General features: G+C 34.6%; 19 protein-coding genes, 1 long non-coding RNA gene and 3 pseudogenes across 42 annotated transcripts in view; 16 read left to right on the top strand and 7 right to left on the bottom strand.

The window, feature by feature from the left end:
• The window catches only part of LOC126697341 (ethylene-responsive transcription factor RAP2-7-like), a 4,139-nt gene extending 2,400 nt beyond the window's left edge, over nt 1-1,739 (top strand). The window contains exons 7-9 of the mRNA XM_050394303.1: nt 73-176; nt 500-616; nt 1,321-1,739. Of these exons, the coding sequence (XP_050250260.1) occupies nt 73-176; nt 500-616; nt 1,321-1,593 (494 nt within the window). The 3' untranslated portion in view covers nt 1,594-1,739. The remainder of the gene's footprint in view (nt 1-72; nt 177-499; nt 617-1,320) is intronic.
• Nucleotides 1,740-10,177: 8,438 nt separating this feature from the next.
• Nucleotides 10,178-16,060, top strand: LOC126697340 (nuclear transport factor 2-like). 6 transcript variants are annotated; one of them, XR_007646186.1, is made up of 4 exons: nt 10,178-10,518; nt 14,050-14,171; nt 14,263-14,328; nt 14,993-16,060. XR_007646186.1 is itself a non-coding variant. In XM_050394302.1 (4 exons), exons 1-4 carry the CDS (start codon nt 12,757-12,759, stop codon nt 15,086-15,088), a joined length of 276 nt encoding a protein of 91 aa, XP_050250259.1. In that variant the 5' UTR covers nt 12,224-12,756; the 3' UTR covers nt 15,089-16,060. The 6 variants fall into 6 exon arrangements, 3 of the variants coding, with proteins under 3 accessions (XP_050250259.1, XP_050250258.1, XP_050250257.1); XR_007646187.1 differs by lacking the exon at nt 10,178-10,518 and adding an exon at nt 12,220-12,820 and having other exon boundaries at nt 14,116-14,171; XM_050394302.1 differs by lacking the exon at nt 10,178-10,518 and adding an exon at nt 12,224-12,820 and having other exon boundaries at nt 14,116-14,171; nt 14,269-14,328.
• A 2,452-nt stretch (nt 16,061-18,512) lies between these two features.
• Nucleotides 18,513-19,073, top strand: LOC126696551 (uncharacterized). Its single transcript, XM_050393270.1, has one exon. It carries the CDS (start codon nt 18,513-18,515, stop codon nt 19,071-19,073), a length of 561 nt encoding a protein of 186 aa, XP_050249227.1.
• A 9,381-nt stretch (nt 19,074-28,454) lies between these two features.
• On the top strand, nt 28,455-33,308 carry LOC126697339 (protein RETARDED ROOT GROWTH-LIKE-like). Its single transcript, XM_050394299.1, has 7 exons — nt 28,455-28,945; nt 29,303-29,411; nt 29,549-29,708; nt 31,312-31,460; nt 31,586-31,737; nt 32,692-32,806; nt 32,907-33,308. The coding sequence occupies exons 1-7, from the start codon at nt 28,551-28,553 to the stop codon at nt 33,042-33,044; spliced, it is 1,218 nt and encodes a 405-aa protein (XP_050250256.1). The 5' UTR covers nt 28,455-28,550; the 3' UTR covers nt 33,045-33,308.
• A 5,564-nt stretch (nt 33,309-38,872) lies between these two features.
• LOC126697338 (protein NRT1/ PTR FAMILY 2.7-like) lies at nt 38,873-43,765 on the top strand. Of its 2 annotated transcripts, XM_050394298.1 has the most exons (5): nt 38,907-39,025; nt 39,125-39,154; nt 39,252-39,342; nt 41,341-41,879; nt 42,810-43,765. In XM_050394298.1, the coding sequence occupies exons 4-5, from the start codon at nt 41,344-41,346 to the stop codon at nt 43,645-43,647; spliced, it is 1,374 nt and encodes a 457-aa protein (XP_050250255.1). In that variant the 5' UTR covers nt 38,907-39,025; nt 39,125-39,154; nt 39,252-39,342; nt 41,341-41,343; the 3' UTR covers nt 43,648-43,765. The 2 variants fall into 2 exon arrangements, with proteins under 2 accessions (XP_050250254.1, XP_050250255.1); XM_050394297.1 differs by having other exon boundaries at nt 38,873-39,025; nt 39,125-39,342.
• Nucleotides 43,766-48,588: 4,823 nt separating this feature from the next.
• LOC126697333 (protein NRT1/ PTR FAMILY 2.7-like) lies at nt 48,589-52,971 on the top strand (annotated as a pseudogene).
• Nucleotides 52,972-65,785: 12,814 nt separating this feature from the next.
• Nucleotides 65,786-68,167, bottom strand: LOC126696550 (uncharacterized; annotated as a pseudogene).
• Nucleotides 68,168-76,352: 8,185 nt separating this feature from the next.
• On the top strand, nt 76,353-81,709 carry LOC126697336 (protein NRT1/ PTR FAMILY 2.7-like; annotated as a pseudogene).
• Nucleotides 81,710-87,443: 5,734 nt separating this feature from the next.
• On the top strand, nt 87,444-92,158 carry LOC126697337 (protein NRT1/ PTR FAMILY 2.7-like). Its single transcript, XM_050394296.1, has 4 exons — nt 87,444-87,563; nt 87,648-87,865; nt 89,855-90,396; nt 91,210-92,158. The coding sequence occupies exons 1-4, from the start codon at nt 87,446-87,448 to the stop codon at nt 92,045-92,047; spliced, it is 1,716 nt and encodes a 571-aa protein (XP_050250253.1). The 5' UTR covers nt 87,444-87,445; the 3' UTR covers nt 92,048-92,158.
• An 11,091-nt stretch (nt 92,159-103,249) lies between these two features.
• On the top strand, nt 103,250-108,352 carry LOC126697335 (protein NRT1/ PTR FAMILY 2.7-like). The gene is made up of 4 exons (XM_050394295.1): nt 103,250-103,432; nt 103,520-103,737; nt 105,382-105,920; nt 107,443-108,352. Exons 1-4 carry the CDS (start codon nt 103,303-103,305, stop codon nt 108,278-108,280), a joined length of 1,725 nt encoding a protein of 574 aa, XP_050250252.1. The 5' UTR covers nt 103,250-103,302; the 3' UTR covers nt 108,281-108,352.
• A 4,416-nt stretch (nt 108,353-112,768) lies between these two features.
• LOC126696548 (uncharacterized) lies at nt 112,769-113,350 on the bottom strand. Its single transcript, XM_050393267.1, has one exon. It carries the CDS (start codon nt 113,348-113,350, stop codon nt 112,838-112,840), a length of 513 nt encoding a protein of 170 aa, XP_050249224.1. The 3' UTR covers nt 112,769-112,837.
• A 2,360-nt stretch (nt 113,351-115,710) lies between these two features.
• On the bottom strand, nt 115,711-117,156 carry LOC126696547 (uncharacterized). The gene is made up of 2 exons (XM_050393266.1): nt 116,285-117,156; nt 115,711-115,963 (listed from the first exon to the last, which is right to left on the bottom strand). Exons 1-2 carry the CDS (start codon nt 117,154-117,156, stop codon nt 115,711-115,713), a joined length of 1,125 nt encoding a protein of 374 aa, XP_050249223.1.
• Nucleotides 117,157-119,675: 2,519 nt separating this feature from the next.
• Nucleotides 119,676-129,302, bottom strand: LOC126697331 (FAD synthetase 2, chloroplastic-like). The gene is made up of 5 exons (XM_050394294.1): nt 129,090-129,302; nt 128,431-128,483; nt 128,182-128,317; nt 120,374-120,549; nt 119,676-120,268 (listed from the first exon to the last, which is right to left on the bottom strand). Exons 1-5 carry the CDS (start codon nt 129,233-129,235, stop codon nt 119,757-119,759), a joined length of 1,023 nt encoding a protein of 340 aa, XP_050250251.1. The 5' UTR covers nt 129,236-129,302; the 3' UTR covers nt 119,676-119,756.
• A 79-nt stretch (nt 129,303-129,381) lies between these two features.
• Nucleotides 129,382-219,294, top strand: LOC126697329 (uncharacterized). Of its 16 annotated transcripts, none has more exons than XM_050394292.1 (8): nt 129,382-129,543; nt 129,633-130,110; nt 130,185-130,302; nt 131,277-131,407; nt 131,938-132,023; nt 146,476-146,585; nt 146,679-146,711; nt 218,965-219,294. In XM_050394292.1, exons 1-8 carry the CDS (start codon nt 129,450-129,452, stop codon nt 219,019-219,021), a joined length of 1,107 nt encoding a protein of 368 aa, XP_050250249.1. In that variant the 5' UTR covers nt 129,382-129,449; the 3' UTR covers nt 219,022-219,294. The 16 variants fall into 16 exon arrangements, with proteins under 16 accessions (XP_050250249.1, XP_050250240.1, XP_050250248.1 ...); XM_050394283.1 differs by having other exon boundaries at nt 146,676-146,711; XM_050394291.1 differs by lacking the exon at nt 218,965-219,294 and adding an exon at nt 146,932-147,402 and having other exon boundaries at nt 129,384-129,543.
• On the bottom strand, nt 138,486-140,078 carry LOC126697332 (uncharacterized). The gene is made up of 2 exons (XR_007646184.1): nt 139,848-140,078; nt 138,486-138,935 (listed from the first exon to the last, which is right to left on the bottom strand). It is a non-coding gene; the product is annotated as an uncharacterized LOC126697332 (long non-coding RNA).
• LOC126694004 (SNF1-related protein kinase regulatory subunit beta-1-like) lies at nt 156,756-157,070 on the bottom strand. Its single transcript, XM_050390034.1, has 2 exons — nt 156,958-157,070; nt 156,756-156,849 (listed from the first exon to the last, which is right to left on the bottom strand). Exons 1-2 carry the CDS (start codon nt 157,068-157,070, stop codon nt 156,756-156,758), a joined length of 207 nt encoding a protein of 68 aa, XP_050245991.1.
• LOC126697328 (cysteine-rich receptor-like protein kinase 44) lies at nt 168,156-181,735 on the top strand. Its single transcript, XM_050394276.1, has 7 exons — nt 168,156-168,939; nt 179,535-179,663; nt 180,112-180,239; nt 180,363-180,573; nt 180,708-180,945; nt 181,121-181,271; nt 181,421-181,735. The coding sequence occupies exons 1-7, from the start codon at nt 168,156-168,158 to the stop codon at nt 181,733-181,735; spliced, it is 1,956 nt and encodes a 651-aa protein (XP_050250233.1).
• A 2,142-nt stretch (nt 219,295-221,436) lies between the features above and the next one.
• Nucleotides 221,437-230,030, top strand: LOC126697327 (nuclear transcription factor Y subunit B-1). Its single transcript, XM_050394275.1, has 8 exons — nt 221,437-221,639; nt 221,819-222,083; nt 222,212-222,341; nt 222,619-222,624; nt 222,746-222,829; nt 222,963-223,001; nt 228,610-228,683; nt 229,687-230,030. Exons 2-7 carry the CDS (start codon nt 221,860-221,862, stop codon nt 228,628-228,630), a joined length of 504 nt encoding a protein of 167 aa, XP_050250232.1. The 5' UTR covers nt 221,437-221,639; nt 221,819-221,859; the 3' UTR covers nt 228,631-228,683; nt 229,687-230,030.
• Nucleotides 230,031-253,416: 23,386 nt separating this feature from the next.
• LOC126697326 (probable RNA-binding protein ARP1) lies at nt 253,417-256,877 on the top strand. Of its 2 annotated transcripts, none has more exons than XM_050394273.1 (6): nt 253,417-253,972; nt 254,093-254,261; nt 254,803-254,935; nt 255,162-255,204; nt 255,421-255,652; nt 256,519-256,877. In XM_050394273.1, exons 1-6 carry the CDS (start codon nt 253,787-253,789, stop codon nt 256,557-256,559), a joined length of 804 nt encoding a protein of 267 aa, XP_050250230.1. In that variant the 5' UTR covers nt 253,417-253,786; the 3' UTR covers nt 256,560-256,877. The 2 variants fall into 2 exon arrangements, with proteins under 2 accessions (XP_050250230.1, XP_050250231.1); XM_050394274.1 differs by having other exon boundaries at nt 256,499-256,877.
• A 6,584-nt stretch (nt 256,878-263,461) lies between these two features.
• LOC126697325 (uncharacterized) lies at nt 263,462-269,912 on the top strand. The gene is made up of 3 exons (XM_050394272.1): nt 263,462-263,627; nt 263,835-268,711; nt 269,573-269,912. The coding sequence occupies exon 2, from the start codon at nt 263,846-263,848 to the stop codon at nt 268,700-268,702; it is 4,857 nt and encodes a 1,618-aa protein (XP_050250229.1). The 5' UTR covers nt 263,462-263,627; nt 263,835-263,845; the 3' UTR covers nt 268,703-268,711; nt 269,573-269,912.
• A 3,362-nt stretch (nt 269,913-273,274) lies between these two features.
• On the top strand, nt 273,275-273,795 carry LOC126697324 (uncharacterized). Its single transcript, XM_050394271.1, has 2 exons — nt 273,275-273,410; nt 273,528-273,795. Exons 1-2 carry the CDS (start codon nt 273,302-273,304, stop codon nt 273,734-273,736), a joined length of 318 nt encoding a protein of 105 aa, XP_050250228.1. The 5' UTR covers nt 273,275-273,301; the 3' UTR covers nt 273,737-273,795.
• A 22-nt stretch (nt 273,796-273,817) lies between these two features.
• LOC126696546 (uncharacterized) lies at nt 273,818-277,003 on the top strand. The gene is made up of 6 exons (XM_050393265.1): nt 273,818-274,103; nt 274,544-274,578; nt 274,659-274,751; nt 275,005-275,179; nt 275,273-275,829; nt 275,952-277,003. The coding sequence occupies exons 1-6, from the start codon at nt 273,818-273,820 to the stop codon at nt 276,630-276,632; spliced, it is 1,827 nt and encodes a 608-aa protein (XP_050249222.1). The 3' UTR covers nt 276,633-277,003.
• Nucleotides 277,004-277,916: 913 nt separating this feature from the next.
• On the bottom strand, nt 277,917-278,528 carry LOC126697323 (uncharacterized). The gene is made up of 2 exons (XM_050394270.1): nt 278,303-278,528; nt 277,917-278,194 (listed from the first exon to the last, which is right to left on the bottom strand). Exons 1-2 carry the CDS (start codon nt 278,373-278,375, stop codon nt 278,073-278,075), a joined length of 195 nt encoding a protein of 64 aa, XP_050250227.1. The 5' UTR covers nt 278,376-278,528; the 3' UTR covers nt 277,917-278,072.
• Between the last annotated feature and the right edge of the window lie 9,830 nt (nt 278,529-288,358).

The raw sequence follows: 288,358 nt of genomic DNA, 5'->3' as shown, positions 1-288,358 counted from the left end.
TGCATTTACAAGTAAAAAACAAGTTCTCTGCTAATAAATATGTTGAATGAATTTCTGTTTCTATGAGTTCAGGAAATGGCCACAATCTTGATCTAAGCCTTGGGATATCTAATGGTTCAAAGGGCAAGGACAATGTGGGGGATTGTCTTTCTTGTTGCAATAGAGAGAGATTAATGGTAGCCCTTCAGTCTTTTACAATGCTTACACTTTTTTTTTCCGTGTAACTTAGGTATAGTTTCGTAGGTATTTATACCTTAGTTTTTCCAATTAAATTTAATCACGTGATTGCTTTCATCAATATCCCACTTGATTGAGTTAAATTATTCTTGGAAAGGATAATACTTATTTTGCTGCATTAATCAATACAACCATATAATTGAATTAAATTGGAAGACCTATGATACAAAATCTTAGGAACCACACCTAAGTTTTACCCTCATATAAATGCATGTGGATTCTTATCATATTGCCATTAATAATTGATGCCCCACTTTTACAGGTTGATAACTCTGCTTCTGCACCACTGGGTGGCCAACCCGTTCATAGTCTGACAATGGCATCAAAGCACCTTCCCATATGGTCTGGCATATGTCCTGGTTACTTACAAAGTTATGAGGTAATTATCTTTCTTTCATTTAAAATTTGATTTGTTACACTGGTTAATTTACACTACCTCTACCCAGTGGAAGTTTAGAAAATATTAGTGTAAGCACCACTGATCCCTGTAACAACAAGCATTGTCAATGCTTTCTTCGCTATTTTGTGCTTCATTGAATGTCAATGTACGGAGTATGATCTACAGTGACTATTTCTTGACTCATAATTGGCCCAGTTTAAAGTGATGAAGGCCATGTTGTGATCTGCTTGGTTGGTAGTTAATCACGGGATTAGCCCTCAAATTTCCCAAAAAAAAAAAATCTTCCACAATTCTTGGGTTGTAGCAGAAATATCAACCAGGGTTGAGAAAGATCAACACGATACATGTAGTTCTTTGTTGATTAAGAAGAACTAATAATGTGATTTATATTTTCACTTTTCATGCTCTCTACATTTTCCTTCCACAAGCTAATTATAATTCAGATAGTTTGATACTTTGCTTTGATACAATTCTAAGTATCAAACTTCAATTAATATTACGGTCTAGCACAAGAAGTAAGCCATTTCCTAAGTAGAAAAGGTCTAAATGACCTTATTTTAGGACACCATTTTCCATGTTCTTTTAACACTCTTTCCTATGGTTATTAAGGTGTCATTCATGTTGTTGACATGCCTCGCATTTCAGGTTTAAATAGCAAAACTTAATTAATCTTTTATTTGCAGGGAATGGCCACAGAGAAGACAGTCGAAGCTGTTTCTTCGCAACAATTATCCAGCTGGGGATGGCAAATACAAGGCAATGGCATTGTTGCCCCGGTGCCTTTATTCTCTATTGCAGCATCATCAGGATTCTCCTCTTCTACGACTACTGCTCCATCAGCTACCTTCCCATCTAACCCCCAGAACAATTGCGTCCAGAATCCCTTGCTTCCTTTACCCACCACATCCACATCAAATACCAACATTTCTAACTACTTCACTTATAGGAGGAGCTGAAACCAAGATGTAATCACTTGTCTTTATGCCTTTAGAAGGTTAGGTAAGCAAGACAAATTAGCCAATTATAGTAGTCTGTACTATGTACAGGTGTGTATCTTTATAATATAAAGCATATATTGCCTGTCGTAAAAGGCTTTTTTCAAGTTATCCTTTATCATGGCCAGCCTTGAGTTTGTGATAAAAATGATTTAAGTTTCAGAAAATAATGGCCTGCATTTAGTTGGCTAATAATGTATGGATGGAGCACAAAGTTATGAGTGCTCTTGCCTATTACCTTCAATAAATGTGGCATTATATAGATAAACAGTCACCACCATTTGAGTAGCGCTGTGTAATATCACCACCATTTGAGTAGGCTAATTAGAGTTTGGAGCTCCGAACTTATTAGCAGCCTAGAAATGTGTCCCCCCAAAAAAGTTATAAATATCATTAGCCTGGTCCAACCCGGTGGCTAAAACTTACATTTCAAGCTTTCTTGTCACTCGGGTGGGTCCACTTCAACCTATCCAAGTTGCAAACTTGCAAGCATACAAAAAGGATAATACTAAAATAAGGTTCAGTCACTATTTTCGACCCAAAGGAGGCCCTGATTCCTTCGAAAAGTTCAGTCACAGCTTGGGTCAACTTCAACCCACCCAAGTTGCAAGATACTTATCAGCAGCTCTTTTTGGCTAGTTCTTTACAAACAAGTACAGTGACACAAGATTTTTTCTTTTTACAAATATTAATGTATCATGTTGTGATTGATTTATAATAATAAAGATGTCAACAATTCAGTGGTGTGCTAATGTGTTAAGGATATAATAACTTCCCACCTTAACAAATTGTGAAAAAAGAAAAAGAAAAAAAAGTCCTTAGCATTGCTTAGTTCTTGAGACTTCCTAGTACTAAAATTTTCAATGTAGGCATTTTGAATTGAAAGTGACTTGGACTGTTCTACTGGTCAGTTCTATCTATCCAAGGTTAATATGGTTTGTCTTTATTCCCTTTGTTTTGTGACCGCATAAAGTGTTGCTGAGAATTGAGTGGCAATGATCTCCAGGGAGACCTGAACCATAAGTTCTTTGTGAGGGCTTGCCAAGGACTAGTTATAGTAACAGCATATATATATAAACGCATAAAAAGTGCCCTACTTTTTTTTTTTCAATTAACTCCTTCAGAACAGTTCCTCTTTGTTGCTGGTGGAGCTGCCATGGTGGTTCAGGCCAGGGCTGAAACCATAAATGTTATGATTCAATTTCAAACTCAACTGCTTCAGTGGTTATAGCACCCAAAACTAGAATGACCTATGGGCTGGAAAATAGTAATAGGACATGCAAATCCTAAGCAGATTAAAATTAAATTATTTTTTTTTGCCAATAAAATTAAATTTGCTCCATAATTTGTTCTACATTCAATGGATGAATGATTGTTTAGTTGTATACATTGAAGGAGATGTAACTTGTTGCATTGATAATGAGACTATCATGCAACGATTTCAAAATATGAAAACTCGTAGAAGACAATTGTAAACTTTATATATTTGCGTATTTTTTTTTATTTTTTATTTTTTTATATTGTTGTTGTTGTCAATATATGAATTTCTCTTTTTATTAGATGGTATAATTTACGCTTTTTAAGGAACACCCTAAAAAAAAATTCCTGAAGCCGCCACTGGTTAGGCAGACCCAATCTTCATCCTGGAGAGTGACACCAAATTAGCCAGCAAATCAATCCCATGATGGACGTAAATTAAAGTGATTGATTGTGAATTGCAAGCACATTCTAAGTCATATATAAACATTCTGTCTGCTACATTCTTTGCTAGTGAAAACATGATATCAAAATGAGTAACATCATGGAGTTGGTTTTGGCCTAGCTGGATCAACCATATTGCAAGCACATCTATTTTAATTATTTTTCTTACACTTTTTGCAAACACTGAAAAATGATATGAGCAAGCTCTTTATTCATAGTATTCTCAACAAAAAAAAAAAAAAAAGTTCTTTATTGGTAGGGTATACCCGAGAGTTTTTTTATGGACACTGGATTTGGGAGCAAAGAAATCGCATACAGTTGGGCTAGAACTGGAAATGGGCTGAGCCTAGCTGGGAATTGGGATACGCTTAAGCCAGTGAACAACATGGGAAAGTAGTAATACAGCCCAAGTCAAGCCCCGTTTGGATTCAGGTTGAAATGTTTCAGTTTTGAATCAAAATAAACTCTCTCTCTCTCTCTCTTTACGAGATAAAATTTCTATTCTAACTTAATCTAAGTGTATATGTGTGTGAAGCTCTCTCCTAGAGATTTGAATTCCAGCCCTTACCCTCCAAACCCTACAAGTTTTATATTTGTGGAGTGATCGCTGTACCAAAAGTGCGCGGTGGTATAAACCCAATTTTTGTAAATGGGTTTTACATTTTCAAGTCCATTTGGGAGATGGAAATGAATGTGTATTGGAAATTTGGAATGGGTTGATTTGGTTTATTTATTTATTTATTTTATTTGAAAGTTTAATAGATGGGAATTAAGAGGGAATGTTGATTTTTATCTTGTACAAATTTTGACGAGACTTGAACCCCGCTCTTGCCTCTTACACTCTACAAACACTTATATTTGTAGAGTGACTATCATACCAAGGTTGAATGGTAGTAGATGAAATTAGCTTTTAGCGTGTTTTGTCTAGCTTAATCTAGTCAAATAATTAGAATTTATTATCTCTCCATATATATATATACACAATTATTGTGATCTCAATTCTCAATTAAGTATGCATTTGGCATTGGCTTAAAAAGCCATTTTTTTTTTACTATTTAGCTTATTTTTGCTTCTATTCACGAGTTTTATTACATTTTTTGGTATTATTAGGGGTGTCAATTCGGGTTAGCGTGTCGGGTTCGTGTCGTGTCGAGATAGGGGTATTAGACTAAATGGCTCAACCCTAACCCGACCCATTTAATAATCGTGTCAGGATTCTTCAACCCTAACCCAACCTGTTAATAAAGCGGGTTGACCTGACCCAACCCATTTAACACGTTTAATAAACGAATCGTGTTGGGTTGACACGAATGTAACACAACCCATTTCAACCTGCATAATATTGAATATAACATCCATCTATAAATTATTATTTTTTACATCCCAAAAACCAGTGCATACACTTTATGTCTTCGACCCACATTCAAAATAATATAGTTCAATAAAAATATAACATTCATCTAGAAATGAGTTCTTTAGACTCCAAATGAAGTGCAACACTTCAACCCAAATTCAAAATAACATAGTTCAACAAAAATATAATATCCTTAGAACTCGCCAAATGCTAAGTATCAATATTGAAAGAATTTAAGCAAATAGTAGACTAATTCTGGCTATGACCACGATTATTATCCATAGATTCTTTGTTAATGTCCAAGTTCATAACATCTTCCATAAGCTCATCCAATTTCATTTGTACAAGTTCTATGCCAAAAAAAAAAAAAGTATTAGTAGTTACAAAATATGATCATGCCTCAACAGTTTGACAAGAACTAAATAATAATAATGTAAAAGTAATAATAACTAATGAAACAAATAAGATTACCTTTCTCATTTGTAATTACTTACTTTTCTTTTTAAATTTAAAATATATGTTGGATATAAAAGGTATTTGAAAAATCTAAAATAAAATAATTATTTATTTGTTATACGAGTTAAACGGGTTGTGTTAAGTGGGTCATTTTGGGTTTGACACAAATAAATTGGCGTGTCAAACGTGTCTATTGCGGGTTACGCGGGTTGACCCGCTTATGACACGTTTCTTATCGTGTCGCTTTCGGGTCGACCCGTTTATGACCCAAACCCATTAAGGCCTAACCCTAACCCGAAAAAAACCGTGTTGGGTTCGTGTCGTGTTCGCGGGTTGGGTCGAACATTGACACCCCTAGGTATTATTTATGAGTCTCACTATACCATTTTAGCTACTTTTTAACTTTATCTATAGTATTTCCAGCAAAAAAAAAATTAGTTTCAACTAAAATAATCTGTTCTTAAAAATATACAAAAGATTTTGAAAACAAAACTTGCTCATTTGAAGGCATGAAGATGAAAACCACAAAACCCCTAAAAAAATCTTGCTAAAAAAAAACCTAGTTGATAAACACTACAAGGCTTGTCCAACAAAACCGAAGATCCGAACCACCCGTAGGCCTGACCAGACTACTTGGCGGTCGATGGCGGGTCGAGTGGGGGGGTCTTGCCTTTCAAAACCCGATCTGACTGTGATATATAACTCAGATTCCTCACCCAAACCTTAGTTTCTCCGTTCTCTCAGTCTCTAGATCTCTCTCACTCTATCGGTTTCTCAACAGCCGATTTGCGATTCTCTAGTTCAAAATCTTTAAATCTTCGATTCTCCACCATCACCGATCTGCAGGTCTCCTCCATCGCCCCATCGCCAATCCGCAAATATATCTCCTGGGTTTGATTTTCAGTCATTTTCTCTCTTTGTTTCTTCATTTTAGTCTCTTGCAAGTTTATATTTGCTATCATCTCTCTCTATTTCTGTTTGTGTTCTTTGGATTTATGTGCTACTGGTGTTTGGGTTTGTAGATCTGTTCGTGTTCTTTCAGATTTGTGAAATTTGAACCAAGTTGGGTCTTTGATCTTTGTCTTTCGGTTGAAGTCGGATCTGACCACTGTTCACCTGAGCTCGATCCGACTCAACCTGTGGATTTTCACGGCTGGTGGCGGGTTTGCTATCTTGCAACCCAACAAGATCGGGTCGGTTTCGGATTAACCCCAAATGCGACCCATAGACACCCAATGACAAATATTCTAGTAAGTCTCTTAAAAGAGAAATGATATGTCCACAACATTTTTACAACAAATTCTAAGTGGCTAGTTGTTACTAGCAGGGCTAGCCTAAGCATTTCGGAGGCCTAAGGCAAAATCTTCAAATGAGGCCTTTATGTTATCACTTAAATAATATTTAACTAGCATTTTATATAATAATTTTTTTAAAATCTATTCTTTTTATTTTTTAATATGATTTTTTTTTTAGAAAATGCTAAAATTATAACAAATTTTAGTACAAACTGGTGTTGTAATGAATGTGATCAATGACATAAGACTTACAAAAATACTAGAAATATTATAAAATTTACAACATAAAAATTACAAAGATATATCACCAATTACAAATATTCATTCAAAAATGAATTTAATAATTTATTGAAATCTACCTATCATATTTATTGCCACATTAAATTATAAAAGTTATAGAGACCACCACGCACCCTAGGTGCAGTAATATTTAAGTCTCTACAAGAGAGTTTCGCACAAGTTACACGTCTATTTGTAAGACCTATTTATTTAAATTTGTCTTATCTCTATCTCTAGCATTACTTAATTCTTTGAGCTTTCTTAATAGTGGAAAAAGATGTAAACTAAAATGTTTTAATATCTCCCAAAATATTTATATATAAAAAATAAAAAATTTTCCCCAAAATTTGGGGCCTTCTCTAGTAAAGGGCCCCTACGCAATGACCTAATTAGCCTAAGCCTAGGGTCGGCCCTAATTACTGGTTGTTATTGTTGGGGCAAAAAGGTAATCTTAGTGTTAGTTTCAAATTTGAACCAATAACAACTAACCACTTGTGATTTGTTATAAAAATATTGTGTACGTAACATCTCTCCTTCCAAAAACCTCCAACAAGTAAAGAAAAAACACAGACACAAAATGCAGCGTACCATAGACGCAGAGCTAAGAGCCGTGTGTCTCTTCCCTTCTCTCTTCTCATCTTCCTCACAATCACAACCTCTTCACTTCTCACTTCTCACTCAAACCCATCCGTACATTCCTCACCACTACCCCAAAACCACACCACACTCTCTGCTTAGCCACCAAAACCCTAACCCTCCACACCATTTTCACCACCACCACCACCGCCATGACTCAATATTTAGCCTTGCAAGTCTGACAGTGGTATGATGCGTTTCGTCGTTCTCTCCTACGGGTTCATTGGACTGTTTGTGCTCTGAGGTTGGCGAGGGCAACGGCGATAATGACAACCTTGACAAAGACAAACCTTGTATTCCTGTTCGGGCTTCTTCTCTACTAGGTTTGCACTTTGACCTATTTTTAGGAACATATTTGAAAGTGTTCAATTTTGTACATAAAATGAAACCATCGACTATGTTATAAATAGGCTGCGATTTTTTTTTTTAAATTTAAATGGTTCAATTTACAAAACTTTTATAAAAAAAAATTGAGTGATTTCCAAAATTGGCATAATTGACAAGTTTACAAATGAAATTGAACTCTTACACATAGTTCAAGAACCAAAATATTTAATTGAGTCTTTTTTTCTATGAAGCACGGGTGCATTTTTCGGATTCGGGTGCGGGTGTGGGACTCGCCAATTTTTGAAAAAGTAGGGTGCGGGTGTGGGTGCGGCAGGGTGCGGTGATTTAAAAATTATTAAAAATATTTATATTTATATTTTCTATATATTTTTACTATTAAAATATTCTTAAAAAACACATTACTATGGCCTTGATTCACAAATCAAAGAAAGAAGAAGACAAAACAAAACACAAAACAAAAAAGAAAACACAAAAGAAGTAACAAATATTCATAATAAAATTGAGGAAGGGCAGAGTTAGGATATTTGGGCCTCATTCAAAACCGATTTCAGATGTACTGGCATGATTCAAGGCCAATTTCGGCCTGTTTTGGCTGTTTCGGTTGCTGGCTGATACGACCTGATTTGACCGATATGGCCTGATGTGGCACTAATGCGCGGGCAACCACGTCGGACTCCAGTGCGGCACCCTCCCAACCGCGCCAGTGCTTTAGAACTTTTTTTTTGGTTTAATGGAAGGAGCAGTGCCTAAACCATAGGAAGTGGAAAACAAAGAATGCTTGCATAATTGTAGTTTACTTATCTTTATATGAATTTTCTGGTTAATTCATTTGTTTATTTATTTTTTGGTATAGTGTGGACTTGAGAAGCTTAGCAGAACATCTCGTATGATTAATTATGTTGTTCTTAAGTTTGTAAATTGTAAAAAAATTGAAGGTTTTTATTTTTTTTTTTCTTCGAAAAGCTAAAAAATTGAAACTTGGACATAGAAACTACTAAACCTGTATTAAAAAAATGAATGCAGGAATAAATAAGATGCATTGTGGCATAGCATTTGAAAATACATGACTAATTAGTTGATACAACCACAACAACTAAGTTTGAAACTAGAAGGGGCAAAACCAGATCAACAACAACATTTACTTTCTCAAGTCACATGAACTAATCCTCATTCCCTCTCACCGCATTCATTGGCTGAAACAATACTCTGATCATCGCATTGTAATGTCCTCATACTTTTCGAACCCCAAACAGAACCCAAAACACCATATCTTTCTCTTTTTCATAGCACCACACCAAACACCAGACCCACCACCGCACACCCACCAAAACCCATAACCCACACCAGACCCACCACCATTAGAGACTGCCCCATAACCCACACCACAAATTAAACCCAAAACCCACAACCCAACAACAACGCATACCACAAAACCCAAAACCTAGCAACATCCTACAACTTACATGACTTACAGCCCACATCCGCCTTAACCATCTTACCCACGCCACCGCAACCACCTAACCCCCGCCTTAAAAACTCATGCATTTTGTTTGGTTTTAATTCTGAGAGAGAAGGAAGAAAGAGAAAGAGGCTAGACAGGTCCAAAGGAGAGAGTGAGTGAGTGAAAGAATGGATGAGAGAAACAGGGTAAATTTTCCATATAATCCTCCATTGTGAGATTAAAATGTAAAAAATTGAAGGGTTTTTTTTTTTTTTTTTTTTTTTGAAAAGCTAAAAAATTATAACTTGAACATAGAAAATACTAAACTTGTAATCTTAACATTATAATAATAATAAATCACATTTCCATGTGAATGAACTCATGATTCCAATCCTGTTTAATTAAAACCAAACCCTGAAAAAAAAAAAATCCATAAACACTATTACCGCTCCATTCAAATGAACTATCATTCAAACAACAAATGTTAAAAGAAACAAAAAGAACAAGATAAAGCTTAAAGAAGCTGTAGAGCCCACCGCCATCTTCATTTCCCTTTCACTTTCACCCACCTCAAAAAAAAAAAAAAAAAAAAACAAAAACAAAAACAAAAACAAAAAAAATTAGAAAGAAAAAGAAAGATTTAAAAAAAAGCTAGAGGATTATTACCTCAATCGACCAATTGGATGTCATTTTCGTTTGCCATTATGACAATTCTTTCATGCTTGTTTGCATCTGCGATCACTTTCTTCCACTCCATCCGTATTGTTCACGTAGAAGGATAACAACCCTAAGCTCCATCCTGGAAGACACTGTCACTATCCTCCTATTCATAAAGAATCGAGAAATCATGTTGAATTTGCTTCTTGTGATGCTGATAACTGTAGGCCGTAGAGGACCATTAACATTAAAATTGAGTGCACTCTCCAATCGAGCTTGGATTTTCACAGTGACCTTCAAGTTCTTGATGTAGTTCCATTTGTCAAAATTCCTGTGTCTCACTTCTTTCTTCTTTTCTCTCTGTCTTGTGAGAAAGAAGAAGAAAGAAGCAAGGGAGATGAATTCTGACGGAAGGAATTGCATCAAGAACTTGAAGGCCATTGTGAAAATCCAAGCTCGATTGGAGAGTGTAAACAATGTTAATGATCCTTTACGGCCTATAGTCATCAGCACCACAAGAAGCAAATTCAATAGGATTTTTCGATTCTTTATGGATAGGAGGAAAGTGACGGTTTCTTCCAGGATGGAGCTTAGGGCTGTCATCCTTCTACGTGAACAGTATGGGTGGGGTGGAAGAGTGAAAATTATAGTAGAGGCAAACAAGCATGAAAGAATTGTCACAATGACAAACGAAAATGGCATCCAGTTGGTCGATTGAGGTAATAATCCTCTAGCTTTTTTTGGAATTTTTGTTTGTTTGTTTTTTTTTTCTTTTCTTTAAATTCTTTCTAATATACATATATTTGAGGTGTGACAGTGGGCTCTGCAACTTTTTTAAGCCTTATCTTGTTGTTTTTGTTTCTTTAAACATTTGTTGAATGATGGTTCATTTGTTTTAGTGAATGGATAGGTAATAGGGTTTGTGGGTATTTGTGTTTGGTTGTTGTTGTTGTTGTTTTTTTTTTTCTTTACAAATAAAAAAATTACATGTGTTTAAATTAAATTGCCATCCTATTTGAGCCTTTCCTTGTGCTTCAGAGCACATAGAGAGGTTTAAATATAAGAGTTAACAAGGGATAATATCATGTTTTTTATAGACCGGTATATCTTGAAACTAGAGACTACAAAAATAATCTCTCAAATTCATCATACTTCCATCTTTGTGGAGACATTATTAGTTCAAGTAGGTTGTGCTCTTATTCAATGAAAACATCAGTCAAAAGTCATATTTTCCGCCTCATGTCTAATGGAGTCAAAGAGTGTTGTAGACGAATAATGCTCCCCACAGCTGGGGAAAATCATGACAACAAGTTTCCCAACATTTTCTGGCCTCTTTACCACCTTTATTGCAGCAGCTACTACAACACCAGATGAAATGCCCACCAGCAAACCTTACTTCAGGGCAAGCAGCTAAGCAGTTTCAATAGCTTCCTCACTAGATATTTGAATTTGTACAATGTTAAATCCCGTCTTAACTCATAACATATATAAGAAACCAAAAGAAAAACAAGGTGCTCCGTTTGTTTCGATGTAAAATATTTTCAGCCAACCAAATCAACCTAAGTAAATTTTTGTAAAATATTTTAAATTTTGGTAAAACATTTTACATTTGCTCACTCCCTCACACCCTAATACTTATCACTCCTCTTTTCACTCCCACCCATAGTCACTTTACGCTCAAACTCTCCCAAATCAAATTTCTCTCCAAAAAAACCCAGCCACCTCCAGTCCCCTCTCCCATCAATCCCTAGCTCCAAGGTTTGAGGCACCACCGTCAGCTCCAGCTTCCGCTGGTGCCGCCCATCACCGATGAAACCCAGGTAGTTTTCTGTGTTTTTAGATTAGATTTTTCCTTTTCTTTTCGTTTTTCTTCATCTTTAACCTCTGGTTTTTCTTAGGTTCGATTTCTACTCCTTGCTGGAAAAACTCCTCAAAGTTTTAGGTTTTATTTTTGATGAATCATAATTTTTACACATATTTGATTTCTTATCATTTTTCATATGGGTTTTTCAGTGTTGATTTAGGGTCCGTTTGGATACTGCTTATTTTACTGAAAATTGAAAACATTGTAGCAAAATAATTTTTAAATATGTGAATAGAGCCATGGGACTCATTTTTAATGAAAGTTTTGTTGAAAAAAAAGGTTTGTGGGTCCCGTGAACAGTGCACAGGACCCACTGAAAAGTTATGAAGCACAGGTGCGTTTCCGGATTCGAGTGCGAGTGTGGGACTTGGTAATTTTTGAAGTAGGGTGTGGGTGCGGCAATTAAAAAATTATTTTATTTATATTTTCTATATATTTTTACTATTAAAATATTCTTAAAAATTACTATGGCCTGTTAGTAGTATTTTTACTATTAAAATATTTTTACTATGGCATGTTAAAAGCAAAATGTATAGCCAAAGCCCGTGAACAATCAACAAAGCCAACCTGTTAGAAGTAAATTATCTCAACAGTACTCTCTCAACACAGTCACACTTTGTTGTTTCCCTTTGCCTTCACATTATTTTGATTTTTACAGAGTCTGACAGCGGCAATGCTTCATTTTCAACCATTTCAACTTTTCTTCATCTCCTTCTCACTTATCTTCACCTTAGTAATTTCTTCTTCTTATTCACAAGCAAACAATGTGCAAGCGCTTTTATCTTTTATTCACAACCAAATGATTTCGGCCTTTTTCGGCTGTTTCGGTCAGTTTCGATTGTTGGTAGATATAATCCGATATGGCCAAAACAACCTGATTTTGGTCGAATCAGCGTGAAACGAAGTCGAGCTGGCACGAATCGGAGCCAAGTCGGCTAAAAAAAAAAAAAAAAAAAAACTCAAATGCGGCACCGACGCGCGGGCAGCGGTGTCGGTGGCCGCACCTCGTGACAAGCTGCATCGGACTCCGGTGCGGCACCCTTTCAACCGCATCGGTGCTTCCTAGCTGAAAAGCACTGAAACACATTTCTCAATGAAAAAAAAAAGTGTGAAACGCCAAATGCCAAAACACAGGAATATAAACGCTATCCAAACAGGTATTTAGATGTGTGAGATATATTTATTTTTTTGATGATTTTGACATTGGTTGTTTGATATGAGTTAGGGTTTATGATTTTCAGATCTGGGTTTTTTTTGGAGGGTTTTATTTATGTGTGGCATTATGATATTTTTATGATGAAATTATTGTATACTAGTTTATGATTGGTACATGAGTTCAATCAAAATTAGGTAGTTCTTTTGGATTTAAGAAGTTGAGTTATACATAAGAAGTTGCCCCAAAATATCTGAATAGAGAAAAGCTTGCTGTGCCACATATTATTTGACAAACTTGGCCACTGTCCACCATTAAGAAGTCCCTTATAGTAGGTCCCCTTGCTTTTTATTTTTTTATTTAATAAATAAATGAAATTAAGTACCCCATGCTATTTTCTGCACTGGGTAGCTGCTGGATTTCTGCACTGGATAGCTGCTGCTTGCAACGTGTGGGCTACTGTTTTCTTATTCTGCACTAATTTCACGCTCGGCATTGGGTTTAGTTGGCTGCACTGGTTTTAGTTTTGTTGTAGTTTAGCTCTAGCTGCATGTACTGTTTTGGTTTCCCTTGACTAACCCCAGGGTCTATACTTCTTTGTATACAAACTATATCAATAATATATCTATCTTTACCTCAGAAAAAGTCCCCCATGCTATTTAGATTAGTATGTCAACTTCACTATTTTGAATGTTGAAGGCTTTGAAAAAGGCATGCTTGATGAAGCTTTTGATAATTTGGTTAATGATGAAAAGGCAGTAAGGGCCTTTATGGCTAAAAATGACAGGATGAGAAAGCTTTGGTTGGAGAAATTTTTCAAAAAAAACCTTCTAACTTGAAGTTGCTGGATACGTTGTGTGAAACATGTTAGTGGTACCATGGTATTCTTTAGGTTATTAATAATTATGGAACAATTCCATATTTTGGAAGGTTATGTGTTAATGTTATCTATATTGTCATAGTCTTTGGGTTTTGTTATTGTAAGTGTGCTTATGGATGGTTATGCAACACTGATTGACATGTTTTGGATTTATTATGGAATAATGTCATATTTTGGATTCATTAGTATTATGATAATGTTATATTTTGTCTAGAAATATTTTGCAGGTGTTTATTTCTTCTTGTGATCTTATTTATTGATACCTGGAATGGTGTTCAATTTGAGATGTTATACAAACTTCCCTTTCCTTACCAAGCTTGTTTCTTCTAATATCTATGATTGTATATGTCCAGCTAAGACTTATGCCATATTTGTACCAAATCTGCTTATGAATGCAATTGTTGAACAACTTGAAGCAGTTTTCAACAATTTTGGGCCTATTAAGCATAATGGTATTCAAGTTAGAAGTAGCAAGGTATGTTTCATATTTAACTTGGTTAACTCCATTTAGATTTCTTATTTATAATGATGTTCACATGTTTTTTATTTTGCTATCTTCTATCCAGCAATAGGGAACATGTTTTGGTTTTGTGGAATTTGAATCTGCCAGTTCGATGCGAAGTGCTATTAAGGTATTGACTTCTCTGTTTTATATTCTTCGCCACGTAATTTGTTGTTATCTTGTATATTGGGAATTAACCTTTTAATCGACAATAACTTACCTGTCTAAACTACCATTGTACAGTCTAAGCTTCATTCTCATGTTTTTCACCAAGCAAGGACACATAAAACTTCATCCTCTGTTTTCTGTATGGCTGTCATGATTAACTTTTCGTACTTTGTGGATATGTGAGGTATGCATGTTAACTTAGGGTCCATTTGGATACAGCTGAAAACTGAAAAACACTGTAGCAAAGTAATTTTTAAATGTGTGAATAGTATCGTGGGACCCATTTTTAATGAAAAAGTTGCTGAAAAGTGAGGTTTGTGGGTCCCGCGATTGAAAAGTTTTTGAAAAAGTTACTGTGTGTGCACTGTTCACACCCCAAAGTCAACAATCACGGTTTGAAAAAAAAAAAAATTTGAAAACGCAGACGTGAACGTTGGGAAGGCAAAATGCGCTTCCCAAACGCACACTTAATATTGTGAAGTAACTTATATGTTTTTTTCCTCATGGATTTGGTTATTTTATGTGATGAGAGTCTGGAGTCTTTGAGTGCCTGTTGGATGGGCCATGGCTACCTTTGTCCTTTCTTTTTCATATGGTTGGAATTGATGGTCTGGTGTTTCTTGCAGTTAACAATGACAGAGGGAGGTTTTCAGGACATGCTGGTTATCGAAATGAAAACTTTAGGGGCCGTGGAAACTTCAGTGGTGGAAATTTTAGCATAGGTGGGAGAAATGACTTTGATAGGCTATTTGATTTCTTAAATCGAACTCGTGGTAATGCTAGACGAAATGAAGAAACTGGCCATAGGGTCTACAAAAATGGAGGAGGAAAAGCCACACGCCAAGCCAGTCAAGGCAGCATGAGCTAGGTTGTGACTGCTCCTTTTGCTCCAGTTTTGTTGATAATTGTACTTTTGTCTTTTGATTAAATAGGAAGTTTAGTGGGGATTTTTGGGAATTAGCATAGTAAGGAGGTTGTATATAGTAAGTTAACTAACGTTTCAAATGATTAAGGAAAATAACATCTCGAGTTTTAGAAACTCGAGACCTATTTAAAAATCGACTATTAGAAACTCGCTTTACCACTGCTGTGCAATTGCTGAGTCGGACTAAAATTCCACATAGATCTCGAGTCTTAAAGACTTGATTTCTACAAAATAAAAATCGAGTCTTAAAGACTCGATTTTCTAGTGCAAAAACGTTTTAATACTAATAGATATCGAGTATTGGAAACTCGATATTTAAGTAAAATTTGCATAGAACTCGAGTCTTATAGAGTCGAGTTCTGTTGGGAAAAATTTTATAAACTTACACGCATTAGTCTACAAAATTCACAGATAATTATCAGCCCTTACTCTTACCCATAACACTCAGCCTCACTAACTCACTGCCTCACTCACCCATAACTCTCACACCACATTGCCTCTCACTTTCACTCACCACATTGCCTCTCTCACTGCTCCTCCCTCTCAACAAATTCATATTTGAGTTAAGGGTTTTTTGATTTGATTGTCATTATAGTTGGGTATTATTTGTTGTTGGGTGTGGGTTAAAGAGTTTGACTCTTTATTTTGTAGATAGTTAACATAACTTAGTTAAGATACTGATATTGTGAATTATAGAACTTTGTTTTGTTACTGTTAATTTTTTGAGTATTTATTTGCATGGTTTTTGTTATCATTATTTTATTCATCATTTCTAGACTCTTATTTTTATCATGATTTTACAAGTTTTTTGATTTTATTCATCATTGTTTTGGGTACGAAATGGGTAGTGAATGAATTGTAATGAATGGGTATGTAATCATGCCCTTTGAATGGGTATGTAATGAAATGAGTGACTTACTCCATTTGAATGAATTGTAATGAAATGGGTATGTAATTCATGCCCTTTGAATGTGTAATGAATGGGGTTTTTTTGTATTGGGTATGAAATGGGTATGTAAATGTTATGGGTATGTAATTAGATAAATTGCTGTATACTTTTACAAGGATTTTGGTTTTTTTTTTTTTTATTATTATTTTTTTTTGTATTGGGTATGAAATACCGTCTTAGCATGATGGAAAAATGATTTGGGTATGAAATGTGTAATGAATGTGTAATGAAATTCATACCCTTTGAATGAATTGAAAGTTGTACTTTGTGTAGTTTGACTAGATAAAATGTTTTTTAACTAACATAGTAACTTGACTCTAATAGGTTCACAATGCCTGAAATTGATCTAATCCTATACCACGATGGTCCGCTTAAGAATACCAATGCGAACAAGGGATTGCCATTTAAAGGGCCGGGTATAAAGACCTATTATACCCAAATTGATCGTAGGTTGAAGACCCTTGATGAATTGAAGATGATAGTTATGGAAGAATTGTGTGCGAATCCTGCTGTATGCAACATACAAATTACTTATCGTATGCCACATGAAGTCCTTATGCATTAGATTAATTACAAGTATATGGCGATAGAAACAGACAAATATGTAAAGATCATGTTTGATAAGTTGGAGAGAATACCTGTAGTAAATGGTATTGAGTTGTACATATAGTTGGAGCCGTGTGCAGAAATTGGTATCGAGGAAATCCCACAAACAACCACAAGGTTACAGGTTATAGTTCTGGATACTCAATATGAGTATTCTACACATGTAGAGGATGGTGATGTTCATGTCGAGGATGACGATGACAACTAAGTTGATGAGACTACTGCCATTAATGGTGAAGATTTTGTCGATAGAGATGAGTATGAAGAGAGGATTAAACAAGGGGACTTTGGGGACTTTGAGAGAGACATTGATGACGATGTGATATTGTACAATAGTGAACTTGATGCAGACAATGTTATTAGTGTCCAAAACATTACGGACATAATCCTTGCCTACACATCTCCTGCCTTGTCATTTTCTGCAAATACTTGGGAAAAAATGGTTGATCCTTCACATATTGAGATACCATTTGTGCCTACTTGGAGAGAGGGGATGAATTTGTGCAAAGGGTTGACTTTTGCCAATAAAATGGAGGTGAAACATGTATTAACAATTTGTGCCCTCAAGGAAAACAAACATTTTATGATCAATAGGTCGACGAAGACAAAACTTTGTGCGAAATGCGTGGATGAGAGGTGCAAGTGGTATGTCTGCGCAGTCATAAAGCTCAATCTCCACGGACTATGGATGGTCACTGTGTATGTGGGTCCTCACACGTGTATACCGATTGGGGTGCGAAATGATGGTAGAATGATGAATTGTAATTTTATTGCATCAGAAATCCTTAAGAAGAAATGTGAGGATCACACTACCCCAATTAAGCATCTCAGATCTATGATAGAATTGAAATATGAGGGTCATAAGCCTTTTTACTACAAGGTATGGGATGCGAAACAAAAGGCGATTGGGAAGATGTTTAGGAATTGGGAAGAGTCTTACCAAAGGTTGCAAAAGTTGCTAATGGCATATATTGATCAAGATTCGACTACCCTAGTGTTTTATCGTACCACACCTACCGGTAAAGATGACATCATATTTTTGCATTATGTGTTTTGGTCTTTCGGTCCATGCATTGATGGATTCAAATATTGCAAACCGGTTATCAGTATTGATGGGACCCATCTGTGTGGTAAATATCAGGGAAAGTTGTTGGTCGCAATGGCAACCAACGCTAACAACAAGATATTCTCTCTTGCCTTTGCTGCTGTGGATTGTGAGTTAGGGTCTAATTAGAGGTGGTTTTTACAATGCCTCAGAGATACGATTGGCCATGTGATACTTGACAAAGGCATTTGCATAATTTTTGACTGACATCTCGGTATCAAAAATGCCATTGCAAATTGGCCTAGAGGGGATGATGGAAGAACACGGGTATTTCATAGATATTTCCTTCGACATGTTACTAGTAACTTCAACATACATTTTCAGAACTCGACTCTAAAGTTAGCGGTGTTGAAAGCGGGATATGCCACTCAGGTAGTTAAATTTGATACCATAATGGAGTCCATTAAGTATGTGGAAATTGAAGCCATTAGGAATAAGAAGAAGGTGACGGGAAAGGATGGGAAGGAAAAGAATCAAGATTATCTTCCATACACATACCTAATGAGCGAGTTTGTGGATAAGTGGACCTAGTTACATGACGGAGGGAGACATTTTGGGGCAATGACAATCAATATATCAGAGTGCTTCAATGGTGTACTGAAAGGTGCACGGGACCTTCCTATTGCAGTAATGGTTGAATTCACTTGGTCCAAACTTGTTGAATATTTCCACAACCGGCACAAAGAAATTACTAATGAGTTGTTGGAGGGTAAGAAATGGAGTACATATGCCTTCTCCATGTGGGACGGAAATAGGCGTAAATCTGAGAAACACTATCTCAAGGCATTTAGCAATCAAGATATGATATATCAGGTAGTTACTTCACTCAACACGTGTAGCACAGAAGGGGGAAACCACAATTATGAAGTTCGGTTATGGGAAAGAACATGCAGTTGTGGAAAATGGCAAAACACGTGTTCACATGCAATTAGAGTATGTGATGCGGTAAATATTGATTTGACCACATATATTCACCCATGTTATAGTTTGGACAATGCCCTTAACACTTACTCACATGCATTTGTGGTTCCTAAGTCACAGTCATTGTGGAGGGATCCCACGGGGCCAAAGTGGTTGCATACAGGAAACATTTCCAACAGCGCTAAATGGCTTTCAATCTGAAACGGAGAAAGAACCAGTACAATCAGATTTGAGACATTTATGTATCAGTTATAGAATGGATAATATAGTACTTATTAATCTACTGAAATACTCAACTAAGAACTAAAAGTTTTATTAGAATACTATATGTAGCAGAATAACATTTTTAATTGGATGTCAGTCAGATCAAACCAGATTTGTTGAAAAAATAAATCAATTGGTTCTACGTTCGTACATGTACTGAAGAAAAAACAAATCAGGCAATAAAAACTAATTAGAACACATTACCATTATATGTAATTTAGCGTTGTTGCGGTCGACATACTTTCAAGTGATCGGATGGTACCAGCGATAATAGGCATGATTGTGGGGCATCTCACCAATTTGAGGAGGTGCATGGTAAAGTCATTGTTATCTCATATCCCATGTAAGGATATACGGTCCATGCTCCTCCCTCCAATATTTTCCCACCTTCCCATGCAAGTCTATTCTATGCAGTCTATCATCGTACACAACATGGTCGGGCTGCTTTTGCACCAACCCAAATTGTCAAAGGACACAGTTTGGGTGGTGTGTCTCTACTATGCAAAAACACACAAGTGGCACCCTTGCCGTCCACGTATCCTTCCCTACAACGCAGAAGGCAGGAAGGCGGCCTAAGTCTGCCTCATATGGCTGCCATATAATCTACAATAGAAACAAAAAAAAATTATCATAACATCTTAAAATGTGAAACAAGGGAGAATATATAGATAAAGGGAAAAACAAAAATTAAAACAGAAGATATGTTAAAGCAATGATTTTAACATATTCTTAAGGAAAATTATACATATAGATCCAATCTTTAGGCAAGAAAAAAACAAAGAAATGAAACATCAGTGAAGTCAATTAAATAAATATGATGAAACAAAGAATAACAATCTTTATTCAACATAACCAAACATAATTTTTGTATATTATTACTTGGCCCGGCTTCATTCTAACAAATTGCTCACGATAGTGGATCAACGCCATGTCGGATGGCCTATTCTTCAGGCTTGGCACCTGCACCCACCTATAGTTACGAGTGAATAACATAATTATACATAATACCACTTAGTTACTAAGAAGAGTACATTGCATAACACACTGAATATCATGAAAATACTTACTTAAATGCAAGTGGAGCTTTTGGCCATGGGCCATAATTACATTCAGGTGGGGGCTCTATCCTCGGGCACAAGAATGGCAACCTCGCCCATGCCAAATGCCCCACCAATCTGCGATGCCTCTTTATGGCTTACCTCACACAACTCTCTGTACAACCATACCAGGTAACCACTACCCCAACTATGTTGTGGCAGATCACGAAGGTTCCGTAGGAACTCCAAGAACATCAGATGCACCCTATCTCCCGGCTTGTCCATGAAAATCTTATCCCCTAGTAGCACTAAAATATAGCACCGGGCATACTGATGTATCTGAATCTTCGTTGCATCATGAGGCAGTGGCTTTGCAATGCGCTCAACAAGGCAGTTGATGAAAAGTCTTTGCCCCACCAAAGTTTTGTTGTCATTCGTCGGAACTCCAAAACCAAGCAACTCCATGCACAGTTGCCTCCAATCCCTATCCTCCACAACAGTCGGCCCAACCAAGACCTCATCGTCTATAGGAAGTCCCAAAATGACCTCCACATCTTCTAGGGTGATCAACATCTCACCATGTGGAAGATGGAATGTATGAGTCTCCGGTCGCCATCGCTTAATTAGGGCTGATATTAGGCAATGATCTATCTCTTTGGAAAAGGCCCTAAACAATCCTTCTAGCCCCACTAACTTGATAATGTCAATCACCCGATTATTTTGCATCATTATGTTTGCCATCTCTTTAGAGCGACCACGGCACGTAAATGGGCCTGGGTCCTGCAAAATCGATAAAAAATATAAGGGTTGTTAGAATTAGATATACAACTTTGAAAGAACTTGCTAAAAGTCAAAGACAACGTAAAAATTAAAGCGGTTGTGAGAACTAGATGTTTCACCTCGCCATTCCAAATGTCCTCTGATCGATGATTTGGTTGTTGCGTTAACAATGAAGGGTTTTCTGGACCAGGGCGCATGATCTCTAGCTCCTCATCGATTCAAGGCTCCATACTGCAAATAGTGCTACTGTGAGATCATACATAGTGGCAAACATACATTATTTGGTGTGAGAGTCATCACAAATCAAGCATTACCACAACACACAATGATTTCAAATGAAGAAATAAAAAATAGTTCATTGCATAAAAGATTTGAAATATTACAGCTGAACCCACCTTTGATGCTCTAAATGAAATGATTTGATATTTGCATAAAAATTAAGAAATGTCTCTTCAAAGTATAAAATGTAGTATTATAAAAAAACATGTGACATCAATGGCAAGAAGAGGAACTACAAATATGTAGAGATTTATGATTTTTATTTTGGATAAATGGGGATGTGCTTTTAAAAAAATAGATAAAATCAATCTATAAGTTAAAGAAAACCAAAACAGGAAGAACAGATTATTATTTTCTCAAAATATTTTTATAAATAAACATAAATATACATGTTTGTTTAGCTAGAACTTATAAGCTTAACTTGTAACTTTTAGTTTTTATGTATAATTTTTTAGAACTAAAAATTACAAAAGCCCTATTAATGACACACTGCAATATATTCAGGCATATCTTTGAGGATTTCTATCATTCAACTAAGCATAAATCTATAATTTTTCCATGATAAAATGTTAAATATCTAACAATAACCCAAATTACAGTTGACCACATTCTTATATGCAAAGTGATCAAACCAAATAATCCAAAATCACAAAAAAAAAAAAAAAAAAAAAAAAAAAAAAAGCTAAGCCAAATAGATGTGTCAGTTGAAAGTCAATTGAGTGTAATTAGCGATCAAAATGTTTGAAAATCCAAGTTGCAGCTTTTAATTTGTTAAATGTTATACATTTTCTTAGCAATAAAAATAATAAAGGGTATGAATTCAAATGTTCTTTTCACTCATTTTACCAGCCACCGTTATTTAGCTTTTGGTGGAATTGTTTTAACTGGAAGGTCAGCAAACACTACAAGTGATCACCCTGATACACAAAGATTACATCCAATTGTGGGGGTCAATATCAGGTGCAAAGTGATGGGGGCTTCCTTAAGAAACTTAGTGGAACTAAACTTCAATGAAGCAGAGAAAAACCATGTGTGGCAGCAGTTTTATGGAAAGACAGGAGGACTAAGCAACCAGCACAAGAATCTTAGGCTGCATATATTTTCTTCTTAGCAAGATCTCAAGCTTTTCAATGATATATCTCTTGCCTAAGAAGGAATTGCAAAAGATTGATTGGGCCTCAGCCAGTGCAAATTGCAAGCATTATATCATTAGGAGAATGAAGACTGATGATCATGTAAAGGTCAAGGGTGACAACTGCAGTCAGCAAAAAAAAAAAAAAAAAAAAAGGAGCACCTAACAACATATCTTCATAGACCAAGAAGTACAATACTTTCAAATCAAGCAAATCCCAAAGAGTTAAACAGAATCTTCCATGTGAGATAGTAAGAACAAATCTATATGCTAAAGCTGAGTACAAAATAAGGAAAACCCATGAAAGTAATGTCACCTTGAACCCAAGGAATTGTTGCAAACAACTTCAACTGTAAAAAAAATCACAACAAAATAAGGTATCAAAACTCAAAAGCCTCAATTTTTTTTTAAAATTATTTTTGTAATTATAACCCAAGAACAAAAATAAGAGCACAAACAAAAGCACAAATTTCTCTAATTTTGAGCCCAAAGAAGAAGTTTGCATCATTTCTACACAAACTATAAGTAAAGACATATTACACTGCTCCAAAGAGTTCTGCAACATTTGCAACCACTCCATAACAAAGATTTTACTAACATAAATTCCAGCAAGTAAACACATATCGAGCATTATTACCCAGAAAGCAACAAAAAAGAGAGACAAAAACAGAACATGCCAGCAACCCAAATCATATAACAAGTAACAAAACAAATCCATCTAACTTAAATCTTACACTAACAAGAAAAACTAAAGCACTAACAAGGGAAGTTATCAAAAACAAACACTTGGGCTAAACCCAAATGGAATAATTATTTAAAAAGCTCAAATTTTTATAAGAAAAATATACCTTTAAACTTGAAAAAATCTGAACTTCCGTTGGTAGGGACAAAAGGGGTTTTCAAGGTATGGGTGAGGGGATTGTTTGAAGCCGATTGTGAGGTAAGAGGAGAGCGTTTAAGGGTGAGGGTGATTTTTGTTGCACGCCGAGGGGTTGAGGATGAATGATTTGGGTGTTTGAGTGAGAGTGTTTGAGAGATTGAGAGAGAGTGTTTGAGTGGGGCGTTTGAAAGTGTTAGATTGTATATTGTGCAGATTTCGAGTCTTACAAACTTGATTTCTACATGGCTAAATTTGCTCCACGTGGAAGATTTGTCCACGTAAGGGTATCACAAAAACATTGAAATCGAGCTTTAGAAGCTCGAGTTCTAATCTAATCTCGAGTTTTAAAAACTCGAGATGTTAGTTTCAAAAATTCTTGTTTAACCTAACAACTAACGAAAATGTTAGATATTTAATGCTAAATGAAAAAAAAAAAAAAATCGAAGTTTAGTCAAAATCGGCATTCTAGGGTCCCCCCCCCCCCCCCTTTTCTGGCTCAAGAGTTTTTAATTTTTTGGTAGTTTTATTTTTTATTTTAGTTTCTCAGTTAAATTGGAAAATTTGTAACTACATTATTTTTGGAATAACTTTTTTGAAATGTTAATTAGTGATATACTTAATATAATTGTGTGCTTGTCTCCTTGTTTTGATCAATTGCTTGTTGCACAAAATTATGTGCACTAGCTAATTACACACTCTCTACACAGCTTTCTATAACAAAAGAAGTTTACAAGATGACTTACAAGCTTCAGCTAAAGCTTAAAGAAGTTTCCGTTTGGCAAAAATTATTTTTGTCAACTTATTTTACTATTCAGCCTATTTTTGTTACTATTCATGGGTCTTACTGTACTTTATGGTACTATTTATAGGTTTTACTATACTATTTCAATTAATTTTTATCTTTATCTACAATACTTTCATCAAAAAGTTTTCAGTTTCAGTAAAATAAACGGATTTCAAATAGACCCTAAGCAGATTATCTTTATCTACAATTTTTTATAGTATCCCTGAAACGTTTGCCTGTCTCTATGTATTTTTGGTAGGTAATAAAAAAATGTTTTAAATTTTTACTAGTTTGTTTGTTTAGTTGTTTGTTTGTTTGTTTTTGTTTTTGTTTTTATTATTATTATTATTTTTTTTAAAATTGTGCCAAATATCGGAAAATATTTTACACAACATTTTCATGTACATTGCTAAACATTGTAAAATGAAAATATTTTTCTGCAAATATTTTACATGTAAAATATTTTAGTTTTGCAAATATTTTACATCAAAACAAATGGAGCAAAGGATTTCTTCTATACACTTTGTTCCGATAACTCTAACTAAATTAAATCCCTTCGACAATTTACAAGGTGAACGGGGTCTTTGATGTTGTCATGCTCCCCACCAGAGACGTAGCTAGCTTTGGACTAGGGGGGGGGGGGGGCAATGGCCCCCCTAATTTAAAAAAAAAAATATTATTATATATATGTATGTGTACTAATTTTGGCAATTTTGTTCTATAAAATTATATTTTTTTCCCCTTAAACAATATCATTGATTATTTTAAGAGTAATGTTATACTCACAAACATTTTTACAACATTTTTACAAATTGTTTTGGTAGCAAATTCTTATTGGTTCGCATATGGACCCACCACTCTTACTAGTAACCACTTATTTCATCAATAATTTATAAAAAAATTTTGTAGCGCCAGTATTTTCCTCATTTTAGTGACTATAAAAAAATGTATAGATCTAAAATCTAAAACAAAATATACAAGCCCAAAAAAAATAGCTCAACCACAAAAATTATCAATAGTAAAACTTAAAAAAAAAATTAAGCTCAATTAACCAATTTTATTTAAAATAAATAACCTTGTCATTTAAAAAATATAAACAAAAATAATTTTGTTCTTACCAACACCAAAAAAAAAAATTCTTAGCAACTAAGTAGTAGTAGAGTTAAAGGTTGAAATTGCTACACATAGTCAATAGTAAAGTCGCTCCCCTTAACTCAAAGCTCTGGCTCCGTCCTTATCCCTGTCTCCCACAACCACATTTGGTGTCACCATAAAATGTGTTGGATTAATTAGGATATTTCCTAATCATTTATTTATATAATTTTATCGAAATTAAACTACTGTTAAGACTTCTCAAAATCGGATATATGGTCCAAATTGATCTAGTAAATGTCAATGGAGTATTCCACATATACCCACATAATGCATAATACTTATTTATACAATCCAAATCTATATGAAATGGAACATTACAGTTGGTGTAAGAATAATCGGAAAATATTAATATGTTACTAATTTAATTTATTCCTTATTAAATTATGACTCTCCATTAATTACTTGTTAAAAGGAGGAGCCATACCTTTATGAAGCTTAAATATAATGACTTATTATAATACGATTGTATATAAGAAACTCTAAAAACGTTCTTTTTGTTATGTAACATTTTCCTTTTTTCTTAGGAGATTTGATAAAGTCGCAAACGAAGCCTTAGATTGGTTAGGACTTAGTGTGCGTTTGGATATCGCTTATTTTGCTGAAAACTGAAAACTTATGACTGAAAATATTGTAGCAAAATATTTTTTATTGCTCAAATTTACTGTTCACCCGCAATTTGCACTTGGCTGATCCATGAACAGTGCCATGGACCGGCCCAAAAACGCAACTTACTCTAAACATAAACGCAAAAAGCCTTACCCAAACGGAGCTTTAGGAGATTTATCAACTTCAATTCTCTCTCTCTCACTCCATGGCACATAGTTTCTGAAAAAAATAGTAACTTACTTTATATATCAAGAAGATACAAGAGCTTTTTGAAGCTGAATTTGATGTCACTGAACATTATGGTTGCCACTTGGCTCTACTATAGGATGAAAGAATTTCTTAGATGGTGTTCAATGTATTTAGATTATATCATTCTTCTTCTCCTTAAAAAAAAAAAAAAAAAAAAAAAATCAACCTAATTTGTTGCCACTGATCAGTTTTATTTTGTACTATACCTATATTATCGTTTTTATTATTGAGTTAATAGGCAATCACATTTAGTTGGATTCAATACTACATTGTTTCAGTAAATAATTAAAATTTATCTCTCCATAATTCATATATATACACAATTATACATATATTATTGTTATGTTCGTTTCAGCAAATAATTAAAATTTATCTCTCCATAATTCATATATATACACAATTATATATATTATTGTTATGTTCGTTGAGCCATATTAAGGTATTATTTCGGTCAATATTAAAATTTTATTTGATAATAAAATTTAAATAATCTATTTAATAATTAATGGCAAATATTTAAAAATTTTAGGATGCAATTAGATTTTAAGGCGCGTTTAGTTCGCCATGATTTTATATTACAGCGTAATATTACATTTTTGTACCTAATATATATATATATATGTATCATGTTATTGTAATTTTATATTAATATAATTTTAATACAATAATACAACATTACTTTAGGAAAGTGGTGAGATTAAGTTGATGTGATATATTTTGTAATTTTAGACTATGGTAATATTAAAAAAAAAAAAAAAAACTCTAAAGTTATGATTTACAACTATATTTTATGTTGGCTTTATTCCATGACAAAAAGTATTGTAATTGCATTAATTTGTTCATTGTATTTTGTAAGATTTTATTATATTAATGAGTTTAGTATTAAGTTAGTGAAGAATCGAGTATGAAATGAAGATCTGTGTAGTTTTGCGATTAGCTTGCAAGAAGTTCGTTAGAAGGGTTTCCACGAAAAGGGCAAGCGAGAAGCACATGCTGGAAGCTGAAGAGTCAAGTGCCAGGTTGCATTTTGTGAGTGCTTCGCAAGATAGGCCATCTCGTGAGGTACTCGCGAAACATTATGTCTGGAGGATTTTAAGTGTGACTTTCTTACCCTTCACCCATACTATATATACCCTCATTACCCACGAAGGTAAAAGAGGCCAATATTCAGAGAAAAAAAACCCTAGATAGGTTTTCTACAGCACAACACACCCACTTTTTAAAGAGAGAGCTACTCATCCCTAGTGAGAAATTATTGTAACATTTTCTCATTCCCTCTCCCATAGTTATACCTTGAAAGAAGATTTGTACTCAAATACAACATATAGCTTTTCAGAGTGTAGAGAGTATTTTGGAGCTTGGGAAGTGTTGAGGATTTGCAAAAAGAAGCCAGTGAGGCTTGTTAGATGCAATCAGGATCTGGAAAGTTAGAGAAGACATGACTTCGAGAAGTCCGTTGGTAGTAGGAGTTTAGAGGTCTCAAGTACATAAGGTAGACTAGGCTTGGAGGGTCTTTTGTTATTCGAGTACTCCAACTTTATTCTCTAGTGGATCGATTTCGATTTGGAGGGTCGTAAAGAGATTTTTCGCCGAGTTCTTCGGTTTTCCTATAACACGTCTCGGTGTTATATTGTGTTTGCATCTCTCTTCCTAACTCTTTAAGCTTTCATTTTATTGTTGATGATGGATGAATATGGCTCAGGGTAATGTTATCGGTTTATTGCGCTTATTTACTCTTGTTTCGCACTTTGTTTAAGTTAGAGTAAAAGCAATTTAACCGTAATTTTTAATTGGGAGTTTGAACAAGCTCTTGGGTTTTACTACAAATCCGGGCTTTCATAAACCAAAAATCTTAATGTCATATCATCATAATATATATCACATTAAGAGCATATCACAACGAATCAAATGCCCCTTATACTCTGTTTGTTTCGGTGATAATGTTTTCTAGAAAATGAGTCATTTTTCAACAAATATTTTCTATTAAACAATATCATTTTTCTTTGTTTGGTAGCAACCTTAAATGAGCTGAAAAACAATCTCCAAACTTCCCTTATTTAGCTTGCTGTGAGATAGAGTTGTTTTCCAAAAAAATTTAATGGAAAACAATCTTTAAAAATAAGTTATACTTTTTTTGTTGACCAAAGATAGTTTTCCATTAGCTCATTTTTTTTTTTTTTTTATGCAACCAAATATTGAAAAACTCGAAAAATTATTTTTACACAAGGTTTTCCATCCAAACGAATGGAGCATTAGAGTGTTTTGTCTAATCAAATAATTAGAATTTATTATCTTCCCATATATAATTACCCATAGTTATTATACACCATTATTATGATCTCAATTAAGACACAAGATTTTGAGACAAAACCTGCCCCATTTGAAGGCAAAAAGTCGAAGACCACAAAACCCCTAAAAAAAATATCTGGGTACAAAAAACAAACCAGTTGATAAACCCTGACAAATATACTCTTCAAAAACCCCAACAATCAAAGAAAAAACACACAAAAAAATGTGGCGCACCATTGACGCACAGCTAAGAGCCGCGCGTCTCTTCCCTTCTCTCTTCTCATCTTCTTCACAATCACAACCTCTTCACTTCTCACTCAAACCCATCTGTACATTCCTCACCACTAACCCAAAACCTCACCACACTCTCTGCTTAGTCCCCAAAACCCTAAACCTCCGCACCATTTTCGCCACCGCCACCACCGCCACCGACTCGATTTCTTGCCTTGCAAGTCTGACTGTGGTACGGTGCGTTTCGTCGTTCTCTCCTGCGGGTTCATTGGACTGGAACGAGCCCGTTTCGTGCTCCGAGGTCGGCGAGGGCAACGGCGACGATGACAACCTTGACGAAGACAACAAACCTTGTATTCCTGTTCGCGCTTATTTCTTCTCTACTAGGTTTGCATTTTGAACTATTTTTAGGAACGTTTCTGAAAGTGTTCAATTCCGTACGTGAAATGAAACCATTGATTGTGTTATAATTAGGCTGTGATTTTTTAAAAAATGGTTCAATTTACATGTTGAAACTTAAAAAAAATTGAGTGATTTCCGAAATTGGCAAAGTTGATAAGTTTACTAATGAAATTAAACACTTGCACATAGTTCAAGAACCAAAATATTTAATTGGGTCTCTTTTTTTTAGCAGTGCCTAAAACATAGGAAGTGGAAAACAAAGAATGCTTGCATAATTGTAGTTTTACTTATCTTTATCTGAATTTTCTGGTTAATTCATTTGTTTATTTATTTTTGGTATAGTGTGGACTTGAGAAGCTTAGTGGAACAGAATAGGCAAAATTTTATCCCACCAACGTCTCGTATGACTAATTATGTTGTTCTTAAGTTTGGCAATCTTTCTGAGATCAATGTAAGTTCTTTTTAATTTTCTATTGATTTTTTGTGCCGTTAATGTGTTCATGTTTTGCATCTTAACCATATATATAGCATTTGCTTGTGTAATGCAATTAACTTGACTGTATTGCTGAGGAGGGTTCTCTACTTCAGGGTTTGGGTGCGTCCTTAAGCGGAAGTAACTGCTGTTACATGGTAGTTTTTCAGTATGGCTCCATCGTCTTGTTTAATGTCCGTGAACACGAGGTTGATGGGTATCTGAAAATTGTACAAAAACATGCTTCAGGATTACTACCTGAAATGAGAAAGGATGGTAAGATCTTATATCCAGAATATCTTCAATTGAATATAAAGGTTTTTGGATTGGTAGCCTTACCCTCCACCCCTTTTTAGGGGGAAGAAGGTGTCATTTGAGCTAAAATGTATTGGTTCTTTAATTGAATATGAATTTATTGGGTTATCTTTTGTAAATATGTTTGAATCATTACAAGGAAACCTTTGTGAGGAATTTCCTGCATTGTAGTTAGCTTTTCATTGTCAAGCCAGAATGCAAAGAAGTATTAATGATCAAAAATCTAAAACTTCTGACTTTTAGTGTCCTCCCGCCTTGCAAACTTCTAGCATTTACCCTTCTTTGTTTCAAAAACTTATCTTTGTATTTGTTTCTATTAAGTTTTGGCAAAATTTGCACTTATAGTTTTCCTGGAAAATCCATTCTGGACATAACCAAGGTTTTGTTAGAAGCGAGAAATGAATGAAGGATAGGACGCAAATGGGCCTTCCCAAGATTTTGAGTGGCTGATTAGCGTGCGCGTGTACACACACACACATATTGGAACCTAAAAAGGTTTTTGTTAATGACACATTTACGTAGTTGTGTTGTTATTCTTTTTTTAGGGGGGGGGGGGGGGGGCAATCTGTTACGCTTCTGTCATACTCCTCATTTATAAGTTAATGATCTCCCTACTTATTCCCAAATAAAAAAAAAGAGTCAACGATATCCCTTTGAAATAGCATGATTATTATCAGGGAGTTTAGATAATAGATAACTTTTTTCTTTGGTCGATTTCTATCATATGCTTGTATCAGGACTGACATATAGATAACCTTACTCAGTAGAAACAATTAAGCGATGGCCCTGCTGGAAAAGTTCTTGTTTTTATTTTTATTTTTATAAGTAATAGTGCTTATTGAAAATAAAAAGAAGAGTAAATGAACCCAAGTACACAGACAGTGTACCATGGATACATAAAAAATTCAATCAAAATGACATAGATCTAGAAATTCATTTAAAGAAGACAACAAATGGCCACCTAAGGCAGCCAGCCAATCAAACATGGTATGAAGAAGATGCATTTTTATTGCCACAGACAAACGCTTAGCCCCATCAAAATTACAATGGTTCCTCTCCCTCCAAATAGTCTGCATCACACTATGAGGCATGGCTCCTCATACTTAAAACCTAAAACTTCGACAAAAGCACCCCTTCCAGCATTCCAACAACTCCACCACCCTCCTTGGCAAGACCTATTGCACTCCAAAAGGACAGAATACCAGGTCCTGATGGGCAACTTCACTTATCTTTAAGTTTAATTTAAAGCTTAGAAAGTCATTTCATTTATTTTTTCAGGTAGCTTTGTTGATATTTATGGTTTGAGAATTATCCTCTTAAATCTTCTCCTGTCGTTACCAACTTTCTTTGCTTGAGCGTTGTTATATTCTTTGCCTCTAATGAATAAGAAATGCTGAAGATCTTATATGTTTGGATTCTTTTTTAATTACAAAGTTGCATACACATCCTGTGGGTCCTTGCCCTCCATATGTTCTTGGGAGAGGAGGAAGTGCCAATTGAGCTAGAGCCCATTGACATATTTGGAGTTTATAATATCTGAATCTGAATTTTTTCAATACTCCAGAGTATGAGGTGAGGGAGAAGGCATCATTGAACACGTGGATGCAAGGTGGATTAGATTACATTATGTTGCAGTACCTGAGTACTGATGGGATCCGTACTATTGGTAGTGTTCTTGGCCAAAGTATTGCTCTTGATTACTATGTGCGCCAGGTATGTTCCATGACAATGCAGTTATATATTAAAAATAAAAATAAATAAATAAAGACTTCCATGACAATGTAGAAGTTTTTATGTTGTGAAGGTAAGCGTGTTCATAACTCTTTTTCTTCTCATAGGTTGATGGAATGGTTGCAGAATTTACTGATATAAATCGTGAGATGGAAACAACTGGAAAGTTCAAAATGAAGAGGAAAAAACTTTTTCAGTTAGTGGGAAAGGCAAATTCTAATCTTGCTGATGTGATTCTTAAGCTTGGGCTTTTTGAGAGGTAATAGTGTTAAGTTTAAGGGCTTGCATTAAACGAATTGTTTATGATGGTTCACCAGCCTATATAAGATGACTTTCTCAATGCTTTTCCCCAAAAAGAAAATGGGAATTAAAGCTTCAAGAACCGTCTTTACAGTATTCTCATGAAACTGGGAGCCCTGTATGAGTAACAAGAAAAAAGTTAATGAAATTGAAGATTAACCTCTGTTTGCTAGTTCTTTCTGTTTGCTTGTAGCAGGAGAGCATTAATCCCAGTGGTAGTGTTAGGTTTTGTTAGAGTTTCTTTACTTGTTGTGCTTTTGTTATTTTCTAATAGAAATTTTTTTGTGGGATCATTCTTGTTTTCTTCCCCTTCCATCTAGTGTATTACCTAGTTTATTGTCTTCATTTTCAAGGTTGGGAAACATGTTTTATCCTAAATGCATCTGTAGTATACCCAATTTGACAAAACTGTATCCACATTAGTATTGATTATTTTAGTCTTCTCCAATTTATTTATTTATTTAATTTTTTCTATATTTCTTATTCAATTAAATTTTAATTTAAAATATTTAATGCATTTCCATAATTTTCTTTTACCAATTGTTTCACTGCTCTGACTATTGAGCTGTAAAGCAATTTTAATTACTATTTTGATCTTTACCCTGGATTTGGTAGCACTTGGCTTAATTGAACAGCATGAGGATGATGATAATTTTAAGTATTCAGTTCAGTTTCTTTGATAATGATCCGTCTCAACTTTCTGACCATACTTAGAGCAGAGCACTCACACCAGTGTTTGCAAAAGGGTACAATTTACACAATCAGCTGTAATTGTGTAAAATAGAAAATTGCTACAGTAACCATGTAAATATACACAGTTACTATCTTGTATTCTTCCATCTCATTTAAGATTTATATTTTGTTTGCTATGCATGCTTGGTTTTACTCAAGCAAACTTTACTGATTTTTACAGATCGGACATTGCCTGGAAGGATGCAAAATATGCTCAAATATGGGAATATCTTAGAGATGAATTTGAATTGACTCAGAGATTCGCTAGTCTTGATTTCAAGTTGAAGTTTGTGGAGGTGAAATTTCTCTTTTCTGAACTTATCGTATATCATCTGAATGAATTTAATGTTTCAATTGATGTGCATGCTGTGGTGACATCTTGTTTTCTCTTTACAGCACAATATCCGCTTTCTTCAGGAAATTCTTCAGAATAGGAAATCAGATTTTCTGGAGTGGCTCATTATTGCACTGATAGGTGCTGAAATACTTTTATCAGTTTATGACATTGTCCACAGGTCAGCACTTAATCTTTAGGTCTAATTTCTGTTGGAGCCTGGCAACAATCACCAAATGTTACTTCAAAAATTTGACACAAAAACAAGAGTGAAATATTCGGTGAAATTTTTTCGGTGGGTGTAGTTAAACGTTCCATTTCCGTTGATGCACAAAGCCAGACCTAATGCATTGTTCGGTTCATTGTTACTTTGCAATGCATCATACTATTTACTAGTCCATTTTGTAATTTGTATATAAATATTTGAACCGTATTGATAATTATAATACTATTCTTCTGAATCATATGTATGTAGTGTTACTGTTAATCATGATTTGGAAGAATTATTACCTCATAATCTAGTTTTATACACAAATTCTAATCTTTCCTGCACAATGTCTCCATTTTAAACTCTGCATGTACTTTCTATGGGGATTGCAAAGCATAAAATATTTAACAAGAAACTTAAACACATAACAAATAAGGTACAGAACTAAAAGAGAAGCAATTGGTGATTGTGGAACCTGGTTCTAAAAAAAGAAGGTATTAATGTGTAGTAGTGTAAAGTTTATTTATTTTGTTGGGGTTTTGCTATGAGCGTAGTGAAAGATTTAGCCAAAATTTTATCGAGAGGTAGATAATTATAGGGGACTTGTGCACTTAAATAAATGCAACTGTGTTAAGGGCATTTATGGCATTTAATTAGCTGAAGGTCACGTGCAGAGCACGTGATTGTTATATTTAACAAACAATGAGTGCTATTTGTAATGTTACAATTAGGGTGGTAATGGTAAGTTTTTATAATTCAGAATGTGTAGTGCAAGTATTCCACAATTTAGAGTATACTTCTTTCTAGTCATCAAAAAAGAAAAGAAAAAAAAAAAGAGTATACTTCTGCAATTAACTAAAAAGAGAAAAAAAAAAAAAAAAAAAAAAAAGACAGCGTGTTATGCCTTCGATCACCAAATTCCACGTGTAACGTTCTACACTAAGGGTACGTTTGGTACACTGAATGAGGATTACGATAGGAATTGTAATCTTTATTACTAGAAATAAAATATATTGTAATGTAATAACTAAACTTATTCATTAGTTTGGTTGTGAGTTATAACATTAGAATGAAACTTAACATTTATTTTAGGAAATTCCTTACTCATACAATTATATCTCCTTAAAAATTGTTATTTTTAAATTTAAGAGAGATATGTGTTATTTTTTATGATTTTTTATTTTTATAATTGTTTTGAAATTATAACCCTTACTAAGGAATAACTAATACAATATTTTAAAAATAAATAGTTATTCTTCATTTTGAAGAATAGCTATTCATAAGGAATGATTATTTCTTATAATAAAAACATAACCAAACTAAAGAATAACTAAACCATAGGAATGATTATTACATTACATCGCCTATTACAGTCTACCAAACATGCCCTAACTTTTATTTTGTGTTTTGTGCTTTGGATGAGTTTTTTTTTTCATTAACTTATTTTGTTTATTTTGTGAATTATGTAAAAAATAAAATTGTATTTTTAAAAGAATTGATGTTTTGAAAAACTATCCAATGATGAAAATAGAATCATCTAATGGAATGAGACTATGGTTTTGAAACTTGGACCATTCATTAAACCATAAAAGGGAGAGATTTAAGGTTTTTGAGGTCAAACCAAGGTTGAATAGAGTTAAATCGTGATGATGTCATAATTAATTTAATAATTAATAAAAATAAAGGTATTAAATTCATAAATATTAATAAAATTGACTAAAATATTTTTAAAAACTGAAACAAACTTTAAAATAAATTTTATTATTTATTCTTATTATACCTAAATTATATAAATTAATGAATTAACTATAATGTTTTTACAAAAAATCCAAATAAGAGGATAGATGATGAGATTTATTATTAAAAAAAAAAAGAGAGACTAAAGTAAAAAACTCAAATAGACTTTTATTAAAAAAACCAGAAGGTTCCTTTTCAAATTTAAATTCACTCATCCATTCTGACTCCACCCACGTGATTTTTGCTTTATCTAGATTCTATACCGAATGCTTTTATTACTTTTACTTTGTGAAGCTTTATTTTCTTCTTACACGGTTATCCAGCATTAGCCTTCTAGTTCAGTACTCCTACAGTCCTCCCCTCTTCTTCCTCCTCATGAGTCACGTCTGCGACTGCGCTCATCTAATTTTTTTTTAATCTCATCATGCCATCAATCGGTGCTCCTTAAATTTCTTGCTTCATCTTTGGATCTTCTTCATCAGTTTCTCTCTTTCTTTTTATTTTTATTTTTTTCACTTCAAATCCAAGCCAGAATTTCAAATCGGAAAATCAAATTTCACCGACGTCTTACTGTTGGAGCGGCTTACGGTTTGAACGGTTTTTCAGGTCAGACCTCGGTTCAAGTGGTTCTCTCATATTTTCTATATAGCCGGTTTTCATGTATAAAAAACCGTTTTAATGAACGGTTCACGGATAATCCGATTAGACCGTACAGTCTAGTCTGGGTTTAAAAACCATGAATGGAACCCAGCACTTTTCAACCATATTTAGAGCGTGTTTGGCAACCGATTATAAGATAGCTCTTTGCTTAAATTATCTATTGTTTTAGGTCTTATACTACTTTTTGTCTCAATTCGATTTTAAATAATCTAACTCTTAGATTGTTATAAATAAATTAATTTTTAACTTTTTTGTCTTGTATTATGAAAATAAATTCTCGAAAATAAGCAATTATCAACTTTTCTTTTTCTCACATTAAATACTCAAAAATCAAAATGGGACCTCTACAAAAACTACCTAATATATATTCCAGTACTGTCACCTTCAAATCCAAAGGAACATTGAATAGTATTTTTTTATGCCCATTGCATAATTGATGACTTAAGAATGATGCATGTGTGACAAAAACAGAAAAATCACCGGGGAAAGAGCACTCTATTTTTTGCTAAAAAAATAAGAGATGGAGTGCGTTTTCCGGTGACCATCTTTTTTGGTTTTTATTTTTTAATTCGATAGAATTTCAACTTATGTTATTTGCTCTATTTGCTCTAGTATAATTTTTCCTTATAATCAAACTAAACGCCAATTGGTTTTTGGCTTAAGTTGGATTCAAACTCTAAATATTTTATTTAATGACAATAGACTTTCTCAGTTATGTCATTTGGAAATTATATTTCCTCGCTCATTTACTTATACATTTTTTATCTAATCCATTCATCATTTATAATCCTTGTACAAACACACTCAAATCTACACCTAATTTCAGAACATGTTTGCATGTTATTTTGTGATTGAATTACATCACTCATATTAAAACTGTGAAATAATTTTATTGTATTTGACAAAATAAATGGTAACTTTGTATAGAAGGTATATGAGTGCAGTATAAGTAATGTGTTGTACAAATATATGTGCAATACAAGAAATCGAGCCCTAAAGCCCATTGGATTAATATACATTCATAACTTAGAAATTGGACCATCATGAACAGTTCTCTCCAAATGACGAGAATGAAAAAAAAAAAAAATCAAAAACTCTATTCAATCCAAATAGCAACACTGATTATAAGCGTAGTGTTAGTTACAACTAACCAAACTGAATTAAATATATACTCAATATCTACTCGACACGTGTTTTAGCTGTAACGACTTCATTCTTGATTTTACAACTAATCAAAACTGAATTAAATATCTACTCGACACGTGTCTTTGATATTTTTTTTTGGAAGCCTGTGTCTTTGATATTTATAACAAACTTAACGCATTGGTTAATGAAACGACTTCATTCTGCCGATATTAGTGTCTTTCAATAATGATACGGACGGTGACACCATTATTAGGAAAATGGTATAAACTCGACCTATTTTACAAAATATTTTATAAACTATTGCGCTGAATATTGTAAATGATTATTAATATGTAAAAATGTAATGTCAATAGTGAGCCTAGATAAAACAAGTAAAATTTTACTATATTAACAATTTGTAAAAATATTGTAAAATAGTTTTTGGCTGTAGTATTATTCTTATTTTAAACTTGATTGTTGGGTACAATTTCTCATGTTTGGGTTTGGTTAGTGTCTTTCAATACATATTGGCAAAGTCGACTTGATGCATTTGAAGGCCTGAGGCGAAAATTGATTATCTTATTTTAGATGCAAAATTTATACTAATTAATATGAACTAGGTATAATTTTTTTTTTTTTTTTTTTTTTATAGAAATGTTATAGATAGAAAAAGTTTGACAAAATTTTTCATACTTCTTGTAGCAGATTGATAGTGGTAAGTAAAAAAGCTGTGTTAGTGGTAGACTTAGATGAGAACTAGTAAAAGTTTGCAAATTCAACTCTTATTATTATTCTTTTTTTTTTAGAAGTGTAACATTCACAATATTTTTTACAACAAATCCTATGTTTTAAGTTGCTTTTTGTTTTCTGTTTGAAAATATCACTATAATTATTTTTTTTTGTCATCAATAACAACCTACTACTTAACTTTAGTTGTAAAAGTGTTGTGAAAAATATTATGGACGTTGCATTTTTTTTTTCTCTCTTTTATTTGGTAAAAAAAATTATTTTATTTATTGATTATAAATAACCTTATTGGTTAAAATTTAAGAGCATTTTTTTTACTTGGGGCCTTAGGCAACGGCATTTTTTGCTTTAACATTCAGCCGACACTGCATATTGGTTAGACATTAATGATACGAACAACGACACGATTTTTAGGAAAATGGTATAAACCCAAGTTATTTTACAAAATATTTTATAAATTGATGTGCTGAATATTGTAAATGATTATTAATATGTAAAAATGTGATGTCAATAGTGAGCCTAGATAAAATAAGTAAAATTTTGCTATATTAACAATTTGTAAAAATATTGTAAAATAGTTTTTGACTGTAGCATTATTCCCATTTTAAACTTGATTGTTGGGTACAGTCTCTCGAGTTTGGGTTTGGCTTACTTCTAGTACTTTTTTAATTGGAGGTCTTCTTTTGTTTTAAATACACCATAGCAAGTGGTGGTGAGTTTTAATCTCCGCATTTTATTTAGTTGGTGGGTGATGTGATAATTTCTCATTAAAATAAAAGGAGATTCTAGTTAAAAAAGTACTAGAGTTAAGCCAAACTCCTCGTGTTTTGCCTTCTTCCTTTGGTGTTATGCACCACTGCAGTATCACTACTCCGGTGAAAAGTGAAATTATTGTAAGTTGACACTTAAATATGTGAAATTGGATACATTCTTAGATTATTTATACTTTTATTGCCTTTTATTTGAGCAATAATATTTGTATAGAAAAAAAATTTATAATATTTCTCATAATAGTTAAGTTAGTAAGTTTTTACTGGTTCTTATTTGAATCTACTATTAACATCACATTTTTACTTACTACTAATAATTTGTCACATTAGTTAAGTGTGAATTTTTGTTTTGTTTTTGGTGTTAGTAGACGTTCTCGTTTTATTAATATTGAATGAACGTGTGCAGCTAAGAAATTATTAAGTCTATTGGAAAAATTGTTGAAGTGGTCCTCTTAGAACCACGTCACGGTGTAAATGTGTGCATTAGCTTAAAAATAAAACATAAAAATCATCGGATGATATCACATTTGTATAGGTAGCGTCGACCTATTGGAGATAACGGAGAAAGACCACACAACAGTCCTAAAACTAATAATTTCTTCTCGGGAGAATAGCTGTATGTGATTGTGACGTGTGCTAGTTGGGGGGGGTGTTTTGATTGAAGTGATTGCCATAAATGTATGGGCCCCAACTATAAGAATCTCTATTCGGTATTCGTAAACGTAATAGTCAATGTGTGTGTGACACAGAGACAAGACCTTATATAATGCAGACACCGACGAAGTCTTCTGCACAATATCTTTAGCTCAAATATAGTTTAGAGAGAAAGAAAGAATGGAATCACTACACTTTGAAGAAGGTGCACAACAACAAGAAGCATCTAATAATAATGACTCCAAGAGAGGAGGCTGGGTTACTTTCCCCTTCATTATAGGTCTCTCTCTTTCTCTCTTTTACTATACTGGTTTGTGCTCTAATTTAAACTCAAAATTTTTAAGTTGGTCTAATATATGGATTTGTCTTAATTGAGCAGGAAGTCATATGAGTCTTACTCTTGTAGCTGGTGGGTGGGCATCGAACTTGTTAGTGTATCTAATAACAGAGTATAACATTAAAAGCATAGCAGCTACAAAAATACTCAACGTTGCCTTTGGTTGCAGCTTTCTCTTTCCTATTGCTGCTGCCATCATCTCCGACTCTTTCTCTGGCTCTTTCCCTGTCGTTTCCATCTTCGCCTTTGTTTCCTTGCTGGTAACTAGTGTCTCTTTTAAAAAAAAGAATTACTAAGTACTCAATTTACTAAGTTAGTCAAAGGGTATAAATTTGGGGGAATAGTTATTAGAATCTCGCTAACGGGGGCTTGGCTCAGCTGGGTATGATTCGTTCGCTCTGTCTAACACGCTTAGGTTCAATTCCCGCTACCAGCAGGAGTCCGTTGGTGGGCATCACATCCCTAAGCGTGTGTGCTCTGCCCGGGGGTTTAATATAACCATAAACACCCCCATTTTTTTTTCTCAAAAAAAAAAAAAGTTATTAGAATCTCATTTCATCACCTTGTGTGTGTATTTTTTAAAAGAGTTGGTACTAAGTTCTCCACTTACTAAGATAAGAGTAATGCTAGAAATGCAAACATTTTTATAAAATAAATTTACAAATTGTTGATCTAGTGAGTGATTATTGGTAAAAAAAAAAAAAAAAAGATGTTAAGGTGGACCTAGATGAGAACCAATATATAAGAAACTGGTCATAATAACAGTTTGTAAAAATATTATAAAATAGTTTATAATTATAGCATTACTTCTAAGTTAATGCACTTTATTTGTGATGGTAAATGTATTTATAAATCTGTTTGACAAGTATATATATACTTGGTATTATCTATTACTATCACATGACGTGAGATTGATGAGTTCACACCAAATACCCATTTTTTCTTGGAACCAAAAAAAAAAAAAAAAAAAAAAATCAAAGCACTTTGCACTTTTTTTAAAGAAAATTAATCTCATTTGAAAGTGCAATTTCTCTTTATTTCATTTGAAATAGAAAAGAGGAAACAGATAAAATTATTACTTATATGGATATACACACACAAAGATTTTTTTTGTTCCCATCATTTTATTAAGCTGAAGTCATACTTTCAATTACTTTCTCAATTGATATGAAATTGTTTACTATTTCTACCAATTTTATTTTTGGTCTTCCACCATAGATACACGTTAGTTTCAAGTTAATCCAAGCAATTAATAAATTCTTGACATGACTTAATATCATAAAATTGTTGTACTAAATATAAAATTTTCAAATGAAATTATGGAAATGGTTGCCCTCAATGTAGCTATGCGCTTTTCAGTATTACAACTTTTAAACTAAGTTTGTCATAACAAACACATCATATTCAAATATAACAAAAGTTGGGTCTTAGATATTATGGTTAAGCCTAATGTCTATTATGTGACTGCCATTTTATTAAATCTTAAAATTTAAAAATTTTCAATTCCATAGACATTTTAAGGCATTTCTAATTGCATCCTCAATGAACTACTATTAACTAAAAGTAATAAAAATTCAAATAAGTTAGGATTAAAATATATTAAAAAAAGCTTCCATGTGAAATTATAAAAACTCTAGCATACTAAATAGGAATTGTAAATTATATAATAATGGTTTATTTAATAATTACTATTTTTTTTTCTACAAGTTATTTACTTATGGTCACAAAAAATATCCATAATAAATTCCATATTTCAAAGGAGTTTATTTATGTTCTTTTTTAACTTATTTTATAATCGATTATAATCTATAGTTTTTGATTAAATTTGGAATTATATAATTTGCATACATCATGTGAGACACTGAGATGTAACTTAAAATGATTATTATTCTTTTATTTTTAAAATCTATTTTATTATTTAAATTGTATTATATTTTTAAAATATTTTTTTTAGTTTACAAATGATTCTTGATTAATCCATGAAATGCATGGACATTTATATACCTTTTGATTTTTAGACGCCCAATTAGAGTAATAGACTATAGCTTTAGTCATAATTTGACAGATTTGTGAATGATATCAAGAGCAATATTCACCGATTTTTTTTTCAATTTTGTGTAATCTAAAATATAATTTAGAATATTTTCTTAAATAATTTTATATTGATCAACAAAATGGAATGCCACAAACTGTCTATTTTAGATGAAATTAATCTCTCTTTTTCTTTTTTTCATTCTATTTCATTCTTGAGAATTCAGGGTATGATCATGTTCACCCTCACGGCTGTAATACATTCCTTGAGGCCACCTCAATGTGTAATTGGCTCATACCCATGTGAAACCCCATCAAATTTTCAATATGCAGTCATCTACATGACCTTATTGCTGGCTTCACTAGGAGTTGGAGGCACACGCTTCACAATTGCAACTATGGGAGCTGAACAATTTGACAAGGCCAATGATCAAGGAATTTTCTTTAATTGGTATTATTTAACCTTGTACATTGCTAATGCAATTAGCTTCAGTGCCATTGTTTATATCCAAGACAATGTGAGTTGGGGGTTAGGATTTGGAATATGTGCCATTGCAAATGTCATTGGCTTAGCCGTATTTATAATGGGAAAGAAATTTTATTGCCAAGTTAAGTCAAAAGGAAGCCCTTTCACAAGCATAGCCCGTGTCATGGTTGCAGCTATTCGGAAAAGGAATATACTGAGATCTTTTGGAAGCCATAACTATTATTTTGGAACCACCGAGGCGTTAAAAATGGAAGATGATGCATCAATGAAAAGTTTAAGGTATGAATCACTTTAACTATATGTCTGTTTTGGAAATTATCTCAGCTATATATCACCATTTTGTATTTTAATTGATATTATAACGGTGAAAAAAGAGAGAAAAACTAAAGAAAAATTTGTTATGCATAATAGATCAATATACTTATCTATTAAATATTCAATTACTTGATTAAGTAGAATAACTCAAATATAAAAAATGACACCATCTCTAACGTCATATGCCTTTGATTACGTACCTATAACCTTTTAAGGGCGGTAATGCTTGACATTAATAATGATCACCACATAAACACAACACAATTATTTGTTGGTTGGTGTTTAATGTAAATAAGTTCATGTTAAAAAGGTTGATCATTTTGACATGAGTAATAATATATTGGGTCAGTTTTGTGTTGATATAGGGCTCAAAAAAAAAAAAGTTTTGTGTTAATACAAATTGAAATGACTTGTTTCTCAAAAAAATAAAATAAGATAAAATGAAATGACTTGATTTATTATTTGTGTTAATACAAATTGACTTAATTATTTTAAACACAAACCTATTTAACCAATATAATAAACGTTTTTCCCCCTATATAAATTAGACTTCAAATATATAATTAAATTAGTTTTATGATTATATAGGTAATTCCTTCAATGAATCCGTAACACTTTTACCCAAAACAATGAATAAAACCTTTCATTTCATTTTAATTTTTTTAGATTGTGTCGGTCCAAATTTTGTTCCCACCATATCATGGTTGGGTCTACCCAATAGTTCTTGCTTCCCAAGTTATTTATACTGATGTGGAGTGTTTTAGTTTTCCTTGTTTGACTATATTTTAAGAGAACAATCATGAATTATGCCATATATAAGTTGAAATTTTATTATATTTATCAAAATAAAAAGATTATTGTTTGTGAAACTAAAATGTCACCACTTCCATACAGGTTCTTGAATCGTGCAGCTTTGATAACTGAAGATGACAAACAATTAGATGGCTATTACGCAAGATCATGGAGATTGTGTACCATGGAAGAAGTGGAAGCCCTCAAAACCCTGATAAAACTTATCCCATTATGGTCTACTGGCATTTTTTTAAGTATTTCAATAGGTGTTTCTAGTAGCCTCATAACCCTCCAAGCCTTAACCCTGAATCGACACATTGGGCCACATTTCAAATTCCCAGCTGGGTCATTCCTACTCTTCAACTTTTTAGCTACAGCAATCTCAATCTTCATTGTTGATCGTTTCTTCACTCCCATGTGGCGAAATCTAACCCATCGACCTTTGACACCAATCCAACGAATTGGAATTGGACATGTAATCAATATCCTTAGTTTGGTGGGATATGCCTTAATTGAAATTCGAAGACTCCATGTGGTTCGAACTCACAGCCACGCTAACCAACCTAGTTTGGTTGTGCCCATGTCGGCATTTTGGCTTGTGGTGCCACTAGCCATTGTGGGTATTGGAGAGGGGTTTCATTTACCAGGATCAGTTGCATTATATTATCAAGAATTTCCAATATCACTAAAAAGTATGTCCACTGCTATGATCTCATTATTACTCGCAATTGGGTTTTTTCTAAGCTCAGCTATAATTGATTTGGTAAAGCGAACCACTATATGGTTGCCTGATGATATTAATGTTGGAAGAGTGGACAAAGTGTATTGGATGTTGACAGTGATAGGAGTGGTGAATTTTGGCTACTATATAATTTGTGCCAAGTTGTTCAAATACCAAAATATTGAGGAACATGATGGAGATTCAAGGTCTGCTCTCTAAAATTGGGAAGATAAATTGAGTGTTTTTATAAGTTGGTTTACTTACTCTATGTGTGAAGGAAGGAAATTTGTGCCATTTTAGAGTTTAATAAATAGTTGTTTGAGATGAAGTTGGTTTACTTGTCCTATGTGTAAAGTAAGTTGGTTTACTTATTCTACGTGTCTAGACCCTTTTTGTGACGAAGTTAAATAATACCTTAAGAGCATTGGTAAAGGCCATTAATTTTTTTTTTTTTTTTAATTTAATTGTTACAACAAGTGAGGGAGGAGGGGGAGGTTTGATTCTCTTTATAAAAGAAACCAAACAAACGCCCCTAAGTTCCAAGACCATCTACACTTTGTAAAAACATTTTACACACCTATTGTTTGCATACCCTAAATGAGATATGTATAAACAAATTCCTATACATGACTAGGCTATATCCTCTATGTGTTTTGTGGGTGAGTGATACATGGTCCAAGGGCCTTAGGCTTCACTACGAGAGACCTTGACATTGAAGAATAATCCGATTATGAGAATGGTATAAATACCTACCTCACCATCCTTATGCAACTAAGAACTAAAAGACTCATTTGAAAAATCCTTTATCGCTTCCAATTTACTATGTTAAGATTTGGAGTGATCATCACCATCCTTCTATGATTATTATTTTTTATCATTAGGCCAAAATATCACAAGTTCGTACTCTGTGTGTACAGGAACCTGAGGTACTAGAGAACTTCTGCTAAGAACTTCCAATCTTGAACCTCAATACTAAATTACCCTTGTTCAACTTTCCAACACCTACAAGTTCGATCACCAAATTCCGCAAGCCATATTCTACACCAGCATGATATCTAGTTGTTGAGGTATTTGAAGTACTCAAAATGGAACCTCCACTGTAGCTCCTAACAAAGAAATTTATCATGCCCAGAAACAGAACTTGTCACTCTACAATAAGACATTAAAATAAATCTCACAAATATTAAAGTGGTGAAATCGGAACATAAAGTAATAAATAATAGTAGTAGGCCACAAAACTAATTATATTCATTATGTGTAACATTATGTACATCTGGGTTCATCCAGCCATGATAATTAGTGTGGCCTTATGACATATAGGAAACTCTATAATTTGATATTGGTAGAAGAGGTCAACAATGTGAGAAAATTAGAGAAAATTATAAATTTATAACATATCTTATGTTTACTCTTGTCTCGGCTATGATATAAGGGATGTTATTATTCAGTTCTTAATTATTGTCCTTAATTTTCTCTTTCCTTTTTTGAAGTCACACATAATTAAATACTTATATAGACGTATCTGATAAGAATATATATTAGATACGTCGACCAACCACCTAAAAGATACATATGATCTATGGCACCGAAACAATGATAACATTTGCCTTTAAAGTTTTAACATTCAAAACATAATTCTCCAATTTTGGTCCCTCTTATTCTTCATGTGACTTTTTTTAAAATGAGAATGTCCAGAAGCACGATAGAATTTCATAATATTTTCATGACACTCTTATTTTTAGTTGTGGTGGATTTGAATGTAATATCTTCTATTTTATTTTAACTTATGGTGAATTAATACTTAAGCTTGTTATGAAAATGTTATGGATTTTTTTTATTTTTTTATTTTTTTTATTTGTGTGAATTAAGAAATTTATTTACTTTAAGCTGAGAAACAAAAAGAGGAAAAATAAAGTAAGAAGAAAATTAGATAACAACATAAGCGTAGGTAAATGATAATATTAGGATTAAATTCCAAGTCTTCCCCATCGACATCATGACTATTAACTATTGAAGGGTAATAATGACTGGAGTTAATAGTTCAAGTGCCATTCCTTCTCCCCTAATGATAGGATGAAAAATAAGGTCGTGGGTCTAGTGCATTGGTAACTTACCCTTAATAATAAAAGAAAATAAATTCAAAGATCTCCAATCACCAATTTCTTTTTAGGAAAGAAAAAATGGTTAAATGCAGTAAATTACCTTAAACTATGGGATACTTGTACTTTATAACCTATGGAATCACCATCCCAATTGTAGCAAATTTCACCTCATAATATCACTGATTGTTAAAATTTAAGATCACGTGCAAATCACTTGACCAATATATATATATATATATATATTTTTTTTTACAGTTTGCCATGCAGCTAGTTAATGTACTAAATTTTTGTGGTCATATGACTTGCATGCGATCATTAATTTTAATGGTCAATTAGGTTATAGGGTATAATTTGTAAAGTTATTTGATACAATTAAGATGATAATTGAAGTTTTCATATAGTTTACTGTGCAAAGTGAAAATACTCACCCAATTATCCCCGAAAGAAGCGTCCCATATCATGGTTAGGGCTAGGTATACCCACCCAACCCAATAGTTTCTTGCTTGCCATCGTTATCTACACCTTTGGAGTTTTTTAGTACTAAAGTGTCATTATTCCACTATTAGAGCAACGGTATTAGTGGTTGTAAAAGTTTGTAAAATACAAAAAATGCTTAATTTTACACATTTTAACCAAAAAAACACCCACATCAGTGCTTGTAAAAGTGTGCAAATATACAAAACTGCTACAGTAACCGTGTATATATGCACGATTACTGTAGCTTTGCAAATCATTATTTTTTTATATTCTCTCTCACATAGTCAGACTCTATCCCTTCTTCTTCTCTCTTCTTTTTCTTTTTCATCTCACACGCTCTCTTCATTTGCACAGCCGATCAACCATTTGCCCACCACCACTCAACCGATGCAACCCACCACCACTCAACAAACGCAACCCACCACCACCATTTTACAACACATAAAAATCCAATCACAAATTCAATAGAAAATCCAAGCCAAAATCAACAAAAATCAAACCAAAAATCAATAGAAATCAAACCTAAAATCAACCCCAACATATCAAATGGAAAACCCAAACCCACCCGAAGCCCTCTCTGAACTCACCCTCACCGAAGCCCTCTCCAAACCCAAGCCACTCGTCGCTTGCCACTGCCACCTCTATGGTGGTTTCACTTCTTCTATTTTTTCTTTGTTTGATCAATGGGCTTTGGGATTTTGATTTGGATTGCCTGTTAAGATTTGATGTTGCTCGCATATGCTTGGGATTTTGCTTGATTTCATATGTAGCGTATTGTGATTTTGCTTTTGATGTTAAGAACAATGTGTTTTGGGATTTTGCTTGATTTTGGGTAGCATTGGGTCTGTGAAAGAGAGGGGTATTGAGTGAGGAAATAATAAAAAATGTAAAAGAATAAATATTTTATTGAATAAATGTGTAGAATAGATAAACTAATGTGAGTATTTTGTAAAAATTGGTGTGTAAAATAGAAAAAGTAATTTTTTTTTGCAAAATAGACAAAAATTTTGCATTGATTGATGCGGTTGCTCTTATATGTGAAACTAAAGTGTCATCATTTTCATGTAGATTCTTGAACCACGCAACACTAATTACTAAAGGTGACCAACAACTAGAGGACTCTTACGCAAAATCATGGAGGCTTTGTACTATGGAAGGAGTGGAAGCCCTCAAAACTCTACTCGGAATTATCCCATTATGACTAGCATTTTTTTAAGTGCCATAATAGGTACTTTTTAGCTGCAGCCATCTCAACATTCATCATTGACCATTCCTTCTTTTCCACGTAGAGGAATCTAATTGGCGAACTTTGTCACCCTTTCAACGTATTGGAATTGGACATATAGTCAATGTCCTTGACTTGGTGGGGTCTGCCCAAATTGAAATTCGAAGGCTCAATATGGTTCGAGCCCATAACCTCACTGGTCAAGTTAGCTTGGTTGTGCCCATGTCAACCCTATGGCTTGTGGTACGTACCACTAGCAATTGTGGGGATTGGGAAGGGATTCCATTTTTCAAGATCAGATGCATTGTATTATCAAGAATTTTTACTGTACGTCACTAAGAAATACTTCCACTGCTATGGCATTTTATTACTTGCAACAGGGTCATACTCAACCCAGACAACTTTGGATTTGATAGATCGAATAGTACTGGATGGTTGACGGATGGGAGACTGGATAATGTGTATTTGATGTTGGTAGTGAAAGGAGTGGTGAATTTTGGCTACTATTTTTAATTTGTGCCAAATTGTTTTAAGTCCCAAAATAATGAAAAACATTACGGGACTTCGGGGCTAACTCCCTAAAATCAGGAGGGTTGAGACTGTTTTTTTTTTTTAAATAAAAAAAAATTATAATTTGATTTAATCTATGTGTGAGATCAGAAAAATTGCGCCACTTGAAGTTTAATAAGCAAGTTTTTCTTTTTTTAAAATTATTTTAAATTTGATAATGCAGGTGGTTACAAATTGAAGGGTATTCTTGAAGCAACCACCCTGAAGTTGGGGTTTACTTGATTAACTTTAGGATCGATTGAAGTTGTGCGATTTTGAAGTTATCTTCTTTAATTAATTTCTTCTTTTAAAGTCAAATTTTCTTCTTCTTTTTCTGTTTTCGATTTTATTTAAGTTGGGTTTTTCTTGATTAACTTTAGGATGGAACCTCCACTTTTGCTCCTTAAAAAAAGATCATTTAATTTTATGACTTAAAATAATGCATGTTTGAAGATGAAGCATATATAGTATATTCAAGCACACTCTCTTTTCTCTTGTAATCCATTCACCTTTTATTTTCCCAGGAAAAAAAAAAAAATTGTCGAGTGGGTAATAGTAGTAACAATAACGAATTTATAAATATGGAAAATCATGGCTTTTTACGATTGTATATAAGAATTAAGAACTTTTCTACATTTTTTATATTATTCACATTTCAGTCGTGTCTAAATTTTATATACATTATACGGACCCTTTCTTCCTAGTGTCAATTTTTTATCGTTTTTCTCTCATTACCAAATAAAATCGGTACGATCTTTAATAGTGCATATATGAGAGAGAGAGAGAGAGAGAGAGAGAGAGATCTTTAATAGTGCATATATGAGAGAGAGAGAGAGAGAGAGGCTTCCTATATAATAGAGGTGTTTGATATAGGATATATCTGCTTAGCTCAAATATAGTTCAGAGAGAAAGAAAGAAAGAGAGAGAAAGAATGGAAGGCAAAGAATCAAAACAGTTTGAAGGGAGGCTTTCTGCCTTGACTACACCAAATGAAGAAGGTGGACAAGCATCTAAGGAGTCCAAACGAGGAGGGTGGATTGCCTTTCCCTTTATCATAGGTCACTATCTCTTTCTTTCTCTCTTTGTGCTACAATATAAACTCCATTTTTAAGTTGGTCTAAATTAAATGGCACTATATATATATATATATATATAATATGCACTGTTTTTTTTTTCAAGCAGGAACTCTGATGGGTCTTTCCCTAGTAGCTGGTGGGTGGGCATCGAATTTGATAGTATATCTAATAACAAAGTACAATGTGAAAAGCATAGCAGCTACGAAAATAAATAACATTGTTCTCGGTTGCTTCTCTCTCTTTCCTGTTGCCGGTGCCATCATTGCCGACTCTTTCTTAGGCTCCTTCCCTGTCGTTCTCATCTTCTCCTTTGTTTCCTTACTGGTAATTATTTACTGGTTTTTAAGCTAATCAATAAAAGCATTTGTTAATGGTGCTCTTTATTTGATTGATGATGCAAAAACCTAATTTTTTTTTTTTTTTTTTTTTTTTTTTTTTTTGGGTTAAGACAAAAACCTAATATGATGGTGGTGGTAAGTAATACTTTATCTTCATTATATAATTTTTTAATATCACTCATGGGTATTAGCTCCAACGTCACATCCTAGTAATTAATTATTTTTTATAAGAAAAAATAAATTAAGATAAAATTCTTTGATTCAATGTCTTTGTGTGTATTAATTTACAGTAAGTTTATAACAAGTTTAGGATTTTTTAGCGAGTGACCTTTATTTTATTGATAATGCAAAAACCCAATATGATGGAGTTCTCTTCATTACATAAATTTTTAATGTCACTCATGAGTTTTAGCTCCAACGTCACATCCTCGTAATTATTTTTTATAAGAAAATTTAAATAAAGGTTAAAATCATGGATTTGTAAGTCTGTGTCTATTAATTTACAATAAATTTATAATAAGTTAAGAGTCTTATTAATGAGTGTCTTTACGACATTTGTTAATGGATCATTTTAAGAAAGTTTTAAGTTTGCAAATAATTTTTTAATTCTTCCAAGTATCATATCATCATTCTGATAATATATACATATTTTTGGATTGGTAGATACCTGGTCTATTTTTTATTTTTTATAATGTGATGTATTTGTGAATAATATCATACACAACATAAGGTGAGATATTCAATTACGTAATCAAAAATAATTTAAAATATATTTTATATAAATAAATTTATATATGTATATTCCTTAACAAAACGGAATGTCACTAATTTCTTTGAGAATACAGGGTATGATCATGTTCACCCTAACTGCTACAATACATTCCTTGAGACCAGCCCAATGTGTAATAGGCTCATATACGTGTGAAACCCCATCAAATCTTCAACATGCAGTCCTCTATATGACCCTAGGGTTGGCTTCACTAGGACTTGGAGGCACACGCTTCACAATTGCAACTATGGGAGCCGAACAATTTGACAAGCCCAATGATCAAGGAATTTTCTTCAACTGGTATTTTTTCACCTTGTACGTAGCAAATGCAATCAGCTAGACACAGAAGCGCTTCTGTGTCATTGTTTATATCCAAGACAATGTGGGTTGGGGATTGGGGTTTGGAATATGTGCCATTGCCAATGCCATCGCAGTAGTCCTATTTGTATTAGGAAAGCGATTCTATCGCCAAGTTAAACCAAAAGGAAGCCCTTTCACAAGCATAGCTCGTGTCATAGTTGCGGCAATTCGGAAAAGGAAATTATTGGGAACTTCTGGAAACCAAGATTATTATTTGGAAACCACTGGCGTGTTAAAAATGGAAGCTGGTGCATCAACTAAAAACTTCAGGTATGAGTCACTTTAACTCTCTCTCTCTCTCTCTCTATATGTTTTTGGTGGTTATTGTTTTAGATTTTTGCTTTTTATTTATATTATAATTAATCAATGTAGCCAACATTATAATATAGGAAATTCTCATAATTAAATTTAGGAATTGAGATGAATATAATTTATCTTAATGCCCAATTTCATCAATAAAAAAAAAAGTATATATATATCTCTTAATGCCATGAAGACTCAAGTGGTGACCTTTGAAAAAAAAGATATAGTACATGGTAGGACACACAAGTCACTAATTATTTCTTTGGTGGTTTTTTTTTGGGGGGGGGGGGGGGTGGTTGGGGTGCAAATTAGGATTATTAATGTTTGATAAAAAATAAAGACTTGAGACATTTAGGATTTTTTTTTTTTTAGAGAGTTTTTAATCTATAATGTTTGCTCTTGAATATAGTTTTTTATCATCAAACTAAGACATTAATCAATTTTTGGTGTAGGCGGTGATTGAACCCCAGATCTTTTATACAACCATCTAACTATTGAATTATAAATAATAATAAAATCCTAGCAAATTTTATTACTTAAACCTCACGTTTTCCACTTTACAAATGAGCCAAAGAAACCAAGCAAAACTCCACCCTCACTCAGTTCTACTAGGTGGAACCTAAACAAAACACATAAACCCCAACATCATGATTTCTAAATTCTAGAGAGAATCACGGCAGCCAATGAAAGAGAGAAACTTAGCAGCCAAAGTGAGAGAAAAACACAATAAAGGGGGAACACAACATTGATCTTAACACCGAGAGGCTGGTCTGTGTTGCGGTGGTTGCTACGGCAACAAGGAAGGAATCGAATGGCGTTGGTAGTGCAAGTCACAGTAGCGGTAGCAAGTAGAGGATCGATTGGTGTTGGTGATGCTACAGCAACATTAATTCTCACACACTATAATTAAATGGGATTTGCTTTTATCTTGAGCATAAAATTATAGGGCTTTTTTTTAATTTATATTTTTTTTTGAAGGACTTTCTCTAAGTAAAGTAAAGAATATGGATTAGATAAATAATAATATTAGGAATTAAAATAAAAGATTGTCCCAATAAACATAATTAAAATAAAAGATTGTCCCAATAAACATACTTACCATTAAAGGGAGAGGATTCAAATTCTCACTTTAAATGATCAAGGTTCTTCAACTTTAAATGTTTAACTTCAAATCTTCAACCACTAATTTATTTTTCCCAGAAAAAAAGTCATATCATGATTGGGTCTACCTTGACTATTATTTATGAAACTAAGTATCACCATTTTCGTGCAGATTCTTGAATTGTGCAGCACTAATAACTGAAAGTGACAAACAAATCGATGGTTCTTATGCAAGATCATGGAAATTATGTACCATGGAAGAAGTTGAAGCCCTCAAAACCATAATCAGAATTATCCCAATATGGTCTACAGGCATTTTCATAAGTCTCTCGGTAGGTATTTTAAATAGCCTCACAATCCTCCAAGTACTAACCATGAATCGACATCTTGGGCCTCATTTCGAAATCCCAGCTGGGTCATTCACACTCTTCAACTTAATAGCTACGATTGTTGCAATCTTCTTCATTGATCGTTTATTGATTCCCACTTGGAGGAAAATAACCTGTCAAACATTGACACCACTCCAGCGTATTGGAATTGGCCATATAATCAATATCCTTGCTTTGATAGCATCAGCCCTAATTGAAATTCGACGACTCCACGTGGTCAGAACCCATAGCCTTATGGGCCAACCCAACTTGGTTCTACCCATATCAGCCCTATGGCTTGTTGTACCACTAACCATTATAGGCATCGGTGAGGGTTTCATTGTCCCAAGTACGATTGCATTGTACTATCAAGAATTTCCACAGTCACTAAAAAGTACGTCCACAGCTATGGTCTCGTTATTACTTGCAATTGGGTTATTTCTAAGCCCGGCAATTATGGATTTGATAGATCAAATCACGGGATGGTTGCCAGATAATATTAACGCTGGAAGATTGGATAATGTGTATTGGATTTTAACAGTGATGGGAGTGCTGAATTTTGGCTACTATCTAATTTGTGCCAAGTTGTTTAAGTATCAAAATGTTGAGGAACATGATGGGCCTTCAGTTCTGGCTCTCTAGAATCTGGAAGATTGAGACTGTTTTTAAAAGTTGCTTTAATCTAGGTGTGACTTTGGAGTTTAATAAATAGTTGTATTTATGCATTTGGTAATGTAGGTGTTTACAATTTGCAGGGTTTTCTTTAGCAACCACGCTGAGGTTGGGGGGTTTTTTCTCTTCTTTTATGTATGGAATCTGGAAAGTGGAAACATTAAGATAGTAGAATAAAATTATCGGTATTCTTTGGATGTTAACCTTTAGCTCTTAAAAGTTCAAATATATATCCAATGAGTTAAAAATAAATCGATTTACACTTAAACAAACAGCAATAAAGATTCGAGCCTTTTCCTGAAAGGACTTTCTCAACTTCCTTTGTATGTGACTTTCCTGTGGACTGCTAAATTGAAAAATATTGTTCGATCATTCTGGATACTTACGTCAGTTGCAAAGTATGGTTTCGTTTTGACCTTGTATGAAATCATAAAAAATATTTGGTAACCTCTTATAATTAAGCTAGTATTTTGTGAACCAAAATCCGCAAAGCACACTACGGGCAAAGTGCAACTGGAAAGCTTAAAAGAGAGCCAGCACAAGAATAGAACCTCTTTTTTTTTTTTTTTTTTTTTTTTTTCTTTTTTATTTTATTTATTTATTTTTTTTAAGGTAAGGTTGGGAACAATAAATTTACAATAGATCATTCTATATGGCAATAACACCACCAAATAAAATTAATAAAAAAAAAAATTCTCGTCAATTTTTTTTAACAATATCAAGTTAATACAATTTTATTTGTAAATTTTATAAACTGATATGTCAACTTAAAAAAGAAAAAGAAAAAGAAATGTATTTTTCATGTTGTTGATGTGATACTAATATATAATAATATATAAGTAGTATAAATAAGACTACAAGCCTATAAGGTATGTGTCCCATTCTTTAAGAAGGAAAGAGAACTCTCTCACCTAGCGTTCCACCTCACCAAAATTGCATTTATGATTTGTAAATTAATCGTCAAGGGTTAATGGGTAAATTTATTTATATCTATTTATTAATTATCTATACTATAGTTAGTGTAGTAATTATATATTGTATATAAAAGAAATGTAAATGGTTTTTTTTTTTTTTTATAAAATTCATATGAGAAAAAATTTATTTGAAACAGTTATTATCAAAAATAAAAATTGATTTGGAATATGGTATTCTTTCTCATGCTTAATTGCTTTAAGAACAATAGAAGTAAAAATTATCAAAATTAAGGTAAAAACTAATTTAATAACACATCTGATTAAAATTATTTGAAATAAATAAATATTTGTAAATTTATTAAAGTAATGTGGTCATATTTGTAATATTAATCTTAACATGAATGAATATTTGTGAATTCACCAATTTCAATAGAGATTGGCATCCAAATACCATTTAGTTCTTTTCTATCCCATTAAGTACTTTTTCGTCAATATTAAATATTCTATATTTCTTTTTAAGAATCCAATTTTTGGATCAGTTTCTTCTTCTCTAAGATTTTATATGTAATCAAACGATATGAAAACATCACATAATGCCAAAAATTTATTCTTGCTCAAGAAGTCATCATTATAACTCTAGGATTTTTGAGAAGCACGCTGAGTGCCTGAGGCCTTAGAGAGTTTTTTTTTTGGTTAAACAAACCTAGCTAGTACGTACTTTTCTGTTCAAGAGAAATCCAAACAAATTAAATCAATTAATCTTTGAAAGCAATAATATTAAGTACTATTTTTTTTACCAAACGGTTCATTTGACAACATAACGTTAAACTCTTAAAAGTCACAAGTTCCTAACGGACAGTATCATATGCGTGAAAAATGAAATCAATGAATTATTACTTGCAATAAAGCCTGATGGCAGATACCTGTGTTCATTTAGGGCTTAAAGGGCCCCTTTGCAGAAATGTTTCTTTTTTATAGACGTATTCTAGCCTAATTTTAATTGGGTCCAAAATAAAATTAAATTTGGTTTCCTTTCTTCAAAATCTTGGCCCTCTTTCATATATTAGGCCAAATATTACCACAAATTAAATAAATACAAAAATCTTATCACAAACATCCCCTAAAATTTGGGAATGTTTGGATCTTACACCTTGACATTTCAGAATTTAAATTTTACTCCTTAAAGTTTAAGAGTGTAGATTTTACTTCCTGTATCCTCAAACTTTAGAAGGTAAAATTTAAATTTTAAAATTTCAAGATATAAAATCAAAATACCTCCAAACTTTAAGAGTGTTTTTTATTCATTGTGTTTTTGTTATTTTCTAATAGAAATTTTATTGTGGGATCATTCTTGTTTTCTTCCCCTTCCATATAGTGTATTACCTAGTTTCTTGTCTTCTTTTTCAAGGTTGGGAAACATGTTTTATCCCAAATGCATCTGTAGTATACACAATTTGACAAAACTGTATCCATGTTAGTAATGGTTATAACCATTATAGTAAAATAAATTGTAGAAGACTAATATAATTATATTAGTCTTCTACAATTTATTTTACTATTTTCTTATTCAATTAAATTTTAATTTAAAAATTTTAATGCATTTCCACAATTTTCTTTTACCGATTGCTTCACCGCTCTGTATTGAGCTGGAAAGCAATTTTAATTATTATTTGATCTTTATTCTGGATGTTGGTAGCACTTGGCTTAATTGAACAATCACTACAAAAAAATCGTCCTGTCCCAGCGTTTCTTTCCCAGCGTTTTTACAAACCGCCGTAATAGATAAGTCTGTACCAGCGCTTTTTGAAAAAGCTGGTATAGGAAATCCTATTACGGCGGCTCAAAACCAGCGCTTTATAAAGCGCTGCAATAGGAGGCCTATAGCGGCATTTTTCAAAAACGCTGTTATAGGAAGCCCAAAAACGCTGGGATAAGGTTATTGATTTCCCTTAGGGGGAAAGACCTATCCCAGCGCTTTTAAAAGCGCTGGAATAAGGTCACCTTATTCCAGCGCTTTTAAAAGCGCTGGGATAGGTCTTTCCCCATAAGGGAATGAGGGACCTGTTCCTGCGCTTTTGAAAGCGCTGGGATAGGTGGACCCTATTCCAGCGCTTTCAAAAGCGCTGGGACAAGTCCCTACGTTCCCTTATGGAGAAAGACCTATCCCAGCGCTTCTAAAAGCGCTGGAATAAGGTCGACCCTATTCCAGCGCTTCAAAAAGCGCTGGTATAGGTTTTTCTCCATAAGGGAATGAAGGACCCTATTCCAACGCTTTCAAAAGCGCTGGGACAAGTCCCTACGTTCCCTTATGGAGAAAGACCTATCCCAGCGCTTTTTGAAGCGCTGGAATAGGGTGGACCTTATTCCAGCGCTTTTAAAAGCGCTGGGATAGGTCTTTCTCCATAAGGGAACGTAGGGACTTGTCCCAGCGCTTTTGAAAGCGTTGGAATAGGGTCCACCTATCCCAGCGCTTTCAAAAGCGCAGGGACAAGTCCCTCATTCCCTTATGGGGAAAGACCTATCCCAGCGCTTTTAAAAGCGCTGGAATAAGGTCACCTTATTCCAGTGCTTTTAAAAGCGCTGGGACAGGTCCTTCCATTCCCTTATGAAGAGAGGCCTATCCCAGCGCTTTTGGAAGCGCTGGAATAGGTCAACCTATTCCAGCGCTTCAAAAAGCGCTGGGATAGGTCTTTCTCCCTAAAGGAATGGAAGGACCTGTCTCAGCGCTTTCAAAAGCGCTGGAATAGGTCACCTATAGGTTTTTTTTTTTTTTCTTTTTTAACACAAGATAGAATTTCTACTATAGCCTAATTTAAGTGTATATGCGTATGAAATTTCCTCCTAGAGACTTGAACCCCGACACTTGCCCCTCACATCCCACAAACACTTATACTTGTGGAGGGATTTGTTAATTATCAAATGACCAATACTCTCCTAAACCTAAAAAAAGACCAAAGTACCCCCCAAAACATTGAAAAAGAGCAAAAACACCCCGATACCTAGAAAAAGAATAATATACCCCCGAAACCTAATAAATGACTAAAATAACCCCAAAACATCAAAAATGACCTAAGCACCCCCTAAGGCATTGAAAATGACTAGAGTACCCCTTGTGTCTAAAACTAGCCAAAATACCCTCGATTACTTAAATAAGAACAAAATACCCCTATAAGTCAAATAAATGACCAAAATGCCCCTAGAAAGACAAAAAATGTCCAAAACAAACCTGACACCCAGAAAAGGATTTATACACCCCCAAAACATAAAAAATGACCGAAATATCCCCAAAACATTGAAATGAATCCTAAAAACTAGAAAATGACAAAAGCACCCCCCATGCATATAAAAGGTGGAAAACCCCTTGATTATTTGAATAATACTAGGGGTGGCAAAATCAACCCAAATCCATTTGCCCACCCAAACCCGCCTACTTAAATGAGACTCAAACCCACTCAATTATTAATTGGGTGAAATGAGTATTAACCCAATTAAACCCAATTAATATTAATGTTTATTGCGTTTTAAATGGGTACCTAATTATGATCGAAGTATCATTTCTACAAATCAACTAACTTTAAAATACCCCAAAACCACTAAAATGAGCAAAATACCCCTTAAACATAAAAAATGACCAAGATACCTTAAAAAAAAAAAACAAAATAACCCCGAAACCCAAAAAATTACCAAAATACCTCCAAAACCTAAAAATAAAATACCCTCGAAACATAAAAAAAATGACTAAAATACTCCCTGAAACCAAAAAAATGAACAAAATACTTCCAAAACCCAAAAAATGACCAAAATACCCCCAAAGTCCAAAAAATGACCAAAATATCCCTAAAGTCCAAAAAATGACCAAAATACCCTCAAAACCTAAAAATTACCAAAATACCCCCAAAACCTAAAAAATGATCGAAATACCCCTGAAGTCCATAAAATGACCAAAATACCCTTGGTCGTTTTTTGGGTTTCGGGGATATTTTGGTCATTTTTAGGTTTTAGGGGTATTTTTGTCATTTTGTAGGTTTCATGATTATTTTGGTAATTTTTTGGTTTCAGGGGTATTTTAGTCATTTTAAAGGTTTTAAGGGTATTTTTGGTTTTTGGCGGCTATTTTGGTCATTTTAAGGTTTTGGGGGGTATTTTTGTCAAATTTTGGTTTTTGGGAGGTATTTTGGTCTTTTTTTTGGGTTTTGGGGATATTTTGGTCATTTTTTGATTTTGGGGATATTTTGGTAATTGTTTTTGGTTTTTGGGGTAGTTTGGTCATTTCGTAGGTTTCATGGTTATATTTTAATATTGTTGGTCCTCGAGTCACATCTTACAAATTTTTTTTAGCTATCACATTATATTTTAGTAATTTTTAGTGAGGAATTATATTTTATTAATTTGAAGTATTAAATTAAAATATATTAAATTAGTTTGAATTATTAAATTCAATTTTGTTAAATTGAATTATTAAAAAATATTTTTATTGATTAATATAATTTATTTTATTAAAAAATATTTTTATTAATTAATATAATTTTTATTAATCAAGAAAATGCTAATGGAAAGACCTATCCCAGCGCTTTTAAAAGCGCTGGGATAGGCCTCTCTCCATAAGGGAATGGAGAGACCTGTCCCAGCGCTTTTGAAAGCGCTGGAATAGGTGGACCTTATTCCAGCGCTTCAAAAGGCGTTGGGATAGGCCTCTCTCCATGAGGGAATGGAGGGACCTGTCCCAGCGCTTTTCGAAGCGCTGGAATAGGTGGACCTTATTCCAGCGCTTTCAAAAGCGCCGGGATAGGATCACTTATTCCTTTATGGGGATAGACCTGTCCCAGCGCTTTCGAAAGCGCTGGAATAGGGTCCACCTATTCCAGCGCTTCCAAAAGTGCTGGGATAGGTCTCCAAAAACGCTGGAATAGGTTTTGTGTATTTTTTTGTGTAACTATTGGTTGATTGTGTGGGTTTTGATTTTGGTTGAAGTTTGGTTTGGGTTATGTGTATATTTTTGTGTAACTATTGGTTGATTGTGTGGGTTTCAGTTTTGGATTTGGTTTTGATTAAAGTTTACCCAAAGCAAGGTAAGTCTCTCTAGCTCTCATTTCTATTTTGTAGCAATATTTGTATATATATTTGATGTTAAATTTCTGGTTTTTTAGTAATTAGAAAACTTTTTCAAATGTTAGTGAGATTCTAAAACTATCAATTGGCTGTATATATTTCCTTATTAAACGATTCATTGTTAAATGTTTTTAAATCATTAATAGGAATTGATATTTGTATTGATTATATATTGCCAAGATTAACAAATCTTACTAACTTTACTAGGCCATTTCTTGTTGATTTGATTAGTCAAAGCACATTTTTAAATCGTTAATATGGGAATTGATATTTGTATTGATTATATATTACCAAGATCAACAATCATATTAATGTTACCGGACTATTTACTATTGATTTCATTAATCAAAGCAATAAAAAGAGTGGGGACGGCTTGCAAAACTTTCTTATTTCCTAAATATATAGTTAGATAGCTGAGTTAGTTGTATCTAGGGAGTGGGAATTGCTTGCAAATCTTTTTGGTCTGTTACACGGAGGCAAGACTTTTGAGCAATAATTTCGTCAAAATTGATATATTTTAAAATCTTAAAATTTAAGTAACTAGAACTTTGGACACAAGATTTAGCAAGGGTGTACATAGAATTATTAACTAGAGCTTTCTTCTTCTCTCTTGCATCCTAGCTCCTGCTCCCTTTTTTATCTTCATAGAATTATTACACTTCCAATGGAATTTTTCTTAAAACTGCAAAAGAATGGGTATAAGTTATGGTGCAACAAACCTTCTGGTGCTTGCTTTTAAATTTCTTGGGAATGAAAATTGAATTGTCTTTTTGGGTTTGACTATAATCATATGTTTGGCTTAGCTATAGATGCTTGTCACTTAAGGCTATTAGCTTGATGCTTAAGAAGAGCTTGACAATCTTATTAAGTGAGAAGGAATTTTGATTTTTAATAGAAATGGAATCAATTTGACCAACTTCGATCTCCATTCTGCTCTCACAAAGGTATACCCTTTTTCCTTTTCTACTTTTTTTTTTAAAAATTTTATTTGGAAACTATGTTCGAAATGTTATATTTTCACCATATGCAAATCAAATTGTAACCATGTAATTTTTTTTATTTTGAGTTTACGATTCTAATAAAGCCATTTAAAGGCATTTGTATTTTTTTTTCCTAATAATGAATTTGGGTTAGTATTTAGTGAGAAGTTAAACCTTAAGTGTGTAAAATTTAGTTGTATTTGATTTTTTAACAATGCAGAGAAAATGTGAGTTACTTTGAATTTTACAGTAGTGAATTTGGGATATTTATAGGTATTGGAACAAGTGGGGTTTGAGGTAATTGATGGTGGAGAATGGAAGTTCTGGAAGTATGTGGAGGAAGCTGAGTTTGGACTAGGGTTGCCGGTTCATACTATTTTCATTATGGGAAAACTGTTGGTAGGGGATCGAAATTTACTAGGTTTGTGTGTATATATATATGCTTTATTAATTTTTTTTTAATTATCATATACAAGTTTAATTTTTTTTTTTTTTTTTGCAATGCTAAATATGAGGGATGTCTTCATTGGGTCTTACATTAAACACATTTGAGAAACAAACTATTTTTTTTTTTAGTGCTTGCTTTAAGAGCTTGTCTATTCATGCAGCGGTCTTTGACACTTTTACACCTTGATTTAATTGTGAGAATTTCTTAATCACATGAAAAATTTCTAAGTGATGTCCACTTTAGTTATGCCTACAAATTTTGTTTCTTTACCTCTATAGTTTTACTTGTGTTTAGGATCAACAAAGTAGGGAGCTTTCTCAATGTCATGTATCTAAGCTAGCCAAGAAACTGAGGGTGAAGGTATGAGTGATGAGTTGGTACTTTTCACCCTTATTTATGATATTACTAAGTTCATTTGTATTATTGCTATTGTTGTATTTCTTTTGCAAGTTTAGTGTGAAGTTTTTTTTAACCCTTAACTACAATCTTGTTTTAGTCATTTAATTTTACCAATTATTTAGTTTTTATTTGTTGATTGTTTTTCAGGAAGAAGAGGTAAAATTGAAGCCTGTTATTGCATTCGATTGTGGTATGGTCTTCTTATAAGAGTTCTTTCAATGATTTTTAGTTACATCTTGATGTAATTGAGATGTGAAAAGGCTAATGCATTCAATACTAATAACTTAACGGTTTTCTGATTTTGGTCCTTTCATTTCATGGCCTAAAATGTGGCCGTTTCTTTTATTAGTAGATTTTTAGGTTATGGGTCAAATGTCCTTGTCTCACCATCCTTATTGAGTATCTAGACTTGGCTACGTTATATATATATATATATATATATATATATTCCCCCCCCCCCCTCTTTTTTGCCAACATGGTACTTTGCAGGGCATTTCTGTCAAACTGAAGGCTTTCATTCATCTATGTCAATTCATGTCTGGTTTCTTAGCCAACCATTTCGTCTGAAGTGGACCCAACTCATTGAATTTTATTTTTTGAGTGCTTAATGTAGCATTGACCAAGTATACTAGTACTAAAAATATAGCTAACATTTGCAAATAGCTAGTTCCAAATAACAATCTAAATTGACCTGAATGACAATAATGTATAAATACTATTATTTAATATGTAACATGCCTTTGCAATTTGACAATTAAATAATTTCTACCATTTTTATTCCTTTTGAATTGATGAGTGAGTTTTGCTCTTGACTTCTTGCAATCTTTTTTTTTTTTTTAATTTTTTTTTATACTAAAAATACTTGCATAGTGTAAGAGAGTGCAAGATTTTAGATACATCATCTATCAATATATATCCCAAGAGAGAAAGAGAGAGAGAGCTACAACTACAACTAGAACTACAAGTCTGTTATGGCACGTCTAATTTATCAATATTTCAAACATGAATCAAGCAAGTGCCTTTAACAATGCTTCTATGCATTAATCTTTCCACTCAATTTAGTTGATAATTTTATTTTACTTTGTCATTGTATTTTTTATTAAAATAAAAAACAACTCAATTCTGACTGTTGGATTTGTTAAATTGCTAGATTAAACATTTGGTGGCTACTGCAATATCTTTAGCATCCCCTGTGGAGCAAAGCAAGGTAGCAACTAGTAAGTTAACCTCTCATTCTCTGACTACGTATGATTAAATTATTAAATAGCTCATGTTTACTGTGGAACAAATGCAAACTAGCAAAATATTGGAGCTTATCTTCTGGTTTGTATATCTTTGTACACCTCTCCCTATTTTAGTTTATAGTTTGTTCTCTCAATGTACTTAGTTTAGTAGTTTCTTCTCTTTTTACATGATTTTGGACGTGAAGTCACCTAATTTACGTCTTTTAAGTGATCTTAGTAGTCTATAATTTAGACTTAGATTTTGTAAGATTAGCAGCTCATTGTAAGTTTGAGTTCCTCTTTTTGGGAGCAAACCAATGAATTGCTCAAGGGAGAGTAAAATCTACTTCAAAATACCCTATTAGTATATAATTATATGTCAAATTTTTTGTTGTAGTGAGTTGTTGATTTGGAGCAAGTGGGTGGCTTGCACGGTGATATAAGGTGGTTTACTTTTCATTATTGGGAGTGTTGATTGTCTTGTGAATATTGTGATATTATTGTTCAACTATGTGTGAATTTATTTTATCTCCTCTTAGTAAATTCAAATATTCTACCGTGGTAGGTTGTTGATTTGGAGCAAGCGGGTTGTTTGCACGAAGATATAAGATAGTGTATTTTATTTTGGGAGTGTTGATTGTGTTGTTCATATTGTGCTATAATTATTGATAATGAACTTAGTCATTCTTGCTAGAATTTCCTTAATAATTCTACCTTTTATGTGATCATCTAAGTTTACTTTTTATCTATTGCTACTTGAGTAATACTCATGCATTGGTGTGTTCAGTGATTAGCCCTAGGCAGACCAAGTATGGATCTAACTTGACTTAGACTTATATTTTTTAGTTTCGTGAACACTAGGTTCCTAGGTGATTGGAGTGGTCTAGCATCTTAAAACTTTTTCAACATAAGCTATGGAGTCAAATTCAAGGCATTCTTGATTATTACCCATGATTAAGTTCAGATTTTTCATCATCGATAAGTATATGTATGGCTCCTTTGGAAGAATGGGCATGGCAATTTATGGTACAAGGACAATTACTTAATGCCCTTGATGAGAGATTGAGGGCTAGAGGTGGGTTTGATGGGGGGAAGATTGAGTTGGATGAGTTAGAAAGTGAGGACATGGATATATATTTGCTCCAAAAAATGAAATCCAAGGATATGTGGTCTGAGTTTGAACAAAATTATGGCTCTTCATTATAGCCAACATTTGAAGATATTCTTGATTATTACCCATGATTAAGTTCAGATTTTTCAACATTTGAAGATTTTTCATCATTAATAAGTATTGTATTTGCTATTGTAAATAATTATAAGTAGATATATTTAATTTGTTGGTTTAATGTGGTATTGTATTTGCTATTGGAAAATATGAATTATGATTCATTACAGGTGTTATAAAATAAGTATTGAAAAATATGTATTTTAGGTACATTACAGGTGCTAAATTTTTTTTTTTTTAAAAAGGACCTATACCAGCGCTTTTGAAAGTGCTGGCATAGGTCCTTTTAAATTATACTGATTCATAACCTATACCAGCGCTTTTGTGAGCGCTGGAATAGGTATAGTCTATGCCAGCGCTTTCAAAAGCGCTGGTATAGACCTTTTAAATCATATTGATTTAAGACCTATACCAGCGCTTTTGAAAGCGCTGGCATAGGTAGTACCTATTCCAGCGCTTTCAAAAGCGCTGGTATAGGTCTTGAATCAATATGATTTAAAAGGCCTATACCAGCGCTTCAAAAGCGCTGGTATAGGGCATATGCCTTTCCCAGTGCTTTTGAAAAGCGCCGGGACAGGTCCGCCGACCCTATACCCACATTCACTGCGCGGCGGTTTGAAGCGCTGGGAAAAAAACCGCCGGGATAGGAATTTTGACCCTATCCCAGCGCTTTCTGGGGCTATCCCAGCGGTTTTGAAAACGCTGGGATAGCCCTGTTTTTTTGTAGTGGATCACCATCCTCATGCAACTAAGAACTAAAATACTCATTTGAAAAATCCTTTATCGCTTCCAATTTATTATGTTAAGTTTTGGAGTAATCATCACCAACCTTCTATGATTATTATTTTTTATCATTAGGCCAAAACATCACAAGTTCGTGCTCTGTGTGTACAGGAACCTGAGGTACCAGAGAACTTCTGCTAAGAACTTCCAATCTCGAACCTCAATACTGAATTACCCTTGTTCAACTTTCCAACACCTACAAGTTCGATCACCAAATTCCGCAAGCCATATTCTACACCAGCATCGATCTAGTTGTTGAAGTATTTGAAGTACTCAAAATGGAACCTCCACTGTAGCTCCTAACAAAGAAATTTATCATGCCCAGAAACAGAACTTGTCACTCTACAATAAGACATTAAAATAAATCTCACAAATATTAAAGTGGTGAAATCGGAACATAAAGTAATAAATAATTGTAGTACGCCCCAAAACTAATTATATTCATAATGTGTAACATTATGTACATCTGGGTCCATCCAGCCATGATAATTAGTGTGGCCTTATGACATATAGGAAACTCTATAATTTGATTTTGGTAGAAGGGGTCAACAATGTGAGAAAATTAGAGAAAATTATAAATTTATAACATATCTTATGTTCACTCTTGTCACGGCTATGATATAAGGGATGTTATTATTCAGGTCTTAATTGTTGTCCTTTTCTCTTTCCTCTTCTGAAGTCACACATAATTAAATACTTATATAGTATAAATATTAGATACGTATCTGATAAAAATATATATTAGACACGTCGACCAACCACCCGAAAGATACATATGGGCTATGGCACTGAGACAATGATAACATTTGCCTTTAAAGTTTTAACATTCAAAACATAAATCTCCAATTTCGGTCCATCTTATTCTTCATGTGACTTTTTTTTAAATGACAACGTCCAGAAGCACGATTGAATTTTATAATATTTTCATAACACTCTTATTTTTAGTTGTGACGGATTTGAATGTAATATCTTTTATTTTATTTTAACTTATAGTGAATTAATATTAAGCTTGTTGTGAAAATGTTATGAATTTTTTTTTTTTTTTTTTGATTTGTGTGAATTAAGAAAATTATTTACTTTAAGTTGAGAAACAAAACGAGGAAAAATAATGTAAGAAGAAAATTAAATAACAACATAAGAGTAGGAAAATGATAATATTAGGATTAAATTCCAAGTCTTCCCCATCGACATCATGACTATTAACTATTGAAGGGTAATAGTTGTAGTTAATAGTTCAAGTGCCATTCCTTCTCCCCTAATGATAGGATGAAAAATAAGGTCGTGGGTCTAGTGCATTGGTAACTTACCCATAATAATAAAAGAAAATAAATTCAAAGATCTCCAATCACCAATTTCTTTTTAGAAAAGAAAAAAGAAAAAAGAAAACAGAGTTGAATATAAATGCAGTAAATTACCTTAAACTATGGGATACTTGTACTTTATAACCTATGGAATCACCACCCCAATTTTGCAAATTTCACCTCATAATATCATTGATTGTTAAAATTTATGATCACATGCAAATCACTTGACCAAAAAAAAAAAATTCAGTTTGCAATGCAGCTAGTTAATGTACTAAATTTTTGTGGTCATATGACTTGCACTCGATCATTAATTTTGGTGGTCAATTAGGTTATAGGGTATAATTTGTAAAATTATTTGATACAATTAAGATGATAATTGTAAGTTTTCATATAGTTTACCATACAAAGTGAAAATACTCCCAAAGTTTTTAAGGTGGATTTCTACAATTATCCCCAGAAGAAGTGTCCCATGTCATGGTTAGGGCTAGGTATACCCAGCCAACCCAATCAAGGGCGACTCTAGGATTTTTGTCCAGGGGGGGTCAATAAGAAACATAAATTATATAAAATCTAAAACAAAAGAGACTTGAATATATCAATATCACACAAAAAAAAAAAAAAAACATGAAATTCTATAATTGTCTTCTACGAGGTTTCATATTTTGAAACCGTTGCATGATAGATTTATTATCAATCCTACAAGCTATATCTTTTTCAATGTATACAGCCAAACAATCATTCAACCACTGATCCCCCATTCGATTGTGCAATTCATTCTTGATATATTTCATTGCTGAAAAATTTCTTTCCACTATTGCAATCGCAACAGGAAGGGTCAAAACTAACTTCACAAACAAATATACCAATGGATATATAACATCCTTATTTGTCTCCACCATCTTTCTAGCAAGGTCCCCAATTCCTTTAAGCTCTAAAAACTCATCATTGGAGCGCATATCAACAATGTAAGTCTGAAGTTGATTATCAAGTGCCAATACATCTGTCTCAGAAAAATCAGATGGATAAAACTTTGCAAGACGGGTCAATTTTTGTATATCAAAAGCCAAAAACGAATCACTTGGATTCAAGCAAGCCATACAAAGTAGCAACTCAGTAGTCACCTCTGAAAAATGATTATTAAGCAATTGAAGTTGCAGATCTATGACTTCAAAGAATAGATCAACACGATAGTGATGTAAATTTATAATTTGTGGGGCGTTGCATCGTGGCCTCACACCAACTACAAATATTTTTTCCATGTTCAAGATAGGAATATCATGCTTGCTACAAAATGTGCATACTTTAGTTAATAGAGCTTCCCATTCATCATCTCTCATCATCTGCAATTGTTGCTTAGACACTCTGACAAGTGTCATAGCATTTACAATATCTTGATTTTTCTTTTGCAATGCTATTGACAACTCATTTGTGATCCCCAAAATATTTTTCATCAAGTGTAAGGCAAAGGAAAATTCAAAAGATAGAATTAACCTTAAAATAGATCGAGCTTCAACTCTTTGCTTAGAAAGTAGGCTATCCTTTTCAATCATCTCAAGCACATCAACTGTGGAAGAGAACATCAAAATCAAGTTGAGGATTGTCCTATAATGTGATCCCCAACGTGTATCACCAGCACGTTTAAGACTTGTCTCTTGGTTCAAACCTTACCCACTTTCAAGTTCACCTAAGTTTAATGCTTTTGTGATTTTGGCAAGTTGTGCATTTCGTAAAAACTCTCGTCTTTTACAAGAAGCTCCAACAATAGTGACTATTTTACTAACCAAGCTAAAAAATTCAGCAATATCAGTATGTTTGTTAGCAACAGCTACAAGAGTCAACTGAAGTTGATGAGCAAAGCAATGGACATAAAATGCTAATTTATTCTCTTTCAGAATTAAAGTTTTAAGACCATTGAATTCACCTTGCATGTTACTGGCCCCATCATAACCTTGCCCACGTAGTCTTGACAAACTCAATGCATATTTATTGAATAAAAATTCAATTGCAGCTTTTAGAGACAAAGCGGAGGTATCTGCTACATGTACAATACCAAGAAATCACTCTGTAACAATTCCCTTTTTGTCCACATAACGCAAAACAACAGCCATTTGTTCTTTTATTGAGATATCACGGGACTCATCAACTAAAATTGAAAAGAACCCACTGCCAAGATCTTCAATGATGGCATCAGTAGTTTTATATGCAACTGCATTCACAATGTCTTTTTGAATATCAGGATGGGTTAGCTTGCTGTTTTTTGGAGTTTTCTGCAACACTTCATTAATAACATCATTATGATCTGCCAAAAATTGTAGAAGCTCAAGGAAATTTCCTTTATCACTTCAATCATCAGATTCATCATGACCACGAAATGCTAACCCCCGATGTAAAAGGAATCTTATGCAATCAACTACTGCATTTAATTGAGTCCAATATTCAATTTTATCTTGATTTGACTGCTTAACAAAAACACTTTGAATGTGTTGATTTTGCTTCATTAGATTTTCACCATTCTTAAGAGCTTGGTTATGTGCACTATTAACACCTCCAACATGTAGGTCTAGCTTTTCTTTCTTATTCCAACTATTGAATCCCTTTGTCACAAAACTGTTACCTCCAGATTGCATACCAACATCTTGTCTAAATAGGTAACAATATAAACAATATGCAGCATCCTTTTCAATACTATATTCCAACCAACTTTCATACTCTTTAAACCATTTAGGATTAAATCGACGCGTAAGTCCACCAATTTTTGTTTGAGGAAAATCATGTCCATGTGGTTGACATGGTTTTTTTTGTAAATAATATCTTCTAATTTCATCTCGATCATTAGGATGATAAAATGAAATCTTTTTTCGTAGCCCAGGGTCTGAAGGAAGATTGTTCACATCAACACGACCATGCTTAGAAGATAAATCTTGTGTAGAAGATGAATCTTGAGTAAGATCTGCATCTTGAGTAGAAGATGAATCTTGCGGCCTACGGGATTTCCTTATTACGAATTTATCCATAGTACTAGCAAAAGAACAAAAAATAAACTATAAGTTCATTTGACATATTTTTTTCTAATACAATAAATATATTAATTATTGTTGTTAAGTGATTTTTTTACAATTCTTTAATTTATAAGTTTACAATTTTTTAAATATTTTATATTTTTATTGTCTTTAATGTTAATGTATTGACCAAGTCACATAGCCAACAACCACTCACAAATCCCAAGTCACATTCAACAAAATTAAAAAAACTATTCACAAGTCTCAAACTAGTCAAATAGTCAAAGTAAATTAGTCATTACTCAACTTTACTTTATAGCAACTCTGCAACACCCAACAGTAAAGAAGCTTCAAGTACTCAACAACAATAAACTAATAAAAGTAATAATTATATGTGTCTATAACCCATTAACCCCCACAGCCCCACACACAGACACGGTCTGACTTTACTTTAGAGACTTAAAACTCAAGTTGAGTTCAACAACAAATATTAGAAGTTCAACACCATAACTCCGACTCAACAAAAAAAATCAAAACATACATACGGACTCACATAGATTAAGTGAAATAGCATATCAAAACAATAAACACACACTCACAATGAAAGAAAGAGAGAAAGAGAGCTGAAAAATCAAATCAAGGGGCGGCAGAAGGCAAACCAAGCGGCAGTGGCGGCGGCAGATTAGGGATAGTTAGGGCCTCAAGCAGCGGCAGATTTTGTGTGTGTGAAGCAGAGGCAGCCTTTTTCCCTTGGGTTTGGAGAGTGAAGAAGAATAATGAGAGATTTTGGAGGTTAGGCAGCAAAAAATTCTTAGGTTTTATCTGACCCTTTTTTTTTATGATTTCTCAAATTTTGATTTATGGGCTTTTAATTTCTGAGATTCAACTTATTTTTTTTCCGGAGTTTAAGTTGGGCTTTAAAAAATAAAGGGGTCAAGTTCTGAGGTTCATGATGAGGGGGTGTAAAAGTGTGCACATATACAAAATTGCTTAAGTAACCGTGCATATATGCACGATTATTGTAGTTTTGCAAATCATTATTTTATTATATTCTCTCTCACATAGTCAGACTCTATCCCTTCTTCTTCTCTCTTCTTTTTCTTCTTCATCTCACACACTCTCTTTTCATCTGCACAGTCGATCAACCATCTAGCCACCACCACTCAACCAACACAACCCACCACCACCATTTTACAACACATAAAAATCCAATCACAAATTCAATAGAAAATCAAAGCCAAAATCAACAAAAATCAAACAAAAAATCAATAGAAATCAAACCTAAAATCAACCCCAACATATCAAACGGAAAACCCAAACCCACCCGAAGCCCTCTTTGATCTCACCCTCACCGAAGCGGCCTCTCCAAACCCAAGCCGAAGCCCTCTCCTATCTCACCCTTGCCAAATCCCTCTCCAAACCCAGGCCACTCGTCACTTGCCACTGCCACCTTTGTGGTGGTTTCACTTCTTCTATTTTTTCTTTGTTTGATCAATGGGTTTTGAGATTTTTATTTGGCTTGCCTGTTAAGATTTGATGTTGCTTGCATATGCTTGGGATTTTGCTTGATTTCATATGTAGCGTTTTGGGATTTTGCTTTTGATGTTAAGATCAATGGGTTTTGGGATTTTTCTTGATTTTGGGTAGCTTACGTTGGGTCTGTGAAAGGGAGAGGGGTAGTGAGTGAGGAAATAATAAAAAATGTAAAAAAAACGAATATTTTATTAAATAAATATGTAGAATAGATAAACTGATGTGAGTATTTTGTAAAAATTGGTGTGTAAAATAGAAAAAGTAGATTTTTTTGGGGCAAAATAGGCAGGAATTTTACATTGACTGATGCAGTTGCTCTTATATGTGAAACTAAAGTGTCATCATTTTCATGTAGATTCTTGAATCACACAACACTAATTACTGAAGGTGGCTAACAACTAGCGAACTCTTGCGTAAAATCATGGAGGCTTTGTACTAAGGAAGAAGTGGAAGCCCTCAAAACTCTACTCGGAATTATCCCATTATGATCTACTGGCATTTTTTTAAGTGCCATAATAGGAACTTTTTAGCTGCAGCCATCTCAACATTCATCATTGACCATTCCTTCTTTTCCACGTAGAGGAATCTAATTGTCGAACTTTGGTACCCTTTCAACATATTGGAATTGGACATATAATCAATGTCCTTGACTTGGTGAGGTCTGCCCTTGTTGGGTTTTTGTGGAGCCTAGTTGTGTTTGATCTAGTTAACGACCCAACCCGAATAATGTTGCGTGGTTTTTAATGAGAGATTTTCTGAGGCTTAGTCCATAGAGTAGAGGCTTGGGCTAACAGGCCTAAGCCGTAGCGTTCATGGACAAGCCTCCTGGGAGTTCAGGGGCAATGCCCCTAGGAAATTTTTTTAGCCCGCTTTGTAGCCCATTGTGCGCAAGATGTAGAAAACGCAATTTTGGTGATTAGGGTTTGTTGTTATAGTTTTTGAGAGAGAAAAAAAACTGTACGACCACACTTTGTATTTTTCCCTGATAATAGTGAAATCCTTGCAACTCTATGAACGTAGGCAAATTGCTGAACCACGTAAATATTGTTTTGTGTGTGTGATTGTTTTTTTTTTTACTTGTGTTTTCTCTAATTTTTTTTCTCACTGTTTGGGAATTTCGTGTTCATTCCCTACAGCCCTAATTGAAATTCGAAGGCTCGATATGGTTCGAGCCCATAACCTCACTGGTCAAGTTAGCTTGGTTGTGCCCATGTCAACCCTATGGCTTGTGGTACCGCTAGCAATTGTGGGGATTGGGAAGGAATTCCATTTTTCAAGATCAGATGCATTGTATTATCAAGAATTTTTACTGTCACTAAGAAATACTTCCACTGCTATGGCATTTTATTACTTGCAACAGGGTCATACTCAACCCAGACAACTATGGATATGATAGATCGAATAGTACTGGATGGTTGACGGATAATATTAATGATGGGAGACTGGATAATGTGTATTTGATGTTGGTAGTGAAAGGAGTGGTGAATTTTGGCTACTATTTTTAATTTGTGCCAAATTGTTTTAAGTACCAAAATAATGAAAAACATTACGGGACTTCGGGGCTAGCTCCCTAAAATCAGGAAGGTTGAGACTGTTTTTTTTTTTTTTTTTGATAATGCAGGGGGTTACAAATTGAAGGGTATTCTTGAAGCAACCACCCTGAAGTTGGAGTTTACTTGATTAATTTTAGTATTGAAGTTGTGCGATTTTGAAGTTATCTTCTTTAATTAATTTCTTCTTTTAAAGTCAAATTTTCTTCTTATTTTTCTGTTTTCGATTTTATTTAATTTTAAGTTGGGTTTTTCTTGATTAACTTTAGGATTGAAGTTGTGTGATTTTTTGTACTAAATAAGACATTTTTTTACTATGTGACGGTGCCTAGCTACTTTCCTTTAAGCAAAACCAAACAGATCAATGTTTATGTTTAAAAGAATTAGAATTAAGTACTTACCTTTACCAAATAATATCTTTGACATTAACACAATGTCAAATAAATTGATTTGAAAGAAATAAAATTAAGTACTTCTCTTTACCAAATGATATCTTTGACATTAACATAATGTCAAATTCTCCCATCAAAAAAAAAAAAAAAAAAAAAAACATAATGTCAAATTCTAAAGTCAAAAGTGAAAAGATCCTAGCCATGGCCATTTATGTTGAGTCGGTGACACACATTTGAACCCCAAGCCCAGAGAGAGAGAGAGAGAGGTCCAAGTGTCGCAGAAAAAGATAATGGTGAAGGGCTATGAATCTGATCACCAATTTACACAACCGACATTCTGCACCAGCCAGCCTTTCATTGTTAAACGCTATGATTATGCCTTAAAATGGAACCCCCACTTTTGCTCCTTAAAAAAAGAACATTTAATTTTATGACTTAAAATAATGCATGTTTGAAGATGAAGCATATATAGTATATTCAAGCACACTCTCTTTTCTCCTGTAATCCATTCATTTTTTATTTTCCCAGGAAAAAAAAAGGTTGAGTGGGTACTAGTAAATGTAGGGGCACGATTCGAAGTCCGGGTCCAACAATTATATGGTTCCAGCCCAAGGAGCCCCGAATAATGAATTTGTAGAGAGTCGGTTACTAGAACTGGGTTTTGGTGTGTGAATGACGACCATCAAGGTATTTCCCATGGGCCAATTTTAACAGAGAGAATTAATCCTCGGATGAATCCTCGGAGCTTTTCTTGGTGCTTCCGGTGTGTTTGGGGATCCCCCTCCTTTTTTTCTCTTTACTCCCTTTTTATAGTCGTTTTCTCCTTCTGACTGGGGTCCCCAGGGTAGGTACTTGTCCCATTCGTCTCTACCTCCAGTTGTTGAGAGTGGTTGTAAGGACAGATAATTACGGATGTGTCAGGCACAAGGCACTGAATACAATAAAGGCTGCCTTCCTCTGTACGCTTTCGTTCTATCTGTCGTCTCTCTCCACTTTCGTACTTTCCCTGCCTTGTGGAATGGTCTAGAGTTACGCCATTGATGATCCGTTACCTCTTTTACCCTCGGCTATATCCATCCGAGGAGGATTTTCCATAGCCGAGGAGGGGTTTTCCCATGGACTGGGCCCCTGCCCCAGTATAGATTTTCAAACGGGCCTATTAGTCTTTTCCCCCCACAATAGCCCCTCAAAATCCTGCTGTTCGGCTCCTCGGACGGACAGGAGGGTTTTGGTGACATCAAGCCTTTGTCACGGTTCCCCAAGCATTGCTTTCCATTAATGCCAGAGTCTCTTCATTTGCTCGAGGCCCGTTCTTGGCTATGGGATATTCTTTTAATCTATCTCAGCTACATCTCTATCGTTTCGACACACGAGGCGCGCTTTAATTGGGGTTCTTTCACGAGGTGACATAAATCCAACGGTTGAAGGCTATCTTGGAATTCGAATTGATTACCTCCAGATTCATCCTCTATATAAGACACGCAGTGAGAGATAGTCCCTCCTTATTTGCAGAGTCCTGAATTTTCAGATTTCTATCTCTCCAAGAGTTCCTAAAGTCCCTACTACGAGAGTGACTGAGATTTTGGGAGCGAAATAATCATAGTTGGGATGAGGGTTAAGGCAAAAAATTTCCTTTAGAGGCCTTGGGTATCTCCAAGACTCAGAATGGCCCGGTTAGGACAAGGGAGACCAAGGCTCAAGTCCTTCCTTCTTCTCGATAGGGCAAGGAAGGAACCTCTTTTTCCTTTAGCCAAAATCCAAAGCAGGTGGATGTTACATCAGATTTTTGGTGCGACAGCACTGAGATTTCCCATCGCTGGTACCATCTGCTCCCGCTCGATTAATGCTAATATGATTCTTGCTCGATTGCTGCCAGAGCTGGTACGGGGATTTGGCATTCCCGCTTCTTCCCCTCTTCCGTCACTGGTGCCACCAGGGTGCCTCTGCTTCTTCTTCTCTTCCATCACTGGCGCCACCCAGACTTGCCTAGTCGTCGTTAGAGTAGAATTGAAGGGTCTATCGTCCCCGTGTATTTTTTATGTTATAATTTTTATTTTCAGTTAGCTTATGATTTCAAGCTCGTCTTAGCCCCTTTATGTATATTGTACCATCTCTTTATCTAATAAAAGATGATTTTATCACCTTTTAAGTATCCTTTCTCTTTTGCGATGATTATCGTGTGAATGGATGTACTGGTGTTTTTCTTTTGAACTGTATTTAGAACCAATGACCTCGTCAGTAGAGTTATTTATCGAAATCTACGAGCACAACAGTGCTGATATTAAATAACTTAACCATACAGGACTAGCTGGGATAACAACCGCACGCTCCGTATTGCAAACAAAGTAACCGCCTAAGGATGTGCAATCTAAAATTAACCGTCCGAAGGGATCGCCGGGCATTAGGTCCCTTTCCCTAATTTTCGATGAAATTCGTAGCTTTAACTCGTTTTAGGTATATGATCCGAGGACCATGCAATACCCTGGCTCCGTCTAGTACTTAGGCTTTGCATTCAATGGGCCTAGTTTCCCCATAGGCTTGAGTTCGAAGACCATGCAAGGCCTTGGTTCTGTCTAGCACTTAGCCTTTGTGTTCAATGTGCCTAGTTTCCCCATAAGCTTGAGTCCGAGGACCATGCAAAGCCTTGGTTCTGTCTAGCACTTAGCCTTTGTGTTCAATGTGCCTAGTTTCCCCATAGGCTTGAGGCCGAGGACCATGCAAGACCTTGGTTCTGTTTAGCACTTAGGCTTTGTGTTCAATGTGCTTAGTTTTCCCATAGGCTTAAGTTCGAGGACCATGCAAGGCCTTGGTTCTGTCTAGTACTTAGCCTTTATGTTCAATGTGCCTAGTTTCCCCATAGGCTTGAGTCCGAGGACCATGCAAGACCTTGGTTCTCTCTAGCACTTAGCCTTTGGGTTCAATGTGCCTAATTTCCCCATAGGCTTGAGGCCAAGGACCATGCAAGGCCTTGGTTCTGTCTAGCACTTAGCCTTTGTGTTCAATGTGCCTAGTTTCCCCATAGGCTTGAGTCCGAGGACCATGCAAGGCCTTAATTCTGTCTAACACTTAGCCTTTGTGTTCAATGTGCCTAGTTTCCCCATAAGCTTGAGTCCAAGAACCATGCAAGGCCTTGATTCTGTCTAGCACTTAGGCTTTGCATTCAATGTGCCTAGTTTCCCCATAGGCTTGAGTCCGAGGACCATGCAAGGTCTTGGTTCTGTCTAGCACTTAGCCTTTATGTTCAATGTGCCTAGTTTCCCTATAGGCTTGAGTCCGAGGACCATTCAAGGACTTGGTTCTGTCTATCACTTAGCCTTTGGGTTCAATGTGCCTAGTTTCCCCATAGGCTTGAGTCCGAGGACCATGCAAGGCCTTGGTTCTGTCTAGCATTTAGGCTTTGTGTTCAATGTGCCTAGTTTCCCCATAGGCTTAAGTCCGAGGACCATGCAAGGCCTTGGTTCTGTCTAGCACTTAGCCTTTGGGTTCAATGTGCCTAGTTTCCCTATAGGCTTGAGTCCGAGGACCATCCAAGGCCTTGGTTCTATCTAGCACTTAGGCTTTGTGTTTAATGTGCCTAGTTTCCCCATAGGCTTGAGTCTGAGAACCATGCAAGGCCTTGGTTCTGTCTGGCACTTAGGCTTAGGCTATTAACTTCTCTCTCCGTGGGGGATTCAACGAACTGGACTACTAAGCCCGTGAGAGTTAGCCCCTTGTCAGGTGCCCGGGGCAAATGTCTGACGTTAGAAGCCCTTAGGACCACGTTTCACTTAACAACCCTTCCCGTGTAATCAACGCTTCGAAGTATGGGCCTGAGTGGAGGCTGAGTGACGACAACGACGATGTGTTTTAGGAGACAAGGGAGGGGCTTTCATGTAGCTTGTACCACCGCCACAACGGTCTTTCTGATGGACTCCTAATGGCAGGAGCTCGACCCTGCCATGATTGGTTGTTGCATTTGCTAACGCTCCAGCTCTTCCCACAGACGGCGCCAATTGTAGGGGCACGATTCGAAGTCCGAGTCCAACAATTATGTGGTTCCGGTCCAAGGAGCGAATTCGAGGAGCTTTTCCTGGTGCTTTCGGTGTATTTGGGGATCCCCCTCCTTTGTTTCTCTTTACTCCCCTTTTATAGTCGTTTTCTCCTTCTGACTGGGGTCCCCAGGGTAGGTACTTGTCCCATCCATCCCTACCTCCAGTTGCTGAGAGTGGTTGTAAGGACAGAGAAGTATGGCTGTATCAGGCACAAGGCACTGAATACAATAAAGGCTGCCTTCCTTTGTACGCTTTTGTTCTATCTGTCGTCTCTCTCCACTTTCGTACTTTCCCTGCCCTGTGGAACGGTCTAGAGTTTCGCCATTGATGATCCATTACCTCTTTTACCCTCGGCTATATCCATCTGAGGAGGATTTTCCATAACGAGGAGGGGTTTTCCCATGAACTGGGCCGCTGGCCTAGTATAGATATTCAAACGGGCCTATTAGTCTTTTCCCCCCACAGTAACAATGATCAATTTATTAAGATGGAAAATCATGGCTTTTTACGATTGTATATAAGAATTAAGAACTTTTCTACAATTCTTATATTATTCGCATTTCTGTCGTGTCTAAATTTTGTATACATTATATGGACCCTTCCTTCCTAGTGACAATTTTTTATCGTTTTTCTTTCATTACCAAATAAAACATGTCCGATCTTTAATAGTGCATATATGAGAGAGAGAGAGAGAGAGAGAGAGAGAGAGAGAGAGAGAGAAAGAGAGAGAGAAGCTTCCTATATAATAGAGGTGTTTGATATAGGATATATCTGCCTAGCTCAAATATAGTTCAGAGGGAAAGAAAGAAAGAAAGAGAAAGAATGGAAGGCAAAGAATCAAAACAGTTTGAAGGGAGGCTTTCTGCCTTGACTACACCAAATGAAGAAGGTGGGCAAGCATCTAAGGAGTCCAAACGAGGAGGGTGGATTACCTTTCCCTTTATCATAGGTCACTATCTCTTTCTTTCTCTATTTGTGCTATAATATAAACTCCATTTTTAAGTTGGTCTAAATTAAATGGCACTATATATATATATATATATATATATATAATCTGCACTGTTTTTTTTTTTCAAGCAGGAACTCTGATGGGTCTTTCCCTAGTAGCTGGTGGGTGGGCATCGAATTTGATAGTATATCTAATAACAAAGTACAATGTGAAAAGCATAGCAGCTACAAAAATAAATAACATTGTTCTCGGTTGCTTCTCTCTCTTCATGTTGCCGGTGCCATCATTGCCGACTCTTTCTTAGGCTCCTTCCCTGTCGTTCTCATCTTCTCCTTTGTTTCCTTACTGGTAATTATTTACTGTTTTTTAAGCTAATCATAAAAACATTTGTTAATGGTGCTTTTATTTGATTGATGATGCAAAAACCTAACATAATGGTGGTGGTAAGTAATACTTTATCTTCATTATATAATTTTTTAATATCACTCATGGGTATTAGCTCCAACGTCACATCCTAGTAATTATTTTTTATAGGAAAAAATAAATTAAGATAAAAATCTTTGATTCAATGTCTTTGTGTGTATTAATTTACAGTAAGTTTATAACAAGTTAAGGATTTTTTAGCGAGTGACCTTTATTTTATTGATAATGCAAAAACCCAATATGACGGATCGAGGTAAGTAATACGTTATCTTCATTACATAAATTTTTAATGTCACTCGTGAGTTTTAGCTCCAACGTCACGTTCTCGTAATTATTTTTTATATGAAAACTTAAATAAAGGTAAAATCATGGATTTGTAAGTCTTTGTGTCTATTAATTTACAATAAGTTAAAAGTCTTATTAATGAATGCCGTTATGACAGTAATTTGTTAATGGACCATTTTTAAAAAGTTTTAAGTTTGCATATAATATTTTATTTCTTCCAAGTATCATATCGTAATATATACATATTTTTGGATTGATAGATACCTGGTCTATTTATTTTTATACAAGTTAGAATTTCTACTCTAACTTAATCTAAGTGTATATGTGTGTGAAGCTCCCTCCGGGAGACTTGAACACCGACCCTTGCCCCCCCCACACCTCACAAGCATTTATACTTGTGGAGTGACCACTACACCAATGGTGCACAGTAGTAAATACCTAATCTATTAAAGTAACATATTGTAGCTTTGGTGATAATTACTCATAATGTGATGTATTTGTGAATAATATCATAGACAACATTAGGTGAGAAATATTCAATTATGTAATAAAAAAATAATTTAAAATATATTTTATATAAATAAATTTATATATGTGTATTCCTTAACAAAACAGAATGTCACTAATTTCTTTGAGAATACAGGGTATGATCATGTTCACCCTAACTGCTACAATGCATTCCTTGAGACCAGCCCAATGTGTAATTGGCTCATATACGTGTGAAACCCCATCAAATCTTCAACATGTAGTCCTCTATATGACCTTAGGATTGGCTTCACTAGGACTTGGAGGCACACGCTTCACAATTGCAACTATGGGAGCCGAACAATTTGACAAGCCCAATGATCAAGGAATTTTCTTCAACTGGTATTTTTTCACCTTGTACGTAGCAAATGCAATCAGCTTCTGTGTCATTGTTTATATCCAAGACAATGTGGGTTGGGGATTGGGGTTTGGAATATGTGCCATTGCCAATGCCATTGCAGTAGTCCTATTTGTGTTAGGAAAGCGATTCTATCGCCAAGTTAAACCAAAAGGAAGCCCTTTCACAAGCATAGCTCATGTCATAGTTGCGACAATTCGGAAAAGGAAATTATTGGGAACTTCTGGAAACCAAGATTGTTATTTGGAAACCACTGGCGTGTTAAAAATGGAAGCTGGTGCATCAACTAAAAACTTTAGGTATGAGTCACTGGAACTCTCTCTCTCTCTCTCTCTCTCTCTCTCTGTTTTTGGTGGTTATTGTTTTAGATTTTTGCTTTTTATTTATATTATAATTAATCAATGTAGCCAACATTATAATATAGGAAATTATCATAATTGAATTTAGGAATTGAGATGAATATAATATATCTTAATGCCCAATTTCATCAATAAAAAAAAAAAGTATATATATATATATATATATCTTAATGCCATGAAAACTCAAGTGGTGACCTTTGAAAAAAAGATATAGTATGTGGTAGGACACACAAGTCACTAATTATTTCTTTGGTGGTTTTTTTGTTTTGGGGGGGGGGGGGGGGGTGTTGGGGTGCGGATTTTTTTTTTGAGAGAGAGTGTTTAACCTATAATGTATGCTCTTGAATATAATTTTTTATCATCAAACTAAAACATTAATCAATTTTTGGTGTAGGTAGTGATTGAACCTTAGATCTTTTATACAACCATCTAACTATTAAATTATAAATAATAAAATAAAATCCTAACAAATTTTATTACTTAAACCTCACGTTTTCCACTTCACAAATGTGCCAAAGAAACCAAGCAAAACTCCACCCTCACTCAGTTCTACTTAGGTGGAACCTAAACAAAACACATAAACCCCAACATCATGATTTCTAAATTCTAGAGAGAATCACGGCAGCCAATGAAAGAGAGAAACTTAGCAGCCAAAGTGAGAGAAAAACACAATAAAGGGGGAACACAACGTTGATCTTAACACCGAGAGGCTGGTCTGTGTTGCGGTGGTTGCTACGGCAACAAGGAAGGGATCGAATGGCGTTGGTAGTGCAAGTCACGGTAGCGGTAGCAAGTAGAGGATCGATTGGTGTTGGTGATGCTACAGCAACATTAATTCTCACACACTATAATTAAATGGGATTTGCTTTTATCACGAGCATAAAATTATACTGTATTTTTTTTTTTAATTTATATTTTTTTTTTGGATGGACTTTCTCTAAAAAAAGTATGAAGTAAATTAAAGAACATGGTGTAAGCGACTAAATTTCTAGTTTGAAATAAATCAAACAAGTAAAATAGTTTCACAAATGCGAATTTGTATTGATGATTGTGTGGTACAATTCTCTGAAATTACAAAAGAGTGATCCTCTGATTCGATCTCCTTGCAAAACTTATTGATTAGATTTATGGTAATGTGGATTTGACTTGAACACAAAATATCCTTCAATTTGGTTGAGGGATGGATCGAAGATTACTGAAACGGAATTACAATGAATCTCTGGCTATGAGCTTGTTTAGAAATCCTTTGTTCTTCGCGTTCTTCGTGTTCTTTGTGCGTTCTTCGTCTTCGAAGGTTTGTGGAGGAAGTTCTTCGGAGCTTTAGAGGCTTGAATCCGTTGAGCTTCACTGATTTGTGATTTGTTGATGTTTTCGGACACTTTTGGCTTGATTCCCGCGAACTTTAGGATCTAGGCAGATGATCTGGATGATTCTGCTTCGAATGTTCTTCGATTTTGGGGTTGAAGTTCTTGAAGTTCTTGAAGGCTTTGAGGCTTGATCTTCGCAGAGCTTCTTCACTTCTGAATTCTGGTCCTCCTAAATGTCTCAGGAAGGCTTCTATTTATAGGAGTTTTGGGATGGGTGAGCGACACGTGGCGGAGCTTGATTGGTGACACATGTCACAGCTTGATTGGTCCGCTTAAGTCATCGCTTACACGTGCGAGGTTGCTTGAGTCATTGCTTGAGTCATTGCTTACACGTGCGAGGCTGCTTGAGTCATCGCTTACACGTGCGAGGCTGCTTGAGTCATCGCTTACATGTGCGCTGATGCGTGATTGGCTCTTGCATGACACTTGGCAAATTTCTGTTGGCTTCTGAATAGTGATAGCAAAACCTAGCAGCAATACATGGTGTTCTGTAATTGGCTGTATTTTGTGGACTTGGTAATGTGATGTGTCAGCTTGTGATAGGTCGGGAATTTTCCCTCTCTACACATAGTTTAGAATCATTAGATAAATAATAATATTAGGAATTAAAATAAAAGATTTTCCCTATTAACACCCTAACCATTAAAGGGCGAGGATTCAAATTCTCACTTTAAATGATCAAGGTTCTTCAACTTTAAATGTTTTACTTCAAATCTTCAATCACTAATTTATTTTTCGAAGAAAAAAAAAATGTCCTATCATGATCGGGTCTACCCGGACTATTATTTATGAAACTAAAGTATCACCATTTTCATGCAGGTTCTTGAATTGTGCAGCAGTAATAACTGAAAGTGACAAACAAATGGATGGCTTTTATGCAAGATCATGGAAATTATGTACCGTAGAAGAAGTTGAAGCCCTCAAAACCATTATCAGAATTATCCCAATATGGTCTACAGGCATTTTTATAAGTCTCTCGGTAGGTATTTTAAATAGTCTCACAATCCTCCAAGTCCTAACCATGAATCGACACCTTGGGCCTCATTTCGAAATCCCAGCTGGGTCATTTACACTCTTCAACTTAATAGCTACAACTGTCGCAATCTTCTTCATTGATCGTTTATTGATTCCCATTTGGAGGAAAATAACCTGTCAAACATTGACACCACTCCAGCGTATTGGAATTGGCCATATAATCAATATCCTTAGTTTGATAGCATCAGCCCTAACTGAAATTCGACGACTCCACGTGGTCAGAACCCATAGCCTTATTGGCCAACCCAACTTGGTTCTGCCCATCTCAGCCCTATGGCTTGCTGCACCACTAACCATTATATATAGGCATCGGTGAGGGTTTCATTGTCCCAAGTACGATTGCATTGTACTATCAAGAATTTCCAAAGTCACTAAAAAGTACGTCCACAGCTATGGTCTCGTTATTACTTGCAATTGGGTTATTTCTAAGCCCGGCAATTATGGATTTGATAGACCAAATCACGGGATGGTTGCCGGATAATATTAACGCTGGAAGATTGGATAATGTGTACTGGATATTAACAGTGATAGGAGTGCTGAATTTTGGCTACTATCTAATTTGTGCCAAGTTGTTTAAGTATCAAAATGTTGAAGAACATGATGGGCCTTCAGTGCTGGCTCTCTAGAATCTGGAAGATTGAGACTGTTTTTAGAAGTTGCTTTAATCTAGGTGTGACTTTGGAGTTTAATAAATAGTTGTATTTATGCATTTGGTAATATAGGTGTTTATAATTTGAAGGGTTTTCTTTACCGAGTTTGACTTACCTCAAGTATTTTTTTAACTGGACATTTCTTGTTGTTTTAAATATACATTGACAAGTGGTTGTAGGTATTAATCTCTACATTTTATTTAGTTAATGGGTGATATGATAGTTTCTCATTAAAATAAAATGAGATATTCGGTTAAAAAAGTATTAAAAGTAAGCCAAGCCTTTCTTTAACAACCACGCTGAGGTTGGGGGCATTTTTCTCTTCTTTTATGTATGGAATTTGGAAAGTGGAAACATTAAGATAGTAGAATAAAATTATCGGTATTCTTTGAATGTTAGAGCATCCACATTAGTAGATGCAAAAAATTTGTAAATTTATACATCTAAAACCTACTTTTTCTATTTTATACTTCCATTTTTACAAAGCACTCACATCAGTTTGTCTATTATACACGTTTATTCAAATAAAATATTCATCTTCAGATCAACCCACCCACCCAGCCACCATTATCAACCACCATCACCCCAAAACCCACTGATCAAACAGAAAATCCAAACCCCATAGAAAATCAAGACCAAAACCCCATAGAAAATTGAGACCTTGACAGCCAAGCATGGTCTGCTGGAAGTAACGAGCTTCACTATGGTTCGCCATGGAGGTCCAGGTAGTAACGAGCTTCATTGTGGTTCCGATTGTCTAGGGCCGAGATGTCATCGCTCACCATGGTTCTGATTCTCCTTTATGTATTGATCGTGTTGGTGAGGCTGGACTGAAGGACCAGAGAGAGAGGTGAGAATAGAGGCTAAAAAGGAGAGAGTGAGGTGAGGAGAGAGAGAAAAATGTAAAATAATAAATACAAGAGCTACAGTAACCGTGCATATATGCACTGTTACTGTAGCAATTGTGTATAAATACAAAATTTTACACCCATTGATGTGGGTTTTTTTTTTGGGTCAAAATTAGGGGTGTCAAATGGGTGGGTTTGGGGTGGGTATAATTGGGTTGGGTATATAAAACTCATTTAACTAATTGCTTTTAACCCAAATCCAACCCAACCAAATTATTATGGGTAAACCCCAACTCACCCAATTACCCAATTATCAAAATTATACAATATGAAATTCACAACTACAAGTACAAAAACAAAGAGGATTAATTTTAAGTTCCATATCATAAAAGAATTAAAATTGTAAAAAGGAAATAAAGGACTGTCATTTTCTCAGGAACCAAACAGAGAAAAATGAAGCGAAATTACCGTAGTAATAAACAGAAACGATTAAAAACACAAATCTACAAATCTGAAATTCCTTTCAACATCCATTTTCTCAAAAGCCAAACAAAAGAACCACGAAACTCAGGGGGAAGTTTCCAGTCATTAACGGCGTCTATGACGGTGGATAATCGATCGATCAACTTCTTCTCTGTCTTCAAAGATTTATTTGACTGTGGTGGTGACGATGACAAAGAGGAAGAGGAAGACAAGGCCAACCTAGTGCTGGGCCAACCACAGTCGTTGATCTTGGGATCAAAGACCATGAAGTGGTGATGGTTCTTCTGGCAAGCCGGGTTGAACTTGAATTCATTGAGAATTGAGAGGACCCAACCGGGTTGAACTGTGTGGAAGTCTGGGAAGGACCGATTAGTGGTCCTTCCTATTCCAAATCGAGTGAGAAAATCCATAGAAAAGATCCAAACAAATACAATACAGCTCAAACACAACGAAACCTGACGAATCCAAAACTTCATGATTCAAAAAATTAATAATAATAATAATAATAATAATAATAATAAATAAATAAATAAATAAAATTATTAGTAAGATTTCATTGCTTTTGATTGATTTAAGGTCAAATAGACATAGATCTTGAGCAAATGATGAAGAAAATGAAGGTCGAGATTGAGATCTAGATCATACTGAAGCAATTTTCGATGAGGAAATTGAAGGTGTGGCCGTCAGAGTTGTAGGTGAACTTGTTGTTGGAAGCCAGAAGCTTCTGGAGGCATTGGGAAGCGATGCTCGTGAAATTTCCGGTGAACTCTATGTACTCCGCAAGAAAGAAAGAGCAAGCGAGAGAGAGAGAAGTGTTTGGAGGCCGAGAAAATGAAGGAAAATGAAAACCCTAAAAGCTAAAACACTTAAATGTCTAAGGGGCTCTTTTTTTTTTTTTTTTTTTTTTTTTTTTTTTTTTTTTACAGGAAGGGCTGTGTTGAATTTGAGTATATTGTTTTTGAGTTAAATGAGGCTCAATGGGTTTTTAGTTAAAACTCAATAATCACTGGGTCTAATTGGGTTAATGCTCATTTAATTTAATTCAACTAATAATTGGGTGGGTTTGGGTTTAATTAGAGTGAGTGGGTTTGGGTGGGCAAATAGGTTTAGGCTTACTTTGCCACCCCTAGTCAAAAGGTGTAAAATGGATACATTTTTCTATTTTAGAAGACTATACACATGCTGATAGGATTGCTCTTAACCTTTAGCTCTTAAAAGTTCAAATATATATCCAATAAGTTAAAAATAAATCGATTTACACTTAAACAAACAGCAATAAAGATTCGAGCTTTTTACTGAAAGGACTTTCTCAACTTCCTTTGTATGTGACTTTCCTTTGGACTGCTAAATTGAAAATATTGTTTGATTCTGGACACCTACGTCAGTTGCAAAGTATGGTTTCGATTCAACTTCGAAGTATAATATTTGGTAACCTCTTATAATTAAGCTAGAATTTTGTGAACCAAAATCCGCAAAGCACACTACTGGGAAAGTGCAACAGGAAAGCTTAAAAGAGCCAGCACAAGAAGAGAACCTTTTTTTTTTTTTAAAGGTAAGGTTGGGAACAATAAATTTACAATAGATCATTTTATGTGGCAATAACACCACCAAATAAAATTTTAAAAAAAAATTCTCATCAATTTTTTTTTAACAATATCAAGGTAATACAATTTTTATTTGTAAATTTTATAAACTGATATGTCAACTTAAATAAAAATTAAGAAATGTATTTATCATGTTGTTGATGTGAGACTAATATATAATAATATATAAGTAGTATAAATAAGACTATAAGCCTATATGGTGTTAAGAGAGTATAGAACACAAGAATAATTGCAGAGCATTTAAGTGTAACGGCTAGTTCTCATCCAATGGCCAGGAATGATGTTTAAGCAAACGGTGTCATTCTATTTAAGTGCTGATGAGTTTTGTTATTAAGTCCAAACGCTGTCGTTTGATCTCCTAGGTTTGCTAAAAGATTGCCTAGCTTTGATTAGGCCGTTAAGTCTGTTATTTATCCCTGATTTTGCTCCAAACTTTACAGATCAATCCCGGATTTTAAGGGTTGTTAGTTAGACAATTGTAATTAGCTTGGGCTGTATATATAGTTCTTTGAGTGTAATGAAATCATTAAGTGAGTATTCATCCAGAAAGTTCCAATTCTCTCTTCATCTCTCTCAAACTTCTCTCTGGTTTTCTCTCTTTCTCTCTGAGTGTTGACTCTAAAACCTCCATTGTTAAAGAATTTGCAAGCTTAATTCAAAGCTTTTCATAAGGTATATATGTGTCACATTCCTTAAGAAGGAAAGAGAACTCTCTCACCTACCCTTGCACCTCACCAAATTGCATTTATGATTTGTAAATTAATCGTCACGTGTTAATGGGTAAATGTATTTATATCTATTTATTAATTATCTATACTATAGATAGTGTAGTAATTATATATTGTATATAAAAGAAATGTAAATGGTTATTTTTATAAAATTCATATAAAAAACAATTTATTTGAAACACTTATTATCAAAAATAAAAATTGATTTGGAATATGGTATTCTTTCTCATGCTTAATTACTTTAAGAACAATAGAAACAAAAACCATCAAAAAGTAAAAACTAATTTAATAACACATATAATTAAGATTAATTAAAATAATTAAATATTTATGAATTTACTAAAGTAACATGGTCATATTTGTAATATTAATCTTAACCTGAATAAATATTTGTGAATTCACCAATTTCAATAGAGATTGGCATCCAAATATACTTTTTAGTTCTTTTCTATCCCATTAACTTTTTCATCAATATTAAATATTATATATTTCTTTTTAAGAATCCAATTTTTGGATCAGTTTCTTCTTCTCTAAGATTTTATATGTAATCAAACGATATGAAAACATCACATAATGCCATAAATTTATTCTTGCTCAACAAGTCATCATTATAACTCTAGGATCATTTGAGAAGCACACTGAGTGCCTGAGAGCAATTTTTTTTTTTTTTTTTTGGGTTAAACAAACCTAGTAATTAAAATAATTTATCACAGTTACATACGTACTTTTCTGTTCAAGAGAAATCCAAACAAATTAAATCAAATAATCTTTGAAAGCAATAAAATTAAGTACTATTTTTTTTTTTTTTTACCAAATGATTCCTTTGACAGCATAATATCAAACTCTTAAAAGTCACAAGTTCCGAGCCGACAGTATCATATGGGTGAAATATGAAATCAATGAATTATTACTTGCAATAAACCGTGATGACAGATACCTGTGTTCATTTATGGACCATGGTCACATGCAGACAGAACAACATTTAGGGCTTCAAGGGTCCCTTTGCAGAAATGTTTCTTTTTTATATACGTATTCTAGCCTAATTTGAATTGGGTCCAAAATTAAATTAAATTTGGTTCCCTTTCTTCAAAATCTTGGCCCTCTTTCATATTATTAGGCCAAATATTATCACAAATTAAATAAATACAGGTATCTTATCACAAACATCCCTGAAGTTTAGAAGTGTTTGAATTTTACACCTTAATATTTCAGAATTTAGATTTTACCTCCTAAAGTTTAAAAGTGTGGATTTTACTTCTTGTACCCTAAACTTTAGAAGATAAAATCCAAATTTTGAAACTTCAAGAAATAAAATCAAAATATCTCTAAACTTTAAGAGTGTAATTTGGAATTTAACCTACATTTTTTGTTTACACTTCAATATCCCTCTAAGTTGAAATCCTGATTCCATCTATGCATGATGCACACACAGTCTTTAACACCAAGAGAGACTTTTTGAAGTCCAAATGTTGCAGAAAAAGATAATGGCTAAGGGCTACATACCAATCTTATCACCAACTTCCACAGCCCGCGCGCATTCACCAATGTACCATCCTTTATTAGTCGTTGAACACACTCATCAAAATGGAACTTCCTCTTTAGCTCATAAACAAGAATCATATTTTTTTTTATGTATGTATCGTCACTAGCCATTGTCAACTGGCAATTCATCATAGCACAGCACAACTGATGACTTGTAGATAAATAATTGAATTAATGTGTGAAGAACTGAAGATGAAGCTTATTCATATAGTCACATGCACAATCTTTTCATTACCTAAATGTGCACCTTTTATTGCTTTTTAATTCCTTCCCAAATAAAAATAAAAAACAAAACAAAAAACCAAAACATAAACAAACCAACAAAAAAGTCTTGATGGAATTTATTAACACTAAAATTGCAAACCACGATGGAATATATTAACACTATATTGCAAATCATGGCTATATTCTTCAACTTCGCTTATATTGTGCGTAACCCTTTCAAGTAAAAGGCGGACATCTCAATTAATTTCCCTTTATGTTTTTCCTTACCAAGTTAAATTTGTCCTCATTTTTTGTGGGCTGGTTGGGGAGGGTAATGAAGTCATTGCCTAATGCGTGAGAGAGAGAGAGGAGCTTCCTATATAATAAGCATCTTAGCTGAAATCTAGTTCAGAGAAGAATGGAAGGCATGGAATCACAACACTCTGAGAGGGAGCTTTATGCCTTGACTACACCTAATGAAGAAGGTGAACAAGCAACTAAGGAGTCCAAACAAGGAGGCTGGATTACCTTCCCCTTCATTACAGGTCTCTCTCTAGCTCTCTCTCTGTCTTGTAAATAAAAGTAGTAGCTAGGTCTAAATATAGCATATTGTACACTGTTTTAAGCAGGAACTCTAATGGGTCTTTCCCTAGTAGCTGGTGGATGGGCGTCGAATTTGCTAGTATATCTAATAACAGAGTTTAACGTGAAAAGCATAACCGCTACAAAAATATACAACATTGTCCTCGGTTGCAACTTTCTCTTCCCTGTTGCCGGTGCCATCATGGCCGACTCTTTCTTAGGCTCCTTTCCTGTCGTTGCCATCTTCGCCTTTGTTTCTTTACTGGTAATTAATGTTTTTTTTTTGGGGGGTGTGTGGTTAATGAATTACTTGAATCTTTTCAACTTAATCGATCTAATAATAATCAGTGGAAACTTTTTTTTTTTCATGTTAGTTATGGAACTTTTTTATTTTTTGAGAATCACAGTTATGATACTTTTAAAGCAAAAAAAGATTATCGTGGTGGTGGAAAACATATTACATTAGCCACATAGTCTTTTGAATGCAATGTTCAGAAGAAAAAAAATCTTTAGAATTCGAACTGCATAATCTAATGCTGCGACTTCACAATTAATTTTATTTTATTTAAAGAAATAGAAAATTTGATAGAAGTCTAAAACAGCACTACTTATAAAAATATGTGCTTTATCCTCTTTCTGACGAGTTTATTTTAACCCAAAAAGAGAATGTATAGCATTTTTAAAATATCTTATTTTGCAAGGTACAATTATACTTTAGGCCCTTTAGGTATAAGTATTCATTTAAGAGTTAGGTCTTTTTAGATATACATTACTATCAGTTTTTTTAAGACTTTTTCCTCCTTTCCCTGTGTATGTAATAAAATACTTAGTATTTAAAAATAATAATAAAATGGGACATGGCATGATCAGTTATGGTTGGGGAAAACTCACATATGACAAGAGAGATGTTGAATTGGAACGAGACAAATTAGAGATATTTTGTTATCTTTAATAAAGTGGTTTCGACATTAATAAGTGGAGATGAAAACAAAGGGGAAGGATTTGTGAATCAGGCGGGCAGAAAAGTTTTCATATAAAATTTAACACAATATACAAAATATGCTGATATGTATAAATTTTATCGATGAATGCTTATAAGTGTATACACTACCTAAAGGGACAGATTACTTTTGATTTAGGTGGGCTTGAGACTAAGGGTCTGTTTGGATTGAACTTATTTTGCTGAAACTGAAAACTAAAAACTGAAAACACTGTAGCAAAATAATTTTTAAATGTGTGAATAGTGCTGTGGGACTCATTTTTTATGAAAAATTTGATAAAAAGTGGAGTTTGTGGGACCCGTGAACAGTGCATAAGAGCACTGTTCACAGAAGACCGGTCAACCATTGTAGGCTGAACCAGAAGGAAAAAAAAAAAAAAAAAGAGAAAACGCAACATTAGAAACGCAGACTTGAGATAATCCGAATCCAAACTCTCTCTAATACTATAGTCTCATCCACTCATCTTATTTATTCACTTGTTTAAACTAACATATCGGGATTATCGGCTGGTCTCGTGGGCTTTAATCCCATATTATCAATGAAAGAGAAAGAATGTGTGCTTATAGTGTAGGTATGCTTGTGACTAAAAAATTACAAATTTTTCTTTAATTTTTAAGGAAATTAGGCACTTATATATAGTTTCCAAATTGAACTTTTTTTCTTCTTCTTGTTATAAGCTAATTTGATGTGCCCTTTGCACTCAAACTTTGGCATGGCTATACTTCACCTAGCTAGATAAATTTGGCGTCAAATTTTTTTTCTTTCTTAGTTGTTTATGTACAACTTTTAAAACCTCTTTTTTTTTTTCTTTTCTTTTTTTCTTTTTTCTACACAGAACTATACTTTTGTCCAACTCACTTTTTAATCAAAATAAAGCTCCAAAAATAAGCTATACAAAGTGCATTTGGATTAGGTTTTTTTGTTAATTTATTTGCTTGAGTAAAACTTTTTAAAGCTCCTTTTTTCTAGATAAAATGGTATTTTTGCCAATTTTCAAGAAAAATGCACACATAAGCTCCAAATATTATATATTTTAAACTATATTTGTCATAAGTGCACATACATGTATACATATTTTTGGACTGGTGTGGGTCTGAATTGCATAGGAAAGAATTCATTTTCATATAATCTAAACAATAATTTAGAATAAATTTTTACAAACATTTACTAGTATATTCGTCAACAAAAAATGGGATGTCAATAAAAGCAGTTTAAACTCATTTCTATTTCCGCTTGTCTTCTTGAGAATTCAGGGTATGATAATGTTCACCCTAACGGCTACAATACAATCCTTGAGGCCACAAGGATGTGCAGTTGCCTCATACGACACATGTGAAACCCCATCAAATCTTCAATATGGAGTCCTCTACATGACCTTACTGCTAGCTTCACTAGGACTTGGAGGCACACGTTTCACAATTGCAACTATGGGAGCTGGACAATTTGACAAGCCCGATGATCAAGGAACATTCTTTAACTGGTATTTTTTCAGCTTGTATTTTGCTAGTGCAATCAGTTTAACTGCCATTGTCTATATCCAGGACAATGTGAGTTGGGGATTAGGGTTTGGAATATGTGTCATTGCAAATGCTATTAGCTTAGTCATATTTGTATTGGGAAAGCGATTTTATCGCAAAGTCAAGCCAAATGGAAGCCCTTTCACGAGAATAGCTCGTGTCATAGTTGCAGCAATTCAAAAAAGAAAAATACTGGATACTTTTGGAAGGCAGGATTATTATTTTGGATTCACTGAGGCATTACAGATTGAAGACAATTTACCAACTAAAAGCTTCAGGTATGAATCACTAAAACTATTTTCTGTAATTATATTTTAACTACATGTCTATTTTTTTTTTTTTTTTTTTTGGTAAATATGGTATGTCACTTTAAAAAGTTTTATAAATATATAAATTAAACAGAATATAATAGAGATTCTTGTTGAATAACTACTTAATTTATGAATAACTACAGTATAGGTCTCTAGTTATATGTTAAATTCAAAGGTGAAAGTGGACTCATAATTTATTGGTTGCATGTGAAACTTGTTAATTTATTATAATAATAATAATAATAATAAAACTTGCACACAGTTGTATCAGTATTGTATGGTTGTTTCTTACTGCGCGCATGTTTCACCATTAAACTCTTTCTTAAGTATTCTTTAATTTAAAAACTTAAAATCTGACTTATTTATTTAAAGTTAACTAAATTACTTGAAATCAAATCTTATCTCACATTTAAGTAAATAAGCTAAGTACAAATAAGCTAATCAAATGGAAAGAGAATGAGTGGGAGTAGGTAAATGACAATATTATCACCGCACACCTTTGGTGCGATAGTCATCCACATATATAAGTACTTATGGACTATGAGAGGGTAAGAGTCGATGTTCAAGTTTTCAGGAAGGAACTTCACATACATATATACTTAGATTAGGTTAGAGTAGAATTTCTATCTTATATAAAAAATGTAAATGACAATATTAACTAGGAATTAAATATCCTGGATACTCCTATCAACATCATAATTATTTTAAGTTTGACAATTGGGATAGTCACTTTTAGTGGTTAAGGTTCTTCCTTTTTTTTTTTTTTTTTTTTTTTTGCAGATTCTTAAATCTTGCAGCACTTAAAACTGAAGGTGATAGACAATTAAATGGCTTGTATGCAAGATCATGGAAGCTATGTACAGTGGAAGAAGTGGAAGATCTCAAAACCCTAATCCGAATTATCCCATTATGGTCTACTGGAATTTTCTTAGGTATCTCAATAGGTAATTTTTCTAGCCTCGTAACTCTCCAAGCACTAACCATGGACCGATACCTTGGGCCCCATTTCAAAATCCCAGCTGGAACATTTCTACTCTTCAACTTCTTAGCTACAGTCATCTCAATCCATATTGTTGATCGTTTCCTCCTCCCCACGTGGCAAAATCTAGCCCGTCGAACATTGACACCTCTCCAACGTATTGGAATTGGCCACATCATCAATATATTTGGTTTAGTGGGGGCTGCCTTAATTGAATCTAGAAGACTCCATGTGGTTCGAACCCATCAGCTCATGGGTCAACCTGGATTGGTTGTGCCCATGTCAGCCCTATGGCTTGTGGTACCACTAGGCATTGTGGGCATTGGTGAGGGATTCCATTTCCCAGGATCAATTGGATTGTATTATCAAGAATTTCCAAATTCATTAAAAAGTACATCCACTGCTATGGTCTCGTTATTACTCGCAATTGGGTTATATCTAAGTCCGGCAATTACAGGTTTGGTGGAACAAATCACAGGATGGTTACCAAATAATATTAATGATGGAAGACTTGACAATGTGTATTGGATGTTGGCAGTATTAGGAGTGGTGAATTTTGGCTACTATCTAATTTGTGCCAAGATGTTTAAGTATCAAAATGTTGAGGACAATAATGGACCTCTGGTGCCAGCTCCCTAAAATCATGAAGATTGTGATTGTTTTTATAAATAATGACAGTTAGTATTTATGAATTTGGTAATGAAGGTGGTTTTCATAACGAAGGGTAGTTTTCCTGAGTGACCTCCTTGAAGTTTGGGGTTTTCGAGTAAACTACCTAAAGAGCTTTGTGATTTTTCTCTTATTTCTTTTTAGCACTAAAAAGTTCAAACATCCAATTGGCTAATAATAACACAGGTTCACCAACAAAATATTAGTGGAATGTGGAATAAGTGTAGATTCAATAGAAGAAGTACTGTCTTATTTTAAATTTGCAAAAATTACAAATTGAACTACAATGCTATTGACACCCATTCTCAAAATTTAAATTGCTAGAATAGAACTGGCCGGAGATCCTATTTGTAGAATCACCGTCCTCTATTTTTAGTACTTACAACAAATGCTAAACAAACAACCTGGCCAAATGTTTCTTTTGCTACGTTTAGGTATAAAAATAAAAAATAAATAAAATAAATAAAAAAAGAATCGGCAAATTTAGAATTCTATATATCATTCATGTCATACTTGGTGGCCGGGTTGTCTCTCTAGCCTCTTAGAAGCAATGTTTTTATCCTTTTTTAATATGTGCTTTTAAGTATAGTTAAAATAAATAACTGAAACTAGAATAGAAACAAGAACGTGAAAATAAAATGTTGTTCTTGATTGATCGAGCATCAATTAAGGATCAATCGAGATTGGCAATTTGGCATCTTGATCAATCAAGCACATGTCGAGCTTACATAATAGAAAATATTTCTTCGAGCTACTTCAAGCATATAGAATTAATCCCTCTTCTATAAAGAGCAAAATACACCAACAATCTTGAAATTGATTATACCGAAATTATCATGAATGAAACAATACTAACAACTTAACACAAATATTAACAATTTTTTAAGGGTCTACTTGAATTCATGTAACCACACTCAGAAATCACATTATGAAAACATTAACTACAACCCAAATACCATATAGTTCATTAACTTTTTCGTCAAGAATCCAATTTTTGGATCAGTTTCTTCTTCTGTAAGTTTTTTTTTTTTTTTTTTTTTTTTTTTTTTTTTTTTTTTGTAATCAAACGGTATGAAAACATCACATAATGCCAAAAATTTATTCTTGCTCACCAAGTCACCATTATAACTCTAGGATCATTTGAGAATTAAGCACGCTGAGGCTTGAGAGTACTTTTTCTTTTTGGTTAAAGATAACCAAGTAATTGAATTTATTTATAACAGTTAATTAAGTACGTACTTTTCTGTTCAAAAGAAAACCAAATAAATCAATTGAGTAATGTTACAAACACAAACTATTAATCTACAAACATTTTACAAACTACTAATGTGGCATGCTTCACGTCAGCTTTTTAAAAACTAAAATGCCACGTAAGATATTAACAAATTCAAATTTAAAAAATAATAATAATAAAAAATAAAAAACCCTCCTGAACACAAAACGTATCAAACTCAGAGTTAACAAAACCTAAATAAAGAATTCTAAAACCCTCAAGCTTTTCTACCTCCTTCCCCACTGCATCCCTCTCTCCTTGCCTCTTTGATCTCGGATCCCAAATCCACAATCTGCTTCCTCTTGCCCATGCCTCCACCCTGCCACACTCCAACTAATTCCGCCACCACACAAGTCGCTGGAATCATTGGAGAAGCTGCCAAAGCCATGGCTGAGAATGATGCTCCCACAATGCTATCTAATGTTTCTAATTCTTCTACTTTTGATAATTCCTCGACTACATGTATTTTATTTTTAATGTTTCTGAGCACAATACATAGTTTAAAGTTTTTTATATTTTTTACTAGATAATTGAATAGTATTTCTAATGAAAACAATCATCTAATTGTTAGACAATGAAGACTACATGTCTTCAAATGAAGAAATCGTCACTAATAAGGAAGAAAATGAGCAAAAGTTAGAGATTGAAAAGATTGAAGAAAAGGAGCACGAAATCAACAAGATTTTAGATGGAAATGAAATTATTTTAGAACCAAAGGTTGGAATGATGTTTAATTTAGAAGAAGAAGTTAGAGAATATTATATGCAATATGCTAAACAAGCAGTTTTTGGTGTGTCGAAGAGAACCTTTAAACTTGGACATGATGAAAATTTAAAATATTTCACTCTTTCATGTGTTAATCAAGGCAAGGCAAAATTAAGGCAACTAATGCTCTTAAACCAAGACCAAAAAAATATCTCGGGTGCAAGACAAAGATTAATGCTACTTGTTGTCCTGATGAAAGTTTTAGATTGTCGACTCTTGTGCTTGATCATATCCATACTTTAAGTCCCGGAAAAGCTAGATATTTTAGATGTCATAAAAAGATGGATTCTTATGTGAAAAGAAGGCTTGAATTAAATGATAAAGCTAGAATTCGTATCAATAAAAACTATAAATCTATTGTTTTTGAAGCATGAGGATTTGAGAAGCTTCCATTTGGAGAGAAAGATTGTAGAAATCGTTTTGACAAAGCAAGGCGACTTCGACTTGGGATGGGAGGTGCTAGAGCACTTCGTGACTATTTTGTTAGAATGCAAGAGAAGGATGACCGATTTTATTATGTAATGGATGTGGATGATAGATATCGATTAAGGAATGTGTTTTGGGCGGATGCAAGAAGTAGAGCTACATGTGAATATTTTGGGGATGTTATAATATTTGACACCACATACTTAAATTCATATAAAATTCCATTTGCTCCATTTGTAGGAGTGAATCATCATGGTCAATCAATACTTCTTGGATGTGGTCTAATATCAAACGAGAATGTTGATACTTTTGTTTGGTCGTTTGAATCATTGACAAAGTGCAGTTCAGGCTGAGCTCCAAAAGCAATTATAACTGATCAAGAGAAAGCTATGAAAAGGGCAATGGAAATAGTATTCCCTTAAACTAAACATAGGTTTTGTTTATGGAATATAATGAAGAAAATTCTTGAGAAATTTGAAGGGTATTCTCAATATGAGGCGATTAAGAGGAATATAGAGTGCTCTGTATATATCTCCTTGAGTCGTGATGAATTTGAAGACAGTTGGCAAAGATTACTTGAGGTGCATAATCTTCAAGATAATGAATGGTTGAAATGGTTGTATTAAGAGCGACATCATTGGATACCAACATATGTATGTTAAAAATACATTTTGGGCAAGAATGTCTACTACAGAACGTAGTGAAAGTATGAATGTCTTTTTTTTTATGGTTATGTGGGCCCAAAGACTACATTAAAGCAATTTGTTGATCAATATGATGAGGTGTGGACACGGCCACGTGACACCTCTCAGGATGGGTTTTTAAGAAAAGAAAGGTTTGATCTTGAGAGTATTTTTTATTAAAAAAATCATGAGTCTAAAAAAAGTTGAGGAGTCGCCACTTATTTTAATTTTTTTTAAGGGAAAATAAAACAAGAAATAAAAACCCTTTCTTTTTTATTTGATTGACTCAATGGATAAGAAAAATGGTCTACATCCACCAAGGACAAGTTCGGGGGTCAAATTACACCATGGGAAGGTATGAGGCACCCACGCACGCCCGGTATGTCTACCGGTCTCTACTAAACAAGTAAGGACTATTTGATGTTCAATTAATCGTTCAATGGGCACAATATCATTGATCGAATTCATTACATCAAATCGAGCAAGTAGTTGATTTTATGACATGGTGGCCTAAAGCTAAATCATAAGACGAGATAATGATAATAAAAAGAAGCAGCAAGTTAATAACGAAACAAAATGAGGGCAAAGAAACTAACAAGCATGTCAAGGAATTGATATCACAACTACTATATATATATATATATAAATATAATAAAAAAAAATTAAAAAAAAAAAAAAAAAAAAAAACGTGCGTAAGCTTAAACTCTTCCAAGTCATGATCTGAGCAACATAAGAAGATTTCATTTTAAGGGAACCAGTGGGATTATACTTTTTCTAAGAAAAGAGTGGGGCTTAATCAAATTAGCTTGTGACTTGGTTTTGATTTGAAGTAAAAAATAAAGTATATTTTTATTTCTGCTTTTGGAAACCGAAAACATAGACTTTGTTGGAAGCAAAATGGGTCTAGGCAACTTGTAGATTAGCTACGGTGTAAAAAAACTATGTATTCATCAAAAGCTTTCAATGCATGGGTCCACCCTTTTAAGAAATCACATGCTAACATGATTTAACCCCAATTTTTACTTTTAACTTTCTTTTATCACAACCAAGCTTAGTTATTTGGTCACAAGAGAGCCCAAGCTTCGAGCTTTAACATTCAGACTGAAAAGAACATACCCAGCAAGGCAACCAAGCTTCAGATGACTAAAACACGCAAGAATATAGAGTGGAAAGGTTGAAAACATACCCAGCAATTCCTTGGACGGGTTTGATGATGACTCCAATGAGATGAATGGCGATGATAACGGCGTTCTCTGAAGGATGGTCCTCCCACCACACGACGCTCCACCGGCGATGGTTGATGGAGAGGTGTTGAACTAGTTGTGTACAGTGTGGGTCTGGCTAACAGCAAGAACTTGGATATTGGACTTGTTAGCTTGGCTCTAGATTTGTCCCCCCTCAGGACTGGGTTTTCTCCCAAGAAATTTCAATCTCTCTCAATGTCTTTTTTTGTTTATATATATATATATATATATATTTTGAAGGCTTTTTGAAAATTAGAATGCAAAGAGATGTGGTGAAAATGATTTTAGGAGATGAAAAACGACGGGTACATCTTAGTTCTGAAATCAAGTGAAAATGGAGTCTCCATGTTTATCCTCTGTTCTCTCTAGTTTTTCTTCTTTCTTTTCTTCTCCCCCCCTTATCTGGGGTCAAAATGGGAAATTAACCCTAATTTTCAAACATTATAATTAGTAGGCCACGTTTTCAAACTATATTTTTTACTAGCATCTCAAGTTTTAAAGACTTGATTTTGGCCTATAAATCGAGTCTCAAAGACTCGATTTCCATGGGTTGATCACGTCTGATGTGATTTTTTTTTCCATGTGGCATCTACCTGGAAATCGAGTCTCTAAGACTCGATTTATAAACCAAAAAAAAAATTTTAAGTCTCAAGTCTCTCAGCCATTCCTAGAAATACCAAAAAAAAAAAAAAAATTTAAGAAATCCAAGAAACGCAACAATCCAGCACAATCAAATCAGAGACACAACAATCTCAGCACAATCAGATCAAAGAGAGAAAGATCTAGAGACCCAAATCAGATAGGAGGCCGCACAACCCTGGGCAGCGTGGCCTGGGCAACACGGCCTGGTCACGCGGCCTGGGCAATGCGGCCTGGGTCGCGTAGCCTAAGTCACGCGGCCTGGGCAGCGCGACCTGGGTCGGCGGTTGAGCTTGCATCTCCATTTCTTCTTCTTCTTCTTCTTCTTCTTCTCTCTCCCTCTTTCTTTCTTTTTTTCTTTCTTTCTGCGTTTTTGTTTCTGCGTCTTCTGAGTATGAATGATTGTAATTATAAAATGGGTTATAAATCGAGTCTTAGAGACTTGATTTCCATGTAGACGCCACATGGAAAAAAATACCACATCAAACATGATCAACCCATGTAAATCGAGTCTCAAAGACTCGATTTATAAGCCCTAAATTGAGTCTCTTAAACTCGAAATGCTAGTAAAAAATATAGTTTGAAGATGTGGCCTACTAATTATAATGTTTGAAAATCAGGGTTAATTACCATGAAATGCCCTTATCTGGTCTCCACTCTCTCTTTTTAAATTTTTTCTAAAATACACGCACCTACTATCCGTTTTTGTTTGCACACCCTCCACTGCCCGACTGGAACTGTGGAATGACAACCAAGACAAAAATCGTGCAGCTGAGGGCACGCTAGACTTGCTTAGTGTGGAAGGTGTCTGTCCACTGTACCCCAAAATGTACGTCTCACCATTCGGTTTTGTTTTGTCCTTTTCTTATGGACCATTAAAGCTGGGTTTGCCAATATATTTGAAATAAAATGCAATAGTTTTTAAGTTAAATTAACAGAAGGAGCTTGAGGAACAAAACTTGACCTTTTTGGATATAACTTTCTAGAACTGAGGATTTTGTGGAAAAGGGGAAAAAAGTCAAGCATGCATGGATTAAAAAAGGTTGCTTCAAATGCACTTAAAAAAAGATTGACAGTAAAAACTATGAATGAATAAATAAAGGAGTTGAAAAATAAAATAAAAACGTGTCAAATGAGAGAGAGATTAGAAAGTTATGCACATCATTCAATTAGTTCATCATTGGGGGGACGCATGCACAAAAGGTATGCATTGTAATTGAGAAACGAAATAGGGTGTCTACATGAAGTCTTAAAGAGTAAGGTTGAAAAGGAAAACACAGAAGATTTTATTTGTTTAACTTCAACTTCAAGGGTTGTATAACTCATTATGCCATTGAGAAGCAATTTCAGGACATTATCAACTGATAGGACTTTCTCAATTACTTCCATTGCATGTGACTTTCCTGTGGACCGTTAAATTGAAAAGTATTTGTTGTTCGATTCTAGACACCTAATTTATGATATCATACTTTAAAGTCTAATCAACCATTCTTTGCAACTGATGGTTCACAAAATACTGGCTTATAAGAGTTTACAAAATATTCTTTATGATATCATATACTTAAAGTCGAATCAAGACCATACTTTGCAACTGACTTTTGTAAACTCTTATAAGCCAGTATTTTGTGAACCAAAATCCTCAAAGCATACTACGGGTAAAGCTCAACTGGAAAGCTAAAAGAGCCAACTCAAGAAGAAAACAAAAAAAAAACAAAAAATGAAAAAAATTTAAAAGGCTAATGTTGGGAACAATAAATTTACAATATATCATCGATCTATATGGCAATAGCACCACCAACTAAAAAAATAAATTAAAAAATAACAATTTTTATCTTCAGTTATATTTTTTTAAACCTATTAGGATAATACAATTTTTATTTGTAAATTTTATAAACTGATATGTCAACTTTTAAACAAAAAATAATTAAGATATTTATTTTTCTTGATATTTTCTTGTTGATGTAATACTATTATATAAATAGTATAAGACTATAAGGTATATGTCTCATTCTTGAGAATGAAAGAGAATTCTCTTACCCAGCCTTCCACCTCACCAACAATGAATTTATGATTTATATTAAAGCCTTAATTAATCATCATTTGGTGAAGCCACGTTGATCTAGACTGACAGGCTAACCGCTAACCCCAACCACCACCACCCCCCCTCCCCAAAAAAAAAAAAAAATCAAAAAAATCTATTAGCATATATTAATATGATAATTATCCTTATTAATTTAAATTTTTCTAAGAAAATACTCGAACAATGAAACTAGCCCCCCAATTTTTGGATATGATTTAAAATTAAAAAAAAAAGGTTAGAAATACAATATTTTTATAACAATTTCATAACTAAGCCAAAGTGTCAAGTAGATAAAAAAAAAAAAATGATGTTAATAATGGACTCAAGTGAAAAACCAATAATAATTTACCTTTTAAGATTTGTTGTGACTACTCAAAAAATAAAAAATAAATTTCTAATTTTTTTTTTTATCTATTTTCATTGAAAAACCTTTGGACTTTGCACTTTCGAATTTTACGGCGGGAAGATCTCTTCTTCATTCTAGAAAAATCACCAGCCACAAAGTCGGTTATTTTTATCTTCTTTAGTTCTTTATCCCACGGTCCCAGGCACTAGTCTGCCAGAAGTTTAAACTTTAATGACTTGAAGTTTAGACAAGATTTATTTGACAAATTTGAGATTAAAATTTGGTCCATGTCCTACACGTGTATGGTTTATCTTCAAAAGCAAAAGCAATTCTATTAGCAATAATGCAATACTATTTAGACTCTCAATACTTTCATGTATGACTTTTCTTCAACTTGTCGTTTGTTGTTAAATTAATATAATATTAATAATATATAAATATAATAAACGCTTATATGTGTAAGTGGGTGTTGTTTTTGGGTGAATCTATTTAAATGTATTTATTAATTATCTATACTATAGATAGTGTAGTTGTGGGACCCAACAATTCGTGGGCCAAATCCATTTATTCATTGGGGCCCAAGGTCCGAGCCGAGAAGGGTTATAGCCCAAGATCATTAAAACAAGTACAAAATGGCCTTGGAACACAGCCGATGACGACTCAGTCCTCGGCATGTCCGAGGTCCCATAAAAAGAAAGGGCAAAAATGGTACAGAAACAACTTGGGAAAAAATCTAAAATATCTACGCCAATAGAAAAGGGTATGTTGGAAAGAATAACGACTAGGGAAAGCTGTCTTTACCGTCATTCAATACTCTGCACCTGACAGAGCCATATCCTCCAGTTTTTACAACCACCCCCAACCACTCTAGGTATGGGCTGATGGAACAAGTATCAGTCTTGGAATGTCGATCCTACACGTGGACGAAGGATAAAAAACACATGCTAGTATAAAAGGAAAAGGGAACAATCAGGAGAAGGGGCTGGGAAAAATGGCCAAAAACCAGAGCCTTCCAGCCCGCCTCCTGGAGAAAGAATCCTAGGGCGAAAATAACTTAGCCATGTATGAACATCACGAAAAAACTCACCGCCTAGTGACTAAGGCCTAGCCTTTCAAACCCACGCTCTACAAATGATATTATTTGGGCCTTTTTACGTGCGAACCCAACACTGTTGTGGTTCGATACGAATCGTGTCCTTACAGTAGTAATTATATATATAAAAGAAATATAGATGGTTATTTTTATAAAATTTATATAAGAAACAATTTATTTGAAATACTTATTATCAAAAATAAAAATTTATTTGGAATATGATATTCTTCCTCATACTTAATTGCTTTAATAACAATTGAAACAAAAACCATCTAAAGGTAAAAACTAATTTAATAACACACGCAATTAAAAATATACAAAATAATTGTGCACTTAAATTATTTGAAATAATTAAATATTTGTAAGTTCACTAAAGTATTGTGGTCATATTTGTATTATTAATCTTAACATGAATGAATATTTGTGAATTCACCAATTTTCCAATAGAAATTGATTTTTTTGTGTGAATTTCAAATCTCTTGTTCGATGACAAGAAATTTTACCAGTTAACATCTTAATCAAATCAAGCATCAGTTGAGGTTACATAATACCTAGAAATGATTTCTTTGAGCTATTTCAAGTATAGAATAAATCCCTCTTTTACAATGAGCAAATACACCAATAATCTTGAAATTGATTATACGGAAATTATCATGAATGAACCAACACGAACAACCTAACACAAACATAAACAATTTTTTAAGGGTCTATATAATAGGTCACTTGAATACACATAACCACACTTAGAAATCTCATTATGAAAATATTTATTACAACCCCCAAATACTATATATCTAGTTCTTTTCTATCCCAATATTAAATAGTTTCTTCTTCTCTAAGATGTTATATGTAATCAAACGATATGAAAACATCACATAATGCCAAAAATTTATTCTTGCTCAACAAGTCACCATTATAACTCTAGTGCCTGAGGCCTGAAAGTACTTTTTTTTTCGTTAAACAAAACCAAGTAATTAAAATAATTTATCACAGTTAAGTACGTATTTTCTGTTCGAAAGAAATCCAATCAAATCAATTAATCTTTGAAAGCAATAAAATTAAGTACTTTTTTTTTTTTTTTTTACCAAATGATTCCTTTGACAGCATAATCACAAGTTCCTAGCCGACAGTATCATATGCGTGAAAAATGAAAATCAATGAATTATAACTTGCAATAAAGCCTGATGCATGACAGATACCTATATTCATTTATGGACTCTAGTGACATGCAGACGGAACCACATTTTGGGCTTAAATGGTCCCTTTGCAGAAAATTTTCTTATATATATATATATATATTCTAGCCTGATTTGAATCGGTCCAAAAAAAATTTCATTTGGTTCTCCTTTCTCCAAAATTTTGGCCCTCCTCTATATATTAAGCCAAATATTATCACAAATTAAATGAATCAAGTATTATTATCACAAATGGACAGATCACAATTATATATAGTCTGATGACAATTACATTTTTTTTGTTTTTGTTTATACCTTGGACCCCTCTAAGTTGAAATCCTAGTTCTGCATGATGCACCGACAGACTTTTGACAACAAAAAATACTTTTTGAAGTCCAAATGTTGCAGACAAAAGATAATGGCTAAGGGATACGTACCAATCTTATCATCGACTTCCACAGCCCACATTCACCACACCAATCACCATCCTTCCTTCTTGTTATACAATCACCATCCTTTATTAGTCGTTGAACACACTAAAAATGAAACTTCCTCTTTAGCTCATAAAAAAGTAGCATATTTTTTATGCATGTCTCGCCACTAGCCATTGTCAACTTGGAATTCATCATAGCACTGCACGTACGTACAACTGTTGACTTGCAGATAAATTGGATTAATGTGTGAAGACAAACTTATAGCCTTATAAAAACACACACCGACACACTCACTCTTTTTTTTTTTTTCTTTTTTTTTTTGGTTTTTCACCCGTATCTTTAAAGTTTTCAATTAAATACTAATCACTGTTCGCAACAGGTAGACTCTAGTAGGATAAATTGCTAGCCTGGAAAGTTTTTTCAAAATACAGATACCCGGACTCGAATTGGAGGTCACACTCACTCTTTTTCATCACCTAACGATGCACCTTTTATTGCTTTTTAATTTCTTCCCAAAGAACAAAAACAAAAACAAAAAAAAACAAAAAAACACAAACAAACCAACAAAAAAGTCACAATGGAATTTATTAACACTAATGATCCTTTTGGATTGAAGGAAGGAATAGGGAGTAGAGTAGAGTAAAATAGAACTGACCTAAAATTAACTTATTTTCAGTCAAATCTACTTTGCTCTCTTCTACTCTCCCTTCTTTCCTTCTCAATCAAAACAGACCCTAAATTGTAAACCATAATGGAATATATTAACACTATATTGCAAATTGATCATGGATATTTTCTTTGACTTCGCTTATATTATGCGTTATCCTTTCAAGTAAAAAAAATTACATCTCAATTTCCCTTTTTGTTTGTTTTTTTTTTTTTTTTTTTTTTTTGGTTACCAACTTACCATGGTAAATTTGTCCCTTTTTTTGGGTGGGTGGGAAGGGTAATGAAGTCATTGCCTAAAGCGTGAGAGAGAGAGGACCTTACTTCCTATATAAATAATAGGACACCGAGAGTATACTTTCCTACATAGCATCTTAGCTGAAATCTAGTTCAGAGAAAGAATGGAACGCGTGGAATCATCACAACACTCTGAAAGGGAGCTTTATGCCTTGACTACACCCAATGAAGAAGCTGAACAAGCATCTAACGAGTCCAAACAAGGAGGCTGGATTACCTTCCCATTCATTACAGGTCTCTATCTTTCTGTGTGTGTGTGTTTTTTGTAAATAAAACTACCTAAGTAGGTCTAAATATCGCATTGTACACTGTTTTAAGCAGGAACTCTATTTGGGCTTTCCCTAGTAGCTGGTGGATGGGCATCGAATTTGATAGTATATCTAATAACAGAGTATAACGTGAAAAGCATAACCGCTACAAAAATTTCTAACGTTGTACAGGGTAGCAATTGTCTCTTTCCAGTTGCCGGTGCCATCATTGCCGACTCTTTCTTAGGCTCTTTCCCTGTCGTTGCCTTCTTCGCCTTTGTTTCCTTACTGGTATATAAATTAACGTTGATTATTTTATTTTATTTTATTTTTTTTTTTTTTTTTTTGGGAGTGTTTAAAGAGTTATATTATTAGAATATTTTCAACTTTTAATCTAATAATCAATCGAAACTTTTTGTTCATGCACTTTAGTTATGGAACCCTTCTTTTTTCAAGAATCATAGTTATGGAACTTATTATAAAGCAAAAAAAGAATATCATATGGTGGTGAAAAACATATTACATTCGCCTCATAATTTTTTGAATGCGAATTGCAGATATAATCTTATGTTGCAACTTCACGACTAATTTCATTTAAAGGTTTGGTTAATTAGTCCTAAAAGAGATCGAGAGCAAGTCTATATAAAAAATTTAATAAAATAAATTCAATACATAGATAGAATCAAACTATATGATAGATATTGTTTCCTACAGGTGAATTAACTTCCAAGGTTAAGCAATCTCAATTTCACTATAGGATTTGCAAATTGATATTAAGTTGGGCCTCCTTGAATATGGCGTGAACAACATTCGAGAGAGAGTGTTAAGAGATGGAGAAAACAAGTTTTGTTAGGGATGATAAAAAAAAATATGTATATAAAAAATAAGATGAATAAAAAAGATCAAATTATTTATACAATTTAAATAAAAATATAGATACACATTGGGACGAGATGAGCAAAATGCCAAAATCCACCCCCATTTGGTTACCTCTTCGGGGTGGAGAAAACTGTGTGGGTTAAGCGGGTTGAAAAAGTTTTTCATGTATATTTTTACACAATTAAAAAAAAATACACAAAATATGTTGATATAAATAAATTTTAAGGAAGAATACTTATAAGTGTATAAACTACCTTAAGGGATAAATCACTTTTGGTTGGGCTTGAGATTAATACTATAAGTCTCATCCGCTCATGATCATCTTCTTTATTCACTTAGCAAAATTAAGGAAAATAACATATCGGTCTTGTGGGCTTTAATCCCACATTATCAAAGAAAGAGTAAGAATACGTCCTTATAGAGTAGGTAGGCTTGTGACTAAACAAAACAAAATAAGAAAAAAAAAACTCTACAAAAGTAATTTTCTACAATTCTGAAGGAAACTTCGCATTTATATATAGTACTTTCCAAATCGAACTTTTTTCTTCTTGTTATAGTCTAACTTTTGGGCCCTCTGCACTCGAACTTTGGCATGGCTAATATCTTCACCTAGACGAATTTAATAATTTGGGATCAATTTATTTATTTTTATTTGTTTACGACGACCTCATTTTTTGTACAAAATAAACCTCCAAAAATAAGCTTTACAAAGTGTATTTGGATTATCTTTTTTCACTAACTTATTTGCTTGAGTAAATCCTTATAAAGCTTTGCCTTTTCTAGATAAAATGGTATTTTTGTTAATTTTCAAGTTTCAACAAAAACTAATTCGAACGCCTATCATAAACTAAACTTGTCATAAGGGCGTATACATGTTTACCTATTTTTTAATTTTTGGACTGGTATAGCCTATAGGCCTCAATTACATGGAAAGAATTCATTTTCATGTAATCTCTTTTTTGAGGAAAAAATAGGTCAATGAAAGCCTATCATAGATTAAATTTAAACTCGATTTTTTTTTTCATTATATTTTTTCTCGTCCTCTTGAGAATTCAGGGTATGATCATGTTCACCATAACGGCTACAATACAGTCCTTGAGGCCACCGGGATGTGCAGTTGGCTCACACACATGTGAAGCCCCATCAACTCTTCAATACGGAGTCCTCTACATGACCTTACTGCTTGCTTCACTAGGCCTTGGAGGCACACGCTTCACAATTGCAACTATGGGAGCTGGACAATTTGACAAGCCCAATGATCAAGCAACTTTCTTTAATTGGTATTTTTTCGCCTTGTATTTTGCTAATGCAATCAGCTTCTCTGCCATTGTCTATATCCAGGACAATGTGAGTTGGGGATTAGGGTTTGGAATATGTGTCATTGCAAATGCTATTGGCCTAGTCTTATTTGTATTGGGAAAGCGATTTTACCGCCAAATTAAACCAAATGGAAGCCCTTTCACAAGCATAGCTCGTGTCATGGTTGCAGCAATTCGAAAGAGAAAAATACTAAAAACTGTTGGAAGGCAGGATTATTATTTTGGATTCACTGAAGCGTCAAAGATGGAAGACAATTTACCAACTAAGAGTTTCAGGTATTAATCACTATAACTATTTTCTGTAATTATATTTTAACTGTATACATGTCAATATTTTTTTTGGTAAATATGGTATGTCACTTAAAAAAATTTAATAAATATATAAATTAAACAGAATATAATAGAGATTCTTGTTGAATAACTAAATTTATGAATAACTACAGTATAGGTCTCTAGTTATATGTTATAGTCAAATTAAGAACATTATTTTCAATCACAATAATAGGTGAAAGTGGACTCAGAATTTATTGGTTGCACGTGAAACTTGTCAATTTAAAAATAATAATAATAATAATACTTGCACACAGTTGTATCAGTATTTGTATGGGTGTTTCTTACTGCATGTTTCACCATTAAACTCTTTCCCAAGTATTCTTTAATTTTAAAACTTAAAAATTTGACTTATTTATTTAAAGTTAATTAAATTATTGGAAATAAAATATAATATAAAAAAAAAGGGTAATTGTCTCACATAACTTAAAGAGGGTGTGTTGTGTGTAGTATAACTTACCTCACCTTCCCTTAAAAGTTACCATGACTTTTGAGTGAAATTGTGGTGTGCCTTTATGTTAGAATCCATTTTCCTCTCTCTTGTGTGTGTGTTTGTTTCTAAAAAAATAAAGTACAAATAAGATAATCAAATGGAAAGAGAATGAGTGGTAGTAGGTAAATGACAATATTAACTAGGAATATATTAAGAGGGCGTTTGGATCCGAAGTTTTCCTGCATCCACGTTTTGATCACTGCGTTTTCTTTGTTTTTTTTTTTTTTTTTTTTTATTTTGCCCGCATAGGTTGACTTTGGGGGACAAAATACACTGTTATGAACAGTGTATGTACTGTTCATGTACTGTACATACACTGTTCACATATTAAAAAATATTAAAAATGGGTCCCATGGTACTATTCACACATTTAAAAATTATTTTGTTACAGTGTTTTCAGTTTTCAGTTTCAGCAACAATAAGCTTAATCCAAACGGACCCTAAATATCCTGGCTATTCCCATCAATATCATAATTATTTAAGTTTGATCATTGGGGTAGTCACTTTAAGAGCAACCACTGTGCAAAAATTTGCAAAATACAAAAAGTGTTCAATTTTGCACATTTTAACTCAAAAAACACCCACATCAGTATTTGTAAAAATGTGCAAATGTACAAAACTACTTTGCAAATGAACAGGAACAGTGTATATATGCATGATTACTGTTCATGTGCAAATGATTTTTTTATTCTTTTTTTCTCTCTCCTCGTTAGGTTGCTCTCTCATCTATCTTCTTCTCACAACAAAGAAAGAAAAAGAAGGATGGGGCCATGTGGGTAGTGGTTTGTTTGGTATAATAAAAAATTAAAGAAATATTATTATTTAAATAAAATAGATAAACTGATGTGAGTGTTTTGTAAAAGTAGATGTGTAAAATAGAAAAAATATGTTTTTTCTTGCAAAATAGACAAAAGTTTTGTACAAACTGATACAGTTTCTCTAAGTTGTTAAGGTTCTTCATTCATTTTTTTGCAGATTCTTAAATCTTGCAGCACTTAAAACTGAAGGTGATAGACAATTAAATGGCTTGTATGCAAGATCATGGAAGCTATGTACCGTGGAAGAAGTGGAAGATCTCAAAACCCTAATCCGAATTATCCCATTATGGTCTACTGGAATTTTCTTGGGTATTTCAGTAGGAATTTTGTCTAGCCTCGTAACCCTTCAAGCACTAACTATGGATCGACACCTTGGGCCCCATTTCAAAATCCCAGCTGGAACATTTCTATTCTTCAACATCTTAGCTACAATCATCTCAATCCTTATTATTGATCGTTTCCTCCTCCCCACGTGGCGAAATCTAGCTCGTCGAACATTGACACCTCTCCAACGTATTGGAATTGGCCACATCATCACTATATTTGGTTTGGTGGGGGCTGCCTTAATTGAATCTAAACGACTCCACGTGGCCCGAAACCATCACCTCATGGGTCAGCCTAGCTTGGTTGTGTCCATGTCAGCGCTATGGCTTGTGGTACCACTAGGCATTGTGGGTATTGGTGAGGGATTTCATTTCCCAGGTTCAGTTGGATTGTATTATCAAGAATTTCCAAAGTCACTAAAAAGTACATCCACTGCTATGGTCTCGTTATTACTCGCGATTGGGTTATATCTAAGTCCGGCAATTACAAGTTTGGTAGAGCGAATCACGGGATGGTTACCAAACAATATTAATGATGGAAGACTTGATAATGTGTATTGGATGTTGGTAGTAATAGGAGTGGTGAATTTTGGCTACTTTCTAATTTGTGCCAAGATGTTTAAGTATCAAAATGTTGAGGACCATAATGGGCCTTCAGGGCTAGCTCTCTAAAATCATGAAGATTGTAATTGTTTTTATAAATAACTAGTCGCTAACCCGTGCGATGCACGGGTTAGTTGTGAAGATATATATTTATAAATAATTGATGGTTAATAAGTTTGAATAAATAAAAAAATGAAATTGGACTATTTGTAAAAAAAATAGCTTACCTAATTTAGTTAGAATTTTTTACACAACCTCAATCCTAATTTGTTCAAAATTTATTTAGTGTTGGATCCCTTTATTAAATTCTAAATAGTTCTAATTAACATAGTTGAAGACTATATGTAACTCTTTTCTTCTTCTTCTTCTTCTTCTTCTTCTTCTTCTTCTTTTTTTTATACCATAGATAACAGTTACAGGACACAAGTTATATAACATAAGATTTGGAGAGATCCAACAGTAATGGGTTAAATAATGAATAGCTAGAGAATTGAAGCTACTTCTAACACATTACACATGATAGTTTTTGGTACAAAAATGGTGTGAAAAGTTAAACCTTATTAAGTTAGAAAATGCAAGTCTGTCATCATAGGTTGTTCCTGCAATCTTGGTTAACTTCTTCCATTGCAAACCTATTCAATCCTTTTGCAATCACTAACAAACAAAATTAGTCTAAATCCAAGGTCTCTAGCTTTTATTGCAACCTCCATAATTGCATCCTGAAATGCTGCTAGGTAAGATGTTGACACACTACTAGGCTCCCCCACTAATATTAGATCTCCCTTCAAGTCCTTTGCTTCATATGCATAGCCACTCTATTTCAATTTCCTTTTCCTTCAACAAACTACTTTGATAATGAGTTGCCAATCCCTATTGGAGACATCTTTATGAGTTGGTATGCTGTGATCTTGATATTAGGACTGTCCATTTCTAAAGGCCTCCTGGTACCTGCATATAGGAGATTTGGCAGTGAGTGAGAACAACATTTATCAGATTTGGGGTCTTCCCATCATGAACCACTTGATTTCTATGGTTCCATAAGGACCATAGAATGGTAAAAAGAGACTGAAGATATAGGTCCTTTTCCTGATTGACTATATGTAACTATAAAAAGTAAAATTTTAAAATATAGATTAAAATGACAATGTAGAAAAATAGCTTTTTAAATGGTTATCTATAGGAAATCCAAAGGGATGCAAATTAAATCACAATTAGCAACTTGCCCCATCGTCACTAAGGGATGCAAATCTTGAGAAGATTGTTATTTGTTAAAACTTTGAAAACAGCTTACATTGATAATATGAGGCAGAAATAATTCAATAACCTACAACAGAACATTAATTATTCAATAACTGAAAATATACTTGCATTTGTTTATAGTAAAAAATAAATAAATAAGAAGAAGAAGAAGAAGAAGGAAAAGAACAATTATGAAAATTTTCAATTTATGATTAACAATACTACTTTGGAAATGAACTCATTATCTCAAGTCTCAACCAAAGAAAAAAAAAATGAAACTTACAAACTCATATGGTCTATATATATTTAATACTTTAGTTTAGCACATAACATATGCAACAATGATAATTGACAATTATCAATGGTATACTTAGGCTTCCCAAGCATTAGTGGTATACTTTTTCCTTATTCCCATATCTACATCAGATTGGCTGAAATCACAAACATGAATTCTACTTGATGCAAATGCACTACAAAAAATATTAATGAAAAAAAAAAAAAAGACTCTTGATACACTGAACCATGATCACAAAGTACTGGGACTGGACCATGATTTCTCTCTAGCACAACAAATTCATAGGAGTCACATAAGAGGAAATCAAGACTGAACATGGTGGCTCAACATTTAAGAGAACCTGTATAAGAGATGTTAGCAAATTAATTTTTACTAAATTGGAATTGAAAATCATAGGAGAAACATTAGTATATACATAAAGTACAATATTGCAAATAGAACTCAATTTAGAAATTGCTTTTGGCTCAATTGACAATTTGCCAAAAAGAATAACTTGCCTTGATTCACTCTATCAGCCATATCTTCAGTTGAATAACAAACCACATATCCTTGTCTTTCTCTATTAATCTTTTTATGTGACTAAGCATTTGTAGCAGTTGCAATACCTCAAATTCAAAATATATATGATAAATCATTGTTAGATGCTTCTGCAACCTAAAACCATGTTATCACCCAACTAACCTAACATTCTAAATCCATCATTAATAGAATTAACGATTGGTCAACCAACTACAAAGGGGGAGGTTTCTTAACAAACAAACAAAAAAAACAAAAACAAAAAAACCTACAAAGAAGGAGAGATTATTATCAGAAGCAAATACATGTTGGCCCAATTTCTAAAATGGGATGCTCAATTTATTCATAATCTTCATCTCAATTCATAATTTTCTCAAACACCTGAAAAATGTATTGACTAATGGAATTGTAATGATTCATTTATAATTATTTTCAGCCTCCTTGAAGCTTCCAATATACATAATACATCCTCTATGGAAAAATGCACTTACTAATATATTCTTATTAATCTGTCAATATGATTATCTACTCAATAATTTAAAATATACACCCAAAGAAGTCATACCTCGAAAATGCACTTTTCTGAATCTTCAATCCAAGTGACACAAATGCATCAACAATTATTTAAGATTTAATCCAATAATTAGCATGCATTCATATATATGAAAGCTATGAATCAGTGCTTTACTGAAATAGCAAACTATCAACATCATATCCAATATTGTTTATTTGTAAGAAAGACAAACAGTTTAATAACAAAATAAATAAACAATAAAATTGGTATATGGGATGGGAGAGTAAGAATTTCTATTAGAATTAGAGTGTGCAATAGTGTAAGTGTCCAATCGTATTATACTCAACTGGTGAAAAAACATGACACTATGGTTGTAGTTGTAAAATACAGCATGTGACAGTATTGGCAGTTTTTCTGTAGCGTCTGTCAGAATTGAACCAAAGGAAAAAGATCCAATTAAAAACCACAAGAATCAAAACAATCATCCACACCACAGCAAAGCAATTCATTGTTATTTCTAATTGAACAAACAATTACAATGTCTACACCTCTGCTAAGCCTATCCTACCTGGATTCCAAAAGATAAGTTGCAAAACAACAGGGCTTTGAACATTTACATTCCAAGTTATTTCCAATCGGTCAATGGGCATGGTTGCCTAAGCCAGAAGGACAATTTCACTACAACTAATTGGTTATTAATCCCACCTATAGCTTATTTCATAAATTAAAACCTCCTTTAAACATAAAAATAAAACACAGAAAAGAAAAACAGTAGGAAGGAAAGTATAAAAATAAAAGAACCTAGGAAAGTACTATGGCTTTGTAAAAGACTGACTTTTACATTATATTTTGGAAGTAAAACCGAACAGCTTGTGGCAAGATACAATGTTTTGGATGAAAGTTGACCCACAATTCTCTAATTTTCCAAAGCACACTCAACAATTCTCTGATTTGCCAATGCACAAGAACAACGCAGAGATATAGATGAGACTCAAAGAGTCCATATCCGTATCAATTTTCCTGGGCTTCTCTCTCTCTCTCTCTCTCTCTCTCTCTCTCTCTCTCTCTCTCTCTCTCTCTCTCTCTCTCTCTCTCTCTCTCTCTCTCAATTAATCATTATATCTCTGTCAAAGACCCAAACTCTCGGACCAATAATATAGATTCAATTTTGAATGTGTGTTTGTCTTCCTTATAATCTCAGAAACTGAGTTGTGTGTTCAAAACCAAGCAGCAAACCATTACTACCAATCCATATAACAAAATGTAATAAGGGAAACAAAAATCATCAAGCAAAAGAGTGGAGAGATACCTCAACCAAAACAGTCACGTTCTGTAAGGAGAGGAAGACAGGAAGGAAGGAACTTAGATAGGTGAGGAAGGAAGGAACTCGGATACACTGTAAGAAAGAGAAAGGCTCTTCTTCGATCCAGAGAGTTTGCAGTTGTTGTGGGTGGTGCTGCTACTGCTGCCTGCTGAGTTGTGGTGGTTGTGGGTGAATCGGGGAAGGAGAAGGGGATTAGGAGAAATAGGGTCTGAGGAAGGAGAAATAGGGTTTGTGGGTATGGTGGGTATTGATTGAGTGGGTTTTGCGTTTATTGGGTTTTAGAAAAGTTTTAGGCTAAATTGCAAAGTACACCCTAATATTTGGGGGTGATTGGATTTTACACCCCAACATTTCAAAACTTTGATTTTACACCCTAACGTTTGGTTCCATTAGCAAATCACACCCTTGGTTAGATTTTGCTGTTAACTGCCAAGTCATCTTGCTGACGTGTTTTTTTTTTTTTTTTTTTTTTTTCCAAATAAGCTCAAAATGACACAGTTGCAATGGAAATGATGTGATGAGTTGGCACATGCTAAACGGCACCGTTTTGCCCAAAGAGAAAACAAACAGAAAATCTAAAAATCCTAAATCTAAACCAGCCCTTAGCTCCCAAACCCATGAACCCAACGCTTCCCTTCCTTAAAAACCCCAGAATTTCTCATTTCTCATTAATCTAAGAACAACCATTATTCTACGTTTAAACATTAAAAAAAAAAAAAAAAAAACAAAAATCAATCTTTATTCCAATACCACAGTGGCACCCAATTCCTTGAGCTTAGTGAGAATCGGATCAGCCTCTTCTTTGGTGAGACCTTTCTTCAACACCACAGGGACTTTCTCGACCAATTCCTTGGCCTCCTTCAACCCCAAATCCGTGAAAGTTCTCACCTCCTTTATGATTTTGATCTTCGCCGCCGCATCGTACTTCTCCAGCTTCAAATCGAACGCGCTCTTCTCCACGGCTTTAGCCTCCTTGCCCGACCCGACTCCGAATCTGGAAGCCGAGGATGGGCCGAGCCCGAAGACTGCTGGGTCGTACTTGTCGAGGCCCATCTTGTGCCTCCAGAGGACGGAGTAATCATTGCGTTCAAGCTTGGTGAGGTCTTGGTGGTTCACGATGCAAGGAGCTGGTTGTAGAGCCGATGGGTGGTCTAGGTTCATAAGGGATAGGAAGGGAGGGCTGGTTCGTGGGTTTAGATTTAGGATTTTTAGATTTTCTATTTGTTTTCTCTTTGGGCAAAACGGTGCCATTTAGCATGTGCCAAGTCATCACATCATTTCCATTGCAACTGTGTCGTTTTGAGCTTATTTGGCAAAAAAAAAAAAAAACACGTCAGCAAGATGACTTGGCAGTTAACAGCAAAATCTAACCGGGGTGTGATTTGCTAATGGAACCAAACGTTGGGGTGTAAAATCAAAGTTCTAAAACGTTGGGGTGTAAAATTCAATCACCCCCAAACGTTAGGGGTGTACTTTGCAATTTAGCCAAAGTTTTATGTTTTGCGAAAAGTTTTTTTTTTATGTTTTTTTTTTTAAATATTGTGCTGACGTGGAAAATTGTGGGAGTTTCAGAGACTTCGGTTTTATATAAATAAATAAATAAATATATATATATATATGAGTTTAATAAATCGTTTGTCTTTATGAGTTTCGATAATGTAGGTGTTCTACAGATTGAAGGATTTTCCTAAGCGACCTCCTTGAAGTTAATTTTGAGGTTTTCAAACAACCTCCCTAAAGAGCTTTGTGATTATTTTTATTTTATTTTTGTTCTCTTCTTTTTAGCTCTAAAAAGTTCAAACATCCAATTTGGCCAATAATAACATAGGTTTACCAACAAAATATTAGAGGAATATGGAATAAGTGTAAATTCAAAAGTAGAAGTGCCGAATTCTACGATGACAATGGAAAGGGGTAGGTGAAATGAAAAGGGAAATGGGTAAAATAAAGTTGAATTTGACAGTCGAAGACTCGAAGCACCTGATTGAGCTTTATATAAGCAATGCCCAATAACAAGGTGTGTAAATTGCAGAGACACGTAACATGATTATAATTTTTTTTTACAATTTCTATCTTTTGTTACAATTTTTTTTTTTTTTTGTACTTTTTATTTCCCAGACATACTTTTAACATAACATAATTATAATAACATTCATCTCACACGTCATTATCATTAGTATTATACACCATCACAATTGGGAAAGCCAAATTTAAGTCATGAATTGGCCACTGCGAGGGTCAATATTCACTTTTAACAGTAAGCAATTAAAAAAATAAAAAATAAAAATAAAAACAACAACAACAACAATAATAATAATAACTAGCCTCTGACCACGCGCTCACGCGCGTGCTCAGAGGCTTTTTTATTTTTTGGGTAAGGATTAATTTAAAGTATTTATTATACTTTGGAATTATTACATTTTTCAATTACAAAAAAAAAAACCTAAGAGTGTGATGAAAAACTTATACTTGGATTGTAGTGGGAAGTTCTTTTTCTATTTCAATCGAGAAGTTCTTTTTTTATGAGAAGTTCTGATGAAAATTATTTAAACTGACACCCTTTTTTGTTTTTTTTTTTTTTTTTTTTTTTTTAACGTGGGATAGTTTTGCTTATTGTATTGGAGGGGTAGTTATTTTCTTACAAACGTATCACTACAAAAAAAGAGGGTTATAGCTGCGCTTGAAAAACGCAGCTATAGCCAATAAAAATGCAGCTATAGGCTATGGCTGCGTTTTTATAGCCACATTTCTAAACACAGCCTATGCGGTGAGGCTATAGCCCCTTGCGGGGACCTAGAGCTGCGTTTCTAAAAACGCGGTTTTCTAACAAACATGAGTAGTGGGAAGTTCTTTTTTTGAGAAGAAAAGTGGGGAAGTTTTGTACATGTTTCTTTTTTTTCTTTTTTCTTTTTTTGACATCATTGGGGAGTTTTTTTTTTTTTTTTTTAACAACACGTGGGGAGTTTTTTATGCTATTGAATAGAAGTAGGAATGCATTTCAACGTAAAAGTAGGAATTTATTATTTTAACCCCATTTTTAAGTTTTAGGTAAGGGTATTTTTGACAAAAAAAAAAAAAAACACAATAACTAACTTTCTTTTGCCAATTTACTATTTTAACTCCATTTTTTATTTGTTGGTTAATTAATTTAGGGGTATTTCTAACAGGAAAAAAAGTAATAACTAACTTTCTGAATCCTCTTAATATATACAGATAACAATTACATTATATATACTGTCAATCATCACTACAAAATTGCTTCTCAACTTCTTTTACAAGTGAATTTTCTATGGAACATAAAGTGTTGTCTAGTTATTGACTATTCTATTTCTATGGTTTTCAACTTCAAAGTATGACACATCGTAAAGAATTTCAGTAACCTTTTTAAGCAGACAATCATCGAAGCAAAATCTCACACACACATTTTCATATTATAATATATCATTAGATAATATTACAAAATCTCTTACATATAATTATATCCCGGTACATGACTATTATATAGTAATACTTAAACCAATCAAAACCCAAAGTATAAGTAATAAGAAATAAGATACAAAACCAGATATATCCACTCTATAAAATATTGACAATATCTTAAAAAACCAAAGTTAAGATTGTTCTGCTGCCGCTGGTGAAGTAGGTTGGGACGCTGATGGAGATGACTTTGCTGGAGACTTGTTCTTACGCACATATTTCCGAGCCCAAACATGCTTCCCATTGATGGAGAATTTCGCTTTGTTCTTATGGTCAAGGACCACTTCAATGAAGGAAGCTACAGGAACAACAAGACGTGCATAAAGTGGTTGCTCCTCTGGTAGAACCTCTTGCATGAAAATGTCTTCAATGAAATCTCCAAATTTCCTTCAAAATAACAAAAAAATAAGAAAGATAAGTCAAATAGTTTATAAATACATTAAACACCACTTAATTTTTTTATTAATTTAAATTTAGGTATCATAGCATATATCTTATATTTTCTAATTAAATTCAAACCATAAAATTTATCAATATAACACATGTTTTTCAATTGAATTCAAATAAATGACCATATTATCAATGTAATACAAATAATGTTATCTTTTTAAATAAATCGTTAAGGTGTCCTAGGAATTGAATCTAATATATACACATTTTTAATGGAAAATAAAGTTAAAAGAACAATTTTGTTTAGATAGAGGGTACCTAGTGAAGAACTCTCGAACTTCATTCTCTGTAATGGGGTACCCTTTAGAGAAAGTCAAGAAAATAGTTCTCTCATCTGGAGGGACTTCTTTCGCTTCCTCATCACTAGGGCTACTCGACTTTATGCGACTCAAAACCTCACCAATTTCATTGTTCAAAATCTGTCTCTGAAACGAAAGATCATAAGGATCAAAACCGCGAGAAACCTCCAAAGGCAGCCCTCCTCCACTCACCGGCACGTGAGGAGCCAAATCCAAAAACTGTGAAACCCCAACGTTAGGAGATTGAACCCCAACAACCCCAGAAGAGTTGTAATACAAAGCAGAAGACAAGGGGTTCAGAATTGCACTATGATAGTTCCCCGGCTTGGCAAACTCAAACCCAATGCCAGTGCTTTCCTGGGCACTCTTGTTTGCTTGTGCAAGTTTCACTATGTCGTCGAAGGCTCTCACGCAAACCTCATTGATAATCTTAGTGACACCACGAATAATGCCAATACGATTGTCGTGGAAGAAACGGAGGGAGACCCCAGTTTTTGTTAGGCTTTGAATCAAAGGGATCATGTCAGAGGTACTATCAGAAGAGAAACGAAACTGGTCACTCTCAATGCAAGTCAAGGCCATGACAGACTCATCGACTAGTGCGTTGAGTATAGTGTCTGGCAAGGACAATATTTTGGAGTACACCATGTCGATTTCTTCACCAACTTTCTCGAGCCAAAGCCAAAGTGCCATGACTTGGGTGGCCTCGGCAGGGTCACGGCCAAGGTTGAAAACCAAGCGAGTGAAGAGGGTACGGTCTATGGTGTGGAACATGTTGAATTCCTCTTGTGAGATTGAATCCCTAATGGGAGGAGAAGAAGGATCAGCCATTTTTGGTGGTTTGGAAACTGAAGAGTCTCGTTTCGTTGGTGTGAATTATTGGGGTTTGAGAGTTGGGTTTTTATATGGATGAATAGTTGCCATTGGTGAACTTTGGGATGCGAGATGATTGTTGGGGACGAAGCGCCATTTCGAAATGGTGCCATTGTTTCATAAATGGAAGGCTTTGTTGGAGTCTCTATATGTGGAAGTTTCAATTTTCAAAGACAACGGTCAAGAACACTAGGTGCCGTTTCGGGTTTTTATACGGTTTCTCAATTGTGCTACGGACAAATGACACGGTCTTTAAATTAAGACTCCGATTATTTACGCAACTTTTATCATTACTTTTTATAAAAAAAAGCAAAAAAAAAATCTTTTACCATTACACTCAACTTTTCATACATGACGAGTTATGATAAAAATTATAAATTTTATTATGATTCTAACATTTTTTTTTGGAGTTTTTGATAATTTGCATATTTTTTCAATTAATATGGCATTATTTATTTTTATCTATTTATTGAACTTTTTTGAAATATTACTATATAATACCTTAACTCTCTCATCCTCTATGCACTTAAAGCATGTAGAGGTACTATCTGGCTTAACTTACACCCGGTGGTTGCCATTATGTTTTTAAAACTTTAATAATATTTGACAAAATGGGAGTCCATGATTGCGGGCATGGGTGGAACTAAAATTTTTGGTTAGAGGGGCCAAATATAATATTGATATATCATTAAAAAAAATTCAAAATACTTTACCATTACTTTTTTTTTTAAATATATATATATATATATATATATAAACTTTTACCACAACACGCTCAACTTGTTATATGTAGCAAGTTGTGGCAAAATTTATGAATTTTGTTATGATTCTAACATTTTTCTTGGAGTCTTTGACAATCTACATTTTTTATCAATTAATATGGCATTATTTATTTTTATTTATTTGTTGAACTTTTTTGAAATATTACTATATAAATACCTTACCTCTCTCCTGCTCTATGCACTTAGAGCATGTAGAGGTACTATCTGGCTTAACTCACGCCCGATGGTTGCCATTATGTTTTTAAAACTTTAATAATATTTGACAAAATGGTAGTCCATGATTGTGGGCATGGGTGGAACCAGAAATTTTGGTTTGAGGAGCCAAATATAATATTGATATATCATTAAAAAAAAAAATTCAAAACACATTTTTTTTAAAGAAATTTTGGTTTGAGGGGCCAAATATAATATTGATATATAATAAAGTTTTTGAGTATTCAAAAAATTCCTTAGTTTGCTATAAACATTTACCAAATAAATTCACCATCATTTATTTTATTTTTTTAATATATGTTTAAAATCTCTTTTTTTCTTTCCACGACTATCACTCCTAAGTCCAAATATTAAATCACTCCATAATTTTCATTTTAAATTTTAAATTTAATCAAGCATTGACAAATAATTGGAAATTTAACAACACCAACAAAAGACTAACATTTCATTTGTTTCAATGAAAGCTCTTATTTAAAGATATGTTTTTGCATTTTTCTTGTATTTGGTAGTACCAGGAAAAAAAAGTCAAATAAACACGCTCTCTTAATTTTCCTTATTTAGCTTGGTATGAGATAGAACTTTTTTTGGTTAAAATTTTCTGAAAAACAATCCTATCTACACAAAACTAAATAAGGAAAACAATTATATTTCACACAAAACTAAATAAGGAAAGTCAAAAAATAGTTTTCCAACTCATTTTAAGGTCAATACCAAACATAGGAAAATGAAATACTTTTTTAGACAATGTTTTTTGAAAATTTTATTTTCCATAAAATGTTAATGCCGAAACAAACAGATTCGTCCCAAATAAAAAAAATATTTCTTTGCAAGAGAATTATTTTGAACTAAAATCCTAACTCCACCACTGTCTGATGGGTTTTTTTTGGCTGTGGATCTGCTTGGTTTTTGAGTTTTTGCCAGTGGATCTTATGGGTTTTAAGACGAAAATTTTTTTTAGCTTGCAAACATTTTCAGAAGTGCAACAACACACTGAAAAAGAAAACACTCACCCTGGATTATCAAAGAAGCATTTCTAAGTTTATATAACATATTAAACATTAATTCTTTTTTAGTGTAGAAAATGGAGCCCTTTTTCTGCATACATAGATGTAGGGATGATTGCAAGACGGGTATGGGGTTAGAATCTCTCATCCTCATCCCCGCAGAGGCAAATACAAGAACTGTATTGAAGCATTAGGATGCGGTAATACAACTGAGGGGACCCGTACACACAAGGTCTGTTGCAAATGAAAAAATACACTTCCAGCTAACCAAGCCAGCAAAAACTGACTATAATTTGACTTCTCTTTAATCTGTACTTAGAAAAGAAATTCCTTACATTAATGTATAACATCTTAGTTTCACCTGAGAAACAAATCAATTAATTCTGAATTGATGAACTAGCTATGAATATATTCTGCATAAGGTGCTAAATAATTGCATATTGCCCATCACGCATGCAGCAACAGAAGTACCAATTCATTTTAGAGTGTGGATAAAACTTCTCATCTGCATATATTTTACAGAAAGAAAATTGAATATGGAAAAAAAGTATTAATTGAATCAAGTTCCTGAATCACCAAATTCAATACATAAGAGCCGCAAGTCTTGATTACCGACAATATTACATGTACCTACCTCATCCATTTCAATATGAACATGCTTTGTGTCAATAACTACTTTACATGGTACTAGGTTGTCCTCACCAATAAAAAGAGAGCACTTCTCATATAGACCCTCCTTTGGTGCTAGATTTAACAAACAGGACTTCGGAGCTGACACCCTACTTTTGTTGCTGGTAAATCCTTCCTGGTCCTTTGCCATCAATATAAGCCGATGTTTACGACCCAAAAGCTCTGAAACATATCTCATATCCCCTACAGCAAGGGCACGACGAACACGAGTTGATGAGACTTGTCCTCTCTCTTTTGAATCACTGGAGTTCATATTTCTGGCATATTGTTTCTTGTCCATAACAGAACCTATAATGTAAGCCCCCAAACCATACTCTTCACACAGCCTCACCAGCTCTAATGCATCGCCAGCAGCTCTATATCCAAATCGGTAATTTTCACCTGTCAAAATTTCCCATCACAGCATCTAATTCAGCGTATATCAAGAGTATTTTTGACTCATAAAAGGTGCACAATGATAGCAATTGGATCCTTAATCATATTTACCTGCAACAACTCCACGTACTCCAAGCTCTTTTGCCAACTTCTCAACAAATTGTCGAGGAGTGAGATGTCGAACACTTGAAAATTCAACTTGAAACTCTGCTGGAATCATGTTATTACAGTATGGGGCCCAAGAGGAAAGAACTCGCATCCGATCACATTTGGCAACTATGGGAGCCCTAAAGTAATTTAAAATTTTTAATTTAATCAATGAAATTGTTCAGAACTTGAATATCAGGAAAAATGTATAGGAGGAAGGGGCACTGCAAATGCAAGGCAATAATTTTCGCAAAACCATAAGGATGACTCACATTTATTTCCCATAATATATATATAGTTTTACAATAAATATTAAGAAAAGTGGCAATTTCCAGAAATTATTAGTATAAAGTTCTAAATACTTGTAATTGAAATTGACTCAATTTTGCAAATTTTGACCTACTTACATGAAAAAGAAAAAAAAATAGTAAATATAGAGGTAAAAATGATTATATTAACCCATGGAACCCTTTAAAACATAACCAGCTTTAAAATTTTCCCATCCATTATTGATAAACTCGCATTATCAACTGTAAACAGTCCAAACCTATGGGCTGTCCCTACATCACTAAGATCAAATAGTGATGATCAGTGTATGCTTCAGAAAGAAAATAATGCCATGTTGGGCATAAGAATCAACCTACAAGTTACAAGCAAACAACATTAAAAAATAATGGATACATGATTTTCTTCATAGATCCCCTTTAAGTGCTGATAAAAGGCTCTAGCAGAACTATTTATGAAAATGCTGAGCAGCTGAGGAAAGACATAAGCCTCTATATTTCCACTTATTCCCAAGCATAACTTTCAAGAAAATTATATAATACTTTTTGTCTACATGATTGTAAGATATCTTCAGATCCACTCTCACCAAAATTTAGTAACCTAACATCTCCTATGAACCGGATCATGATAAGAAAACTAAGAAAGAGCTGCTTGTTTGGTAACCCTTTCTGTTGAACCTATTTCACAAATAGGTTCAACTAGTTTCTTCTGAAATTGACATGATTTACATGGCTTTCTTCTGAAATTGACTTCATGATTTACAACTAGTTTCTATCTGTCCCCATGCTCTAGAGAGAAATCATGTGTTCTGAACAAATGTTTTTTCCATGATTTTGTGAGAGGCCCGGCTACCTCAAATTAGTCAGAAATATTGTTCTCGGTTTTTTTCACTTCTGTTTTTGGATCGGTATGGGTGGATTTCGCAGTTTTTTTATTGAATCGAAGTTGTTTCAGTTGGTGGTTGAGGAAGGGGGGAACTTTTTCTCCCTTGAGATTTTCGAAAGGGGGAAGTATTTCATGCAATCAGTTTTTATGGGTAAGAATGCAGCACGCTGGTTATTGCATAGCTTGGAACACACGGTGATTGGGGTTAACCCCAAACACTTTTTCACGCTCAGGGAAGGAGACACTGCCTACACAGTGCAACGGGGTTCTAATTCGTTTGGCCAATATTTGTTAGTAACAGAGCTCAAAGTAGGCGGGATGAGAAGATCTATCATTATTCCTGCAGGCAAGGTACTACAAGGTTTGAGGGCCTTTGGGATTGAATTAAGGAGAATGTTGGAACCTTCCCATTATGCGTTAGGTGGTCCAAAAGCTTTACTGTACAAGCCGAAGGTGAGTTCTGAGATTCACCCTTCTCGGTCCTTTGTTGAAACGGTAAAAGCTTCTGTGCAAGTAAGGAAGCATACACAGCAGCCCTCCATTAGAGAGAAGGACAAGTTTCAAGCAGTAGAGAACACAGTGCTGCCTCGGAGAGAAGAACCTTGTAATCAGGTGGTGGCTATTGAAGTTCCGGCTGAAAACGCTATTCCGATTGCCATGGGTGGTGTGGAGAGGAGAGACTTTGGTATTAATGGGGAGAGTAAGATTAAGGAGAAATTTCAGGAACAAAATAAATTCAGATCTCCTTGGTATAATTTGAATTTGAAAGACGTTGAGTCTGGAAGGGAGAGTCAAGTTAGGAGGTCTAGCTGGTTGGGGAAAGGTTTGACTGTGGAAGTAAATGAGTTTGGAAAGAGGCGGGTATCTTGGCTACGTTATAGGGGTGATAAGCAAAGTATAAAGTGGGTAGCACGTGGGGCCAATTCTGCCCAGGATGATATTAAAGGAGTGGACCTTAGGCCTTCAGAAGCCCATGTACCTAGGCTGGGTAGTACTAAAAGTTGTTCAGGCCCACTGTTGACAAGCCCGTTTACTTTTGAGGCAGGGGATTGTTCCAAGCAACCCCAAAAGAATCCCAGCCCAGTTACTACAGGCCCAAAGGTCGCGGAAGGCAATATTGTGTCACAATCCTCTAGCCCGAGCTCAAATTTGAGTGGCACGAGCTCTACGGTGCACCCTGTGAGTTCTGCGACTGCTTTCCTACCACCAAGGAGGATGGCGAGTCCTCCAATGGTCACTTTGGGCTCAAGGTCTGCCGTACTAGTACCGGAAGTCTCAAGAGGGAGTGGGTTTAGCAATCCGGTGAGTCCGAGCTGGCTTACCCAGTCTCACACCTTGCTGATATTGACAGAGGAAGTGGCCCAGGCTGCATGCGAGCTGGGTTCGTCATCCTCAGCACTGATATGTGCTTCTTTGGAGCTGACAGAGGCGGTGGTGCTGTCGTTTGGGGACACGATAGAAAATCTGGTGGTGAATCCGTCATCTCTGGTTGAGATGAAGGGTGAGGATAAGGAATCTTTGGGTCCGGAGGAAAGGGTGACAGTACAAGAGTCTGATGATGTTAAGGGGGTATTTCACTCTTGTCCCACTATTAGGGAATTGGTAGGTGATTTGGATAAATCATGGGGTAACTCAAAAGGGTGGATGCTAAGATTGCGTGATGATCGGCAAATAGTGCTTCCTCTGGCTCTATATCGATCTCCAGAGAGTATGTCGGATTGCTCAGCCACGGATGTAGAGACTATAACAGGTAATGATTCTTTTATCAATGAAGGTCAGATAGTTAGCTGGGTAGAGGAGTGTGATGGGTTAGTAGATTCTTTGTCTATTGTTACTGGGTCAGAGGATGAGATGTGGGAACTTGATGAGAGGTCGATGACTTGGGAGTGTAGTGGCAAGCCTTTAGTTGTGGTACCTCTGGCCACAGAAGTTCCCTTGGAGTCGGAGTATTGTTCTGAGCTGGGGGTTGGGTGTAAGGAGTCGAAGATGGTAGATAGTAATCATTTATCACAATGGGTATCCAATCGGATTAAGGCTTTTAGGAAATCAATGGGCACTTCTTTGGAAGGTTTTGAGGAGAAATTACGAGATTGTTGTAAGCTATAAAGGCCAGGAAAAAAAATAAAAAGCTTCATGCAGTAGATGATCAAATGAAGCAGGGCAAGTCGGGGCAGAAAGGTCAGCGGGAGTTGAAAATTTTATTGACCTCTTTGAATGTTGAGGCTGGTTCAACGAAATCTAGGACTGTAAGTAAGGAAAGGGCTGTGGTGGTTCATCAATGAATTTGAAGATTATTTCTTGGAATGTTAAGAGGGCTGAATGATAGGGATAAAAGGTTACGGGTTCGAAATCTGGTTAGGAAATGGGGGCCAAATGTTATTTGTCTTCAAGAAACTAAAATGGGGTTAATAACTAGAGTCGTGATTCGCAGTTTGTGGGGTGGTCAACATGTGGATTGGTCTTATCTAGGCTCTTGTGGAGCTTCTAGAGGGATGCTTCTGATGTGGGATACAAGGGTGGTGAATAAAGTGGAGGAAGCAGTGGGGTGATTTTCGGTTTCTTGTAAATTTACAAGTGTGTGCGACCAGTTTGTATGGGCGTTTACGGGCATATATGGTCCTAATTCTTCGAGAGACAGAAGGTTTTTACGGGAGGAATTATTTGGTTTAAGCAGTTGGTGAAATGTTCCATGGTGTGTGGGTGGTGACTTTAACGTGGTAAGATTCCCTTCTGAGCGCTCTGGTTCTACTTCTTTTACTACTGCTATGTGGAACTTTTCCCATTTTATTTCTGAGAAAGGCCTCATTGATATTCCGATTCAAGGGGGAGACTTCACTTGGGCTAATTCTCGTGAAGTTGCTTCGAAGGCTAGGCTGGACAGATTTTTATTTTCTGCAGATTGGGAGGATAAGTTTCCATCTGTCTCTCAGTGACGCATGCCTAGGCTGTTATCTGATCACTTCCCGATTGCTCTTGAAGGTGGTTCTTTTCAAAGAGGTAGAAGGCCATTTAGATTTGAGAATATGTGACTTAAAGATGATGGTTTTGTGGAGAAGGTGCGATCTTGGTGAGATTCTTATAATGTCCTAGGAGCTCCGAGTTTTGTTTTGGCCAATAAACTGAAACTCTTGAAAAATTATTTGAAAAAAATAGAATGTGGAGGTTTTTGGACATGTTGAAGATCGGGTGAGAAAATTGTGGAAAGATCTTAGTGATTTAGAGATGATTGAGGAAAGTCGTATTTTATTGGAGGAGGAAAGGCTGCAATTGGAGAGAGTTCGAGGTGATTTAGAAAAAGTGATTTTGATGGAGGAAATCTGTTGGAGGCAGAAGTCTAGAGTCCTTTGTATTAGAGAAGGAGACAGGAATACCAAATTCTTTCATCGTATAGCTAATTCTCATAGGAGGGTTAATTCTATTGATAGGCTTATGGTGGATGGGGAGTTATCTTTGGACCCGGTAGCTATAGCAAACTGTATCTCTCAGTTCTATAGGCAGCTTTATTTTGAGGATGTGGCTCATAGACCTGTCCTAGATGAAGTGAACTTTTCTAGTATCTCAGTGGAAGATGCAAGTTGGCTAGATCGGTCTTTTGAGGAGGAAGAGGTGTTTGGGGTGATTAATGATTTTAATGATGATAAGGCACCTAGCCCAGATAGCTTTTCTATGGCATTCTTTCAATCTTGTTGGTGTGTTTTGAAAACAGAAATTATGGCTGTATTCCACAATTTTCATACTCAGGCAGTGTTTGAGAAGAGTCTTAATGCGCCGTTTCTTGCCCTTATTCCCAAGAAAGTGGATGCTGTGGAGGTTAAGGACTTTCGGCCTATTAGCTTAGTTGGGGGGGTTTATAAGATTATTTCTAAGGTGTTGGCTAATCGGCTTCATAGGGTGGCGCATGAACTTATTTCGGATTCACAAAATGCTTTTGTGAAGGGCAGACAGATTTTGGACTCCATATTGATTGCTTCTGAATGTATTGATAGTAGATTGAAGTCAGGAGTTCCAGGTGTGTTGTGTAAATTGGATGTGGAGAAGGCGTATGATCATGTGAGTTGGGATTTTTTAATGTATATGCTTCAGCGTTGTGGTTTCTCATAAAGATGGAGAAAATGGATTAGGTATTGCATTTCAACTGTAAAGTTTTCCATTCTGATCAATGGTAGCCCATCTGATTTCTTTGGAAGTTCTAGGGGGATTCGACAAGGGGATCCATTATCTCCATTGTTGTTTGATATTGTGATGGAGGCATTAAGTCGTATGTTGGATGTGGCTGTCTCCACTGGGCAATTTCAGGCTTCTCTGTGGGTAGTACGGCTGGTCCATCAATGATGGTGTCTCATCTTTTATTTGCAGATGACACGTTGATTTTTTGTGATGCTGATCCTTCCCGGATTGCTAATTTTAGGGCGATTCTTGCTAGATTTGAGGAAGTATCAGGGCTTTGTATTAATTTGGGAAAATCTGAGTTAGTACCTGTTGGTGGGGTGCTTAATTTGGAGGCTTTGGTTGGTCTGTTGGGGTGTGGGCAGTCTTCTCTACCCTTGAAATATTTGGGCCTTCCATTAGGTGCAAAGTTTAAGGATTTATCTGTTTGGAATCCTATCCTAGAGAGAATGGAGAGGAGATTAGCAGGTTGGAAGAGAATGTATTTATCTAAAGGGGGTAAGGTGACACTCATTAAAAGCTCACTCTCGTCTTTACCTACTTACTTTCTTTCCCTTCTTCCTTTACCGGGTAAGGTGGCAAAGCATATGGAGAAATTACAGAGAGATTTTCTGTGGAATGGGATTGATGGTGAACCTAAAATACACTTAGTTAATTGGGCAAAGGTCTGTAAGCCTTTGCAGGTTGGAGGGATGGGTATTAGAAGGTTGGGAAGCTTTAGTTCTGCCTTGCTAGGAAAATAATTGTGGAGGTATGGCATGGAAACTGATGCTTTATGGAGGAGGGTTATAGAGGCAAAATATGGGAATATTTGGGGTGGTTGGTGTACGAAAAAGGTGACAAGTCCTTATGGGGTCAGCCTATGGAAATACATTAGAAATGGCTGGTTGAATTTCTCTAAACTCCTTGTATATGATGTGGGGGATGGTACTAGAGTGAAATTTTGAAAGCATGTGTGGTGTGGGGATTGTACTCTCCAAGAGGTCTTTCCGGAACTTTATAGTATTAGTAGGTCAAAGGATTTCTCGGTGGCTGAAGTTATGGGTTGGTTTGCTGGGAGGTTTCACTAGAATGTGCAATTTCGTCATCCACCACAAGATTGGGAAGAAGAAGCCTTTGATCGGTTTATGGGGTTGGTCTATTCTTCGACAGTGCGGGGGTTTGGCCCGGATAAGGTTCGTTGGAAGCTTGCAAGGAATAGAGGTTTTGAGGTTAGAGGATATTACTAATCTTGTTTCCTTTCCATGGAGAATGATATGGCACTCGAAGGTTCCTCCAAGGGTGGCATTCTTTTCTTGGTCTGCTTCCTTAGGTAAGATCTTGACAACAGACAATCTTCGTAAAAGACGTGTGATAGTGCTTGACTGGTGCTATATGTGTAAGAGTTGTGGGGAGTCGGTGGATCATCTTCTACTTCATTGCTCCATAGCTTGGGAGTTATGGTCCTTGGTTTTTTGCCTGTTTGGTATTCAATGGGTTATGCCTCATACGGTTCTTGAGTTGTTTGAGGCTTGGCAAGGAAAGTTCGAGAGACATCATCACATTGATGTTTGGAAATTAGCGCCTCATTGCTTGATTTGGTGTATTTGGCGTGAAAGGAATGCTAGAAGCTTTGAGGGTTGTGAGCGTTCCTTGTTAGAGATTAAGTCTTCGTTCTTGCACACTCTCTTTGAATGGAGTGTGGTCTTTTCTCATTTTTCTTGTTCTTCATTTCCTATTTTTCTTGACCGTTGTACTTTTGTTTCCTGATTTGTGCCCCCATAGTACATCCCCAATGTACTCGGTTTGGCACTTTTTCTATTATTAATAATATTCTTACGTTACTTATCAAAAAAAAGAAAACTAAGATAACCAGCACGCCTTCAATTGCCAAGTCCTTTTTTACTACTTCAATTATTGTTATTTTTGGTCTTCCTCTACAAAGAAAAAACAAAATTAATAGGTCTGTTACCAATGCCATAGACCTTGAAAACCCCTGAAATGGAATTGGTAATAAATTTGTTATCTTAACTTTGGTACTAATCTCTTAAAACTATCTGGTGCTGAATCCAAAGTTTGTAAAGTTGTAGCCACCACCCTGTCAAGCTTAAAGTAAGATAACTTCTTAACCCTTTTCTGGATGCAAGTAGCCGTAGGTGGTTTCAACTCAACTGATCAGTCCATAATAGTCAAAAATTACCAACAAGTGCACAAAACCACAGAATATACTAGTGATTTTGCTTTGTATATTAACCATAGAAGCAAAAAAATTATGCAAATAGTCATCCCTCAACCATTTTTACTTCTGTCATGATACAAAACCAATTTTGTGTACCTCGACAACAAGAGCCTAATAAGCAATTAAGCACAGAACAAAGGCAATTGATAACGACTCCATAAATATTGGGAAAGAAGAATTCAAATAAATGAATAATAAAGATAAATAACATCCATACCTAGGTTCCCAACCAAGCACCTCTGCAATTCCAACAAATGACAAAAGAAATGGAGGTCCAACCTTTGCTGCTTGAATTGCAAGTTCTCGATGACCGATGTGAAGGGCATCAAACTTTCCCAATGCTACTATTCCCCCTAGAGATGATAATCATGGGTTCAAATACTAAAAAGCCATACGGAACGAAAGCACGATAGGTTTTTCTGTTTAGAAATAATAAATAGATGGTAAAATATAGGATGAAAGAAACCTGCCACCGGGGGCAATCCTTGCGATGAAACCTCACGATCCTCTTCTTGTTGGCTTTGGGCACAAACGAAAAAAAGAGAGAAGCAAATCAGATTCCACACCAAAATATGATACGAAGCAATACGTATCTAGCATAATGATTCCCACATTAGAACTAGAATTTAGAACCTTTTTGATTGCAACCACCAAATCATCCCGAGGAACCTTCTGATGTGCTAATACTTAAAAAGTTACAGAATCATAATTATTTGTTTCCTAAACTTCTAAATGAGAAAGTAGAGCATAAATTCCTAACTTTTTGATTGCTAGACTCGAAACCGCAACTTGTTCCTTAGGTGCAGTATCTTAGAATTTTCAATTAAATTCGAACACATAAGTATATGAATTTAATTATCCCCAGCTCGCCGAAAGACGGTATTGTTAGTGTTTCAATCATGTGTTTGAATTTTTAAAGAAAGAAAATAAAAATTTTCAGCAAGTTAATACAGTAAGTTATTAGTAGAACTGTAGAAGGCAGATTTAGAGGATTTTTACTTCTAGTGCCTCTCAAACTCACCGTTTAAACAAATAAACAATCAGAAAGCACAGGAATTTGTATAATTAAGAGCTAAAAAGCATAGGTATTTATAGTTATCCTTGAGTGCGTGCGTGCGTGCGTACCTTAGTTCACTGGTGATTGAACAGAGAAGAGGTCGAGACGTTGAACGCCGACGTAGCTGGCGGAAAACGGCCCCACGTGGCCGAAGTTTAACGGCGGCGCGAGGGAGAACGGCGACATTTCCGATGGCAAACGGCGCCGTGGGCATCGCCGTGAGAGGGGAGAGAGAGAGAGAAACTGATTAGAGAGAGCGGAGATAAATTTTTTAAAAAGAAATAACAATTTCTAGGTTTTGCTTAATATATCCTAATATATAAAGCCCTAAACTACGTCGTTTCACTTTGGAAAAATATGGCAAACGGTATACTATAAATAAAGACTCTAGTTGACCCTTTCTCACAAGTCAAGACCAGAGAGCAAAAATGAGTACCAGTTCGAGGTTTCTGTTCAGCAACGGCGTCGTATTGCACTCCTCCGACGTTCCTCCCATAACAACTTTCCTCGAATCACATCCAGGTACCTCTTAATTTCTCAGATCAAAACGCTGTGTTTAGTTAGTAGCTATTTGCTTACCAAATTAATTAATTAATTAAATAAAATTTCAGGCGCTTACACTACCACTCGAACTCACAACAATGCCTCGTGCCTTTTGTTCTGGGAAAGGCACGTGAAAAGGCTAGCTGAGTCGATAAGAATTCTATCGAATTCGACTCCACAGCTTTTGTTCAAACAAAACAATAGTAGTATGATTATGCATTCACTGCCGCAATTTACAATGGGTCCATTTCGGGCGCTTGTTAACGATTCGATGAGTAAAGTGTTGCCAATTGCGATGAAGGAGAGGAGGAGTGATGGAGAGGAATTGTCGGTTACCACACTTGTTAGTGGGAATATTGAGAGATTGAGTGGAATAGGGAATGTGGATGATGATGATGATGGAAGAGTGTGTCAAGCTCTTGATGTGTATGTTTATGTTGGGAGTTATGTGGTTCCTGCATTTGGGGTTCGAGAAAATGGTGCTCGTTTGGCCGTGGTGGGTCGCGGGAGGGATGTGGCGAATGCTAAGTACTCGGATTGGGTGAGGTCAGTGTGCATGTTTTTGTTGAGGGAAAGGAAAGAAATTTATGTCCCTTTTATTTGTTTTGTTTTCTTGGCAGGCTTAGGAAGCCTCTTGAAAAGTTGAGGCCTTTTGCAGTGACTGAGCTCTTGTTGTCAAATGATGGTGATCAGATACTTGAAGGATGTGTTACAAACTTTTTCGTTGTTTGTCGAAAGGTGAGTGGCTAAGAATTCAAGAAATGCTCAATTATTGTGACTGCTTATCTCAGTAGAAATTTGGTTTAATTTTAGTGGGAGATTGTTCACCAAGTAGCATTTGTTCCTATTTCTATTGATCGGGAAATCCTACTGTTTAACTGTTTTTGGTTCATATTTAACCATTTAATTGTCGTTGGACTTAACTTAATGTGAATCCTATCATGAGATTGTTCTCAGGTTGGAGAAGTTGGTTTTTACAGAGTTAAATTGGCATGCAATAAAGAACTAGAAAATCAGGGTTTGTGTAGTGACTATATAGAACTATTTTAACAGCAACTAGTTTTCAAGTAAGTCTGAATTGCCTACTATGTCTATTATATGTGTATATATATATATATATAAATGAATGCATTTTTTCAAATTATTGTATAATCTGCAAATCATTTGAATTCTCTTATTGACTTGTTTTGAAATTCACTTTTGAATAGTTATAAAACCACTCACAACTTATTTTACCTTGCCTAGGAATTGTACAACCACCATCATTGATTTTGGAAATATATAGGGAAATCTTTTTATTAAGGGAATTGAAAGGTGATTACCTTTGTTTCTTAGAATGTCTGATGTACAAAAGTTAGGATATTGTCTTTGCACTAGAGCGATAGTCCTATTCATAAGAAAAGAGGGTGTTTATGCTTTACTGTCTTTTGGAGCTTTGCATGGGTTCCAAATTTCAAATACTTTTAGAATGCTTATTCCCATGACATTGACACTCTCTTTTTCCACTTGGAACTTGTAGATAAAAAATACTCATCAAAGCAAGTTTTAAATGACAAGGTGGCTTGGTATTAGCTGGCACTGTTGCTTTCTCTTCATATTCTTAGAATAGCACTTGACTTATGAGAATCTTATCAATATCAGGATTGCATGTATTGTTGTATGTTCCCTGCTATTTGGTATTAGTTTTATAATTATAATTTTTTTACGGAAGGTGTTTACAGGATATTGATGAAGCTAAAAGAGACTACTTGAATGACCGCAATGATACATGTGCTTTTGAAGTACAAACGGCTCCTATTGGTGATGGTGTCCTTCCTGGAATTATTCGCCAAATAGTTATTGAGTAAGTCTTTTCTTGTTTTCAAGTGTACTTACTTTTTGTTGTAAACTTATGTCTTACATACGAAGATTTCAGTTAGCACCATTGTCCCAAATTGTGGTCATCTCTCATTCAGATTTACGTCCACAAAAACCTGCTCACTGTCAATGTTTCCATCTTTTTTGCAAGGGAAGACTTAGAAGCTTTCTCAAATCTCCATAGATCATGTTGAGAGTGAACTTAAATATCAGATTGTCTCTTGTGTGGAGTCTTCTATCACATTTATTTTAATAGAATTACAACTATGAAGGATCCAAAAAAATTTCCCAGTAGCATTGTTAAATTCTTGTTGAGTGAGCATCTGTGCTATTCAGGGTTGAGGATTGGGCACTTGGATAAGTCTAGGAAATATCTTGGCATTCAACTTGTCCAAGTTCAGTTTCCATTTTGCTTCACCCAATGTTAATGGGTAGCTAAATCAATAAGAAAAGGGGAATAAGATGCTTATTTATAGAATTTGTTATTTTTGATTTTGCTATTTTACAATTCTGCAGAGTATGCTTGAGCAAGGGAATCTCATTTCAGGAAGTTGCACCTTCTTGGTCAAAGCATGAAACTTGGGAAGAAGCATTCATCACAAGTAAATTTTTTAACTTCCTGTAATTTTTCCTGGGATGGCAATTGCCAGTTGAGTGAGCACAGAGCATATCTTCTTTGCTTTTAGAATCCGTACATGTCCGGCTGTGGGTTCTCTTCTTGTTGCTAGGACAAGTTTCAATCTCATAGGAATTCCAAATGCTCAATTATTATGGTCCAAGAATGATGATTTGGACACTGATTTGTAATATTTTTTATATGTAGCTTTGACCAGAAGATTTATTTTAGTTGAGGGCTTTAATGCATTCAGTCTGTGCATTGATATTTTCACTATCACGCAGTTTCAACAACTTAGCTATTTACTGTTTAGTTTGTGCAACATTGTTGAAATGGACAGTCAGTATTTTCATATGAACCATACTATTTTTATTTTACGGCTTCAAGATATGAGTCTTATCTATTGATTCACTTTTCCATTTTTCTTTAGTTTCATATACCCCCTCAACACATGTATGCTCTTTCCTTAGAAAACCCACTCTCTTATACTCTAGGTTGTGTCTAACTTTTTGGATCACCATTTACTGCTATCAGCATGGACAGCGTTTCCATAGAAAACCCAGTCTCTTATACTCTAGGTTGTGTCTAACTTGTGGATCACCACCACTTACTGCTTTCAGCATGGAAAAAGTTATTAATTTGTGTCATAATGTAAGAAAACTTGAAATCTGCCAATTACATTTTTCACCAGTTTGATACCTTAATGGTTTCCCATCTCAATTACAATGTGATGAAGGCTGTTTTTTCTTCTGGAATTTAATCTTGTGGCAAAAGTCGTACCCAAAAGTAATAGTAGATTGCAAGAAAGTTCTTGGTACTATTGCTGAAATCATTATATTAATGTACTGTTGTATTACAGATAGCTTGAGACTTTTGCAACATGTGGAGACAATATTAGTTCCAAGTTCTTTGGAATCAATTATTTCAACAACTCGGGAGGAGATATCATGGGAAGAGAAGCAATTCAAGGTGTGAATTTCTAAGAGTTTAACTAGATTCAGAGCTTTGAGCTACTATAAGTTGCTGATTTTTTCATGATTGTTTTATTTTGAATTAAAAGCAGGATGGTCCCGGGATGATCACCGCATTAATTCAGGTGAGCATGTATATTCTGCATTACTTGCACTGTCCATAAAAATGTATTTATGTGTGCAACTGTTGAATGTACAACAGTACAAGGATAGATAAGTAAGAAAACCCTTCTGGAAAGTGAAACTGTGGATCATCATTTAAACTCTATATGCCCTTGTTTTCTTATTCTTTTCAAAAAAACATTGAGAGAAAATGAAAATGATCCTTCTTCTTCTTCTGGTACAGAAAGAGATCATGGAGAGAGCAATTCTAGAAGGTTTTCCGTTATGTGATGCTGTATGAAAGTTGGAGCCTTATCGTTTACCTTTTGATATTCTCAAGCACACATTGGACCACCTTGCTAGGAAGGACTGACTTAATTGCCACTGTCTACACTTTGATATTCTCAAGCACACATTGGACCACAGTGCTAGGAAGGAGTGAGTCACTTGATTGCCAGTCTACACCAATATGTAAATTTCAAGTCTATAAAGGGTCTAGTGCTCTTTTCAGCTTCAACCGCACTAAACATGTGAGAGTCCTGCCTCTTTGTGTGTGCGCTGGGACTGGTTGTGATGGACCGGGGATTTTTACATTTGCCATTAGTTGTCCATGGTTAATATTTGAACGTTTGGTGAGAGTACTTTGATGTATGTTATAAATTTTCTCTGTATACTTCCAACATGATAATGAAATATGTTTTTTTTTTTTAACTTAACACCCCTCCTTGTGAGAGGCCCGCTCTATAGAAAGAAACACTTTCTCGTAGCTCATGCATTTTATACGTTAGTCCAATGCTAATGCCACCACTTCTTAAATTTTTTTAGGTGGAGGAGCTCTAAAATATCTTGCACTTTGTGAATCAAATGAAACCACCTAAAGCTTGAGAAAATTAATAGGAATGTGAATGAGTCTGCGTGGCTTGCTAATGTTAAAGGATTCTAGCTTGAGCAACGCTAAAGATATAACAAAATGTCACAACATTTTTAAACTAGTATGTCAACTCACACATGGGTCCATCACAATCGGAGTCAGGATTTATAATTATGGGGGCGGGTCTGTTGTTGGCTATATGCGGCAGCTCCGACCTTTGGTTCTACTACTACTTAACTGTTTGAGGGTTTTTTTTTTTTTTTTGAGGGATTTTTTTTTTTTTGGGTGTGTGTGACTTTGATGTTGAGTAAGGAAGAATAATTTTATTTAAAATTTTTAAAGAGCCGGGCTTTTGTGTTGGGTAAAATTGGTTAATTGGGCTTATTTTGTTTTAGATTTACTATTGGTAATTTTTGTTGTTGTGCTAATTTTTTGAGCTTGTATATTTTGTTTTAGATTTTAAATCTATTGACTTTTTTATGATCTTTACTAGGAGGAATGCCAGAGCTACAAAATTTTTTACAAATTGTTGATGTAGTAAGTGGTTATTAGTAAGTCAAAAAGTGGTGTAAGCAGTGAGCTAAGTGCGAACTAATATGAATTTTCTACATCAACAATTTATAAAAATATTGTAGAAAAGTTTGTGGCAATAGCATTACTTTTAAAATAATTAATGATATTATTAAAAGGGGGCAAAGTGTAATTTTAGAGAAAATTGCTAAAATTAGTACCCGAATATATACTAATATTTACATGCTTGTGAATGAAACAGAAGAATCTTATACATGGTTGTTGAAGACTTGGCTTGAGTCGTTGCTTGGACGTGCTCCTTCTACAATTATCAAAGATGATGACAAGGCTATGGGTAAGGCAATTGCAGAGATTTTACCGAATACAATTCATAGATTATGTATGTGGAATATTTTATAGAAAGTTCCAAAAAAATTGGCTCATATCTATAATAAATACCCACTTTTTCAAGGAGAATTTCACCATTGCATTAACGATACAATCACTATTGAAGAGTTTGAGTTAGAATGGAGTGAGCTTGTAGAGAAGTATGGGTTGGGGGATAATGATTGGATGATAAATCATTATATGCGACGTGAAAAATGGATTCCAGCTTATTTACGTAGGAGCTTTTGTGCTAGGATGTCTACAACTCAAAGGAGTGAAAGCATAAATAAATTCTTTAAAGGTTATGTTCATTCAAGTACAATGATAAGTGATTTTGTGCATCAATATGAGAAAGCCTTAAATGCACGTTATCTAAAAGAGAAACAGCAAGATGTAAAGACAAAAACTTCAATGCCAATTTTGAAAACATGTTACAAGATGGAAGGAGCGGCGGCGAAAGTTTATACAAGAAAGATATTTATAAAATTTCAAGAAGAGTTATTTTGTAGTAAAAAATACAAGGCATCCAAATATCGTGAAGAAAGAGTGAAGAAAATATATAAAGTGGCACCTCATGGGAAAGAAAGTCCAATTTATGAAGTGTTATTTGAAATTTCTGAGAAATAAAAAATAAATAAATAAATAAAGCTATTTGTACGTCCCATATGTTTGAATTTATTGGAATTCTTTGTAGGCACATCCTTACTGTTTTTGTGAAAAAAATCTCTTGTGGACTTTCTTCCCCTATATTATATTTTAGAAAGATGGACAATCAAGGCCAAGAATAATATTATACATGACATATATGGTGATGTCATATAGATGGAGCCACAAATTTCTTCCACTTTGATGAGAAATAGTTTACTGCTTCATTTTTTTGAAAGTTACAGAGGTAGTTTACTGCTTCATTTATATGGTGATGTCATATAGGTGGAGCCACAAGTGCTTTACAAGACCCTCTGTATGTTCTATCTAAGGGAAGACCTAAATCATTAAGACAAAAGAATCCAAAAGAAAACCAACCAACAAAGAAAAGAAAATGTAGCATTTGCAAGGCCATGTGAGAAGAACTTGTCCATCCATAAGTTCTATACAGGTACAAGATGTATTTGATTTTATTATTAATATATTTTTTCAACTAGATTTTATAATCAATATTTATTCATTCCTTTTATTTGTTAAACATCCTTAGGACTCTTTGTCATCTATGCGGTATCCTCCTACAACATCAACTTCTATGCCTCAAGGTCCCCATTCTTTTTTTTTTCTTTTTTTTTCTTTTTTTTTCAATTGTGTTCATTCTAATATGTTTTTAATTTGGTTATACGTTCTTTTACACAGGATTGTTAGATGTCACTCACTAACAATTCCAAGAGAAGTGAAGCACAGACAATATTTGTTCAAAGAAAATGGATTACCTAACAACAGTTTTTGGTTATATACTATTTTAATTGTGGTGGAGAGAATCAGCCTCCTATATTTTGAATTTCATTGGTTTTATTTCACATGAATGCATTTTAGATTTAAAACTAATGGGACTGACAAAATTGGCTACAGATGAGATAAGAAAGATTGACGAGACCATTCCCTAGAGAAGAGCATAACCAGTGCCTACGTCATTGACGAAGACAGCTGGATCATTCAATGCCACCAATAATGCCTCGGACGGTTACAAAACCAACTGTACAGACCGTTGAAGGCACATTAAAACTCCATTACAAGGCAGGAGGCGTTACCAAAGGAAGACATTAACATCACAATCCCAATCACAACGGCTAGAATCCAAGGCAACGTATATAAAGCCCCCCACACTGCCAACAAAAGGTACAGATAAGATAGATACACAAACAAGATACTGGTTGCCATTTTTGCTATTTTATTTCATTTTATAATACACTTTCTCGTTCTGACTTTGGCATCGCAGGCGTTGTGGCAGGCACCACACCGGTGACCACCCTTATAGAAGAAGTTCCCTCGTTTATACAGATATCCAAGCAAGAATTTGGACCCATCTGGGTACATACCATTCGACTGACGAAGTCACGCTTCATCAAAAACTTTCAAAAAAAATGTGACAGGTTTTATATTACATGGAAGACATGTATTAAAAGCTTTTGGAGATGTATTCAAAATTCCAAAGTTACATTGTATTCAATTGTGACAGGTTTTATATTTACACCTTCCTGAAAATTAAGGCAACAATGAAGACCAACTGCTCTGGTGTAAAAACTGAAATGGAAACACAGCCAAACATTAATTTCTTTACTTTGCCAGAATGCTAATTAATGAATATGCTGATTTCCCAGGGGAAAAATCACAAAATGCAGGACATGATCTCAGCATATGTAGCGCCTTTAACATTGAAAATTCAGTAGACTGTCTTATTGGTTTAAGCATTACGGCATAGTCAACAATTCAGTTTCATTAGATATCAGATACAATGGCCTTCTAAGGCAAAAAATAGAAAGCATAGAACAATGCAGCTGCACAATAAATAAGAGAGTTCAGATATTTATTCAAATCCTTTGTCACCATTGTAATTTTTAGTAGTGATGGGTACATAATAAGTTGCTAGATAGAGCAGTGGAGGGACAGCATCTTGCTGGATTCTCAGTTGGAGGCAACAATAATTAGGGCTGTCCATGGGTTGGGCGGGTCGGGTTTGTGCTCAACCCGCCGCCGACTCGACCTGATCGGGTGGAGTCTGCCATCAACCCGCCGCCGACCGAGAAACTGATCGAATCGAGCGGTTCAGACATCCAGTTGGTTTCGGGCGGGTCGGTCGGAATCAAGATCTGAGGTTCAGGCGAGAAAACGGCGAAAAGTCAGTGAGATTTCGCCAGATCTGGAAGAAATCTCATCTGATTCGATGAGATTTCACTAGATTTGGACGAAAAATCACTAGATCTACTTGATAAGTCGCCGAAATATGAAAATTTGTTGCCAGAATCTGAAAATTTGAAGTCGGAATCCGAAAATTTGAGACCGAAATCTGGAAAATATCACCGGATTTTGGAAATCTCGCCGGAATCTAGGAAAAACTCACCGGAGTTTGGAAAATTTGGCTGGAAATTCTTAAACATCGGTCGGATTGGATTTTTCAGGTTTTGGGAGAGGAAAACCGAGACCGACTCGCCGGAGTCGGTTTTTGGAAAAAATGATCCGCCGCCGACCGGTGACTTGATCGGGTCGGCCGATTTCGGATCGGTCACCGGTCGGATCCTCCGGGTGGGTCGGGTTTCGGATGGGTCTGGACAGGCCTAACAATAATGATAAGTTGATGGTATTCCACCTTTTATCTGCAAATGATACGTTGATATTTTGTGGAAAGGACTTGGAACAACTTCAAAATCTGAGTGTATTTTGCTGTGCTTCAAAGCAATTTCTGTTTTAAAAATAAATCTGGGGAAACCACCAGAAACAAAAGCATTGGCTCCTATTCTAGGGTGCAAAGTATCCAATCTGCCTTTGAAACAATTGGGACTGCTTTTGGGTTCTAAATTTAAATATAAAAATATTTGGAATCTCATACTTGAGAAGATGGTCTTTTTAGTTTAGTGTCATAACAAGTGTAAACAAGAAGAAAACATTAATGAAGAAGACAGTCTTAGCAACAAACAGAACATAATTTTTCATTGATTTTTTTAGCAACATAATTTCTCATTGCTAATACAAGGAAGCAATCTAAAATGGAACATACAACAAGGAGGCTACACAAGATTGTAATAAACATAGATCCTTAACACTATTGACTCCGCCTTTAATAGTATCAAGATTCTCATTCAGGGGGCTGTCCTTAATTGCATTCTTCTTCTTGGAAGTTCAAATTCATTCCATGAACAAACAACAAGGGCAAGGTTCATTTGAACACCCTGCTCAGCCACAACTGTTTTGTCTTAATCTAAATAGTGATCAAGCTTGTCTCTACTTGTAGTCTCTCCCTTGTTTGGTCTTGTCTCCTTTGATTCTTGTTCATTAGATTGGCCGGTGAGTTGTAACAAAGGGTGTAATGTCTTGACATGAATCTTTAGACTCTGTGTGTTTTTCATAAAATTACCTGAATTACCAAAAAATAAAAACAAAATGAGCCACATATTGTTGAGTGGGAAAATAACAAATAATGTATTCTATGCTACTTATCCATAGAATTTGGGTTTCCAAGGACAAGAGATGAAAGGGAAAATTTCCAGAATTTTCAACCTCTGCCAGTTATCAACATATAACTCTATTGCATTACCCACAATAAACATTATAATTTACAGAGAGATCATTGCACATGCTAAAAATGCTAGTACAGCTTTTCAATGAGTTTGGTAAGATTATATGGCCAATCCTTCAACTTTGGATCCTAACCAATAGCTCCAATTAATCAATAAACCTGAGGCCAATCGTGGCTAACTATCTTGAGTCCATGTCCTAAATACTTTTAATCTAAGCTCCAAAAACGACTCACAAGAGGATAAGCTGCTCAACTAGCTAGACAAGTTTGGTAAGAGGCATGCTCATTGTCATCTCAACAATTTAAGAAATTTGGCTTCTTTACTAGCCTATTTTTTGACTGACATTAAACCAGAAAATATATTGCAGGTTTAATCCTAAAAATACACTTTCAAAGTCTTCGTGTCACAAAAATATTTCTGTCAGGCATTTTGACAAACAGCTTGTAAGCAATTTCTCAAGAAGTCAATCCTTAACCTATATCTATCAATTTGAATTTCCATATATGCCTCAACGCAGCCAAAGAATGGAAGAACTCAAATAATGAAGTTGGAAAACCAAAATAGCATGAACCAAAACAGCAAAAAATAAATAAATAAATAAAAATCGTCCCTGCTAGGATCAAACCCATATCTGTCCTTATTTCAAAATAGCGACATACCCAAACCGTGAAGATATCAAAATATAGCAACGGCTAAATCAATCAAAATATAGCAAAACCCAAAAAATTTTGAGAACAAGTACAAATCACCTAGGTCCGACGAGGTAGTGCGGCAGCGGACGGAGGTCTGGTGAGGTAGTGCGGTGGCAAACGTTATTCCGACGAGGATTGGCAGGAGACGCAGGAGCCGAAGAGGTATTGACTATTGAGATTTTAGAAACAGGTTTTGTTTATTTGCTTCTAGAGATGTTATTAGGGGTTTTAGGATTTATTGATTTTACAATTATTTTAAGTAAAAGTTTGATGTGGTATGTTTTTATTGGTTTGTGTAAACTAAAAGTTTTACTCCCTATTTTTATTGAATTTAGTCTCACTTTAAAAACTCCACAAGAAGACTCAGGAATTAGCCATAGGTAAAATCCTTGCCGAAATTAATATTTAATAAAAATAAACCAATTCCTAAATAGTATATAATATTTAATTTGAACTCTCCAACACACACTATATATAAATGCTACAACTTCTCAAACTTCAGCACATTCATCTCAAACTGAGGTTAATTTGATGTATTATATGCATAATTTAATAAATAATACTAACTAAAAGTCTAAAACTAAGGTTAATTTCATATAGAAAATTGAATATTATAATTTAAAAATAAATTTAACAAAAAGAAAAAATATATATTATTTTTTAAAAAGAAAATTAATTTATCTTGAATATATGACGATACATAGTTAATTACATTTATAATCTAATTTGTAATCTATGATATTTGTGGGGGGATTTGGTCCTCGCCCTCAAGCTATTTGTCCGCTTTGGATCCGAGGACCTCACAGCTTTGTCCTCTAGGCAACGTGGGAGTCATACTTATGCACTTTGTGCTTTTGCAACTTCCGTCCCACATCGCTTAAAGAAGCGCCCCCCTTATGCCTTACAAGCTTGAGCTCAAGGCATAAGGGGGGGCTAGTGGTACCCTTATACCCTTATGCCTTAAGCTCAAGCTTGTAAGGCTCAAGCTAGTGGTACCCTTATGCCTTATGCCTTGGTCACCAATAGAAGAATAAGCACATAGTGTGTTGACACCCTATGCTTTCAAAATTTTTCAAGAGGAATTTGGAAGAGCCACACAATATTCAGTGCTTCAAGAAAATGGTATTGAATTTGTGTTGCAATATTATGAAGAAAAAGCTAGTCAAAAGCACTTGGTCTTATGGGATGGTGAGATGACTAGTTGTAGTTGCAAGAATTTTGAATTTTGGGGTATACTTTGTCGTCACACACTTAGTGTGTTCATTCACAAAGATTGTTACCAAATTCCATCTTTGTATCTTCCACCACGTTGGTGTCGCGAAACATCATTAGGTGGAAAAGAATTGATAGTGTTGAGTGATAAAAATTTAGTGGACAAGGAAAATATGGTTGATGCTAATGCTAATGATGCTATTGATGGAGATTGTTTTGTTCATTGTCCTCCGCTCTCAAAGACGAAAGGTCGCCCAAAGCAAAAAAGAATGAAAGGTGGAAAAGAATTGGGAAAGTAAAAGAGAACTTATGGGTTTTGTAAGCATGTTGGCCATAACATCTCTACATGTTTGGAGAAGGAGAAGGAGAAGGAAAACTCAACTTCCTCAAATGGTGCAAAGAAAATGAAAAATTGTACTTCAATAGATATGGGATTGAACCCAATATTTTATTTGAAATGTTAGGTCTTTTGCTTAAAAAATCACCAATATGATGTTTGTCAACTTTTTATTTTTGTTGGTGTTATATTATCATTTTTGACGATATTATGCCAATGAATATCATGCATTCTTGAAAAAATAGAAATTTTTTCCATAGAAATAATAGTTTTTCACTAAAATTGAAATCTAATGTCCCATATCATATCATGTATCATGACGCTTTTTCAATCCAAAGCAAACCGGTCTTCTTACCACATTTGAAACACAAAATAGTGAGATAATATTTTTAAACTTAAAATAATTTTAAAAATTACTATTTATGTTTTATTGTCTTAGGACACTAAATCTCTACACCTCTAACCCACTACTGATCAATAAAATATTTTTTTTTCTTTCATTTTGGATTTTATTATTTTTACTATTTAAATAAAATATATGTCAACTCCATGTAAGACCCTAAATCTATGGGGAAATATAACGGGGCACCAACACAACCCCACTAATTCACCCGGGTTTGTCCCAACAAAAAGTTGGTGGACTAAGGGTGGAGCCTCTCACATACTTACTGTGATAAGGCTAGTGGTATAGGACCAGGAAAAAAAAATGCAATGACTTAAGCTCGTGCCATCACATATACAAATAGAAATTGTAGACTCAAAAGGAATTGGTCAATGTTGCAAGAAACAAGATTTTATTTTCTTGATACTTTATTGACCTCATATCATCTTGAAAGGTTACAAGCATAGAGGTTATAAGAAGAAAATGTAGTGCGAATGTGTATTTGTCAAAATTCACACTCAATAAAAACTTGAAATTTAAAGATTTTATTAATGTGATCTTTATTTTTCCTAGAGTTTTAAAATTTTGATTTTACCTCTTGAAGATGTATATTGTTTACATTTTTTTTTTTGAGCAAAAACGATAGTCTTTATTAATTAAGAAGCAAAACATACAATGGGGAAGAGAACGAGGGACATATGACCCCCAATTTCTCTTTTGCATCACTAGCAAACTAATGAAAATATAATTGTATGAGTAAGATATTTCCTAAAAATAAATGTTAAGTTTCGTTCTAATGTTATAACTTACCATCAAACTAATAAATATGTTTAGTTATTACATTACAACACACTTATTACTACTTTACTAGTAATAAAGATTACAATTTCTGTCGTAATCCTTATTCAGTGTATCAAACATACCCTAAGTGTCACAAAATAATGTTACATATGTTTAGTTTGTCCAATAAAATAATGTCACGTGACAGACTAAAAATGACGTGAATCATAGACACAATTGATACTTATAATAAGTTTCACAATAAATTTAGTTTTTCACAAATACTTATGATAAATTTCATTATAGTTAAAACAATTAAATACTTAAATAATTTCACAAATACTTATAAAAAGTTGCATTGTTACTATTATTTATTCATTAAACTTATATAATTGTTTGTAGCAAGCAGCCAAAGAGTGAGTTTAGCAAAAAACAAAAGCAGCCAAGGAGTCAAAAAAAAAAAAAAAAGTTATTCACTGTAAGCCTTTACGAAAAAAAAAAAAAAAAAAAAGTTGTGTGGCTCTTTTTTTACCACGTATCCACGTGAGGACAACATTACTTTTCAGAAATTGTTGTGTAAGGGAACTTGTTTCAGCCAAGGTAAAGCTTGTTTCAGAAAGTCTTGTTTCAGCCAAGGTAGAACATGGTCTTCAAGTGGTAAATGTTTCTGAAATTTGTATGAGGTGTAATTTTTGTAAGAGGATTTTTTTTAATGAGAATTTTTGTAAGAAGTTGTTTGCTGGTAGAGTATTGTTTGCGGTTAGCTTGTTAAAGGTGTAACTTGTGTTTCAACTTTCAAGGAGGAGGGCGAGGAGAAATGAGTGAAGGGTAATTTAGTCTTTTTCAAAAAAAATATAATTTGTCAGATGTTTTGCTCTTGTTCCCATAAAAGTCTTTACTGCCCTGTGAAAAAGCAAAACAAAATCAATAAAATATTTCCTTATATGTACGGTAACCGAACCCTACTATAAAATAATGCCAATGGTTAGTTTGCTATTCACGCTTGCCGTACTCGGTGACAGAAAAACGAAATCAGAAGAAAGAAAAGAAAGAAGAGACGTACGAGAGAGAAAGCTCAAGACATAGATGAATACCGAAAAGTGGAACAGTATTAAAAAGCTAAAGCGGGTTGCGACCCTTAAAAAATGGTTGAGAAGAGCACAGTCACGTCCGGCCACTGATGCTGCGCGCTCTATCGTCATCGGCAGGGCGAGAACCGAGTTGAACAAGATTGCTCGTTATTTTTCGAGAAGGAACCAAGTAACAGTCTCTTCCCGGAAGGAGGTTAAGGCTCTCATCTTCTTACTTGACGAGTACGGATGGAGTGGACGGGTAGAAATTATTGCATCGGCGAAGAAGTACGACGGAATCAGAAAAAAGGCAAATCAATATTGCATCGAGTTGCTCGATTAATGGTAATAATCGTCCACCACCTTTTTTTTGGGATTTGTATTTTTTGTTTTTTTTTTTTGAGGTACTGTGAAAGTGAGAAGGTGAAGAAGATGGTGGCGCCGGCTCTGCAAGCTTTATGTGGTTCTTTTTCTTTTTTTTTAGGGTTCATATGTTTCAATGAACGAGATAGAATGAGTAGGTAATGGGGTTTGGTTGGTTTTTTGAGGAACATTTGTGATAGGTTGGTTTTTTGAGGAACATTTGTGTTTGTTTGGTTTTACTCGGTTGATTTGTTATAATTATAATGTCTAGCCTCTCTTTCTCTTTCTTACTTCCCTCTTTTTGAGTCGGTTTGTATGGGGTTTTTGAGGTGGAGGTGCGGTGGTGGGTCTGGTGTTTGGTGGAAGAGAGGGTTTTGTTAGGGTTTGGGGTTTGAAAAGTACGAAGTGCGTTGTTGCTGGGTTTGTGGTGTGGGTTGTGGGGTGGCGCGGTGGTGGCGGGTTATGGGTTTTGGTGGTTGTGCGGTGGTGGGCCTGGTGTTTGTTTGGTGTGGTGCTGTGGAGGAGAGGGTTTTGTTTGGGTTTTGGGTTCGAAAAGTATGGAGACACAGTCACAGTTCGATGGTCAGAGTACACGTGGCTTGATCTGGTTTGGCAACAGTAAAACGTCGAGTTTCTCTCTGCGTTGTTGCTGGGTTTGTGGTGTGGGTTGTGGGGTGGCGCGGTGGTGGCGGGTTATGGGTTTTGGTGGTTGTGCGGTGGTGGGCCTGGTGTTTGTTTAGTGTGGTGCTTTGGAGGAGAGGGTTTTGTTTGGGTTTTGGGTTCGAAAAGTATGGAGACACAGTCACAGTTCGATGGTCAGAATACACGTGGCTTGATCTGGTTTGGCAACAGTAAAACGTCGAGTTTCTCTCTCATTGCTACTTTACTTATCAGCACTAATTCTTTACCTCCCCTAAAAATTAGCGGAACAGAACTATTTCTGTACACGTACTGTAAAGTAAAATAGCAATGATACTTAAGCCAAATTTTTTTTTTTAAGAAGCCAATTTTAATGGATGATGAAAATTTCATATTAATATTGGCTTGGAACTCATGTAAGAGACCCCCTCCTTCATCCAACACCAGATGGATTTAGATGCATCTGTTTAAGCATTTTAATGAAAAATTGATTAAACTTATTTAAAAATAAAACTTAATTTATAATCAGAAAGAATTTAATTAATTATTTTTTCTGCTTTATGTAGTTATAAAAGAAATCGATTGAATTAGAGTTTATTGGGAGCTTTAATACGTAATTATAAGGTTATGAATTGGTTGCTTTGCGTCATCGTCTTGAGTTGGTGCAGATTCTACATCTCCAAATCAAGAAGCATGGAGCCATGCAATTAATTGATGTGAGTCATCATAAAAGGCCTAATTCTTTTACACTGCTTTACCCATCAGCCCTTTAAGCTATTACCCATGGCAGAAATCAAGAACCATATCACCCATACACCACCCACACAAAACCACCACAAGCCACCCCAATCTACCACCTACTGATCCAATCGAAAAAACCTACAATGACTGTATGGCAAGACTGATGAGAGAGATTCCAAAAAAGAGGAAGGAAAGAGAGGAGAAATGGTTGGGACGTTGGCAAAAGCCATCAGCCGCAATGGCCACGATGAGATGCAAATGATAGAGATGAGATGACCAAGGAAAAATGGCCCATCTTCAAATTTGGAAAGAGCTGTTTCAATGTAATCGTCTAATAGAATGCAGCACCTAATGCAATTCACCTATATAATATTGTATATGTTATTCGGAAATAAATGTTCGTTTATCAAGAAGGTTTGAGATCCGTTGTAATAATTAGAGTTATTGCATCATGTAATAGTACATCAACGGTTGAGATTAAAAATTGCAAAAGACACTTTTAATCTCAATCCGTACTTATTTTACCATGCATTTTTCTAAAAATGCCATTCAGTCTGTGCATTGATATTTTTCACTATCACGCAGTTTCAACAACTTAGCTGTTTACTGTTTAGTTTGTGCACCATTGTTGAAATGGACAGTCAGGATTTTCATACGAACCATACTATTTTTATGTTATGGCTTCAAGATATGAGTCTTATCTATTGATTCACTTTTCCATTTTTCTTTAGTTTCATATACCCCCTTAACGCATATATGCTCTTTCCTTAGAAAACCCACTCTCTTATACTCTAGGTTGTGTCTAACTTTTTGGATCACCATTTACTGCTATCAGCATGGACAGCGTTTCCTTAGAAAACCCAGTCTCTTATACTCTAGGTTGTGTCTAACTTGTGGATCACCACCACTTACTGCTTTCAGCATGGAAAAAGTTATTAATTTGTGTCATAATGTCAGGAAACTTTAAATCTGCCAATTACGTTTTTCACCAGTTTGATACCTTATGGTTTCCCATCTCAATTACAATGTGATGAAGGCTGTTTTTTTTTTTCTGGAATTTAATCTTGTGGCAAAAGCTGTACCCAAAAGTAATAGTAGATTGCAAGAAAGTTCTTGGTACCATTGCTGAAATCATTTTATTAATGTACTGTTGTATTACAGATAGCTTGAGACTTTTGCAACATGTGGAGACAATATTAGTTCCAAGTTCTTGGGAATCAATTATTTCGAAAACTCGGGAGGAGATATCATGGGAAGAGAAGCAATTCAAGGTGTGAATTTCTAAGAGTTTACTAGATTCAGAGCTTTGAGCTGCTATAAGTTGCTGATTTTTTCATGATTGTTTTATTTTGAATTAAAAGCAGGATGGTCCCGGGATGATCACCGCATTAATTCAGGTGAGCATGTATATTCTGCATTACTTGCACTGTCCATAAAAATGTATTTATATATGCAACTGTTGAATGTACAACAGTACAGGGATAGATAAGTAAGAAAACCCTTCTGGAAAGTGAAACTGTGGATCATCATTTAAGGCTCTATATGCCCTTGTTTTCTTATTCTTTTCAAAAAAACATGGAAAGAATGAAAATGATCCTTCTTCTTCTTCTGGTACAGAAAGAGATCATGGAGAGAGCAATTCTAGAAGGTTTTCCGTTATGTGATGCTGTATGAAAGGTGGAGCCTTATCGTTTACCTTTTGATATTCTCAAGCACACATTGGACCACCTTGCTAGGAAGGACTGAGTGACTTAATTGCCACTGTCTACACTTTGATATTCTCAAGCACACATTGGACCACATTGCTAGGAAGGAGTGAGTGACTTGATTGCCACTGTCTACACGAGTATTTAAATTTCAAGTCTATGAAGGGTCTAGTGCTCTTTTCAGCTCCAACCTCACTAAACATGTGAGAGTCCTGCTTCTTTGTCTGTGCGCTGGGACTGGTTGTGATGGACCAGGGATTTTTACATTTGCCATTAGTTGTCCATGGTTAATATTTGAACGTCTGGTGAGAGTACTTTGATGTATGTTATGAATTTTCTCTGTATACTTCCAACATGATAATGAAATATGTGTTTTTTTTAACTTAACGCCCCTCTTTGTGAGAGGCCCGCTCTATAGAAAGAAACACTTTCTCGTAGCTCATGCATTTTATACGCTAGTCCAACGCTAATGCCACCACTTCTTAAATTTTGTTATGTGGAGGAGCTCTAAAATATCTTGCACTTTGTGAATCAAATGAAACCACATAAAGCTTGAGAAAATTGATAGGAATGTGAATGAGTCTGCGTGGCTTGCTAATGTTAAAGGATTCTAGCTTGAGCAATGCCAAAGATATAACAAAATCTCACAACATCTTTAAACTAGTATGCCAACTCGCACATGGGTCCATCACAATCGGAGTTAGGACTTACAATTACGGGGTTGGGTTTGTTGTTGGCAATGTGCAGTAGCTCCGACCTTTGGTTCTACTACTACTTAACTATTTGAGGGATTTTTTTTTGAGGGATTTTTTTTTTTTGGGTGTGTGTGACTTTGATGTTGGGTATGGAAGAATAATTTTATTTAAAATTTTTAAAGATCCGGGCTTTTGTGTTGGGTAAAATTGGTTAATTGGGCTTATTTTGTTTTAGATTTACTATTGGTAATTTTTGTTGTTGTGCTAATTTTTTGAGCTTGTATATTTTGTTTTAGATTTTAGATCTATTGACTTTTTATGATCTTTACTAGGAGGAATGCTAGAGCTACAAACTTTTTTACAAATTATTGATGTAGTGAGTGGTTATTAGTAGGTCAAAAAGTGGTGTAAGTGGTGGGCTAAGTGCGAACCAATATGAATTTTCTACATCAATAGTTTGTAAAAATATTGTAAAAAAGTTTGTGTCAATAGCATTACTCTTAAAATAATTAATGATATTATTAAAGGAGGGCAAAGTATAATTTTAGAGAACAAAATTGCTAAAATTAGTACCCGAATATATACTAATATTAAAAAAAAAAATTGTGGGGGGGGGCGGGGGGGCCATTGCCCCCCAAGTCAAAGCGTGCCTCCGTCCCTAATCACAATCTTCTATTTAAATTTTTTAGTATGCTATTTTTGAGAATGTTGTGAGTTTTTGTTGTTTCCATGGCAATACTCTTCTGGCTTAGCGGCCTTGACTTACATATTAGTGGTTGTAGACTTGTAGTGTCAACCCTTCCCAAATGTTAGTGGGAGGGGTTGTAGACTTGTCCTAGAATTGTTCTAGATATTCGATTCCAGTGAGATGTCTCATTCAACAATGCTCTCTCTCTCTCTCTCTAAAGCAATCAAACTGAGAATAACGAAGTGAGAATATCCATAACTATTTGATTAACACAATCTTTAAAAGCAATCAAACTGAGAATATATTCTCGTGCAACTACAAATATATTTTTTTTTTATCAAATGATACATGATGAGGCCAAAAATCGTCAGCGAGCCGCACGGTCCTCACGTGCTCTTAACAGAACCTGTGAAACGAAAACACAGAAGACCTTACAGAAAGTATCAGTGTGATACCGGTCAAATACCCTCCAAAGGTTAAGTTAGAGAGAGAGAATTTTTATAACTCTAGAGTGCCAGAGTTAAGGAATTATGAGTACCTTGATTTATGAGGGTTTTGGGATTTTTATAGTAGTGTAGAGCTGACATCTATTCTTTGGTGAAGAAGATATTTCCTTGTAGAGAGGATTCTCATTAATACTCATATTTTATGGGATCCTTTCCTTATAGGGACTCCTCTGATTAAGGTTGGGTGTAGAATGCAAAATATTTCCATATTGGGATTCTTGAAGACCACTCATGCTGCATAAGTGCCTCATGACTTCAACAAACCGTCTTCCTTGGACCCGTCTACTTTAAGGAGTCCATCCATCGCCTTGCCTCTCCGTCCAGGTCATGAACCTATCTACTAGTTCGTTGGTTGGTAGAGTTCCTAGGCCGTCTCTTTTGATGACTTTGTTACTTATGATTGTCTCCGTTCATTGGATCTATCTGCTTTGGGATTTATCCCTATCAGTTGCCCCCTTACTCCATGGGTCCGTCGCTCAGTATTCTAGACGGACACATGGGGTGACGATTTCACCCAGTTCTAGGGAATTATGTTTTGATTGACAGGCTTGTTGAGAGTTAAAAATGTTAAAGGGACACGTGGCACGATTTTAGTGGTGGGTTACTCGGATCAAAGCGTCGCTTCGTCTCCCGCACAGTTTCTTCTATATATATGTTGCTTTCTTCCCTCATTTCCAACTTTTGATGCTAATTCCTAGTGTTAGAGCTCAACTGTCGCCCACAAGAATCTGTCAATCTGTCATCTCAGGGCACCCATTCATCGTGCTCCCGTCTTCTTATTCGTACCATATACTTGTAAGTGCTCCCATCCTATATACTTTTGCTTTTTCTTTCATTCAAGACTTATGTGACCGTCGCGTATATAGACCTATAGAGTCTTAGGAGTTTATCTGTCACTTGTAGGTGTAATAGATGTCTAGTGAAGCATTGAGTGAACAGTCGTGTGTCTGCAAAGGAGCAGGCTACGATGAAGTGTACCCGTCAAGTCAAAAGGAACCCGACACCTCATACCTTGAAAGGGATCCATCTGTCAACTCACCTTCAGAGAAGGAAGATGAGGACTCGGATGAGGTCGAGTCAGAGAGTGATATGGACGAAGTTTTAGACAACAAGGAGAGCAACGAGTCCCCGCTCCGAACTGTTGTTGGCCCTGACAGCCTTAGGAACTTCGTCCTCCCTTTAATATGGACGATTAATGATTTTAGTTCGACTGTTCAAAGAAAACACTTCAACACCTTACGGGATGGGTATCAAATTCCTGTTGATATCCCCATTTGTCTGTCATACAAGTTAAAAAAGTGCTACTATCGTGATGCCCCTGATGTCGGGATGTTTGAAAAGATGTTCAAGGCTAGGTTTAGGCTGCCTTTGAGTGCGCTCCACTGTCACCTGGCCCAATACCGTCACCCAAATTCCTCCAAATGCCTGGAGAATCTTCCTTAGTGCAGAGGTGTTATATGGGGTATTAAGTAAGAGGAGCCATCACTAAACCATGGAGGAGTTCTTCCACTGTTATCGCCCATCGGAGATAATTAAGTCAAGGGGCATATATAGTTTCCTACCAAGGAAACCATCGCTAAGGTTGGTGTATGAGACCCCCGACTTCAACCAAAATTGGAAGAATCGATATTTCTTCGTCCATGGAGACAACTAGGTGTGTCACCCTGATGAACGGTAGGATATGCCCGTTCTTGATGGAACCTAGGGTATATTGCCCTCGTCTCGTAGGTGTCTGTTTACTTAGTTTGTTTGTCACTTACACATAATTATTGTTGCCTAATTGGTTGCAGCCCAGGTTCGTCCATAGGTTACCCTCGAGTAGTGGAATTTTTTGGAGAAAATCTTCCATATCCCACTTGAAGAGAGGGCTTGGAAACAGCTCGTCACCCTAGACACCATCCACTAGTATTGTGAAGGTCCCGAGCCTTCAGACGTAGCCCGTCGCTACGATAAGACTGCCAATAAGCGTAAGTCCGTCATTTGTCTTTACTACTGTTTATTCTTTGTTCTTTTTGAATGATTCTTGTCTAACTCTCCCTTCCCTTTCCCTTTGGCGCAAAAATGGATGACAGTAAAAGGAGAGCCCTAATTCGTAAACAAGCTGCTGAACATGCAAAGAAGCGAAAGCTAAGCCTTTCACAAAGTTGAAACTTACGGATAAAAGCAACTATCCACCCAAGAAGCTCAAAGAGGTAGCTGCGTCAGACGCCTGCAGCTACCCAAGTGCCCCCTCCTCTCCATCACGGTGTTGGTAAGGGCTTCATGACGGCCAAAGGTCCCGTCCTTGAGAAGCACCCTCCTCTTCTTCGTGAGGATCCAAAACATGCTGTAAGGTTTCTGTTGTCCATCATCAAGGATGACGACTATGAAGACCTGGGTAGTCATGCCACGGAGGCCATGGGGGAGTCAGGTCTCTTTAGCTTGGCTCAGGTGCATCCTTCTCGAGAGAAATTTTTGCACTGGTACTGTTCTTAATTCTAAACATCTCTTAAATTTTTCCAAGGGGTACTGATGATGAAGTGTCTGATGGACCGTTGCTTGGCCCGAGAGAAATGGGTCTACCGTTTGAAGGAGAAGGCTGAGGCTACCAAGACGGAGCTAAATGAGCTTAAGGCTTGGAAAGAAGTACAAGTCAAAAAGCTGACCATGACCAAGAAAGCCTTGGAAGAGTCTGAGAGCCATGCTGATAAGCTGAGAAAAGTGCTCTAGGACAAAGAGGGGGAGATCTCCACACTAAGGGGGCAAGTCTGTTAGGCTAAAAAAGACAGTAAGACAGAGTTTCGCAACTCTGACGGCTTTCTTACCAAACTCAGCAACTGCTATGCCAACGGCTTTGTGAAGTGCCTCCGTTAGGTTAAGGCTCTCTACCCCGACCTGGACATGTCCCAAAGTTTCACAACTCTGGACGTGTTGCATTTTAACAATGTTTCATGTATTATAGATGTGTGCTATCTATGTTGAATTCATGTGTGCTGGTATGATTGGATTGGGCTAAGCCTATGATGCTTTTACTATTGCATATCACATGTTCATGCGTTTTTCATGCCTATGTACCTTCAATTTCTCTATATTTTCATATATTGATCTGTGTTGGGGCTTTTCTGCTTGTCTCCCTCTCTCTCTCTCTCTCTCTCTCTCTCTCTCTCTCTCTCTCTCTCTCTCTCTCTCTCTCTCTCTCTCTCTCTCTCTCTCCGTGTTAGCTTGCTCTATGACATCTAAGCGTAAATCTACTCCATCCTGAAACCCTCTTTGTTCCGAGGCATCCTCTTCTGATTCTACTCCATCTTACGTTCGGTTCCATAATGAGAAGGCCAAGTCGGACTTCTTGGAGAATTTCTCACGATGAGGCATTCATTTGGAATGCCACGTTGTTCTATTGGACTTTTCCAATACTGACCTTCCCACTGTCATCTACAGTAGGGGTTGGGAGTTACTGTGTGACGTCCTGGTCACTTGTCCCTCCGTGATCATACAAGAGTTTTACTCCAATATGCACGGATTTGACTACTCTGTACCTCTCTTTATCACTCACGTTCAAGGTACGCGCTTCGTAGTCACTTCGGATATTGTATCCGAGGTGTTACATGTACCTAGGGTAGCGCATCCTGACTACCCTGGCTGTGATTGTCTTAAGACTGTGTCTAAAGACGAACTCATGTCTCAATTCTGTGGGACAACATCTTCTTGGGGTGGTCTTCAAAGCACCCCTTGCTCGGCCTTTGCTAAAGGTCCGAGGTTCCTAAATATGGTGATGACATTTGCCTTTCATCCCTTGTCTCACTATAATTCTATTATTGAGTCTCGTGCTCGATTTTTGTTATCCTTACTTGAGGGACTTACTATTGATTTTCCCTCTCATTTCAGTCTTCCTTATACATGTCTACAAGAAAGTTTGTGCAAAACACCTAACCCCTTAAAAGAAAATTTGCAGCTTAATAGCGTAAATTTTCTACAGTAACAACGTTTAGTATATCGAGAATAAATCCAAAGTTTTCTTCGTTTGCATCGTTAAAACTCTTGAATAATTAAATAGTTTTACTACCGGCCAAAATACCCACATAAAAAAAAAAATGCTCTAATTCCAAATAAAGCTTAGATTTGACAAGAAATAGATTCGTAGGCTCTTATCTCAAGTGTGCCGTCGATCTTTCTCTACTTGAACAAACTTAGAAGTCCTCCTTCAAAAAATATCTATCATTATACATTAAGTTAGCCTATATATAGCTAGGGTTTCAACCTAGTTTTCTAAAATCTCCCTCAGTAATATTAATTATAAAATTGGCCCCACAAGAGATTTACTTAAATACCCCTCCTTTTATTTTTATTTTTTATTTTTTGGGGTATTACAGCTGTACTTCTCTTTTATCAAGTTGTGCTCATAAATTTTCTTTCGGGATACATGTCTTGTTAGAAAATACCTCTATATATTTTAATTAATTATATTATATATACGCTTGACTTGTTACATAGATCCTATCAAACGTGTACAATTGAATTGGGAAAAGCGTTACAAAATCATAGGAGGTATTGCTTGAGGGCTTCTCTACCTTCATGAAGATTCACAACTTTGGATTATTCACCATGATCTTAAAGCAAGCAACATACTTTTAGACAAAGAAATGAATGCCAAGAATTCAGATTTTGGCATGGTAAAATTGTTTTTTCTAGATCAAACTCAATTGAATACAAGTAGAATTGTGGGGACCTAATAAGTATCTTAAGAGCTAAGAACTAATGTTTATTTTGTTTCATGGAAATAACATCAAACTAATATTATTAATGCTACCATGCAATGGATACATGGCTTTAGAATATGCAACGCATGGCTAGTTTTTAGCGAAGTTCAATGTCATTAGTTTCGGCGAGTTAGTGTTGGAAATAGTGAGTGGAAATAGTGTTGAAGTTGATGAAAATGATATATGATTCTCTAAGTGAAAAGTGATGGTCATATCATGACTGATAAGCTATAATTATTTTTTTAGAGAGTTTCAACCTATGGCGTTTGCTCTTGATGATGCTCTTTATCGTCAGACCAAGACACTAATCGGTTTTTGGCATGGGTGAGGATTGAACCGCGGATTTCTTTATTATTAGAGACTTTACCAGTTGAGCTAACTGGAACCCACAAGTTATTTTTGAGAATGAGTAAAGGAATAATGCATTATTGCATAAATTAATACACACACACACACACACACACACATTTTTAAAAGGGTTTGGCTTGCTTCTAGTACTTTTTTAACTGGACATCTCATTTTGTTTTAAATATATTATGACAAGTGATAGTAAGTTTTAATTTTCACATTTTATTTAGTTAGTGGGTGATATAGTAGTTTTTCATTAAAACAAAATGAGATTCTAGTTTAAAAAATATTAGAGATAAGCCAAACCTTTTTTTATAATAATGATGGAAAGAAAATGATGACATGACTGCTAATTTGGCTCAACAAAATCGTAAAAATAATAAATGTTACACTTTAACATTTATTTATATATATATATATATATATATTTATATTTATAGATTAGCACATATACCAAATTATGGAAAACAAAACACTAAAGAATAGAGCTCTATCATCAAGGCCTTCATCTTAAGAATTTTTTGGACCTAGACCCTAGCTCATTATTAAATTTTAGAGATGTGTAAATCTTATGTTTAATAAGATGTTTGTAAGGCCAAGAATCTTGTAACTCAATTGGTATTTCCTAGTGTTTCTAATGGAGAAGTCTAGGCTTTAAAATCCTCCACCTCTAACTATTGAATTATCCACACAAAAAAAAAAAAAAAAAAATCAAATCAAATGTTTTTAATGATATCTTTCTTTAAAGTAAAGGATAGCTCTTCCCTGAACAAGGTGTAACTATTCAGTGTTTCGGGAGCACAATAAATGCGTACTTCCCCTCTCACAAGTTTAAAATCATGACTTCAAGTCATAATTTATGTGCAAAAGTAGTGTGTGTATACAATTTGTGTAATAGATATTACTATTTTTTATTTGTTTAATAAAAAATTCAAATATTTTTTGAATGTTGTGTCTACACCAGCACTAAATTCACCTTAATACACTTGTTACTTTTTCATTGAAAAGGGGGACATTACAACTATTGAATACTTAATAATGGAAAATTAAAATCTATCATTTTGTTGTTTCATTATTATTTTTTGTTATATTTTTTTAGCCCTTACCATTGCTATAACACAATCAGATTCAACCATCATTATTTTATATTATTGATTTTATTATTTTTCTTATTGTTATACATTTATCGTAAGTGTATCGAATGGGTTCTCATGAGTGTGCTCTCATCAGAGTTATCATCGTTTGGAGGAGTTGGACAATCCTTGCGGTGGATCGCCTATGTCAAGTGTCTTAGGGAACCTATTGGACTGTTCTTATTTGTGCTGGACGAGAAGGTTGCTTGCCGGAAGAGTCTTAGTCGTTAAGTAGAGAGGTCATCCCTGTCAGTCTCTTTTTAGGAGAGCCTCATTTGGAAGAGTCATCTTTGGAAAAGTCTCTCCTCTAGAAGAGCTAAAATTTGTTATATAATGTCACTTGGGAGAGTTTTCCTTTTTAGATAGATTAGGAATTTCCTACGTATCAAAGTACTTGCAATGAAGTGCTGATTTAGCTCTAATCTATATATAAAATAATAGGTAAAGCAAAGAGAAATTCAAATTGCAATTCTAATTAGAATTCTAATTTTGTGCCATTTGTCTCTGCCACCTGTATTCAATTACTCCATAATCTGTGAGCCACGTGGGAACCGCAAAATAATATTAATCTAGGTGTCACTAATTAACTCATAAATTCCATATGGATTTACCTTGAAAGAATCTGTAATTTAAGACTCTTTCTCTTCTTTCTCGGCTCTTTGCCTCCTCCCCTTCTTATTTGCACGACTCTTCCTTTCTCCAATTCTTCATGTCCCGGTTTAGTTGCCTCTATCTCTAAAAAATCAAAGAGCCACAACTATTAAATGAAAGAAAGAGGTCTTTGTCCTTGGAACAAGACCCAAACTCCCATTGGAGCCGTTCTCTTTCTCGGCAACAGTATTAACCCAGACCCAGAGCGACGAGTCCGTACAAAAAGGTTGCTCTTTCTCTAACTCTTCGACTGTATCCATTTTAGTACGAAGAAATGGAGTATTATGGTTTCTTAACCTTCAATGCATCAGACATTTATGAATCGTTTTAACTTTATTTAGTTTTACTGATCAGTTAATGTTGATAATTACTTTAGTTTGAGTGTTGTTGGTTTTGAAATTCAATTTGGATTACAAGAGTCTATTAATTTGTTTCCACCTAATTATTTCTTTATGTAGTTTCTTAGCCCACCAAGGAGCTTAAATATAATTGCAATCTTGTGATTTTGTTTTTCTAAAGGTGATACAATGAAGATTGAGGAAGCAAAGAGCACATACTCCTAAGGAAATGTAAGTAAATTCTTTTTCCTTTCTTTTAGTGAATTTTCTTTTTTTGAATAATTTTAATATTATTTTTTCTATGATTAATGTTGCATGTTTGTTTTCTATTTGATAACAAGATAGCATCTTTTTTTTTTTTTTAATCTTTATTGGCTTGAGAACAAGTTAATATCTTTATTTGATATCTAATTGCGTGGTCTTTTTTTTTTCTCCATTCTTTGAGGTTTGCATGTGAAACGATTTCTAGGTTTGTGAGGGTTTGTGAAATTGAAGGGTTTTTATTTTATTTTGTCCTGCAACAAAATATATATATAGTGGTACTTCATGTTGGTGCTTTTGCTCCTAAGATTGGCCTTTTGATTATGTTATAGTGATCTCCTCCGCTATTATTGACCCGTTGCAAGTTGAGAGCACATTTCTACTCTCCATCAACAATGAAGCAAAAGTAGTGTATTCCTAATGGAAGCATCATAGTAACAGAAGCAATTTTTCCTATATTCTGCAAGTCCTCCCTGTTGAAGAAAGAAAGAAAGAAAGGGGGGAGTTCATCAATATCAAATTATGAAGTTAAAGAGAAAAATAAATTAAGTTGAAACTTGGAAAATGAAAAGTTATGTTACTTAGTCTGCCAGTTGTTCCACGATCCCACCACAGATACTACATTGCCACCACCATACCATGTGATTTCAACAGAAATCAATCTTCCACCGAAGTAATTCTCATTATGCACCATGCTTCCTGGCAATGGATGCCGCTTTTTAGACTATATAAATTCACAAGGTGTAAATTCACGAGGTGTTGGCATGGGAGTCACAAAAACCTACAGGTAAAATGTAAAATGAGCTTAAATCCTCATATAAACATTTTGTGCATTGTTTACACTGTTTTTAAAGTAAAACTTCCATTATCATTTTTAATAGTATCTCTAATACATTTACATTTTATTGCAGCTGTGCGGTATAACAATGTCCAAAGGATACAGCTTTCTTGATCAAATATCTGATGCTAAGGAGACATGGAGAATTAGAGTGAGAATATGCAGAATGTGGAAAGCAGTGAATAAGAGAAGTGGAAATAACTTCATCAGTCTTGACATGATCTTTATCGATGAAAATGTTATCATACTTGACAACAATAAAATGTTTGAATCTTTCAACTATTAGTTGTATTTGTAATATAATATATAAACTAACTTTTGACTTCCATTTCCCTTTTTACAGAAAAGCTTAATGCATGCAATTGTAAGAAAGAATGTGTTTCAGAAATTTAGTACCATCCTACGTGAATGAGGAACCTTTATCACTTCAAACTTTAAAGTAATCGTGACAAATAAAGGTTATAGACTGGTTTCAAATGACCTGAACATCATTTTCCTCTTAACAACTTCGGTTAAGGAGTGCAATGAAGAAAGTGAACTCATACCTATGCATGCCTTTGAATTTGCAACATATGATTGTATCAACAATCGTTTGAATGACAATTCTTACCTAACAGGTAAATTATGTTTTACTTCACCTCTTCCCCATTTTAATTAATCAAAATTCATCCTTCAAACATTATTTTTTACGTGTACAAACTTGCAGATATGATTGGCAAACTTACTGCTGTTGGACCCATTGAACAAGTTCACTTTCACAACGGCTCTACAAATATAAGAAATCTCCAAATTCTACTACCTGAGTAATGAACATTTCATTTTACTCCCATTTACCTCAAAATAATTCTTTTGTTTCTTCATGTGACTCTGTTTGCTATTCTAACAAAATTAAATGATAAAAGAAATATATGAATGTCTCTGAACCCATGCACTTTTATTTCTATTCATCTTCCTTCCAACTGGGTTTGAGCCCACCACCCTATTTATATGAAAAACTATCCTTTTTTAATATTTGAACTATAAATATCTACTTGAAAAGTACTTCTATCTCAGTTTGAACACTAATGACCAGATTGGACTTTTGAACCTAGCTGTGTTGCACATTTATGGTTATAGAGTTCAACTCTATTATAATTAATCGAATATAAATGTTAAGTTTTATTTCAGTAACATTCAATAATTATTATTAATTTTATAGTATGGATGGGAAGCCGGGTTGGGTTAAGACCTTCCAGTCTTGCACACACTGTTAAGTTGACTAGGTACCATTTCTAAATGGAATTTAGAGAGGGTTGCACTTAATATAATTCTATTTAAAAATTGAACATGAGATGCACATTGCACCCATCATAAAAGTTACACTTGAATTTCAAATTGCATATTTTGAAATCTTTCAGACTATTTAATGGAGATGGTTTCAGTAATATTGGACTCATTGCTACAATAGGTATTGGTTATGGCATGTGATTTTGGCAGGCTTGCCATGAAACCATGCTATCAAGTATCAAAACTGTGAAAATTATTTAACAATGTTCCCAATTCCTTTATGTGATCACTTATTCAACACGTTTATCTGTTAAGTATGAGTTTACTATGGTTCTATTATTCAATTAAATTTGTTTGTTTGAAGTAACTTCTTTCTTCTTTTAGGCTTCCTATGTGTTCCCTTTTACTTTACATGGTTGTGTAAATATAGAGGTGAATTGCTTACTCAAGTTTTCCACTCTTTCAATTATTAACACTAAGATTGTTTTTAACTACTGTATTTAATCATGAATGGTAGCAAATCTCACATTTTAATGTCTTTTGAATGCTATAATGTACCATTAGGGACAAAGAGCTAAAAATATCATTGTGGGATGAAAGTGCTGAAACAATTATTGAAAATGACTTCAAAGAAGATGAAGGTCCTTATATAATTATTGTTACTTCAACAACTGTAAAAGCATTCCAAGGTACTGAAAGATAGGTAGTATATGTATATATAACACTTTTTATATAATAATAAAAAAAATGTGTATAACAAATTCTTCAATGTGTTTTATGGTTTTTTTAATAAGGCAAACTAAATCTTAACACCACAAGTGCAACTAAAGTTTTCGTCAATTTGGACATTACAGAGGTTTCTGAGCTCATTGACAGGTTCATAAACATTTACTTTACTAATTCTCTATGATGGATTATGAATGGATTTTTTTAATTAAAAATTTTATCTCTTCCTTTCTTCAGATATAAAGTTGTTGAGGATGAATACGATAATGTTGTTCGATCTATTCCAGCACATGACAAAAAACCCAAATCTGAATCAGAATTGATATTGCAAACTACGATGTCATTGGCAGAAATTAAAGCACTGGAATGGGTGGAAGGAGTCAAGGTTTTCTTTATCTTGAAATATTTCAAATTTAAATCTTTATTATTCAATCAAAACTAACTAGAATGACTAATTTTGCAGGAAAGATTTTTTACCTGTTATGCGGATATTGTAAACATAGAAACAGAATTAGGTTGGAATTATATCTCATGTCAACTTTGCAAGCGAAAAGTAAAACAACAAAATAATATGTTTTGGTGCAACAGTTGCAATTCTGAATCTCAATTCCCTATGCCTAGGTGACTAAATTCTACATTGTTTATACTATATAACTGTTCAAATGATTGCATAGGAAAACAAAATGAAGCACACTTTCTAACTTCTCTCATTATTATATACAGTTACAAACTACAAATCCAAGTGAAGGATCATACTGGGATAGCTTCTTTTGTTCTTTTTTATAAAGATGCAGAAAAAATAATTCAAAAAACTGCTATGGAACTTTCTTCAAAAGTATCTAATCTAAATTCTTAACCACTTCCAAATTTATGCTTAAACATAATGTTTTTATTATACTAACAATTTATGGGCCTTACATCATGTTGTGCAGAATCAAGAGCCAAATAAAGTACCTCAAGAAATTCAAAGCTTGCTTGGAAAATCTTATACATTCCAAATAAAAGTTGATGATTACAATGTCAAAGAGGGATGGGAAGTTTACACTGTCACAAGTGTCTTTAAATCTGAGTCTAACAAACACTCAGGAAATGTTGTTGCTGACAACATTCAAATTAAACCATCAGAAATACTATTCAGCCATGACCAAACTATTGCAAACAATTCTATTGCTACTTCAGATATTAAATTACTTACAAGCCAGGTGAAGGTGGCCACTGAGCATTGCTTGAAGGGACAAAAAAGATCAAAAGTAGGAAAAAAAAGAAAGCCATGAAGAGGGGAAGAAAGAAGAATGAAAGGAAGCTATAATGTGGAGAGAGTAGGATGATTGTGATTGTGCATGAAAGGTGAGAAAATGAGAGACAGAACTTCCAGAATTGAGACAAGGTGTACATGAAAGAAGAGTATGGCATTACTATTCAATATAAATAACAGGATTAGTGGGTCCCTCTAAGAGAGGTTATCTTTGTTTGCATGGTTGGAAACCTACGAAAAGAAGTTGCAATGAAATGCATAAGTACTGGTAGTAGATTTTGAGAGTACGTGTAGTTCTCAATGAAATGCAGAAGTATTGGTAGTACATTTTCAGAGTACTGGTAGTAGAGAGACTTGAGATTGGGAGTAGAGAGAACGGAGACTTCTGAGATTGAGAGTGAGATTTTGATTTAATATTGAGAAGTGAAAACAGATCTAAGATGGGATTGAACTCCTTGAAGACTTAGGTTTGCGTGTGGATTCGGTGGAACAGTGTTTGAGATGGGATTTCCCTTTCGATCTTAGCGTTCTGAGCTTCTGTCTTCTGGTGATTTGATCTTTGCTTTTGTTGATTTGATTTTTGCTTTTGCAAACTCAGTTTCACAAGCTCACCTCAAGAACCAAGAGATATATATCTTTTTTTTTCCCTTTACTCTTAAACTTTCGGTCGAGTTGGGTTATACAGATTTTCAAACCCTTAACCCTCTGTCCAAATAGAATATTCAGGTTTACTAAGAAAACAAACCAAATCCAACTGATCAGAGGCTTCGAGTCAACCCACTGGTCTAAGGGTCTGTCGGATTCGGCCTTAAAACAAGGCCACCACCCCATCGAAGCAAATTAAATTAATAAGATAAATTAAAGTCACAATATTGTTAACAACATATTTCATAATTACCTTATTTATATGATAAGTTATTAACGGTAGTCAAGAAAGTAAAGTTATTGTCCTAACGATGACTCCAAAAATCAATAACAATTTACTAACTCAATAATTGTAAAAAATGTTTATAGTGTAACATTGCTCTAATTTAATAAGAAAATTTTAATGATTCTTTTCTTTTTCATGTCATAAAAGAAGAAAAATTATTGAATACATTGGGAGTATCATAAAAACGTATTGCTAAGTTTTGTGAATGAAATTTTCTGGTTAATAATATGAATTTAAACTTAACTGAGTATTTTAAACATAAATAAACTCATGATTAATAATATATCCATTCTCGTGCAGTAGCACGGGTTACATACTAGTAGTTTTAAAAGGGCTCAACACTAAGGAGTCATCACAAAGTTGCTCTCAGTTCTTCGGGCTATAAACCATGAAGTCATCGACATAAGGAACTCTTTGGTTGCTAAATGGGCAGAAAATTGGCTCTCTCTCTCTCTCTCTCTCTCTCTCTCTCTCTCTCTCTCTCTCTCTCTCTCTCTCTCTCTCTCTCTCTCTCTCTGTGATATCGCAGAAGCCTGAAGAAAGTATATACGATACTCTCTTTGATGGAAAACCTTGAATTCGCAGGTGATCCCTTGAATTCATGAGGTGATAAATCTGGAATTCACAACAGAAAAAAATTGACAAAAGTTTGTATTTTATTGATATCAATCTGATTTGCCTTTGGAGGCTACAAAACACATAAATACTAATGAAATAAAACCTTAGGACAATTAGGAAACATCTGAAACCTTAATTCACATTAATGATGAGATTATGTGGCAAAATTCTAAACATTACCAAAAATGGTAAAATTGGGTCAAATGGAAAATCATAAGCTACTGACTTTAAGAGTTATCCTAAAACAAGCGGGACCTTATTATGACTTTTGAGTAAAAAGTTATTAAAAAAACAAAAATAACTAAAAACAGAAAAGTCACTATTTCCGGGGGTTAAATGAAGGAATTCACCAAAATTAAACTGTTTCCCTTCAGCTTGCCAAATTTCATACAATTCTGACTTCGTCGGCCAAATGATTACTACTAATACATTTTTACCTTGTGCAATTTTAGGCACCCTTGAAAGTTCAGGAAGATCATGGCGGTTTGTTCTATACATATATAATCTTAATTTATAAACATCTCTAAACGCCACTAAATATCAATTCAATTAACCTTTCAAAACCAATGATCATATCAAAAAATCATTAGAGAATTCACATAAAAACTTATTAGTCTAGAAGCTTGTATTAAATTTGTTTGCTCAGTAGTACGATGCAATTACAAGCATATACAAAATAAAAAATCAAATTCAAGATTTTCACACTCATTTCATCAAACAAATGATATGCTTACATTGAACTTCAAATATTAGAGAACCGCACTCATATTTGTTTTGCTCAAAATTGAATGTAATTCAAAGAATCAGAGATTAGCAACAAAATTAACACAACATTCCAAAATTTGGGTTTTCTATCCCTGTACTTCTATTCTAGTACTAATTCTTACAATCTAAAGATATTTGTGTCCATATTGGAATTAGATTGAATTAGTACATATAAATGAAAAGTGAAAGAAATATGATACGCTAGGAATGATGAGTTCTGTGAGTAAGTGAGTGGTTTTATTTTAAGGGTGTACGTGAATCAGGAAATTAATAATTGAAAACTTGCTGAAAATAATGATAGGGGACGAGGATGAAGTTCGGATGCCTTGTTTACATCACGTCATGGTCATGAAACTAATCTTAATATAGGGCATCATAGAGCATTGCACCTCAGATCTAGAAACTGAAATGACTTGCAAATCAAAGTTACAAGTTTATGTCTTGTTTACATCACGGTATAATATGTCCAAGAATGAGTCTTTATATTTGAACTAAACTTTTGTCATGGAAATAATCAAGTTTCATGAAAGGTTTATACCCAAATTCTTTAAAAATGAAAAATTCTTTTCAATTATGGGCATTTTATCAAACATGTGAAGTGCAGAAGGAATGAATAAGTTGTGACATTAATTGGCCACGAATTCTAAATACTCAAGAAAAATATTGAAGATATGAATACAAATTTTATGTATCACTTTTTATATTCTACTTTATATTTCATCAATTACAACTTGTCATGTATTTATTTATTTATTTTTTTTCATTTCAAGTTTTAGTTATTCTATAAGGAAAGTTAAACAAATATATAGCAAGTTATGATCGGTAGAATATAAAATAAAACACAAAAAATGAAAAGCAAAAAAAGTCACTCATTTGCGCCATATATTTCCAATCCAGTGGAAAAATCTGCCTCGCTATTAGGTAAGTAGTAATCTTCCATCGACGGCATTTAAGAGTCCGTTTGGATTGAACTTATTGTTGCTGAAACTGAAAACTGAAAACACTGTAGCAAAATAATTTTTAAATGTATGAATAGTGTCGTGGGACCCATTTTTAATATTTTTTAATGTATGAACAGTGCTGCTATAGTGATGAACAGTGCGTGAACAGTGATAGAACAGTGCGGGAACAGTAAAATTTGTCTCATGAACAGTAAATTTTGCTCCCTTAAACGCGTGAAAGCAAAAAAAAAAAAAAAAAAAAAAAGGAAAAAAGGAAAACGTGAGACGCGGGATTCAACGGAAACGCTGAATCCAAACGCTTTCCACTGAATCCAAACGCTCACTAAGTATACCTTTGGACCGCAAAGGTCGTAGTTGACTAGTTGTCTTTCATGAGCTCCAGCGAGGAAATTACCTTTCGGTATCGTGGCTTGTCCTCATCTATATATAAAATAATAGGTGAAGCAGAGAGAAACTTAAATTGCAATTTCAAATTAGAACTCTAATTTTGTGCCACGTGTCCAGATTGCAATTCTAAATTAGAACTCTAATTGAGGATCACACCGATTTCAATATGAAATTAGAGTCTAATTTTGAGCCATGTGTCCCAATATATTTTTCTAAATTTAGGTGTCAAGTGAAGACCACACCATACATACATATACAAATTTCCTCAAATCACATGGGAGTCTTTAATGACTCTATCGTCTCTTGTCTTTTCACGTTTGTTTTTTTTTTTTTTTTCACATCAATCTCAATCACTCTAAAATCCTTTCTTAATTTTTGTGCCAAAAGAATTATATATATACATATATTTATTTATTTATAAAATCAAAGCTGAGAGAAAATATAATTTAAATTCTAAATTGGATAATTAATTTTGCATCATGTATCTTATCTAAAATTTAAAAATTTTGTGCATGCATTAACACCTAATATAGAAGTTAGGAAACCACAATAACCAAGTTCATTCACCTAAGCAAAAACATTTAACTTGCACACTATAAAAATCCCTATCATCCCATTCATTGTTCATATAAGCATAAACATACAACCTTCCAGAAACATTCAGCCACATGAATGAGGAGAATTAAGTTTTCGTTAGATTCCATTTTTTCAGAAAATTGCATCCAGTCATGCCTTTATTGTTTCATCCCCATCAGTGTATATTCTATAACATTTATCTTATATATATGCTTTCGAGTTCAAAAATTGTATTGAGTTACTTTTTATTTGTGGCATGAAGGACTCAGGATCATTTCTTGAGAGAAGAGTTACTGGATTACGTAGAGTAAGGACACTAAACAAAAATGATGCCGAAGATTTCATAGACTATACATGGGGATACCAGGTTCATTTCTTATATCTATATTTGTATTTTCAATCTATAATGCTTATTTATCCACAAATTATATTTTCATATTATTCTTTCATATCAAGTGCTCACTCAAAGATTGTCATAACCTATTTTTCATCTACAAAGTTTATAACTAATGAGATTATGATCTCGAACTAGCTAATTCCATGCAATAATTTCATGGAGGTTGGGCTGTCAGGAGAGAAATTAAATATTCACACAGAACAAGGGTCAAGTAATATTCAATGGAGAAGGTTTGGAAACTCTAATCATCAAAGACTCACATGTACAAGGTATAAATTCTGCTAATGCTTTGTCATGCTAATTATTCTTGCCTGAACTATTTTTGTATACTTAATCAACACTAACCTTATCTTCATGGATTGTCTTTATAGACTCAATTTGATGCACCCAAAGGAAATGACCCTGTTGCATTAAACCTTGTTTCTATGGGAAAAGGGGAAGCTTGGGTTAATGGACAAAGTATTGGGCAATATTGGGTCTCATTTCTTACCTTAGAAGGGAGTCCTTCACAAACATGGTATGCCTTATAAGAACTTATGTTTGGTACTTTTGTTTGAATACTTAAAATAACAATACAAGCAATTAATTAGTAACAATACACATACAACTATTGTCACTGAGCAATAAAATGCAATTTTTCGTTTGTACTTAATAGTAAAAAGGAAGCCATTAGTTCTATGCTAAAAAATTAAAAATTTGGTCTTCCACCTTTGCTCTTATTTCAAACCCATTCTTATACAATAAAATATTTTTTCATACTTTAAGTCGTCAAAGTGACCTTGGCTTCATGAATTTCATTTACTATATATGTCAACATTTTTCATCAATTAGATGATGGTAAGGATTTTTTAAAATATTTTTAAATAGGATAAAATTTATGTACAATATCTTAAGTACATTACATTAGATTTTTCAATTAAATTCAAATATAGAATTCCAAATTAGAGTTCTAATTTTAAGCCATGTGTCCCAATATATTTTTCTAAATTTAGGTGTCAAGTGAAGACCACACCATACATAAATATACAAATTTCCTCAAATCATGTAGGAGTCTTTAATGACTCTCTTTGTCTCTTGGCTCTTCACGTTGTTTTTTTTTTTTTTTTAATCAGTCCCAATCACTCTAAAATCCTTTCTAAATTTTTGTGCCAAAGGAATATATATTTATAAAATCAAAACTAAGAGAAAATATAATTTAAATTCTAAATTGGATAGTTAATTTTGCATCATGTATTTTATCTAAAATTTTAAATTTTTGTGCATGCATTAACACCACACAGAAGTTAGAAAACCACAATAATCAAGTTCATTCACCTAAGCAAAAACATTTAACTTGCACACTATAAAAATCCCTACCATCCCATTCATTGTTCATATAAGCATAAACATACAACCTTCTAGAAACATTCAGCCACATTTTCCACCAAAAAAAAAATTCCTACGCCTTCACCACTTAAAAGTTGAAACTAACACAAACTTTCACTCTCACATAGATCTTCACATTTAACTTTCGTCTATTTCTCAAATGCATAATCTTTTCTCTGAGTTTTTAAAGGCATTGAAGGTAGTTTCTCTCTATCTCCCTTGCTTTCATATTCTTATGTTTTCCCCAATTTGGGCTTCAATTTGTGCAATCGTTTTTTTTTTTAGTGGTATGATGAAAATCAAAAAAGCAGAGTCTCCGTTAACAAAACAAATCACACACTCCTAAGAAAAGGTGAGTAAACGTTTTCCTTTCTTTTTGTGAAAATTTTGTTTTTGAATTATATATAAATAATAATTAAAAAAACATTATGAAGCAGGCAATTATCACTTAGAAAATAAGCAAGCAAAAAAAGAAAAAAAAAAGTGCTTCACAATATCAAAAATTAAGAATTAATAATTTTTTTTTAAAAAACAATATGGACAAATTACATTTTCTACCTTTTCAGGGGCCTTTTTGTTTGATATGAATTTTGTCCTATTTTAGTTGTCTTTTTGTTGTTAAGTAGTGCATACGCACATCTGGATGTCATGAAAATCATAGATGTAAACCTCTTTTAAGTGCAAAGTTCAGGCATATTAATCCTTATAAGAAAATTCTAGTCACGGAACCAAATTATCATTGAGGAAATTGAGATAAACATTGTTCTAGTAGTTGATATAATTCAAGTAGTTGGAGGAGGCTGCCTTAGTTATCTTGGATTTAATTCGTTTTTGTGTTTAAGTTTGACATTTGCTTCTTAAGGTTGTTAAGACTGCATTTTTTCCGCCTTTAGATTTAGGTCCAGTTGTGTAATATTAACCAATTAATCTTGTGCTTATTATCCCACATTGGACTTCAACACTTACTAACTACATTATTCACATGGGCAAAACTTAGGTAAGTGCTGTTTTTTAAGTTTTCCTCTTAAAATTCAGTCATGTAACTATTTAACTAAAAAATATAGTTCCATCTCTTGAGAAAAAATCCACATGTCAAAATTTTAAAAAAGGAACATAAAAAACAACATCTAAGTACTGTACCTAAGTCTTGCCCTATTCACACATGAATATTTCAATATTCTTTTGCCTTATATCACCTTTTTTTTATTGGATTTCCTAGATGCCCAGAAATAACAAATAATGTGAATAGGGGTGGAGCCAAAATTACCACCACTTGCCATCGTATATTTAAAACAACCGAAAATGTCTAATTAAAAAAATACTGGAGTTAAGTCTAAACCAACAATTTGTATGCATATGCAATTAACACAACACTTTGAAAAATTAGAATTATTATGCACCAATAACAAGTTGACCGTTTAAGTATGTTATGAAATTGGGTAAAGATTTGAGTGGGTGTTCTCCAAAACAAATTTCGTGTTTTCAAAACAAGTTGACCGTTTATTTCCATTTTTTCTCATCTCTACTTATCCACGTCTTTGCGTCGACCGTGTATTATGCGGTCCAAAGCTTGGAGTTGAAGTTTCCAACGAATTAGTCAATGTAGAAAGTAGATACGTGCATTAAAGTTTAGAACAGGAATGATATATATTGCTATACTAAAATTCTTCAAACCTACAACTGCAGAGGAACAATGAAAATGGCCTGTTCCAAACTACAAATTTTCTTCTATTTTGCTCTCATTCATCTTGTTATTCCCACGGCTGCCCGTACTATCTGTTATGACACTGGTAACTACACCAGTAACAGTACCTACAGGGCCAACCTCGATGGCCTCCTGACCTCCATCATTAACAACACCAAAATCGATTATGGGTTTTACAATTTCTCTGCTGGTGAATCTCCGGACAAAGTATATGCGATTGCACTTTGTACTGGAGACGCTTCGCCCAGCGAATGCAGTAGTTGTATCAATGAGTCAAGATACTACCTACTGCAAGCCTGTCCAAACCAAAAGGAGGCTATCTATTGGGCTTGGCACAAAAAATGTTTAATTCGATACTCAAACAGATCCATATTTAATAAATTGGAAACTGACCCTAAAGATGCCTCTTACAGAGTAGACTACGCCATAGATGTAGGAGCTTTCAACAGCGTGCTAAGACCCTTGTTAGATAGCCTAAGAAAACGTGCTGCAAAAGGAAACTCTACTCGCAAGTTTGCTCTACAGAGTGTGCCTGCCCCAGACTGGCAAACCATATATTCACTTCTGCAGTGCACCCCTGATTTGAGCGAGCTGGAATGCAACACTTGCCTGCAGGATCTTCAGGATTATACTGCATCACTTTTTAATGGAAGGCAAGGAGGAATATTTTTAGCACCCAGCTGCGTACTAAGGTATGAGACATACAATTTTTATAACCCTTCTGCTGAGACAACATCATCACCGCCACCGGAATTGCCGGCAAGTACACCAGGTATGCACTGATGTTGTTTCATGACTCTTTTTTTTTTTTTTTTTTAACTACTGGTGTTTCATAACATAGATGTTGACTTAATTATCTTCTTGGTTAATTTAATTAATTTATTTGTTTGCTCGTTTTCAGTGGAATTGTTTCTAATATAATGGTTTTTTTTAATAATGTAGAAGCAAATAATAATTCAAAATTGTATTACTGAACGTGATTGAAAACGAGATATATATTTTCACAAGACATTAAAATAATATATTTCCTAAAAAATCTGCTTCCAGTTTTCATTTTAAAGAGGAACAAAATCAATGAAACGCCATATTAATTATATTCTGAGCACAGTTTTTGAGTTGCCTACTTTTAGTTTTAGACGTACACAAGAAAAGAAGTCCTTGGCTTTCCTATGGCGGTAAAAAGAAAATAGGAAGAGGAATATTGGTAAATTACAAATCAACAATTATTTACTGAAATTATTATAAGTTTAAGATTAAATTATTAGAATTTTAGGATACAAGAGTATAAAAACTTTAATACAAACGATTAGTTGAGTAGCTTTTCGGTTTTGTATAAATCCGAATTAGTTCTTACTTTCCCTCGATAGCTATCTAGGATTTAGAGATAGCATACCCTCTTAAATACTATGCGTGAATTTGTCAAGTTATTTTTTTGAATATGAACATATTCATTACCTCACATGACTTTATTTCTAGCTTAATTAAACTTAAAAACTTATTACCCAAAGAAAAAGCTTAAATTACACATTCTTAAAAGGGCAATGAGATTCTTGCAATGATTTTTTCAAATTCGTTTTTTTTCTAACTTTCATGTGAATGTTTCTATATAATAAATCGTGGATATTTATATAAAATAAATGAGCAAAGGATGATATTTTCCCTTTATAAGAAAACATAGACACTTTGATGTGAACACGTGGGCATTATATGTACCTTAAAAAGTATGAAACAGTAAATTGTACCAATTTTCTGAAATTAAAGCAAAGAAAAAGCTTTATTACTTCGCTTTGCTCTTACTTGGTTTTGCTCGGAAAGCTCAACAAAGGTCATTTTCAACCAAGATTTTTCAAACCCCAACCGTTCATTGAACCGTAAAAGGAAGAGGTTCAAGATTTTTAAAGTCGAACCAAAGTTGAACCGTGATAACGTCATAATTAATTTAATAATTATTTAAATATAAATAAATATATTAAATTAGTATAAATAGAAAAATTAAATTAAATAACCCAATTAAATATAGAAACCTATCTTTCAAATATATTTTTTCATATCATAATTTTCACAGGTTAAATAAGAAATATAATATCCTAAGCACACATAGATATAATTTTTATTTATTTATTTATATGTTGATTAGTTAAACTCGTGATAGTAATATTGTAATAATATAGGAATTAGAAGAACACTTAGTAATTTTAAATTAAAATAATTATTTAATAATTGTTATATACTTAATTGTATTCACTATTTTTTCTCTACTAATCAAACTTTTTTTTGAGTAAATAGTAATACTTATTAGAACACACACGAAAAATGTAACAAATAAAATATTATAAGTACTTTTAATTAATATTTAAATTAGCCAAACAATGGTTAAACTATCCAAAAGTGAGTGTGTGACTATAGGTAAGCTTCCTCCTTTTGAGCCCACAAAACTGCCCCTTTCAATATGCACACTTCCTTTCTTGTGATGCTCTCCCCCTTACTATATGTTGTAGTCAAAACTATACAGTGAGTTGTTCTCCTCCTTTTTGGCACAAATAGCTAAAGGCTGTCCTCTAGCTTGCATTGAATCTTATCCAATTGTGTCTCAATGGTTGTGAGACAAATCTGAACCTAGTTGTTAGTGGAGTATAGGAGACTAGCAAGGCCAGAAATACACCCATGCAAACCCTCAACCAAGGTAGTCAACCTATCAAAATGAGAACTAGATGGTCCCAGTTGAGTGCTAGTAGACTATAGCTCAATAGTGTGAGGAAATGCAGTTTCGAGATGTCTGGGGGTAGTAGGAGCAACTGAGCGATTACCGGAAGGAGTGGCATGTGGAGAAGAATCACTCTTTGTTTTAGAGGGACTTTGCTTTCCCCATTCAGCAAAAGAGTAACTTTTGCTCCTTTGGAGAGACACTAGGGATATTGGGCATTGACAGAGTAGTGGAGTTCCATCTTTTGGTGGACGACACCTTTAAGTACCAAGATCTTCATGATAAGACTACAAAAAGGAAGACACATCCTTGCCGCTGATTGTCCTGCCGTTTTCCCCATAGTCTGGAAAATGTGAGCACAAATGTCAATTTGAACTCCTTTGATGAGATCACACAAAAATTGTGCTCTTCCAAGATTGATGAATCAATGTTGGTCAGTGGATATAGGTTGGAAAACATGATCAATGTGAGAGTCTTCAATTCTAGTCCAAACTTCGCAGTCCCAGTGGACGTGCCTTTGGCGGAGACCTCATGATCCGCTCCTAGAATGTCAAGGATCTCTTTTATTGGAGCAAGTCTGTCATCATATGGTGAAATGTCCACATGAACCGAAGATGTGAAGAATTTTAGCAAGATAGTCCGGAGTGATCACAAAATCCTTTCCTTGAACCCAACACTTCAGTTCAGCTCCTGTGAACCTAGCATTCGAGTAGAACTCCTTAACCAACTCATCAACGGGATCCTTAAAGTTTCTGAACAGATTTTCCCAATCTTTATCCGCAAAAGTCTTAGGAATAAAAGTGGTTCCCAGTGTGTCAAACTGCATAATCCTTTCCACCATAGTAGGTGCATTCGCAAAGATGCTGGAGAAAGTTTGAGAATCTAAGAGAGTCTTGAATCTCTTGGTTTCGAAGTCATCAGATGAATGTTGAGTCCTCTTTGACACAGGAGATGACGTGAGGTCAATCACTTGTTCTTTACCGCGAGAAGAACGATGATACATCTGTAAAAGGAATAGCCACACAACAAAGAAACAAGGACAAAAACAAAAACAAGGAAAAAAACTTGATTAGATACAAGTTAGTCCATAAACCAAACACAAAGTCCTAAAAAGAACATAAAAACATAAACCAAAGATCACAAGATCATGTTAAGTGCTAAACATGTAACAAAACCTATCTAGCATGAGTGAAGTGCAAAACATGTCAAGTGATAAAGTGTGTGCATGTGGTGTGCATATGTGATGCATAATCAAGGCATGACCAAGCACACTTGGGTCAAAGTGTGTAAAACACACAAACAATGATCAAAACATGATAAATATGCATAATCATGGTAATCCCCAAAGTTTGGTACTCATCGGAGTTCAAAACAACAACAAAATGTCATTTGGGCATTTCATCAAACACATAGTGTGCATATAAACCACTAACATGTAAAAAAAATGCATGAACATGTAAAAATCTTGCCTAAATACAAGTTAAAATGCCACCTGGGGCCAACATAAACACAACTAAACAAAATGGGACACGGCCCAATCAAGAAAATCAAAAGATTTTGCAAGAATTTAAGTTTTTCTAACCCTTTCAAAAAATAAACCCAACCCTAGAAATCCTAGAATCTAAGGATCAAACTAAGGAATCAAAGAAAAAAATTGTTGAAACATACATTAGAGTAGTCTTAGAAGTGATTGATCTTGAGATTTTGGTGGGTTTTTGAGAGAAAATGTGTTTAGGGTTGAGAAAGGCTCGGAGGAGGCAAAACACAAGTGTTTGAAAAACTGTCATTGTTTGCCTTTAAAAACTGAAAACACGTGCTTTTTACGGGTAAGCTTCTCGTGAAGTTACTCGTGAAAATGCCACTAAAGCATATAAACTGTTTCGCAGGTAGCTGTTTCTCGCGAGATAATTGCGAAAGTCTCTATATGAATTTCAGTGTTTTCTTATTTTTGCCATCCTCATTTTCACAGGAAGAGCTAACTCGCGAGTTACTTGCGAAAATGCCTCTGAAAGAGTTCTTTAATAAAAAAAAGAAATAGACAATTTCGACAAAAACTCTAAATACACAAAAGCATAAAAACACTTTCAAAAACATATACTCAAAAATCTTTTTGGGTTTGATCGACAAGCAATTAAGTATACACATCACATTTGAACACGTACAATCACACAAATGGAATAAACATTCATTGAACATTAGACTTGTGTGTTGTGTATGTGGATCAAGTATGAACTAGTCTATAGTATAGTATGAAGTTTCAATGATCAATTCAATCAAGTCATACACAACTAGTACGAAGTCAAGCGACCTATCTCACTTGTAGAAATGAACATATATGACCCCTCACCAATGTGATTACAAATGATTGAAAGCCTTTTATTTTGCTTCCATTTTACAAACTTTTGATAAAAACAACTCAAATTTTTGATAGGCGATGCCATAAACATTTTGAATGAACTTTGACAATTGAGCCTTTGGTTTTGGTATCATACATTTTAATACAAATCGCTTTCCCTTTTCTCTAGTCAAATACTAGTATATGCAATGGCTTTTTCAGTTCAAAATCTCTTTCCGAGATTGACATTTGTAGAGCTCTTGAAAAAGAAAAAAAATGTGAGGAGATATATAGGCACAAGTTTACGCATGTATCAAGATCAAGCAAGACTATTGACTAATCATTCATGGCAAGCTTGAAGATCTATTTATAACAATCAAAATGTAGATTTCTAGATGTCACTCACACTTAGAAAATGTGCATACATAACAAGCTAAGCTCATAAATATACTACGTCATTAGTACGGAGGTACTAGGCCAAACTCACATATGATATACACAACATAAGCAATCAAACTTTTTGGGATTTTTCATTTTTTATGGGTTTTTGAATTTTTTATGGGTTTTTGAATTTTTCAACTCACTCAAAAACAGAACAAGCAAAGTAAGATCAACAAAAACAACAAGCACAAAAAAACAAGAAAAAGAAACATGCTAAAAACCGGAAGCAATGACACAAGAAGATTACATGTGTTATGATGCATGAAACTATACCCCTAATACGTTGAAAGTATTAATGCATGGGCATAGTGAGTGATCATGCATAAGTACCCTTCTTCATCCACACTGTATGAGTGTTTTAAGTGAGATCCTTAGATAGAGGGGTATGACCGACATAACTTTCAAATCTTGGGGTGAAGCTAGCAAGGCATAATGAAATGCTCTTTAACATTTCCATAACATCTCCAATGAGTTGTCCCTCATTTTCTCCTTTAGCTTATGTTCCTTTTGGCATTCTTCTTGCATTGTCTTGGCCACGCATGGAATCAGCCCTCTTGAGTGCATGAAGCTTGAAGCAATTTGGCCTTGTGTGTCCTCACATGCCACAATGATGACAAAAGTGTTTCACTTAAGGTCCCCTTTGACTTTTGGGTAATGACTTCCCTTTATCCTTTGGTTTTGCACCAACGGTTCTATTTGCAACAACAAAGGTCTCAATCTTGGGCTTCACCTCTTTGAGTTTCTCTATATTTTTGGCCAATACGAACCTCACTTCCTTCTTAGGTTCGCTGCTTGAGCTTCCTTCATTGGTATAGCCTAGACCGATCTTATCATGTGAAGATTTTTGAGAAGATAGCAAACTGTCAAGTTTCTTGGTGGAAATGCGCTCAACTTTGACATTTGCTTGAATAATTTCAAGTCCAAGAAACTTGATTTTTTCCATCAATTTTCCCTTAAGCCCTTCAACTTCACATTTTGCCTCCTTAAGTTGCACAAGTGTGCACCTATGCTCTTCTTCAATTTTCTTCATCTTCTTCACGGCATTGTTTGCAACCTTGACATATTTCCACAATCTTCTAGCAATGCATCATACACTTCTTGAAGGTTCTTCTCACCTTCATTAAGGCACACATCCTTATCTTCTGAATCTTTAACTTCCTCACCTTCAAAATGCAAACCAAGCTTATCAACCAGGTTGCTAAATTCATCCCTAAAGTCAACCGAGGTAATTGCCATGAAAGCCATATAGTTTCCCTCACTATCATACTCTCCTTCTACATCAGAATTTGAGCTTTCGGAATCACTAAGGGTAGTGGCAAACACTTTACCCTTTCCTCTCAAATAGTTAGAAAATTCTTTCTTGAGATGTCCATGACCATTGCATTCATAGCACACGATTCCTTGAGGGGACTAAGAATCCTTCCCATCTTTCTTCTTGAAGTCCTTCTTATCACCTTTGGAGGATGAAAACTTTCCTTTGCCAAAAGGCTTCCCACAATTTTTCATCTTGAGAAATTTCCGAAAGTTCTTTGCAAGAAATGCCACCTCCTTCTCCACATCGTCTTCTTCGGAGGAGTCATCCATTCTCTCATTTATAGTTTTAAGAGCAAGTGATTTGCTGGACTTGTGAGAAGGCAATCTGAGCTCATAGGTTTAGAGAGATCCAATGAGTTCTTGAATCTTTATCTCATCCAAATCTTTACTCTCCTCAATGGCTGTGACCTTAGCCCAGAAGCTTTCGAGTAAGGATCTCATAATCTTCCTACCACCTTGGTATCTTCAATCTTCTTCCTAAGATTAAGCTTGGCAATCACTATCTTGTTGAGTCTCCCATAGAAGGAATCAAACGACTCATAGTCGCTCATCTTTAGTTCTTCAAACCAAGTAGTGAGCATTTGAAACTTAGTGTCCTTAACCTTCTTGGTACCTTCGTAGGTAGTCTCAAGAATGGTCCACGCCTCCTTGGCAGTCTTCACATGCGAAATCCTATGAAACTCATTAGTAGAAACACCACAGAAAATAGCGTTAATCGCTTTGCTATTGGCGTTTGCCAAAGCAAGAGTAGCCTTATCCCATTTGGATTTGGCAATAATGGGTCTATCATATCCATTCTCAATGGAATCCCATACCGTCTCATCAATGGCACAAAGAAAAGCCCGCATAAAAACTTTCCAAAAAGCAAAACTACTCCCATCAAAGAATAGAGGAGCATTAAGTGATTGAGATCGATCCATCTCACTTGGGGTTTAGGATCACACTAGGATAATGAAATCCGATAAGTGTACCCACTCTGATACCAATTGAAAGCTCGGATTTGTGTGAAAATACAAGAGCTTGTTTAGACCCCTAATAAAAATTACAACCTGATTGCTTTTACTCTAACTTAAACTAAGTGCGAAATAAGAGTATATGAGCGCAAACAACCGATAAAACTACCCTGAGCCATATTCATCCATAATCAACAATAAAAGATAAGCTTAAAGAGTAGGGAAGAAGGATGCAAACACAAGATAACGCCGAGACATATTATCGAAGAGGAAATTGAAGAACTCAGCGAAAAACCTCTCCGCCGCCCTTCAAGTAGTAAATCGATCCACTAGAGAATAAGTTGGAGTACACAAATAATAAAAGACCCTCCAAGCCTAGTCTACCCAATATACTTGAGCTCTCCAAGCTCCTACTACTAACTGGCTTCTCAAAACCTTGTCTTTTCTAGCTTTCTCGGATCCTGCAATTCAGCTCGATTGCATCCGCCAACGATTGGCTTCTTCAAATGCTTCCCAATAGCACCAAAACCTCACTTTACACTTAGCCAAACAGAATGTTTCACGAGTATTTCGCGAGAAGGCCTTACCCGTGAGACACTCGCGAAAACTCCAAGCTATCATGACTTTTCACATTCCAGTCATGCGCTTTACACGTGGCTACTTCCCGGATTAGCTTCTCACAAGTTTCTTGCGAAATCCACTTGTTCTTCAATTTAAGCTTGAGTCTTCACACTCTCTCACACTCATCCCTTACAATTAAAAACTCCACATAAATACAGGGAAAAATGATTTAATAAAACTACAATTAAATTTGGCACAGAATTAAAGCCAACACAAAATAGTTGTAAATTTCAACTTTACAGAAATATTTCTTACATTTCCTTGGCTATATAAGATTTTGAGATTACATCCCCTCTAAAACATTTAGCATGAATTTGTCGAGCTATTTTGAATATGACCGTATTTTAGACCTCACATGCTTTGATTGTCTCACACTAATCATTACATTTTTTGTACCATTGTTCTAAAAACCAAACCAGCCGGTTTAATTGTGAATTGGACTCGAACCGTCCTGCTCAAAACTAAGAAAAACTTGTCAAGAATAAGGGGAAATCATAAATCAGTCTCTTTTCTAGTTCTTTAACCATTTTAGTTTTTAAAACTATACATCGTACGTATCATGTTTTAGAACCTGTTAAATTTAAGCATTCTTAAATGATCAATGAGATTCTTACAATAGTTTTTTCAATTTTTTTTATGAATATGTTAAAATGTGAATATTCTACATCATAAATCGTGGATATTGATATAAATTATCTAAACAAGTGTAAGCTGATATTTTCTCTTCCTAAAAAATACATAAAGTTGATGTAAAAGCAAGGCCGGCCTTTCCCTTAGGCGAGTTAGGCAATTGCCTAAGGCCCCCAAGTGGAAGGGAGGCCCCAAAATTTTAGAAAATAAGAGGGAGTAGGGGCAAAAAAAAAGAAAAAATTAAGTTTCAAATGAATTACAAAATTCTAGCACATCCTTTTAACCAAAAAACAAAAATTTTGATAAATCAAACATATTATCTTCTAGACAAACCAAAAATCAATCGGATAAACTACAAAGCCGGTCTAAGATATTAACCACAAAACAATCACAAATCAAAACAAATAAAACAACTCAAATCCCTAAAATTTTACCTTTCTCTCTAGTCTCTGCTCTCCCCCTCTCTCTGTCTCTCCTTCTCTCTGCTTCTCTTTCTCTCCCCTATTCTCATTTGCTCAATAGCTCAAGAAAGGCAGCAAGCTTCCTCCACTTGGATTGCCCCTCTCATTCTTTCTCTAAATCGGTTTCTCCGCCTCCAGCCTCTCTCATTCTTTCTTAGTTTCTCTAAATCGGTTTCTTCGTCTCTCTCACTGTATTAGGTTCAACCGTTCAGCAGGTATAATATAAATATTTGGGCACTTTCACTTGTAATAAGATTGGGCCCTGGTGGCTGCTTTTGTTTATCAGTTTTGGGCCTTTAAGGGTTTTTTTTTTTGGGTTATAGATTAGATAGGATTTGTTTTGTGTTTTTTTTGTGAGTGGGTCTTATTAATAAGCCTTGTGTTATAGTTGTGCTTAAATTTTTGTTATGCTTGTGCTTATTTTTTTTTTTTTTTTTAATTTTAATCTTGTGTTATATATATATATATATATATATATATTAGTTAGTGGTAATATATTGAATAAGTCTTTATTTATGTAGGCTGAAATTGCTAAAAACTTGTTATTGTTCGGTGAAACTACAACAATACTTTTTATATAAATCAGGTTCTAAAACTAGATAATGATAGTTTACAAAAATACTGTCTTAAACTGAAAATTTTCTCAAACATGATGTTTATTATGATATTGATGGTTTAGATTTATCTTCAGAGTTAAACATTTTAAAAGAAATTTTATAGAAATTTTACAAATAAAATATTATACTCCAATTGACATACTAAATTATATAAAAATATTAGATTATTTATTATGATATTGATGGTTTAGATTTATCTTCAGAGTTAAACGTTTTAAAAGAAATTTTACAGAAATTTTACAAATAAAAGATTATACTCCAATTGACATACTAAATTATATAAAAATATTAGATTATTCATTTCCAAATACATGCATTGCTTATAAGATTTTACTAACAATACATGTTACAGTAGCTTTTGCAGAAAGAAATTTTTCAAAATTAAAATTAATAAAATCATATCTAAGATTGACAATGTCGCCAAAAAAATGAAGTGGATTAGCTATATTATCGATTGAAAATGAGATGTTAGAAGAACTTGAATACAAAAATTTAATTAGTCAATTTGCATATCAAAAGGCAAGAAAAATATATTTTAAATAAAATATATTATAATATAAAAATATTAAATAAATATTACTTTAATTAATATATAAATATAAAAAATGCCTCATTTTTAGTTTTCGTCTTAAACTTCAAAATCCAAAATGTCTGGTCCAATGTAAAAGTGTACTTGGCTTTGCTCAGAAAGTTCAACGAAGGTGACTCTTATTTGTTCGGTGGAACTACTGGCCTACTGCCTTTCTGAAATCAAATGTTTAGAAAAGCGTGTAACGCAATAAAAAATATTAGCCTTTGGCCAAAACATTATATATGGTTCATATTGGCAAAGACATTCTTTATGTTTATTATATACTCAATTAGCTTTCAAAAGTATATGGTGTGAACTGTGAACTCCCTGTTGTTCAACACTTCAACGTAGACAGAAGAAACTATATATATTATTGGGTGTCGTTACCTTCGCACCACTTTCGATCTCAGAATTGAATATTAGGTTGTCTTAAATAAGAACATATTTCCTTAACATTATTAAAAATGTACCATAAAATACATATTATAAAATTATAAAATATGCGAAAGTATATGGACCTACGTATGGCATAACCAAATAGAATAAAACATTGATATATTAAATAAAATTATGATAGATGACTAAAATAATTTAAAATTATGGATATTTTTTGTTAAGTAGGCAATTTTTAGAGAGTTATACCTATATTTAAGTTTTTTTTTTTTTTTTTTTTTCCTCCTCTGTTACGACATTAAGCAATTGGAATTCCGAATTGTGCAGGAAAGGAAAGTAACTCATCTCGAACTGTAATCATTGTAGTAGTGACTGCTATTGCTTCTGCTGTACTAATCATCTCTATCAGCATCTGCATTTATTTAAGAGCGAGGATCCCAGTGGATAAAGCTGAAAGTAAGTTAGAAATTGTTTTACCTTTCCTTTTTGCTAAGTGGTAAGTGAATCATTACTATAAAAGCAAGAAAAAATACCATATCCCTACAATTTGTATGTACTGGTGAATACATTGTTTAGAGAATTAAGCAATATTAGTGAAAATAAGATTCCGCTATTTCAGGTATTATTTTCTCCTTATCATTTTAAATGAAACAAAAACATAATCTAGAGGCCATTAATTGGATATTAAATCGGATTTAGTAGAAACTACCCTACTGCAAGAGTTGTACTAAACAAATACAAGAATATTACATAGAAGACATTTTTAGTTCCCTCAGAATTCAAGAAGAAAGGATTTCAGTAATTCGTTCTGCAAAACCCTTCTTGTTTTTGTATATACATAATTGCAATTTCGATTTAGGCAATACTTAGTAATCTAACTCAGACATATTGACTTATTCTTCAGTTGATACTGATGATCAAATTAGTGTTGTTGAATGCGTGCAATTTGACTTTGGCAAAATCAGAGTTGCTACACAGAACTTCTCTGATGCTAATAAGCTTGGAGAGGGTGGATTTGGTGCTGTTTACAAGGTAATGTGACATTATCGAGTGGAAGAGTGTATCATTTTTTTTCTCATAATATGTTAAATCCGAAATTTTGAATTATTACGAATTACATACATATATATATATATATATATATTCTTTTTCCAGGGTATGTTTCCAAACAGACAAGAAATAGCTGTGAAAAGGTTATCCAAAAATTCATCACAAGGAGAAATAGAGTTTAAGAATGAGGTCATGTTAGTTGCTAGGTTACAACACCGTCATCTTGTAAGACTCTTAGGATTCTGCTTGGAAGGAGATGAGAGGCTTTTAGTCTATGAGTTTTTGCCAAATGCAAGCCTCGACCGCTTCATATTTGGTATGGTTTCACTTCCACTTAATCGTCATATTATTTTTTGTAGTAATTTCTTCTCTTCAAAGAAGTTTTGTTGGGTTGAAAACACTTCCACATATATTTATTTATTAGAATTATACACTTACATGAATTTGTAGATCCCATCAAGCGTGCACAATTGAATTGGGAAAAGCGATACAAAATTATAGAGGGTATTGCTCGAGGACTTCTTTACCTTCATGAAGATTCACAACTTCGTATTATTCATCGAGATCTCAAAGCTAGTAACATTCTACTAGATGCCTATATGAACCCCAAGATATCCGATTTTGGTATGGCGAGATTATTTCAATTAGATCAAACTCAAGGCAACACAAATAAAATTGCGGGGACCATGTAAGTATATCCATCTAAATTATAACTAATAATCACAACATTGCATGCATTCATAAGGGAAAAAGTCACTAATAAACAATTGAGAATTCCTAAAACTATTTTAAACATTCGCTCACAAATATAAAAAGTTCTATTACTATTGAAAGAAACTGATCTTACTCATATTCACATTTAGTGGATACATGCCTCCAGAGTATGTGTTACATGGAAAGTTTTCAGTGAAGTCCGATGTCTTTAGCTTTGGTGTACTAGTTCTGGAGATAGTGACTGGACAGAAAATTCATACTTTTCGTGGTGAAGACAGTGGAGAAGGCCTTCTAAATTATGTAAGATATGGTGTCTTCACCTACTTTATAACTCATTTATGTGACTACTAATCCATATGATTAACCTGTGCTACTAATTCATATGATACAGTAGGGTAAAACAATATTCTCTTTGTTGTTTTGTTTACTATTTTAACATACCTTTGCAGGCCTGGAAAAAATGGAAGGACGGGACAACTTCTAATCTTGTAGATCCTATATTACGCACTGATTCAACAATTGAAATGATGAGATGCATCCATATTGGGTTACTTTGCGTTCAAGAAAATGTGGTTAATAGACCAACCATGGCTTCAGTTGTTCTCATGCTTAATAGTGAATCTATGACTCTATCAATACCCTCAAGACCTGCATTTGTGATGGACAGCCACACTAGATCAAGCATGGGGTCAGCACCATCCAGAAGTAGCCCTGTCCAAGCCTCAGTAAATAATGTTTCAATTACTGAATTAGACCCTAGGTAGCGTTAGATGGAAGTTGCATGGGTTCATGATTCCTTCTTACAATTTTTTTTTTTTTTTTTTTTTTTTAATACAAGATAGAATTCTACTCTAACCTAATCTAAGTGTCTATGTGTGTGAACCTCCTTCCTGGATACTTAAATCCCGGCCCTTTCCCCCCACACCCCACAAGCACTTATACTTGTGGAGTCATCATCACACCAAGGGTGTACGGTGATCCTTCTTACATTTTAAGATTTCCTTGTTTGGGTAGATAAATTTATTTTTTTGGTTTCATTCTCACATTTCCATTTCCATTTCCATTTTCATTTCATGAAATCAATGTGAGTGAAATCTAGAAATCAATGTTTGATTGTTGTAAATATATCTTCAAGCTTGTCATGCATGTCTAGCCAATATTCTTGATTGATCTTGATACATTCGTATACTTGATCTTATATATCTCCTCACATTTAATTTAATGTCAAAAAAGCTCTTCAAACATCAATCTCTAAAAAGGGAAAGAGCTAAAAAAGTCTTACTTTGAAAACTAATTAGCCTAGAAAAAGGTGGAGCAAAAATGTATTCAAATGCATGATGCCAAAGCCAAAGGCTTATTCTTCAAAGAAATATAAAAAATTTCATGGCATCGATGCTCAAAAATTTGAGTTGTGAAGATCAAAGTCTGAAAAATTGAAGCCAAATGAAAAGCTTTCAATCAATGTAAACACTTTGGTGAAGAGTCATATATGTTCATTTCTATTCATGAGATAAGTCTCTTGACTTAGTGCTATTTGTGTATGACTTAATTGAATTGATCATTGAAACTTCATGCTAGACTATGGACTAACTTATACTTGACACTCACACACAACACACAAGTCTAATGTTCAATGAAAGCTCAATAGTAAAACTACTAAAGCTTGTTTAGACCCCCCCCCCCAATTTTAAATTACGGCTTGATTAATTTTAATCTAAACACACTTAATGTGAAATATACATGATTAACAAATTAATTAATCAAAGCATTCAACAATTGCATGGATGAACAAATAGGTGAAATGCTAAAAGGTAAAGGTCAGCAGGGAAAAAGGATAGGAAACCCAAGATAACACCATGATTTGTTTACAAAGAGGAAAATCAAAGAACTCGGCTTAAAAACCTCTCTGTGTCCCTGCAAGCCGAAATGATTCACTAGTGAATAAGTTAGAGTACAAGGATAACAAGAAAAACCCTTCAAGCCTAATACACCCATTGTACTAAAGCCCTCTAATCAGTAGCTACCAATGGATTTCTCAGAATCTTGTCTTCACTAGATTTCTGAATCCTGCAATACCACTCGACTGCACTGTCAAGTCTCACCGGCTTATTTTGGCAAAGACCCAATGCTTCCCAAACTCCAAAACACTCTACATTCTGAATGGGTGTGGGTTGCGTTTGGATATAAATATCCTCTCAAGGTATGCCAATAGAAAAGAGGAAGGAGAAGAGACTACTTAGAAATTCTCACTTAGGGATGAGGAGCTCTCTCTAAAATGGTGGGTGTTGTAGAAACCTCTCTCTAGGGTTTTCATCTAAATAGCCTCCTTACAATTTTGTGGGTAATTAGGGTATATATAATATGGGTAAAGGGAATAAGAGTCACACTTAAACTCCTAGCTATCACTGCATCTCACGAGTCATCTCATGAGTTGGCCAAGTCACAAGATTACTCATGAGATACACTGACTCTTCAGCTTCTGTCATGTGCTCCTCATGTGACCTTTATCTGTCTTGATCAAATTTTTACCACTTAAGACTAAACTTATTACGATTAAATCCCATAAAATATAAGGAAATAAATTAATTAAATTACAACACTTTTTGTCATTGAATATAGCCAACATAAATGTTATGTAAAAATCATAACTTTACAGTCTTCCCCTTTGGCTATTCTGTGACAAAACACCCTATAACAGACTCTACACTTAAACATGAGTTTGGGAATACTGGCAAAACTCACTCACACCTAAATCCAAAACTTATGATGAGAACAGACTCTACACTTAAACATGAGTTTGGGAATACTAGCAAAACTCACTCACACCTAAATCTAAAACCAATGATGAACTTGGAAAAAATACTTGTATCATAAAACACTTGCACAAGACACATTAGACCCTCAAAGTAAAGCAAGTAATAAAGGACCAGTATATAGTACAAGAAAAATTCGATCAAGTAAACATAATGTGAAACAAATGAGCAACTTGATCAAACACAAATCAATCATATGGAAATGACTACAATGATCACATAGCAAAGTAAATGATCATCCAAACATGTAATCAATAAAGTACAAGATATAAAGAAAGGATGCATATCCAACACATAAACACAATGCGACGAAAATAACAAAGCATAGATACTAAAAGAAGCTCAAAACCATGTCAGCATAAACTTAAAAAAATATTTTTCAAAAATTACACATCAAATATGGTTAAAAACTTAAAATATTCATCTAAATTTTTTTTTTTAAATTAAATCTGAAAAAAAGGTCGACATGGACGACCAGGTCCATGTCAATCTCCACACCCCTTGAGTCTTCCAAGCCCAACAAAGATCACCGCTGTTAAGGCAAGCTTATCTCTTTTCAGTTTGTGGGTTCCACAACCTTTTCTTCTTGAATTCAATGGTGGGTTGAGTTCTATGGCAGTTTGAAGTGAATCAAATTCCACCATGTAAAATACCATTTCTTGAGAATAAGGTTAAGATTGGTTTTGGTGGCTCGGGAGTGGCTAAGATGGACCTTGAAAAGGGACTTTAAAAAAAAATTATCAAAATAAAAGAAAAGAAAAAACTCCCTTTTGTGTTCTTCATCCAAGTCTTAATTGTTATTGCTGATCTGGAATTTTTTTTTTTTTTTTTTTTTTTGTTTCAAAAAATTTGGAAACTCTAAATGGGATAAAGATTGGATTTGTTTTATAACTACCCATTTGAATTCAAGAAATTGATGGAAGATTCATTATTAGTTTGTTAGCTCGAAATGTAATTTTAATGTCCTTTGTCCTAATAAAAGAAACTGCCTGCATTTTTTATATTATTCTTAAGAGTCTTTGTAAAGTTTTCTTATTCTTTTGATTAATGAAATTCAGCTACCACTTCTCAAAAAAAGAAAGAAAAAAGAAGGAATTTGTGTGTTAGATTTTGATCATCACGTGTTGAATAATATTGTTTGTTTATTTGTTTTTTTTTTTTTTAATTTTAATGTGATATGACATGGCAGTATAGGTGTTAGTTGACGTGGCAAAAATATAATATTTTATATGAGCTGTCAGCTATATCAATATTTTCCATCCAAAACTTAACGTAAAATACCAAATTGACACAGCACTGAAAATGTTAGGGACCAAATTGATACAATCAAAAGGTTAGGGATCAAATTGACATATAACATAAAGGATAGAGACCAACTTTATAGTTTACCATTTTTTTTTTTATGATTTTTATAAAAGTAACAATTACAAGCAAATTTGTTAAGATTATGTTCGCATCATTTGATTTCGTGATCATGTGGTTCAATTCTACCTCAATGAAGAGGACTTTTGATTTATCGATCGATGCTAAGATTACTAAGTTATGCTACGTTGATCACCGATAAAAATGCAAAGTAAGAACCATCAATGGATAGCAGCAAGTTGCAATTATATTGAGGATTTAATTAAGAGATCTACAAAACTATAAGTTTACGAGAAAGCCAAAGTATTTAAAAATCTACAAGGGTGCTAAACTACTAATCCATATGTTATTTAGAAAAAAAAAAAAAATACAAATCTATATTAATAAGAAACAATAAACTATAATTAAACTAGGGATTTTAAATTCTTTTTTTTTTTTTGTGGAGAAAAAGGGATTTTAAATTCTAGTGAACTACTACCTTACTATGATGAATATAACAAAGCTTCATAAATAAGTGTTCGTTTATCAAGAAGGTTTGAGATCCGTTGCAATAATTAGAGTTATTGCATCATGCAATAGTACATCAACGGTTGAAATTAAAAATTGCAAAAAACACTTTTAATCTCAATCCTTAAATAAAATTTTTTTTAACCCTCAACTTTTTGCCATCTAACTTTTACACTTTATTTCTTGAGTAATGCTAAGTCCATCGAATTAGGCACAATTTTGTGCCATAACACATCACATAGTGAGTTGTAATTAACAAAATTGTGTCCCCATATGACCCACTGACACACTTTTGCTAATCACAACTTGTCATGTGGCGAATTGTGATACAAAATTGTGGCAAATTTAGTGATGCTAGCATAACTCTTATTTTTTTACTTGCTTCTCTTGGATTTAGATTCTCTAGATTTATTAGGATACTCTACCAGTAGATTTCTTTAAATCATAACTATTCTTTTATGATTTAAGGACCTAGATTCTACTATGTCAACATTCCACTAAAAATACTTGCTGACATGGCAGAATCTAGACCCCTAAACCATAAAAGAGCTATTAGGATTTTTTTGATAAAAAAAAAAGCTATTAGGATTTAAAGAACTAAATATGTCTCTCTTGTATACCATTATTAATTGCAAGGTGAAATGGCACTTTGCTATTGCTTGCACCGGATCTGGAAAATGACCTGAGGTCACAGAAGGTCTTATTCACGCATGCCAGTGAGAAAATGAAAAGAAAAAGAAAAAGAAAGAAGCAACACAGAGAGAAAAGAAAAAGAAAGAAGCGACAGAGAGAGAAAAGAAGAGAGATGAATCGAGAAGATTGGGAATGCGTCGAGAAACTGAAGTCCATTGAGGAAATCCAGTCTTGGTGGGAGAATGGGCACAACCTGAACATCAATGATCCTCTACCTCCTGCAGTACATACCTCCTGCTAGTCACCACCAGTTTCCTCTTCCCCTTAAAAAACCGAGCAACCTTGTTGAAATCGTCTCTTGCACTGCCAGTCGTCTCTATCGTCTCTTGATCGGTGGGAGAATGGGCACAACCTGAACTTTAATGATCCTCTACGTCCTATAGTACGGGCAACCTTGTTGAAATCGTCTATTCTCCCATCGATCAAGAGACGATTGGCAGCGTAAGAGACGATTTCAACAAGGTTGCCCGGTTTTTTAAGGGGAAGAGGAAACTGGTGGTGACTAGCAGGAGGGATGTTAGGGCTGTGATCTTCCTACATGAAGAGTATGGGTGGTACGAAAGGGTGAAAATCGTTGCGGAGCAGACCAAGATTGATAGGATATCCATATTTGCAAACGAGAATGGCATTCAGTTGACCAATTGAGATAATCCTCGAGGATGAAGATGGCGGGCTCTGCAGCTTTTAAGCTTTATCTTGTTATTTTTCTTTATTTTAGCATGTTTGAATGATGTTAATGAGTAGGTAATGGTGTTTGTGTTATTTGTGTTTGGTTGCTTTTCTGAGGGACAATTGTGTTTGGTTTTACTTAAAAAAGTATTGAAATCACGAGTTGATTTATTATAATTATAAAGTCTAGCCTCTCTTTCTCTTTCTTCCTTCCCTCTTTTTGAGTCGGTTTGTATGGGGTTTTTGAGGCGGGGGTGCGGTGGTGGGTCTGGTGTTTGGTGTGCTGCTGTGGAAGAGAGGGTTTTGTTAGGGTTTTGGGTTTGAAAAGTACGAAGTGCGTTGTTGCTAGGTCTTGGTTTAATTTGTTGACCTCTCATTCCCTCTTCAGCATCAACTAAAAGCTATGCATTCGTATCTTTATTTTTCTTGGATGACATCGTCTTCATTAATGATGACAATAATATAAGGATTTTCTGAATTTATTTTCACTTTGCTGAGAATGTGCAGAGCACAAGTTCTCCTTGACTACCATAGATTTCGTGTGCAATAGAAGTAGATTTTTGAGTGGCCAACAAAGTCAACAATTCAGAAGATGGGTGGTCTGGAAGACTAGGCACCAATTTTTGTTTTGTAGGAGTAGAAGGAACTGGCTAAGCCTTGCATATCTTTTTTACAACAATTATTACTCTTTTTTCTTTTTCTTTTTGAAGTGACAATTATTACTTTTTAGTATAGACATTTTGGGATCTCTCAATAACCAGAGATGTTTGCTGCCAATGTGTGTTTGGAAATGGTTATATTAGATAATTCCATCCTAATTAAATCTCACAGATATGTCTCAGTTCTTCATATTACTTGTGTATAATATAGAATCATGTTTGGAGTTGTCCCAAGATAGGATGTAAAATGCAAATCCCTTATGTTTGGAGTTGTCATAGATTTCTAAAAATTTGCACTACAATGTGTCAATCGATTAAATTACAATACTCTTAACTGTAGATAATTAGGATTTTAATATTATTATTATTGTTTTATTTTTTGGAGAAGATAGGCAGTTAGGATTTAAATCTTAACATGGGCATTGCTGATAATGAGAGAGGAGGAAATTTATGAATTTTACTCTACGGGTTGGGTGGGAAATCTTGTATAAATTGAAATTAATTCCTATCTTTATTAACATTACATATAGTCAAGGAGTATAACTTTTTTTAAGACTATATATGTATACCTAGTAGCCATTTTTTTTTTTTTTAACTCCCAAGAAGCCTCAAGAATTAGGCATACGTAAAATCCTTGCCGAAATTAATATTTAATAAAAATAAACCAATTCCTAAATAGTATATAATATATAATTTGAACTCTCCAACGCACTATATATAAATGCAACAACTTCTCAAACTTCAGCACATTCATCTCAAACTGAGGTTAATTTGATGTATTATATGCATAATTTAATGAATAATACTAACTAAAACTAAGGTTAATTTCATATAGAGAATTGAATATCATAATTGAAAAATAAAGTTAACAAAAAGAAAAATATATATATTATTTTTTAGAAAGAAAATTAATTTATCTTGAATATATGACGATACATAGTTAATTACATTTATAATCTAATTTGTAATCTATGATATTAATTGATGTGTGGCTTTGTAGTAGATTAGCTTACAAATATTAAAGTTTCAAACTATTAGGGGAGATTAATCACCATTGATGATTTAACACATTTGCAAATTTTTTTTTAAGCCTTGTTAGAAATAAAAAAGGAAAAAGCTAAAGATGCAACAAAATGTTCATAATATAATATGACAATAACAGTGATCAAGAAGCTTCAATAATGTAATTAATTAATATTTTTTTTTTTTTTTTTTTTTGTGATTGGTAACATGTCAATTTGTAAATCTATAGTAAAATTTGTGATATTCCTAACATCATTAATAATAAAAAGTACACAACCATTTGAAAAAATTTATATTTTTTATAAAATTTTGGGCCTGGATGGGGCCTTTTTTATAAAGGGCAAATATTTTTTTTGTGGTGGGGGCCTTAGGCCGGCCCTAAGTGGGAGTTGCAACATGAGATACGATCTTTACCAATTTTTCAAAGCTTGAAACTGGAAAATTAATCCTCAGTTCAGATGCACCTATACTATATACTATATTTAATAAAGTGTTTTAACAATTTATTATAGTAATTCCCAATTATGGGAGCTGGACTCTCACATGCACCCATTACCCATAATGTGTCTTATGTTTTCAATATGTAGTAATGTTTGCTAAATAAAAGTTACTTTTTATTATTTTGGACCTAGTGCAGATATACACCATCACGTGGTTAACTTTAAACCGGAGTTTCATGCAAGTAAAAGTAATGCAACACGTCCATAACTCCTCATCATGGACAACGCATAACTAAAAAAGAAAAAAAGAAAAAAAAAACATTAAATTTTAGAATTAACCAAATATATATTAGATTATCATACATTTTTCATATTGTTATAACACTTATATTGAGTTGGATGCGTTGATTCTTATGGAGCATAACATTAGAGACATGATTTTTTTTTTAATTGTCGTTGATACTTTTATCAGTGGTTCATTCATGTCTTGTTGTCCCATACTAGGATTCATTGCAATACCACTTTTAACTTTTAAGGATTAAAAGTAATAGTTAAAAAATTCATTTTTAATCTCAACCTTTTGATTTTTTTTTTTTTTTTTTAACTTTTTAAATTTAACCCTTTTACCTTTTTCACCTTGATGCATTTAAAAGGTTAGATACTTAGAATATGTTCAACATTAGTTACTAAGCATTACCTCAAAAACTTTTATTTTTATTTTTTTAGATAGTTTCAACTTGTCCATTTCTAATGATAGTTTTTTATTATTAGATCAAGACACCAATCAGTTTTTGGTGTAAGTAGGGATTGAACCCTAGATCTCTTATTCAACTATCAGAGACTTTATCGATTGAGCTAACTGAGATAACTGGAACCCACAGCATTACCTCAAAAACTTATATGCTCTAACAAATATTGTCCCAAATAACTTGCCTGCATATCCAAAATCAACATATATAATTAATGCATTACCTCAAATATTTTGACAAATAACTTGCCTTCCAAGTTTTAACTTCTAATAACAAGACCAATTTTACTTTATGCATTTGCTCAAAAAAATAAAAATAAAAAATAACATTATTCAATTATACTATAAAATAATGCCAATTGTTAGATGTTAAGCAAGCAAAACTTATTTGCTATTCACGCTTGCCGTACTCGGTGACAGAAAAACGAAATCAAAAGAAGGAAAAAGAAAGAAGATACATACGAGAGAGAAAGCGAATTAAAAAATAAAAAAAAATAATAATAATAAAAAGAAGAAGCAGGCAAGACAAAGATGAATACCGAAAAGTGGAACTGTATTAAAAAGCTGAAGCAGGTTGCGACCATCAATAAATGGTTGAGAATAGCACAGGCACGTCCGGCCACTGATGCTGCGTGCTCTATCGTCATCGGCACGGCAAGAACTGAGTTGAACAAGATTGCTCGTTATTTTTCGAGAAGGAACCAAGTAATAGTCTCTTCCCAGAAGGAGGTTAAGGCTCTCATCTTCTTACGTGACGACTACAGATGGATTGGTCGTGTGGAAATTATTGCATCGGCGAAGAAGTACGACGGAATCAGAAAAAAGGCAAATCAATATTGCATCGAGTTGCTCGATTAATAGTAATAATCGTCTACCACCTTTTTTTTGGAATTTTTTTTTTTTTTTTTTTTTTTGGAGGTACTATGAAAGTGAGAAGGTGAAGAAGATGGTGGCGCCGGCTCTGCAAGCTTTATGTTGTTCTTTTTTTTTTTTTAAGGGTTCATATGTTCAATGAACGAGATAGAATGAGCAGGTAATGGTGTTTGGTTGCTTTTTTGAGGAAAATTTGTGATTGGTTGCTTTTTTGAGGAAGATTTGTGTTTGTTTGCTTTTTTCAGGAAGATTTGTGTTTGATTTTACTCAGTATTGAAATCACGAGTTGATTTGTTATAATTATAATGTCTAGCCTCTCTTTCTCTTTCTTCCTTCCCTCTTTTTGAGTTGGTTTGTATGGGGTTTTTGAGGCGGAGGTGTGGAGGTAGGTCTGGTGTTTGGTGGTGTGGTGCTATGGAAGAGAGGGTTTTGTTAGGGTTTGGGGTTTGAAAAGTACGAAGTGCGTTGTTGTTGGGTTTGTGGTGTGGGTTGTGGGGTGGCGCGGTGGTGGCAGGTTATGGGTTTTGGTGGTTGTGTGGTGGTGGGCCTAGTGTTTGTTTGGTGTGGTGCTGTGGAGGAGAGGGTTTTGTTTGGGTTTTGGGTTCGAAAAGTATGGAGACATAGTCACAGTTCGATGGTCAGAGTACACGTGGCTTGATCTGGTTTGGCAACAGTAATATGTCGAGTTTCTCTCTCATTGCTATTTTAATTATCAGCACTAATTCTTTACCTCCCCTAAAAATTAGCGGAACAGAACTATTTCTGTACACGTACTGTAAAGTAAAATAGCAATGATACTTAAGCCAATATATATATATTTTTTTTAAAGAAGCCAATTTTAATGGATGATGAAAATTTCATATTAATATTGGCTTGGAACTCATGGAAGAGACCCCCTCCTTCATCCAACACCAGATGGATTTAGATGCATCTATTTAAGCATTTTAATGAAAAATTGATTAAACTTATTTAAAAATAAAACTTAATTTATAATCAGAAAGAATTTAATTAATTATTTTTTCTGCTTTATGTAGTTATAAAAGAAATTGATTGAATTAGAGTTTATTGGGAGCTTTAATACGTAATTATAAGGTTATGAATTGGTTGCTTTGCGTCATCGTCTTGAGTTGGTGCAGATTCTACATCTCCAAATCAAGAAGCATGGAGCCATGCAATTAATTGATGTGAGTCATCATAAAAGGCCTAATCCTTTTACACTGCTTTACCCATCAGCCCTTTAAGCTATTACCCATGGCAGAAATCAAGAACCATATCACCCATACACCACCCACACAAAACCACCACAAGCCACCCCAATCTACCACCTACTGATCCAATCGAAAAAACCTACAATGACTATATGGCAAGACTGATGAGAGAGATTCCAAAAAAGAGGAAGGAAAGAGAGGAGAAATGGTTGGGACGTTGGCAAAAGCCATCAGCCGCAATGGCCACGATGAGATGCAAATGATAGAGATGAGATGACCAAGGAAAAATGGCCCATCTTCAAATTTGGAAAGAGTTGTTTCAATGTAATCGTCTAATAGAATGCAGCACCTAATGCAATTCACCTCTATAGTATTGTATATGTTATTTGGAAATAAATGTTCGTTTATCAAGAAGGTTTGAGATCCGTTGTAATAATTAGAGTTATTGCATCATGTAATAGTACATCAACGGTTGAGATTAAAAATTGCAAAAGACACTTTTAATCTCAATCCTTAAATAAATTTTTTTTTAACCCTTAACTTTTTGCTATCTAACTTTTACACTTTATATTTTGAGTAATGCTAAGACCATCGAATTAGGCACAATTTTGCACCTCAACACATCAAATAGTGAGTTATGATTGACAAAATTGTGTCCCCATATGACCCACTGACACACCTTTGCCAATCACAACTTGCCACGTGGCAAGTTGTGACACAAAATTGTGGCCAATTCAGTGACGCTAGCATAACTCTTTTTTTTTTTTACCTGTTCCTCTCAAATTCAGATTCTCTAAATTTACTAGGGTACTCTACCAGTAGATTTCTTTAAATCATAACCACTCTTTTATGATTTAAGGGTCTAGATTCTACCATGTCAACATTCCACTAAAAATACTTGCTAACATGGCAGAATCTAGACCCTTAAACCATAAAATAGCTGTTAGGATTTAAAGAACTGAATATGTCTCTCTCATATCCAGGAAATTCTTACCTAGTCCTGGACTACAAGGTCACCAAGCTAACCTTGTAGTCCCAACCAATAAGAACAACACAAGTCAGATAAAAATGCTGACATCATTTAAATTATGCAGCTCAGTAACCATAGCTAAATGATGTCAGTGTGCTGGTCTTCCGTTAACATTGGGCGTTAGCAAACTGTTTTCAAAAATTTTCGGGACCCACCTCAATTTCAAATTTCAAATATCAATCCATCACTTGTTTCTCATATTTCACTTCTCCTCTGAAACATAAAAATGAAAATCACTTTCTTGTAGCTCTTTCCCAGTCCGAAACAGCCACAGTCCCGCTAAAAGCCTCTTCTCCCCAGTCCCCCGCCTTGCCATTATGGTTATGGAAGGGGATGAGCTCGAAAGTGAAAATGAGGACAGAGAAGATTTCCCTGGAAAACTACCTTGATTTCATTCTCTCTAACAAGCAAACCGATCTCACCGTCAAGGTTTGTGTGTGTGTGTTTTTCCAGTCTTTCACCTTATTTCTAAATTACTGAACATGTATATTAGTATTATCCTCTATTTGATTGCCCAGAAATTGGAGGTGGAATCAATTGTAAATGTCTTAATTAACCACTGTTTGGCTGCCGAGAGAATGTAGCAAAGAATAGAAGATGTTATTTATTTGTTTTTTCTTTTTTTGAAGAACATTTATTTGTTTTTTCTAATAATTTTCGTTTTGCTGTTTACATTGCTGTGCGATTTTTTTTTCTCCTTTCAAAAGCTCAGTAAGTGTGTAACACACTTACTCAATTAGGTGTTGTTTTACGTTTCTGTCTTTACTGCTCTGAATCATCAATGAAGTTCTTAGCTTTTGTTTGGTTCCAGAGAAAATGGAAGAAAGAAAAGATAGGATGAACTAAAATCAAATTTATCTTTTTCCATTTGGATTATGAAGGATTTAGTTGCTCCTTATGGAAACTGACTAAGCTATTTGATAGAAATTAAAATTGGAATTTTGAAGTTGATCTTTGTCCATATAACAAACTTGTATAGTTTATATCTACTATCTCTAACAAATTTTTTAAAGGGGGAATATGTGAAATCTAGTTTCTACAAGGCAATAGTTACAGCGGTTGAATTCTATGTGTAAAGATAGCAACAAATCAAGACCAGTTACAGAGTGTCAAGATGCTACAAAGAAGAATAGAAAGAAGAAACGACAGTGAGCATACTACATGTAGTTTTGTATGACTGTGTATAGCTCTAGTACCTGGCACGTGGACAACACGTGACAAGTTGTTACCTCTATTAGTTGTGTAATTCTGTTAGTTAGTTTTAGAGGGTGATTAGTCAGTTAGTTAGTTCCTCTAATCCCCTATATATATATATAAATCACTGTAACCATTATTCAATTCAATAAAAAGATACAGAATTTTATCAATTCCACATTCGTCTCTCTCTCTCTTTTCTAATACTATGCTCTTAGTCTGTAGTATATTGGAACCTCTTGGCATTAGTTAATTTATATATTAGAAAATGTTGGACTTTTGGTATTATTATGTAAGTGGTCCCGAAAATTTTTGAAAACAGCTTTGCTAACGCCTAATGTTAACGGAAGACCAACACACTAACGTCATTTAGCTATGGTTGCTAAGCTGCATAATTTAAATGATGTCAGCATTTTTATCTGACTTGTGTTGTTCTTATTGGTTGGGACTAAAAGGTCACCATCCTGGTAAGAATTTCCCCTCGCATATCATCATTAATTGGGATCCGATTGCAAGCTGAAATGGCACTCTACTATTGCTTGCAACGGATCTGGAAAGTGACTTGATGGAAAATGACTTGCGGTCACAGAAGCCTTATTTCATGCACGCCAGTGAGAAAACCAAAAGAAAAAGAAAAAGAAAGAAGCAACACAGAGAGAGAAAAGAAAAGAAGAAGAAAGAAGCGATACAGAGAAAAGAAGAGAGATGAATCCACAAGATATGGAATGCGTCACAAAACTGCAGTCCATTACAGAAATCAAGGCTTGGTGGGATAATGGGCACGAACTAGATGTTAATGATCCCCTACATCCTGCAGTAATTGGCACCGCAAGAGAAGATTTCAACAAGGCTGCCCGGTTTTTTAAGGAGAAGAGGAAACTGGTGGTGACTAGCAGGAAGGATGTTAAGGCTGTGATCTTCCTCCGTGAAGAGTATGGCTGGTACGGAAGGGTGAAAATCTTTGCGGAGCAGACCAAGATAGATGGGATGGCGATATTTGCAAACGAAAATGGCATTACTACAACAAAAAATGTTTATTACAACAAAAAAAATTGTTGCAATAACATCGAAGTCATTGCAATAGTTTATGCCAAGTGTTGCAATAAAATTTGAGGTAATAAGTTTGTGCCACAAAAAAATTTTGTTGCAATAAACCTTAAATATTTTAATGAAAATTTTGATGTAATAATATATTTGCAATTGCAACAAACAATTTATTACTTCGAATATCTTGTAGCAATAGGCTATTATTTCATGAATTTTATTACAATAGATTGTAAAGAATTGACAAAAATAATTTGGGTTCAAATTATTGCAACGGTATATTTATTGTAATAGTTAAATTTTTCATATTTTTTCTTACAATAGATTGTAAAATAATTGGAATTAGATCATTGTAATAATATATTCATTGCAGCTTCATGTTTGTCATTGCAATAGATTGTAAAATAATTGATATTTTAGTTATTGCAATGTTAAATTTGTTGAAATAAGCCATCTCTTTGAAATTTCGATCTATTATAATATATTGCAAAATATATAATTGGTATCAAGTTATTGCAACGGATCTGGAAAGTGACTTGATGGAAAATGACTTGCGGTCACAGAAGCCTTATTTCATGCACGCCAGTGAGAAAACCAAAAGAAAAAGAAAAAGAAAGAAGCAACACAGAGAGAGAAAAGAAAAGAAGAAGAAAGAAGCGATACAGAGAAAAGAAGAGAGATGAATCCACAAGATATGGAATGCGTCACAAAACTGCAGTCCATTACGGAAATCAAGGCTTGGTGGGATAATGGGCACGAACTAGATGTTAATGATCCCCTACGCCCTCCAGTAATTGGCACCGCAAGAGAAGATTTCAACAAGGCAACCCAGTTTTTTAAGGAGAAGAGGAAACTGGTGGTGACTAGCAGGAAGGATGTTAAGGCTGTGATCTTCTTCCGTGAAGAGTATGGCTGGTACGGAAGGGTGAAAATCTTTGCGGAGCAGACCAAGATAGATGGGATGGCGATATTTGCAAACGAAAATGGCATTACTACAACAAAAAATGTTTATTACAACAAAAAAAATTGTTGCAATAACATCGAAGTCATTGCAATAGTTTATGCCAAGTGTTGCAATAAAATTTGAGGTAATAAGTTTGTGCTGCAAAAAAATTTTGTTGCAATAAACCTTAAATATTTTAATGAAAATTTTGATGTAATAATATATTTGCAATTGCAATAAACAATTTATTACTTCGAACATCTTCTAGCAATAGGCTATTATTTCATGAATTTTATTACAATAGATTCTAAAGAATTGACAAAAAATAATTTGGGTTCAAATTATTGCAACGGTATATTTATTGTAATAGTTAAAATTTTCATATTTTTTCTTACAATAGATTGTAAAATAATTGGAATTAGATCATTGTAATAATATATTCATTGCAGCTTCATGTTTGTCATTGCAATAGATTGTAAAATAATTGATATTTTAGTTATTGCAATGTTAAATTTGTTGCAATAAGCCATCTCTTTGAAATTTCGATCTATTATAATATATTGCAAAATATATAATTGGTATCAAGTTATTGCAACGGATCTGGAAAGTGACTGGATGGAAAATGACTTGCAGTCACAGAAGCCTTATTTCATGCACGCCAGTGAGAAAACCAAAAGAAAAAGAAAAAGAAAGAAGCAACACAGAGAGAGAAAAGAAAAAAGAAGAAAGAAGCGTTACAGAGAAAAGAAGAGAGATGAATCCACAAGATATGGAATGCGTCACAAAACTGCAGTCCATTACGGAAATCAAGGCTTGGTGGGATAATGGGCACGAACTAGATGTTAATGATCCCCTACGTTCTGCAGTAATTGGCACCGCAAGAGAAGATTTCAACAAGGCTGCCCGGTTTTTTAAGGAGAAGAGGAAACTGGTGGTGACTAGCAGGAAGGATGTTAAGGCTGTGATCTTCCTCCGTGAAGAGTATGGCTGGTACGGAAGGGTGAAAATCTTTGCGGAGCAGACCAAGATAGATGGGATGGTGATATTTACAAACGAAAATGGCATTACTACAACAAAAAATGTTTATTACAACAAAAAAAATTGTTGCAATAACATCGAAGTCATTGCAATAGTTTATGCCAAGTGTTGCAATAAAATTTGAGCTAATAAGTTTGTGCTACAAAAAAATTTTGTTGCAATAAACCTTAAATATTTTAATGAAAATTTTGATGTAATAATATATTTGCAATTACAATAAACAATTTATTACTTCGAATATCTTGTAGCAATAAGCTATTATTTCATGAATTTTATTACAATAGAATTTAAAGAATTGACAAAAATAATTTGGGTTCAAATTATTGCAACGATATATTTATTGTAATAATTAAAATTTTCATATTTTTTCTTACAATAGATTGTAAAATAATTGGAATTAGATCATTGTAATAATATATTCATTCCAGCTTCATGTTTGTCATTGCAATAGATTGTAAAATAATTGATATTTTAGTTATTGCAATGTTAAATTTGTTGCAATAAGCCATCTCTTTGAAATTTCGATCTATTATAATATATTGCAAAATATATAATTGGTATCAAGTTATTGCAACGGATCTGGAAAGTGACTTGATGGAAAATAACTTGCGGTCACAGAAGCCTTATTTCATGCACGCCAGTGAGAAAACCAAAAGAAAAAGAAAAAGAAAGAAGCAACACAGAGAGAGAAAAGAAAAGAAGAAGAAAGAAGCGATACAGAGAAAAGAAGAGAGATGAATCCACAAGATATGGAATGCGTCACAAAACTGCAGTCCATTACGGAAATCAAGGCTTGGTGGGATAATGGGCACGAACTAGATGTTAATGATCCCCTACGTCCTGCAGTAATTGGCACCGCAAGAGAAGATTTCAACAAGGCTGCCCGGTTTTTTAAGGAGAAGAGGAAACTGGTGGTGACTAGCAGGAAGGATGTTAAGGCTGTGATCTTCCTCCGTGAAGAGTATGGCTGGTACGGAAGGGTGAAAATCTTTGCGGAGCAGACCAAGATAGATGGGATGGCAATATTTGCAAACGAAAATGGCATTACTACAACAAAAAATGTTTATTACAACAAAAAAAATTGTTGCAATAACGTCGAAGTCATTGCAATAGTTTATGCCAAGTGTTGCAATAAAATTTGAGGTAATAAGTTTGTGCTACAAAAAAATTTTGTTGCAATAAACCTTAAATATTTTAATGAAAATTTTGATGTAATAATATATTTGCAATTGTAACAAACAATTTATTACTTCGAATATCTTGTAGCAATAGGCTATTATTTCATGAATTTTATTACAATAGATTGTAAAGAATTGACAAAAATAATTTGGGTTCAAATTATTGCAACGGTATATTTATTGTAATAGTTAAATTTTTCATATTTTTTCTTACAATAGATTGTAAAATAATTGGAATTAGATCATCGTAATAATATATTCATTGCAGCTTCATGTTTGTCATTGCAATAGATTGTAAAATAATTGATATTTTAGTTATTGCAATGTTAAATTTGTTGCAATAAGCCATCTCTTTGAAATTTCGATCTATTATAATATATTGCAAAATATATAATTGGTATCAAGTTATTGCAACGGATCTGGAAAGTGACTGGATGGAAAATGACTTGCAGTCACAGAAGCCTTATTTCATGCACGCCAGTGAGAAAACCAAAAGAAAAAGAAAAAGAAAGAAGCAACACAGAGAGAGAAAAGAAAAAAGAAGAAAGAAGCGTTACAGAGAAAAGAAGAGAGATGAATCCACAAGATATGGAATGCGTCACAAAACTGCAGTCCATTACGGAAATCAAGGCTTGGTGGGATAATGGGCACGAACTAGATGTTAATGATCCCCTACGTCCTGCAGTAATTGGCACCGCAAGAGAAGATTTCAACAAGGCTGCCCGGTTTTTTAAGGAGAAGAGGAAACTGGTGGTGACTAACAGGAAGGATGTTAAGGCTGTGATCTTCCTCCGTGAAGAGTATGGCTGGTACGGAAGGGTGAAAATCTTTGCGAAGCAGACCAAGATAGATGGGATGGTGATATTTACAAACGAAAATGGCATTACTACAACAAAAAATGTTTATTACAACAAAAAAAATTGTTGCAATAACATCGAAGTCATTGCAATAGTTTATGCCAAGTGTTGCAATAAAATTTGAGCTAATAAGTTTGTGCTACAAAAAAATTTTGTTGCAATAAACCTTAAATATTTTTATGAAAATTTTGATGTAATAATATATTTGCAATTACAATAAACAATTTATTACTTCGAATATCTTGTAGAAATAAGCTATTATTTCATGAATTTTATTACAATAGATTGTAAAGAATTGACAAAAATAATTTGGGTTCAAATTATTGCAACGGTATATTTATTGTAATAATTAAAATTTTCATATTTTTTCTTACAATAGATTGTAAAATAATTGGAATTAGATCATTGTAATAATATATTCATTCCAGCTTCATGTTTGTCATTGCAATAGATTGTAAAATAATTGATATTTTAGTTATTGCAATGTTAAATTTGTTGCAATAAGCCATCTCTTTGAAATTTCGATCTATTATAATATATTGCAAATATATAATTGGTATCAAGTTATTGCAACGGATCTGGAAAGTGACTTGATGCAAAATAACTTGCGGTCACAGAAGCCTTATTTCATGCACGCCAGTGAGAAAACCAAAAGAAAAAGAAAAAGAAAGAAGCAACACAGAGAGAGAAAAGTAAAGAAGAAGAAAGAAGCGATACAGAGAAAAGAAGAGAGATGAATCCACAAGATATGGAATGCGTCACAAAACTGCAGTCCATTACGGAAATCAAGGCTTGGTGGGATAATGGGCACGAACTAGATGTTAATGATCCCCTACGTCCTGCAGTAATTGGCACCGCAAGAGAAGATTTCAACAAAGCTGCCCGGTTTTTTAAGGAGAAGAGGACACTGGTGGTGACTAGCAGGAAGGATGTTAAGGCTGTGATCTTCCTCCGTGAAGAGTATGGTTGGTACGGAAGGGTGAAAATCTTTGCGGAGCAGACCAAGATAGATGGGATGGCGATATTTGCAAACGAAAATGGCATTACTATAACAAAAAATGTTTATTACAACAAAAAAAATTGTTGCAATAACATCGAAGTCATTGCAATAGTTTATGCCAAGTGTTGCAATAAAATTTGAGGTAATAAGTTTGTGCTGCAAAAAAATTTTGTTGCAATAAACCTTAAATATTTTAATGAAAATTTTGATGTAATAATATATTTGCAATTGCAATAAACAATTTATTACTACGAATATCTTGTAGCAATAGGCTATTATTTCATGAATTTTATTACAATAGACTGTAAAGAATTGACAAAAAATAATTTTGGTTCAAATTATTGCAACGGTATATTTATTGTAATAGTTAAAATTTTCATATTTTTTCTTACAATAGATTGTAAAATAATTGGAATTAGATCATTGTAATAATATATTCATTGCAGCTTCATGTTTGTCATTGCAATAGATTGTAAAATAATTGATATTTTAGTTATTGCAATGTTAAATTTGTTGCAATAAGCCATCTCTTTGAAATTTCGATCTATTATAATATATTGCAAAATATATAATTGGTATCAAGTTATTGCAACGGATCTGGAAAGTGACTGGATGGAAAATGACTTGCAGTCACAGAAGCCTTATTTCATGCACGCCAGTGAGAAAACCAAAAGAAAAAGAAAAAGAAAGAAGCAACACAGAGAGAGAAAAGAAAAAAGAAGAAAGAAGCGTTACAGAGAAAAGAAGAGAGATGAATCCACAAGATATGGAATGCGTCACAAAACTGCAGTCCATTACGGAAATCAAGGCTTGGTGGGATAATGGGCACGAACTAGATGTTAATGATCCCCTACATCCTGCAGTAATTGGCACCGCAAGAGAAGATTTCAACAAGGCTGCCCGGTTTTTTAAGGAGAAGAGGAAACTGGTGGTGACTAGCAGGAAGGATGTTAAGGCTGTGATCTTCCTCCGTGAAGAGTATGGCTGGTACGGAAGGGTGAAAATCTTTGCGAAGCAGACCAAGATAGATGGGATGGTGATATTTACAAACGAAAATGGCATTACTACAACAAAAAATGTTTATTACAACAAAAAAAATTGTTGCAATAACATCGAAGTCATTGCAATAGTTTATGCCAAGTGTTGCAATAAAATTTGAGCTAATAAGTTTGTGCTACAAAAAAATTTTGTTGCAATAAACCTTAAATATTTTAATGAAAATTTTGATGTAATAATATATTTGCAATAACAATAAACAATTTATTACTTCGAATATCTTGTAGCAATAAGCTATTATTTCATGAATTTTATTACAATAGATTGTAAAGAATTGACAAAAATAATTTGGGTTCAAATTATTGCAACGGTATATTTATTGTAATAATTAAAATTTTCATATTTTTTCTTACAATAGATTGTAAAATAATTGGAATTAGATCATTGTTATAATATATTCATTCCAGCTTCATGTTTGTCATTGCAATAGATTGTAAAATAATTGATATTTTAGTTATTGCAATGTTAAATTTGTTGCAATAAGCCATCTCTTTGAAATTTCGATCTATTATAATATATTGCAAAATATATAATTGGTATCAAGTTATTGCAACGGATCTGGAAAGTGACTTGATGGAAAATAACTTGCGGTCACAGAAGCCTTATTTCATGCACGCCAGTGAGAAAACCAAAAGAAAAAGAAAAAGAAAGAAGCAACACAGAGAGAGAAAAGAAAAGAAGAAGAAAGAAGCGATATAGAGAAAAGAAGAGAGATGAATCCACAAGATTTGGAATGCGTCACAAAACTGCAGTCCATTACGGAAATCAAGGCTTGGTGGGATAATGGGCACGAACTAGATGTTAATGATCCCCTACGTCCTGCAGTAATTGGCACCGCAAGAGAAGATTTCAACAAGGCTGCCCGGTTTTTTAAGGAGAAGAGGAAACTGGTGGTGACTAGCAGGAAGGATGTTAAGGCTGTGATCTTCCTCCGTGAAGAGTATGGCTGGTATGGAAGGGTGAAAATCTTTGCGGAGCAGACCAAGATAGATGGGATGGCGATATTTGCAAACGAAAATGGCATTACTACAACAAAAAATGTTTTTTACAACAAAAAAATTGTTGCAATAACGTCGAAGTCATTGCAATAGTTTATGCCAAGTGTTGCAATAAAATTTGAGGTAATAAGTTTGTGCTCCAAAAAAATTTTGTTGCAATAAACCTTAAATATTTTAATGAAAATTTTGATGTAATAATATATTTGCAATTGCAATAAACAATTTATTACTTCGAACATCTTCTAGCAATAGGCTATTATTTCATGAATTTTATTACAATAGATTGTAAAGAATTGACAAAAAATAATTTGGGTTCAAATTATTGCAACGGTATATTTATTGTAATAGTTAAAATTTTCATATTTTTTCTTACAATAGATTGTAAAATAATTGGAATTAGATCATTGTAATAATATATTCATTGCAGCTTCATGTTTGTCATTGCAATAGATTGTAAAATAATTGATATTTTAGTTATTGCAATGTTAAATTTGTTGCAATAAGCCATCTCTTTGAAATTTCGATCTATTATAATATATTGCAAAATATATAATTGGTATCAAGTTATTGCAACGGATCTGGAAAGTGACTGGATGGAAAATGAGTTGCAGTCACAGAAGCCTTATTTCATGCACGCCAGTGAGAAAACCAAAAGAAAAAGAAAAAAAAAGAAGCAACACAGAGAGAGAAAAGAAAAAAGAAGAAAGAAGCGTTACAGAGAAAAGAAGAGAGATGAATCCACAAGATATGGAATGCGTCACAAAACTGCAGTCCATTACGGAAATCAAGGCTTGGTGGGATAATGGGCACGAACTAGATGTTAATGATCCCCTACGTCCTGCAGTAATTGGCACCGCAAGAGAAGATTTCAACAAGGCTGCCCGGTTTTTTAAGGAGAAGAGGAAACTGGTGGTGACTAGCAGGAAGGATGTTAAGGCTGTGATCTTCCTCCGTGAAGAGTATGGCTGGTACGGAAGGGTGAAAATCTTTGCGGAGCAGACCAAGATAGATGGGATGGTGATATTTACAAACGAAAATGGCATTACTACAACAAAAAATGTTTATTACAACAAAAAAAATTGTTGCAATAACATCGAAGTCATTGCAATAGTTTATGCCAAGTGTTGCAATAAAATTTGAGCTAATAAGTTTGTGCTACAAAAAAATTTTGTTGCAATAAACCTTGAATATTTTAATGAAAATTTTGATGTAATAATATATTTGCAATTACAATAAACAATTTATTACTTCGAATATCTTGTAGCAATAAGCTATTATTTCATGAATTTTATTACAATAGATTTTAAAGAATTGACAAAAATAATTTGGGTTCAAATTATTGCAACGATATATTTATTGTAATAATTAAAATTTTCATATTTTTTCTTACAATAGATTGTAAAATAATTGGAATTAGATCATTGTAATATTATATTCATTCCAGCTTCATGTTTGTCATTGCAATAGATTGTAAAATAATTGATATTTTAGTTATTGCAATGTTAAATTTGTTGCAATAAGCCATCTCTTTGAAATTTCGATCTATTATAATATATTGCAAAATATATAATTGGTATCAAGTTATTGCAACGGATCTGGAAAGTGACTTGATGGAAAATAACTTGCGGTCACAGAAGCCTTATTTCAAGCACGCCAGTGAGAAAACCAAAAGAAAAAGAAAAAGAAAGAAGCAACACAGAGAGAGAAAAGAAAAGAAGAAGAAAGAAGCGATACAGAGAAAAGAAGAGAGATGAATCCACAAGATATGGAATGCGTCACAAAACTGCAGTCCATTACGGAAATCAAGGCTTGGTGGGATAATGGGCACGAACTAGATGTTAATGATCCCCTACGTCCTGCAGTAATTGGCACCGCAAGAGAAGATTTCAACAAGGCTGCCCGGTTTTTTAAGGAGAAGAGGAAACTGGTGGTGACTAGCAGGAAGGATGTTAAGGCTGTGATCTTCCTCCGTGAAGAGTATGGCTGGTACGGAAGGGTGAAAATCTTTGCGGAGCAGACCAAGATAGATGGGATGGCAATATTTGCAAACGAAAATGGCATTACTACAACAAAAAATGTTTATTACAACAAAAAAAATTGTTGCAATAACGTCGAAGTCATTGCAATAGTTTATGCCAAGTGTTGCAATAAAATTTGAGGTAATAAGTTTGTGCTACAAAAAAATTTTGTTGCAATAAACCTTAAATATTTTAATGAAAATTTTGATGTAATAATATATTTGCAATTGTAACAAACAATTTATTACTTCGAATATCTTGTAGCAATAGGCTATTATTTCATGAATTTTATTACAATAGATTGTAAAGAATTGACAAAAATAATTTGGGTTCAAATTATTGCAACGGTATATTTATTGTAATAGTTAAATTTTTCATATTTTTTCTTACAATAGATTGTAAAATAATTGGAATTAGATCATCGTAATAATATATTCATTGCAGCTTCATGTTTGTCATTGCAATAGATTGTAAAATAATTGATATTTTAGTTATTGCAATGTTAAATTTGTTGCAATAAGCCATCTCTTTGAAATTTCGATCTATTATAATATATTGCAAAATATATAATTGGTATCAAGTTATTGCAACGGATCTGGAAAGTGACTGGATGGAAAATGACTTGCAGTCACAGAAGCCTTATTTCATGCACGCCAGTGAGAAAACCAAAAGAAAAAGAAAAAGAAAGAAGCAACACAGAGAGAGAAAAGAAAAAAGAAGAAAGAAGCGTTACAGAGAAAAGAAGAGAGATGAATCCACAAGATATGGAATGCGTCACAAAACTGCAGTCCATTACGGAAATCAAGGCTTGGTGGGATAATGGGCACGAACTAGATGTTAATGATCCCCTACGTCCTGCAGTAATTGGCACCGCAAGAGAAGATTTCAACAAGGCTGCCCGGTTTTTTAAGGAGAAGAGGAAACTGGTGGTGACTAACAGGAAGGATGTTAAGGCTGTGATCTTCCTCCGTGAAGAGTATGGCTGGTACAGAAGGGTGAAAATCTTTGCGAAGCAGACCAAGATAGATGGGATGGTGATATTTACAAACGAAAATGGCATTACTACAACAAAAAATGTTTATTACAACAAAAAAAATTGTTGCAATAACATCGAAGTCATTGCAATAGTTTATGCCAAGTGTTGCAATAAAATTTGAGCTAATAAGTTTGTGCTACAAAAAAATTTTGTTGCAATAAACCTTAAATATTTTTATGAAAATTTTGATGTAATAATATATTTGCAATTACAATAAACAATTTATTACTTCGAATATCTTGTAGAAATAAGCTATTATTTCATGAATTTTATTACAATAGATTGTAAAGAATTGACAAAAATAATTTGGGTTCAAATTATTGCAACGGTATATTTATTGTAATAATTAAAATTTTCATATTTTTTCTTACAATAGATTGTAAAATAATTGGAATTAGATCATTGTAATAATATATTCATTCCAGCTTCATGTTTGTCATTGCAATAGATTGTAAAATAATTGATATTTTAGTTATTGCAATGTTAAATTTGTTGCAATAAGCCATCTCTTTGAAATTTCGATCTATTATAATATATTGCAAAATATATAATTGGTATCAAGTTATTGCAACGGATCTGGAAAGTGACTTGATGGAAAATAACTTGCGGTCACAGAAGCCTTATTTCATGCACGCCAGTGAGAAAACCAAAAGAAAAAGAAAAAGAAAGAAGCAACACAGAGAGAGAAAAGTAAAGAAGAAGAATGAAGCGATACAGAGAAAAGAAGAGAGATGAATCCACAAGATATGGAATGCGTCACAAAACTGCAGTCCATTACGGAAATCAAGGCTTGGTGGGATAATGGGCACGAACTAGATGTTAATGATCCCCTACGTCCTGCAGTAATTGGCACCGCAAGAGAAGATTTCAACAAAGCTGCCCGGTTTTTTAAGGAGAAGAGGACACTGGTGGTGACTAGCGGGAAGGATGTTAAGGCTGTGATCTTCCTCCGTGAAGAGTATGGCTGGTACGGAAGGGTGAAAATCTTTGCGGAGCAGACCAAGATAGATGGGATGGCGATATTTGCAAACGAAAATGGCATTACTATAACAAAAAATGTTTATTACAACAAAAAAAATTGTTGCAATAACATCGAAGTCATTGCAATAGTTTATGCCAAGTGTTGCAATAAAATTTGAGGTAATAAGTTTGTGCTGCAAAAAAATTTTGTTGCAATAAACCTTAAATATTTTAATGAAAATTTTGATGTAATAATATATTTGCAATTGCAATAAACAATTTATTACTTCGAATATCTTGTAGCAATAGGCTATTATTTCATGAATTTTATTACAATAGATTGTAAAGAATTGACAAAAAATAATTTTGGTTCAAATTATTGCAACGGTATATTTATTGTAATAGTTAAAATTTTCATATTTTTTCTTACAATAGATTGTAAAATAATTGGAATTAGATCATTGTAATAATATATTCATTGCAGCTTCATGTTTGTCATTGCAATAGATTGTAAAATAATTGATATTTTAGTTATTGCAATGTTAAATTTGTTGCAATAAGCCATCTCTTTGAAATTTCGATCTATTATAATATATTGCAAAATATATAATTGGTATCAAGTTATTGCAACGGATCTGGAAAGTGACTGGATGGAAAATGACTTGCAGTCACAGAAGCCTTATTTCATGCACGCCAGTGAGAAAACCAAAAGAAAAAGAAAAAGAAAGAAGCAACACAGAGAGAGAAAAGAAAAAAGAAGAAAGAAGCGTTACAGAGAAAAGAAGAGAGATGAATCCACAAGATATGGAATGCGTCACAAAACTGCAGTCCATTACGGAAATCAAGGCTTGGTGGGATAATGGGCACGAACTAGATGTTAATGATCCCCTACATCTTGCAGTAATTGGCACCGCAAGAGAAGATTTCAACAAGGCTGCCCGGTTTTTTAAGGAGAAGAGGAAACTGGTGGTGACTAGCAGGAAGGATGTTAAGGCTGTGATCTTCCTCCGTGAAGAGTATGGCTGGTACGGAAGGGTGAAAATCTTTGCGAAGCAGACCAAGATAGATGGGATGGTGATATTTACAAACGAAAATGGCATTACTACAACAAAAAATGTTTATTACAACAAAAAAAATTGTTGCAATAACATCGAAGTCATTGCAATAGTTTATGCCAAGTGTTGCAATAAAATTTGAGCTAATAAGTTTGTGCTACAAAAAAATTTTGTTGCAATAAACCTTAAATATTTTAATGAAAATTTTGATGTAATAATATATTTGCAATTACAATAAACAATTTATTACTTCGAATATCTTGTAGCAATAAGCTATTATTTCATGAATTTTATTACAATAGATTGTAAAGAATTGACAAAAATAATTTGGGTTCAAATTATTGCAATGGTATATTTATTGTAATAATTAAAATTTTCATATTTTTTCTTACAATAGATTGTAAAATAATTGGAATTAGATCATTGTTATAATATATTCATTCCAGCTTCATGTTTTTCATTGCAATAGATTGTAAAATAATTGATATTTTAGTTATTGCAATGTTAAATTTGTTGCAATAAGCCATCTCTTTGAAATTTCGATCTATTATAATATATTGCAAAATATATAATTGGTATCAAGTTATTGCAACGGATCTGGAAAGTGACTTGATGGAAAATAACTTGCGGTCACAGAAGCCTTATTTCATGCACGCCAGTGAGAAAACCAAAAGAAAAAGAAAAAGAAAGAAGCAACACAGAGAGAGAAAAGAAAAGAAGAAGAAAGAAGCGATATAGAGAAAAGAAGAGAGATGAATCCACAAGATATGGAATGCGTCACAAAACTGCAGTCCATTACGGAAATCAAGGCTTGGTGGGATAATGGGCACGAACTAGATGTTAATGATCCCCTACGTCCTGCAGTAATTGGCACCGCAAGAGAAGATTTCAACAAGGCTGCCTGGTTTTTTAAGGAGAAGAGGAAACTGGTGGTGACTAGCAGGAAGGATGTTAAGGCTGTGATCTTCCTCCGTGAAGAGTATGGCTGGTATGGAAGGGTGAAAATCTTTGCGGAGCAGACCAAGATAGATGGGATGGCGATATTTGCAAACGAAAATGGCATTACTACAACAAAAAAAATTGTTGCAATAACGTCGAAGTCATTGCAATAGTTTATGCCAAGTGTTGCAATAAAATTTGAGGTAATAAGTTTGTGCTCCAAAAAAATTTTGTTGCAATAAACCTTAAATATTTTAATGAAAATTTTGATGTAATAATATATTTGCAATTGCAACAAACAATTTATTACTTAGAATATCTTGTAGCAATAGACTATTATTTCATGAATTTTATTACAATAGATTGTAAAGAATTGACAAAAATAATTTGGGTTCAAATTATTGCAACGGTATATTTATTGTAATAGTTAAATTTTTCATATTTTTTCTTACAATAGATTGTAAAATAATTGGAATTAGATCATTGTAATAATATATTCATTGCAGCTTCATGTTTGTCATTGCAATAGATTGTAAAATAATTGATATTTTAGTTATTGCAATGTTAAATTTGTTGCAATAAGCCATCTCTTTGAAATTTCGATCTATTATAATATATTGCAAAATATATAATTGGTATCAAGTTATTGCAACGGATCTGGAAAGTGACTGGATGGAAAATGACTTGCAGTCACAGAAGCCTTATTTCATGCACGCTAGTGAGAAAACCAAAAGAAAAAGAAAAAGAAAGAAGCAACACAGAGAGAGAAAAGAAAAAAGAAGAAAGAAGCGATACAGAGAAAAGAAGAGAGATGAATCCACAAGATATGGAATGCGTCACAAAACTGCAGTCCATTACGGAAATCAAGGCTTGGTGGGATAATGGGCACGAACTAGATGTTAATGATCCCCTACGTCCTGCAGTAATTGGCACCGCAAGAGAAGATTTCAACAAGGCTGCCCGGTTTTTTAAGGAGAAGAGGAAACTGGTGGTGACTAGCAGGAAGGATGTTAAGGCTGTGATCTTCCTCCGTGAAGAGTATGGCTGGTACGGAAGGGTGAAAATCTTTGTGGAGCAGACCAAGATAGATGGGATGGTGATATTTACAAACGAAAATGGCATTACTACAACAAAAAATGTTTATTACAACAAAAGAAATTGTTGCAATAACATCGAAGTCATTGCAATAGTTTATGCCAAGTGTTGCAATAAAATTTGAGCTAATAAGTTTGTGCTACAAAAAAATTTTGTTGCAATAAACCTTAAATATTTTAATGAAAATTTTGATGTAATAATATATTTGCAATTACAATAAACAATTTATTACTTCGAATATCTTGTAGCAATAAGCTATTATTTCATGAATTTTATTACAATAGATTTTAAAGAATTGACAAAAATAATTTGGGTTCAAATTATTGCAACGATATATTTATTGTAATAATTAAAATTTTCATATTTTTTCTTACAATAGATTGTAAAATAATTGGAATTAGATCATTGTAATAATATATTCATTGCAGCTTCATGTTTGTCATTGCAATAGATTGTAAAATAATTGATATTTTAGTTATTGCAATGTTAAATTTGTTGCAATAAGCCATCTCTTTGAAATTTCGATCTATTATAATATATTGCAAAATATATAATTGGTATCAAGTTATTGCAACGGATCTGGAAAGTGACTTGATGGAAAATGACTTGCGGTCACAGAAGCCTTATTTCATGCACGCCAGTGAGAAAACCAAAAGAAAAAGAAAAAGAAAGAAGCAACACAGAGAGAGAAAAGAAAAGAAGAAGAAAGAAGCGATACAGAGAAAAGAAGAGAGATGAATCCACAAGATATGGAATGCGTCACAAAACTGCAGTCCATTACGGAAATCAAGGCTTGGTGGGATAATGGGCACGAACTAGATGTTAATGATCCCCTACGTCCTGCAGTAATTGGCACCGCAAGAGAAGATTTCAACAAGGCTGCCCGGTTTTTTAAGGAGAAGAGGAAACTGGTGGTGACTAGCAGGAAGGATGTTAAGGCTGTGATCTTCCTCCGTGAAGAGTATGGCTAGTACGGAAGGGTGAAAATCTTTGCGGAGCAGACCAAGATAGATGGGATGGCGATATTTGCAAACGAAAATGGCATTACTACAACAAAAAATGTTTATTACAACAAAAAAAATTGTTGCAATAACATCGAAGTCATTGCAATAGTTTATGCCAAGTGTTGCAATAAAATTTGAGGTAATAAGTTTGTGCTACAAAAAAATTTTGTTGCAATAAACCTTAAATTGTTTAATGAAAATTTTGATGTAATAATATATTTGCTATTGCAATAAACAATTTATTACTTCGAATATCTTGTAGCAATAGGCTATTATTTCATGAATTTTATTACAATAGATTGAATTGACAAAAATAATTTGTGTTCAAGTTATTGCAACGGTATATTTATTGTAATAGTTAAATTTTTCATATTTTTTCTTACAATAGATTGTAAAATAATTGGAATTAGATCATTGTAATAATATATTCATTGCAGCTTCATGTTTGTCATTGTAATAGATTGTAAAATAATTAATATTTTAGTTATTGCAATGTTCAATTTGTTGCAATAAGCCATCTCTTTGAAATTTCGATCTATTATAATATATTGCAAAATATATAATTGGTATCAAGTTATTACAATGGTTTCTTCAATTTAAGTTATTAAAAAAAAATTGATTTCTTCAATTTAAGTTATTAAAAAAAAAATTGATTTCTTCAATTTAAGTTATTGCAAAAAAATTTCTAAATTCAATTTAGTATTAAAATCTTTATTGCAACTGAAAATTATAAATTATTACAACTAATTATTATTAATGGAATAATTTACTATTTTTAAGTTACTATTGTAACGACTTTTAATTTTTAGATGTGATATTATGTCTAATACCACTATACTAATTTTGTTGTATTAACACTTGATGTAATAGACTTATTTTGGTGTAGATCAGTTGACCATTTGAATGAAGATGGCAGGCTCTGCAACTTCCACTATTTTGTTCTTGTTATTTCTTTTAGCTTTTATGTTTGTTGTTTGAATGATAGCGGTGGCTTTATTTGTTAGATTAATGGTGCTGGTATGTGCGTTTGGTTTTAATTAAATATGATTGGAATTTTTATATCATTTATTTCTAGTGGATTAGAATTCTTTTTCATTCTCTCCAAAAGCTCTAGAAGAACTGAAGCCTATGTATTGTGCTTGCTCACAGCAGCAAGCAAGTCTGCCAGCTTTGCAATCGCTTGAGAAGTAGCATAGAGGAGGTATAGTATTTTCACGTCAAGTTGATTTGATACTAGTTCTTGTTAAGTTTTTCTTTTTTTCTTTTTTTAATATATTTATACAAGATTTTATTTTAGCCTAAAACTTAAATCTCGGCCTTGTCCCTAACTCGACAAAAACTATGAGAAAACTGCTAAGGTAGGTTTTGATTTAGGGTTTGGATCAATATGGTTAGGGCTATTCCACGCACCCTGCAATAATTACCATCAATTATCACCTTTAATTTTGGAGCCCTATTTTTCATCACACCGATAGACCCTATCCCATGGCCTGTAGTTCAGTACCATTAGCCTCAAAGAACCACTTTGACATTTAATTGATTCCAACATAGGTATAGCTCTTACTTAATTAGGGAAAATTATTATACCATATAGGCCTCCCTCTCACAGCAAGTTTGCTAAGCTAAAATAAATTGATAATTTTTTTTTTCAAATTAATAGTGGATATTATCATTAATAAGGTAACAATTCAAGAAAAAATATATATTATTTTTTAAAAAGAAAATTAATTTATCTTGAATATATGACGATACATAGTTAATTACATTTATAATCTAATTTGTAATCTATGATATTAATTGATGTGTGGCTTTGTAGTAGATTAGTTTACAATATTAAAGTTTCAAACTATTAGGGGAAATTAATCATTATTGATGATCTAACACATTTGCAATTTTTTTTTTTTAAGCCATGTTAGAAATAAAAAAGGAAAAAGCTAAAGATGCTACAAAATTTTCATAATATAATGTGACAATAACAGTGATCGAGAAGCTTGTAATTAATGAATATTTAAAATACTTTTTTTTTTTGTGATTGATAACGTGTCAGTTTGTAAATCTATAGTAAAATTTGTGATATCCTAATATCACTAATAATAAAAAGTGCATAACCATTTCAAAAAATTTATATTTTTTATAAAATTTTGGGCCTTTTAATGGGATGGGGCCTTTTTTGTGAAGGGCAAATTTTTTTTTGGTGGTGGGGGCCTTAGGCCTAGGCCTTGGGCCGGCCTTGAGTGGAAGTTGCAACATAAGATACGATCTTTACCAATTTTTCAAAACGTGAAACTGGAAAATTAATCTTCAGTTCAGATGCCACCTATACTATATACTATATTTAATAAAGTGTTTTAACAATTTATTATAGTAATTCCCAATTATGGGAGCTGGACTCTCACATGCACCCAAAGCCATTACCCATAATGTGTCTTTTCAATACATAATAATGTTTGCTAAATAGAAGTTACTTTTTATTATTTTGGACCTAGTACAAATATACCATCATGCGGTTAACTTTAAACCGGAGTTTCATGCAAGTAAAAGTAATGCAACACGTCCATGACTCCTTATGGACAACCCATAACAAAAAAAGAAAAAAAAAAAATATATATATATATATATATTAAATTTTAGAATTAACCAAGCAAAAGTTATCATACATTTTGCTATTCAAAAGCATAAACTAACCATTATCATTTTTTTTTGGAGCAAATTAAATAACCATTATCATATTAAATAGCAAATTAAATAGCAACAATTATGTTTCAAAAAAAAAAAAAATAGCAACAATTATAGGCCAAAATAGCCAAATGGCCATAAAATCCTAACTATATAGTTAGTAGACCTGATTCTCAAACTTTATCATTTACTAGCATCTCGAGTCTATGAGACTCGATTTTGGCCCATAAATTGAGTCTCAAAGACTCGATTTTGGCCCATAAATTGAGTCTCAAAGACTCGATTTTGGCCCATAAATTGAGTCTTAAAGACTCGATTTTTATGGTCTGATGTGGCATTTGTTTCCTACGTGGAAATCGAGTCTCTAAGACTCGATTTATGAACCAAAAAAATTTCAAAAAATTCTAAGTCTCGTACAAGCCGAAATATCCAAAAAAACAATTTAAGAAATCCCTATCAGAGGGAGAGACTCAGATCAGATCAAAGAAATCCAGATCAGAGGGAGAGACTCAGATCAGATCAGAGAAGCCGAAATACCCCAAAAAAATTTAAGAAATCCATATCAGAGGAGGAGACTCAAGCCAGGCAGCGCAGTGCGTGGCGACCCACCCAGGTAGCGTGCGATCTGGGCGGCGCGCGACCCAAGCCGAGCACTGCCTGGGTCGCATGCGGCCTGGGTCTCGCGCGGCCCAAATCGCGCGCCGCCTGGGTCACGCGCTGCTTGGGTCGAGCGCGGCCTGGGTCGCGCGCCGCCCAGATCGCGCGCTACCTGGGTCGGTCGCCGCCTGGCCTGGGTCGCGCATCGCCCCGCCGCCTGGGTTCTTCTCTCTTTTTGTTTCTGGTTTTTTTTTTTTTCCTGGGTTCTTCTCTGGTATGTTATGGTCTCTATCTGTTTATAAGGGTTGTAAATCGAGTCTTAGAGACTCGATTTTCATGTGATCGCCACGTGGAAAAATATGCCACATAGGACGTGATTAAACCATAAAAATCGAGTCTCTGAGACTCGATTTGTAGGCCAAAATCAAGTCTCATAGATTCGAGATACTAGTAAATAATATAGTTTGGGAACCGAGTCTACTAACTATATACTTTGAAAATTATGGCCATTTGGCCATTTTGGCCACAATTATACTATAAAATAACCGGACCGGACCAGACCCAACCCATACTCTTCGTACTTTATGCAATTATACTATAAAAATGCCAATGGTTAGTTTGCTATTACGCTTGCCGCTCGATGAAAGAAAAACAGAATCAGAAGAAGGAAAAGAAAGAAGAGACGTACAAGAGAGAAAGCTCAAGAAATAGATGAATACCGAAAAGTGGAACGGTATTAAAAAGCTGAAGCAGGTTGCGACCCTCAAAAAACGGTTGAGAAAAGCACAGGCACGTACGGCCAATGATGCTGCGCGCTCTATCGTCATCGGCACGACGAGAACCGAGTTGAACAAGCTTGCTCGTTATTTTTCGAGAAGGAACCAAGTAACAGTCTCTTCCCGGAAGGAGGTTAAGGCTTTCGTCTTCTTACGTGACGAGTACGGATGGAATGGACGAGTGGAAATTATTACATCGGCGAAGAAGTATGATGGAATCAGAAAAAAGGCAAATCAATATTGCATCGAGTTGCTCGATTAATGGTAATAATCATCTACCACCTTTTTTTTGGAATTTGTATTTTTGTTTTGTTTTGTTTTGTTCTTTCTATATTTTTTTTTTTTTTTTTTTTTTGAGGTACTGTGAAAGTGAGAAGGTGAAGAAGATGGTGGCAGAAGATGGTGGCACCGGCTCTGAAAGCTTTATGTGGTTTTTTTTTTTTTTTTTTTTAGAGTTCATATGTTTCAATGAATGAGATAGAATGAGTAGGTAATGGGGTTTGGTTGTTTTTTTGAGGAACATTTGTGTTTGGTTGCTTTTTTGAAGAACATTTGTGTTTGGTTGCTTTTTTTGTGTTTGGTTGCTTTTTTGAAGAACATTTGTGTTTGTTTGGTTTTACTCGGTTGATTTGTTATAATTATAATGTCTAGTACACATGGCTTGATCTGGTTTGGCAACAGTAATACATCGAGTTTTTCTCTCATTGCTATTTTTTTTTTTTTTTAAGAAGCCAATTTTAACGGAGGATGAAAATTTCATATTAATATTTATGCATGTAATATGGTAATGAAATAAAAATGACAACGTCCCAACCATTTCTCCTCTCTTTCTTGAACGAGTTCTAGTTAATTCAATTAATACTCCGTAAAACTTTAATTTAGTAAAGCTTTTCTTAAATATAAGATATTTGGGTTCAAAATCTATAAGAGTAATGCTATCGACACAAACTATTTTACAACATTTTTATGATGACGATGAAAGAGTGTGTCGAGCACTTGATGTGTATATTTATGTTGGGAGTTATGTGATTCCTGCATTTGGGGTTAGAGGAAATGGTGCTCATTTGGCCATGGTGGGTCGCGGGAGGGATGTGGTGAATGCTAAGTACTCGAATTGGGTGAGGTTAGTGTGCTGTGTGTTTTGTTTGTTTGGTAAGAAAATTGAGGGAAAGAAGAGAAATTTATGTTGCATTTGTTGAAGCAAAAATAAGACACTTTTTATTGATTTTTTTTTCTCGGCAGGCTTAGGAAGCCTCTTGAAAAGTTGAGGCCTTTTTCAGTGACTAAGCTATTGTTGTCAAATGATGGTGATCAGATACTTTTTCGTTGTTTGTCGAGAGGTAAGTGGCTAAGAATTTAAGAAATGTTCAAGTAACTCAGTTGAAATTTGGTTAAATTTTAGTAGGAGATTGTTCACCAAGTTGCATTTTTTCCTATTTCTATTGGTTTGAAAAATCCTACTGTTTCACCATCTGTGGTTCATATTCGACAATTTAATTGTAATTGGACTTAGCTTTATGTGAATCCTACTATGAGATTGTTCTCAGGTTGGAGAAGTTGGTTTATATAAAGTTGAATTGGCATGCAATCAGGGCCGGTTGAACCATATAAGCAATTGATGCAATTGCCTAAGGCCCCCAAATAAAAAAAGGCCCCCACTTGGCCAAAATGGGTAACTAACAATAAATTTTCAACTATCTAGTTAGGAGACAATGTTTGCAAACTATATTTTTTACTAGCATCTCGAGTCTAAGAGACTCGATTTAGGGTCCATAAATCGAGTCTTTGAGGGTTGATTTTTATGTTTTGATCGAATCTAAGTTGGCACATTTTTCACATGGCGTCCACCTGGAAATCGAGTCTTAGAGACTCGATTTCTAAGAAGATAAACTATCAAAACAACAACACAAACAAAGAAATCAGAGCCAGGAGCCAGAAAAAAAAAAAAAAAAAAAAAAAAAAAAAAAAAAAAAAAAAAAAAAAAAAAACAAAAAAGAAGCTGAAGAAGAAAAGAAACCCAAAATGGCTGCTCTCTCTTTCTCATGCTTTAATCCAAGAAACAAAAACGCCACTGCAACCACCAGATGCTCAAGGCGCCTCCACCGCAACCACCAGATGCGTGACCCAGGGGCGGCGCGGCCCAGGGGCCACGCGAGCCCTAAGCGGCGCGACCTAAGGGCCACGCGACCCAGGGGCCACACGACCCAGGGGCCGCACGACCTAGGGGCTGCGCGACCTAGGGGCCGCGCGAGCCCCTACTTCGTCGACGGAAGATGGGCTACTGAGCTTGACTGGGTTTTTGAGATTTAGGGTTTGGGTTGAATTTGAGCTTGAGAGCTTTTGGGTCGCTCTTTCTCTCACTCCGAGACTTCAAATTATTTTAAATTTTTTTGGTTTGTAAATCGAGTGTTAGAGACTCGATTTTCAAGACCACATGGAAAAAGATGTCACATCAGACCATGGAAATCGAGTCTTTGAGACTTGATTTATAGGCCAAAATCAAGTCTCTTAGACTCGAGATGCTAGTAAAAAATATAGTTTGCAAACATTGCCTCCTAACTAGATAGTTGAAAATTTATTGTTAGTTACCTATTTTGGCCCCCCCACTTGTAAAAAAAAAAATATATATATATATATATATTTATTTATCTATATATTTTAATTACAAAAAAAATATTTTAGGTACTTTTATTGGTCAATAAAATGCATTAAAAAAACCACATTGTATCTTAAAATGCAGAATAGTGCACAATAATAGTGCACACAACTTGATAGGATAAGTTTGCACAGTGCACATAGCATTGTACAGTCTTGTCCACAAGTCCCAACACATCACAAGGCCTAAACTAAGCTGACCCCACACGACCCCACACTAATTAATAAGTTATCACATTTTTTTTTTATTGCAAACTCTTACTTTATCAATTATTATAAATTATCACACCAATTAATTATTTGATGTATATTATATCAACTTATTTGTATTATAGTGATACTAATTTATTGAACCATGTAATAAATTAATTTTTATTTATACAAATTTAGACTTTAAAGTTAAAAAAAAAAATCCACTTAAAATTTTCACCTAAGGCCCCAAAATTGTTGAGCCGGCCCTGCATGTAATAAAGAACGAGAAAAACAGAATCCTAATCTGCAGGGCTTCAAGGGGTTATTTAGCATACTGACTATAGAACTGTTATTACAGAAACTAGTTTTAACTCAAGTGTGTGAATTGCCTACAATTTCAATTATGAGATATATAAAAATTAATGCATTTTTTCAAATGCTCGACTATTATGGTCCAAGAATGACGATTTGGACATTGATTTATAATAAATTTTATATGTAGCTTTGACCAGAAGATATATTTTAGTTGAGGGCTTTAATGCATTTGTACTTAATTTACCATGCATTTTTCTAAAAATGCCATTCAGTCTGTGCATTGATATTTTTCACTATTCACGCAGTTTCAACAACTTAGCTGTTTACTGTTTAGTTTGTGCAAAATGGTTGAAATGGACAGTCAGGATTGTCATATGAACCATACTATATTTATGTTGTGGCTTCAAGATATGAGTCTTATCTATTGTTTCACTTTTCCATTTTTCTTTAGTTTCATATATCCCCTCGACACATATATGCTCTTTCCTTAGAAAACCCATTCTCTTATACTCTAGGTTGTGTCTAACTTTTTGGATCACCATTTACTGCTATCAGCATGGACAACGTTTCCTTAGAAAACCACTCTCTTATACTCTAGGTTTTGTCTAACTTGTGGATCACCATTTTCTGTTTTCAGCACGGAAAAGGTTATTAATTTGTTTCATAATGTCAGAAAACTTGAAATCTGCCAATTACATTTTTCACCAGTTTGATACCTTATTGTTTGCCATCTCAGTTACAATGTGATGAGGGCTGTTTTTTCTTCCGGAATTTAATCTTGTGGCAAAAGCTTTACCCAAAAGTAACAGTAGATTACAAGAAAGTTCTTGGTACCATTGCTGAAATCATTTTATTAATGTACTGTTGTATAATTGTATTACAGATAGCTTGAGGCTTTTGCAACATGTGGAGACAATTTTAGTTCCAAGTTCTTGGGAATCAATTATTTCAAAAACTCAGGAGGAGATATCATGGGAAGAGAAGCAATTCAAGGTGTGTGAATTTCTAAGAGTTTAACTAGATTTAGAGCTTTGAGCTGCTGTGAGTTGCTGATTTTTTCATGATTGTTTTATTTTGAATTAAAAGAAGGATGTTCCTGGGATGATCACCGCATTAATTCAGGTGAGCATGTATATTCTTTGTTACTTGCACTGTCCATAAAAGTGTATTTATCTGTGCAACTGTTGAATGTACAATGGTACAGGGATAGATAAGTAAGAAAAACCTTCTGGAAATTGAAACTATGGACCATCATTTAAGCTCTATATGTCCATGTTTTCTTATTCTTTTCAAAAAAACATGGAGAGACAATGAAATGATCATTCTTCTTCTTCTTGTACAGAAAGAGATCATGGAGAGAGTAATTCTAGAAGGTTTTCCGTTATGTGATGCTGTATGAAAGGTGGAGCATTATTGTTTACCTTTTGATATTCTCAAGCACACATTGGACCACATTGCTAGGAAGGAGTGAGGGACTTGATTGCCACTGTCTACACCAGTATGTAAATTTCGAGTCTATAAAGGGTCTAGTGCCCTTTTCAGCTCCAACCGCACCAAACATGTGAGAGTCCTGCTTCTTTGTCTGTGCGCTGGGACTGCTTGTGATGGACCAGGGATTTTTACATTTGCCATTAGTTGTCCTTGGTTAATATTTGAACGTTTGGTGAGGGTACTATGATGTATGTTGTGAATTTTCTCTGTATACTACCTACATGATAATGATGGGTGTTTTTTTAACTTAACACCCTCTCTTTGTGAGAGGCCCGCTCTATAGAAAGAGACACTTTCTCGTAGCTCATGCATTTTATAGGCTAGTCCAATGCTAATGCCACCACTTCTTAAATTTTGCTAGGTGGAGGAGCTCTAAAATATCTTGCACTTTGTGGATCAAATAAAACCACATAAAGCTTGAGAAAATTGATAGGGTTGTGAATGAGCCTGCGTGGCTTGCTAATGTTAAAGGATTCAAGCTTGAGCAACGCCAAAGATATAACAAAATGTCACAACATTCTTAAACTAGTATGCCAACTCACACATGGGTCCATCACAATCTTCTATTTAAATTTTTTAGTATGCTAATTTTGAGAATGTTGTGAATTTTTGTTGTTTCCATAGCAATACTCTTCTGGCTTAGCGTCTTAGCAGCCTTGACTTACATATCGGTGGTTGTAGACTTGTAGTGTTAACCCTTCCCAAATGTTAGTGGGAGGGGTTGTAGACTTGTCCTAGAATTGTTCTGGATATTAGATTCCAGTGAGATGTCTAATTCAACAATGCTCTCTCTCCCTCTTATGCCGATCACTTTCTTTTCTTATTTTTCACACACACCCATTTCAAAGTAGCTTATATATCTTTCTCTAAATATTGTTTAGTTTAACTTCAAAAACCTCTTTAGACAAAGTTGGCATTCTGAACTACAGCCAGTTGGTCTTGGTGGTGCTTGTTCTATATATCATTTGTTTTCTATACCCATTCTAGGCTCTCTACCTATTGCACAACCAAATAACGAAACATCCTTTATGGCTTAAACTTGCTAAATGGTTAGTGAATCCCCCACTTTGTGTCCTAGCCTTAGGTACTGCCTATTTGATTAACACAATCTTATAAAGCAATCAAACTGAGAATATCCATAACTATTCTTTGAATTTCATTATCATATTACATGCATATTAACAATAAAAAATTGAACCAATATGTGAGTTCCAGTTAATTCAATTAGTATTCCGTAAAACTTTTTTTCCCTAAAAAAAAAATTAGTAAAGCTTTTCTTAAATATAAGATATTTGGGTTCAAAATCTACAAAGCAATAAGGTTCATATCTATTTTTTTTAAATGAACCCAAATATAACATATAATTTTTTTTTTTGAAAACCAACATATAATTAAATCTATACTATTAATAACACGATTCCCTATTTGGATTTCAACATTTTGGGTACTAAAATACTTTTATACAAATTCTTAAACTCTCTACAATATCCATATCTTTTAGTTAAATAATTTTAAACTAAAAAACACAAACTAGTTAAAAGAGTAATTTATTTTTCCTAAATTTTAGGCTTTTTCTTTTATCTTCTTCATTCACCCTAAAATTTAGGACATTATCTCTGTCTCATTTTAAAATATTATTCCACATTACCTTACTTCTTTCTTTAAAAAAAATATACACAATTATTTATATATCACTGTTAAACATTATAACACTAATCTAAAAAATATTATTGCACACACAAAGCGCGTGTGCCATGTGATGGGTCTAGTATTATACAAATCTTCCAAAATATATACTAGTAAAAAACGTAATTAGAAAATAGTAATGTATATTTGATTTTATATATATATATATATATATAGAATTTTGAATCATTCTATGATAACACTATTTACCATCATATCAAAATACTAATTGATTTTTTATATAGTCTATAGATTATTAAAAAATAAAAAATAAACTTTATCAATTGAATGAACTAGTATATTTTGAGAGAAAGTTCATAAAAAAAAAAACCCCATAATTTTATTCTTAGAACATATTAAAACTGCACTTATTTTTTTGTATATTTGTGTAAGTATTCAATTTAAACTTTAAAGAGTATCCCATTTTAGTATATGTGGTTTAAAGTATATTCAAAGAATAAAACTACAGGATTTTTCTTATAAAAAAATATATATAGGATTTTTATTTTTATTTTTTAAATGTTGTTTCTCCTATACCTATATTTGACATGTTAAAAAAGGAAAATACATTTAAGGAAAAAAAAAAAAAAGAGCAACGAACGGTAGTGATAAGCATAAAGCCAAAAAGCTCTCCCTCTTTGATCAAACTCTCTCTTTTTCTCATTCTCATTCTCTCTCTATCTTCTCCAGCGTCCGATCACCCTCTCCCCCTTAAAATCCTTTTGTTTTTATAAATAAAATAAAATTTCAATTCCACCAATCCAACCCCTCCCTCCTCTCCTCTCCTCTCTCTCTCTCTTCAACGCGCGCCAAATACAAAACTAACTAAAACCACTTCAGGTACCTCTCTCTCTCTCTAACCTCTCTTTCTCTCTCTAAATCTCCATCCATGGCGGACCTAGGGTTTCACATCTCCACACCTATGTATTTGTATCGGAGTGTTTTGTGTATAGAATCAGATTGCTGAATTTTATTATTGTGTGTGTGTGTGTGTGTGTTTTTGGAATGTGTGAATGCAGTGATCTGTTCTAGGGTTTTGAATTTTTGCTGCGAGCGTGGAATGGCGGAGGCTCCGACGAGTCCGGCCGGCGGGAGCCACGACAGCGGCGGAGAGCAGAGCCCGCGCTCGACGGGCGGGGTGCGAGAGCAGGACCGGTATTTGCCGATCGCCAATATAAGCAGGATCATGAAGAAGGCGTTGCCGGCTAATGGCAAGATCGCTAAGGACGCCAAGGACACCATGCAAGAATGCGTCTCTGAATTTATCAGCTTCATCACTAGCGAGTCTGTAATTCGTTCCTTTCGTCGTTTTGATTCGGTTTTCGTGTTGTGAAAATTGAGATGTGAATTGTGATTGTTTGATTTTCTAGGGTTTTGAAATTTTTTTTTTCGTGATTTGTGTGTGTGTATAGAGCGAGCGATAAGTGCCAGAAGGAGAAGAGGAAGACCATTAATGGTGATGATTTGTTGTGGGCAATGGCCACGTTAGGGTTCGAGGACTATATCGAACCCCTGAAGGTTTACCTAGCTAGGTATAGGGAGGTAAATGAATTTGGGTTTTTTTTCCCTTCTTCTTTAGTATATGCTTTTATTTTGTTTGATTCAAAGGATTTGATTTGAATTGAATTATTGACTTGTATGTTCTAGTTGTCGAAAAATATGGATTAAATGTGGATATAATCAAACTTTTATTTATACGAATTATTGAGACCAATTGAGATTATGTACTGTTATTCTCTGTCTGTTCAATCTATTGAGTTTTTCTTTCGTTCTTTGTATGATGGATTTCATTGGGATTGGGATGATCACGGCGTCACAGTTAGAAGTAAGTCAACCCACTTTTCTACAGTTAATTATGAAGTCACTTGGTTTGGTTAAGTTTGAGTTATAAAGTTTTTCATGTAAGATTAGGAATAACATTATTGGTTAACTATGAATTCCATTAGGGTGATTCCAAAGGGTCTGCTAGGGGTGGAGATTCTTCTGCAAAAAGAGATGCGGTTGGAGGCCTGGTTGCTCAAAATCCGCAGGTACAAACTTGCAGTCTTAAGAATTTTCTTTATTTGACATGTCCATGCATTATGTGATCTTATAAATGAAGCTCTCGAATATTAGCTTACTGTATTGTCTTCTTCTTGCATTGCTGGTGAACCCATATTGCAGTTTGCGCATCATGCGTCATTGAACTACATTAACTCCCAAGTAACTCTCTCTCTCTCTCTCTCTCTGTGTCTGTAATTGTGTGTGCGTTACTTACTCCCCCCCCCCCCCCCCCCCAAAAAAAAGCACATATATTTGTTGTTCTTCTAAAAATCAGAATAGAATTACTCAAATATGGGTTGGAATTCAGAGATATAGTTTATTTCTTGGCATATATGATTAAACATTTCCTGCTTAGCTTCTCTTACATTCAAAGAGGAACCTTGGCTGAAAGTCAAAAACTTTTTTTGTCATCTCCATATTCATGCTTGTGAAATAGCTAAACATGGACAGAGAAGATGTAGTAGCCTACATTATACAATGTTTTAGTAGTCTACATTATACAATGTTTGGGTAATGCTGAATTCAGTCAATGAATTGCTGGATTCTTGGAGTTGAGTGATGAGGTGCCGTAGGTATGGAACTGTATGGGGGGCAGGGACTGCTTGTATTCTGGGTGCATTTGGATAGAAAGAAATCAGTGGAAATTTGAGGGGAAGGAGCTATCTGTGCTGAATCTCAAGTTTCTCTTCCTGAAAACTCTTTATGAGTTGCTGTTGCCCTCTTTTACTCTCTCAGCCTCCTCTTTGATGGAGTTCTTAGACTCATTGAACTTAAGTCACTAATCTTATAGCTTTCCTTTCTTTCTTTTGTTTCCTTTTGTTTTCTAAACCTCTGTATACTTCCTGTATACGTCTTTTTAGATTTGATAAAGTACAATTACCTATAAATAAATAAAAAATTAGGACCCTCTTTGCCTAAAACTTGAATTGTCATTTTTGTTCATTTTCATATCAGAATCTTTTGCTGATTGAAGATTCAGTAATGGAAGAAATCCTTAATGTATGTAAACAAGTCTAAAACAGAATTGTAGAATATGAGTTTACATGTTTTGTAGTAAATAAAGGCTTGAATTAGATGCAACATTTTCCCTCTTTCTTGCATTATTCTAGACCTTTGTTCTTGAGTCACTAAAGAATTTGAGGACATCTTAGAGAGTGTTTGGATTGAGACACGTTTTTGCCCCCTTTTTTTTGTTTTTTTTAAACCAGCGCCTATCCCATAAACAATGCAAATAGGTAAATGAACAGTGTTTTTGGTGTGAATAGTAATCCAAAAATTATTTTTTTATTGTTTTCAGTTTTTAGTTTTCAGCAAAATAAGCGGTATTCAAACTCACACTTAGTCTCATAATTTTTATTTGCATTTTAGCAATTCTCTCATTGCTCTCTCTCACAAGCTCTCAACCCAAGGACTTGATACTTGGTGCATGTAATCAATCCAAAGAGCTACAAAGAGGACCAGTGCATTTTAGCTATTCCATGGACTATAAATTTGATTTATATCATCTTCTCCTCCGAAGAATTTTCATTTTCACTTGTTGTCCAATTTGACTGGAGGCATCTTATAAATTCCACTGTATGTTTATATTTAATTTTGTTCTGACACTAACAAAACTAAAGTTTACAATCTTGTCAATTCTTCTCGTGTTGTGATTACATGCCTTTTAATAGACATTATTATCCTAATGTTCTTGGAATAGTTTGGGAGATTCAAGGGTTCTAAATCATGTGTATTTGAGGGTGAAATATTTGAGTAATTTGCTTTCTATGACTAATTTGGATAGATATATTTTAATGCTTCAGGGAACTAAGCTAAACTGACTTTGGCCCTGTGTTCTGTCAGTTGCTGACAAATGCTAGTCTTTGTTTCAGCAATGTGAATGCAGCATCATTACAATCTGGTGCATGGGGTGCCAAGAGCCTTGTAGCTCAGCGGTGTTGATTGGTATCCTTTATAAGGAGAACCAAGGTTCAAATCCCCTTTCCTCCACTTGTTATAACAATTTATCAAAAAAGATCTGGTGCATTGGGGGCATAGACATTAGATGGTTTTCCTAACTAGATCAAACATTTCTTCTTCTTTGCTTGGTGGAGTGACTCAAACACTTTGAGAGCGTTTGGTTTGCCTTGATGTTACAGTACACCGTAATTTTACATTATTGTAATCTTATATTAATGTAATCTTAATACAAGAATACAACATTATATTGTTTAGGAAGGTGATGAGATTAAGGTGATGTAATATATTTTGTAATTTTAGATTATGGTAATGTTAGAAAAAATAAAATAAACTAAAAACTTTAATGTCACATCATCGTAATGTGCATCACATCAAGGGTACATCAAAGCAAACCAAACGCTCCCTTTGTGTAATAGAACCCAAGATCTCTTACCACAAGCTGGCATGGAGTGCCATTTAGGCGATAGACCATTGGCTTGAGTTGATCAAACGTTTTAGTCTTAGGGAAGTGCTTTAAGGTGCTTTAGTTTCGTTTGGTCTGAAGCGAAGAACTTTTCTAATGCCATAGATGTAATAGAATTCTTTCCTCCCTCCCCTAATTGGTATGAGAAATCCCATCTTGGTTCTAGAATTCCATCTAAGACTTGGATTTAGTTTTTTTTTTTTTTTTTTTAAATAATATTTTATTAGTAAAAGAGGAGAGGCCCTTAGCTACGAAGGTCTTGAATGAGAGATCTTTCAACCTTTGTTCTACAGGATGTTTGTATCAATGAGATCTTGAGGATTTTCTCTATTCTCACAAATATGTGGTTGTCTTGTCCTCGCTTCATTTTTTTTTTTTTTTTTTTTTTTTCCAATTGATGGTGGTTGGCTATGTTAATGGCAGGGAAGGTTTATTTCATTTTTGGTTCAAGATGTTATTTTTAATGTGGATTTAAGACATGAGAGGTTTGATCTGTTCTATAGGACAAAGTTTATAAGGTCTCTAGGGGAGAAAAGGTTTAAGGTGCACCATAAGTGGGGTTTTTTTTTTTTTATATAAAATATTTGGTAAGTTACACATGCCCAATGCGTCTTGAATTCATAACTTCATCCTTCACTACATTATTATGGTAAGAGGAAGTACCAGTTGACTTATAACTTATTGGCACCACAAGTAGGGATGACAATGGGAGTGAGACGGGTTTTACTCAAATGTGAGGATATATAAATAAATATATATATATATATAAAATTTACTTTTTATATGTATTCTATTTTCATCCTCCAAAACATGTGCTCTCTCTTAATACTTCCACAACTGACCCATCTCACCCCAGAGCTGCCTGCTCCCACCCCGCATGCGATTCTCCCACTCCGAAGGGGGAAACAAGGTGAAGATGGGGTATCCCTAATCCAACATTGCCCCATCCTGCCCTGTTGCCATTGCTAACCACAAGTGTTTGTTTGTAGGGGTCAAGAAATTAGATTTGAGTGTCTTTTTGAATAAGAAAATGGTGTTTGAAACAGCAAAAGCTTGTGCAGTCATGTTTCCAAAGATTTGCTTCAAACTTCTTTTAGGATATGGGGTTGAATGCTTTTAGAACAATCTCTTTTCTTTCCCTGCTAAGAGATTGTCCTCTTTTCAGTGGTAGCATGAACTCTAGAAAGGGGTTGATCATAACTTTCTGTTTAGGGTTGCATCTTTAGATGATATTTTGAATAGGTGTCCGGTAACAAGCTTTCAAATTATCACAATTGTTCTATTCTTTTGATTTCTAGAGAAGGAAATGAAATTTAAGGATGTAAATGTACAAGGCATAATTTTCCCTAACAGATTGCATGTAGAAGAAAATTGTGTAGCTCAACAATAGGCAAAATTGTGGCAGATGTGAACAGAAAATAACTATCCTTGGTAATTTTTTGCACATCTGTATACATCAATGTCATGCTTAGGCTGATGAATGAGATCCTTTTCGCACCTACCAAAAAAGAAGAATGAGATCCTTGTCACCGAGGACAAGAAAGCCCTATTGCCTTGGGTTTTATTGTAATAGTTTCCATGCTTTAAGTAGGTTAATACATTGTTTTTGTGACGCTCTTCTAGGAATGTCATGCATAGTTATAGTTAATTAGTTCCTCGATTTAACCATTAATCTAGGAAGCACGGGTGTGCCGCTTGGGCCAGCGCACCCAAGTCCGATATGCACGGACACGCCGTGTGGCCATGGACGTGGCTGCACGCGAGTCCGTGGCCGTTTTTTTTTTCCATTTCCGATTCGGTCTGAAACAGGCCCCAGATCGGTCTGATATGGGCCAAAATAATTGTATATATATATGCAACTTAAATCATTCACGTGCTGAACATGTGCATCATTTAAGTTATACGACATCGTTTCTTCTAATTCCTGCTTCTTTTCATTTAAACAAATGACGTCATCTTTAGCTTTAGTTCTTCTGTCATAAAAGATAAAACGCTGCCGTTTGCTTCAATTCTTTTTCTTCTACTAGTTTTAACATTTAACAGAAAAACTTCTAAACACAAGATTTCCAAAACCAGCAAAAAGAAACTATCTCTGTATTTATTTAGTTTTAGTTTCAAACTTTCGATCTTGTATTCTAATTTCTGAACATCTTGTAATGGTTCTGTATTCAGTATTCATTTTATTATCTACTGTTGCTCTTAAATTGGTGTATTTTTACCATTATATGAAAAAATATGCTTAGCAATATATAGAAAATATAAATAAAAATTTATTAATAAACGTATACTGCTGCACCTGCACCCAAACCCGAATCCGCACCCGTGCTTCCCAGCCTTTAATGCTACAATCTTTAAATTCAAAGTAAAATCAATAGCATTTCTTTAACATGATTAGCCTTATTGGCTATTAGAGTACCAGTTAAATGATTAAATTTACCATTTTCTAACAGCTTAAGCTTTTGGAAAAAGTGGTAATTTATTTTGTTATTTGTAAGAAAGTTTATACTTACATATTATTGAATAACAAATCAAGGCATTGACTATTGGAGAAAATCATGGAATTGGAATAAATCAAGAAATTGATTGCCAGAGAAAATTATGTGATTGAAGCCAATAATGTAATTCCCATTATAAAAATAGGTTCTATTATAATGTATTGTCGTCTAAGTGAATGAAGAAGAAGTAGCCTTTTGAGCTCTTGTTTTGTGGATGCAGTTCAAGTGGTCGAACCATGTAAAGCTCTCATATCTTCACTCTACCTCTCATTTAAAAATTTAAAAAGCCATGGATTGGGCCCCACATATTATGGGGGAGTGTTAGAGTAATGGTTAAATGATTAAATTCACAATTTCATAATACTTTTTAAGTTTTTTGGACAAGCAGTAGTTTATCCCTGGCAATCCATACAATAGCACTACGCAATTATGTCCTGCAACTTTAGATTAGGTCCTTTATTATTTAATGTGGTATATATTGCAGTCTCAGTTCAAGAATTTTTCTGTGCATGGAAGAATGATGTACATTTTGGTTTCAAATGAATGTTTCTAGATTTGTACGATTTTGGCACTGTCGTTGGATGTGTTTTTGAGAAGACTCATAGGCTTAGAATTGTGTGGTTTGGGTTTTGTGCAGACATTTTAGCTGAAAAGATTTCTCATTGACTGTTGTATATAGAGGGACTTGTGTCTTATACATTTATTTTTTTTCTTCTTCATAACATGCCACTACTTTGCTATGGGCCTCTAGTTATACATAAATATATGTCTTAGTTCCTCTGATCTTCATACTTGTGGTGAAGTCATCATTATTAGTAATTGATAACTTGAATGTTTCCCTTGTGTTCAGTTTGCTGATGCTGAAGGTTAGGGCCATATCCAGATCTTCCCTCCCAGCATCCTGTTTTGGCAGGACCAAATTGGGTAATGGACCCTTTAATTGCAAATTAGGAATTATAAGTTTTTTCTTGGGTTCTTTGTTTCTGAGATTTATCCATGTTTCATTTAATTATTTCAAATGACTTCTTCTGGCTTTAAGTTGAATGGCAAAAATCATTAATGACAAGTAACCTTTATTTGTCACTTATTTATTTATATTACACATGGCATATTTTGACACATACATAACATAGTACAATTTCTCTCAAATGTAATAATTTTGCACACAACATAGTTCGATTACTCTCTTTATGTAATATTTTTAGGGGAGGGGATTTGGCTGGCTGAACTCAAGCCGTTCTGTGATTGTTTGGTGATGGAAATACCATCCCTTTGCAGTACCTTAATTATCCCATTTTATTTCCCCTTCTGTTTGACTTGTTAATCAAGATAGGAAGATCATCTGACAGAGCTTTTTTAGTTTGTTGCTGTAACCTCCATGGCAGACTGAACTATGCTTTATAGAAGCTGGCTTTTTCAGTGCATAAGTCTCCATTTTTTTTTATTTGAGGGGCTAATTTCTTATTAATACGATTGTTCCTGAATTAGAACATGCAGCATGTTACTGAAGTAGCTGGCAGTAGAAATGTTTTTTCGGGGTTATTAAAATCATATTGGCTGTTTCAAAAGTTCAGATTGGTAACAAAGGCTACTTGCAGGATGGTAGATATGCTACTAAGTAAGATTGTAAGCGAGTAAACCTATATTCATTGGCTGCTTCTATCGTGCCTATTGCTTTCAAGAAATAATTTTTTTTCATTTTCATTTTATTTTGTTGAAGTTATTCTATATCTCATAAAAATGAAATTATTTCAATTTCACATAGGTTTCTCTTAGAAACAGTGTGATTCTATTTGTGGCATTATAAATTTTTGTGATAACTCCTTATGTGTAAACTTAAAATGATGCATTTTGTTTGGTGTTTAGAGGGTTTAGGTGGTGCAGTGTCTAGTTGGATTCTAATAACCAGTTTTCTGGGATCTTGCAGGTGCAGGGACAACATGTGGTTGTTCATTCTATGCAAGGAATTGAGTAGTGAGTTCTAGATTTTCCAGAACTATCTTTTCAGATTCTAATGCGGGTAAAATTGTTTAGTTTCAGCACCAGTAGCTTTTTTTTTTTCAAAAGTGGATTTATCTTTCTCATTCGAAATACTACATATTTCTGGGGCTTTTGTTTTGGTTGTTGGGCCAGGGCGTTTAGGATTGGTCCCTTCACCAGAACAGATTTAATAGTCTGATAAGCACTGTAAATTTGGATCTATCTAATTGAGTTGCCTGACAATTTCAAATGCTGGAATATATGGAGGTTTGATGAGAGGACCTACCCTTATGTTTTGTTTGTTTTGGACGATTGATAAAGTTTTCTATTGCCTATCATACCCCTCCCCCCCCCCCCCCCCCCAAAAAAAAAACCAAAAAAAAAAAATATATATATATATATATATTAAAGAAAGTGGCATTCTATCTCTCATTCTTTCTGGCAATGTAGGATTGCCTCTAGAGGTCTATGAATGCTAACCAATGCATTTTCAATCTTTGATTTCGGTTCCTTGCAAGTAGGGATGGTCATGGATAGGGTATGGATCAGGTATACCCATACCTTACCCGAAATGTTTGCCCATGGATATCTAGATACCAATACCCATTATTAACCATATCCAATTCTTACTCGAATTTATTATCTATGGTTATCCATACTCTACTCGAAACCCATTTAATTTTTTCTTTTTAAAATCCAAAAACATTTTAACTTAAAAACTCTGCCTTTTTCAGGCCAAAAAAAAAAAAAAACCCTTAAAAACTAACCACAAGCGACTCCAGCAACAGTGACTCCGGCATGTGCGTGTCTTGGTAGAGCATGACCGACCTGCCTTTCCGAACCGGGAAGTAGGAGTTTTAGCCTTCGAAATGGTCCAGATCAGTTGTGATGCTGCACCGGTATATCAGGTTGTCCTCGCATTTCGTGAACCTCATTTCGAGTAGGAGCGATGTGTCCAATTTCGGAGGCTTGTCGAGTGAGTTGAGTATCGACAGCCATTCACTGATGGTTTCGTCGGAGAGGATCCGGCGAGTGGAGACGATGGCGACGTCGATTAAATCGACGCCGAACACGTCGTTGTCTTTGACGTAGAATTCGACTTTGAAGGCCGGGTGTGCAAGGGGGATCTTGAAGCGCTTGTTCCACACAGGGCTGGTGATCGGAGTGATGAGTTCAAGGTACTGGGCCATGGAAGCTCGGGTGAGAGAAACAAAGAGAGTGATGGTGAGGATGGAGGCTCAGGTGAGAGAGAGAGTGTGACTGTGTGAGTGAAAGTGAGACTTCGGTGTGTTTTTTTTTTTTTTTTTTTACGGGTCGGGTATGGATAATATCCATACCCTATTCGTTTAGGTTCTACCCGTAAAAAATCGGATATTACCCAAAACATTTGGATCGGGTAGGGTAGGATATCCATTACCCAATGGGTATGGCCATCCCTACTTGCAAGAGTATCATAATAAGGGTATGATAAGTACAAGCTAGGGATTCAAAAGTAGGTGAAGAAACCATCTTGTATTTACAGGACAAATACTTTATCATCCTACAGCTAAATTTGATTGACAAGGGATGACAATGCCGTCTACAAATCAATCTTTTTAATCTTTCTTATTTACTTTGTTGTTTATATACTAAATAACGGAGAGCAGTAAAGTCTAGACTGCCCAAGTTGACGATTGGCAGTTCTGGTGTAAAAAGTGTCTCATTTTGTGGTTTTGAGTATAACATCGTAAAGTTGAAAGCTCTGGGATAACTCGTGAGATTGGAGATGAGATTATGTTCGATTATGAGTGAGACTACAATTTTTAATTTACTTGTTTTAAGGGAAGGGAGAGAAAAAAAGGTTTTTAGGCCCCAGGATTTTTATTTATCCAATTTCAGAGTGAAAGCTGATCCCGATTATATGATAAGTTTAATCGTGAGTCTTACTCAGCCTTCGTCTGTGGTTGTTTAATGAGAGCTGCTGCAGTAGAAACAACGGAAAATATGTTTTTTGTTATTTCAAAACATCAGATTTGGGCCATAAAAGCAGCAAAGGTTTAACATGAAACACTGTCTCTTTCAAGGAAAACCGAAATACTCATTCTGGACTGTAGTGATTTTGATTCAAAATTGACTTAGAGCAACACAGACTTCCCTTGGGAGAGTGCATTTTAAAAACTCTTTTAATGGTCCATCGTTCATCTTAGTCACTATCGAACAATACAAGCATGAAGTATGTATGACGTTTGTAATTATTTTGAAATATCACAAAAGCTGTAAATTACTTTCACAGTTTTACTCTCAGCTGAGTAATATCAAATTGGTCCACCCCTACTGTACTGGTTAATCAGCAAACCTCTTGTAGTCTTGTGTTCAAGTTTTTTGTAGCCATTTGGAAGAGACTTCAAATGAATTAGGTATCAGCTAACCATATCTGTCTCACATTCAAAAACAAACACAAGTCTCACAATCAAGTCGAGGACTATTATTATACATATTTCACAAGGGGCACACGCAGTAGCACGTGAAAAACTCATTAGTTGGCCAGTGAGGAAGTTGTCACGTTACATACACACGTGTCTATGGGATAATACAAAAGAGAGAGGGGTGTGGTGGTCACATCATATTTTTGTGTCTCTTTTTTCTTTTCTCTGATCAAATTTGAAGAACCCCATTGGAAGAAGTACATGAGTACACCTCTGAAAATGTTTTGTGATTATCTTATGTTTCTCTCCCTCACACACCCCACGACGTGACCATCATTTCTTGCCTGCACGAGCTGGCCAGCTCAAACCCCAACACCACCCACTTTGTCCTCTCTACGTGTAGAAACTAGAAGGAATTACTCCTTTTTATGGGCACCCCAAAACACCATGGCAAATATAACCCAACAGTGATAGATAAAGTAAAATTCGGGAGAAACTAATCTAGAATATATAATAAATTTCAATCATGAATGTCTCTATGGTAAGAATACTAAGAATTGTCAATTAATTGAGCTATAATATTATTAACAAAATTGTTATTATGCATATTACTTATAGATCAATCTTTTAAGACGAGTTTTGGCCAATGTGGTTCAATGGGTATAATGTAAGATGCTTCTATCATTATAGAGTGACACAAATAGAGGGTTGTGATGATCCTGTTTGTACAACCGTATTTTAATTAAACTTGGAAAATAAAATTTTAATAAAAAAAAAAAAATGAATTGCATGGTAAAGTCTTTACAAACATTTACAGAGTATACAGTACAGAGAGCAGTGGAAGAAATATTATATGATTCTGCCATATACAATGCACACAAATCAAATCTTGGTGCTACTAGGAACTAGATGCACATTGACATTATTGATGGATCATGTTAATAGAAGCAAGTGCAAGAAAGAAAATTGTTAACCTTGGCCTCCAGCTCATACCCTGAGAGGGTCCAGCTCATACCACAAGCACCCCTTAGAGATGCCTCAACTTACACTAAATAAATTCATTTGTTTTGTACCAAAGTGTGCCAGACCTCACCACACCTTGATCCCTTGAATACGCTAAAAATCTACGAACTGATTTTTGTTTTCTTGGTCAAAACTCAAAAAACATACTGGATTTTGATTTCAAGCATGTTAGGATCATAAACTATTTTAAAACTTTTTACTATAATTTTAATATGACAAATTATATAATTGTCTATTGTTTACATATTAACTCATAACTTTTTCTTCATCAATTATATTCTGTCACATCATAATTTTTGCAAAAAAGTTGCAATAAGATTTTTTATTTTTTTTCTTTGATTTCTCACCCTGGAATGTATTGAATTCACCAAATGTACTCCTGGTTGGTATACAGCTGGCCACGTTATAATCCCCATAGAGAGAGAGAGAGAGTGTGTGTGTGTGTTTTTTCAGGTGAGAGAGGTAGGAAGAGAGATTTAGTCCAGAACATCTGGCAGTCCACACGTGGCCTATCATCTAATCTTATATTCGCTGAACCCGAAGTGTATATAGTACTTAACTTTTTTTTTGGTAAATATATAGTACTTACTTACTGTATTGCATTTGCATTTGCAATTTGCAATGAGAGAGAGAGAGAGAGAGAGAGACAACAAAGGCATGACCTCCATGCTCATTTATTCTTCTTGCGTCAATGCATTTACTCTGTCCCCATATCACTGCCGATTCACGCGCTTGATTACTACCAAAATCTTACGTCTTTATTTTACCTGGTTTATTTAATATTATGGGAATTTTTCAAGAAATGTTTGTTTCACTTTAATATTATATTTTATTATAGTTGTTATATTTTCATATATATAAGGTTATGGTGAAAAAGATACATTGTTAATTTAAGAGAACAAGTGCAATCGGAGTGTTTAGGGTATTGTTTATTTGTGATAGTTTATTTGCATAACGTAAGACAAAAAGTTGAAAGTTAGTTTATTTTTAAAAAATTAAAAGTTAAATTATTTAAAATAAAATTGAGAAAAAAAATAGTATGAGACCTGCAAAAAATATATAAAATAAGCCAAAAATCTAACTTATAATTATTTTCCAAACTCATATACTTGTTCAAAGTTCAAACTTCAAGCAAAGTAGGATTTTATTAGCTAGATTGTTTTATAAAACCAAGTTGATGACCACTACCAATTCCAATTTATTAATGTCAAGACACTTAAAAAGTGAACAAGTGCAATCAGTTTCGTGTCCGATTAAAAATTATTTATTTTTAGTAGTTTATTTGTATAATATGAGAAAAAAAATGTTAAAAACTAACTAATTTATTTCTTAAAAAATTGAAAATCTTATTATTTGAAATAAATTTAAGACAATAAGTAGTATGGACCCGCAAACAATAAATAATTTAAACAAAAAACTAGCTTTTTAATTGGTTGCCAAACTCACACTTCATATTTAAAATGTTTGACTTCTTTTTCTCCTCTCTCTCCACACTGGTTCTTGATTTCTTTTAATTAAGCTGTGTGTAATATGTGTTGCACAATCGCAAAATTATAAAATTTTCTTACTGTTTTTAACTTATTATTTTGTAATTTGGGGTTTGTCCAATTGATAAAGGTCATAAAAAGTAACATCAATATTACACTTTATTTGTCAGATAAATTACGGCAATAGATTATACAACAGGAACAATCGCGACTCTGTTTTACTTTTACATATATATGTGGTGAAAATTCACATGTACGAGAAGGCTTGTTATTTAGGCTTGTTAGATGAGACCACATTTTCATCAAATAATTATGGTGTCTGCATTATTTGGACAACTTATTATTCTCGTACATGTGAATTTCACGTGAGACAGACGTAGATCTATGAGGTCCTACAATATTTTCTATTTGCTGTACGCATCTAAAACAATATAGTAGCAGTGGACACATGTTATACATGTATACAACTCATGTATAACCTGAGTTGTAAATTTTGTTGGATTATTAGAGACTGTAATGGTGTAGCTTATACTTCTGCTAAGCTGACGGGTAGTCTTAAAAGGTCATTTTCTTGTAATAAGTCCAACCTCCATGACAGTATTGCTGATATTTGCAGGCTGATTGTTCTTATGTTGTTTTTTAGTTTTTTTCTTTAATGAAAGTCTGGATTATTAAAAAAAAAAAAAAAAAAGTATACAACTCCTATGTATTTTAAACACAAACTCAAATTTTAAATTTAAAAAAAAAAAAAAAAAAAAAGGTTAATTAAGAGCAACTTCACCAGGATTTTAAATTTAAAAGCTTTGGATTTCAAAATTTTACTGTTCAGTTGTCTTTACTTGAAGAAACTGCCATGTAATGGGCATTACATTTCGATTGATAATTAATTAGTTGACAATGACCATATGGTCGGCATTTCACTCCAATTAGTGAGGTTAGCTTTGGGAGTCAAATCCCCTCAATTTAAAGTTTTTTTTTATAAAAAAAATTAAAATAAATACAGTGTTTATTTTGAGTTGATTTTAACAGTAGGTTGATGATATTTGGGGATATTATAAAAATAACACTAAATAGTGCTATTCCAACTATTGGATTGTATTACTAGTGTAATTTTTATCAAAATTACATTATTTTTTAATAACTTTTTATTAGATATAATTTTGAAGAATCTACCATAGGATTACATTGACTCATTATACTATATATCCAAACTTACAATATATCAAAATAATGAGTGATTAATAACTCTTTTATCTAAAAAATATTAAAAAAAATTTGTTTCACTCAAAATTATGCATAAAATATTGATTTATAGACCATATAATAAATCACATGTAATCGACACAAGATTCTCTACATGATAAAAATAAAGAAGATGTGTAATTTAATAGTTGGATTTTCAAAATCTTTGTTCATTAAAAAGTAATAAAATTGTGCATTTTCAGTACAGGCTTATTCCATATATAACTTAATTTTGACTTTAAGATATTATGCTACATAAATTATGATTACCATAAAATTTGTTCACTCCTAGCTTGTAAATTCTTATTCCGGAAAAGTATTAGATATCTCGGAGATATATCACATTTCTCTCACACGACAGAGTGAGACATAAAATAAAAATTGTTTGTTCTGGTCTTATCTTCTTATCTTTTTTCTTCTTTTTTCTTTCTTGTTTCTACACTGACACACAAAATGAGGGGACCTCCCACCCCTCACGGGCGATGAAAAAAAATTTTACTATCAAACTATTTTTTTCCTTTGAAATAAGCAAGCATTTTCAATTAGAAAATAACTACATTCACAATATTTTTTACAACAAACATTAGATAGTAAGTTGTTACTAATTCTAATTTGAATTTGCCACTTAAATTATTTTTTTTATATCCGTCCATAATGGTCAATAATAACCTATTATTTAAGATTTGTGGTGAAAATATTTTATATATAGCATTTCTCTTTCAATTATCTTGTTTTAAATTAAAAAAAAAATTATTATTATTTTTCTCCTTAATTTACGCCCGAAATTATTCAATCTTGAAATGAGCCATTAATCACGTACGCGGTACGAAGAAGAAAAAAACTAGTGAATAACGTGCATCCAATCATGCTATAGATTGAAGATTCTCCAACTAAATCAGATAGTAAGATAATGCAAAATTAATAGTTCCATCATCGTCTTTTTCTCAAGTCTCAACCTCATAGTAACAAAAGGTCAAGTCTCTATTATCTTCCTTAACATGACTACCACAATACATTAATTCAGAGTCATATGTAATGCAATTAGCACGTATCTAAAAAAATTGGTGATTGTAGACAATATATATTGTCTTTGTTATGATCAAACAATCATATCTTAAATATAATAAACAAGGTCACGACTACTTCAAAGCCAGAGGTAATAAATTGTTACTGATATATATCCATGACAATTCAAATCAAGTTTTAACATATGTGGTGCAAACATTTAATAATTTCAGTAGTCTGTTGTCGCCAATAAGAAATTTAGGTTGGAAACCTACCTTAATAAAATTGCTTGTGTATTAACTTTTTGATAAAAAGTAATTATTGTGAACTCACTTAACTTCAACGCATAGGTTGTGCTCAATAGCCTTTTATCTTTTAATAAAAAAATTTCTCATGGATGCCTATAATTTTTGATAATCGGTAATTTAATATGGTATTAGAATAAAAAGTCTAGAGTTCGATCCTTGTCTTCTATACTTGAAAAATATTTAAGTACTCTCGGAATATAGTGAAATAGTGTTCCTTCTCTCATATTCATAGTAAAACCTACTATGAATTTAATGAGTGAATCCCACCAAAATGTAAGAGAGGAAAGAAAGTTTAAGCTCATAAATCCCACATGTTGGACCCACTTATTAAAAGAAAGTTTAAACCCATAAATGAGAGGAAATGTTAGAACTTAGAGGTATGTAGATAAATAATTAAATTTACTATATTACAGTAGCTTAAACTTTGAAATAATCGATAATTTAACATCTTCATATGTATGTGCATATTTCTCTTATCATACACATACAAGATAAGTATAAGAAGTAGGAGAAAAGATCGCCTAGGTATCACCTCAAGATCATTAGATTGGAGAAATAGAAACATTTTGTAGAATACATAAAAGAATGATTTCATTTCAGTAGCTCATTAATCCCACACTGTCCCAAGTTTTACTTGCACAAAATGTGTGCATGAATGAAGTCTCATATCTATTTTCCTCTCTCTTTTATAAAAATTAGAGGTACAAAAATATTTAAAGAAATAGCAGCATTGTGTATAGAACATGTGAGAATGATTTCATTTCCTGTGAGACACAGACACTACTCACTACTAGTCCTTACTGTTCTGGAACAGCCTGGGCCAACCATGGCCGTATTTGAATGGTACATATGGTATATATGCATGCATGTATCGCCAAATCTAGGCAAGACAAAAAAAAAAACCCAAAATTGGAGCGTGAGCTCAGACGCTTGGTTGTTCCGCGCGTGGACTTGACTCTTCTCCTACAGTAGTATAATGTCAGTGGGGCTGAGTCACTGAATCACATTCAAAGTGGGACCCAGTAATACCATACTGAACCGTAGGGTCCACGTGATCAGGTAGAGTTAGGTAAAGTAACGTTGAGGTTGATGCACCTCAGAGTCTCGTATCTTTCATCTGACTTTGACCGTTTCGCTGCCTACAATACAATACAAGAAATTTGTTTGAACGTGGAAACAAACTACACTTTACAAACAACAATTACTTGCCAACACATATTTTTGCCACACCTTTCTTCCTCTTCTTTTTCTCTAAAAATATTCTTTTCTATAATTTGATGGTTAAATCGGTGAAGAAAATATTTAAACTCCAAATGCCTCTCTTAAAAACATTAAGACATGCCACAACTTAACGGCTTAATAATTTGGCTTTTGTTTAAATGATAAAACCTAAATATAATTTTGCAGACATGATTCATATGGGATTTGCAATAATAGGAAAAATAAGCAAAATAAAATAAAATAAGTATATGATTCACATAAAACTTCCAAATAATATTAAAAATAAGCAATAAGTTAACTTATAATCAAACAAGCATTTTATATCAAAAAAAGTTAGAATGCAATTATGGTGTGTCTTTGTTTTAAAACCTTTTTTTTCTCGCCCTTGTGTATGTGTGTGTGTGTTTGTTTCTCAAAAAAAGAATGAGTAATTGTCTCATATTGCTTAAGAGAGTGTGTTGTGTGTAGTATAACTTGCCTCACCCTCTCTTAAAAGCCATGGCTTTTAAGTGGAATTGTGATGTGTTTTTGTGTTAAAACCCCTTTCCCTCTCCCTTGTGTGTGTGAGTGTGTGTTTGTTTCTCAAAAAAAAAAAATAATAATAAGTAATTGTCTCACATTGCTTAAGAGAGTATGTCATGTGTAGTATAACTTACCCCACCCTCCCTTAAAAGTTATCATGACTTTTGAGTGAAGTTGTTGTGTGCCTTTGTATTAGAACTTAAAACCCCTTTCTCTCTCCATTTTGTGTGTATGTTTATTTCTCAAAAAAAAAAAAAAAAAAAAAAAAAAAAAAAAAAACTAGGAAAAATGAAAGTTTAGCCTTAATTTTTGAACTATATAGTCAAACAACCCAAATTTTAAATTATTTAGCAAAATACCCCTATTTTAGAATTCGCTATTTTTTTTTTTTATACAAGATATAATTCTACTCTAACCTAATCTAAGTGTATATGTGTGAAGCTCCTTCCTAGAGACTTGAACCCCGGCCCTTACCCCTCACACCCTATAAGCGCTTATACTTGTAGAGTGACCACCGCACTAAGGGTATACAGTGGTAGAATTCGCTATTATTGATGTCAAGTTTAGTTTGAAACTTTACGATGTTGACATTAATTATACATATTTTGCCACTTGATTTTTTTATTATAAATTTTACACAAATATACATGTAGGGACACGATTTGCAGCAACCCAAAACTATATTGGGTTCGCACGTAAATAGGCTCAAACAATATAATTTGTAGAGCGTGGGTATAAAGAACTAGGTTAACTTTTGTATAATAAAAGGATTCACCCTCAAGTATACTGAAAGCCCAGAGCTGGTACAACGATCGTTTTCTTTGGTAATCAGTACAGTTCTCTTTTTCTTTTCGCTCTTCTTTCTTTTTTCTTTGTCTCTGTTCTCTCTTTTTTCCTTTCTTGGCTTCGATCTCCCACTTGCATGTTCTTCTTTCAGTTTATATACCACCCTTTGAGTTCCATCCTCACCATACACGTGTAGGTCAGGTTCGAAGGATTTCTTTTTGTCCCATCTGGTACCTCCTGGAACTTCCTATGGGCAGCTGTAAGGCTGCCTCCATACTGTTCAGGCATCACCTCCATATTAATGCGGCCAAAGAGTTGGTTGAGAGGTCATTAATGCGGAGGCAGCTGTAATTATAGATATTTGTTCGTCTTTTCCCTTTTACCCTTGGTCGGTTATCCTATCTTCAGTGGTGATATAATTCTGAGGTCCGGTGGCAACAAGACCGCATCCTGATCGTTCTCGAACGCATACTGCCGAGGAGTATGGCGTCCTCGGACGAATACAGAACTCTACTCTCGTGATATTGACTACCACCCCCCTCGGTAATTGCCTTATGACCTGACTAGACCTCCTCGGGCGGATATGCATCCTCAGATGGGCTACAGGCCCAATGATCCTGACCTTAATGGGCCTATTGATCGAATGGCCCCCACAATAGCCCCTAAAAATCCTACTTTTCGACTCCTCGAGAGAGAAGGTGGATTTTGACGTCATACGCCCGTACCTATACGTGTTTTGGGGCATGCCCCTGACGCTTCAGCATCCCAATTTTGGCAGCATTAAATTTTGGCAACGCCCTTGTCTCCCACGTTCGACGGTGAGATCTAAATCAAACGGCAGAAGGCTTCCTTTGTTTAGTGAGCGGGATCTTTACCGCTCACAATCCTCTCATGACTATAAAGGAGTTCTTTAATTAACCCTGTACTTTACCTTCGATGATTACGTGGTTCCAGAGCTCATACATTGAACCTGCCTTTCTCCATTCTTTGTTATTCTCCTGGCGACTACAAATAATCGTAATTTATCCGAGGTCCTTCCTTTGAACCTGTAAGTCTTCTCGAAGTTCTTACCACTTTCATTTCAAACCCAACAGTCTTTTCTGCTAAGTCTTTTTAGAAAAATGGGGAAACAAAAGAATCTGTTTCGATGTCTCGTTGAGTCCGAGGAAGGTATTAGAAACTTTCGTTCTAAGTATAAAATCCCATCAACGGTAGGGATGAGGTACGCAGCCCAAGGGGAATGGGTTGATGCCAGACAAACTGGGGAAGTAGTTATTCTCATGATTGCTTTTATAGAGGGCGGGATGACCATCCCCATGGGTAGTATCACTAGGAGTTACCTTAATTTCTTTAGGCTATCCCCCACCCAGTGTGCTCCAAACATGTTTAGGGTCCTGGGAAGTATAGACGCTCTGAATAAGAGAATGGACCTAAAGTTAACCCATCATGATGTGAATTGGGTGTACAACCTCCATCACTTAACCGGCCAGGGGTACTATTTCAAGTTGAGATATCTTGAGGTAAGGCTAATTTAGTGCCTTCCCACTTCAAACAAGAACCTAAAGGAGGATTTCCTCATTTTCTCCGAGGAATGGCACGATGGCCTGCCTTGCCCGACGGTAGAGGGAACACCAGGTGGATGCGTAGGCATAGATCTATAATATTTAGTTTGCGAACGTATTTCATTTTCTTTTTCCTTTTTAATTATATTTGTCTCCAATTTTCACTCTTGACTCAACGGTTTTGCAGATAGACGCTACACAAAGCCCAATCTTAGGTTAGTCAATAAGGCGAGCTTGGATAAGTTACTAAAAGCTGAAATATACGTGAACGAAGCTGACAGTCAACTCCAGGCAGCACACTTAATTCTCGGCTATACCCCCCTTTCTTTTACCTTTCAGGCGCCGAAGTGCGTGATTAGAGCTCGTGATCCTCGGCTTCACCGCATCAGCGTTGCCTACGAAGGGTTCATTCTTCCCGAGGGTATTCTGCTTCCCCAATACACACCTCGGGCAGAGCCTCTTTTCGTAGCCAGCGTTTCGGCAGGAACTTCGTCATCCCTACCTACCCTCAGGGAAAAGGGAATAAAAGGGAGAAAGAAAAAGGGGAAAGGCGAGGAAAAGGTTGTAGCAGTATCTAAGCCCTCGGACGATTTCGGGATTTTTGATCAACCCACAAGCCCCGAGGAAGATCCTGATGAAATGGGGATACAAAGAAAACCCCAGAAAAGCTTGTTAGAGTTGATGGAAGGTCAACTGGAAAAGAGTGTGCCTGCAAAGACAATACCATCCCAAGCTTCGTCTCTTCCAGCTAGGTCTCCTCCTCCTGTTCCTTGCCAACCTCCTCGGTCATCACCACAACCAGCGCCTCCTAACGCTGCCAAGCAGAAAAGGCGCAGGGAACAGAAGGGCAAGGATGTAGCAGACACGAGCAAGTCTCGTCCAACTCGAGAGGAGGATGCCCAACGAGCTGCAAAGCAGCAGAAAACCAAGCACCAAACCACGCGAGGCCAAGAGAAAACTCATTCCCAACATTTTGAACCGCAAGCATGGTTGCCAGCACCAATGCACGGTGGGGAGCCCCTGCGAGATGATGCATCCATAAGGGATTTTAACAGCGGCATAGGGTGTCACGTAGCCTCGGCCATAGAGGAAGCCTTACTGCTCCCAAAAGATATGGCCGAGATAAAGAATATGAGAAAGAATGAACTTGTCCTTGACAACAAACGATATTTGGGCATGGTACGGAGCTAACTTCTATATTTCTCATTCTGTGTCTGTTACTCATCAATATGCATTTTTCATTGATTATAGTGTTAACCCTTTTCCCTACAGATCATCCAAAATACTTTCAAACTAGATGAGATGCTCAACGCTTGTTCCGATCAGCTAGATGATGAAAGAAAAAGACGGGCAACGGCTGTGCAGACCTTGTCCAAATCTGAACAGGACTTGGCCGATGCAAGGAAAAAGCTACAGGTCGAAGAGCAAGCTCGCAAGAGCGCCGAGTCGGCCTTAGAAAGCTACCAAAAGCAAGCCGAGGACCAAGGGAGGCTTCTGCGTAAGGCGAATGACGAGATAAAGAAGGCTCAAGAGCAAGCTCTAGTTCTCAGGAAGCACCTGGAGGAAACTCAAAAGCTAAGGGAGCGAGCTGAAAAATCCAAGGAGCAAGCCGAGAAAGCAAAAATCAATGCCGAACAGGCCATGAACGAAGCTGAGCAGAGAGGCTACGAAGTTGTTATAGCTGAAACTGAGAAGGCTTTGAGAGCCGAGGTTCCGGAGGTATGCCGTATCTACTGCGCAAGAACTTGGAACGAGGCTCTTAACCGTGCTGGAGTTGAAGCCTCATCTGAGTTACATAGACCAGAGAACGTATTCTATACCGAGGCGATCCGCCCCTCGGTTCTTCTACCCCATCAGGTTGATGCGCCTTCTTCAGTTATTAACCTCAACGAAGAAGTTTTGTCTCGCAATTCTCCTCTCCGTGGCCAACCGGAATCAGCTAAAGAGGGACTCGCCCCTCCGGGAGCTTCTCCAGACAAGACCACCACCGCTTCGGAGGCAGAGACGGCCTCCCAAGGTTTTCAACGGGATTTGGACTTCACAGTTCTACCAACTGGGGACGTTACCAAAGCCAAAGAGGGAATCACAACCTCGGAGGCAGACCTACCCACCAGCAAGAACCCACAGATCCAATTGAATTTAAAAAAGTAGAACTTGTTTTGTAACTTAACTAGATATCTAGTAAGGGACCTCCTTGCTCATTTTCTTACCGCTTTTACTACTTTATGTTATTTTTGTACTCATTCAACGTGTTATCGCAATTTAGATAGGTTCATTTCAACTATCTTTTGCTTGTATGCGGCATTTGTACTCATACATATCGTCAATCGATAATTCGTAATAGGCAATAAACGTTAACACAACATAGCCTTAGGGAAACGTTTTAGATATACACGTATCCATTCCAATCATTTGCCGTTCTTTACGAAAGTTCATAAATTAAATAAAATCATGCCTTCAGTACACTGATTGTACGCCAACCTACGTCCAAAGATCTTTCTTTGATTCCCCAATAAGTGTTACAGGGCATTATTTCTCGTTAAGTTTGTGATTAGAAGATCCATCACAACTCAGCTACTGCTTACCACCTCAACACACAATGTGGGACGTTAATTTCCACCAAGTTTGCGGTCCGAGGACCTGGCATAACTTAGTTTCCGTTTAACATTTTAATATACATCATAGGATGTTAATTTCCACTAAGTTTGCGATCCGAGGACCTGGCATAACTTAGTTTCTGTTTAACATTTCAATATACAACAGAGGACGTTAATTTGCACTAAGTTTGCGATCCAAGGACCTGGCATAACTTAATTTCTGTTTAACATTTCAATATACAACACAGGACGTTAATTTCCACTAAGCTTGCGATCCGAGGACCTGGCATAACTTAATTTCTGTTTAACATTTCAACATACAACATAGGACGTTAATTTCCACTAAGCTTGCGATCCGAGGACCTAGCATAACTTAGTTTCTGTTTAACATTTCAACATGCAACATAGGACGTAGAAGCACGGGATCTATGGTTGACGTAAATTAAAAGAGATATTTGAACTGAAATACTTTTATTAATAATAATACCTCTTGAAATTATTTACATTCCAAGGATGAAGTACAGCTTTTTCATCTAGGTCTTCCAGATAATAGGCTCTTATTCCCGCTACAGAGGTGATCCGATATGGCCCTTCCCAATTAGGTCCCAGTTTTCCCCAATTTGGATTCTTGGTGGCCCCCAGAACTTTCCTCAGCACCAAATCTCCTATGGCTAACGGCCTTATCTTCACGTTGCTATCATAGTCCTGCTTGAGTTTATGTTGGTAGTAAGCTAGTCGAACCATCGCGCTCACCCTTCGTTCTTCAATCAGATCCAAGCTCTTCTCCAACATTGCATCATTACTATCCGAGGAGAATGTACTGGTCCTTAACGTGGGGAATCCAGTTTCCAGGGGAATGATGGCCTCAGCCCCATAGGTCATGGAAAAGGGAGTTTCCCCCGTTGAACGTCGGGGTGTTGTCCGATACGTCCAAAGCACATGTGGCAGTTCTTCCACCCACTTTCCTTTCGCGTCATCCAGCCTTTTCTTAAGCCCATTGACTATCACTTTGTTAACAGCTTCGGCCTGCCCATTGCCTTGTGGATAAGCCGAAGTGGAATATATGTTCCTTATACCCAGTTCTGAACAATATTCTCTGAAGGCATTGCTATCAAATTGGAGTCCATTATCTGAGACCAGAGTGCGGGGAACCCCAAATCACGTAACAATGTTTCTCCAAACAAACTTCTTCACGTTTACGTCTCTGATGTTCGCCAAGGGCTCAGCTTCAACCCACTTAGTGAAGTAGTCTGTGCCGACCAGCAGGTACTTCTTGTTTCCTATGGCTTTAGGAAAAGGGTCGACAATGTTCAGCCTCCATTGGGCAAAAGGCCAAGGGCTAGAGAGAGGGTTAAGAACTCCTCCCGGTTGGTGGATATTTGGAGCATATCTTTGACACTGATCGCACTTCCTAACGTACTCCTGCGCTTCATTTTGCATATTTGGCCACCAATATCCTTGTGTGATGGCTCGACATGATAGAGACCTCCCTCCTGTATGGCTTCCACAAATGCCCTCATGCAATTCCTCCAGTATCGACTCTGCTGTCTCAGGAGGCACACAGAGCAGGTATGGCCCAGAAAAGGACTGCTTGTATAACTTTTTATCCTCAGATAACTAGTACCGAGGAGCTTTCCTTCGTATTTTCTCAGCTTCCACCTTATCTTCGGGTAATATGTCACTTTCAAGAAATTTTAATATGGGATCCATCCAGTTTGGCGATAGACTAGTTTAATTGATTTGGCAAACCTCCTTTTCTGGTAAGGTAGGGGTACACAGGTCTTCGACGATAATCACCCGAGGAAAATTTCGTACTGAGGAGGTGGCAAGGGTTGCCAAGGAATCAGCGTGGGTATTTTCACCTCGAGGAATATGTAACACATCGAAGAACTCAAACTTCGTTCGCATACGCCTAACCTGGTCCAGATACCCTTGCATCCTTGGGTCTCGGGCCTCTAACTCTCCTGTCACCTGGCCGACTACTAACCTCGAGTCTGAGAACAATTTCACTGCCTTTCCACCCATTTTATGGACCATACTCATTCCCATTATCAAAACTTCGTATTCTGATTCATTGTTAGTAGCCGAGAACCCTAATCTTAACGATTTCTCGATGATGACCTCTTTGGGGGATATCAACACCAATCCCAATCCTGCTCCCCGTTGGTTTGCGGCCCCATCTACGTACACCCTCCAAAAGGACCCACCTTGTGCGGATATTAGGCCAACCGATTTTTCATCCATGTGACCTTGATTCACATTAACTTCTTCTGGGTATTCGGCAAACTCAGCCACCAGGTCGGCAAGGACTTGTCCTTTCATAGAGGTGCGAGGCATGTATTTGATATCGAAAGCTCCTAGAATCGTACCCCACTTAGCGATCCTCCCGGTGTAGTCGGCACTTCTAAGTATGGACTTAAGAGGCAGCTGGGTCAAGATGACCACGGTATGGGCTTGAAAATAGTGCGGAAGTTTGCTCGTTGCATGGACTATCGATAGTATGGCCTTCTCTAATGACAGATATCTCACCTCGGCTTCATGGAGGGATTTACTTACATAATAAACTAGCCTTTGGACGCCATTATCTTCTCGTATCAAGACGAAACTAACTGCATGAGGGGCTACCGCCAAATAAGCAAACAACACCTCATCTACCTCAGGGCTAGACATGATAGGTGGTCTGGACAGGTATTCTTTTAGCTGCTGGAACGCTTCAACACACTCCGCGGTCCATTCAAATCCTTGCCACTTATGTAATAGGCGGAAAAAAGGACGACACCTCTCAGTCGACCTGGAGATGAATCGATTCAACGCAGCAGTCATCCCAGTTAGTTTCTGCACTTCCTTTGGATTCCGAGGTGCTTGCAAATCGTTAATAGCCCTAATCTGATCTGGGTTTACCTCAATTCCTCTATAGGTCACCATGTACCCCAAGAACTTCCCAGAATCTACACCAAATGAGCACTTCGAAGCATTTAGGCGCAATTTATGTTTTCTCAGTATCCCGAAGATACTCGTGAGGTCCTCCACGTGTTCGGACACCACTTTACTTTTCACAACCATATCATCGATATAAACTTCAATACTTCTACCCAGTTGTGGTTCAAACATTTTCGTCATCATACGTTGATAGGTAGATCCAGCGTTTTTCAAACCGAAGGGCATCACCTTGTAATGGTAGTTCCCAATCGGGGTCACAAAAGCAGTCTTTTCCTGGTCGTCGGCGGCCAACGGTATTTGGTGATACCTTTGGAAGGCATCTAACAAACTCATCCTAGGGTGACCCACGGTCGCATCCACCAACTGGTCGATCTTCGGCGTAGGAAATGGATCCTTGGGGCAGGCCTTATTAAGATCCGTGAAGTCCACGCATACCCGCCACTTTCCAGTCTTCTTTTTTACTACCACCGTATTGGCCAACCACTGAGGATAAAAAACTTCCTTGATAGCCCCAGCCTGTTTGAGCTTAGCCACTTCGCTTCTAACCGCCTCGGCGTGTTCCTTCGATGGTCGCCGAGGAGGTTGCCTCCTGGGCATAACGGTAGGATTCACGTTAAGCCGATGACAAATGAAATTCGGGTCCACCCCTGGGGCCTCATACGGGTTCCATGCAAAAACGTCCACATTGGCTCGGAGGAATTCCAGCAATCTCGCCTTCTCTTGTAAAGGCAACTTAGTCCCAACCTGAAAGAATTTTTCCGGGTCATCAGCAACAACTATCTTCTCCAGATCTTCACACTCTGCCCCATTGGCTGGCACGTCTAGGCCTGATACTGGGGACTTTAATTGCTATAACTCATTGTCGGTTGTAGCCGAGGTTTCTGCTTCTGGCCGATGCTGTATAGCCGCGACTAGGCATTGCCGAGCAGCCGCCTGACTCCCTACTATTTCCAACACTTAGTCTCCGGATGGATACTTCACCTTCTGATGCAGGGTTGACGAGACCGCTTTAAGGGTGTAGAGCCAAGGTCTGCCCATAATAGCCGTGTACGGAGAAAAAACATCCACGACAATAAAGTCCACCTCTACCACATCCATACCCGCCTGCACGGGCAGCCTGATTAGCCCTTTGGGAGTGACCAACCTTCCCTCGAAACTCACTAGAGGAGAGTTATAGGTTGTTAAGTCCTTCGGCTTCAAACCTAGCCCCTTGTACAAGTCTGGATACATCACATCCACAACGCTACCCTGATCAACCATCACTCTTCTGACATCGTACCCACCAATCCTCAATGTTACCACCAAAGCATCCTCATGGGGCTGTATAGTCCCAACCATATCCTCATCTGAAAAGCCTAGAATCAGGGGGACACGCTTCTTGGCTCTCTTCAATGCTTGGGAATGATCCTCGACCGGGGATCGGGACACCGACAATACTCTAGCGGGGCAAGATCCAGTCCTCCCCGGGGCCGCAAAGATAACGTTAATCGTACCCAAAGGGAGTCTTGATGAAGCATCCCCGCGCACCTCTGAACCTGCTTGGCTCGCCCTTCCACTGGAGTGATGCAAGAGTTGTTTTAATTTCCCTTCACAGACCAACTGTTCCAAGTGGTCCCATAAATTCCTGCAGTTATCCGTCGTGTGCCCATGATCCTGATGATAATGGCAATACAAGCTCGGGTTGCATTTCCTAGGCTCTCCCGCCATTTTGTTCGGCCATTTGAAGAATGGCTCGTTCTTTATCTTCTCCAAAACCTGCTGAACTGGCTCTCGAAATACTGCGTTAACAACCTCGGCGTCCGCCGAACCTGACTGCCCAACAAAAATCCCTCCGTGGTCGGCTGTTATTATAACGGTCGGACCTGAAATCCCTCCTCTCCTGAGGGATCACCTTGGCCTTTCCTTTTCCCTGAAGCTGATCTTCCTCTACCCTTCTGTACTTATCTATTCGGTCCATCAGTTGGCGCACACTGGTGACAGGTTTACCCGTCAGGGATTTCCTCAAATCGTGATCAGTTGGGAGACCAGCTTTGAAAGTGGTTATAGCCATAGCATCATTCTTTCCCTCTATCTCATTAAACATTTCCCAGTACCTGTCCGAGTAATTCTTGAGAGTCTCGCCCTCTCGCATAAACAGAGTCAGCAGAGACCCCAAAGGCCGAGGAGTCCTGCTGCATGTAATAAAGCGAGCACCAAAAGCCCGAGTCAATGTTTTGAAAGATCCAATAGAATTAACCCTTAAGCCATTGAACCACCTCATCGCTGTCGGGCCCAAACTCGATGGAAAAACTTTGCACATCAAAGCCTCGTTTCTGGAATAGATAGCCATCTTCTGGCTGAAATAGCTTACATGTTCCATCGGATCCGAATGACCATCATACAGAGAGAACGTAGGCTGATGGAATCGCCGAGGATGAATAGCATCGTCTATGTTTCTCGTAAAGGGCGACTTGGATATTTGACTCAAGGCTTTGTTCATGGCATCGTTTCCCAAGCCCCTGCTAGGCGGACTTCTATGCTTACGTCGATGGCGGTGTTCCTCTTCGTAGGAGAAAGTCTCGCTTGGCGGAGTTCTCGATCTCCGCCTATAACTAGCCCCATCCGATTCCTCAGACGATGGTTCGGAGCAAGGTGGGGAACGTTCCCGCCGTGCATGGTGCAACTCTCTCTTCAAATTTGCAATCTCACGTTGTAGATTCCCATCATGCTTCGCGTGGGAGATGTGACTCTTCCCCCGAGAGTGGCTCCTGGTGGTATGAGTTGTACGTACACTCCCTTCATGGCCTTCTCTCCGTTCGGGACTCTTTCGAGGATCACCATGCTAGGAGCCCCTTGACTCTGCCTGGTGCAAGTTAACATCCTCCTGATGCGGTCCCGCCGCGGGGTGATGTGGACCCACTTCCTCCATCAGAAACGTTGCACCGAAAGTCCTTTAAGTTAACACAAGCTCTTCCCACAGACGGCACCAATTGCAGGGACACGATTTGCAGCAACCCAAAACTATACTGGGTTCGCATGTAAATAGACCCAAACAATATAATTTGTAGAGCGTGGGTATAAAGAACTAGGTTAATTTTTGTATAATATAAAGATTCACCCTCAAGTATACTGAAAGCTCAGAGCTGGTACAACGATCGTTTTCTTTGGTAATCGGTACAGTTCTCTTTTTCTTTTCACTCTTCTTTCTTTTTTCTTTGTCTCTGTTCTCTCTTTTTTCCTTTCTTGGTTTCGATCTCCCACTTGCATGTTCTTCTTTCAGTTTATATACCATCCTTTGAGTTCCATCCTCACCATACACGTGTAGGTTGGATTTGAAGGATTTCTTTCTATCCCATCTGGCACCTCCTAGAACTTCCTATGGACAGCTGTAAGGCTGCCTCCCTACTGTTCAGGTATCACCTCCACATTAATGCGGCCAGAGAGTTGGTTGAGAGGTCATTAATGCGGAGGCAGCTATAATTATAGATATTTGTTCATCTTTTCCCTGTTACCCTTGGTCAGTTATCCTATCTTCAGTGGTGATATAATTCTGAGGTCCGGTGGCAATAAGACCGCATCTTGATCGTCCTCGAACGCATACTGCCGAGGAGTATGGCGTCCTCGGACGAATACAGAACTCTACTCTCGTGATATTGACTACCACCCCCCTCGGTAATTGCCTTATGACCTAACTAGGCCTCCTCGGGCGGATATGCATCCTCGGATGGGTCACAGGCCCAACGATCCTGACCTTAATGGGTCTATTGATCGAATGGCCCCCACAATACATATAAAACTCAACATTACTAATGTCAATCAATCGGCAAAACACAATCTTAGTAATAACTAATATGAAATTTCAAAAGAATAGTATTTTACAGTTTGAAAATATGGTTATTTGGGTATATAGTTTAAAAATTAAAACTGCTTTGTCATCTTCACCTCAAATACTCCTCAGCACAGATGATGTGGCACGCCATAATTGGGTACATAATGAAAGTGGAATCATGTTGATGATGTTGGGCTGATAATATTCCACAAGAAGGTATCTTCTCAGCGCGTGGCCGTTTCTGAAACTATGGGCCGTTTAACGTATTCGCCGACCACCATTCTAAAACAACACAACGCGTACGTTAAATTCGTTAATTTTTGGGGACCCCACCATTTTTAATGTACGGTTTTACCAACTACCGCACTCCACTCGTCTAATTAATTACTCTGTTTTATTCCTAAATAGTGATACTACTTTTCTTCTTTTAAGTCATTACCTACAATTTTATAATTCTTTATTTGAAATTTTAAATTCACAAGATCAATTTTATGCCGAGAATTATGTAGCTCAATGTTATTCATTTTTTTATAAGGAGAATTATGATTAAAATAAATTTTCCTTTATTTGTTGCAACAATTTATAAGGAAAAATAGTAATTTTTTAAATTTAAAAGATATTATATTAGTAATGTGTCATTAAAAAATTAAATTTTTTTAGCTCAAAAAAAAAAATTAAATTTTTTCTTAGTGGTCAAACAATTTGGGATGAAGTGAATATATTATTTGCTTCTTCTTTTATTTTTATTTCTTTTTCTTTTACTTCTTTGCGAGATAAATGGACTAATGGAGTTGCTTCAAGAAATGTTTAGGTTAAAATAAAATAAACTTTTATTCTAATTTTGTAGGATTGAGATTGTGTCCAGTGTCTAGTGCATCAGTTGTCCTGAACACGTTAAGATGTAGACATATGTCCACTTTTGGATGTATATCCATTTCCCAACGTGTTTAGTACACTAATGCATTGGACACAAGCTGTCCAGTTTTGTATTCTCTAAAATTAAGTCCTGTATTCATAATTTTTGTTGCCATTGAAATGGAATGGTTGAAGAATTATTTGGAAATTTGGGAGGTTTTTTTTTTTCCTTGCACACTTCAATTTCTCTTCTATGAATACAAGCATTTCCAGCCTAGTCACAGCTAGCAACTGCTCTTTCTGTTTTAATTCATTTAAATATCTTTGGTAGTGTCTGGTGATTAGTACTATGGCACATTGTGCCACCACACGTCAATGTCCACAGATTAATTAGTCTTTATAAGAAACGTTAGCATTGTTTGTAAGATTATGATGAATTCATGACAATTGTCGATAAGAAAAATCAAAGCACGTGCTGGAGTACCAACAAGCAGATGAGTGCCAAATTTAAAAGATGCAATATCTAGCTCAGCATATTTAAGAGCAAAACAAGTGGAAAGTGACAATTTATTGAGGAAATGTACAAGTGAAGGAAGTTAAATGAGTGAGAGAACAAAATTTACATGAAATTTGTTAAAAAGAAATGGTCATATTAATGGGTATCTTTAGAATAAGAAATTGTAAGTCCCACTATGAATTTAATTAGTAGGATTCACAATTATGTGAGATAGAGGAGTGTACATTTATGGTACTCTGAGAATATTTTATAATTACTCTTAAATAATTGCTAATAAACAATTTTAGGAAAATTTTATTTTTTTTATACAATTTTAGAAAAATTTTAACACCATTTCTATAGAAAATATAAAAAGTCACATTTCCTTTAAAACTTTAAAAAGTTTCTAAAAGTACTTAAACCAATATTTTTATGACATACTTTAACTTTTTCTGAAAAGAAATAGTTTCGCTGATCAGCAAGAATATTAACCACCAAAAGGTGCAAGGGGATCTTATATGTTCTATATTATTTCCAGCCCTCATCCATGCTAAAACCTAAAAGGTTGCATTAGAAAATGAAAAGTAATCAAAGAGAAAAGGGTTCATGTTAAAATAATCATTCCATGATTCCATCTTTTCAATTCATTAAAACATTATATGCAAAATATATTGGCCTAAAATCTTCATAAATTTTAGGCAGCTGGATTATTGATACGTTTTGAACTTATAAATGGTCAATTAGGGGTGGGGTAGGAGTATGACAAAAAACATGCAAGTCTTAGATTTGAATCTCACATAACCACACAAAGAGAAAATGAAGGGACAATTAAAATGAGTTTGTCACTTTCTTGTACCTCGGAATGCTTAGTTAGATATAATTTAATTTAATTTAAAATTGATTTTAGTTAATCCAATTAATAATGTATTGATTTTTAAATAAAATAAAATACACAATACTCGAACAAGTAACATGTTATTGAATCTCGCATATACTGAAAAGAAACATATTAATGTTTTATTTATAATAAAAGATAATTACTTTTTATAACCTTATCTCTCACTTCAAAAATACAAATACAACTTAATCCAAAACAACATGACTAATAAATACAACAAATATAATGACATTTCATATTACTTTGACAAAAGAAAAATGCTAACGAGTATCTTTAAAGTATTAGTTAACAATCAATTTTAGAAAAGTTTTAACATCACCTTTATAGAAAAAGAAAAAAGTTATCAAAATATTAATTGATTTTTTTTTTTCATAAAAACTTTCTTTAACTTGATTGTTGATCAATATCTTAAAAGTACCTGTTAACATGATTCTAAACAAAAATATTATCGACCAAGTTTTTGTTTTTTAAATGGAAGATGAAGAAGTGTGTGTGAGAGATCACGTTGGTCATACTCATAGCCTTACGCCAAGTCCTACCTGTCTGCCTCTCTGTCTCTATGTTTTTCCCTCATTTTTTTATTCCAACCACACCCTGTACTTTCTTTTCACCCCTTCCCCTTATAAACCTTCCCTCTTCTCTCCCCCACAGAACCAGCCTCTCAATTCTCTCTCTCTGTCAAAAACACAGACAAAGATTCAAACTTTACACTCTCAAAAAAAAAAAAAAAAAAAAAAAAACACAGATAATTGAGACTAAGGTTTAGCTGAGTTCTTGAGTTGTGTATATATATATATATATATACACATAGTCTGTAACAACTTTTCACTTGTTGGGTATTAATCTTTGAGTGATTTTGTTCACTTATTGGGTTGTCTAGAGAAGAGAGAATATGACTATGAGCAGCAATATTATGGGGCAGTTTGGGGACACAACACTAACCAAAGTGTTTGTTGGAGGTTTAGCATGGGAAACTCCGAAGGAGGCCATGAGAGAACACTTTGAGAAGTACGGTGAGATTTTGGAGGCTGTGATTATCACTGATAAGGTCACTGGCAGATCCAAGGGCTATGGATTCGTAAGTGTTTGTTTGGTAGATCTTTGTTAATTTTTTTTCTTGTGCATGGTGGTGTCTTGTCATTGTCACATATATGGTATTAATTGTATCTGTGTTATTATTGTTATTATTATTTTGTAGGTTACGTTCAAGGAGCCTGAAGCAGCTAAAAAGGCTTGCGAGGATGCCACACCCATCATCAATGGCCGCAGAGCTAACTGCAACTTGGCTTCACTTGGAGCCAGGCGCCCAAGGTCCTCTAATTCCACCCCTCCTCATCCTCCTCCTCATCCTCCTCCTCCTCAACAAGGTATCCTTTAGTCATATTCAACATTATGTCAGAAAGTTTTACATTTTACTAAAACAAAGTAAAATACAATAATATTCATACAATTCCTAAATCAATATGAGTCGTGTAAGTTTGGCTTAACCCAAAAAAAAAAAAAAAAAAAAAAAACAGTCTATTTGGATTAGCTTTTTTTTTTTTTTTTTTTTTAAAAAAAATTAATTTTTAAAGTTTCTTTTTTCCAAGTATAAATGTATTTTTGTCAACTTTAAATTTTTTGGAAAAAGGTTAATCCAAACGAACATTAAAAACATTCTAAAAAATTGTTATATTTATTTTGTTTTATTAAAATATGTCATTTTACCAATTTTTATCTTGTGTGAAATGGAATAAGTAACTAATGAGAAAATGATAATCTAAAATCCAAATGGGAAACTTTTATTTTTATTTTTTCCTATTCTTCTTTCAATTGTGAGGTTTGAAGAGGAAAATATTAATAATAATGGCACTTTTTATAAATGTGACCATCATGGAGGTCTAATGTTGTTTGATTTACATCTTGAAGGATCAAATGTTGGATTGAGGGCCACGTCAGCTGCACCGGCAAATCACGTGCAGTGGTACTATCCGGCGGGGACACCGCCTTCACCCTTTCATCATCATCAGCATCACCATCATCAGCCGGTTCCTTTCTATGGGTATGTCCACTTGTGAATGGATTTGTATAGAAGGTATCTTATGTATAAGACATGTTTCGTTTCGTCATTCTATAGTCATATACTGTGGGGCCCATATAATATGCATATATTCCATAAATGAGATAGTTACTGTTGTGAGTTAGATTTTGTGTGAAATAATTTATATGTACATTTTAGAAATGGACAGTCTCTTATGCTATGATTTCCTTGATTACCTTATTTTCAGGTACTCTCCTACATACATTGCTACTGATATCAGTTACAACCATGTAAGTGGATCTTATACAATTGAATTTGGACCACCTAACAATAACATCTTAATGTTTTGGTTTGGGAATCAATCAATGAAGGAAAACTCACACCAATGTCCTACATTGTCCTAGTTATTGTTTTAAGAACTAATTAATGCACTGTTTTTTTTTTTTGGTTAATTAAAGGGTTGAGCATGTTAGGTATGCTGTTAATTTGTCTCTAATGGTACACAGAAGCTAAGCTACAATGGAGGGACCTATATGAATGGCCATTACTCTCAAGTGTATCCAGGGCAAGCTATGGTAGGTGCCAACACATTGATGCCCATGTACCCTTATTATCATTACCATCAATCACAGACAATGGGCCTACCTGCTGCACACATCTTCTCGCCAACTACAACGGGCCCCATTGCCACAGTCCCTGCCATCATGTCAAAACCAGCATCTATTGCTCCCAACACAGGTAAGACACATTGATTTATGCTGTGTTTGCTCCACACCGTACCATTACCTAGTAGTCAAAGTCAATGTCTTAAAAAAGAAATGAAGAAGAAATCATTGGTGTCACGTGGGCCTGTCTGTCTTTGATTTGGGTTTAGCAACTGCCAACTGGCCCTTCACGAACCCACGTGGCTTGGTGGACCAAAATGTCTTTTCATTTAAGGATTTTGCTTTTATTTGGAAACTAGAAAAATAATATAATAATTAAAAAAAAAAAGTTTTTATTTATAGGGTTAATTTGACCAATAGGAGCTTAGCCACATTTGCATGAAGTATAGGCTGCCAAATCAATGCCAACTCCGGACAAATCTCTTGGATTTTGTCTCCTACATATTTTATGAATCAAATTCTTTTAGACCATTGAAAGAATGAAAAATAAAATATAATTTCTTTAGAAGTAGTGTTCATCTTACGCACATTATTGTACATAAACATTTTTTTTTTCACTGCGCAAAAAAAAAAAAAAAAGTTTGTGTGTATGAAAATCATGATTTCAAGTTCAAGTCGTTGTGCAAAAAAGTGCTCGTGTGTATGAAAATTTTGATAGTAAGTTCAAGTCACGAGTTCAGTGCAAAAAAAGTGTTTGCATGTATTTTGTAAGCAATAATTTTACCTTTTTTGAAATGCTGGATGGTAATTTGATTTCTAACCTTTTCAACCTTCCTTCCATTTTGTTATTTGTTTCAACATATTGAAAATAAATATAGCAATGAAGCTCCAATGGGGGTTAATTTAGTATGTTAGATTAGCAGGCACATTGAGTTTGAGGCAGTATTTTAATAAATGTGAACTGATATTACAAGGATAGTTTGCTTGGCTGTGGAATAGGTACAATTGGCGCAGGAGAGAGCTTCAAAAAGGTTGGCTAAAAGGGCACTTAGTTGGCAATAACAAAGGGGAAGGTGGTGGCTGCTCAGAGCAACATTATTATCTGATCTGTTGTGGCTCTTCTTTCCAATTTTTTTTTTCATTTTTTATTCTTATTCTAATTAGATGCAAGCTTTATAAGATTCTTTCATTCTCATTCTCTCTCTCTCTCTCTCTAACATCTAAGCTTAAGCTGTGAACCATTAAGAAAAATGTAACTGAAGTCCATGTGTACCTGTGGCTGTGATTACCCATATCTGATGGGTTTCTTTTGATGGATTCAGTGAACTTTGCTTCATAAAGCCTGCATCTTCAAATAATTACATCTCTCTCTCTCTCTCATACCTAATACTCCGCATGCATTTATATGTTTGTAGTTGAGTAACGCTACAGACAGACATAAAAGTTCATGACTACAAATTTCTAAGATAATAATTGTGATTCGTGCAATATCGTATGTGTTAACCATTAAAATACTACTTTATTGCGTACGAATCATAACATGCCTACCGTCTTAACCTTTGTGGGGAAAAAAAGTGTTACTAAACTTATTGTTTGTAATTCTCCTCTAGTTAGGCTTTGCTTTAGCTGATTGTTGCGGAGGAAATATAGAATTGCTTTGGGAGACTTTTGTGGTTATATTATTCCAGCTCTTCCTAATACCAAAAAAAAAAAGGTATCATGTTCTCTTTGCGACAGAGCAACTCCATGCATCAAGGCATAATCAATCTAGTGCAATCATTTCTACTTATAATATCAAAGAATACAAGTTAACCATAACCAAAATGAGTTAAAAAGAGTTAGCTGTGACCTTGTCTCAACAACCATGAGAATTCTGATAATTACAATGAAAAAAAAAAAAAAAAAAAAAGCTTGGAAATGACTGCTCAACGGTTTTTTAGGTGGTTGAACTTGAATCAACCCCTTGTAAAGAAATAATTAATAACTGTGGTGTCTGGTGGTGAGTAAGAATAAACACAATAGTTATTCATCCAATCAAAAAAAAAAAAAAAAAAAATGCACAAAGTTAAGAAGGTTGACCTCGATCCCATCATTTAGCCGATAAATATGGCAATGATTTGGGAGAGAACAAAATGGATTATGTGAAATTAAACTAGTGTATTACATATTCCTCATATAAAAATAAAGAGTAAATTACAAATTACATCCCTAAAATTTAGGAATGATTGAACTTTACACCTTAAAGTTTCAGAATTTGAATTTGACCTCTTAAAGTTTGGTGATATTTGGATTTTACATCCTGACATTTCCAAATTTTGATTTTACCCCCTATATTTTAGAAGTGTTTGAATTTTACTCTTTAGAGTTTTGGAGTATTTGGATTTTACACCATAAAGTTTCAAAATTCAAGGATGTAAAATCCAAACAACCCTAAACTTTAGAGAGTAAAATTCAAATTCTGAAACGTCATGGTGTGAAATCCAGACATCTCAAACTTCCGAGGGTAAAATCTAAATTCTGAAACTTTCAAGTGTAAAATCTAATCACTCTCAAATTTTAGAAGTGTAATTTATAATTTACCCAAGTAAAAAGTGGGTCTCATATTTTGGATTCTGCATGTAGAATCCACATTTATATGAGCAAGTTGCACTCGCAATACATGCACTCGGTGTATTTATTCTGCTTGACACCTATCACTTGAAACTATACCATAAAAATCACCATGCTTCCGTAATACTTCACCGTGATCATATCTATCATCTAAACTAGGATTGGCTCCAGAAATTAGCAGGATTTGGATGGACTTTGTCAATAGGATTGACATTTTGCTAGACATGAAGGACTAGACTCTTGACCTAATGTTTTGTTTTGTAATGCTACTACACAGTACACACATCAAGAGTTTTACAAACTGTCATCATAAGTTCCATTCAACTGTCACATCTACCAACAAGCACTAAATCAACTATTTACAACAAACTTGCAATAAAACTCTCAAAGATTGATTATATGATGTCCTGGTCAACTATCATTTTCATATGGATTTGTTATTTTTTCTCTATCACTCACAATCAATTATATCGCAGTTAAGTTGTCACATCATAGTTTTGTCTCTTTAATTTTGTTAAGATTCGTGTCTTGAACTATTAATTCCTAGTGTTTTTTTTTTTTTTTTTTTTTTTCATTCAATCATGTAGAAGAAAATCCTAAAATCTATTAGATGTGCAACTAATTTGTAAGACAAATGAAATTGATGAATAAATTGAGGAAAATCTGTAATTCATGCTTTGATGTATAAGAAATTGGATTATCAATTAAGTTGAATTAACATTTTCATCAGTGATTCGGTTCTGTCTCTCAGCTCTCTTCGATAACAATGTTGCCATCAATTAGGTTCCGTTTGGTTGGAGAAGTGGAAAAGTGGGAGGATAGAAAAGTGAGAAGATAGAGAAGATTTTAATTTTCCTCTATTTTGTTTGGTTGGGAGTGAAAAAATAGAGGGATGAAAAAAGTGAGTTTGTATAAATTTACTCATATACTCTTGTTAAAAAATTATGCACAATTAAAATAAAAAAAGTGACAAGCATCCACACCAAAAAAAAAAAAATCACCTAAATTTATTAAAAAATAAAAATCATTTATATAAAAAAAAAAAAAAAAAAGAGAGAGAGAGAAAAGAAAAGAAAAGAAGAAAAACAAAACAAAGCTCCATGCCACGGCTCCAAGAAATCAAAAGGAAAAAGGGGAGGGGGGGAACGCCCAGTAAAGCAAAAGGCTGTTAAAAAAAAAAAAAAAAACTTTTAGCCAAAGGCTATTGAAAAAAAAAAATCACAGCAGCAATGTTAAGCCCACATGCAACTTGCATATGGACATTTTTGTCATTAAGCCATCATATTTTTCACACCAAGTTTTCTCTCCATTTTGGAGAGTAAACTTTTTGTGAGTCCAAAGAGAAAATAGTTAGACCCCATCATTTATTATTCTTCCTACCCATCCAACTAAACATACTACAAAAAAATTTTCATTTTCACTTTTTCTTCAAAATCTTCTGTCTACCTTATTTCACTTCTAAACAAACACACCCTTACTGACATCCACATGAAATAGCGAGCGGACGTAAGGGTCAAAGACACTTACATATTTAAACATTTATGAGTGATACAGTTAATTAGGCCCATTCTGTTGAAGAACCCTTTCTCTTAAGCAAGTTCAAGGCCCTGAAAAGTCATCCCAGGGTTCAGCCTCAATGCCACAATTCTGTATTGGTGAGCCTTTTACAAATGTAACAAATCCTACAGCCCATTTAATCTACCCTGCCCAAATTCTCCAGCAAAACAGCTAAACCTTGGCATGTGGTCTAAGTTTCATAAATGGGTTAAATCTTAGGCCCAACCTGGTTTGCACAATTTTGATGTTAAATTCACTACCAAGTCCCAAAAATGTTAAATACGCTCAATTAGGTTTTGTGGCACTACCCAAAAAAAGTTGGGTCAAAAGGAGAGTCCACCCTTTTGAGAGAAAAACTTAGCCCAATTGCTCATTTTGTACAATTTTAAACTTTTCTCAAAAAAAGATAATAGCCTATATGGATTAGAAATGTGGATTTTTTTTTTTTTTAGGAGTAACACAAACTGTTTTATAACATTTTTATAAATTATTAATGTGGTTTTAACATTTTTCAAATAATTATTGATAAACATTTGTTAGTAGTAGTTCATATTAAAACTAATAAGAATTTACCACATCAACCATTTGTAAAAGTATTATAAAATAATTTGTGAATGTAGAATTACTCTTTTTTTCGGTACATGACAAACAATTTAATTTCATTTGATAATTACCAATACGTAAAAGCAGTATATAAATATATATATATATATATATATTACTTAGCAAAAATAGAGTCACTCAGAATCTTAAAAGGCACTTTCCAAAGTGACCTGTCAACATTGATGTAAAAGAAGATTCTAGAACAAGAAGTACAGAAAATCCGTATTGTCATTAAGTAGAGATAAAGCAGCAGTAACTGAGATGAATTCCACTGTCATAAACACACTAGTTTCTAAACTTCGAAATCCTCATTCTATAAGGTATCTTAGAGCCATGTCTTGTTCTAATATATTTTATAAATTGCATTATGAAAATATTTGCCAGCAGATTAATACCATAATTAGAAGGATTTTGTGCCCAACGGAAGCATTGTAGAAAATGTTCCTATTGCCCAAGAGATTATAAAGGACTACCATAAAGAAAGCAAAATTAAGGTCCACAATCAAGGTAAATCTTAGGAAAGCATATAATTGATTAATTATAATAGTTAGGACTTCTTTCTCAAAAAATAAAAATAAAAGTTAGGACTCATCCTACATTGCTTATCTGTTGTCTGGCACCAAGGTTTGTAAATTAGGTCAGGAAATGTATAACACCACCAATATTCACTATGGTTGTAAATGGAAGTCTAGTTGGATTTTTAGGAGCATGAAGAGCTTAAGGAAAGATGATCCATTGTCACCTTACTTATTTGTTTTAAGTTATAACTATAGAGGGTCCTATCAAGTCTGAAGAGGAAGTCAGAGTTCAGGAAGTAAAAGAATTTAGTCTTCACCCTTTGTATGTTGCTGTCTTGTTGAGGATTGATTGATATTTTGAGGTAGTGACAAATCTTCTATCAACTTTTTAGGAGCAACGAGCAATGCTAAGACCACAAAAACTTACATAATTTTTGTCACAACTCGCCATGTGGTGAGTGGTTACTCACAACCCACCACGTGATGAGTTATGGCAAAAACTGAGTAATTTTTTGTGATCCTAGCATTTTTCAGTTTTTAGAAGTAAAGCTCAAGAAGAGTTCAAAAAACTTTATATTTTTTGTTAATGAAAAAAAAAAAAAAAAAAAAAAACTTCATGGTTTAGTTGCAAATCCTAAAAAGAGTCTTAGTTTTAATGCTATAGTATCACAAAATGGGAAGAAACTGACTATAATTCTAAAATTCAATGAAAGGGCTCTACCAATAAGGTACTTGGGTGTACCAATTGTTTTAGGAAGATTAAGTGCACAAGCTTGTAATCCCTTACTACATAATATCACTTTTAAATTTAACTCACGTATTTTGTTGGGAAAATTATCTTATAAACGCGCTCATGAGACCTCTTTCTCACAATATGTGTGGGCTTCATATGGTATGAGAGGTGGTCTCATAAGCTACCCTCTCCTTTTACTAGGAGGGTTCAACTGGTTTCCTCAAGTAGACTATTTTTCATATTTTGCTATGACCATTTAACTGAAGCTTAATAGTTCCTTTGGATTGGTATTGAACACTCACTAGTAGAAAATAAAAGTGGCATTAAATCTAGTGCATATTCTAAGAGAAGAAACGACGGTTTAGGTTGAAAAGGATTGAGGATTAGAATAATGAAACATATATGGAATATGTTTGCACAAGTGATCTCAATTTGGATAACTTTAAGCGAAGCAAAGTTTATTGAAAGGAAGGAGCTTGTAGAATGTAAAATATCACATAAGTTGCACTCGGGGGATAGAGTAAACTCATAAATTTAGCTAGGTCCCTTCTATGTTTTATGATGGTTGTTGGCAAGAACATAACTCTATGGCATGACTGATGGCATCCACTTCAAATTTTGTATTACATTTTTGGATATCGAGTCATACATGATGCTGCAAGTAACGTGAAAGCAAAAGTGGCTAGTGTGCTTCAGGGAAAGAAATGTCATCCTGAACCTGCTAGTCTATATGCACTTGCAGCGATGGAAAAAAGTTTGGAGAGACACTATTGCACACATCTTGCCACAACTAGTATATGTGTTAAGTGATGATTGAATTAATATTCACAAGTACCAGTGGTGGTCCCCATGTGAAATTGAGGTAACCCAAACACAAATTAACAAATGTGCAAGTTGTGTCAAAGTGTGTAACAAAATGTGTGTATCTAGATAACTATATCAATTTGAGATTGATAAAACAGATAACTTATTTAAAAAATTTCCAAATCAAGTTGTTATTTGAGTAGTAATGACACTTAGTGCAATAAGATTAAAGAGGCCATAAGTGAATGTGAGGTGATTAATTTGATTTTCAATTGTCATATCTAAGTATGCTTTTATTTTGTGACTAGCATTCAATAACAAATTAACAATCAAGGACAAGATGCTACAATAAGACTACATCACCTCTTCAACTAATGAAAATTATCTTCTGCAATTGCTTCCCTATAAATTAATCACATGTTGTGAGGCAAGTGATGACATGTGGTTACTCTATGGGATGAGTTTGGCTTGTCTATAGTGCTTTTATGCATGGGAGATGACACAAGCGTGATACATGTCTTATAATGCGTGTATTTGTATGTTGATTCAATGTTTTGGTCTAATGTACAAAAGAACTAGATAGAAGCTTTTAATTTCAAGAGATTACCTTTTCAAGAGAAAATCTAAGACCACAATCTTTTATGCCACAACTCTAATATGACAAACTATAAATAATAGAATAAATGTGATAGAGAAAAAAAATTATGCAAAAGTGACAAGGTAAAAGTTGTAATCTTAGAATAAACTTGCTCTCCCTTGTGTGTATGTGTGTTTGTTTAAAAAAAAAAAAAAAAAAAAAATCTTGCTCTCAATCTCAAGCACATTTGAAAATTTACCCCAAGGGACATAAGTCTTCTAACATGACACGTAGCTCATTCTGGTTGAAATCCATTGACTTTATGCCACGTTGGCAAAACAAGACAGCCATTTTCGCATGCAAAAGTTGGTGCCCAAAACGTGGTCTCACACTATTGGACTGTCATCTATTGTTTGTGAAACACAAAGTATCTCCCCCGGCACTTCCCTAGGAAATTTTAACAAAGCTGTAAGTGCTGACCAATCACTGGAAAGTGAAAAGGACAAGGACGCATTATATTCGACCTCTTTTATTATTACCATATTTTTTATTTAATTTTTTAGATCTCTCTCTCTCTCTCTCTCTCTCTCTCTCTGTGTGAGAAAGTACACCCACCTTTGCCCAGTACTCTCCCTTTCTCCGAATCCATTTATCGTTGTTTAAACCCCAAACCCAGTGAGTTTTCATTTCCAGAGGATCTAACAAGGTACTTAAAACTATCTTAACCCTTTAACTAGTTTTGTTTTCTGATAAAGTTTGAATCTTTATGCTAAGCTTTACATAATCTATCATCTTTGTTGATTTGTATGATTAGATTTGTACATTTCTGTCATTAGGGTTTATGAGTTTGTGAAAAATTTTAAAAATTTTGTTGTCAAAGAAGCTGTTTTTGATGGTTTTGAAATTGACCCAGATACTGTTTTTATGGATGAGAACAAGGACAAGGATGTATGTGTGAAAAGTGTTTCTGAGTCTGCTACTACTGTGATAGTTAGTGAGCATGTAGCTAGTGGGAAACTAGTTGAGGGGTCTTTGTCTGAGGGAGTAGGGGATGGTGGGGGTTGCAATGGGGGTGATGATATTATGGTGGAGGTTTTGGGGTCTGATGTGTATGTAGATGGTGTTTGTACTGGTGGGGAGGCGGGACGGGGCATGGTGGTGGAGGAAGAGACGGGCTTAGAGGGAGGTGTTAAATCATTGGAGGGAGATGTTGTAGTTAGTGAATTGGGTTTAAAGGGGGGGGAAGTGTCAAATGTTGGAAGCAAGACTGAGGTTGAAGGATCTTCAGGGGTAGTGGAGTCCCGAGAGGAAAGAACCCCAATTGACACGGTGGAGGAGGTTGGGGTTGTGGTGAGGGAGGAGGGAAATATAGAGGGAGGAGCAGTCGAGGGTGCTGTGGAAAGAGGGAAGGAAATGGATGGGAGTGGTAATGGAATTGATGATGTGACATCACGGGATGTCGGAGCTTTGGATGTTAAAGATCAAAATGCTGTAATTGTAAGTGGGGTTAGTGGTTCTTTGTCAGTTGTGGGTTCCACATGTGAAGAAACAAAAGTTGTTCACGTAGAGGAAATTGTTGTGGTTGCCAGGGAGGAGGGTTTAGAGCAAGAAATGGCTGAGAAGGGTGCAGATACAGGTAGGGAAGAAGTTGGTGATGGAGGTGATTCTATTGAGGATAGGAATTCACCGGAAGTTGGGGTTTCGGATGATAAAGCAAGGAATGCTATTATAATTGAAAATGGGGCTAGGGATTCTTCTGTTGCTGTGGATATAGATAGAGGATTGGTTGTGGATGGTGCTGAGGAAGGTGGGGAGTTGGCTGAGGATGGGGTTGATGCAGCCAATAAATTGAAGAAACAAAAAGTTGGTGTTTTGGGTGACGAAGTTTGGAATCCTGGAATTAATGCTACTGTTATATGTACTTCAACAATTGTGAAAAATTCAAGTTTACAGACCCTAGTTGTTGAGGAAAAATCCTCAGCGGCAGTTAGTGTGGAGGGATTGAATCCCAAAGTTGATGCTTCTGGCACTAGTGATTTGGAAGGTGTTGTTTCTAGTTCTGGAAGAGATCAAAGTTCAATGGTAAGGACAATCTGTGGAGGAACAGAAAAAGATGTTGTAAATCCCAAATCATTGGATGAAGAAAGCAAAGGTTCTGCTACAGGGGAAGTTGTAGGAAGGGATAAAGAAGATGTCTTGCATTCCAAAGTTGAAGGAATGGAAACTGCTGCTTTTGACAAAAAATCTACTTGTTCAGTGGAGGAGCAGCAGAAAAAGGTTGAAAAAGTGGGTGGGAGCTTTGAAAATCACAGTCATGTATCTTCTGATCCAGTATCTTCACATCTGTCAAATCAAGTAGTTGTTAGAGGTGATGATATGGTAACGGATGATAAGGGTCCTTTGAACTCTGAATCAGACCAGCATTTTAAGCTTGAAGAATGCATAGACAAAAGCTCTGCTCAGGTTAATTCAAATATAGGGCAAGAGATGGAAATTGACAATGGTATTGATTCTGCGCCAGTTTGTTTACATGCAGGATTAGAAAAGGTTGAGCATTTAGTAAAGGTTGAGACAATTTGTATGAGCACTGCAAGTCATGGGAATGTATCTTCAGATTCAACATCAACTCAAGTAGCTATTGTTGTGGATACTGCAGCTAAGGATGACAAGATTTCAGTTCCAAATTTTGAAGTTCCAAACACCGTTGAGATGAAATCGTCTTGCTTAGAAACTGCTCAAGTCATCAACAGAAGAGAAACTGCTCTGGTGGACTGTGAAGCAGTCCAAGATTCCAATGTTGAAGTTCCAGGGTCTGCTGAAAAAGATAAACCGTTGGAGTCTGAAGAATGCTTAGAACAGGGTGTGGCTGGTGGTCTTTCTCAGCTTGATTCTGATGTAGGGCCAGAGACTGAAGTTAAAACACAGGTTGCTAATGCTGAATGTGCAGATGCGGCGTCCTCAGACCAGCGAACTCAAGTAGTCACTGAAGTTGAAGCTGATGTGGCAGCAGCGGATGGAAATGGTCTTCTAAATCCAAATGTTGAAATGGATATCCAAGTCATTGACAGAGGTGAAACTGTTCCAATGGACACTGAGGAAATTTTAAATTCCAACATTGAAGTAGGAGGATCTGTGGGGTTTGAAGAGTGCTTAGACAGGAGCATGGAATGTGCAGATGCAACATCCTCAGACCAGCCAACTCAAGTAGTAGCTGAAGTGGCAGCAGTGGATGGAAATGTTCTTTTAAACCCAAATGTTGAAACAGATACCCAAGTCATTGACAGAGGGGATATTGCTCCGATGGACACTGAGGAGGTTATAAATTCCAACAATGAGGTACCAGGATCTGTGGAGTTTGAAGAGTGCTTAGACAGTAGCATGGGATGTGCTGATGCAACATCCTCAGACCAGCCAACTCAAGTAGTTGCTGAAGCTGATGCTGAAGTGGTAGCATTGGATGGAAATGTTATTTTAAATCCAAATGTTGAAACAGATACCCAAGTCATTGCTCCATTGGACACTGAGGAGGTTTTAAATTCCAACATTGAAGTACCGGGATCTGTAGAGTTTGAAGAGTGCTTAGACAGGAGTATGGCTGGTGATCTTGCTCAGGTTGACTCAAGACCTGGGCCACAGGTTGGAATTGAAGGTCAAGTGATGGAGGCTGAACATGTTGGTTTTCATGGAGAGCAGGAAATTGAAGATGAGGAAGACAATACTGATACTGAACAGTCAAAAGGCGACAATGAGAAATTTGTTAAACGTGCAGCTCTGAATACAGGAGGTACTGTTTCAGTTCATCAAGCTAGTTATCGGCTGCCACCAGAAAATGAAGGTGAGTTCGTTGTATCAGATTTAGTCTGGGGTAAAGTGAGAAGTCATCCATGGTGGCCTGGGCAAATATTTGATCCATCGGATTCATCTGAGAAGGCATTGAAACATCAGAAAAAGGACTGTTTTTTGGTAGCGTATTTTGGGGATCGAACATTTGCTTGGAATGAAGCATCTCAGTTAAAGCCCTTTCGAACACATTTCTCCCACATAGAGAAGCAGAGCAATTCAGAAACATTTCAGAATGCTGTTGATTGTGCTTTGGAAGAAGTCTCAAGACGAGTAGAGTTTGGGCTAGCATGCTCTTGCATACCAAAAGATGCCTATGACAATATTAAATTCCAGGTTGTTGAGAACACTGGGATCCGGCAAGAATCAAGTACAAGAGATGGAGTGGACAGATCTGCAAGTGCTGATTTCTTTGAACCTGATAAATTAATTGAATACACAAAAGCCTTGGCACATTTCCCATCTGGAGGCAGTGATCGGTTGGAGCTTATGATAGCCAAGGCTCAGTTGCTGGCCTTCTATCGTTTAAAGGGATACTGTAGTTTGCCTGAATTCCAATTTTGTGGACAGTTGTTGGAAAATGACACAGATACTTCAGTTTCTGGGGAGAGAATGCATTCGAGTGATGTGATTGAGCACGCCACTACTCTTTATAAGGATGCTGAGCTAACTTCCTCTGGACAGGAGATTTTGAAAAGCCGTAACAGCCCTTCCAATAAACGTAAACATAATTTGAAGGATGGTGTATTTTACAAAAAGAAAGAGAGAAGCTTGTCAGAGTTAATGAGTGGGGCGATAGATTCTTCAGATGGTGATAATTTGTTGGATGAAAATACCACTGGTACTTTGGTTTCACCATCCTCTGCCAAAAAACGGAAGGTTTTAGATTACCATGATGACTATGGGCCACAAGAAGGGAGGAAAACTATTTCCTTTGCAAAAGTTTCAAATACGACACCACCTCCTTTACCCAAGCCGTCCTTTAAAATTGGTGACTGTATCCGGAGAGTTGCAAGCCAACTGACTGGGTCTCCTTCTATCCTGAAGTGTAACAGTGAGAAGTTCCAGAAGCTAGATGGAAACTATGATATAACTGCCGGGGATGAAGCTGATGTTTCCCTTCAAGATTCTGAGGATGCCCAAAGAGGGAGGATGATTGTTTCAACAGAGTATTCATCACTAGATGATTTGCTATCACAACTTCAGATGGCTGCACAAGATCCCCTGAAAGGATACGGTTTCTTGAATGTTATTGTTAGTTTCTTCTCTGATTTTAGGAATTCAATAGTATCAGGCCAATATTCTGAGAGGGAGTTGTTGGCTACTGGTAAAGTCACTGGTAAAAGAAAAAAAGCATCTCATGCTGTTGCTGGGTCACCTGAAACATTTGAGTTTGAGGATATGAGTGATACTTACTGGACAGACAGGGTCATCCAAAATGGTTCTGAAGAGCAGCCTTCACGTAGAAACAAAAAGAGAGAGTATCAAATTGTCCCTGTTGAACTTAAACCCATTCAAGTGAACCGTAGGCCATATTCCAGGAAGCGATATTCGGAAGGTAATGATGCTGTGGCAGCTGAGAAACCTGTTGGCTATGTGGATGAGAACTCACCGGCTGAAATTCTTATGAACTTCTCCGAGGTGAACTCTGTTCCTTCAGAAACAAACCTGAACAAGATGTTTAGGCGTTTTGGACCTTTGAATTTATCTGAAACAGAAGTTGATCGTGATATGAGCCGTGCTAGAGTGGTTTTTAAGAAGTCTTCTGATGCAGAAATTGCTTATAGTAGTGCTGGAAGGTTCAACATTTTTGGACCAACGGTAGTAAATTACCAGCTTAACTATACTCCATCTGCTCTCTTCAAAGCTTCTCCAATGGACACATCCCAGGACCATGAGATGCAACTTGATCTTTCTTCTCTTGAAGTTAATCTAGTTTGAAAATTTCAGGTATATATCTACATCTGAATCAGATTTTGATATCAATGATGTTTTGGGTTTCTCCCATGTTTGCTTAAGTACCACTGGTTATCATTTTCAATTCTGAAAGGGTGAAAGATAATAATAACTCCATATAGCTGTTCGCTAGACTTAGACTCGGGTGGGTGTTAGTTGAAAGTGTCTAAATTGGGAGAGAGGAAAGAGATCATTTTATGCCTTTTTACAGTTGGAACAAAAGTGAAAGGAAAAAGGATCTCCGGACAATTTGGCTAGGCTGTTTTTTATGTGATTGATAAATATATATAATTAGGGGGGGGGGGTCTCTTTGGTGGCTGTTACTCTGTTACTACAACCATTGAGAATGTGATCAGTGCCTGAATAGACTTCTGTGTTTACTATTGCCTTTTGCTTAACATTCTTCCTTTCATTTTTGTTACTTTTTCTTGCTTCCCCCCCCCCCCCCCCCCTCCCCCCCCAACCCTCTTTTTGGGGGGGGTGCGTGCACCAATTTATGAGCCTAGACACCTAATTGATCGATGCTTGCCAAAAAAGGAAAAAAAAAAAAAAAAACTCTGCTTGTGTTTGTTTTTAGTGTCATATTTTGTTCATAGTTGGTCCCAAACCTGGAAAAAGGGGAGGGTTGTGATATGTTGATGGCGAGCATAAAATTTAGTCACGTTATTATTATCATGATGTAGAGAATGATGAGCTAATGAGCTACTGAAATCTGCTTCTTTTTTGGACTGAATTCTGCCATGTTGATTGAAGTTCATGTGGTGGTGCACTTTCATATCTAATTCTTATCTTCTATATCCTTTAGATGTGGTTTTCTAAATGCTTACATACCTATTTAAATCAATTTTATTATAGGGGAAGAGAAGATGCCGAAGAGAAAAGGTGGATGTAATGATATTGATGATGATGCATAGCACATAATTATCTGAATGAGCTGCTGAAGAAGGTAACCCAGACTGTTAATTCATCTGGTTATCTCGTAATTATTCTGCTCTGGTTTCTTCTTGTTTTGTTTTTATCTGAGATGAGTAATTTTGCTTTGCTCTGTAAGCTTTTGCATGATCCATGTAATGATGTAATCATTGTACAGAAATGTTAACTGACCTTTCCAAATGATTGTTATCCTTGGCGGCTATAAGATTTTGGGTATGGGTCATGTTCTCTTATTATCAAATAGGTCTCATATTTCTCTTTATATTACGATTATCACAGTCAAAACCATGGTGAAGATAACATGGTTTTGTCGCCGAGCTTAGCTTTTCAAGCATCACCATTGCTTTGGGATATTTGATGGATTGCGGTCACACTGAATTTGATGGTTTCATGAGATTTTATGTTTATCATGAAAGTGTTATAATAACATTAGTTACTGCAAAAATACATCAGAGAAGTATGTAAATTATATTCTTGATGTTTTATATAATCAGATAGCATTTTCATAATAACAACTTGGTAAGTTAAATCCTCTTTTTCTTCTCTATTATATGTGACTAGTGTACTACAGTCAGTTTTGTGGAAATAGTACTTCATTTCAATATCAGATTGGCCCTGAAACGATTAACTTAATTGGGGGAGGACCTTCTTATCCTTGACCATATATTCTGAGCTTAATTTGCTTATTGTGAATAAGTATAACCGCACCTTAAAAAATGCAATGTTTTAAAAAGTTGTACATTCTCGCTGGAGGTGAAATTAGTTCATCCAAACAAAGCAGTAATTTTTTTTTTTTTTTTTTTAAGCCCAATCCTTGTCTACCTAAAGCCTTAAACATTTGTGTATTGACGGGCATGTAAACATTATCAGGACTAAACCGCAAGAATATAAATGTTAGTATAAATTAGAGATCCAAATGACATATGATCAACACCTACCTTAATGTTTATTCACTTTTTTTTATACAAGCATTTTTCCGGAGTCAGATAAGAAAATCAACTAAAATTAAAAGTTCCATGTTATAGTTACTGAGCAACATATGCTAGTAAACCTTGTGCAATTTGTTGATCTGAGTCCTGGCATAGTGCATCACAGCTTTGGCTGTCCAATCAGCCTGACCAATTCCTCTACATATCATGGCTCCTTTCCTCATACAACTGATACAAGTGGAAGATGAGTATGACCACCTTGTTCAGATTCCTCTCTTTTGCAATTATCAGAACTTCTCTCATTACAAGACAGGTCACAATCAGTGTACTCTAGTTTCCTCAAATGTAACTCTCAATAAGGTATCTCTTGATTCATAAAAAAAAAAAAGGTATCTCTTGTAATAAATAGTTAAATACTTTTTCTCTTCTAGTCTTGTAAATCCCATCTAAAACATTAACATTTTTTATGTGGGGGCTGTTTTTGTTGTGGAGTGGAAAACTCTTGTACTCACACTTCACTTTTTTACGTGCGTCCCACATTAAAGAAATCTCCTTCCTCCCTCTGCCTACTCCTTTCTCTTCAGCTCACGCTTATAAGGCAAAGGGGGGGAAGGAGTCTTCTTCGATGTGGGACGCACGTAAAAAAATGGAATGGGAGTACAAGAGTTTCCCACTCCACAACAAAAACAGCCCCCACATTTTATAATTCCAAATAATTATATGAATAAAAACTTTCATTCAGGAAAACACCCCAAATCGGAAAATAAAATTTTTTTTTTGAACAATTTGAAAGCCTTGAATTGAAAATTAGTCCCCCAAATTCAAAAAATAAGCAAAACTTAAGTGAGTAAAAAAATGATTTGAGTTTAAAAATGTCATTTGAAAAAAAAAAAAAAAAAAATCAACGACCAATTTATAACATCTAGTGGTTGTTTTAGAGTGGGCAAAGAAAGAAATTGCAATTAGAAGAGCTTTTTGCGTTGTGGAATTTATTTGTGATGGTCTATTGGGGATGTAATATTAATTCTATTGTTTTCCATTAAAACTGAAAACGATTTTGGTTGATTTGTGTATTTTATCGTACCAAACAACGCATAAGTCTAACAAAATAATATAGGAATTAGTGCATTTAAGAAGGTTTAGATTTTCTCACTATAGTCCAAATTCACATGGAAGATTTGAACATTATACAATCCTTGCAATATTAATACAACTGGCCCAATTTTAAAAAAATAAAATAAAAAAACCGTGAACAGTATCCGTTTCATTTTAGTTATGATGAAAATATTTTCCTTCTGAAAACATTTCACAACGATACAAGAAGAGCCGTAGACCGTACTCCATAGTCATTATTTATGTGTTGACTATGGTAGCGTTTAGATTGCGTCTGTGTTTTCACGCAGACACATTTTTGGCTTTTTTAAAGGACCAGTGCCTCTTGTGTAACTTTTTTTTTCTGTGAAAACGTTTCCCATAATTCAATTCAAGCTCTTTCTACCTTTCTCTCTCAAAAAAAAAAAAAAAAAAAAAAATTCAAGCTCCAAATACTTAAGCTTACCCGCCACTCATTAGTTTTAGAAGAAACGAGAAATATGTGTATACTATATATCATTCATAAATTCATAATAGCCGTTTCATACCTCTCCACTAATCACTCTCAATTCATTAATTTCTATTACCAAAAATTACAACTTTGCTTTGACTAAAAATTTAAAATTTTCCCTCTCAACCCACAATTTTTTTTTTCTGTCTCTCTATCACTCTCAAATCTCAATGGATAGTTTTCAAGAATAGAAGAATCTTAAAGCAGAAGAAGAACTCCAATTATTTGCTATGGCATCAGAAAATAGTTATCAAGAACGTCAATTCCCAGGTCTCATTCTCTCTCTAACTCACTCACTCTTACACACACAGTCATAAAGGAAAAGAACCATATGTGGTTCTTTCTTTTCATCTTTCTTTTGATTTTAAAAGGGTCTTTGGATATTATGGTATCCACTTTCTGCTGTATACAATTTTCTTTCTTTCTTTCTTATTAATCTGCTTTGTTTTGTGTGTGTGTGTCATAATCATATATCAGACATATCAGGTCCAAAGTCCAAACAATGGAAATTCTATTCAATTTCTTTTCTTTCATTAAACCTTTCTCAGTAACTAATCATTAGTTTGATAATGGTGGTAGTTTTTATCATAGTTTTGTGTAAAATATTGAATCTATCGAATGCGGCTAACTCGGGTTTTCAATATTTTTGTCTAATTATGTGAGTTTAACATTTAGCTGATTAGCTTTGACAAGAGCGTCAAGAATTACTGCTATGGTTGATCAGTAATATATGTTGGGACAACTTGTTCATTCCCAGTGCCTTTTCCAGTTTTCCTTTATTGCCACTTGAGTGTTTTCACCTTATAGCTCATATTACTATGTATGAAAAAATGGATGGTTATATTGATGAATTGCATTTATGTTTCTTTCTTTTTTTATTTTGCTTGCCCTTGCTGCATTTGTTTGCTGAATGAATAAACAGGTGCCCAACATGGCTTAGTTGAAAGGAAAAAGAAAGTTTTAGTGATTTTGATAGTCAGTAATTCATTATTGCTTATTCTATCTATTTGTCAATCCTGCCTCCATATTTCTCCTTGTGTTGAAACTTGAAACCAATTTTTGCTTGAACTCAAAAAATTGGCAGCAGCTCCAGATGCTAGACAGAAAGTTGATGGCTTTATGCGGTTTAAGACCGGGAGTCCTAAGGACCAGGAATCTTTACAACCAAACACAAAGTATAATTTACGCAAGAGTTTGGCATGGGATAGTGCCTTTTTCACTAGTCCAGGTATGTTTACTAAGATGAAAAAACTGGTTTTTGAGTACTATTAGTGAAGATTGTCCTGTATATATTTGCAAAAAAAAAAAAATTGTAGTTTTTTAGACATGTTCTCTACATGCTCAGGAGTTCTGGATCCGGAAGAGTTGTTTCAGACTCTTAAATTAAGTGATATGGGAAATTCACTTGACACAATTGGGAATGGGGAACAAAAGGTTGTGCCTTCTGAGTCCTTGGAAGCTGAAAAGACAAGTAGTATTGGTGAATGTAATCTGCGCAAAAGTTTGGCTTGGGATAGTGCATTTTTCACTAGTGCAGGTAAACTTTATTTCTAGATGAGAAATGATTACATAAACTTTCTATCAATATTGCCTTGCAGTATATATTTCTGGTTTATTGTGTATCTTTGCTCAAGAATGTTATTTTATGGATGCTTAGGAGTTCTGGAGCCAGAGGAGTTGTCTATGATGAATAAGGGATTTAAGAAGCCTCATGACTCACGCCCAACGCCTAGGATTGAAGAAATGTGGAGGTCTGTTGAATCAAACTCTACAGTAGAAAGTGATGGTTCCCCTCTAACAAGCCTTGAGATTGATCTGTTTGAAGATATAAGAGCATCTGCAAAAATGTCAACTCAAGTATCCAATGTTGCAATTTCTAGTTCCAATTTACAAAGAGGAAGACGCATGAAAAATGTCCACTGTAAGTAAACTGCAGTTTTTGTACCTTTTTTCTATTGATATGTTACACATGCACCTAATAAGTCTTCAATCCACGATCTCACCCTCCACCTAGAACATACAAGAGGAGGAGATGCCTGTTAAGCTAGAGCTCATTGGCCAGTTTTTGTACATGCTTGTTGAGAATTTAGAAAGAAGTATTTGTTCATGCCACTTTTACTTGAACTAGTTATTTTATATTCGTGTGCATTACATTGTTAATCCTCATTCTCTGTATATGTACACCGAAAGACTTTATATACATGTGTGCATTACATAGTTAATCCTCATTCTCTGTATATGTACACCAAAAGACTGGTTGATTGTCACTAGTGTTCTGTTTAGAATATATTTGCCTTCTTATTTTGTCCATTGATAATAGTAAAAACTAAAAATATGCTTCTGCTGACTGGTTCTTTTCAGCGTCAACAAAAGTGGATGCTTCCTCTCAAATTCGGGTAGGTTATTGTCATGATAGTCATTCATATGATGATGGTAAACATTATCTTTGAGGACTTGCTGTATTTGATATTTTCAGATGAAACCCACGCTGCCTTCCAGAGGAAAAAGCATCACCAGGCATGGATTAGAGAGGGTCACAAGTGAAGCTTCTGTTCCCCTACAAGCTCAGGTATGTATTAGTTGTTTAGATTGAATTAGTTTCATTTTTTGTACTGTTGCATACACTACTCACCTATGCATTATCCGAGAAGCTTAGAACAAAATGGGCAATAGCTGATGCTAGTGGTAAGTTTTGCAGTCATTGAAGGGATCTGCAGGTGGTGAGCCTTGACCTCGTATGATGCATAGGTGAACATGCGCTAGTATTAACCAAGATCAATTTTTTTGAAAAAAATTATAGAACTGACTTTAATTAATTAAAGCATGGTGCTGGGAGTGGAGAATTCAATCCAAAGCATGCTGCTAGAAGTAAAGAACTGCATCTATCATCATCTCTTAAGCCACCAAAGATATCAGCGAAGGCTAGCCAAATTTCAAGGGCTTCTTTGGGTGCAAACCATGTCAAATTGAAAACTCAATCTGTGGAAGCCACATCTGGTGAGAATTACCAGCAATATCACATTGTTCAAAACTGAATTGACTTTTTCATTGGCTTTGATTTGGAATTAAAAGTTCATGGATTTGTTACAGGGCACTGTTTGACTCGTACAAAAAAGCCTCCTTTGGGCAAATCATCAATTAGTTTACGTCGATCTATTACACCCCCTCCAACATCTTTGAGGACAACTGGTAACAGTAATGTCAATTTGGTGGCCACTGGTTCTACCTATAAAACTCCTCCAAAATATACTACAACAAACAAAATTGAGCTGGAATATTCCAATTACCCTACTTGTTTGTTATCCATGTCAAATTCTTCCTCTTGTACATCACCTGCTAGCTCCATTGATGGTTCCTCCTTGGAATCATTGTCAATCCCTGTGAATCAAGGACCAAATAACTCCAACGCAAGTTTTGATACTACTTGTAGAGAGGTATTATTTGACAGTAATACCTTTCACGCATCAGGCATGGAGACTAATAAACCTGATGAACCCCATGCTGGATATAAAGGTCAGGAAAAAAGTCCCTCAATTCAGGCCAAGAAAATTTTAGCAGAAATTAACTCTGATCCTTCAGATGTTTCGAGAAAGACTAGGCCTTCGGGTCTTAGAAGGCCATCACCAAAGATTGGATTCTTTGATGCGGTTAGTTTTTGCTTATTTTTGTACTAATTACAGTGGATATCATTTTGAGTTTCTCTTTGAACTAGTCATTTTTTAAAAAGATATGCTATGTTTTTTAGATTTATTTTGTTTTTAATTGACAGGAAACTCAAATGATGCCAATGGTGAATCAAGGTCAACAGTTTCATTCAGGTCTACAAAGTACTTTGACTAAAGGTGGAACTGGTAATAACCCCGATGGAGCTTCAAAGAGAACAAGATATGGCAAGCTTCAATCTCCAAGAACATTAAGGGGGACTAATAAGAACATGAACATTGGTTCTGAGCAAATTAGAGCGTCGAGTCCTGCTTTACTCATCAGGCCTTCAAATCCTGTGCAGTTTGAGGAAGCAGGAAATGAATTCCTTGAAGTATCTACTTTTCCTGGTCCCATGAAAGATTGTTTTGCCACAACTTCCAGAGCTCAGAATAATTCACCCTACAGAATAAGGACCAAGGATTGCTTGAAGCCTAAGAAAGTGGGTAATGAGAGGCATCAAGCAGCAGAACTTGGTCTCCTATCTACTTCAAAGGCAGAAGACAAAGGAATCCAAGGATTTATGAAAAGAAACAAGCAGTCTTCAAGAAAGCATGAAGATGCCAGTATAAAATCTGCAGAAACAAATTTGCATATACTTCATGAAGATGAAAAGGAAAACTTATATGGTGTCAGGAATCGAGTTGATACTTATAGTAGACATATTGGAGCCACTGATCTCTATCGTGACATGGTGATAGACCTTACGAAGAAAAGGGACCTCTCATTCCCTCTTCAGCATCAATAACCATTGGTATCTTTATTTTTCTTGGATGACATTGTCTTCATTGATTATGACAATAATATAAGGATTTTCTGAATTTATTTTCACTTTGCTGAGATTGTGCAGAGCACAAGTTCTCCTTGACTGCCATAGATTTCATTTGCAATAGAAGTAAATTTGAGTGGCCAACAAAGTCAACAATTCAGAAGGTGGGTAGTCTGGTAGAGTAGGCACCAATTTTTGTTTTGTAGGACTAGAAGGAACTGGCTAAAGCCATTGCAGCTTATCTTTTTTACAACAATTATTACTCTTTTTTTTTTTTTTTTTCTTTTTTCTTTTTGAAGGGACAATAATTACTTTTTAGCATAGACATTTTGAGTTCTCTCAAAAGCTGTAACCAGAGATGTTTGCTGTCCATGTGTGTTTGGAAATGGCTATATTGGATAATTCATAAATCTCACAGATATGTCTCAGTTCTTCATATTACTCGTGTATAATTTGAGATCTTAGCATGCTTGCCGTTGTGGTTTTATTATGGAATCATGTTTGGAGTTGTCCTAGGATAGATGTAAAATGCAAATCCCTTATGTTTGGAGTTGTCATAGATTTCTAAAAATTTTCATTCTAGTTGTTAATATTTGACACTGTTTTTAACTAGAAACAGGGAAAACTTCTTTTTTTTTTTTTAAGATAAAGTTTAGATTTTTAATACATCTAGGATAAGTGTCTTTCTTTCCTCACATCTAGGCTTTCAGCTAATAGCTCATTAGCTGTTCTTATTACTATTAATAACCAAAAAAGTGAAGCCAATAATTATAATGGTAAGTGTGATTCATAGATTGATAACATATTGAATGAATTGGTTGAGCTGTGTGTTGTGTGTTGTGTGTGCAGTGTTCTACATCATCAGGTATATAGCGAGTTGATATGAGTTTTATAAACAAAAACTAAGAACCTTAATTGAGTATCCTTTTGAATACAAGGCAGACGTGGCGAGCTCTTTTCATTTGATCGTTACAAAAATAGAATAAGAGCTAACCTCGGAGACATTGCCACACAATGTCCTTACACTATGTGTGTTTGGTTACTAATGAAAAATTAAAAATATTTTATTATTCAATTTATTTTTGCTATTATTCATAGATTTCAGTGCACTTTTTAAGACTATTCATGAACTCACGGTTTTATTTCCTTTATATTTTACTTTTTATCTATAGTATTTTCAGCATTTTAGTTTTAGCAAAATATATGATATTCAAACAAGGAAACGGCAAAAAAAAAGCTACAAATGTTGACTAACAAGTAAAATATTCAAATCCATGAGAAGAGTCTCTCAGTTCATCGTCATAATCATATGTTATAATCAGAATACAACGGTGAAAAGACAAATTGAAATTGTGTACTATTATTAGATCCCGAAACCACAACCCAAAAAAAAAAAGAAAAAGACAAGAGTTGGGATGATTAATCGACGGCTTTTTGTACCGTATCAGGAGAATTTGGAGTTGGAGATAATTGCTGCTCTTTCTTTAGGACTGCCTTTCGCTCCAGCTCTCGCCACTTGTTGATTGCAGCCGTGCATATGACTGAAAGTAAAAACAATTTCATCAAAAAAAAAAAAAAAACACAAACAGCAGCAATTTCATTACTCCTAAATATATATAAGATAAAAGGGAAAATGAGAAATTGGTTACATCCAGCGCCAACGAAATACAGCAGACGTAGGGCCTTTGGGCCTGGGGGCCCCGCCGCCTCTTCTCCACTCATGCTTTCTCCTTACACACACACACACACACACACAAACAAACACACTCTCTGCTAGTCTGCTTAGCTTGCCCTGGGAAAAGAGAAGCTAAGTACAGTAGTTAAGAGTAGAGAGAAATCACTAAACTCAGTCAATCCCGATCCCAATAGATTCACAAATCAACGCCTGCGCCTGGGAACGGGGCAAACTTGTCAATTTCTCCCCCCCTGCTATTATTATTATTTTTTAATTAAAAAAATGTTAAGAGTTAGGAGTTTTTTTATTTTTTGAGAAAAAAATTGACAAATTGTAGGGGTAAATTGCAAATTATATCTTTTAATTTAAGGTATAGAATTTAAACATCTTTAACCTTTAAGAAGTAAAATTCAAATAATCCTAAAATTTAAGAGATAAAATTCAAATTCTGAAATTTTAGAGTGTAAAATCTAAATACCCTTAACTTTAGGGATATAAATAGCAATGTATTCTAATTGTAATTAGTCACTTCATTGCATAATAAATATTTTTTTAGCTTGTTATTTTTAGATTGATGAATATCAATTTGAGTAGTAGATATTACTATTTTCTATACCTATTGTAGGGACGATAGGCCTAGGAGTGCACATCTACATATATGTTGGGCCAGGGGCCCAATCTGAGGACATGAATAGTTCGAGGACAGTTAAACACCTTCCTAAGAACCTGTGTTGGTAAGTAAAGAGGTAAGGCTTGATCATAACCATCCGAGAAGACTGTCCGAGGAGGAATATTTCCTCGGCAGGGCAAAGCCGAGGTCATAAGGGGCGGTCTGACATCGAGGGCAACGGTCCGGACTACTCCACTATTGTGGATAAGTATTTAGAAGGAACAGGACAGAAGGAGGCCATGAAATATCTCAAGAGAAAGCTGCTACCACCGCATTAAATGCTCTACAGCTAACTTTCTAGCTGCATTAATGTGAAGAAGACCCCTAAATAGTATTGCATTAGCTGTTCCAACGCACAGAGGGGTTAGGAAGGTGTCCGATGGGACAAGTACTCAAGTAGTGGCTTGGATGATCAATAAGTGGAGGGCTAAGATCGTTTAAGGAGAATTATATAATGAAAGAGATCCTCCATGGAGTGGGAATCGAGAAATTAAGAGAGAAACACTGTAGCAATCAAAAACCAAATTTGTAATCAAATTTAGTAGAAATATATAAGAACTGATCTCTTCGGACTGTTCCGAGAATGATTTTCTTTGGGGTTAAATCAATTTATCTTTCTGTTCTTATCATTGGAACCTACTTTATTTGTTATCTAATTCATTTTAGCTCAGTTTTACAATCCACTTTCTACAAATTCATTATTTTGGATTTTTTGGGACCTGAGTCCATTCATCTTTTGGGTTAGGGAGCCAAATTTGGTCCTTACACCTATAACATATATATAGGTTAAAATTGCGTAAAAGTGCTAAACATATATAGGTTTGGAAATGATATTTTGTAAGTTTATTTAAAAAATAAATAAATGCTCATTTTTTTAAATATAGATTAGAGACTGATAATGCTCATTTGAAACATCATATACTATATAATAAAAGTTTGACTTAGAAACCATGGTTGCGCCAAGTGGTTTTACCAAATTGCAGAAATTTTGTTAGATTTTGAAACACACACACACACACACACACACACATATAATTGTTGTGTCAAGTAGCTGTACCAAATTGCACTAAATTTTTAGATAAAAACAAAAATTTTATTTTATTATTATTATTTTTTTATCTTATCAACTTTTGGATAAAGTAACAATAAGTGTTCTAACGAGCTTCTTCTTTTTCTTTTTCTTTTTTAAAATTTTATAAAGTAACAATTTTACTCTTAGCTTATGTTAGTTTTTTTTTTTTTGGGATAAAAATTTATCCTACATCATCTATTTCCTAATATTAAAGTAACAAATTTAAAAGTATTATTTTTTCTTCTTAATTTTTTTTTGGGGATAAAGTAATGCAAGGGTAAAATTCCCAAGTCAAATAATGGGCCTTGGGCCCCATACAGAATCCAGCCACGACTGAGGAGAAAATGGGGCGCCAAAAAGACTTCCAGCCCAACTCTGATAAGTCCAAACTTATTTAAAAAGACGTCCGAGGAGGAATGTCTCCTCGGAAGTACCAAATATGGGCTCAACGTGCACCCTATCCATAATGAGGAATCACTCCAAACGAATATTGGTAGTAAGGATGAGCCTCACAAAGCCGGGAGAAGGAAGAGAGTATAGGATGTCCAAGGGGAGACCACAACTACCGCATTAAATGCAAGGAAGCTACTTTTCTGGCCGCATTAATGTGGAGAGGACAGGCGAACAGTGTTACCTTGGCCACTGCAACTTACAGAAAGGTAGGGTGGATGTCCGATGGGACAGGCACTCAAGTGAAGGTCCAGATAATCAACAAGTGTAATGCTCTTATTACTTTGATGTAGCAATTAGGAACCAAATTTGTAATCAAATTTAGTAGAAATATATAAGAACTAATCTCTTCGAACTGTTCCGAGGATGATTTTCTTTGGGGTTAAATTAATCTATCTTTTTGTTCTTATCATTGGAACTTACTTTATTTGTTGTCTAATTCATTTTAGCTCAGTTTCTCAACCCACTCTCTACAAATTCATTATTTTGGATTTTTTGGGACATGAGTCCATTCATCTTTTGGGCTAGGGAGCCAAATTTAGTCCTTACACCTATAACATATATATAGGTTAAAATTGCGTAAAAGTGCTAAACATATATAGGTTTGGAAATGATATTTTGTAAGTTTATTTAAAAAATAAATAAATGCTCATTTTTTTAAATATAGATTAGAGACTGATAATGCTCATTTGAAACATCATATACTATATAATAAAAGTTTGACTTAGAAACCATGGTTGCGCCAAGTGGCTTCACCAAATTGCAGAAATTTTGTTAGATTTTAAAAAAAACACACACACACACACACACACACACACACACACACAGAGATATATATATATATATATATATATTTATATAATTGTTGTGTCAAGTGGCTGCACCAAATTGCACTAAGTTTTTAGATAAAAGCAAAACGTTTTATTTTATTATTATTATTTTTTATCTTATCAACTTCTTTGGATAAAGTAACAATAAGTATTCTAACGAGCTTTTTCTTTTTCTTTTTCTTTTTTATAAATTTTATAAAGTAACAATTTTATTCTTAGCTTATGTTAGTTTTTTTTTTTTTTTTTTTGGGATAAAAATTTATCCTACATCATCTATTTCCTAATAATAAAGTAACAAATTTAAAAGTATTATTTTTTCTTCTCAATTATTTTTTATTTTTTATTTTTGTATAAAGTAACAAAAAAAAAAAAAAGCCAATATGTATTAAATTTAATGTAAACTAAAAAAAAATTCTTTCTTTTTTTGGATAAAAATTTATCCTACATCATCTATTTCCTAATAATAAAGTAACAAATTTAAAAGTATTATTTTTTCTTCTTAATTTTTTTTTGGGGATAAATTAACAAAAAAAATAGCTAATATGTATTAACTTTAACATAAACTAAAAAAAATTATAATAACAGTCTAATAACATTAACTATTTTTTTGGGATAAAGTCAAAAAAAAATAATAATAATAATATGTAATTAATGTAAGCTTCTTAATTACTTAAACTCTTTTTTTTTTTTTTTTTTTTTTGTTCACATCAAATTATCAACTTTTTCACAACTTAAAATTATCTAATATAAAAGTGCGGGTATATATACGGTTTATTTTATTTTTCCATTTTCCTAACGTACGGTTTCTTGATGTATTCTTTCCTTCTCATACTTACCTTGCTTATGAAACTTGCACGTATGTATTTGCCTTCTTCTGTTTGTTTTTTCATAAAATTCCCTTCTATTAGCTATTTGCCTTCTTTTTTTGGATAAAAATTTATCCTACATCATCTATTTCCTAATAATAAAGTAACAAATTTAAAAGTATTATTTTTTCTTCTTAATTTTTTTTGGGGATAAATTAACAAAAAAAAATAGCTAATATGTATTAACTTTAACATAAACTAAAAAAAATTATAATAACAGTCTAATAACATTAACTATTTTTTTGGGATAAAGTCAAAAAAAAATAATAATAATATGTAATTAATGTAAGCTTCTTAATTACTTAAACTCTTTTTTTTTTTTTTTTTGTTCACATCAAATTATCAACTTTTTCACAACTTAAAATTATCTAATATAAAAGTGCGGGTATATATACGGTTTATTTTATTTTTCCATTTTCCTAACGTACGGTTTCTTGATGTATTCTTTCCTTCTCATACTTACCTTGCTTATGAAACTTGCACGTATGTATTTGCCTTCTTCTGTTTGTTTTTTCATAAAATTCCCTTCTTTACTGTTTTTTTCATCAAATTGAATATGTTTTGTGTGCGGGTTGCCTTTTGTTTAAGTTATTTTTGTTAACTTTGATATAATTTATATGCTTATTATGGTCTTCAGATATATACAAAAATCTTATTTACTTTTTGGAAGATATGTTTTCCAATATGTGTAGATCCCACCGATAGCCATAAGACTAAGATTTGAGCACCCAAAACCATGATAATGAACATCACTCCACAAAGAATGAAGATAGAAAATTGATTAAATATAAAAAGGGTGATGTAAAAACAATGGATATTTAAGGTGTTGTGAAATCTCCATGACTTCACTACCTTCTCCTTGATGTCAAAATTAATTCAATTTTCATGTAAGTGTTTTTACTTTAACTCTAATTCCAGATTTTTTTTAATGTTTAGAAATTTATATTGTTTGTAATTATTGAATTCAAAAGTTCTTTGTGTCTATATATTTACGAGTGTGTTATTATTATAGAGAATTTTGCTTTCAATCTTTTTTTTAATATTATTATTATAAATTTGGGTAGTTTTAATTAGTAAATTCAAGATAATTTCTTGGGGTTAAAGTAAAAATATTAGGTCAATTTTAATCATAATTCATGCAATAGTAGAGTGTTAGATCTTGATATTAATTTATGCTTATTTACATTAATTAACATAAACATCTTAGCATGTTTAGTGTTGATATTAATTTGAAACTTTAAGATGCAAACGCTTCATTATAATTAAATATAAATGTTATTATGCCGGTATGTTATAATTATTATTTGTTTTTCCTCACCCTACTTCACTTTAATTGTTATTTGAACAAGTAAAAGTTATGTCTTAGTCTGACCAGGTTTAGCATTTCTCTTCAATCATTAATTAGTGTTTCTTAATAAAATTATTCATGTTATAAGCTTGTGACCAAAACCATGTAACACCGGTTTACTACTAAGAACTTTTAAAAATTTAAAACTTGCTATAAACTTTAAAATATTTTTACTATTTTATTTGTTATTAAATTTAATTATATTATCAAAACATATATATTTTTAAAAATTTATATATGATTCTTTTATTAAGCCATGTATTGCACGGGCATAATACTAGTTATAGACTAAAAATGCTCAATATGTAAGCTTTAGAGATCAGCAGTGTTCCAAACCATCTTTTTATAACAACAGTATCACTTTGCCAATTTTTTAAAATAGAATTATAATTTTAAGTATTTACTTAAAAACAAAAAAAAAAAAAAAAAACAAAAAAAAAAGAAGATGAAGAAAAGATATTACAGTGACTTCAGTAAAAAATTCATTAATATGCGTTACATTTAACATTTTCTCTAATTCGTCTTAATTTAAAATGATTAAAAATGGGCTTATAAATTCTTTCATTTGCATCCCATTCTCTCTTATTTCTCTCTCCTAATCAAGCTGTTAATGTCAACACACACATCGTTTGTAAAGTAAAACTCAACAAATATAAAAACTTTGGAATGGGAAGGGGGCGAACCCTTCGATCCATCCACCATGTTCTGCTATGGAAAACAAATCGTTTGTGAGAGTTGGAGTCATTTGCAATCAAAGAGAAGGAAAAATTTGGGGTTTTGCTAAGTGTCTATTTGGAAAGATTATTTTTACCAACTTCTTTTACTATTCTGCTTATTTTTGTTACTATTCATGGGTCTCACTGTATTATTTCAGCTAACTTTTACCTTTATCTATAGTAATTTCAGCAAAAAGTTTTCAATTTCAGTAAAATAAACAGATCCCAAACATACCTTAAATGTGAATCATGACCTTGAAGATTTGGGTTTTTGTAATGATAATACCTGGTTTGTAGTGATTGAGTTCTCAAAGACAATATTGTCAATCGACATCCTGTTTGGGGTCTTGATTTTAGGGGAGGAAAATGGTGTTAGGGGGGAAACGGAGACTGGCCGGAAAGAGGTTAAGTATAATAATCTTAGGTACTGCAACAACACCGGCTGTTACCAAGAAGACTACAAATTCTGAGGAGTTTTCTCATTATTGACATGAAGGGATGGAAGGTAGATATTAAACAGATATCAAAATTGAAATGATGAGTTGTAATTACATTTTGAAAAATTATAGGCACTTAACATTTTAATCTACTTTTTCTTAAGAGGATTGTCATACTAGTATATTGCAAATCCCAAAATTAATCCCAAAATTGTGACAAGAAAGCCCACTAAAATAGGAGAAATTATAAAATTTTCATAGTGGATTATGTCATTTGTCCACCATTCTATATAAAAATTCCTACCTATATTAAATTGTTGAGTTAGAATTTTTTTTTTTTTAAAAATAAACTAATTACTAATTCATCAATTTTAAACAAGTGAGAGTCTTTTAGTGGAATGGTGGGCAAGTGACATGGTCCACCATGAGAACCGTATAATTTCTCCTAATATAAATATCTACAGCTCTAAAACAATGTCACCTGCAGCTGACCACAACTTTGGGCAGCATTATATAACCAAATTTTTTAGATCCAAAGTGGAAATTTTATAAAAGATAAAAATCTAGTTCCATTCAAATTGTAGGAGGATGCCCTAAGGACGATAAGCTGGCAACCCATTTGAAATAAGAACATATCATTATCATGCCAAAGTAAAAATATTAAATGACAAAGTATCCCAAGTTGAGCAACATGAGAACCATAGAGAAAAAGCCTCGGTTAAAAATATCTCCATCCTAACTTTCCAAAATTTCATTTCTTTAGGACAAACAGAACCAGGTTCTACAGTAGCTAATAAAGACTTTCTCACAAAATTCAATCTTACTGAATAGCTGCTACAGCCTACAAGTATCATTTAAATAAAGAACAAGATAGAGTGAGAAGAGAGAGCAGACAAAGATGAGCCTGCCTCCACCCAGGAAGCCTAAGACCTTGGCTTTTCCTTTTTCTCCTTAAAGAGAACAAGCAGAAACACACTGGATACCTTCACAACCTTAAACCTGGCTCCAGGATTATCTCCCACGGCATGCCCCTTCCATTCGAATCCTTGCAAAACTGATGTGGCAAGCTTTCATGAAGTCAACAAAAAGTCCATGGCTTCGGTTATTTAGTATTAATAGATTAACCACTCTCCATTCTAATTATTATCCAATGTGAAACTTCACTCACACTCATATTCCCAACAATTTCCCCCTCACGAGTGTTTCTGCCTCTATGTGGGCTTTGACAAAGTCTTATTTGCTCCCCTTACATTACGGGCTTCTTCCATTACCAACATGTCATCCATGGGCCTCTTGTACGCCATCCATGGAAATCACATGTCAACCCTGCACACTCATCTATGAGAATTAGCCTCCACATTCTTGTCCATTTGAACCGTGCACTTCACCATGATATAGCACCATTGGCAATACTCCTTTATTGGACCTTTCGCCAAGATCATTTGTGATGAAGCCTTCATAAGTAAATTAAAGGTACATGAACCATTGATGTCTACTTCCAGAATATCAAGCAAGTTCCTAACAAAATGACAGCAATTTCAGTATTTCTTGATGATGAAGAGCTTTCTTCATTTAGATCTTGATGGTTTGCCTTTTTGCGCCATGAACATTACTCTAAATGATTAAAAGAATGCAATTAATTGATGCTGTGCTTCAATATGCTGGTGTCAAGCATACCTCATTTGATATGGATGATATATATTATATGTATAACGCAGATCTATATATATATATATATATATATTGGTAGAGTTAGGATTTCAAGTCGGGGGCAAGATTAAAAGATAAAATTAAGCTAAGAAATATTAATTGATACATGATAACAAAATAAATAAATGACTATTGGCTAAAGTAATTGTCGTACACAATCTAATATAAAATGTAACTTTATACGAGCTCGTTTAGAAAATGATATGGACTTGTTAATACGATTGGGTTGTAGGGAATTAACCTGAAATTCCCAAATTTGTGAGAAACAAAAATAGAGAAAACACACACGGAAGAAAAATAATCACACGCACAACTAAAGATAGTATTTACGTGGTTCAGCAATTTGCCTAGGTCCATGGAGTTGCAGAGATTTTACTATTATCACGAAAAAAATACAGAGTGTGGCAGTACAATTTTTTTTTTCTCTCTCAAAAACTACAACAACAAAACCCTAATCACCAAAATATGTTTTCTACATCCTGTACACAGGATTCAGCTTGTTGGCCCAAGCCTCCACTCCATAGACTAAGTCTTAGAAAATCTCTCATTAAAAAACCACGCAACATTATTTGGGTCGGGTCGGGTCGTCAACCGGATCAAACATAACTAAGCTCCACAAAGCCCAACACGGGTTTCCCCATAATCTCAATTAACTATAAATATATATTTCGTAGCATTAAAGTGAAAATAATAATTATCAATTCATAGCTAATAACAATTAAATCAAGGGATTAATCTAAATACACACAATTTAAACATGTAATTTGAATCTTTAAAATAAAGTAATGTAAAAATATTAAGATTATAAAAATACACATGAAATTGTATACGGCTATTTGCAACTCAATGCCTTGAATGCTTCTCAAATTTCATGTAGTCATTTTTACTTCTTGAAGTTGTTAAAATTCGTAAACCAACTGTTTTGAGGCGCTAAAGTAGGCACATAAACATTAGTTCTTTAAAGTGTTTTTTTTTTTTTTTTTTGGTTTCAAAGTCCTATTTAGTATCATTTTTTTTCCCAGTCCTAGTTGGCAAAGTAGTGCAAAAAAAAATGTACAATGAAGCTGGACCCATTATTATGAAATGAAAGCGTTGCTGTGAGAACGTAAACTTGTCTTCTTGTTGACAAAAGCTAATATATATAACAAGGAAAAAAAGTAGATTGTCTTTTGTGTTAAGTGGGACAAATAAACTCTACTGCATTTTAGTACTACTAGTACTACTGCATGAGAATTTTTGAGAAATTATTCGCGATTAAAAGAAATATTGTCCCTTGACGATGTAAATAGGCCTGCATGAGATTTTTACACTTTCACCATATTTCCCCATTTCCTATACACTTTCTCAGGGGTCAAACATGGGTGTCACTAAGAAGCATAATTTAATAAATGTACCATTAATAGAACAAAGAGGGGTGAAACTTTCTGACTTTGGAGTATACCCAACTCCCAGTTGCTTTGTCACCAAAAAAAGAAAAGAAATGGCAAATGAAAAATATTTGTACACAATACACATAAAAGATTTTGTAAGAGAGAATTTGTGGTTGTAGGGAAAGTTGGCAATAAAGGAGTGGAAAACAGAAGGAGGTGGTTGGAGGAGCGCGTATAGTTGTGCTATATGTGCAAACGCACCTAAAAAACACCATTACAAATATTCACAACAAATGATGCGTTGACTCTATCATGACTTGCTTTGATTAAATTCTAACATTTTTATCATTTAAAATGAGAAACAAATATATTTTAAAGAGTAACTAGTCAAGCAAATGCTAAAAGCAAAATCTATAATTTATAATGTGCATTTTCAAAAGGGAGTCTGCCATTGCTTCTCTTCCTAAACAATTTGTTCAACCATTGCAATTTAAAAAAAAAAAAAAAAAAAAAAAAAAAAAAAAAAAAACAATCAGTAAGAATATTCAAACTGAACAAGTA

The sequence above is a fragment of the Quercus robur genome, chromosome 8 (assembly GCF_932294415.1).
Source record: "Quercus robur chromosome 8, dhQueRobu3.1, whole genome shotgun sequence".
NCBI lineage: Eukaryota > Viridiplantae > Streptophyta > Magnoliopsida > Fagales > Fagaceae > Quercus > Quercus robur.
The sequence above is the reverse complement of the archived record's forward strand: the minus strand, read 5'-3'. Positions and strand labels throughout refer to the sequence as shown.

What these genes read in the sequence shown, in the direction of transcription:
- LOC126694004 (XM_050390034.1), bottom strand. Translation starts at nt 157,070, where the DNA reads ATGGTGCATAATGAGAATTACTTCGGTGGAAGATTGATTTCTGTTGAA. An exon ending in TGGAACAACTGGCAGACTAA is followed by an intron (nt 156,850 to 156,957) that starts GTAACATAACTT and finishes TTTCTTCAACAG; the next exon opens with GGAGGACTTGCAGAATATAG.
- LOC126697335 (XM_050394295.1), top strand. Translation starts at nt 103,303, where the DNA reads ATGGAACGCGTGGAATCATCACAACACTCTGAAAGGGAGCTTTATGCC. An exon ending in TACCTTCCCATTCATTACAG is followed by an intron (nt 103,433 to 103,519) that starts GTCTCTATCTTT and finishes TGTTTTAAGCAG; the next exon opens with GAACTCTATTTGGGCTTTCC. An exon ending in TTACCAACTAAGAGTTTCAG is followed by an intron (nt 105,921 to 107,442) that starts GTATTAATCACT and finishes ATTTTTTTGCAG; the next exon opens with ATTCTTAAATCTTGCAGCAC.
- LOC126697324 (XM_050394271.1), top strand. Translation starts at nt 273,302, where the DNA reads ATGCGGTTTAAGACCGGGAGTCCTAAGGACCAGGAATCTTTACAACCA. An exon ending in TGCCTTTTTCACTAGTCCAG is followed by an intron (nt 273,411 to 273,527) that starts GTATGTTTACTA and finishes CTACATGCTCAG; the next exon opens with GAGTTCTGGATCCGGAAGAG.
- LOC126697325 (XM_050394272.1), top strand. Translation starts at nt 263,846, where the DNA reads ATGGATGAGAACAAGGACAAGGATGTATGTGTGAAAAGTGTTTCTGAG.
- LOC126697326 (XM_050394273.1), top strand. Translation starts at nt 253,787, where the DNA reads ATGACTATGAGCAGCAATATTATGGGGCAGTTTGGGGACACAACACTA. An exon ending in GATCCAAGGGCTATGGATTC is followed by an intron (nt 253,973 to 254,092) that starts GTAAGTGTTTGT and finishes ATTATTTTGTAG; the next exon opens with GTTACGTTCAAGGAGCCTGA. An exon ending in CAGCCGGTTCCTTTCTATGG is followed by an intron (nt 254,936 to 255,161) that starts GTATGTCCACTT and finishes CCTTATTTTCAG; the next exon opens with GTACTCTCCTACATACATTG.
- LOC126697331 (XM_050394294.1), bottom strand. Translation starts at nt 129,235, where the DNA reads ATGCCCACGGCGCCGTTTGCCATCGGAAATGTCGCCGTTCTCCCTCGC. An exon ending in TCAATCACCAGTGAACTAAG is followed by an intron (nt 128,484 to 129,089) that starts GTACGCACGCAC and finishes TTGTGCCCAAAG; the next exon opens with CCAACAAGAAGAGGATCGTG. An exon ending in AGTACGTGGAGTTGTTGCAG is followed by an intron (nt 120,269 to 120,373) that starts GTAAATATGATT and finishes AAATTTTGACAG; the next exon opens with GTGAAAATTACCGATTTGGA.
- LOC126697339 (XM_050394299.1), top strand. Translation starts at nt 28,551, where the DNA reads ATGTGGCGCACCATTGACGCACAGCTAAGAGCCGCGCGTCTCTTCCCT. An exon ending in GCAATCTTTCTGAGATCAAT is followed by an intron (nt 29,412 to 29,548) that starts GTAAGTTCTTTT and finishes TCTCTACTTCAG; the next exon opens with GGTTTGGGTGCGTCCTTAAG. An exon ending in ACCTGAAATGAGAAAGGATG is followed by an intron (nt 29,709 to 31,311) that starts GTAAGATCTTAT and finishes TCAATACTCCAG; the next exon opens with AGTATGAGGTGAGGGAGAAG.
- LOC126696547 (XM_050393266.1), bottom strand. Translation starts at nt 117,156, where the DNA reads ATGGCTGATCCTTCTTCTCCTCCCATTAGGGATTCAATCTCACAAGAG. An exon ending in GTTCGAGAGTTCTTCACTAG is followed by an intron (nt 115,964 to 116,284) that starts GTACCCTCTATC and finishes GTTATTTTGAAG; the next exon opens with GAAATTTGGAGATTTCATTG.
- LOC126697329 (XM_050394283.1), top strand. Translation starts at nt 129,450, where the DNA reads ATGAGTACCAGTTCGAGGTTTCTGTTCAGCAACGGCGTCGTATTGCAC. An exon ending in TTTTCGTTGTTTGTCGAAAG is followed by an intron (nt 130,303 to 131,276) that starts GTGAGTGGCTAA and finishes TTTTACGGAAGG; the next exon opens with TGTTTACAGGATATTGATGA. An exon ending in GGAAGAAGCATTCATCACAA is followed by an intron (nt 132,024 to 146,475) that starts GTAAATTTTTTA and finishes GTTGTATTACAG; the next exon opens with ATAGCTTGAGACTTTTGCAA.
- LOC126696548 (XM_050393267.1), bottom strand. Translation starts at nt 113,350, where the DNA reads ATGGCACCGTTTTGCCCAAAGAGAAAACAAATAGAAAATCTAAAAATC.
- LOC126697327 (XM_050394275.1), top strand. Translation starts at nt 221,860, where the DNA reads ATGGCGGAGGCTCCGACGAGTCCGGCCGGCGGGAGCCACGACAGCGGC. An exon ending in TGGTTGCTCAAAATCCGCAG is followed by an intron (nt 222,830 to 222,962) that starts GTACAAACTTGC and finishes CCCATATTGCAG; the next exon opens with TTTGCGCATCATGCGTCATT. An exon ending in TGAACTACATTAACTCCCAA is followed by an intron (nt 223,002 to 228,609) that starts GTAACTCTCTCT and finishes CCTTGTGTTCAG; the next exon opens with TTTGCTGATGCTGAAGGTTA.
- LOC126697337 (XM_050394296.1), top strand. Translation starts at nt 87,446, where the DNA reads ATGGAATCACAACACTCTGAGAGGGAGCTTTATGCCTTGACTACACCT. An exon ending in TCGCCTTTGTTTCTTTACTG is followed by an intron (nt 87,866 to 89,854) that starts GTAATTAATGTT and finishes TTGAGAATTCAG; the next exon opens with GGTATGATAATGTTCACCCT. An exon ending in TTACCAACTAAAAGCTTCAG is followed by an intron (nt 90,397 to 91,209) that starts GTATGAATCACT and finishes TTTTTTTTGCAG; the next exon opens with ATTCTTAAATCTTGCAGCAC.
- LOC126697338 (XM_050394297.1), top strand. Translation starts at nt 38,926, where the DNA reads ATGGAATCACTACACTTTGAAGAAGGTGCACAACAACAAGAAGCATCT. An exon ending in TACTTTCCCCTTCATTATAG is followed by an intron (nt 39,026 to 39,124) that starts GTCTCTCTCTTT and finishes TTAATTGAGCAG; the next exon opens with GAAGTCATATGAGTCTTACT. An exon ending in GCATCAATGAAAAGTTTAAG is followed by an intron (nt 41,880 to 42,809) that starts GTATGAATCACT and finishes ACTTCCATACAG; the next exon opens with GTTCTTGAATCGTGCAGCTT.
- LOC126697323 (XM_050394270.1), bottom strand. Translation starts at nt 278,375, where the DNA reads ATGAGTGGAGAAGAGGCGGCGGGGCCCCCAGGCCCAAAGGCCCTACGT. An exon ending in GTATTTCGTTGGCGCTGGAT is followed by an intron (nt 278,195 to 278,302) that starts GTAACCAATTTC and finishes TTTTACTTTCAG; the next exon opens with TCATATGCACGGCTGCAATC.
- LOC126696551 (XM_050393270.1), top strand. Translation starts at nt 18,513, where the DNA reads ATGACAATCAATATATCAGAGTGCTTCAATGGTGTACTGAAAGGTGCA.
- LOC126697328 (XM_050394276.1), top strand. Translation starts at nt 168,156, where the DNA reads ATGAAAATGGCCTGTTCCAAACTACAAATTTTCTTCTATTTTGCTCTC. An exon ending in ATTGCCGGCAAGTACACCAG is followed by an intron (nt 168,940 to 179,534) that starts GTATGCACTGAT and finishes CGAATTGTGCAG; the next exon opens with GAAAGGAAAGTAACTCATCT. An exon ending in CCTCGACCGCTTCATATTTG is followed by an intron (nt 180,574 to 180,707) that starts GTATGGTTTCAC and finishes ATGAATTTGTAG; the next exon opens with ATCCCATCAAGCGTGCACAA.
- LOC126697340 (XM_050394300.1), top strand. Translation starts at nt 13,965, where the DNA reads ATGGTGTTCAATTTGAGATGTTATACAAACTTCCCTTTCCTTACCAAG. An exon ending in TTCAAGTTAGAAGTAGCAAG is followed by an intron (nt 14,172 to 14,268) that starts GTATGTTTCATA and finishes ATCCAGCAATAG; the next exon opens with GGAACATGTTTTGGTTTTGT. An exon ending in CGATGCGAAGTGCTATTAAG is followed by an intron (nt 14,329 to 14,992) that starts GTATTGACTTCT and finishes TGTTTCTTGCAG; the next exon opens with TTAACAATGACAGAGGGAGG.
- LOC126696546 (XM_050393265.1), top strand. Translation starts at nt 273,818, where the DNA reads ATGTTATTTTATGGATGCTTAGGAGTTCTGGAGCCAGAGGAGTTGTCT. An exon ending in ATGCTTCCTCTCAAATTCGG is followed by an intron (nt 274,579 to 274,658) that starts GTAGGTTATTGT and finishes TGATATTTTCAG; the next exon opens with ATGAAACCCACGCTGCCTTC. An exon ending in AGATTGGATTCTTTGATGCG is followed by an intron (nt 275,830 to 275,951) that starts GTTAGTTTTTGC and finishes TTTAATTGACAG; the next exon opens with GAAACTCAAATGATGCCAAT.